The 222865-nt window shown below is 39.0% G+C and overlaps 12 protein-coding genes and 2 long non-coding RNA genes across 39 annotated transcripts; 8 read left to right on the plus strand and 6 right to left on the minus strand.

The window, feature by feature from the left end:
• Positions 1–23182: 23182 nt before the first annotated feature.
• On the minus strand, positions 23183–29860 carry aldh8a1 (aldehyde dehydrogenase 8 family, member A1). Its single transcript, XM_067481471.1, has 7 exons — positions 27284–29860; positions 26297–26444; positions 25559–25714; positions 25322–25471; positions 24845–25101; positions 24316–24477; positions 23183–24203 (listed from the first exon to the last, which is right to left on the minus strand). The coding sequence occupies exons 1-7, from the start codon at positions 27428–27430 to the stop codon at positions 23751–23753; spliced, it is 1473 nt and encodes a 490-aa protein (XP_067337572.1). The 5' UTR covers positions 27431–29860; the 3' UTR covers positions 23183–23750.
• Positions 29861–29999: 139 nt separating this feature from the next.
• Positions 30000–52158, minus strand: hbs1l (HBS1-like translational GTPase). Of its 2 annotated transcripts, XM_067481469.1 has the most exons (18): positions 51813–52121; positions 51124–51189; positions 50243–50374; positions 49881–50132; positions 39543–39651; positions 39039–39289; positions 37606–37771; positions 36762–36879; positions 34571–34717; positions 33687–33761; positions 33421–33538; positions 32710–32778; positions 32493–32597; positions 32174–32264; positions 31895–32003; positions 31689–31789; positions 31278–31422; positions 30000–31055 (listed from the first exon to the last, which is right to left on the minus strand). In XM_067481469.1, the coding sequence occupies exons 1-18, from the start codon at positions 51853–51855 to the stop codon at positions 31044–31046; spliced, it is 2109 nt and encodes a 702-aa protein (XP_067337570.1). In that variant the 5' UTR covers positions 51856–52121; the 3' UTR covers positions 30000–31043. The 2 variants fall into 2 exon arrangements, with proteins under 2 accessions (XP_067337570.1, XP_067337571.1); XM_067481470.1 differs by lacking the exons at positions 30000–31055; positions 31278–31422; positions 31689–31789; ... (9 more) ...; positions 39039–39289; positions 39543–39651 and adding an exon at positions 44642–49253 and having other exon boundaries at positions 51813–52158.
• Positions 52159–57052: 4894 nt separating this feature from the next.
• Positions 57053–66460, plus strand: myb (v-myb avian myeloblastosis viral oncogene homolog). Of its 2 annotated transcripts, none has more exons than XM_067482620.1 (15): positions 57053–57211; positions 59239–59356; positions 59582–59653; positions 59873–59965; positions 60892–61112; positions 61702–61930; positions 62024–62092; positions 62187–62291; positions 62748–63020; positions 63978–64093; positions 64173–64287; positions 64395–64490; positions 64748–64846; positions 64961–65044; positions 65138–66460. In XM_067482620.1, exons 1-15 carry the CDS (start codon positions 57189–57191, stop codon positions 65249–65251), a joined length of 1827 nt encoding a protein of 608 aa, XP_067338721.1. In that variant the 5' UTR covers positions 57053–57188; the 3' UTR covers positions 65252–66460. The 2 variants fall into 2 exon arrangements, with proteins under 2 accessions (XP_067338721.1, XP_067338722.1); XM_067482621.1 differs by having other exon boundaries at positions 65141–66460.
• Positions 66461–67279: 819 nt separating this feature from the next.
• Positions 67280–114198, minus strand: LOC137102772 (3',5'-cyclic-AMP phosphodiesterase 7B-like). 6 transcript variants are annotated; one of them, XM_067482624.1, is made up of 13 exons: positions 107510–108511; positions 102689–102778; positions 101918–102081; positions 101721–101784; positions 101376–101471; positions 100311–100411; positions 99344–99475; positions 99150–99241; positions 98549–98693; positions 98326–98422; positions 96788–96868; positions 86667–96533; positions 67280–69219 (listed from the first exon to the last, which is right to left on the minus strand). In XM_067482624.1, exons 1-12 carry the CDS (start codon positions 107826–107828, stop codon positions 96319–96321), a joined length of 1596 nt encoding a protein of 531 aa, XP_067338725.1. In that variant the 5' UTR covers positions 107829–108511; the 3' UTR covers positions 67280–69219; positions 86667–96318. The 6 variants fall into 6 exon arrangements, with proteins under 6 accessions (XP_067338725.1, XP_067338723.1, XP_067338726.1 ...); XM_067482622.1 differs by lacking the exon at positions 67280–69219 and adding an exon at positions 77843–77950; XM_067482627.1 differs by lacking the exons at positions 67280–69219; positions 107510–108511 and adding exons at positions 111303–111363; positions 113934–114197 and having other exon boundaries at positions 88142–96533.
• Positions 114199–119499: 5301 nt separating this feature from the next.
• Positions 119500–123348, plus strand: LOC137102777 (uncharacterized). 3 transcript variants are annotated; one of them, XR_010911268.1, is made up of 6 exons: positions 119500–119859; positions 121546–121632; positions 121738–121784; positions 121910–122005; positions 122875–122936; positions 123221–123348. It is a non-coding gene; the product is annotated as an uncharacterized lncRNA (long non-coding RNA). The 3 variants fall into 3 exon arrangements; XR_010911267.1 differs by lacking the exon at positions 122875–122936 and having other exon boundaries at positions 119508–119859; XR_010911269.1 differs by lacking the exons at positions 121910–122005; positions 122875–122936 and having other exon boundaries at positions 119511–119859.
• A 1626-nt stretch (positions 123349–124974) lies between these two features.
• On the minus strand, positions 124975–128949 carry mtfr2 (mitochondrial fission regulator 2). Its single transcript, XM_067482629.1, has 8 exons — positions 128790–128949; positions 128089–128271; positions 127867–127971; positions 127563–127687; positions 126278–126480; positions 125865–126174; positions 125546–125729; positions 124975–125169 (listed from the first exon to the last, which is right to left on the minus strand). Exons 2-8 carry the CDS (start codon positions 128158–128160, stop codon positions 125113–125115), a joined length of 1056 nt encoding a protein of 351 aa, XP_067338730.1. The 5' UTR covers positions 128161–128271; positions 128790–128949; the 3' UTR covers positions 124975–125112.
• Positions 128950–129022: 73 nt separating this feature from the next.
• On the plus strand, positions 129023–131592 carry armc1l (armadillo repeat containing 1, like). The gene is made up of 7 exons (XM_067482632.1): positions 129023–129118; positions 129553–129725; positions 129993–130084; positions 130288–130471; positions 130572–130688; positions 130871–130945; positions 131038–131592. Exons 2-7 carry the CDS (start codon positions 129573–129575, stop codon positions 131227–131229), a joined length of 813 nt encoding a protein of 270 aa, XP_067338733.1. The 5' UTR covers positions 129023–129118; positions 129553–129572; the 3' UTR covers positions 131230–131592.
• A 126-nt stretch (positions 131593–131718) lies between these two features.
• Positions 131719–155933, minus strand: map7b (microtubule-associated protein 7b). Of its 14 annotated transcripts, none has more exons than XM_067482613.1 (20): positions 155794–155933; positions 143953–144129; positions 143784–143861; positions 142981–143144; positions 142124–142241; positions 141574–141675; positions 140736–140846; positions 140149–140244; positions 139007–139126; positions 137809–137984; positions 136999–137135; positions 136591–136835; positions 136328–136478; positions 136037–136205; positions 135827–135931; positions 135691–135741; positions 135571–135604; positions 135320–135437; positions 134378–134556; positions 131719–133499 (listed from the first exon to the last, which is right to left on the minus strand). In XM_067482613.1, exons 1-20 carry the CDS (start codon positions 155837–155839, stop codon positions 133489–133491), a joined length of 2388 nt encoding a protein of 795 aa, XP_067338714.1. In that variant the 5' UTR covers positions 155840–155933; the 3' UTR covers positions 131719–133488. The 14 variants fall into 14 exon arrangements, with proteins under 14 accessions (XP_067338714.1, XP_067338707.1, XP_067338706.1 ...); XM_067482606.1 differs by lacking the exon at positions 155794–155933 and adding an exon at positions 151284–152161 and having other exon boundaries at positions 137809–137981; XM_067482605.1 differs by lacking the exon at positions 155794–155933 and adding an exon at positions 151284–152160.
• Positions 154302–162639, plus strand: LOC137102778 (uncharacterized). Its single transcript, XR_010911270.1, has 3 exons — positions 154302–155946; positions 160947–161056; positions 161139–162639. It is a non-coding gene; the product is annotated as an uncharacterized lncRNA (long non-coding RNA).
• A 1704-nt stretch (positions 162640–164343) lies between these two features.
• Positions 164344–182291, minus strand: ppp1r14c (protein phosphatase 1, regulatory (inhibitor) subunit 14C). 2 transcript variants are annotated; one of them, XM_067482630.1, is made up of 5 exons: positions 181696–182291; positions 181078–181179; positions 167094–167177; positions 166542–166574; positions 164344–164990 (listed from the first exon to the last, which is right to left on the minus strand). In XM_067482630.1, the coding sequence occupies exons 1-5, from the start codon at positions 181927–181929 to the stop codon at positions 164916–164918; spliced, it is 528 nt and encodes a 175-aa protein (XP_067338731.1). In that variant the 5' UTR covers positions 181930–182291; the 3' UTR covers positions 164344–164915. The 2 variants fall into 2 exon arrangements, with proteins under 2 accessions (XP_067338731.1, XP_067338732.1); XM_067482631.1 differs by lacking the exon at positions 181078–181179 and having other exon boundaries at positions 181696–182271.
• Positions 182292–182998: 707 nt separating this feature from the next.
• Positions 182999–185358, plus strand: iyd (iodotyrosine deiodinase). Its single transcript, XM_067482032.1, has 5 exons — positions 182999–183288; positions 184009–184209; positions 184309–184462; positions 184652–184808; positions 184896–185358. The coding sequence occupies exons 1-5, from the start codon at positions 183099–183101 to the stop codon at positions 185076–185078; spliced, it is 885 nt and encodes a 294-aa protein (XP_067338133.1). The 5' UTR covers positions 182999–183098; the 3' UTR covers positions 185079–185358.
• Positions 185359–185937: 579 nt separating this feature from the next.
• sec63 (SEC63 homolog, protein translocation regulator) lies at positions 185938–197569 on the plus strand. The gene is made up of 20 exons (XM_067482031.1): positions 185938–186201; positions 186990–187089; positions 188412–188526; positions 188652–188764; positions 188868–188929; positions 189414–189472; positions 189658–189708; positions 189830–189938; positions 190198–190292; positions 190441–190573; positions 191174–191266; positions 191816–191961; positions 192072–192219; positions 192632–192714; positions 192955–193023; positions 193162–193317; positions 193438–193608; positions 193741–193941; positions 194364–194468; positions 195228–197569. Exons 1-20 carry the CDS (start codon positions 186078–186080, stop codon positions 195360–195362), a joined length of 2268 nt encoding a protein of 755 aa, XP_067338132.1. The 5' UTR covers positions 185938–186077; the 3' UTR covers positions 195363–197569.
• A 653-nt stretch (positions 197570–198222) lies between these two features.
• On the plus strand, positions 198223–211821 carry scml4 (Scm polycomb group protein like 4). Of its 2 annotated transcripts, none has more exons than XM_067482555.1 (7): positions 198223–198678; positions 201698–201971; positions 205877–206079; positions 206704–206833; positions 208593–208802; positions 209648–209793; positions 210083–211821. In XM_067482555.1, the coding sequence occupies exons 1-7, from the start codon at positions 198646–198648 to the stop codon at positions 210206–210208; spliced, it is 1122 nt and encodes a 373-aa protein (XP_067338656.1). In that variant the 5' UTR covers positions 198223–198645; the 3' UTR covers positions 210209–211821. The 2 variants fall into 2 exon arrangements, with proteins under 2 accessions (XP_067338656.1, XP_067338655.1); XM_067482554.1 differs by having other exon boundaries at positions 198226–198678; positions 208590–208802.
• Positions 211822–212104: 283 nt separating this feature from the next.
• On the plus strand, positions 212105–212878 carry LOC137102741 (mitoregulin-like). Of its 2 annotated transcripts, none has more exons than XR_010911265.1 (2): positions 212105–212420; positions 212602–212878. XR_010911265.1 is itself a non-coding variant. In XM_067482556.1 (2 exons), exon 1 carries the CDS (start codon positions 212197–212199, stop codon positions 212365–212367), a length of 171 nt encoding a protein of 56 aa, XP_067338657.1. In that variant the 5' UTR covers positions 212116–212196; the 3' UTR covers positions 212368–212370; positions 212602–212878. The 2 variants fall into 2 exon arrangements, 1 of the variants encoding a protein (XP_067338657.1); XM_067482556.1 differs by having other exon boundaries at positions 212116–212370.
• The last annotated feature ends 9987 nt before the right edge of the window (positions 212879–222865 follow it).

The raw sequence follows: 222865 nt of genomic DNA on the forward strand, positions 1-222865 counted from the left end.
GTTAATGTTCTAAAAAATCATGGGGAAGCTTATAGACTCACTTTTTAACAAGACAAAACTGTTTTGGCTTGTTGGTTAAAAAACAACACTACAGCAAGTAGCTACTGTGTTTTTCTTTCTCGTGCAATCATTGACTTTTGACACACACACCTGGCTCAAACCTGACTAAATACGGCCTAAACTATGAGGCTACAAACAACCTTACTGAATGCTAAACACTTGTCCCATTGTCTGACTTCCCATCATATATGGCCCATATCAAGCCTTAACTTTGCCTTGTGTCCCTGCCCTGTTAGTCTCATTGTACCAGCAGCTGTGAAATTCCAATCTTTCCAGGAACAATGGGAAGCATTGACTTCAGAGGACCAATCCAACTGATGCCTCTCAGATAAGGAAACGTGCAGGAGCCACAGCCACAACCCGACGTACGGCAGCTCTATTTACAGACATGCTTTGTTTCTGCCTTTTGTCTCTCAGGTGACTCCTGGCATGCCAATCATTTCCCTTTGCCTGATCTACGTCTCAAATATAATCAATTATGTTTACATTGTATCCCAACGACATTTGCTGTGATACTCTGCAGTAAATAGATATGAAATAGATTTGAGGTCAACAGTCATCTTCATTTTAGAACAACGATCAGTTCTTAGTGAAAAATACTCAATGTTAACACTTTACCTTTAAATTGGTTTAATACCATACAAAGTTTACAACACACTGTCTTGGGATTTAGATACATTCATGCATCCTTGAAAAGACTTAGTCAGTCAGAGACGTTTGTTTGTTCTCTTCTTCTTGGAAGTGAAACCAACATTTGCCTTTGTACATCAGTTTTACTTTGAGAAAGTAAAACCACATAGGCCACTCTCATTAAAATCCCTGCTGGACAGGAAACTCAATTTGCTCAGGGACCTCACAGAGTGCAGGTCGAATGTACGGGAAAGTTACAATGTATGAACAAAATTGCAAGGTTTTTAGTAAAATTTGCTTTAATTGTCCCAATCTTGGACTCTTAATGCATTATTAGTATGCACAACAACATGTTTTAAAGTTTTCAACATTTGTTAAAAACTCATTAAAACTATTTAATGATTTGTTAGCAAGTATTTGTTAGTTACATTAATAAATTAGATGGATTTATAAATGACATTTTAGTGTTACGGCATGTTATAAACCATGCATTTTATTGCATGATAATAGATATTACATTTACATAAACTATTATACAAATAAAGTGTGTATAGGTGTTTTACCACACTTACACATACACACACACACACACACACAGACACACACGCTCAGGTTGAACATGTCCTTTATTGTCCACTTCCTGCACAGCAGTCAGCTGCTTCCTATCTGGTGCCATACCAGTGAGCAGCTATCGACCCCCTACTACCACAATAACCCAATGAGGTCAAGAGCAGAGGCGGAAAAGATGATAAGTGCTGATAGAAAGAAAAGGGACATTCCTGTGTTCAAAAGTTGAGTATGTTGCGGAAATAGCAGAGTGATGTTGCAATGCTTCTGCCCTACAAGTTGAAAGATCATGTCACATTGATATCAGATAGTGTCAGAAAAACCCGGCATTGTTGCTGATCGATAGTCACGCTTGATGTTGTAATTTATAAAAAAACACATTTTTTTTCTCATCTTAATAAGCTATAATATTTCAAAAAACAGGACTTAATTAAAGACTCTGAACCATTTTTATTCAGTGTGAAAAATAAAATGTGAGTCAAGGCATCTGTTTTACCCAGAAGGCAAGAATTTCAATTTCATCATGATTTCTATGGACATGCATAGAGAAAGAGAGTGAGGTGGGGAGGGAAGACCAGTTCAAAGTGAAATCCTGATAGATTCAGGATTCAGATACAGCAAGCCAGATGAATGAAATACAGGGGAGTGTGCTGGAGGGGTGAGTAGTTCTGAGAGAAAGGAAAAAGATGAATATAAAGAGGAGAGAGAAAGAGAGAGAGAGAGAGAGAGATGAAGGCACAGGGAGACGAACGATAGAGAGATCTGACAGGGGGGACAGATCTCTTTCATAAAGAGCATTGGATATGAGCCTTAGTCTGTCTCCCCAGGGGATGCGGCCTGGTTTCTCCTTTCCACACATGCACACACACATACACACACGCACTTATATGCAGAGAGCTGTCAGCTGAATCTAACTAACCAAAAGCACACAAACAAGATATTTGCTCCTGAGGATTCTGTTATAAAATGTCATATGCAAAAAGTTGCACTTTTTATTCATATATTATTTCCCATTGCCAAATTAATTTCACTTACAAAAAAACTCCCTGCTTAACATGTAGATAAGGACTTTGATGTAAAATTTAAGGGAGAAAAACACTCCCAGCATTGACAATAAATGTCGGCTTTTCAGCCACAAGGCCTCCTCCTCACAGAAACTCACATGGTTTAAAGCAGCGCTGAAACAGTGACCTGTTGCATTTACAGAAGCAAGTTATTATTTGGCTATTAATGATTAAATTGTGTTATATTAGTGTTGTAGTTTGTGTTGTAAAGACCTTTCTACCCAAAAGTTAGTTGCCAGTTGGTTAGTGGCTCAGTTAGGAAATCTCTGTTTAGAAAACACATTGTAACTAAATAATTAAATTATCACATATGTACACATATGGAATACATTCATATTGGAATATGTGAATCAAGATAAGTGTCCAAAGCAAACTAGGTTATGGCATAAATGTAGTACAGTGGTATACAGCACTTACCACTTATAAAGTGTTTAAGTGCTAGAATTTCAAGGGTTTAGCATCAATGTGCCAGTATTGTGTTAAATGTTGTGCCCTAATTACCCGGATATTGCCTGTGATATGTTATCAGTTGTGCTTTCTCTCATCTGGACAGATGACCCTGAAAGTCTGAGTTAAGTTTTCGGTATTTCCTGTTCTTTAAATTCCTTACAGACTAAAAGTTCTCGCTGAGAAGGACAATTCATTGCCACTGCCCTAGAGGTTGACGGGAGTGATTTATTATTGCCAATGAGATAAACCTACATCCTGTTAGGAGTCAGGTTTTTAGTCTGTTACTTCTCATTTTCCACAGAATTATTTGAAACAAAAAAAAAAACCAAAACATTTTTCTTGGATTAAACTCACACTGCAGCTCGGCAATCCAGATCTGCACAAACTATAGCTAGTGTTATGGCAAATATTTAAAATAAGCTGAAAAGATGAACTTATTGTACAGTGAAAATGCAGAAAAAGGCAGAGCAGAGCAAACACTCCATCTTTAACTGCTCCCATATTCTCTTTCATCTTCCAGGCTCACTGTTTCACTCCCTCTGTTTTACAAGCATGTATCTATTCAATGTGTTTTCTTTTTTGGGGGGGGGGGCTCTTATATCACACCCGCTTCAACCTCCACTAAACACAAATACTTAGCTGATTCTGCTTCAGATCACACGCACATGCACGTCCATGTGTCATTAATGAGTTCAGCTCAGGGCAAGAGGTAATGCGAAGAAGATCCAAAGCTGAAAGAAATGCAGACCTCAGCTTCAATATATTCATCACTTTTTGAAGTGAACATATTGTATTTAACACTTATGATGCATTTTCTATAGGTAAAACATAACAAGTCTCTTTCTTGTTACATTAACCTCATTCTGCATTTATAGAAAGAAGGCAAACAAATAAACGCATACATTTGAGGAGAACACTTATTGAAAATTCTCTTTATTTTTAGTGGATTCAACCAGTCAGACAACTTTTCTTCTTACAGTAAAGACTTCAAGTGAATTTGAATGTTCGATTTCAAATAAATCTTTTTCTTGTGGTGACCACAAAAGTAACATTGTTACAAGCTGTTTTTGGAGGGAAGAATTGTGAGATCATAAAAATAGAAATTTTAACAATTTCCATTGCTTGTTACTGGGAAAAGGAATTTAATTAAGGCCCAACTCTGAGTACAGTAGAACAGTCAATGGTAGAACACCCAAATTAAACAACAAAGCCAGTCAGAGGGTGTGTTCCCCTGTGTGTTGGCACTGGCTATTTCTTACTCTGTCCATTTACTCGCTCTCTGTCCAGTTCCTCCTCCTGCTTAGTTTGCGAGCCTTTGAAGAGCGTACAGTATAAAGTCGGTTTTGCTAACAGTTTTGCTTTTGGGTAGGAAGCAAACAGAGATGTCACTAAACATTTGACTGGGAAATTTTAGAAAGCTGTCCTCATCATAAAATTCAGCAACGTGACACATACATATTCAAGCACTGCAGATTCACACACACACACACGTTTGCATATACACACTTGTACTTTGATATAGAGACTCCAGAGCTGCTTTGAAATGGAAATGTTTCGGCCATGTTCCAGGAAGTACGGAGCTCAGGTAGAATATAAGACTCTCCTGACAAAAACACAGAATAAACAAAAATGCAAAAAAGAAAGAAAATGAAACAGAAAAGTCTGACACTTGCCAGCAAATTTCTCTGTGGAATTCTGTACAGAGACAATGTGACTCTGTGAGATTGGTTTGTGATCAATTATTTCGTGGTTTCGTGGCATAGCTTTATCCTCAATTTTAGGACAAAAAGTAAATCAATCAAAGCATTCCAATGTAGGCCATGTTTGCTTCGACAACTCAGTAGAGATGACACTTCTCTACCTGCAACTTTAGCAGTAATAGACGAGTGGGCAGTGCACTCTGTCTTTTCCCTTTAAATTTTACAACACAGCAAAGTGGAGGCCAACAGCAAGTTGTGTAATACAGCACTTATTACTTAATACTTCTAATATTCCAAAAGAACTTTGAGCAGAACAGTTGAGACATTTTTTCATTTTGCCCCTAAATTCTGCTCATGTGGCATTGTTTTAAAGTTACACACATTGTTACACATTTTAAACAGAGTCCTGCAGCATTAACACATTAACGCCTTAACGCATTTTTATAACTTAATATCCACAATTACTAGGCATTAGTGGCAGTTTAAGAGGTCACATAGGGGATTCAACGGTAGACAATAAATTACAGTGTTTTTTAACACCACCTATATATTTTGCAACTTGGTAAATAATTTTAATTATTATTTTTACTGGCAACATTTATAATTGCTTATCCCTTAAACAAGGTCAGGTCAGGTAGCCACATAATAAAAATGTACACAGACCTGTTTAGTAATGTTCTATAAGCCTGGCTCTGTCATTTGCTCTCTCACTCTGTCTCCCTCTCCGTTTCTCCTCATACACACCTAAATTGATTGCACACACACATCCCCAGGGCCATAAAATCACTCTGCAGTTTCATTGGTTGAGGCAGAACATCTCTCGAACCAATAAGCGCACGGGACAGGTCTGTGGACGGGTGGCCTGGTGAAACTACTCAGTGATTGAATCATCTTGGTATGCCAGTGCATGTGCATGTTCACAATAAACACACACACACACACACACACACACACGTAGGGCAGATGAGAGAAAGTGGGACCCGTCTTGCATACAGAGCAGGCAGATCTGTCTCAAAGAGAAAGAAGGACACAGATAATAAAAAAAGGGTGAAGGAAATGTGACATTACTATTATTACTATTGATAGCTTGACTCTGTGTGTGTGTGTGTCTGTGTGTGTGTGTCTGTGCTCTGTCTTCTGTCTGCTCTGTTTCCTCCTATTGTCCTTCTCCTCTCATCAACCTTCACTAATTGACTTCTCAATGTCACCAACCATTTTTTTTCTTTCCATCGGTTCTATCTCTTTATTTCTCTCTCATGTCCTCATTTTTTTCTCCACATTGTTTATTATCTGGGCACGAATCTTCCCCATTTGCTCCTCTATCGTTTTCCACCCATTGTTCTCTCTAGTCATTAGCTCATTTTTGGATGATATAGTAATTATTTCCACGTTACCCTTCCCTTATCTCCTTTTATTATACGGGTTTCCTCTCCTCCTCACCCAACTCTCCCTGGTCTTGAATGCTGCTCACAACCAACAGAGTAATTAGTTTCTCTGGGCTGGCAATCAGCCTGCATTCTCAGCAAAGACACATATGTTCATGAGTCACTAAAAACAAAGTACAACTGTCTATTTGAAAGCTTTGATTTGCAGGTATAAGATATGGGCTTAAATGGTTCCCAAAGAATGATAGAGGACAAAGAGGTTAAAATGTACAGTGGCGTAGTGCATTCACCAAAGGAAACAAATTATCACATAATTACGAGATAAAGATCTTTGAAAAGCTAAAACCGACAGTTCTATTTTACTATAGAGTATTGGAAGAATTGAACCTATTACAGAACCACTGTGATACTGAAGATATCCTAAAATCCTGATTAATATAAGGCAGGTTCTAAGGCCGGTTGTCATTATGAAATTCCCAAGTTCCGTATCTCCTAATTACGAGAAACATAACTCATAAATATGAGATCTGGATATCGTAATTACAAGAGAAGGTGTCTAATTTTTTTTCCTTTGGTGAATGCAATGTGCCGCAGTAAAAATTAATATAAGCTTGTGTGTGTTGTTTCTCCAAAGGAAAATTATAGATTGCGTAAGCATTTTTTATCTCCCTGTGACTCATCAAGTGCCTTTTTGTTTGTAGAAAAAAATTCTGATGATACATTCAAGAGATGTCATGTACTGTAGAAGATGTGAATGACAGATTAAGAAGACAGAGCGAAGGCCTACCACACACACACACACACACACACCACACAGCACAAGGTTACATAACATTTCAATTCAATCATTTTGTCAATTTGCACTGTCTCTCTCCGTCAGCGAACATTAATATCACAGCTTGATTTCTTTTCTTTCTTTTTCTTGTCTTGGCACAGAAACACCTGTGCCAAATGCAAGTGCTGCACTTCTGCCGACATTTCATCACAACCGTCAGTTGTTGCATCATGGTAGCAGGCTGATTGGTCATTGGAGTGAAGGGCCGAGGTCATCCCGGTCAAAGAGTGTGAGTGGGGTGTGCTGTCTCCATTTGTTGCCACTTTCTAATATAACGAGAGACAATTCATAAATGAAAGTATATGAGACGAACTCGTTTATAGCTTACTTCATCCTGGCATTCCGTGAAGATGAACAAGTGTAACAAGTATTTAATTATATCGCACAGGCCAGGTTTGAGTGCTTTGTTTCTGATTGAGCTGGACATCTGTGCTCAGAGTCTATTTTCTTTATCTAATTTCTGAGTAGGGAGCAACTTACTAGAATCCAATACATTCTTTCTCAGATATCTCGTGCTTTGTATGGATTAGAGCCAGCAGTCCACACACACACAGATACACACACACACACTTTCTTTAGATAGCATGGGCATTCTTTCCAATCCTGTTACTTTATTTCTTCTTCCTGCTTGATACATATCAGCTATTATGTAAAGGGGCTTGCAGCCTCTACATGTGCTGACTGAAGTGTCATGTGCTGTGAGAAGAACAGGTTCATCAGATACTGCAGAGCTTATGTCACAGTCTCGTATGGCCTTGTGATGTCCCATATATATCAGACCTTGGTCAAATAAGTGACAGTGTAATTTACCCGGTGTGGGACAGCACAGATGTGGCATTCGGACAAACAGTGGAGGAGATGTTGTCAGTCACAGAAAACTCAGGTGACATTTGAGTTCATTTTTATGTCACTGAAAAACATAACACCTTCTGCTGCTTGTGTCAAGAATCCTGTGGCACAAACACATTTATAGCCATGGGTTATGAGAGAGACAGAGTCCAAGAAAACAGGTTAACAAGTTCTAAACTGAGAGAGAATGACGTCAGATGGCCATCAGTGCCTCTTCACTCCCACTCTGTCAGTCACAAATGTCAAGCAGACAGCTAAAATTTAAGTTTAAAACTATACAAAAACTGTCCTGCACTGTAGCTGCTAACTAAGAGCCATAGAGCCTAGTATTCAGTTAACTCTGAGCAGCAATGACTTCATGACTTTCTTTATGAATAAAACTGCAGCTATTAGAGAAAGAATTCACCAGATCCTTTTCCACAGAGCTTGCGGAGCTAACTTCAACTATTACCTCATCTAAAATAACAACCTGTCTGCTAGACCCTATTCCAACTAGACTGCTCAAGGAAGCTTTACCCTTATGCACTTTCGTATTAGATATCTTCAATTTATCTTTAGAAACAGGCCACGTACCACAGGCCGATAAGGCAGCTGTAATCACGGCTACTTAAAAAACCCAGGTGTTGACCAAGGTGTTTTAGCCAATTACAGACCAATATCCAACTTTATTTCTAAAATCCTTGAAAAAGTAGTAATGTTTAATGTTATTTATCAGATAGAGTCCTATTTGTTCATGTTAATGACGAATCTTCCAGGCACACAAAGTTTAGTTATGGAGTTGTTTGTTAGGACCAATACTTTTTACTTTAGGCAATATTATTAAAAAATACATAAATTTCCATTGCTATGTTGATAATAGCCACTTATATCTATCTGCACAACTAGATGAAAAAAATCTGTTAATCAAGCTTTAAGACATAAAGGCCTGGATGTCCCACAATTCTTTACTTCTAAACTCAGACAAAACAGAGGTCATAGTATTTGTGCCTAAATATCTCAGAAATCTGATGTCCAACCATATTGTTACTCTAGAAGGCATAACTCTGGCCCCCTACTACTGCAAGGAACCTCTGAGTTATTTTTGTCCAGGATTTGTCCTTTATCTCGCATATAAAACAAATCTCTAGAACAGCCTCTTTCCACCTATGGAACATTGCCAAAATTAAGAGCATCCTGTCTCAAAGTGATGCCAAAAAGCTAGTCTATGCATTTGTTGCTTCTAGGTTTGTCTACTGTAATTTCCTACTTTTGGGATGCCCCAGTAACTCCCTGAAAAACATGCAATTAATCCAAAATGCTGCAGCAAGAGTGCTGACTAGAATTAGAAAGAGAGATCATATTTCACCTTCACTAGCTTCTCTCCATTGGGTTCCATAAAATCCAGAACAGATTTAAAACCCTGCTTCTTAAATATAATCCATTATAGGGAGTTTTTCCTCTCCATTGTTGCCTAGGGCTTGCTCAAGGGGGAATTGTTGGGTTTTCTCTATATATCTTTATAGACTTTATTATGTAAAGTGCCTTAAGATGACTTTTTTGCAAATTGGGGCTATATAAATGAAGTTGAATTGAATTGAAAATTTAAATTTCTCAGACACTTATGGGCAGTCTGTATATTAAAGCTGGGATTACAGGCAAGTGGGTAGGGTTGTATCTGCTGGTGTGCTTTTATATGTAAACTACTTCTTGTCACCAAAAACAAGAAAATAAAACAGATTTTATATCTATAGATATAAATTTATTTGTGGAGGTTTTAAACCAATTTAAATGCTTAGCCAACTTCAAGCAGATCCAAGCAGGTTATTGAAAGAATCACATACAGTCCCACTCGAAACTTTGCTAATCTGTGATGAATTATGTCCATTTTTGCATACATGTTTGATCTAAAACATGATTTTCATTCCTAGAAACTAAATAAATGGAACACAAATAAATGTATTGTTTTGTTTGCTGTGGGAAATTATCCTATCTTAAATATTTGTGTGTGGCAAAAATAAATGAAAATACTCCTCCTCCTCTTTTGCAGCAGTAACTTAAATGAAATGATTTTAGTAAAATCTTTATTACAGAAACATTTCTGCATAAGGCTGTTGGTCGGATGCCTGTTTCAGGTCCTTTCACAGACCGATCAGGACTTTTTTAAATCTGTTTTCACCACTATGCTTAAGTAGACAGACTTGTGTGTTTAGGGGTTGTTGTCTTTCTGCATGATCCACTTTGTTGAGCTTTAGTTAACACATGAATATTCAGTCCTAGAGGTTTAAATACTTTTGCAACACTGAAACTTGGTAATTTTAATTGGAAATGGGTATTAAAAATTTTAAAAATATGTTTTTGTTTAATTGGTTCACTGTAATGGTTCCCTATATAGAAATTTAGTGTCAGCTGGAATCAACCTTTGGACTGATTTTATTGAAAAACAATCCTTCATGTTGTTTATCATTTACAGTTTGAAATACTGCAGACACATGCAACACTTTTAAACAGACTGCAATTTTATAAAGAACTAATTTTAACTCAAGGTTCAAAATGCTGCTATTTAAAATGCATTGAACATGATATAAATACAAAAAAAATGTTATGGTTGGCGTTTAACTGCAGAATTTATTTTACTGAATGTACCCTCCTATTGTCCCTTGCCTGTGGTTTACAATAGCTTTCCTCAAAGAATATTGTGCAGCAAAATTGTTTCCCCCCTGGTGCCTGAGTGTCTACTGTCCAGTCAGTGTACTGCAGGGGTGTGGTGATCAGGGATAGTGCAGGCTACAGAATAGCTGGAACAGCTCAGACAATAGCTTTGGCCTGCGTTCGCTATTTTGAGAGGCTTCCTCCACCTTTAGCCTCACCCCAAAGACACCCGGCTTGGGTCTATCTTTTTGGTCTTGTGCTGGCAGGATTCTAATTCATTGCAGAAGAGAGGGTGAGTCATAGATTGTGTCCAGGACTTCTTGTGAACTGAAATGGCTTCCTGGATGCTGTTTCTGTCTACTCTATCTACTGCCATGCTTACAATGGGATGAAGTAGTGTCAGTACATTATTTATAAGGCGTATTTACAAAAGGCACCAACCCTAAAATATTCATATAATATTTTCTTTTTTTTTTACTGGACTTACACTTTTGTATCATCCTGAAACGTACCATACAAGAAATCTACTTTACTCACTCAAACTGTAACAGCACCCTCAGCACAGGAAACCCAGCCTTCTGATGACAGGAAGCAGACCTCGCCATGGAGACAGGAGTCTGAGCTGGTGTCCTGCAGGTCAAATCCAAGCACACACAAACACACGCAATCTGATGCCATCTATGGAAGAGGCACTGAGGCAGAAATCTACAGGGTGAAAATTAATCAGAAAAGAACTGATACGCAAATGTTTCTCTGTTTTTACAGAGCGTAACCTTTAACCACTGGAGCAGACACACACTTTAACTCATTGACACTCTCAACCCCGTGGTCATCGTAACTCTTTAAATAGACAGGGTATAGACAAAGGCTCTGTCAGTCCATAAGGATGTGAAGACCTGAACTCTGTCCTCTGCTGCCTCATTGTCTTTTGATGTTATTTTAATTACATTTTAAAATGAATCAGACAGTTTCAGAGTATGTGGATTTCTCAATACCCCCACCTTAGTACACACTGCAGCAGTATACAGAATAGTTTAAAGATGTGCGTCTGTACCAGTAGAGACAAAGCAGGTCCACAGAAAGTGCATGTTTCAGTCATAGTGTGCTTTTCCAAAATAATGTTAAGATAAATAAAATCATACACTGTCTCACTGACAGAGGATGACCAATGTGTTATCAGGAAATACAACACTACAATACCACATACCACATGGTGCCAGGCCATTCTGTAACACATCATACCTGTATAGCACATGAGAACGTTATTAATAATAACAATGAGATATACGTGGGGATGATCAGTATCTCTATGCAATATTCTAGCACACCGTACCATACTTTAGCAAAAAATATTGCAATGTAGTTTAGTGTACGTTATAATAACACATTATCCCATAAAATACACTAGTGAACTATCAACTCACATTGTACCATATCACACCATGACATGTAATATGACTTAGGTATACTGCACTACCATACTGTGCTGTCTTAAATAAATTATAAATTCAAATTCTATACCATTCTATTCCCACCTGCTGCTGCTGTTTTTGCTGACTGTGTTTCATTTTGTCAACTAATGTTATCACTAATGAGTATTTCTATGAGCATTGTACTCTTTGGCCATGTACAATAAAATGTGCATTCAAAGCATATCCCAGCTTTGCACAAATGACTCCTTGTGGAGTGTGTCCATTTGTATTATAGTAACCTTAGCACGGTGTTCATTCATCTGCAATGAAGGGCGTCCACACACGTTTCCTTCGGTATGTTTATAATCTGGCTCCATGCTGACCCAAACCTTACACACACTTTCCTGATACTCCCTCCAAACCAAAAGTAAAATATTTACCCCCTTCTTCTTCTCTCCTCCCTCTTTAAGTCCCTCCCACTTTGCCAGTAACACCCCCACCCTCACAAACACACATGCACTTTTTAACCGTATGTGCACATAACACGCTGTCCATCTACAGACCTCAAAAAACACCATGGACTGTCAGTGATGACGTCTGTCATGTTTTTGAGGGGCGTCTTGAATCGTTTGCAACGTGAGTACAATGTACTAAGAAGCCTCCTACCTCCCACCTAATCACTGTTAGAAATAAGAATAAACTAATATGTAAACAATATCAAATCAATCCAATCATTACAAGACCTTCACCTCACATTGGAAAACACAAAATCACAAAACACACCAGCATTTAATTGCATAAGCAGGTGCAGTGCAAGTGAAAGCTTTTTGTTATTGTGAAACCCAGCCAATCAGAAGGAATCAGCGAGGGGGCGTTTCAGGTTAGTCTGATGAAATTAGGTCAATTGATTCAAATTCCTGTGTGAAAAACATGTTCAATGCTGTGCGACTGTTGGCGGACCTTGGGAAAAATAGTGCACAAAGTTGGAGGATACGACGTGACAGTGTTACATTGTTGCATCAGGTCCCTGTTTGAATGAAAATATTCTGTGATACCCACCGTTTTTCTACTATAAATAAACATAATGAGGTTAGAGTCAATTCACAATCTTGTAAATAAAAACAAGTGTTTGACTTTCACTTTCTTTATTCCTTCTGTTACTCTTACTTTGATCCACCATGAATGCACACTAGTGCCAACAGTAAAACAAGAATCTAAAGAAATCAGAAAAGCTTTGCTCATCTTGGCCACACCGAACAGATGTGTACAGAATAACCACACATAAAAGACTATATTGACAGACTGTGTTTGTACTGCAAAATTCTAATATCCATCATACTGTATATCAAAACTATAAACAGCAAAATTAATAAACAGAACCCGAAAGGAGATTAATAAAGACTAGTTTACCTATGTCTTCATTACTGTGTGTGTTACTAGCATTAAAAATGACAGACAGGTTTCATTTTCCCTGGCTTTAAAACCATCATGTGAACCTTCAGCATGAAGGATGGAATTAATACTAAAGCTAAAACTTGCCAAATACCAAATTATAGACTTACAGCTCCTCCAAACTGCAGAATGTCAGCTATAAAAAGCAAATTCAATACAAACTGATCTAATTCACATTAGTAATATTATTTCATATTGTTAGCTTTCTGTTGGTGTGTGAATCCAGTAGCAGACTGAACTGGTTTGAATGAAAAACTACTGAAAAACTAGTGACTCACAACCATTTTTTATCTTTTTAAAAATGTCATAACTCTTTTTCTCATAAGGGCCAAAGTCTTCGGCTCTTTCTTGAGCTTTGTCTCTGACACTTTCTTTCTACCTGCCTGCTTTTCTCTCCTTATCTCCCCAGTTGGTCCTGTTACATGTTAAACATCCCAGTAGGCCAATAGATAGCTGGCCTATGGGTGTTGTGAGGCCCTGAGGCTCATCTACAAAGCACTTCACACACTTTTTGTGTCTCCCCCTCTATTTCTCCTCATTTAATCCCACAGTTGGTTTCAGTGGGACAACTGACAGCACCCTAGGACAAGTGCTCTGCTTCCTATTCGAGTACTCCTCAAACAGTGGGTTATGCAATACATACACACATGCACACAGAGGAGCATGCACACACATTGGCAAACTTGCAATGTCATATTATCCAATTAGCTGAGAAGTGGGAGAGAAGAGCAGAGGAGTAATTGGCTTTATAAAACAATATAAACTGTACTCAATGTTATATGCCCTGCCACACAATTATGAAAATGTGAAGCCAACTCAAAGACATCATTCATTGCACTATGGAAATGTATTATTTTTCAGTACTTATCCACACCTACTCAATCTCAACCACATAAATGAATTTTCCATCAGTCCTAACCCCTAGGTTAGAAAACACTGGCACAGTTCACCAATGCTGCCAAACAAATGTTAGAACACAAAAGTGAGTCACCTCATTGCACTGAGTGACATGTTCCTTTATGTTGATGAATTATGATAAGCATTACAGTTTATTCTGGAGACTGTCCTGTGAAAAACAACTCAACCCCACAGGTCTTCTGTACAAAAAGCTTATTATGACAAATAAATGTATCATATTGTTAGACAACTTCAAGCAGGCCCATGGTCCACACAAGACAAAGAGTAGACATGGTCATCAAAACAAAGGACTTTCACCTAGCAGCAAACACACAGCTGTGTGTGTGCTATTGTCAAGGCAAGACAGTTTGAACAGCCTTGCTCAAGGTTCATTTCTGATTTTGTTTTCTGACCATTGCAAGTCAATTTGTAAGCTACACAAACATATTTATATCAAAATGTTTGCCTATTTGTGAACACATGACACATATGAGTCCTGATTCATATCTAAGCTGTAGCTTTTATACATATTTATATAGTTGCCTGTAGCCCCTAGAGTTTTGGATTGCAGCGCCATTCATTTAATTGATGAGCACTGTTGTTGAACAAATGATCATAGCTCAATAAACATTATACACCTTCAATATTTTTATCTTATGAATCTGTAAAAGTGTGTGAACATTTTGATTATTTTTTTTTGTCCTTTCGGCTTATCTTATGAGTATAGAGTCACCACAGTGGATCATTGTCTGCATGTTGCTTTGGCACAGTTTTTACGCCGGATGCCCTTCCTGACACAACACTCCCCTATTTCTACCGGGCTTGGACCGGGACTGCACAGCTGGGGATGGGAATAGGCTGTTAGGGGTTCAGTGTCTTCTCCAGAGACACTTCGACATATAGCCAGGGATCAAACCACTGACCCTGTGGTCAGTGGACAACTGCCTTTACCAACTGAGCTGCTCTTTTTGATAATAATATGCTAAAATACACATTTTGCAATACTCAATTTGAATCTCACACACACACAAACACACACACACACACACACACACAACTACTCAAAGTATGTATTTTAATCTCTCTGTATTCTAATTTGTTTATGAGAAAAAATTAAATAAAATAACAATTTTGATGCAGAAATAAATGAAATCCATTCATGGCTAGGATAACCCTGACAGGAAAAGTCAAACAGCTGGTTGACTAGCATATTTGCTTCCTGATTGGGTAATCTGACAAATAAAACATGAAATATTTCTGAATGAAGAGGCAGCACTAATAAATATTTTTTTGCAAATGTTGTAATTTCTTAGTGTGGAATTTAAAGGGTTAAAGGTAAAATTAAAGCAAATAGTGCAAATAGTTTAGCAAGAAGCAAATGTTTTGGGGACTACATATCATAGAGAGGGTATTTATCCTTAAAAATCATTATGGTCTGGAAATTTTGCTTTAGATATTTTGTCCAACCACCATCAGAAATGTAATATGATTATTGTCGTTGTTAACAGCCACAGTTGACAGTGGAGTGAAAAGCTGATCACAATAAAAAGGGAGGAGACATAATATAATAGAGATTGCAGAAAATTTGGATATAATGTATATCTTCAGATGGGCTTTCTAAAGAGACATAGTGTTGCAATCTCTCCCATAAAAAGTGCCCCAAATAGTTTTATAACAAATGAAAAAACAAAGCTTTCTCCTGTCCGCACAAATTACAAGTACCTTCTTTAGTTTCAGCAATAAATTGTTTTGTACCGGTGGACTTAACAGCTACAGGATTTCAAAGAATTTTATACTTTTTGCTAAGATACTATAAACTTAGCTAATATCAACACTTGGAAGTGAACAAAAAACCAGTGCGTCTGACTCCAGAAACCAGGACAAATGAAAACAGAATTAACCCGCTATACATTTTTAAAGTATAAGTAACTACAATTATCCCGTTGACTAAGTTTCCTCTGCGTAGAGAAGTAGTCAGACATTTTACGTAAAAGGGAAACCAGCTTTGATCATATCAGAAGTTCAATTCCAGCCAGCACGCACAGGACACGAGAAGACTCATTGTCCTCCCACAAAGCAGTCACATTTGTGACAACTTATTGGATTTAATTGTTGTATTGTCCCATGGGTGTGTTTTGCTGCAGATTGAGTATGAATGTGTTGCACAGTTGCATGGTTGTGTTTCAAGGCCAGCGCCGCTGAAGAATCCCCGGAAAGTGTCCCTTTCTGAATGCTCTGAGTCAGGAAATGCACCGAGATAAGGAGCTATTGTCAAGAAAAGCTTGAAGGAGCCGACAAGCAGTGCAAGTGTGTGTAGGTGTATTTGTGTTTGTGTGTAAGGTCAATGCACCATTCAACTGAATTTAGCAGCAGTCCAGCTAAACTGGACTTGCACTCACCTGATAGGTCCATATTTAGGTGTGTCAAGAAATTACATTACCTATATTTTTAGTTATACAGTGAACACACCGTTGTAAACATAGAAACAATGATTTACAGTAAAACTGATATATGGATAATCATATACTGGTTGGATAAAAATTCGGAGTTATGTTAGGAATCTCCCCATGTCACCTTTGTGACAAGCGATCAATGCTGTCAAACAGATGTCTGATTGCACTGTCGGTCATGGACAGGAAGCTAATGTAAACAGATGGCGAGGTCACAGGATGCCTTTTTTTTTTTGGGTGCCAGTAAGGGTCGGCCACTCTTTGTGTAGTTAGGCGCGTGTTTGATCTTTTGTGGCCATGTTCCCAGAGGTGGTGTGTCACCAACCAACCAATAAAATGGCAGGAAGGGATACAAGCCTCAAAAACAAAAGATGAGTGGGGTGAACAGGCGGAATTTCATGCGGAATTTATGTCGTTCGGTCACCAATCAGTCCTTAACTCTTAACACACCTATTATTGGTGCATCATAGGCAAAGGTATAACTGTTGACAAATACATTAGCATTTGAAAGCCACTATCTGTTCGCACAACTACGATGTAGCATTGTAATAAAGATTTTAGTGTTTGGTGTCACAACTATCTTGTTCTGTCAGTTACAATCCTCATACAGTGTAAGAAAATCTAAGATTGAGCTTCCTGTGCCTTTTTTATGGTGTCGACCTTTGTTTAAACATTGCATAGAGCCAATCAGCGCCTTTTTTTGGTATCTTTTATCATCATTAAAACATACTTTTCATAGACTAACCTGAACAGTGAGAAGGTTGGGAATAGGCTCAGGCTACAAACTGAAACGTGAGAGAGAGAAAGAACTCAAAGTTGTAGCACGGGCTGGGAGATAAGGATTTGTAGACTCATTTATGTAGTATACACTGTAAGCATTTATGTATGTGTGTGTGCAGACAAATGCTCACCTGGGCAGTGGCCTGAGGAATCAGAGGCCAAGCTGGGCCATCTGGTCCCGCAGTCTGGAACTGACCAGTCAGCATTAAGTCGGCAACTCTTCCTCTCACCCACTCTCTGTAGCTTTTCCTTCACTCTCTTCCCTTTGCGCACACACTCATACACCCACGCGCTGACAGACAGGCCTCGGTTCTTTGCGGTCTCAGCAGAGCTCTGATGGCCTTTGTGAGCCAGCCAGCTGGAGGCGACAGGCCCGACACACTGTTCCACCGTGACATGTTGGCTTCGTTATTTCTCCATTCAGAGGAGGATTTGGTGTCATCCTTCCCCTTCTGTATGGAAAATGAGATCAAGCTTTGTGAGGCTTTTTCCAGTGGGACACTAATGCCATGGGGTATATTTTTAAAGAATCCATTGTGGAGAATTTGAATTCCTATATTCAACGGTATGCAGCAGAGCAACCCAGCTAGAGACCGATAACATTAAATGTCCTTCCTGCTCTAAAATGTTGGCTTGTGCTGCCTGCTCTCTGTTTGATATTAAAAATGTTTGCTTGGCTTTCACCAATACTGTGTGATCAGTGAACAGGCTGGTCTGGGACATGCTGGTAGTATTCTTATTTATCATAACAAAACTATTGTACAAAGTTGTGATACAGTCTAAGTAAGTAAAGCAAGCTAACTTGCTTGTTAGTTGGCCAAGTTTGATCATTCAAAGAGTTGGTGCAACTATATCTAGCTCAGTAGGTGTAAGTGGAAGAATGACCTAAACAATTCTAAACCATCTGCAAGCCAGTGTAAAAGACATCTCTTCACTCACCTTTGAAGATTGAGTGATTCCCAGTGAAAAGCTTTCTGAAGCAAACTCTGAAATCGAAAGGTCGATTGTCCCCCTCCATTCAAAGTTTTAAATTAAAGTTCAATAAATGTAGGCCAAGCAGTCGCCCCCAAGGCCACGATCTTAGAACTGAAAAGATTCAACTATTTTAAAGTGCCAAGATAAAAGACACTGACAATTGAACTAAAAAAGACACTATTATGTAGACTGTATTTCGCCCATTTCGACACATTTGCAGGATTCAAAAGGTTTTTAAAAGTCACACAGTGTGGTCCACCTCCAACCATCCTCTATGTCCTTGTTATCTAGGGCAGATCGTCCCACACCAAGCGCACACACTTACATATTTCCACTCCAGATGAGTGATTACCTGCAGAATGGCCTATATATAAGTCACAATATGTTGAGTATTTCGTTCTCCGGTGTTGGATGAGTGCTGTTAGGTAACCAGGAGAGAGGCAGCATCAGGCACGTCTGCCTACCACACTGGTGACCTCTCATCACTCTGTTGCCTACACTGTGCCACTGTTCTGCATTAGGAGAGATTTGTTTATGAGCAAACACAGAGCAAAGGTTAATAGGTTTATTGGACATCAACAGACGAGAGGATTGGGAATCAATGTTCTACTGAAAAGAGTAAGATACGCAGAGTCTTCAGATTTGAGTCCAACCTATTTACATACTGCAGATATTCTCATTCATCACAGTGAACAGAAAAATAATTACAGAAACAGTTTTGTGTCCCTTGTTTTGTGAAATCTTCTACTCTCAGACAACATCAACAATCCCAAGACATGACCTTGCCCAGCATGATATATCAATGCTGACCCGGTTTTTCTGTATTGTTTGTTCTGAGCTGTTAACCTGAGCTTTTGTGTCTACTTGTATCTACAGTAGTTACACGACACGATGCAAACATCTTCTACGGAAACAGTTCTGCAAATGGAGCCTGTGCCAAGTAGGTCACAATTCCTTAGTGGTTCATTAGTTCATTAGGCACCAAAAGGGTTACAATGGTAGATATGGCATGAGCAAAAAACATTTTGGGGCTGGGAGAAACAAACCACCGGGACATCAGAAGCCCAGCTGCATCACAGCTGATTTTAATCACCTCAGAGCCTTTTCTACCTCTTCCTGTATTATAACATTGGTAGAATGACTCTACCCAAATGGGTGTGGAGGTCTCCCAACGGCAAAATAATATGGCAAAAATAACGAGCAGGGAACCACTTGAAGATAAAGGATCTATTTATTCAAGCAGGAATCATTGCTGCCTTAGGACTTTAAATGCAACGCCTAAAACTGCTCTTCTACTGTCATATTGAGACAATAGGCAGCAATTTTATATCTTCACAACAGCAAAAATATTACTTTAATCTCCTTCTGGTTTTTCTATTTTCTGAAGCCCCAAATCTGTCTTCACTATTCAGCTTTTTTTATCCCAATATCTCATCCAAAGTGCAACCACACCATGCTCAACAGTGTACTATGGTTTTGGAAATACTGGCCCTGGGGCTTCCTAATACATGTTTGCACTGTGCTCCACTTTACACCAAATAAAATAATCATCCCTTTGCTCTTTACTCTATTTGTCCACAGATTTGGCACAGAATATGCAGAACTGAGGAGCATCAACCTCAGACGGAAGAGGACTGGCTCTCACTAATTGTTTGTGGAGTGGAAGTAAAAACAGCCCAAGTCCTGCCCTACTTCCGAGCTGTTCAGTTGGCTTCCCATGAGTCTTTGGCACACAAGCCCTTTCCACCCTGCCTGAGTAGTTATTGAATACAGAAAAATAATCCTGATAGTATCAGTGCTAAAAAAAACAAAACGCTGTAATCCATTAGATCAGTACATTTCCACAGTGTGAACTATAGATATAAGTATACTGGAGGTCTGTCCATAGATCAAATGGGCTTTCATTCTTTATTACATTACTAGTGAATAAATATACAGTTGTGAATATATACATGATGTGAAGCATGATGCTGCAGACTTATAGATTTTTATTGCATATTGCCTAATTGTCAAGATGTAAATTGCTTTGTGGGCAACACTGTAGCATCTTTCAGATCACTATATCCCTTTGGTACTGCTTTAGATCACCGCCCACGACTTACAGGGTAAATACAGTGAACTTACTGTGTACTTATTAGTAACCACTCTGTACCTCCACAATAACTATGGAAACATATTTGCTTTATTTGATAACAATAAACAAACTTTAGGGAATAACAGAGTATTTTGCATTTATGGGTAATTATTAAATTTTACATGATAGGTACATACTTTCACTGTTACCCTGTTACTGCCGAAAGTTTGCTTATTGGTATAAAGTAACAACAAATATGTATCCATAGGTACTGTGAAGTACACAGTAAGTTCGCTGTAGTTCACGGGCTATAATCTGAAGCGTTGCCATCCCTTATTTATCAGTGTCATTTCCAGCCGCCATAGCAATTTCAAGCTAACATGCTGTGAAGTAGAGTTTGTCTCTGTGTGTAAGCAGAGTCAAATAACCGAGAGGATGTACGAGTGAAAACATGTGACTCGTCTGTGATTGGTGGCCAGCAACAAAACACAAAATTAACACTGTTTTAGCTTAGTATTAGGAAACTGTTTGACAACAGGTTTATGATTAGTTTTCTCTACCCCCTTGTGGCCAGAAAAATGAGCAGATGCAGTAATTATCCAGATGAATGCATATACAGTATCACTCTAAAGCAAAGTAAAAAGTGGGAAACATTAAAAGGTAATCGAACGAAATTCCACGTAACATATATCAAACCTTATTTTATAAGGTTCTTTCTCTTTGATGCAGGCACCCTTTCCGTTGAAAACCAGGAAAAAGATTTTAACTTTTCCTTTCTATCCACCACAGGGTTGTATTTTCAAAAGCATTTCCTTGATAACGCCATTCCAGACGGATGAGATATCACAGGGCAACACAAAGACTACTAAGGTCACAGAGTGGGTAGACTTCAGTTGGTGATGGTTTAAAGCCAACATATGTTGCTCACTTGAGTGAGGTGTTAAAAAATGTAAACGACTTGAGCCAGTTGAGCTGCGAATGTCATGATATTGTAATTTGTCGAGGCAAAACACAGTATCATTGAAATTGTATCTTGATAAGTACTGTGTGCTCTGCTTTCTCAGATCAGTAAATATACTGCACCTAACAGAGGTTGACACACAGCTGCAAACTTCAGGCCGTAGCTAAGCAACTCTCCCTCCACACATACCCATGGGGTTCCTTGGCTGGGTTTGCTTAACCTGCATGAACTGCAGCATTTTCTCAAGACTCAGCTTCATCTGTGGGCTTATCTCCTATAATACCCAGGTTGGCCACAGTGGAAAATTCCCTGGACCCAAATGTGACAGAAGGCCTTGACAGACAAGCGTGCAGGGAGAGATGGAGGGGCTGGCTGGTGGTGAGAAAGAACCAACACGACACGTGACATTCAAAGACACAGAAACGGAGAAGAGGAGAAGCAAACCAAAGGGGTAAGAAGACTTTGAATGACTCATTGAACAAGCCCAGGGCCTGTAAGTTGAACTTGGAGGCTTTATCAGGTCAAACAACATATTTTAGCAAAGCTGTCACCCCACACATCCTCTGCGTGTCTATCTAATCTGCATGGCTTTCTTACACAAAGATTTCAAAACCATTTTCTAAGAAGGAAAATGTATGTTACTGCCTGTGCATTTAGAATGTAAACACACATGGCTTAAGAAATTTGCTATGACTGTATTATCATTAAGAAAGACCTCTAATATCTTCATATATTCTAGATATTCCAGTGTCTTTATGAATGTAAAATAGAAGGACACTTTATTTTTTTATTTCTCCCTGTGCCTGATAGTAAGTGAGGTGAAAGTTAAACGCTGTGTTTGGCTGAAGCCACCAGCAATGTCTTCCCAGGCACGTACAGCTGGTCAGTCCCTTATTCAGTGTGCCATTTCCTTCACAATATACAACATCCACAAGAGAAGAGATTCCTGATAAATCGAGAAAAAAAGCAGAAACAGAGGAAAATCTAATTCTGTTTCCCATTTTGTTTCTAAGGTTATGACCTGGTATGTGTATGTGATTGTGTGTGCTCAAAAAACACGTCGCTGCAGACCTCCTACATAAACTTTTGGGTGGTATCCATTTCATCACATGCCATGCATGGGGAAAGCATAGGAGTGCACGTGTGTGCACGCAGCTATGCAGTGTGACCAAGCACAATACCCATTCACTAGTCAAAACACAGAGGGTGGGACACACACTGGCTCTGTGGTAAATGTCACACAGACCTCACCAGGGGATGTGATTTTACACATTCACAAAATGAATAGGGCACTTCCCCTGTGTACATGCACTAGTTTTCTTTCCCTAAACTAGTGCAACAACCAGTTGCAAAAAAAAAAAAAAAAAGCCCATTTGAAATGAATGACTTAGAATTTTCTATCATACATCAAAAAAAAAACCCATTGAGAATAACAAAAGTTAGCATGCTAACATGATAAATTATACGTCATGTGTTTTCTGATTATATATAGTTTGTGTTTTATGTTAACCTTTCGTGGCTTCTGGGGACATACATGGTTCACAAGTGTAGTCCGTTTCGTCAGGTTTATCAATATTCTCTTCTTTCTGTCATGGACGGTCCACTGAGAAGCAGAGGAATTTTCACGTCATGTTTGGAACATATGTTTGTTCCCAGTCCTGCAGCTCACTGAGCTCACTCAACATGTTGACCAAACAGCACTCGAGACAGTTTGGCATCTATTCGCCTTTCATACGTCATGAGGACACGCGTAGAAGCAGCTCTGCGTATTAGAGTTACAAGCATGACGTAAAATTGACCGGGTGACCGGCCCTTTGACCAAGTGAGCAGTTACAGAGGAAAACTCAGTGACACCTGTAAGGCACCAAGTGTACTGATAATAAAATGTGATATTTGACTTGTGACTCTGGCAGAAGATCATTTACTGATTTGTAAAACATTTGCTATCAAGAGTTACAACAGTAACATACTCCAGAACTCAGGAGGCAATATAAAAACACAATGAACTACATGTGGAATTTATACTAGGTACTTTAATTAGGGAAAACCCACATACAGTAGGTGATAAACATGTTCCATATATCAGCCACAATGTTTGGTTCTGATGAAACGCAGCTACAATGAAAGGATTCTTGGCTTTGGTTGGTCTAAGGCACATATTACTGTATATTTACGTGTTATTCATTTGACCTTTGTTAGTGATTGTGAGCCTTGTTTTTAGAATTATTATTTTATCTCTTGAGTTGCCATAAAGGACACAATCTAAACTTTTAGCTTAAATTGCTGTTCTGAAAACTTTTTTCCAATTTTATATTCTAATAATTACTAATACATGCATTTCAGCTGCTCAGAAACAGATCTTTAGTGAACAAATGTTAAAGGCAGTATACCTTAGTCTTTAAATGATGACATATTTCCTCTCTACTAGTAGGTCTAAGGTAGTTTGCCTATCTGTAGTGTTCCAACGTGACTTTGTATTGCTTTTGTTTTCTACAAATGTGACTTAATTACAGGCTCCAGTAATCTGAATGAGTAGGAGGAGAAATCTGTGCCACCTTCTTAAAGAAAACAACTTCCTCCGTTAGTGTTTAATTGTGACACTCTTCACCTCTGTGAAGAAGAGGTAGGAATCCTTCCCTCCTTCCCTCCCCACACCAGAGTTCTTCATCCCTCCAAAAGGAAGGTTCAGGTCTCTTATCAGCCAGCAGTTGGTCCAAACTAAACCTGCTTGTAACCGCTTGGCCATCCGGTGAACCTTCCCGACATCCTGGGACCACACAGTGGCTGCCAGACCGTAGCGCACACCATTGCCTCTGGCCACGGCTTCATCCTCTGTGTCAAAGGGACTGACGCAGACGACAGGGCCAAAGATCTCCTCCTGCATAACGCGGGAGCTGTCAGATAGGCCTGAGATGACAGTGACTGGCATGAAGTAGCCGGATCTGTTTTGCTCGGGGAGATCCAGCTGGTCAACACCTTCACCACAGTGGATGATACCACCTTCAGATCTGGCAAGTGCTACAAAGCTGCGAACCTCAGGATTAAAATTAAAGAGGGATTTCAACGTTAAGCTCATACATATTGAAAACATGTCTCTTAAAATGAATAAGTTATCTTGTGCAGTATTTAATACTTCATGTAACTACCTTTTCCAGATGCTCTTTGCTGATGAGAGCTCCATTGTTGTTGCTGGGGTCAGAGGGGGCACCAGTCTTCCACTTCTTAGCTGCTGTCACAAACCTTTCAAGGAACTCAGAGTAGATGCTCCTCTCTACATAAATCCTGCTGGTGCACAAACAGATCTCTCCCTGAAAGTAGAAAGACTTTGATAAAAGCTGAGGGACCAAGACATCTCATGATTAAGTAGAGGTTGTAAGTATGGGCTGCGATCGCCACCATGTGGACACATCGAGACACTGCCGCCTCTCCGCACAAACCTCATCAACTATACTGATCATTTCATTCATATCAAACACAAAAATTTGTGTAGTAGCTTAAAAATCTTTTAAAGTTTCCAGGGAGATGAAACAGTAATTAAGGAATTTTAAACAAGCACAGTTTTTGACACATGAAGTTCTACAACAGAGCCTGAATGCGAGGAAATCAACCTTGTAACCTTACAAGGAAAAGTTAATTCACTGAGACTTCGATTAGGAGTCAAATACTAAGACTCACCTGATTGAAGAAACTGGAGCGAACTGTTGTCTGGATGCACTGGTCCAGGTCTGCATCAGCAAAAACAATGGCAGGGTTTTTACCTCCTAACTCCAGGGACAGCTTCTTGCAATAGGGGGCGCTCCGCTCGGTGATGCGCTGGGCAGTTGCCGTGGAGCCAGTGAAGGAGATCAATGGCACTTCAGGGTGGCCGACAAGGGCGTCGCCCGCTCTCGGGCCAGTGCCAAACACAATGTTGACTACTCCTGGAGGGACACCTACAAAAACAAGAAATGTGTATAATCATGATTGGTTTTACAACTAAAGGAAGTCAAATAATGTAATGGGACATGTTAAAGGGAGCTTTGTAAAAGTATGTCTTCAAATTAGAAAACATAAAATATTATGTATTTGCCTTAGCATATCTTTAAATAAAAGTACTTAAATTTTGGTTTTACTTTTTTCTTGTGCTTTGTGGGTGCTATGGTCATACTGTACCAGCCTGCTGCAACAACTTGCACATCATCCAGGCAGTCACAGAGGTCATCTCGCTGGGTTTGGCAACCACTGTGTTGCCTGTAGCGATTGCAGGTGCAATCTTCCAGGTCAGCAGGTAAAGGGGGAGATTCCAGGGGCTAATCAGACCGGCTACACACACACAACAACACAGTGTTAAAATTGCACAGCACAAATGTATTATTGACAGGTTTTAATGCAAACTCGCTGGACTCTGACCTACTCCCACAGGAGAGCGGGTGGTGTAGTTGAAGCAGCCTACATGGTCCATCTGGGTGCAGTCGGTGGTGTGGTGGAGCACCGATGATGCAAAGAAGCGCAGGTTGTACACTGCGCGAGGAATGTCCACAGTCCTTGCAAAAGTTACTGTTTTACCTATTATGTCACAAAAAACATGTGAAAGTGATGAATTGCAGGTATCACTACAATACTTGCTTACACATTATTGAAGAGTTTACTCTGTGTCACATACTGTTCTGTGTGTCTGTGAATAATAAAACAGCTGCTTTACTGTAAATATTACTGAGAATATTTAATGCCTATGTGCTTCATGACCTCTTGACTATGAATTTTGTGTTACCTGCGGGGCAAAACTACCCATTCTTTTATGAATAAAAAATATCTAAAATACCATGATACTTTTCTTTCAAGAAACTGAATACTAGGGTTTTACATTTTCAGTTTAAAACAGTATGCAACTTTTGAAAAACACACTGGCTGTAGCATGAGACTTGAAATTCATCCACCCAGGTCATTAAGTACTAAAGGGCTGTGTCAAACCCTGTGGTGTTTCATAGTTCTAAGCAAGATACCCTTTTGCCTCATCATGTGGTGCACAGGGCTTCCCGGGTTGGCTAGAAAAGCGAGTGTTAACTTATAACCCACAGCTCCTGACGATCTGACTGATTATGCGACTGACACTTGGGCTAATTTAAGCCTGTTAAAAGTGTATAACACCTTGATCTCTGGACTCAGCTTGGGCAAACTCCTCCATGTGGGTTTCAATCAGATCGGCCAGCTTGTTGAGGACCCGTGCCCTCTGCTGGGGGTCCCAAGCAGACCAGTCTGGGAAGGCTTCTTTAGCTGCTGCCACTGCTGCCTCCACCTGTAGGTGAATGAGTAAATTAATTAAATTCAATTTTAAGGGTAAATAAAGGACAAAAGAACAAAGACATGATCCTGTTTCATTAAATCATTCACTGTCACTCGAATGATCTATCTAATTGATCAATTGATTAGATAGATGCGATAGTCTACTAGATACCTTTTCTTATTAGGACCCCTAAGAGAAGGAAATTAAGAAAAACTCACTATTCCTTCACTTACATTGCATGAGATACTTGCACTTAGGAGGTACAATTATATATTTAATACATTAGATTATGAGTGTATATTTGTAAGATTTGCATACTACACAATAAACAATTTAATGGCAACTAGTTCCTTCAAACACAACATGTCAGGGCTTATTGGTTTTGTGTTTAATGATTACTGGATTGTTGGCTCTGTAAAGAGCAAAGTTCTTCCCTTGGAAACATGTTTTTCCAGATGCAGCACCTGAACCAACCTACACCTAAATTCTGCAGTAGTCCAGCTTAAATACAGTAGCATTTTATTAGAGTTTATTGCAACAGTCATTTAATATAGAAAAAAACATTAAAACTCAAAAACACTTATACAAAGAAATGTATTTACAGGAAAACACAAGCGAAAGAGGAACCACTAGCAGTCTTTTAATCAACCTTTTGTATTGCATAAGATTTGTGAATGTATCATAAAGCTTTTGTGAAATCCTCTGCAGCAGGAACTGTGCGGCAAAGGGAAGGCAACCTGGCCTGTAAGATCATTGTGCATTCAATCATGAGAGACGTTTGGAGGGTACTGTATTGCAGGTGCAAAGTAGTTTTTAAATTATTAATAATTGTGTGTCTCAAGATGTCCCACCTCTTCCTTGCCGCTGTCAGGTACTTTGCAGTACACCTCTCCTGTGGATGGGTCATAGGAGTCAATGTAATTCCGACATGGGACAAACTTTCCTCCAATGTAGTTCTCCAGAATCATGAACGAAAGCTGCTCCGAGGTTTTCTGCATGACTGTCAATTAATGCTACCTTACAAATGCAAATAAAGAATTAAATGACAGCAATCTGGTGCAGGAAATGTCTCAAACTGCATGAATCCAACAGCAAAGAAAACCTTGCCTCCCTCTTTCCCTCCCCTGTTGTGGCCTGTTACGTCACAATAAAAGACTCAGGGATACTCAGCAATGGTAGCTAATTATTCTCCAGCAGCACAGCTATGGTAGTCAAGGCTTGTTACTGATAGAGGCTGGGTAAAATGCAATGTGAGAACAACTACTAAATTTACAGCTTTATATGGCTAACACCTGCAGGTATGATGGTGTAGATACTGTGTAGAATTACCTGGAGTACTTCGATCCCAGTGAGCTCAAACTTAGACTTTCAAAGTTTATTTCCGACTTAGATGGGTGTGCTGCATTTCTTTAGTAACTTTGCTTCTCTTTTCAGATGTTTTTTCTTTATAGGGGATTTTCCTCTTTATATAAATGACTCTCTGGCCCAGTGGAAACGTTGAGTCACTGGGATGGTAAAATGGTAAATGGTCTGCACTTATATAGCGGTTTTCTACCTATTGGCACTCAAAGTGCTTTACACTGCTTCTTATTCACCCATTCACACACACACTCATACACCGATGGGGGAGCTGCTATGCAGCTGGCCAACACTCACCGGGAGCAACTAAGTTGGGGTTCAGTGTCTTGCTCAAGGACACTTCGACACATGACCGGAGGAGCCGGGGATTGAACTAACAACTCAGATTGGTGGACAACCGCTCTACCTTCCTGCGCCCACGCAGGGATCTTCCCTGTAGGCCTATTTTTGTCTGTAGGTCTATTATTGTGGCAATACTGCATCATCCACGATGTATACTGATGATTGCTGGCCATGATATTTTTATCATGTTTAATATTAAATTTTGAACATGGGCCATCATGTAAGAATCTTGCATGAGCCTACAACTTTTGATCGATGGCAGCCTAAAGTGTTAACAAGGAGAGATGCAGCCACGTGATAAAGTTAGAACTGTGCATTCTAATGTGACACAAATATTCCTGTTCAATTATTTTGCCAATTCAATTGGTTTACAAAATAGACTTCAAGGAAATACAAATTAGGAATTAATGCAAGTCATCTACGCACCATTCCTACTAATTCTAGAGCTCTTAAAGGCACTTTTCTTTTGGTAGATAAAACCTTTTTTTATGGCCACAGGTCCGCCGAATCTCACATTACACCAATGAAATGTATGCAACCGGGCTCCCACTCAGATGCCACTTAGCGTGCACAAGCACACATGCAAAACCAAAGTGGAGGACCCAGTCAAGACCTCACCTTTCTGTACCCTGAAAGTGCTTTGGTAAGTAGATTTCCGTGACACATAGCGAAAGGTAATGTAGTGCTTGTTACATATTTCTGTGCATAAGAAAGCAAACCGTGTGACTGTGAGCTTTAGAAAGTACTGATTCAGAGTGGCTTCTGCCTATGAAGCAACAGCATTACTCATCCATTTACAAAGAAAAGTGATTCATCATGATATGGGCCACTAGAATCAGCGTTAACAGCTCTTGCAATCTCCCTCTAGTAGCATAAGTAAGTTTGCCTTAGGCCTGTAAACAAAAAAAGAAAATCAAGCTTCGAATGTTAAACATGCGACAGTTTCACATGCTTTATGCAACTCAGCAATGTTCTATTTATTGGAGGGTTTTATAGGAAAACTGCACGTTCAAACTAACCCTTTGAGTATATTTTTGCATATTATATCTGAAGTGCAGGCTACAGCATTAGAATTCATGTGAAGATCTGTGTGTTGAGGAAAGGAGTGGGGACCCTGTGTGTCAGCTGAACACCACCATCCTGTGGCAGCTGAGGGACACATACATTGATGGGAATTACTATTCATGGAGCAAATTATAACCTTACTTACTAACAATACTTTCCTGTGTGCGCAAACAGGAACTTGACTCACTGCAGCTTTTTTCTTTAAAAGATATTACATAAACTTAAGATAATGAAGGAGCTTTATGACCAAACGGTGATGTTTTGAGCTGTATCGGTCTTGTCCTTTCACTGACGATCAAATCCTCATCTTCCACAATCTCTCTCACATCTTCAACTGAAGTTTTTCTAACGTGTCACTTACAGAAAAAGATTACAAGCACTGAGAAACTTAAGAACACATGCATGTCCGAACCCCAAGTCCACAGCGAGACTCATATGAAAATGTTTCTGTATGTGCTGTAACTAGTGTGTTAAGTTATAGAACAATTTAGCTTGCAAAATGTAGGGTTTTGAAAAATCGCGTCATTGTGCATTCAGTGACAGAAATAGTAAGATGCATCTTTTATGGTGCTTTCCACTCCAGCAGGAACCACCACAGTGGTGTCACTGCCAAACCTGCCGGGAAACGATCACCTCTATTATTTCACTTTCTGGTTATAAACAAAGTCTTCCGGAATTTATTGTTTTTCAAGTGAGGCGTGCGCAATAAAACGCCAATAAACCTTTCACAAATGAATTTTAAAAAGGTAGACCCATTTTAACATAAAAACACTGCTTAAAAATCAAGACTCAAACCACTGATTACTGATGAGCATCATTTTTTCTTCACACCATCTTTACCAACATGTCTGATTTAGCACATGGAGAAACAGAAATGCAACTTCATCTACCTCTGAGTCCGCTGAGAAAAATAACAAATCAGCCCTTAAAAAGCATTTCACTGCATTCTTGAAAATCCCTGGAAGCATTTCAAGCAAATCCATCTTTTGATAACATAAAAAGAGTCTTTTCTCTTCAAAATTAAGTTTTTGTTCCCCCTCTTTCATGTTCAAAAACTGCTCTACCTTGGTTAGAGCAAACATTTAAATGTCTCTTTAGACCTTTGTCTCCTTAGCTATGTAGTTCGAAACATATTTGTGGTAAAAAAAATTATAATTATATTTTGCCTTTAACTCCCACATAAAATAACATTTCATTCTTACAATTGTTTAAAATAAAAATAATTACTTCAGGGCAGCAGTTCTCAATGGGGGGAACTTAGAAAAAATAGTTTTGAAGCTGGATGGTGAACATTAGCATTCAATAAGGGAGAAATTCTAACTTGTTCTTTCACTCAATTTATAGCAAATATATTTCTAATACCAGAAGCAGGTATTTAACTGAGTGTAGGTTGCTACAGCAGGGTACAGTCAGGACTTATGGTCAGCCATAGCTCCTTTAAAGACAGAACAATGAAATTAATCAATGATGAAGTGAGTGTCATCTCCAGAGTTCAATTATAGTAGTGATTTGGCTTGAGAGAGAGAAAACAGAGAAACAAGGTTTAAAACACAGATGGTTCAAACAGGGAGAGATGTCAAATGGGGGTAGCTTGGTGCTCAGCATCACAGTTTCAGGACGTCAGCGCTAGTAAGCGTGATGTGAGCTGGTTTTGTGGCATTTCGCCATATGGTTGGTATCTGTGCAGTTAGTGCAGTTGAAGCAGCCATAGCGCTGGATGGAGAGATGGATGGATGAATGTGACACCGTGTCCACGAGTGACATCTCTTTGAGGAATTGCACTTTGTCTCTGGCAGCATGCAGTCTTCCAGAGCAATTTCCGACCATCGCTGTATGAAATGGTCCTCATTCTTTGATCTGCAGTGAGAAGAAACAAAGGAGACTGAACGAAAACAGAACCGCAATTAATGTCATCAACAAAATTCCTTTATAGGACTGAACGGATCCAAGAATCTCACTACCAACTAATTACTTTTTACCAAGCCGCAAAATGAAGCTCAAGAATATGCTGGTAGTTTACACATCAGCCCATTTCCATGCAGTACAGCAACACAGTCAATATTTAAAGATACAATTTACCTCTGTGACAACTCCTGCAGCAATGGTGGAGCCTACATATCGCAGCATGAAGCGGCCCAGTTCCTTGTAGTCCTTGTACAGCTCTAATGACACCGGCCTCTGGGTCTGGATCTCCACAATGGCATTCATACCCTTACTTAAACACCTTAACAGGAACAAGACCTTGAATTATTTTCTTTTCTTTTATATTTTATGAACTCAAATAAGTAATATGAAGCACGGAAGTGCTGTGAGCTGTTCTATGTGGATTGATTATTAAATCTATTCTACAAATTGTTAAAAAAGAAACAAACAAAAAAATAAAAAAAAATACAGCTCCACTAGTGCAGAGCCACATAAATTATGGGAAAATAACCCCAGACAGAAGTAACCAGGGACAAATTTAATGCAATGCCCCTCTTCTATACTCACTTTGGTTTCTTCTTGAGGACTTCACCACTGCTCTTATGTAGAACGCTAATGAGTTTCCTAATGGTGGCTGGCTCACTGACTGTCTGGTAATGCAACAATACCTATAGCAGACACAGAACAAGATATAAACATATGCATACAAACTTTGTTATAAAAAATATATGTATGTGCATGAAAGTGTGGGTGAATGCGTTGCTTGCACTTACTGGGAACCCTTGTGTGACAGGGACTTCAATGTTAAAGAGGAGGATTCTGGCTCTAAATCGAGTACAGGCTCGAATAGGCTCCTTTGGATCACAAAACACACAGCCAACACTGGAAAGAAGCAGTTACCAGAAGAAATACATTAAATCTAGAGTCTTACTGCTAAACTGAAGCCATGTGAAGTGGCATATCCAATAATACCTTAAGGGATGGGCCATGAGGATGTTTATGTCACATAACTAACAGCTACTGTATGGATAAAAGCAACAACATTTCTTTACTTGATCTTGATGATGTCCATGCCAGTGACAGTCAGGCTAACATGGTCTCCTGCTGCAGCCCAGTCCAGAGCCTCATTGTGTAGAGTAATTCCTGCAGTACAGACATTTGATGAGCTGCCTTACTGCCACAGGATGGCAGTGTTCATCACCAGTCATTGATCAGTCATCCATACTCAGATGCCAAAAAAAAAAAAAACAGCTGCTACTGCAGATTAAAACTAAGGCTTGATGGGACCTTGTTTTAAACAGCCTTCATGAATAGTCATTACTAAACATGGCTTTAGACAAATATTTGCAGTTTTATATTGCCATTGTGTACCTTTGACAGTGCAGGTTTCATTGGGAGGTATAGCAAGAATTCTGTCTCCAGTCTGAATATACCCAGCCTCTATTTTCCCTGTAACACAGAAGCCTGAACCCTGGTCTGGAAGGACAGAAATTCAACATCAGCAATATCTTAAAATTAAAGAAATCAGGCAAATAAAGAGAGACTTAACAAAAAAAACTATGTAAAATGTACACAATAGTAACTTTACCTTTGAACACATCTGAGACGCACAGTCTGAAAGGTTTGTTTACAGACCTTTGAGGGGCTTTGAAGGCGTCTGTAACAAAGAAGGAAATTACAGACAACCAAAAACAATGAGAAGCAGAAATGCAACTAAGTTTAATGAGAAGTCTTGTGACTCCAAAGTATAGTGAATCAGTTTTATTGGGACAAGATGACCAATGCCAGTCATCTGACTGACCATAAATCTGTATGAGGAGATTCATGACAGTTACAGTGTGCAAAATACTGTATATAAGCAAAACTGTAAAAGAACCTATAGTTCATTTCCTGTTACTTTTCCATTAGTCATTCTGTGCTGGAGTGAGTCATTTCAAAGCAGTAATCTAATCAAAATTTGTGTTTTGAGTCAATTTTTAAAAATAATATTAAACAATATTTGAAACGTGGAGTACTTGATTTCATTCTATTGGTTGATTTTTTATTTTAAGTTAAAGAAGCACATTATATGCTTCTTTGACAAACAGTTGTTTGTCATACAACTTAATTTAAAGTTTAGATTACACAGAAACGTGTGACTTGCGTTGGTATACACATCATAAAGAAAGCCATGGTTTCAAAATAAGGCCAACATTCTTACCGTGGCTTTACATTTTTCACTTTTGTACAATAAGCCTACATCTAAATGCAAAAAAGCTGTAAATGCTTATGGCAGTTTAAACTTGCAGATGTGCATTACCAATCTGCTCCAGCAAGCTGGTACCAGAGTACCAAGAAGTAAGCTGTGACACTGAGCTCCTGGTGGTAAGGTTTTCTCCTGACAGGCCGCTGGTGGGGATGTAGAAAACATCTGACTCCTGAAAAAGAATAACACCAGACCAAAAAAAAGAAAAAGGACAGCCAGGAAATACATTTGAGGAACATTCTTTAAAATGTACAAAATGTTGAATCACAAATAATATATTCCAAGATGTCAAGATGTTGAGTCTGTTGGTGCCATCTCACCCTGAATCCTGCCTGCTTGAGAAAATGGCCAAGTTTGGAAACTATTTCTTGGAAACGTTCTTGTTGCCAGTTTACCTGAATTTGTATACACACATAAGGAAAAAAGGAAAAATACACAGACAGAAAGTTCCCCTTCAGTATGGCTTTGAAATCGAAATGTGTCAGCAACATGCCAGTGATTATAGGAAACAAATATACAGTCACATCCACACACAACTCCTTAAAGCCTTGATCTCTCCTGACAGGAACATTTAGAGGTGCCAAATCATAAAGTTAGATAACATTATAAAACTAATAAAAATGTCCTTCCTTTTTCAGTTGTATTGTGTGTAGTTTCATTAACACAATAAAGGAAGTTTACCTCAGTGATTTTTATCTTTGTGCAACAGTGTTTTTTATATCACTTGAATCCTTTCTGTCACTTGAGTCCCTGTAGGACTGGGAAAAATTACCAACTAATTTGCAGTAACAACATTTTGTCACTTTCTTCACTTCCACAAAAAGCCAGATGTAATGATAAAGTGATGAGTTGTATTACAATATGTTAATCACTTTCTAGAATTGCTGTAAGAATTAGATCATACAACTATTGCTAAATCTTATAATTAGAAAACTTATTATTAGAAAACATTTTAAAAGGAAAACTGTAAAAAACACTGAATTCTTCCAGGATTTAAATATGATAATTAGCTTTATTTTCTTGTAATATAGTGAAACAAAAGATTGAAGTTGGGTTGATGGCATTTGATAGCATCCACTTGTGCTCGGAAATGTTATAGTAAAATGCATATAATGCTTTTTTTGTGTTTCTGACTGACAACTGAGGAAGAAAAGAAGCTGCAGAATACCTAAAACAAATAACCCATGTTGTTAATCTGTCTGACCTGGTCCATTTTATTGACGGCCACTGCCAGCTGTGTGACGCCCAGCGAGCGCACTAACAGGGCATGCTCTCTAGTCTGACCACCCGCCTCAAAGCCAGCTTCAAACTCTCCTCTGCTGGCATCCACCACAAGCACTGCCACATCGGCCTGGACAGGGATTTAAAGAAAAAGAGGAAAAAATAAATAAATAAATAACATTATATCAGCATGCATTAGTGGCTGCTCATGCAAATATGAGCCTTAAGATCATATACTTTCATTTTAGTTATATAAAAGGCTTACCATCACATTACAAAAACAAACATAATTTAAAAAGCCAAACTGTAGTTGTGCTATTAAAATTCTGAGGTTTGTTGGAATAGTTATGCATTTATATATTTTTTTTAAATGCAAATTTTGTGCACTCAACAATTTGTGAAGAGAAAATAAAGTCATATACTGCTCTTCTGATGATATTTTAACTAGTCTTAGGTATTAGAAAGCAAAATACAGTGAAATGCATCCTTCAGACGGTAACACAGACATTATATTTTTAAATCAACACCTGCTTTGGTGCAGATGTGTACAGGTTGACTAACGATAACGCCCAGAGTACATGTCTGACTGACACATTTATTTGGTTACAACAGAAACCCCTTAGTCAATACACGATGATGCTGAATGTGAGCACAGTCATAAGGTAAAAAGAGAAATTACATTAGTAGCCCAAAACAGACAGATAAGCACACCCATGCCTGCAAAAGCATCTACAGACACCAACACCCAAAACCATGAAAGTTATTTCAAATCTTGCTGACGGGTGTGGCAAGTCAAGGGTGTGCTCAAGGAGGGATATGAACCCGTTTTATCAGGAGGTTTGCAAAGTTAGAGAAACGCTTGATTTCACCATAATGATCAATTAGGATCAAACGTAAAAAATGTTGCCTTTTTGTTAGCTAAATTTTACATTCAGGGAATTTGGAAGAAAATAATAACTGCAGGTGTATATTGCAACTTGTGTGGAGCTTTCTAACAACTTATCTGTTTTCTGTTTCTACTCTGTTAGGCCGATTTTGACACTAAGATTTAAAATACTAAATCCTGAAATCTTAAGAACCCTCTAAAGGGGTTATACAGCGAAGCTTTGTTTCACATATCAACTCCGGACAATTCAGCCCGAGTTTGATCCATTATCACATGTGAAACTGTGCTCGAATTCACTGTGGAATCAGCACATACAAAACATTGTAGAAAACTTGAGCTGCAGGAAACAGTGTTTTGTTTAAAGAACAGCGGAGCATCGAATAAAAAAAGAGGTTCTAAAATTCAACTGCGTTAGCTGAGTGATAGAAATGCCAACAACACGCCCATTCTCTCGCTTTTAATCGCAAGAATCTGGAGAGGAGCACCATGCAGCACGCACGAGTTCATGCAGATAATACGAACATTGTACCAGTGGGCTCGAAGGATAAAGTCGGGATTAGATCGGCGGCATCTCACTCATACTTTTATGTTCCCACATGCACTGTGTGACAATGTCAGAACTACGGTGCATGTCTGAAAGAGGCTGGAGTGTACTGGTGGCTCCCCTTACGTAACCCCATTCTTACACTCAATTTCCAAGACAGCCTACATTGGGCACATTTATATCTGTACCATGTTCCTCCATTACAGAGTGATGGATTTAACTGTACTCCAAGGGGTGTACAATTGTCTTGTATAGATCCTGACTTCTACTTTTCAATAACCTTTTCACAGAGCTTGAAGTATTCTTTTGTCTTCATGGTATAGTTAATGGCTCAGATGTGGATTTGTGTAATGGATCCTTCTACATATCAGTATATTTATAATACAATCCTTAAAAGACATGCACTACAAGAGTGAATAACATTTAACTGTGTTCCTTTAAATAGGGCAATATATTTTATTCTGTTCTCATTTAGATTACTGGTTGGATCGCTTTTTACATTAAAATGTGTCTTCCTGTTTCTTTTTTAATCTTTGAACTGTTTATACATCTATCAGCCACAACTTTAAAATAGCCCAGGGGTTTTAATGATGTGCAGTCTGGGGTCAGCATGGGGAAAAAACAAAACACAAAAACAATATCAATGCTACAGAAATACATATCATACATTTTCCAAAACTATACCTCATAGATTAACTGTATAGATTATGTATATAGTGCAGGCTGCATGAAGACTTGGTATACCTGTGCTGCTCCTGTAATCATGTTTGGGATGAAGTCTTTGTGTCCTGGTGCATCCATTAGGGTCACTACTTTTGAGTTTGTCTCAAACTTGGTCATGCCCACATCCATCGTCACACCCCTGGAGTAAAACAAATAATTGCAGTCTTTTTTTACATAATTATTTGACCAACTTGGGGGAAAAAAAACGTATCTAACAATTACCATAATTGGGTGGAACTAAAACTATGTGTTAAAAAGTTGTTAATATCCTGTAAATACAACAATGCGAAAGGCCCCTGGTATAAGCAGCTGAGCTACACTATAAGGAGGACGTGTATTTAAACCCTCGTTCAATAACAATTCAAGAGCGTCTTTTAGTGGGCGAGGCCCTCAGTCAGATGTTGTATTACACATCTGCTTCAGAATTTACTGATAGGCGAATATGGATTCCCACCAGAGTCACTTTCTGTTTCTGGCTTCCGTTTCACTCTGGTGACAACAAAAGAGGGCGAACAGGGACACACTTTTAACAACAACCCATTTACTGTGTCATGACGTGTACAGGTATCTATTATTACACTACTGTAGAAAAAATTTTCTGCCTCAAATGTGCCAGCCACTCCTAGAAAATCACATTCAGAACAAAATTATGATTCCCCATCATTAGTTCCAGTACAATGGATGGGACACAATGCTTGACTACACAGAGTTGTTTATAAGCAGAAGTTTGGGGAGGACCTGCACTACACTAGTGTCCCTGTACATTTGGAACCAAACCTGTGGTCTATCTTCAATGAGGAAGGAGGGCAACTGAGGTTTTTCTTGTCTATGCTCAGACTGTCTGTGGTTTCACACCAAAATGTACCTGTCCCTCTCCTCCCCAGTTTCATCCAGCACCCAAGCGTAGGCGAAGGAGGCCTTTCCTACTTTCTTCGACTCTTGCTCATATTTATGCATGGTGCGTTTGTTGACATTGCCCAGCAGATAAAGCAGGTGGCCCATCAGTGTGCTTTTGCCTGCATCCACATGACCTGCAGAAAAACAGGGAGTAATGGAATAATGCTAAGAAATTCAGGATTTCTTAGAACTGCTAGAGAAAAGGGGCTTGGAGGGTAGGGAAGACACCAGAGAGGGATAAAGACAGTACTAAAGATAAGATAGGGGGAGCAATATTGATCATAGGATATGACAAAGGGAACCCACAGATGGGGGAAAGCAAGAAGCAGAATTGCACAAGTGGGGGAAGGTAGACAGAAATGGGAACAAGGATCGAGGCTGAGGGGGGCGGAAGGGAAAGGACCGTGGTAAAACGAAAGGTTTCACAGGCTGTGGGAAACTAGAATCATCTGCACTTCTGAAACTACCAAGTCACCTTTTCTTGTTTAACTGAGAATGAAAAAATATGACTGAGCAACTCTGCTGGTCTGCAGTTACCTATATTTACTAATGTTAAACTTTGACATAAGAACACTCAACAAGGACAAAGAGGGAAACCCAAAATTGTTCATGGAACATTACATGGAAATATCAGCCTGTAAATGACCTGGTTGTCCTAGGAACAAATAGGATATGGGAAAGAACTTGATTTGGTGGGGGTTTGTGTTTTGTTTTTTTTACCTCAGCCAAATTGTAATGTGTGAAGATTTTGATGCAACATACCTGCTGTTTCTTATATAGGAAAGACACAACTACAATTTGAACGTAACTTCTTTTTGAAAAATATAAAACTTGCAAAATATTTTTGTGTTTCTTTAAATATGCAAATATTTATATATATCATAGATTGATTGAATATTGCTGCTCTTCCTCCACTTTAGTTCAACATGTATGATTTTAATCCACCAAGTCATGGTCAGTCTTGGAGAATGGAAAAAAGTGCTTAACAAAATCATCAGTACTTCCTTCTCTTAATGGGGGATGCAGGATAGAAAGAAAGTAGGAAGCTGTGGTGTAAAAACAGACATGAGCACAAGTTTTTCAATATTATTTGTCTGGACCTGTGGCCCACTCGGGCACAACATTAATGCCACCTGGTGGTTTTAATGTTGTGAGGGACAGAGGTCAGCATGGGCACTTTGACAGGCATGCAGCAACACAGCCCCACACACAGCAAGCTGTGATGATTGTGTTCTCTGACACATGCCAATTATGGTCAGGATTAGGTTATCTCCCCCCCCCCCCCCCCAAAGTTGCAACATTAAATCCAACAGATGCTGTGAATGTCAAGGTTGACTTGTGCTGATCACATAAGTTACTCTAAACTAAAGTTAAATTTAGGTGTATGTCATTTCATCCTACCTATAACAACTAGATTTAACAGAGTTTTGCCCCCCTGCCTCCTCTCCAGCTCGGCCTTAATATCAATTGCCTGTCGAGCCTTTCCAGAGGAGCGGCCTGGGGTGGGAACTGCGGAAGATTCCTCTCCATTCGACCCTTTAGATGGAGTATCCGGGCGTTTAGATGTGGCCTCTGTTGCAGATGTCACGGCGGCGTTTTCAGGGCTGCCGCCTCGGCGTAGTGGAGCACTGACAGCACCGTTCTCCCCTTTACTGAGGAGAGAATGGGGAGGAGTTTAATCATGAAAGGAAAAAACTAAAGAGTACAATTATACCACTATTAAGATATTTAAATTCACTGCCAGCAATGATGCATTCTTAAACGAGACACCTGCTTTTTGAGACTACATGCACAGAGGATATTATCCTACAAAAAGATCATAAACAGAGGGAGGCATTTCATCATGTCAAATTTTACCATTTTATAACAACAATTTGCATTTTTATCCTGATGTGTGTTAAGTACCTGGGAACATCAAAGCCCATGGTCTGCTTCTTGCCAGAGACAGTCATGCGGGCCACTTTGGGTAGCACTTCAGAATCCAGTTTATTGTTTGACAAATCTCTGCTTTTAGCTAAGGAGAGAAAAACAAAATATAGATGTGCTCACAAACAAAGGCTGCCATGACTTACTTTCAAATAAGAAATATACTGCATCTTTTTCCATTTAAGAAACAACCCCAATACAAAAACAGTCATGACGATGTGTAAAACATAAATAAAAACAGAATGCAATGATTTGCAGATCTCATCAACCCATATTTCATTCACAGTAGAACATAAAACCTCTATGTCCTTTTCAGCACTGATGGTTCTTCTTTGCATCATAGTTTTAACTTACATTTGTGGATTGCAGAATGAACAGTGTTCACATACACCGATTTCTTGAGTGCTCTGCCTCTCTGAAATGCTCCTTTTATACCCACACATGTATTTGATCTGTTGCCTATTAACCTAATTAGTTGTCAAATTTTCCCCCACTAGTTTTTTTATTCCCAGCAATTACTTTTCAGGCCTTTTGTTGCCTATATGTCTTAGTTTCAACATCTGATATGTTGTTTATGTTCTATTGTGAATAAAACATGGGTTGATGAGATTTGCAAATTATTGCATTCTGTTTTTACACATTGCCCCAACTTTTGTTGAATTCCGGTTGTAGAAATGACCTTCAACACATGATCAGTGGTTTATCGAGTAGCTTCAGAAAGTCTTCAGACCCCTTTACTTTTTGCACCTATGCGAGGTGAACAAGAACCAAGCACAGTCATTCTAACAGAGCCTCTGCAGTCCTCTGCAGACATAGAAAACCAGTTGCTTAGTCTAAGCCTCTGACTGTCCTTGAGTAGTTAAGCCAAAAGAACATATTAAATCCCAGGAAACAAAATTGGAAAAACCTGTACATGGCAATTTACAGATGCTGCTCATCGAATCTAACAGTTTGAGAAGATCTGTCTGGGAAACTGGGATAAACTGCCCCAAATAGTATAAAGCATGTGAAGACTAAATAAACCAAAAAGACTTAAAGCTGTAGTTGTCACCATTGGGGTTTCACCAAAGTACAGATTTATGGGTTGGAATACATTGGTACATAAAAAGTCATCAAGTTTCCCTTTATTATGGGTTACTTAGTGAAGAATTGTGAGCAGAAATGGCAATGTTATCCATTTACAGTTGAATCTACAAGAGAGTTACGCAAAAAGTGAAAGGAACCATTGCACAGTATGTACAAAAAACTCTCTCCGACTCAGTTCACTTGCAATTATATTTTTCACATTTGTCTGGGAAAACCTGAACATACTTAGAAATTACTTCAATAATCAGCCTACAGTATGGTTGAAATTCAATGAAATGTTTAGACAGAATTTGTTTAAATGTGAGAGTTGACTTTTTTTAATTGACTTACACTGAAACTAGTTGAAGCAATACCACATGTCTGTGGTAGACATGTATAGAATATTTCCACAATTTATGACTTATTTTCCCACCTCACTGGTTAAGTAAAAATCTTAGGAGTCCTAGAAGTCAGCATATGATGCAATTAGTTGCATTCTGAGCCTTTATCTAACTGAATGGTAGTTTATAGTCTGCAAGAAGACTTGTTGAGGTCATTGCTTTGTCATCCCAGTCCCAAATGGTCACCAGTCCCAGTCATATCTACCTGCTACTGATTCATTTAGACCGAGCTGCACAGCCAAACCTACTGCACACTGTGTGCGTCTGTGTGCATGTGTGTGGCAGTGACATCCTAGCTCAGAAAGGGTTAATTTCAGAAGTGGCCGTTGCCTCCCGTCTCCATGTAAATAGAGCAACGTGACAAAGCATTTCACAGAATGAATATTTTGAAAAGGTGCCACTTCAGAAAAGTGTAGACCTGGAGGTGAATGTGTGTACTGTCACACATAAAACTGATTAAAATAAGTTTATACAGAGGGCAAATACTTGCAAGAAAAATGTCCCCAAATGGTTGTTTATTATGTGTGTATATACACACACACACATTTCTAGGACTCCTAAGATATACATACACATATATATAAAATAAACTAATTTGTTACCTTTTGATTATTGTATCTATGTTTCAGCTTTCAAGTGTATTTTTTTCTTGATCTCATAGCTTTGGTTACACATGCATTATGTCAATAGTTTATATTAATAAAATCTTTGTGCCCCTGCATTTTTCATGCAGTGTATTCATCGTAAAAACACCCTGAGAGAAAATGAGAGAAAAGGGGGTGAGATTCAACAGAAATATTAATGGACTTTCTCCAAACAAGCATTCTCTGAATGACTCGCCCTGCATTAGTAAAAAAAAGTCCCTCTCATTGTGAAACAGTGATACGAGCCAGGCAGCTTACTGCGCTCTTAATACGTCTTTTTATCTTATGGTATTTATGTACCGTTTATTCCCACACACTAATCCACATCTGCAAAAGGTGGAATAGGGGATAACCAGGTCAGAGCTCTATCAAAAGATAAAAATAAAAAAACATTTACCAACTCCAAATATAACTAATTGCAATTAAAGATGTTGATGGATGAATCTTTTTATTCACAAAAAGCTTAACAAAAATCTAACTGTAAACTAAGAAATGGAGTCATGCAGAGAAGACACCATCATCAATCAAATCTGCACTATAACGGTGTTATCTATCCTTCTATTAGCAGCAACATAAGATGGAAACAGCACTCTCTGGGGAATTTATGTTCTTCCTGCAGCTGGGGATTTTCTTGTCCCTATTACAGTGATGTGAAGGTTTCTACCACCTGTGTCAAACAGCACACAAATTGCCAGCTTGCAACTTCCTCAGATGAAACAGCACTTGTCTGTAAAACAAATGAGCTAATTTGATAAATGTATAATAAGGCAAGGAGGAAAACTGAACTATTTTTACCAATATCACATTTTGAAAAATGCAAAAACAAACATCCAAAGTACATAATTATGTGTTAGATTTTAAAATTATTGGCCCAAATAAAACAGACAGGCTCACCATGCTACAGTCTGCTTAGGACTTAAACAATAATCAATCATTTTTACTAGCAGCCATGTTACTCAAAACCTTTGCAAACAACTGCCTTTTAGGATAATTGTCTTGCAGCTAACCTGGGGGCAGCATTAACAAGAGTACAGCCTGTGAACAACTATACAGAGAATCAGGTTATGAGGCTCAGAGCAGGATCTCTTTACACTGTTTGGACTGCCAGGTAAATAACTGACGTCCTGCCATCCAGGATTTCTCTAGCAAAAGAGACCCTTGCAGTGAGTAAAAGCGAGTGAGTCATCTGCACACCTTGGCCTGAGGGCCCAACTGAGAGCAGGATAAGACAAATCCACCCAGGATATGCAAATAGCAACCCACTCTCCCCTCCCAAAGGCTCTGGTTGAAAGAGCAGGTAATTGGGGTGACTGACTGTGTCTTAGGGCAAGGTGATTATGCAAGTGAGCATGGAGGAACCAATGGAGAGGTGTACCAGATGGAGATTTATCTCCTATCTGCTCTAGAAAAATGTAGGACACAAAACACTTTCCAAAACCAATATTTATTAAACAAATTCAACAATTCATCAAAATTAAAAAAAAAAAAAAAGAAAAAAAAAAGATTGTGAATTCTGGAGATGGGTTGCAAATTTCTTTCTACCACTTGAGGCCGCTAAAGGCTGTCAAAGACAAGAACAGTGAAGTAATCAGAAATTTCACAGCCCTGACGTGAGCAAAAGTCTGGGGGAATAATGGGGAAAGTGTTGTATCTGGATCAATATGACTGTTAAACTCTCAGTCACATTAGGTTTTCTTGCTCTGTTCCAAGTAAGCTTGACCTACAGCATAGAACTACCATGTGTCACAGAATATACTGTAAATACCATAAGGTCTCATGTTCCAGATACTGTACAAGTTCTTTCCACTAGGGGATAAAGTGAATAACATTAAGTGTTCCACTGCTTTTGGACTTCAAGACATGAAAAAAAAATGTGTATAAAAGAAATTAGCATGGAGCTGAGGGAAAAGCCAAGTAAGGCCCATCTAACAATCAAGCCAAGTAGGGCCCATCTAACTCATCTTTCAAGATGAGTAACATTGTTAGTACCACCACTCAACATCTCAACACAAATACATCTCCTCTTTCTCTACAGCCTCCTACTCAGTGCACAGTCAACTCAAGGCAACTCAACTACCTCTGAACTCTCACTTATTTTGTTTAAAGATAACTTCCAAAACAAAAGTTAATGAGATTTACGGAATCCACTCAATCATGGCAAAGCTAATTCAGCAGTTATGGTTCAAAGATCAATCAAAGTTCAATCACATTGAATGAACTTCCATAAATGTAACAAGATAACTAAGTTCTCCCATGACGACATATATTCTGTAAAAAATCCCACTTTCCGTTAGAGGTAATTCTCTCCTGCTCAACAAAGTTTAATTCAAAAACATATATTGATAGAAGTCTAACTCTGTTTAACATACATGTTTATCATGACATACCAACAGTTTTGGAGGGTTCTAGTGTTTTATAGGCATATTTTGTTAAAGCTGTTTGCACATTTCTGCAGCTACATAAGTAAATTTGGAAACTTCTGTCCCTCCGACAGCTTCCTCAAGGGTTTTTCCATCATTTCTCCATCCAGCAACTGACAGTTACTGGGATAGACAATATAAAAACCGTAGAAAATATAACACTCTGTATTTTAATGTTGCGATGATTGTTGTATCCTTAACCACTGAGCATATACCAATCAAAAATATTTGAATTAGGTTTCAACTTTATGCAGCCTAAACCACTCTCTTCATTTCTATCACGACCCACTGCTCAAAAATCACTGTCAGATTTACCATCAACATTTTCTTTGTGGGTGGGTTTTGGCTGTTCTGATACACAGACTCACATGGCTAATTTGATATATTTTTTTTGCCGTTTCATGGCTGGAAATCGCACAAGCAAAAGGGAGACATGAAGACTTTAATGCCAATTTTAGCACCATAGATCTTGCTAAAGATTAAATTTCCTGAACACACAGCTTCTCATGAACAGTTGGTATTTTTCAGTTGCGTTTTTGCAAAGTCAAGGGTTTGGTGAATCTGAGTTCCAGAGAAAAGTCCAAGAAAATTAGGTGACGTCAGACGATGGCCAGATGTCAATGCTGCTGCATGACACAGCTGAATATAAACATCAGAAAATCCTTGCTGCATAGGGATTTTACCAATCTGTGTTCAAGGACTAACAGTATCAGTATCCTTTAGTGACTAGGGATGGCTTCAGTATTTTGTGGCCACATGTGACAAATTAGGCTAAAATCTAAATTTTTACCGATTTCTGCAGTAGCCAATTATCCACTCAATACAGGAGTCCTGTGAAAAATGTAATTTTTAGTAAACTTAAAGAGGGCTTTATAGGACAAAATATTAATGCAAACATTTTTCTTTCTTTTGTCTTTCGTTTTAATTTAAACTCTTTATCAACACTGAAATGGTTTTAGAATAACATCTTTATACTGTCCGACACAGTGTCATTAACAGTCCATAGTTGACCACCTGGTGCTCAGTCCCATTTAATTACATTTATGTACCATATATTACATAAACATTTCAGCAAAGAAAGACATTTTCTGCAAAGGAAAATGACTACTTAGGACAATCTATTGCAGCCTACAGAGTTTTTAAATTACGTGGGAATGAGAATGTGTGAACACAGCCATAAAGAGGCCAAGCTAAGCACAAATCGTTAAGAAAACATCAATGGAAATCTTAATATAAAAATGCACTAAAATAGAGTTATGGTTATAGATTATGGTGTAATAACCATCTCATTTTACTGAGTCTTCATATATTTTTTGCACAAAACATTACAAATGTCATACAAAAGTTTGTATGAGTCTCCCAGCTGCACCACAAAAAAGTAATATGAATACTGCTATAAAAATCCAAATGAATGTTTTCATTTGACCACTTAATGTGAGAATGGTATTTTCCTATAGTACCACATGACATCACATCACAAAACAATGTTTGTGCAACAACTATGCTTTGCAGAAATGCAGACGCTATAAAGACACAACATGATTTGCTCTATCAAAACCTCTGACAAAGCTGTGAAAGATGAGAGACCTGATCAGATTTTTCCTACGTAGGTGGTGTAAAAAAAAAAAAGACAGAGAGAATAAGGTAATTGGCTGCTGTGTTGAGTTGATGTGTGCTTGGGTGACATTTTGTCCCAGTGTGTAGCTTCCTGCTTAAACCCACACGCTGGCTTACCTCACGACATAAGGACCCAACAGTTGCTGGACAAACCCACTTGTTAATAAGACATTTATTCATTTTTGAGACTGTCACGCAGCAAAAACTAAACTTATTGCAGAACTAACTTTGCTTACTAACTGTACTGCCTAACTGTACTTACAACACAGACAACAATATTCCTAATGCACCCTAACATATTCCAAATAACACAATGCTATGGGAGCTACATTGGGATACACTGGGAAACCCGTCTAACATTATTAAAACTTTGTTATCATCTATCATTTCCCTAAGGCTCAGCAGTCTACAGGTCTGACACCCGGAGACTCCAGTCTCCTCAGCTGTCTGCACCTGTTTAAAGTTTACACAATCTAGCCCAAACCCTACCCCTTCACTCAAAGACCGTTCTCACAATCAGGACAACAATGAATGAGGCATTGCAAGAAAATGGACCATAACCTCAATCACAGTATAGACTGATGTTTTGATGAGACTATAACTACATCAATAGGTTCAACAAGACTACATATGCATTGAACCTATAATCTTAATCGTTTAGTACATTATGATTTCATTGAATGCTTCAACCAGTCCTTGGTTAGGCTTTCAATCATACTTTAAGGGCAAGATTCTCCATTGAAACCAATACCAGTGACTCACACCATGTATGTGAGATGACTCTGGCCTAATCTAAAAAAAAAAAAAAAAAGCAACTGCATACACTGCACCAGATACATAATGCATAGAAATATTAAATATCAATGACAACCACTCTAATCCTAATCTTAAATATATGCTTAATGTGAATAAACAACTGTCATTTCTATTCAATAAATTGCATAATAGATTAGAACATATTGCTGTTTTACCTGGTCATGTAGAACCCATTAAAAACGTGTTTTCCCACTGATGGACACACATACAACCAGAAAAACACACCCAGACAGAGGCGCATTTTGAGTACAAACATTAAGTATCTTTATTTCAAAATTGACAAATGTTTCTCTGGCAGCATCTAAGGACACACCTATCTATAACCAAACCCATCTGTACATTAAAATATCAAAAGCTTGTAAGAGTTAGGGGAAAAAAACCTAACATTAATGGTATTGTTTTAACTCATTCAGTACACACTTTATTGTGCTTGCCATCACATTAAACTCGTTTTTGTCTTTATACAATAAAAACTGTTCAGTTCTCTCTTTTTCTCTATCTCGGTCTGTGTCTCTCTCTGTTTTTGCTCTCTCATGGGAAAATCTCCAGGTGTCCTCTAAACCAAAAAGTCAACCCCATGATCTCAAACAGTGGCAGAAGTAAACCAGTACAATGGTTAACTGATCCATATTCCAATAGCTGCAGCACACCTGCACACAAAATCAACCTCTTTTTTCCTTTGAAGGTTCATGCAGCTCAAAGATGGAAAAAAAATGCCTAAATAAATTTACTTTACATTTTCCTGTCTAAGATTTAACTAATTTACTGTCATACAAAAATTAAAAAGCCAGTGATCATCTAAACATACAAAAATAAAACCAATTTAAAATGTAGAAAAGATGTGACAGTAAACAATAAAAATTCTTTCTAAAAATTAATTCTTAAAAGATTTTAAGCTGCCCAGGTGGTTCTGGATTAGAACATGAGATGTGTTTGGCATTATAAAATTATGCATACATGCTGTATTAATACTGTTCCAAGCAAAGTTTTAGTAATGATCTATATTGATAATGACATTTTGTGTAATTGTTGGTCGCAAAAGTTCTCATTACTTAACATAAATGTTCACAGGACCCAGTTAAAAAAACTCCGAAGCAATAATGACCCTGAGTGTGGCATCGCTTTGAGTTTAATTCAGCAAGTGAAGCCGGCACCCAGAAAGTACAGAGGTGCCAAGTGAGTCAATTATGGTTCTGTGCTGCTTGTTTTCTCCTGTCTACCGAGTGAAAGCTTTTTTCTGATTAGCACGGACAATGTCATCAGGTGAAGGTGTGTCAAAGCGGAACGGTACAAGTGGCAAAAGAGGGGAAAGTTGCTCTTTGCAGTTTCCCAGTAATTTCCAGTGGAAGGCCTGGTAACTACTTTCCAGCTTATTTTCTCTTATTTTTCCTTTCAATTTAATTCTCATCCTCTTTGTTTGTCTGAGGCTCGGTCGAACTGACAACGTAGTCGCAAATACTGAAGGTCTTGCAAAAACAGAAGAATTTATCCCCAATGCAACTGGAGTTAAAGAGGTTGGTGAAGGAAGGTCATTGTCAAAGTGATGAGGGCTTGACCCATGTGATTGGGACACAAGTGTGCTCAAATCAATAGGCTGACCCGGCTTAAGAGGCCTGGAGTTTTGGTCATATGGTTTGTGGTTGAGCTTATTTTTGGTGCCACCCTCTATAGTGCTTTCTGCCAACTCGCCCGCCCTCTCTGGTTTTGCTGGTGAAAGCAGCGAGGTGAGGGAGTACTGTGACCCATTTGAGGTGGTTGAGGTTTTGCCTTTGTGTTCAGAAGGCAAATGTGACAATGAGAGCAGCTCAGAGAGCCCAGGTGTTTGTGTTAGTGCATTTGCAGAAGATTCAGTGCTGACAAGTTGAGGGGAAACTAAGGAACATTTGGTCTGGTGCTGCAAGGTTAGCTGTGAAAGTGGCAAAGTAATGGTAGTTGGTTTCAAAATGTTGAATGTATTTGCTGGTTGTTCAGTACCGTGCGGTTGGGACTGAATCTGTGTAACCCTGTTGTGATGCTGTGAAGCTAGCTCAGACAGCGAGGGCGTTTGTGCTAGTGCAGACACACCCTGACACTTCATAGAGGACACATTGTTATGTGGAGTATAGCAAGAGTTACTGAGAGTTGGGCTGCAGTTTAAATGTTCCTGGATTAGATCAGCCAGTGATGGGCTTCCCTTATGATCAGAGAGTGTTGATCTACCTCCAGTGCTAATGCCCAAGTTCTGATTACTCTGAAATGCAGCACTGTGAATCCCCAAACCAGCATGAGAAGAGTTCACAGTTGTTGATTTGGGGGGGTTTAGGGACAGACTACTGAGTGGCACAGAAAGGAGTGAGGGAGCTAAAGGCATATTTAAAGATGACATATTTCCCACCAAAAGACTACTTTGACTGGACATATTGGATGGAGATGAATCAGGTCCTATGGTGAGAGCACTTAATGATGGAACACCCAAACCTTGTTTAGGGTCAACTAATCCTGTCATCTTGCTTTTCTGCTTGTGCTCCGACATGAGCTGTGCCAGACTCCCAGCACCTGACCCAACATTATGACAAATAATATTTTGATTTTCAGAGCTGTCAACCACTGGGTCATCCTTATGTTGAGATAAGAGATCTTTTAGGTTTGGTGCACGTGCCAGCACACATAGATGTGTGTTTTTGCACCCATCACTCTGCATGTTATGTACTGATGTAATGTCTGTGTGAGAAGCAGACAGGCAGGCTCCTTACCTTACAAAAGCCAACAGCAGTTGTCAAAGAGGAGAGACAGGACCAGATGAATTGTAACATAAACAAGAGGGGTGAAAAAAAAAGGCACTTTGTTACACATTTGCATAACTTCAAGGTGTCACCCACTGATAAAAAAAAAAAGTTACGCGTAGGTAAGAACTTACAGGTTTTCAGTTAAGTATTACCATCATCTTATCAGATAGTATCTATATTGCTATATCTCTATATATACTAAAAGCCAAAGTTATTAATTTTATTGCCAAGTTTTTTCTTTAGTGTATTATTGGATCATTGTTTTATATCATTAATTATAATAAAGTGTCTGTCTATACTGAATAGCAATTGACATGTACTTCAAATCAGATTCAAATCAGCTACTTGGAAATAATAATTCCTTCATAGGAAACTAGATCTATCAGTGATACATGTCAGAAACATGTATGAGCTAACTAACTGCAAATATTTTAAATTTTTGCTAAAGTTTTCAGATCTTGTGTTGTGTTTGAAAGACAACTAGAGAAAACAACAATTCTCTACTGTACATTTGTGACAGATCAAATCAATCAAAGACAGCAGCTTTTGACCAATAAGCTAATCATATTATGATCTGCTCCAGGCGTACCTTTCTCAGCCACAGCTTCTTGTTTAACTCTCTGTTGAAGCAGTGCTTTCTCCTGGCTTACTCTTACAACCGAAGCTGTGTCTGCGCTGGTATTTCTGGTAACTGGGGCTGTTTTAGGGTCTTCAGACAGGACTGCATCCAGTGCCTTCTGTGGGTCGAATTCATATCTTATGGCTGCCTGATGCAGGACTGAGTCTGGCACTGCGTCTCCCAGCACAGCTCGCATTTGATCCAGACAGGAATACAACTTGGCTACAGAATACAACATACAGGTTAAATTGTATTTGTTATCTAAAAAAAGCTTACAGATTAGAAGTAAATTAGAGGAGGAAAAAAGTTGCAGTGACTTTATTATGATATACCTTGATCAAGGGGGGGAAGGTTGTGACTGACAACAGGGGACACAGGAACATCCTCCTCTTCAAATTCTTCCTCTTCCAAAGGATCTTCCTTCGGCGCTTGCCTTTCTTGACGGGAGTAGATGAACTGATTCGCTGAATACACCAAAATATCCTTACTTATTTCAAAATTAGAAACTATGAAATGTCTGGTTCATACTAACCAAATAGTGAGTGCTAATTTAATACCATCAATCCTATACTGAACTTTTCAATATGCTACTTGGAACCAACAGGAGTTTTGTATATGTTTGTTCAGCTTTGACTTTTCTGTGGTCGCTGTATCTTGATCAGTTAGGCAAATTAGGAAGTCTACCTATAAGTGTACAATGATGTCATCAATGACATCACATAGCTGCCTTTGAAGTGTTTGCCTTTGAAGTTTGCCTAGTTAGTTGTCAGGGTAACGATGTTTTGTGTATAGCTACTTGAGCTACAAGGTACAGTTATTGGAGCTACAAGGTAGTGGAGGAGCGCAACAAGGTAAATGTGAAAAGTTGAGTGTGTAACTGTGGAGGTGCATGTTTCTTGCTTTGTTCTGTCAAATTATTGTGTGGTACGTGTTTGTGGACTTTATTGGTTATCGTCTCAACATTTTCTGTGGAAATACTTTGTTATTAGCTGAACTGTGGAAGTGGGTGTTCAGGGTTAGTCATACAATGATATTCTCTGGGGTGGATAATTTTTGGGACCACTGGACACGTGTGAGCTTGTCTCTACATTACCACTAGCCATTGTGAGAGAAACACCTGATGACATATTATTAATGCCTGTTAATCAGCAAACATACAAACCTGTTGCTATACATTGTCACATTAACAAACCTTACAGTCACTGATACTGACCTGTTGCTGGGGATATACAGCAGTCATCCTCCACCGACTGTCCATACATGTCATCATCTTCAAAGTCTATTTTTAAAAAATCGTTAATGTTTAAATGTGTTCTTTTCCACTACATTTGACAAATGTACACCGATTTGTAAAGGTAGAGTGCTTTGTGGCACCTGTCACTTTGCCTTGTCAGCAACGTAACTGAATGTACAGTAAAATGGTAGGACGACATAATTGTAGTAATCTAACTATAGTTGACAAATCGGTAGGCACAATAAGTAAATAAGGTCAGAGGACGTCAATATAGCGTATCCGGTATTTAAATGGAAGCACAAAATATTTCAAAGCAAACCCTTGAAAAGTTAACAAGCTAGCATAATAGCTGTTGTTAACTTTAGTCACGTTAGATAAACAGTAACGTTAACTTGCTACAATATTAGTTATTGACACATTACAGTTTAAATATTATAATGTCAAAGTTAAAGCTTGACTGTACCTAATCATTTTCTAGTATTAGCGTATTTAGTGGTAAGTGCCAAGTGACACGACAGCAACATAGTGTTGCTAGCTTAACGAGCTAGCGTTAGCTGCAGGATCTATAGTCAATAACAGTGACATTTAGCTTAGCGGCTACCTACTTAAGCCTTGAGGCCTTGTCGTGATGTTTAAAACAGTACCAATACAAAGTTAAGGTTATATACCTTCATCATAGTTGTAGCCTCGAACATTTCTGTGCCGAGACATTTTACTTATGTGTCTCCTTCCGGCCTCAAATAAAATGTTTTCGGCTTCCAGAGTGTTGTAACATGTATCTCACTCACTGCCCGCATGCCATTGCTGTATCTGTTCCTAAGTGAAATTAGCAGCAGTAAGCAAGTCAGATTTCATTGTGTAGAGTCGGAATTAGAAAATTAAATGAGATTGTTTTAGGAACATTTTCTAGTTTTTGCCGCATATATCTAGTTTGCTTGTTGGTCAGAAATCTATTAATTTAAAAAATATATATATATTTTTTAATCTTGCTTTTAGCCTAGTTTTTGTTTATTGAGCTGACGTTACTTCCTGCAAGCTCCACCAATGTGCTTTGAGGCAGGGTGTCTGACCGAGAGAAACTGACTCCAAGTCAGTTAAAAGGTTTGACAAACTTGATGGCAGCTGAACAGAAAAATACATCGAAATGAGTAATGGGGGGGAAGTTAGACAGAAATACCCCATAAATGTTTTCAATAACCATTGGGGCCATAGCACAAAAAGAAGTTTTAACATTGAACATGAATCCTTAATCTTAAAAACCCCTCGAATAATAAAAAAATAAGAATAATGAAGATTAATAGGTTGTAAATGGTTTTCATTTAGAAGGGCTATATGCTTATAGTGTTATATGAGGAAATAATATAAGGATAAGGCCTGTCAACTCTGATGTTTCAGATTATTACAGAGTGGCTAAATCAGTGGCTAAAGTTTTTTTTTCCTCTTTGCGCAAAGTTGAAAAATTAATATCAGTTTAGAATGTCATGAGCAGTGACTTTGAAGAACATAATTCTGCCTACAATACATACACAGACAACTTCAATCCCCCCTATGATCTAGGGTGTGAATGTCTGAACCATTTTTTTCAAAGGTTATGCCCTATGGTTAGAGACCAGCCCATCTGAGCCCACACTCTAAACCTCACACAAACACACGCACTCAACGAGTGACATCAATTTTTCCTACTTCTTGTAGTACCACAAGAAATGTTCAGCTTGTCTGTATGTGCTTGTGTATCTGCGAGTGGGTCTACGCATACCCATACACTTTATAGTCTCAAATTAATGTGCGCAGGTGTATGTCAGTGGGGCTTTTGATACATTGTGTTGTCCTGATCTCATGTACAGTAGCCTACGTGCCAGGGAAAGAGAAGAAGATGAAAATGTCAAACAATAATATGATACCTATGATGCAGTTGAAGTATACACTTGCACATCTGCACTGTGAAATGAAACATGAGGTTTGGCGTGTCTCCCCAATCTAAAAATAGAGCAGAATAAAGAAAGATGTCTGCTTAGGTAATTGTAAAGATCTTTTCACAATGAGTGGGTCATATTGCAACTGGCAGTTTGACAAAGAGCGGTGTTAATTGACAGAGTTTAGTAAGAACAGGACGAGGGTCATTCAAAGAGTTCATTATTTGTTATGCACAAAGTTTTATCTTTGGTTAAAGTGTGCACATGTGTGTGTTCGTGCATGTGTCAAAGTGGGTGGAGGTTTCCCCTCTAAAATTCCACTTCCTGCATTTTGAAGTTTTGTTGCACATCTACATGTCAAAATAAACAACTGCTCATACACACATGGAACACAGGCACATACACACAAACAGACAGAAGCATGCTCATTTTACAGGGTCACAGGTGACAGAGAACTCTTCCTTTTCATCACTAAAATGTTTCTAGGACATTTTAAAACCAAAGGCAACAAACAGCACCTGATATGTAATGGAACTGGAACATATTGCCTAAGTTTCGACATTACAATTGTAGTTTGCAGGGCTTCTCCTGCATTGTCGCTGCTCATCATAACCCTTTTACATTGCAGCACATAATATACTTGTGATAAGTAAAAACTTTACCCAAACTTTCTTTAGCACAATGTGATACCAGATCTTTGTTGTCTGTTTTGCCAATTTGATAAAAATGTTAAAAGTAGTTCTGGTTTTTTGAATCCAAATTTAGAAACAAATTAAAAATACGCTTGTGCTGCAACAATGCTGAGGTGTGATTTTTCACACCTCTACACAGGAGCTAAACTTTAATTTCCTTTGACTATCTTTTACGTACTCTCTGGTCAAATCTGTGCTGCCACTGGTTTCATGAAAAGCATTATCAATAAATCAGTGACAGAAGGATTTTTAGATGTTACACTCATTAATTAAACAGATGGGTGGACAGGTTGCTTGAAGAATGAGCAGACTAGTAGAAGGGTGTTTTGTTTAAAATGCATTGAATTGAAATGACTAATAAACTTAGAATGCAAAAATCCTATTTTATATGAAAATGAACATAGTTTTAATTCCAGGAGATTTTAGAAGAGCACAAAATGGTTGTTAGCAATTGGATGATAGTAGTATCTATGGAATTAGGCAAGCGCAAGAGATTTTAAATCTGTCAACAATAGCATGTAAATCTGAAAACAGATTAATCATGTTGTAATTTTAGAAGACCCTTTGTACAAATGGATGAGGAGTGACGTATATCCCAAAAATTGGCAGTGGGTATGAGGTAATGCTTTCCATAATTTGCCAAGGGCACAAGGCATCATAGAAGAGTCTTTCACAGGAATATGCAAAACTTAAGCTCTTGGAAGCCTGTGACAGGTGGTCTAAACAACTATATTCTTTAAGAAACCCTTTTGAAGTGTGAAATTTAAATGCGAAAACCCAAACTCTTTAACTAAATCTGTAGCAACAGGGGTTTGTTTTAAAATTGTGTACATTTAATTTTATGCATCCATTAAACGTGTAATCAAATATTCTTTAAAAATTACCCTAAAAACTAAAAGCTGTTTTTTGTATGAATAGAGCAATAGTAACATAGAGATACCGTACAATGGATGTTTGTATGCATATTTTACAAGTCATTAGCAATTTATCAACATGTGGGTTTTTTTTTTTTTTACCACATTGCCATGCAGGATCAGATTTACTATCTGTTTGACATGAGATTTACCTTTTCCTAATGCAGGCCTTAACATACAGGTTGAGCCACACACAACCACACACGTACAGACAATTAACAATATGTCTGGCCTTCCAAACACTGGATTTGAAAACCTGGTGGGATGATAACTCAAGCCCAGAGGCCAGCATTAAAAATCATTCAAATTAACCAACCTATGCACATAATGTTTTGCAAAGGGGGCAGCCATCACAATGCCTCCCCTTAACCTGTCCAATCGTGCCCATGCAAATATCCCCAGCAAGAGTCAATGGGTCTCAGGCTTCCTGCCCAACCTACTATGGAGTCATTTGCATATACCCTGGCTCCCTTCCTTTAATTTGGTTTCAGATAACATGTAGTTTTTAATATTACCCTCGAGGGACAAAATACATGTGGGGCTAAACAGCTAAAGGCTTGTAAAGAAATGGTTTGTATATACATTATGATTTATTTTACATCTTTTTCCAACTACTGCTGTTAATTCTGTTGTCTACACTGATGTTTTTATGACTTTTAAGTTGTCTTACTTATTTTTTTTTTCTATGTGGGGCATCTTGTATTGGAGTTTTGCATGATTCCTGCTTTATGATTAAATTTTCGTTTGAATAGATTAGAGCTACCACCTCCCTCCAGGCAAAATGATTAAAAAAAACATGTTTGTGTACACAGGTGTGTATGGGATTTATAGTCTTAAGGTGATTGCAATCAGGCAACCATATGCTAAATTGTGTCACTGAACTACTGCAGTAGGGGGACATAAATTGACACTTACTTTTATTGTTACAAACCAACTGAACAAACATCAATACATTGTATTTATTTACACATACCCTTATAATATTTTCATGTTGTAGCATGCTTCATTTAACATCTGCCTAATCTTGTAAATATTTTTTTTATTCTCTTTGTCTAGTGCTTCATTTCACTGAGCATTCTCGTACCCTTTTGCATCGAATAGTGAAATTTCCAGTCCATGGCCATGTGTGTTTGTGTGTGTACCCCTTTATCAGGCCACTATTATGATGACTGCCCTGGGACAATACGCTGCTGTGGGGTGATGGTAATTATAAGTGACCAGGACAATATGGTTGGATTATTGAGGAAATAACACAATGAGAAGACACAATTATACAAATAAAGCATTAACCCCCTCCTCCCTGTAATGAATGGTTGAGCGACGACAGTCCTGGCCCAGGGAGGATGGAGAACTCAACCAAAACACAATAACAAAAATGCTTTGTGGCCCCTAAATAAAGAATAGGGCATTGCATCAAAGAAAGTATTAGCCTATGTTATTCCTCATCTTTTAAAAATGGTTGATGGAAAAACAGGTTCACCTTGTTCTTAACTAAGATGTGGGCCATATTTGAAACAAATCCAAATACATCATCCGCAAGATGTCATTTCGAAAGACAACTGACGAGAACAACTAAAGGCAGTTCTGTGCAATAAATGATTCAAGGTTAGGGTGCCACTTCATTTAGTTAACTTTCTTTGTTTAGATTAGCATATAAGCTCATTTTATCGTATCGCCAGTAGATAAGACAATCTTCTTCCATGTTTTATCACTAAGTAACATCTGTCTCCAACAGCAGCAGGCAGCCTGCAAACAGGTACCCGAACTTCACGTAACAAAAAACATTCCGCAATTGTTTACTTCGTCCAGATGCGCAGGTTTCCTTCTCCTTTTCACAAGAACAGAAGTAACTCACGACAATTGTTGACAAAAGGTTATTTAGCGCGGATGGCCGGGTAAAACGCGCCTTTGGCAAGTCTACTGTGTAATACCCTGATGCCTTCAGTAACGCCTCGTAAATGTTACATGCATCTGCCCGGCAGACGATCCCCTTGTAGTTAAACTGCATTTCTTGAGCATACAATAGTATCTAACCAAGACCACAATAACCCATTTTGAATATGTCACATATAATGCAGCCACCTATCATCGAGGCATTTGTGAGTATAATTTTGTATGAAACATGTTGCTGATCTGTGGCCTATAATTCAATATTATACATATTACCTATCAAAAACGCACAGGTTCAACATTTTATTAACAATACTATAGGCTCTATCATTGTTATCACTTTTTTATTAACGAACCAATTCCATTTCTGAGGTTTGGAGAGTTCGTTCAAATCGTAATGCTAAAAGGTCCGATGGTTCTGAAGTACACTGTACTGTACATGCGCAGTGAGCCGCACGGGGCCCAGGAGCGCCAAATTTACCGGGATGCGAGGGGGGACGAGGAGGAGGAGCAGTAGCTGAGGCTGCTGTAGTTTAAATTAATGTCAACCTGCCTCCTCTCCGGGAGAACAGCTCTGCGCAGATAGCGAAAGTGAGTGCTCAGCGCAACGTGCGAGCCGCTCTACAGACTTTAACATGACTCGGCGGCCGAGAAACAGGTAAGCTTAAACTGAGCAGACTTTACTTTTAACGGTCCCATGCCTTTCAAAGTGCGGTTTAAATGCACTAAAACTAACCGCTTTTCTTTTTGCGTTAGCCACAATTTCTGTTAGATACGTCGCGGCTTTGAGTAGCATCATACAGAGAAATCCTGAGAGTTCAATTTAAACACGTATTATGAAGTGGTTTTATTTTTGATGACTTTCATGTGAGCCGCTATGTTTTTCTTGGCCGTTAAAAGCCGAGCAGTGGTGAGTCTCGCTCGCGCGCCCATGACAGGTGGTGGTCATCTGGCATGTGCGCTCCTCGCGCTGCTGTCAGCGGTGAGAGAGAGAGGGAGAGAGAGAGAAAAGGGGTCTCTCTCTCTCTCTCGCTGTGTGTGTGTATCTCTCACACGCTTATGCATAAATAACATTAGGCGCGTGCCTTGCAGTGTGCTGGACGGTGCATGGACATTGGTTTTAATAGAGCCCATAGTAAATACAAAATCAAACACGTCTATCTCCCGCTGTCTCAAACACGCGCAGACTTGAATTCAATGGAAAGAGCAAATTTCACATCTGCAATGTAGTTTTTAAAATCCTTTGAAACAAGTGTATTTCACTGCGGGTTTTTTTCCCCTTTGTGTCACCACCAGGCATTCAGCCACAAAAAATTTCACGTTTGTTGTACAATCGGATGGGATCTCAGATGCTAATCTGGCTGGCATAAAGGTCATTTTAAGCCCGCTTGGCTGAAAGCTGCATACACCCTGAATGTCGCCGCAGCATCTCTGAAAGCGCTCACTGTTATTTTGGAAACTGCGCTTTCACAGCGTCCTCGTTATGCACCTTGTCTTTAGACGAGGCTGCATTTTTTTGTCAGAACCTTGTTTTGATACCAAAACCAAAATTGCCAAATTTGAACAGTTCACTAATACCATCTTCCCGTTCCGTACACTTTCCCAATGAACATCGATGGGCTCGGCATTTCCCTTAAAGCATCTGGCTGCAGATATTAACTTTGCGTGTGAAGTTTTTACTCGAATATATAACCAGTGAACGTTTCATTGCGGGTTATTGGTTTATTCTCGTGGTTTGACACAGATATCCTGAAGAAAGTGCGACGCAAGTTCACTTTACATAAAACCACCCCGCTGATTGAGATTAGAGCAATGATTCTCATTACTGCTACATTATGCAGTTTTCAGTTGATTCATCATTTTGAAGTATTCGGTATTCACCTTCTTTTGTTTCCTTGTTTGTGAACAGAATGCTGTTTTATTTTGTTTGGAAATGGATCAGGGTTGTTTTATGACTAAAACTGAAAACCTTAAGCTACCATACTGGAAACTTGAAATGTGTGCAAAAATTCATTTTTATGTGTATTTCTTCACCATATATACTCATTGCTGGGTATGTCATGTTTTGAGTAAATGGGCAGAAACAAGACACATATTTCACAGTACACATCCTTCTTTGTAAACACACACACACACACACAAACATATCTCAGTGGGGTACCTATTCACCTGTTGCACTATTGTCCCCTACCTAGCCTCTATGTGGTCCATGATCTGCATTTTGATTGGTTTAAAAACGTGTGTGTGTGTGTGTTTGTGCGTGCGTGCGCGCGCGCTCGCCTGCGTACATGGCTGTGCTGTACAATGTCGTTGCAGGTCTGAGCATGTCAGGGTCACAAAATTATGATTGCATGTGCCAATCCCAGTATCTGTGGAAACCAAAAACATTGGAACCTGTTCATCCATCCTCTTTCCCTCCCACTTGCTGTGCTCTTTTTCCCCTTGTGGGTGTCTTGGCTAACAGCCTGCACCCAAACCTTCAAGAATGACTGGTTCTGTGTTGACACCTGATGAGTTAAAGAGTGGGCTAAGTTCATTATGTACTCTGTAAAGAGATGATTAGGGAGAAGTTTAGCAATAGACAGGTTCTTATTGTGCTGTTATTTACCTTTCTATTATCTTACACTGTATTTTGTCACACAGCCACCACCTCTTTTGTAAAAATCTTTTTCTCTCTGTCCGTAGTGTTTACAGTAGTGAGGAGGATGAGGAGGAGACAGAGATGTATGAGCATGATTATGATGGATCGCTTGCCAAAACAGGGAAACGCCACCTTGGCAAAACACGCTGGACACGAGAAGAGGTACACATACATAAACAATTCAAAACCTAATGTTTAACACAAAATAACTGTTCACATGTTAAATAGAAATTGCCTCAGGACAGATCTCTTCCTGGGAACCTGGGAGGGAACCCGGTCTAACCACATTCATGTACCATTACACTTTATTTTATAGTACTGAGGAGGATTTTAGGTATAATGAACTATGTTACATGTCTGAAAACTGCAACATGTGATTTTTTTTAGGATGAGAAGTTGAAGAAACTTGTTGAGGTTCATGGATCAGAGGACTGGAAACTCATTGCAAGCTTATTAACAGTAAGTAGGAGATCTGTGTGTACACATGTGCACCTACATACACAAACAAAGACACAGGCACAGACCAGTGACAGTGTGACTGACCAAGAATTTTTGTTTAATTTTTAAAATTATGTATCAGTGCAAATGTGTAATTTTTTTTATTGCAGATCTAAAGATTTATGAGCATAAAGCCTCTCATACTTTGAAGATCAATGCCCTTGCTCTTTGTCCTTGCAGAATCGCACAGATGTGCAGTGTCAGCACAGGTGGCAAAAGGTGCTAAACCCAGAACTTATCAAGGGGCCCTGGACCAAAGAGGAGGACCAAAGGGTAAGGAAAAAACTAATTAATTACTTTGTGGTTAATGCATGAAACTGTACACCTCCATGCAAATGTAACTGTAGGTTTACATGCAGAAATTGCAGTGATTTTTTAAAATTATTTCTCTCTGTGATTGTTTTGTTAAAGTTGTTTAAATGTTAAACCAATTAAAAATTTAAACCAATGTAATAATGTACATGTACAAAAATGCCTGAACCACCACTGGCATTTAACACTAGTGGGGTTTTGTTGCATTATAAAAATTTTTGAAGTAACATAGTTGAACACCACTTACAGGAAGCAAGCAATCAAGTGTCATTCAAGGTGATAACAAAAAAAAAAAAAAAAAATTACTTTTTGTGCCTGTGCAATTAAAGCAACTATTCTGTGGCAATTCCTTGGCTGCCTCTTGCACAGTTTTAGTTTCCCAAAAAGTTGCCGTTACTCAATGAGTAACATGTTAAGTGTCTAACAACCTATGAGGTATTTATTGAACTACTGCAAAGGAATTATATTTCCACCCAGATGCCAATGTAATGATTAGCAGAGTGGCTAACGTTCCACTGGAAACTCCCTCACTGTTCACCAGCAGGTGTTCTCAATCACTTCTACAAGTTGAAAGATAAAGAAGGAAGGGAGGAGGAGAGAAGTGTTCAGTTGTACAATGAAAGACTAAAAAGCCTTTTCATTTTCTCTTTCTTATTTGTCATATTTTATCTATTCTACCTCCTATTTATCTTTTATCTCTTCACCTTGTTATGTTTTCTTTACACTCTGTACCCCTGTACCTCTCCTCCCTGTTATTGCTCCTTCCTTCCTCTTTCCTCATGCTCCTCAACTATCATTCACTTCCCTTCCTTTTTAACGCTCTTCCTCCTCCTGTCTCTACTTTCCTCTTTCTCTCCCCTACACACAATCACTCATTCCCACCCCAGGTGATTGAACTGGTCCAGAAGTATGGAGCTAAGCGCTGGTCTGTGATTGCCAAGCACCTGAAGGGGCGAATTGGCAAGCAGTGCCGGGAGCGCTGGCACAACCACCTGAACCCAGAGGTGAAAAAGACATCTTGGACTGAGGAGGAAGACCGGATCATCTACCAGGCCCATGAGAAGCTGGGCAATCGCTGGGCTGAAATCGCTAAGTTGCTTCCTGGCAGGTGAGTCCGAGTATGAAGAAGAAAGAAATGTGGAAAAAAAGAGAAGCTAGATGAATCACTGAACCCTTGTTGGTTGGCTGTGCAATGCTGTGGTTGAGAAGGGTGAAATGGAGGGGAGGACACTGAAGTAGCAATGAAATGAGAAAAGAAACAAATGGAAAAGTACACAGAACAAAGAAAGAAGATGGAGGTGTTACTATAGTAAGTATTTCCCTTGTTTTGAAAGACAGGAAAAGAGAGAAGTTTAAACTGAGAGGGAGAAATCAACTTCAAAAGCCAATGACAGGACAGGGTGCTTTTTATACAGAAAAGTCTAGAATCAAATGACAAAGACAGAATGACAGAAAAAAGATAGTAGCTCTGACATGATTGTTATTGCTCTCTACAGATAAGCTTATCAATTTTATGTGTGTGTACGCAAATTTGCGCGTGGCTGAGACTTTCTCTATCTGTGTCGGCCTGACTGTGTGCCTGTATTGATAATGCTATCAAGTACTACTAGAAGTTCAGCATATCTTCACATTTTGCATGCATGTGGGTGTTTTGTAATGACTACTGTATAAATTATTATGCTATTCATGTAACGCAGGACTGACAACGCTATAAAGAACCACTGGAACTCCACCATGAGGCGAAAGGTGGAACAGGAGGGCTATCTTCAGAACACATCCAAGAACTGCAGCTCTTCACTCTCCATCAGCCAAAGCTGCATCAAGTCCACCAGTCACATCATGGGTTTCCCCTACCATTCACCCAATCACGCACAGCTGCCTCCGTTGTCACCACTCAATTACACATACATCTCAGATGCTCAGAGAGTGAGTAGGCTTTGAACTACAAAAAAAAAAAATTTTTGGCGCTACAAGAGCTGTGTTTATTTAACGTGAATTTGTTTCTGAATGTGTCAACAGGTGCCCTTCCCCATGGCGTTGCATTTGAACATCCTGAACATTCCCCAGCACGGAACTGCTGCTATACAGGTAAAGGAAAAAAATGTAAACACAATTGAATGATCTATACAGTGAGACAATTAGATGAACGGAACTGAACTGCTTCTTTCTCTTTTTCTCACAGAGACACTATAGTGAGGAGGACCCTGAGAAGGAGCAGAGGGTGAAAGAGATTGAACAGCTGCTCATGTCAACAGAAAATGAGCTGAGAGGCCAGCCATCACTACCAGTGAGTTGTGAGATGTTTATATCTCTGTGTGAGCTTGGGCGTCGAAATTGTCAAGTTGTGACTTGTGTCAGCTCAATTTATGTGCATGCGTGCTTGACCCTAGCTGTAAGGACAGTGGCTGGAAGTGTGTGTGAATAAGGAGGAGGAAACATCTGGGGGGTCTGTTTCTGCAAAAGTGATGAAATAGGACATTATCACCATTTTTGTGCACATGCATGGCCCCTTGTGCAACCTTCTACACAACACTTCTGTCACCCTTTACATTAAAGTTCCTTTTCTTCTTCTCTTTTTTTAAATTTGTTCAATTTTTACACTTCTTCTGTTATTGTCAGACTTGCATTTTCTCTCATGTGCAAGCTTGACACCTTTTTACAGCCACACTGTTGTGGTCATATTTTCACGTGGTTATTCTTTAAGTTATTTCTAGGTCTAAATCTATATTCTTTTCCTATCCAGTTGACTTTGCCCTATGTGAGTTGGGCCAGCCAGAGCTCTTTGACCGACAGCTCAGATGGCGTAGCTATGTCGTTACCTCATCACCAGACAGCTGCACCTGCCCTGCCTCTCGACCAGAGCTGCCTACCTGAGGAGAGCGCCTCTGCAACACGTGCTCACAGCAACAACAGCAGCAACAACAGCAACAACAACAACAATCATCACAACAACAACAACAACAGCTCAACGTTTTCAAATTCTATTCCAGAGTTCATGGAATCTGTCATTGATTCAGTAAGTATATATCTGCAATGCATATTTAAAATATGTTGAGGGTTGCCCTTGGCCTATATTCAATTAGGCTAATTTCAGCATGCCGCAATCGACTGTGTCCCAGTGATAAAAGCCAGCTTAGCGATTAGCAATAGAGGTGCTTGCCAATAGCGGGCTTTGATAAATATTTTCCCGCCCTTTTCCTAGGCCCTAGGCCACTACCAGTGGGTTCTTGGATAGGAGCATTCTCAAAACAGACAGGGTGTTGCCCATTCAGAGCACAAGAACTGCACATGGAGCAATTCAACTTTATTTATATATCGCCAATTCACAACAAAGTAATCTCACAGCACTTTAGAGAATAAAGTCAAGACCAAAAGATGTATAGAGAAACTGCCTTTAATGGAAGAAACCTCTAGCAGAACCAGGCTCAGGGTGGGCGGCCATATGCCTTGACCGGTTGGGGTGAGTGGAAAGTGGAGAGAGAAAACAAAAGAGCAACAAAAAGCAACAACAAAACATTGGTCATGTTTGTTGGACCAGTAGCTGCACACTGGAAAACACTCAGCTCCAAAGCCGGGGACCCCTGCAGAAAGGGACAGAGAGAGGGAGACAGAGAAAGTGAAAGACAACTACAGAAGAAAGAACCCAATGTTTAAACATGGGCTGGTTGTTTTTGCTTAACCCCAAGCTTTCACCTATCAGAAACCTACCCTGAAACCACCGTCACAGAATCAGTCTATTCATCAAAATGCCATTTGATGGCATCAGCACCCAATCATTCAGGATTAGTGTTTCTTCTTTTATATTCTTTATATATCTTTTTGTCTTACTTTAATTGTTGTCATCTTTCCTCATTTAGGCTCAATTTCTGTAGTTCGTATCAACTGAGCTTCTATAATCTATGAGATTTTTGTTGCCTATTAAGTTCAATTATCAAACATCTTTGACTGATTGGTTTTCTTCTTTTTGTTATAGTTTCTTAACCAGTCAATGAGCCCAGAACACTCAGACGACAGTTTACCAATGAGCTCACCTGTGGACTCTAAGCCCCTTATTGATCACTCTATCAGGCCTCAGAAAGAGAATGAAATGTAAGTAACTTTGTTCTGTTTTATTATCCATGAGTTTTGGTAAGTGAGACTTTACAAACAGCTGTCTCTCTACTCTCAGGTTCAGGACTCCAAACATTCGTCGTTCGATTATGGAGTCATCTCCTCGCACACCTACACCATTCAGGTCAGCCCTGGCTCTGCAGGAAGCCAAGTATGGACCCCTCAAATTAATGGTGCGTTACAGACTTGCAAACATCTTAAATCTTGAATTTCTTGTTTTAACCACTGTTGTTCTTGTTCTGTGTTAGCATGACTCAATTAGGGATTCTCGTTTTTCCAGAATACCTCTTTGGAGCAACAGATGGTAGAGTCCATCAAGCAGGAGCCGATGGAGTGTGCGATTGAGCAGCCTCCTATGAAAAAGATTAAACAAGAGGTAGTTTGCACTCAACATAGGCATCTACACAGTCTCAAAAACACGCAGACAAATGTGAGGCTGTTTTTTAATTTTTATGTTGAGACAGTGGATACTTTCAGTTAGCAGATGTGTTAGCATGTGTTGGCAATTGGTTTGAATTTTTGTAACATACTCTCAATGTCCTTGTGAAATAGCAAATAGAAACTGGAATAGAAATTAGCATGACTATTGAAAATGGTGTTCATTATGTAACCATAATGTGTTTTGGGTCCTAGGTGGAGTCTCCATGTGAGAGGAGCCCATGTATGCAGTGGGATGGAAAAGACCTTCATGCACAGCTCTTCTCCCCTAATGCGCCTGCACAGGAAGTACCTGTAAGTTGGCCTTTGACGTCACATTTTATATGTTCACTAATCAAAATCTATGAAATAATAGTGGTACAGCTTGAGCTATATAGTTAATATACTGTTTTATACATTGTCATTAAGGACCTACTTACTAGCTCATTACTGAGTGATGATGGACACAAAACCTACCACATCCCTCGCAGAGGCATGGCCAGCCCACTACAGGTGTGTATAGATTGTTTATTTGTATTTATTGATATAAATTAATACAATTATCACAATAGCACTTTAAAAAAAATGTCTTTCTCTCCCCAATAGCAGCTCAGTTCCTGGGAGCCGGTGACCTGTGGGAAAACAGAGGAGCACGTTTTGGCCTCTGAGCAGAGCCACAAGTACATCAACACATACCCTACAAGGACACTGGTCATGTAGATAGACACATGTTGATCTGGAAACATAAGCATTCCCTGTGCTGGACGCAGTGCGGTGGGGTTCATTTTTGTTGTGGTACAACAGTTGGGAGAGGCAATATGCCAATGGTGTTTTACACTCACACTTGTTGGATTTCAACCAACCAAAGACTATAATTGTTTTGTTGTCGTTTTTTTTTTATATATCTTTTATATAGAATTGGCTTTGGGTTTTTATAAATGTTTGTCCTATCACTTTTGGTCTTGTATTATTATTATTGTTGTATTATAAATGGGATATGGTGGCTATCTAATTTACATTGGGCTGTATTAATAATCCCAAATTTTGATATTAATATAAAGAACAAGTTGATTAATTTATTCCTTTTGTTTTGATGATGACTTTGTTGTTGTTTATTTTACAATTGGCCAATGGAGCAGTGTTGTAAGTTAAGTATTTAAGCCCTATTAGCATTATCATATATCCAAAGGCATATTAATTAATTCCAAACTGACCTCTGAAACTGTTTCATTGTTTTATATGATGGGTCTACTGAGAATTTCAAGTGTTTGGTTTGTGCCACCTCATGTAAACACTTAATTACTGAACAAGAACAGCTATGTCTGTTCTAACATTATCATTAAACTATGAATTATAATATCTACACAACATAAGTGGCCAGCCTTATTAGTATTACCTGCCATCTAAACTGGCACTATGATTTCATCAAAATCAAGAGTTCAGCTATGATATTTTTCTAGGCCTTTATAGTATCCTCATTGCAGATACTATTAATGAACAATTCTAGTTGTTAAAATAGTATACGCAGTATAGTATATATATTTTACATTAAGAATCTTGAATGAGCCTTCACCCAGTAAGAGTGAGACCAAGCTGCACTTGGATTTTAAGTCATCCATAAAAAAGTGAGAGTAATAAACACTGATATTTTATATTATGCTACAAACAGAAACCCGCTGAAACGTTTGTATTGTTTTTTTACACATTTCTTGAATGCTTTTGTATGGTTTTATATTGCATGCTGAATCAAAACTTTGTTTTTATACTAAGCCCACGACAAACAGCAGACAGCCTTTTATACGTTTAAATGCCTTGTTTTGATACTAGCTTTTGAGCAAAAATGATTTTATAAAAGCATTTATTCATCCCAAGTTTTCACTCTTTTATACATTTGTATACTGCCTAGTGAATAAAGTGTGTTTTATAACAGTTGAGTGTTCAGTGTCATTTTAGAAATATTATTTGAAATGATGTAACATAATGTCTTAAATTGAAGTTCAAGCTGTTCCTCTTAGACCATAACAACATTTCCATACAGTATGTTTAAGCTGTAAATGTGCTTTTATTAGCCATGACAGTACAAATAACTTGGAGTGGTTAAAGTTACAAGAGTAAACAGCACATAAACCACACTATTGAAACGCTATTTGAAATGGATTAACTATTTGTTCTCCACTGTCTCCAAAGTGTAACCTATCTCTAGTATTCAAATTTCTGTGTGTGCTGTAGTATTCAAATACTCCACCCTCCCCTACTTACCAGCCACCCACACTCACAAAAAAATGGAGATACAAAGGCTTTCATAAAGTTGTGCGGAGCATACTGTATCATAAAACATTTTCTCCATATGCCAGTTACTAAGTTTATCAGCCACTGAAGGTAATAAGCAAATCTTCCCAACCGTTCCCTCTGTGGATAAAGGGGACCACTTGTGTGCATGTTCCAGATATACAAAGCAAAAGTTTGCCCTCTACTCCTTTTCATTCAACTTGAGACTTTCTTCAGAGACAACTGTAAGCAGCATGTCAGTGTGCTGTGCACACTTATACATCACCATTGTTTGTATGGGAAGCTTGGAGGGCAAACATACATGTAGACATGTATGAGCTCTACCTTCAGTCTCTTGAGGAGACTTGTTTTCCTGTGAGGGCATGAAAGGCAAGGGGCCCAGACTCACACCAGGATCTATATTTATACCCCTCTAATTTCTCGCATCACCCCTCTTTCACTACCTCCACCCACCTGCACCTCCACCTCTCTCTGGCCCACCACATTGCCCTCCAATATAGATTCCCATCTCGAGAAGTAGTCTCAGAGGGACACATAAACAGAAATGGCATTCACATTACAGTCGAATCTGACAGGAACTGTGGTATTTAAAGCAGGCCAAACAGAAATAGTTTCCTCGGGGGGTCAGTGTATGCTTAAGCGTACTGAACCTTCAAATGACATATGCAGCACATACTTGTGTTCATACATTAAACAGAACATGATGTGGTGTTAACTAATAGATTGTAACAATAATAAAGGAAAACGTTAGTACACAGATGATAAGGTGGGTTTGGTGAGGGTTTATTAAATTAAGTATAGAGTATTTGTTTAGATGTATGTGTATGTGTGTGTGTGTGTGTGTGGAGGGGGGGTGGGGGCCAGACTTGTGGGAAGAGGCCAGAGCAAGAAGCTGACTTTCACAATGGGAATTTCACCATCTTTTACTACACCCAGAAAAAAGACCCAAAGCCCCAAACCCCATGAGATTCACAGACACCTGCTTCCACTGAGTGAAAAGGCAGCTGCATGTGTGTGTGCGTGTGTGTGTCTGTGAGTCTGAGTGTGGAGGGATGGTGGTTTATTGACAAAAACAATATAGACCCAGATGCATATTGTACGACATAACATCCTGTAGTGTGAAAATGTTTGGCTTGATGTCAGGGCATTCAAACTGAGATGTGTAGGAAGAAACATAAATGTGGATCTGTCATTGTAAAGTATGACTGCAGAAAAAAGATCTTTGATTGATTGACACTAAAAAATGTTTTTTATTCTTTATTCTATCAAGTAATTAGAGTGATTATTGTTGTATGACAGTGCACAATATCATTAAAACATTAACTTGCAACGTAATGATGCTGATATTGGATTTCATCAGTGGTTTTCAGGCTGAGGTTATTTGAGTTCACCACAGAGCTATTGTCCTCAAGAGGCAAACATACAGTAAAATGACACAAATCAAACTGTGCTCAAGCTACATTTCATAATTCATAGCCTTTTTATAATGGGCAGAAGACAAAGTGCACAATACAAAAGATGAAAAAGACTGCTGTTTTTTACATTTAGACATAAAAACATGCAGCTACTGTAGTCAAAGTATAAATAGCTCCTATTTATATCCACTAAATAGTAAAACAATACTCTGACCTTTAAGCAAAGGAGGAAATGCTAGTCAGATATCTTTAAAACAGGTCTGGTATTGTTTCTATAGTGTTTCCCTTAAAAATGTGGGGATGTCTCCGGTTGTACTTGGAAACCGTTCAAGTTTTTGGTCCAGGGTGCCATGGCAACTACGATGTAAAGCTTTTGCAGTGAAGTATAGATCAAGATAGACGTGAGTTCTGGATGAAGTGTGCAACTTATAATGCAAACATGGGCTTTAATTTTAAATTTCCCATTTAGACTTTACTGGGATATGTTAACAATTTGAAACAACCTGGAAACATTACAGGATAAACCTTTTAATAAGAGATGTCTGTTTTCATGCAATACTATGTGAATTTTAACTGAAATGTTGAGCTTGAAATGTCAAAGCAGAAGTTATTCTTACTGCTAAATTTTTTTATTTCATCCCCTTTCCCTTTTCAAATCAAACATGTCTGTCGCAAGCAGATTGGCTCATAAATTCAGTTTGACGTGTCACAATTGATTTATAGCAGGATGTTGCAGAAGTGGCAGGCTTCTGAACACGCGCATGCATACTCACAAAACACACACACTCCACATACTCAAATGCTGGCCAGAGTGCTCTGGGCCCGAATAGATTACTCTAGTCGATTTCCTCATTCCTTGGCTGCTGTTGTGGTCGGAGATACTCAGGCAAGGGCAGCCGCTCCCTGCTGGCAGCGGTCAGGTAGGAGGGCTGGGCTGGGCTGGCTGGGCCTGATAACTACCTTATCCATCCATAAGGAGAGACGCTGGGGGCAGAAGAGAAGACGAGTGATGAAGAGACAGGGAGAGAAAGAGAAAAAACAAGGGCTTCTGTGAGGTCAAAGTAGGGCTATACTTCTGTGAATTTGTCTGTTTTGTGTCTTTTTTTAATTTTTTTTTTATTCTGCTTTAACAAAAAGAGCCCTAAAACCAAAGTTATGTTATGTCTTTAAAATGAGAGCTGAACTATCAGCTGCAGCTGAAAAATGTGTGTTCAGTATTAGGACTAATGCTGCACATAATTCAGCTTGTTTTGAAGGTTAAAGAGCTGATAATGGTTTGACATGAGAAGATGTGTTCGTGGGTTAAGTGTGGAGTTAGAGCCTCTAGTTTGCTTAGCTTAGCAGAAAAAGTGCAAACAAGGGGGACGTCTTTACTGTCAGACATTCAACAATCCTTCTACCAGCATCTCTAAAGCTCACTTACTAACACAGTGTATTTCACCTAATTCTTACAAAAATCGGAAACAATCGGAAACTGCTTCTCAGCAAACAACATCCAGTCTCAAAATCTTCTGGACTAGTTCTCCCTAAAACCACAGATTGTCTTTTTTTGCAACACCAGGCCAAACAGGGCACAGAAATAAAAAACAGCTACAACTATAAAATTTACCACTATTAATTTCTTTATTTCCAAGTTTCCCTCTTGGGGGACACACACAGTAAGTATGCACATTTGTCACATTAGTGTTTGGATGTTTGGCATCATGGAGTCACAGTTAGGTCTGGACGGACAGAATCAGACAGATGTACACATGCCTGAGGTGAGAGAGCTTTTGCTCTTGTAGCTGATGCATGATTTTTAAACAGAGAAAAACAACTTTCTGAAGCTGACTAAAAGGTTTGAACACTGAAGTAAGTATAGAGTTTTTTTTTGTTTACCCATCATGGTGAAAAAACAGTATGAGCTTGACCATAAAAGCTCTATTCCATCTATCCATCCATCATCTGTTACCACTTATCCTGTGTAGGATCACGGGGAGGCTGGAACCTATCCAAGCTTTCATAGGGCGAGAGACAGGATACACTCTGAACATGTGTTCAGTCTATCTCAGGGCCAACACAGAGACACACAGACAGACAAACCAAAGTGCACATGTGGACAATATGGGACAAGCCTGCATCAGTGGACTCAATCAGACACTAACCATATAGTGTAAGCTAACTCCAAACTCAAGCTAATTTAGAGTTACAGGTGACACATTTTTAATAATTAAAAAACATATTAAGCTATTTTTTTTCATGTAATAGAACAAGCAGTACCTTATTATTCCTGGTATGTAAAGCTCATTACATTCAATGTTACTGAGATTTAACTGTACTATATGTAAATGGGGGGGTGTTTTCATCTGGGCTCCTTCTGAATTAATAATAGATTGGTTTGGAATAGTGTTTTCATTTTTAGTTCTTAGCTTGGAGACAAAAGTAAAGGTTCAGGACCCCGTGTTTGTATAGAGTCATGTGAGGCCCATAACACATGGAGAGAGAACACTATGACCCATGTGCACACATTAGCACACAATCACAAAATGCACACACATGCATATAGTCACACATAACCAAAAAACACAGATTGATCAGATAGACGTACAGTATGTGGAAGAAGAGAGTGACAGTGGAGAGATAGAATTGTAAGAGAAGTGAACACATCGGCAGAGCAAGAACAACAAGGAGAGAGAGATGGGGACTGTTGAAGCTGCTGCTGAGGTGATTAGACTGCACTTTAACAGTTACTATGTTCCCAGATTTGGCTGACATTCATTTGACCGTTTGTTTGTTGTTTTTCAGGACCAAAAATGTATAGAGCAATGTGCCTGCTGCAGATAGCCTGAAAACAATAACTGTAAACATTTTCAAAAGTGGGTCAGGACTGCCAAAGTGGTGCCAGCAGTGTCAAGGAGCAAAAAACAGATGGTCAGTTGACAAAAGACTGACAGAAAAGTGGAATAAACAACCCAATAAGTGGAGAAATGCGCAGAAAAAAAAAAGGCTGGTTAGCTCATATCAGAAAATAACAGATTAAAGGGGGTGTTCTAAAACAACCCAGACATACTTCCATCATGGGTTTTAGATGGGTGATGAAAATACAACATGTTACAAACAGTGTTTGATGCACGTTTTCCAAATAAAACATCTCCAATGAGCTCCAATGCATTTAAACAGATACAAGGTCAAAGACACAGCTCCACGTACCAGGGCTGCGATCATTTGGTCGGGAAAAATGCCAGAAAATGTTAAAAAAACAAAAACCTCACACATATTTTGCACTTTATTTAAATGTAAACTACTTATAACTCCAATTATGTTGGTTTTGAAAAAAGGTGTATATATGTAAAAGCTTCAGCTTTGACACTATCAAACTGTAAAATGTAATAAAACTATAGAGTACTATTGATATGTGACATCGATATGTCGTGTCTTTATATGTTGTAGGTGTCTCTAACATGTAACACTTACAGACTTACAGTACAAAAACAATCCCAGTCAGTCAGGAAAAGGTGCTCACAGGAGTCTATAGTGGTGTTCAGTTTTCACACATCAGACTCATGGATCAGTATATAATCAGCAGGAAAGAGACAACTTTTGCCAACTTTTTGAAGCGTGTCTAGGAAACATGAAGGAAACTAAAAAGAGTCCTCCACACAGCAAATAAATCCACCTCATTGAAGCAGGTGTCAGGAATCAAACAAGTTCTTCTTAAGTAACCACAAACACACACAGAAAAAAATGGACACACATTTGCACACAGGCACACAGCCTTCTGCTGCTGAGTGTGTGGTCAGGGTTATCACTCAGCTTCCTGACTGACTAAGGCTAAGGCCTTTTTTTCCCAGCAACCATTTTAGTGTCACCCACCACCAACACATTTTCACACATTGCAGGCACTTCCACTTAAACCTCATGCTGTCTGCTTTCACATTGGCTTAGTCCAGGTTTTTGTTTAGGTTTTCTTCATTATGCACAGAAAAACAGAAATGCAGGGAGAGAGCGAAAGAAGACGGGGAAGACTCTGTCTGAAAAGCTGTAATATAAGCTGTAATATATAATATATATGTAATAATATGATGCAAAGGATCCAAAACAGGGATTTGTTTTTTTTTTAATGTTTGTGTTTGTCTTTGTGTGCCCATGTAATTTTGTGTCTGATTATCTGGACTTTATTATATCTATTTATATGTTATACTTTACAATAACTTTTTGTCTTGAGAACCTGTGCTTACATACAGGCACAAGTACACCCCCTCTTTACACACACACACACACACACACACACACACAGAGGTTTGTTTTCCTGCTTAGCCTATGTCCAGCTTCCCTATTCACCTGGGTAAATAGAGCAGAAGGAAGGGCCTTTCAATAGTGTCCACCAAACACACACGCCCACACACCCACACACCCACCTACACACACACACACACATTCTCTGAAACCCCACCCTCATTTACCAGCATTATTACCGACAATCACATTTCAATTGTTCCTCAATGTAACATCCAATAAAGCACATGCGCTCTGGTGTCCTAAAACACCCCTCTCTTCTCCTTTCCTTGGTCCATCTCCTCTCCTTGTTTCCTCTCTTCTCATTCATCCACCCCATTGTTTTCTCTAAGTGGTCCTGACAAGTCAATTCAAATGGCACGATAACGCCTGACTGCACCGATTTAGGACACTTGTCAGAATATCTGCCCTCCACTCACCCTCCACCCCTGCAAAATACACTCACGCACCCACTTTAAATACCCCCCCACTTCCCAACTGCTCTTGAACTCATTTGGAGAGTGGGTGTGGTTGAAGGCAATGGGGCGAAAGTTGTGTGCATGTGGGTATGAGTGGGCATATTTGCACCAATGAGATGAAAATATTTCGAACTCGGGCTTTTTTTCGGTGTGTAGTCCAGACACACACACACACACACACACACACAGCTCTTTGTATGTATGACACCTGTCATAGAATGAAGTGAAAAGACCAATGACACATTTTGACATCATCATCAATTCCTAGTTGGACAGCTGAAGTAAACAAATGTTCCTCTGTACTACCCCATTTCTCTTTTCTCCTAGAAAGGTTTGTGTGTGTGTTTGTGTGTGTGTGTGTGTGTGTACAACAAGAACATGCATGATGAGGGAAACAAAGACAAAACAAAAACAACAGTACAGCTGTCAGTGGATGAATCATGCTGTTAGTTATCATCATCACAAATGTTGTCATGAACACTATAAACAAAAATATGTATTTATTTATATGTATTTATATTATATATATATATATATATATATATATATATATATATATATATATATATATATATATATATATATATATATATATATATATATATAATATAATTTAATTCATAATAGTGTACATTCTCTGGTCACTGTGTATGTATGTGAAGAGGGTCCCCTCCTGTGTTGCTCCTTCTGAGGTATCTTTTATTGTTTTCTCCGTTTTATTGGGGAATTTATCATCATCTAATTCAAGGGTCTTAAGACAGACAATGTCTTTGTTTTACAGATTATAAAAGCTCACTGAGGCAAACTGGTGATTTGGATATTGGGCTATAAAATAAAATCTGATTTGACTGGAAATGTCATGTAACCATCACATGAGTAAATATGGTAGAAATTACGGTGGAGCCCTAGAATACAAACACAAGCAGTCTGCATTCATAATCAGGCTGAAAAAGAAGAACTTATGGGACTGATTGTTCAAATCTTGATCAGAAAATAAAAACCAAGAAGACAAAACACTCTCATTGTAATTTACAATAACTATAAATAATTGTTTCATCAAGAAAGAACTGCAAAATTTAGGTTTAATTGTTTTAAGTTTTGTTTAAATCAAACTATAAATGCTTCTATGACCTATTAATATGTCAGTCCACCTTTCAACACTTTGCAACGTACAGCCTGAATCTTTAAAGTTTGACTTGTAATGCTGTCATTTAAAACTAAATGTGGTTGGTTTTGTTTTAGCTCCTGTGTAACTGTAACTTCGACATGAGCACATGGTGCATTTGTTGGAGATTATTTTCATGTTTTTAATCAATTGTGGGTTTTAATGGAGGTCTTAGGAAAACTGGTCAGGAACACACCAGTCATTACTGTCAGCCCAAGTTGAAAAAGTAGTGCAGCTGATGTGTGTTTACCTGTACACTGTCATTACTATATCCAGGATGTTTGGGAGGTAAAAGTAGTGAAATGAACCTTTGCAGAGGATTATAGTACGAAAAAAAGAATTTATCACCTGATTAGTAAGTTCCACAGTTTCCAGTTCATAGGAGAAACCTGCTTAGAGACAATTTAAACCTGCCTAGTCGTGATTTATTCATCTAAAATTCTTAGAGAACATGTCGGCCCATAGGAGCACGGTCTGAAATACTGAATACCGTGAGCGTTTTTATACAATATTGAGTTTGGATGTTCTCACTGTGCCTGAATGGGATTTCTCCAGGTATATATTGGAATATTCCCACAATTCTTCCTATAGTCCAAGGACGGGATTTCTTGTAGATATGAATATGAGCATGAATGGTAGTCTGTCACTGTTTGTGCCCCGCTTGATGCCAGTTCTCGATACTGCTGATGTAAGATCTGTTTTGTTTTCTCTCGTCTTCTGTGGAAACTGACAGGAAGGAGCCAAATGCTGAGAATGTAAAAACTAACCCAAATGAGTGCATGTTCAGTGTAAATAATGCTGCCCTTTAACCTCTAATGTTAGCAAAAGTCATAAAAGCCCTGTGGGCTCAACAGTCACCGTGACAGAAGGGGCATATATGCAAATAAAAGAAGAAAAAGAGGAAGAGCTTTAAGAGAAACAGAACAAATAATAAAATAGACCTGATAGTAAGTTTGAGGATGTTTTGAACTTTCTATTAGTTACCATGGATTTGAGTTCTGGTCTATTATGTTTAGAGTGTAGTGCACAAAAACAAACCAACAACCGATGAATATGGAAATCGCTACACCTCAAGCACCGTCCCCTGTGCGGGTTATCCACACCTTTCCATCGGCTTCCAAAAAAAAAAAATGCTTCTATCTATGGTGGGGAATTCTGAGCAAACTTGCTTAGGTGGGTTTGTGATAAAATGTAGTGAGCAGCGCAGACGGCAGGTTTTGAGACACCTGTCCCCCTAAAGATAAGAGCAGCAGATATCAGAAAATGAAAAGGTGTGTCACAGTAGTCTTATCTTGAACGTCAGACGGCATGGCAACATAACACTGACACAACCAAACCTATTATGCAATAAGGGACAGGCCCATCTATGCATCTATCCATCTCTGATGAGCCATCTATCTATGATTAATCAAAAATACTATTTAACATACTATTCCTCAATGTACATGCATATGTATTGCATAAATAATTTCTGCCAGATATTTGATCAGTAAGATAAGATACTAAAGACATCACATCACAGCTCTGGTCTCCTTTTTTAAAATTTATTTATGTATGCAATGCCATATTTATTGGTTTATATACACACACACACACACACACACACACACATATATATATTGACCTAGAAACAGCTAAGATACTGCGCAGGACCCCCGAAGACCCTTAAGCATGAAGGAATGAATACGACTGCCACAAAAAAGTAGGGGCGAGTGGGGAAGACAAGACATGCACTTTTCTTCTATTACAAATCCATAAATATTGTTATATGTAAATAAATGAGGCCTGGGCAACAGGTATGATTGCTCAATTACAAGTTCTTAAAAGCTACACTACTGCAGTACAGAATTAGAGAAGTCCTGCGAAATACTGTAATGAAATGTGGTGTCACAGCGCTTTTAAACTAATATGCACTGTCAGCATTGTGAGTGTACAATGTGAAGAAAGACAAGAGGATTGCTAGTCACACAAATGGTTTGGCATTTCTTTTTAATTATTAATGCACAAATAATGAAAGCAGTTCTTTCTTGAACATGTTGATCAGCTGCGTTTATCTTGACAATGTTACTATAAACCGCAGGCTTTACTAGCTTACAACTGAACTATACACATACATACACCCTGTGTGCTACTATAGTGGGTTTAAAATAATCACAACTAAGCTTAATATTTATATCTCTTTATTATTGTCTTAAAACTGACAACAACAATGAGTGGAATTAGTAATATTGCACACACCTTGAAAAGTGGTTCATGCACACAAAAGCACTGAAACACACACACACACAAAACCACAGGCTACACAGTGTAGTTATCTGAATAAAACACTGGGGTAATGTGACCAAGGAGAGGCGCCTTAGCTCATCAGCATAGCATGGAGGGGGGTTGAGGTGTGTGTATATGTGTATGTGAGGATGTGGAGAGTGTGAAGGGGTAGCAGGATTCAGGGTGCTAGGAACACAGCCGTGCAGAGAGATAAGAAGTTGTGGGATTGTCGAGTCGAGGGGGAGAAAAAAAAGAACAGATGAAGACAGATGGATATAGAGACTAGTGAGTATGTAAGTGTATGAGAGAAAGTGTGTGTTTACACCACAACTTCACAACTTCATCACAGCCATGCTAATATAAGGGGTCAGGTTTGTAAAAGAACTTTAGATTAACAACCAACTCTTGAACAATAACTTCTCTGTAAAAATATTTATTGTTGAAAGTAGTTACACACAAGAACCTTTACACGATTGTGGTGTTTCTTTCATAAACAATGAAACATTGTTTATAGTCAACATAAGGCTCGGATATGATTTCTGTTGCATAAACAGAGCGGCATCATTTTGCACTGGTCTCGAACGCTAGTGGATACACAGAAAAGGAAAAAAGTAGCCCAGCATAATTTGGACAGTAATTTGTTTTACAAAGTGTATGTAGTGTGTTATTTAGCACAAATACTCATTTACACGCACATATAACGTTTAAATAGTTTGACTAAGAAATCATGCCCCTGTAACGAATGTTTAAAACCGCTTTTATTCTGGAGTTCGTGAGTTAATTAATGTACATCTGGCACGTTCAGTCCTTATCCACTCACCACGTACCATCTGCTGGGTGCAGCTCAATACCTTTCTTTTATGAAAGAAGCCGTTAGCAGGGGGGGTTCCCGATTGCTGCCTGAGTCTTATTCTGGCGATTTGGGAGATGAGAAGTCCAGTGAAAGCAGCTGAAAGTTAGAAGCTGAGAGATTGCTTTGAGATGATACTCCTCCTAGATGCAGTGTTACAGAGTGGGCCCAAGTCTGAGTGCTGCTTCACATGGCACTGATATCCAAATAAGCGGTGAGGATTATTGTCCAGGTAGCGCATGCGTATTCATGCTGTCGCTACAAATACAGGGACACACATTCACTCACAAGCTCTGTAGCTACTGTACATCCGGTATACAAGAACACACAAAAACACAAACAGACAGATTAGTCTCACACCTGCTTCTCGTGTAGATGTAAAGTGATGCTGAATAAACAAAAAGGTGAGAAACAACACAGCAAAACAAAAAAACTTTTGCAGTCGTTTCACGTGCATTTTCTTCATACAGACATTCGCATATTCTCACCAAACACACCCACAACATAGCGAGCTGAGGGAAGCAAAACATCTCTTGAACCCTTAAAACCAGCTTTCTGTCCATCCTTACATTCCTCAAGACATAGACACAATACCTGCAATTTCCTGTCTTCCAGAACACAAGCTTGGTTTGTCTCTGATGGACATTCACGTGGTTGCACAGTGGCCATTGGGACAGCGGAGGCGAGGGAAGAGAGAAGAGACTGTGCGAGGAAAAGAGAAGCAGGAGTTATGCAAAAACAATCTCACGACACGACTTCGTCACACAATCAAAGCGTGTCACTTTCTGGATGAATAAAAAACGAAGAAACAAAGCTTATTCGCCGAAAGAAACTCTCCTTGATGATCAATTTGGATTGCAATTACAACTATCTGTCAGTGGAGAAGAGTGACGTGGAAGTGCATTTGAGCAAAGGAAGACAGAATGCAAATTCGTCTGTGCACATGTTTTTGTGTGTGCACACATCATCAGTAGTAGTGGTACATTCACTTTAAATCATATTCTGAGAATCGGTAGGCCCACATCTGATACATGTGCTAGAAGTTTTAGACACACTCATTCACACACTGTACACACACACACACGCACACTGTCATAAACAAAGGGTCCTGTGGGAGGAAGTGTGGGGGAGGGAAAGTACCTCATCAAGACAACAACAACAGCAGAGGTGCAGGGAGTGACAGCTGCTCACTGAGAAAGACGTGAGGGATCACCTCTGTACCATAACAAACACAACGCCGCACAGCACGTCTCTGACTGACAGCCAGACAAGATTGATGGACACACCTTATGGACAACAATGTTCCAAACTGTTATTGAGTTGCACCATCTTTAACCTGATGCAAAGTACTAAATATTGTTCTCTAATGTGCTTTGCATTCACACAGAGGGTTTTTTTCTCCATCTTTTCATCCTACTTTCATATCAACTTATCTTATTGGCCCTCTCGTCATATTGAACCTTTATGGGTGGCAAACCTGGAGAAGTCATTTTTTACGTGCTACGACCCTATTTAGTGTAATCATATTGTACCTAGAATAGAAACTGCACCACTGGCCTCACAGTCTGCTTAGAGTTTGCAGTTGCTGTGCTCAATTGGTTTTCTGTTACTCACATCACAGCTGTGACATCATGATTTTGGGAGCTGAATAAAGAGCAACTAGTGTGTTTCTAAGCCTGTAATTCATTTATTTAGAACACGGGGGAAACTGATACATTTTACTCCCATTTTAGTTTTGGTGTATTTCATGTTCACACTGACTTTTTATAAGTTAACCAAGACGAGTAAACATAAAGAAATGCTGACTGGCACAGGTGGATATTAGAGGAACAGGACTCAAAGATGGCACTCAAAACAAGTAAGGTATTATTTTTTTTTTTTATTTCTGGTCAGTGTCACTTATAGAAAAGAGTTTTTTTATCCTGGAATGCTGTCTACTTTACATTACATTAATTCAGACAATTCATGAAACTTGCAACATCACATAGCCTTCTCTGACCTTTATCACTGTTTTTCACAGCAAAGAGGCCCCAGTCTTCTGTGGGTGTGATAGGAGCAAAGAACCCTGCCCAACTCCACCCATCCTGAGCCGAGCACAAAGCACAAAAACACACACACACACACACACACACACACACACACAAACACAGTGTTTGACCAGAGTAAGTGCCTCTCTTGACTGCAACTAAGTCTAATGAAACCTGGATACCCTGCACAAACCATGCCTACATATTTGGGGCCCCATTCTGGTCCAGCTCTGCTCTTATGCAAACTTGACGTTTCAATTGACATTCACTCCCAGACACACTGAGGGTACTCTTTGTTGTTGTACTCAATTCATGACAGTGTTTGGGTCTATGAACAATATGAGTTACACAGTCATTGAGTCATTCATCAATTGTGTGGTATTGATAAGTGAAAGTTGTGAATTACTTACTTCAGGGGAACTCCCAGCTGCAAAGTAACTCTCACACACTCAAACATATGCAAACAACTGCACACCTGCCACCAGGGAAAACACGTCAATGGGCATGGTCTTAGATAAATTCATTATTTATTATTATAATACACAAAGTGGCAGCAATAAATATGGAAACCCCCACAGACATGTAACAGTGGCACCAAGTAGAGGTATTTGACCTGACTAAGTTGTTTAAAATGTAGCATGTTAGTCAGGTGAGTTGTAAAGTGCAGGTGCACAGCCCTCTGGACAGATAATAGCAGGGTAAGGAGGAGCTTTCCATATGCAAACATACACACTCACATACACAGGTGCATCCAGGGAGATAACCCCGTCTCATGCAATTTTGTCATCTAGGATGATGTTAGAATAACTCACTTGCACCATAAACCTCTCTCAACACCCAAGTCGGCTCAAACTCTTTCAAACAGATGAAACTTTCGGCATTTCAGCCAATTTGGTTGGAGAATAAAAAGTCACGTTTTGTCTTAAAAAAAGGAAAAGTATTGAATACTCAACGGAAGTTGTGTTTAGAACAGACTCAACTTAGCTGCGCACATTTAACCGGTGGACTGTTTGTTCAGCCAACACACAAATACTGTAAAAGGTGTGCAAAAGGTGTGATTGGCTACAGCTTGCTATAATAGGCCATATAAGATGCTGACATTTGTTTGGAACATCAAGCTTTAGCCTCAGGCTTTTATCATATTTGAAGGCTGTCTGCAGGATAATGACGTATTTCAGACCTGCTTTGAGTGGTTCATGTTTTAAAGCATGTCAACCATCAACTATAAAATGTATTTCATTTGCTAGCTACAGCTAAAGTTTGTCAATTCAGCTGTGAGAATCCCACAGTATATGTTAAAAAATAGGAATGCTGCTTTTGTCTACCTCTGCCTGAAATTACTAGGGCATTTTTATTACCAACGATTATAAGAAACTTGGAGTGTTAATGGCCTGCAAGCCAGAAATGTGTTTTTTATTATGTTGCAACACTTTTGTGTGTGTGTGTGTCTGTGTCTGTGTTTGTATTTATTGCCTAAAACGAATCTGAAAATTTGAAAGGAGTTGGATAACAATTCCTAGTAGAAAGGCTCAGTCACCAAAAACTTGCCTAACTTTTTTTTTAATTCTATGAAAAGTTGAAATAAAGATACATTAATGCTGATCTACTCAGTCTGTCTGCAAAAATATGTCTCAATGTTGAAAGTCCTTCCTTGAGGGGGGGGGGGGGGAGCAGAAAACAAGCTGTTCCTGAATCAGCCAGAGGCAGACGTTTTCTGGGAGGGCATGGTGAGGATTGCAAAACAGGAAACACAGGGCCTTGATAACTCAAACACACACACACACACACACACACACATACACACATACAGGGCACTTGCACATAAAATAAGTGTGTGGGCCTGCTGCATAGCCCATTTGGAAATGGTATACAGTGAAAAAGAGGGTGTGTGTATGTGTCACAGAGGCTCTTCTGATGCTCTTCCTTACACTCCTACATAAGAACAGGATGTGTGTTTGTGTGCGTGTGTTTGTGTGCGTGTGTGTGTGTGTGTGTGTGTGTGTGTGTGTCTGTGCAAGCTGCAAAGATGAAGATGTTTTTGGGCTTTATGATACATGCCAAGATGACTACAAGGTCACCAGACTAATTGGCTGTCAGTTGCTCTGCAGGACTAACAAGTACCAAAAGAGGGAGGCCTGGGTATTAAAAAGAAAGAATATAAAGGCAAAACATTATAAAGGAGAAAAAAGAGCAGTAACATGAGTAAGCACTCATTAAGATGAATAGGTACCTCCTTCTCTTTATGTCTGTGTCTTTATCTCTGTCATACACACAAATAGACACTTGACATGTTGTCTTTTCTAAGAGTCCAAGACAAGCTTGAACATGTAGAGTGGGTTGCATGACACAAGCGCACACAGTACACACAGATGCTCAACCGGTCAGGCAGCACTTAATGTAGAATAATACAGAAACATGATAGAGCTGTGTCATGATGAAGTTATTGTTGCAGTTGTTATAATTATGACAAAAGAAATCCTACATCCATGGATGGTACGGTTATGTGCATATATTCTGTTCATATGGCCCCTAGTTTATTTACAGTTTTCCTATTTTAATCAAAAATCATAAAGGTTAAAGGTTTCATTAAAAGGGTTTATTTGAACACCTGCACATGTTTCTTTACCTACCAGTTATGCATTTTCTTATATATTTTTGTTTCCTTGACACTGTGGTTACCATCACGTTTCTGAGTATAAGTATAACAATTTAAAAAAGCCCAAACCTGTTCCGTATAACTTTAACTGGACAAAGAGGTGACTGTGGATAGATCAGGAGGTTCCTCCACACTTGCTGCATCTGCTTCACAAACAGAGCTTTTTTCCCCTTCTTTATCTAGCTTCTTCTTTATCTCTCTCTCTTTTTTTTTTTTTGAGGCTCTAAAAATGTTTGTCGTAGTTTCATTCGATATGACAGGACCACGACAGGATCTTGGAATGAGTCATTTTGCTCACATGATATTTGCTGATACAGCGGATTTGATGGGTTGAGAAATAAAAAAAAAGAATGATTACTTTTTCCCACTAGAATCAGGGATGGAATTTTATTATTTATTTAGGCTATTGTTTAATAATTTATTATTCATTTATTTGTCTTAGTTAACAATCATTGTGCCTGCACGGGATGCTTGCACCTTCTTCTGTTGGGTCAAAATCCTAAATCGTTTTCTAAATGTTTTTTAGACATAGTTTGCTACTTATTTTCAAATGTTTGTCAGTACATGGGAATAGATTGAAAAGATTCATTTAACAATCTTGCTGTCGCCAAAGGATGAGGGCAGGCCAGATGTTTTGCTAGATATTTATAGTTGAATGTAGTGAAATTGAAATATAGAGTGGGAGTGCTATTACTGTAAAGCAGCTGCAAAGAATTGTGTCTATGCAGGCCAATCATTTCGGTTTTGTCATTTCAATTTCAAACCTAAGGAAGTCATACGTTCGTATTCAGAAGGAGAGACTTAAAAATGGCCTGTGTCTGGCCAGAAATAAAATATTTTTTAAATTTTGATTTTTCTTGGATGTAGAAAAGAGTGAAGCCTTTTTACTGGTAATTGTTAATAGCATTTTTGTTCCCCCCATTCATAATGAGCACAGACTGCTTATTTCGAAGCTACAGAGCATTTTGAAAATCCAGTTATTCAAATGGAATATGCTGCTTCAATACTAGAAATAACATCCAAACACAACCTGCAGATCCATGCCTTTGCCTTTGGCATTATGTGGAACTCCGAGTACATGCTGTTGTTCAGGTGTGTGTGTGTGTGAGGGGGATTCTCTGGAACAGGATGTAGCTGTGCAAACAACTAAAAGCTTCTTTTGCTTGTGTTTGCACAAGAGATGAAGCAGCAACAAAAACAGATCCTTCACTGTAAGCCTCAGGTCCGCAATGCACTCATTGTCAGGACTGTATTGCAACCCCTCAGTCATCTGGTCATTTCAAGAGAGGAGAGAGCCTAGTAACAGATAGACATCTTCCACTAAGGTACACTTTATCATAAAGTAGAGCTCCAGGCGCAGGCAAATAAAGCTAAATATTTTACAAATACACAGCTGAATTACTAACTTGCCAAGCAACACAGTGAAATGCAAAAACTATGCAAATAATATGCAAAGAGTGAGACAGCACGATGATGGAAAATTTCTCCTTGGCTCAGAAACAACTTTCCACTACAGTGAGCAAGTAAATAAAATGTGACTCTTATGGTATCAGCCACCCATATACACCAATCCAGTTATGAAACTTAGTACAGACATTTACACAAAGTACTGTCCTTATGTAGGTACTTGTACTCACAACACACGTTTTGCTTATTTCCATAATTTTCATAATCAACTAAAACTGTCCAATGAGGGAAGTACTTAGTTATTTTTCAAATTTGCAAACTTACTTTTTGTTCACTTTGTGGCACTGTAAACAGTGTTTGGTGAGAGGGCTCCACGTTTTCATGTATAAACTCACAGACCATAATTGAGCTTCATAAACAAATGAGCTGATGAATGAAGTGATTCCCATCAGATGGTTACAACAAAATAATGAGCAAATAGACAAATAGGTTTAATTATCCAATATTTCACAATCCCCAATAAATGCATAAAAATCATTAAAAAAACACAACAATTTAATAAATTTTTCATTCCGACCCCTACACACACAGCAAAATCTTTAAAAACATAATAGAAAATAATACTTTCTTCCAATATTTCTTCAGTATGTAATGCTCATATTTGTTTGTGGCCTCCCCAGGGAGGTCATAGGTCATGGCCAGTTGGTGCCAGCAACCTTGCTGCAATCCATCTCAGCTGACCAGCTGCTTGTCAAGATCATCTTGAACTCATCCCTTTGTAGAGTATGTACATACATTTTGTGGTTTTCACAGTATATACAGAGATTACCAGTCTCATAAACTACTTATCGCCTTACTTAGCTAATAATATTTGCCCTGTATGTTGTTTAAAGAACAGGAAAAGGTGGTGAAGCAAATAAATCCCTCTAGATTGAGCTGATAAATGAAGACAAAGAACAGGTTCGACTGCTGTCACTTTACCCTCCCAGCAAAGGATGGATGGAGGGGATGGGAGGAAGAAAGGAAAAACACAGCAAGAAGAGGAAGAAAAAGGCACGTCACCAGTGTGTCACAGGTGATGCACCTATGTGTGTGTCCACATGGTAAACAGCAGGAGCATATTGGGCATCTGTCATTAAATCTGGAGGTTTCTCACTCTGACGTAATGATAAACCCACTAGGCATTAAGTGTTTGTCTGAAACCCCGGCACAGCCCAGTAGACGGGCATAACAAACCATGCGGTCCAAATGTGGCCAGCTGATGCCTATCTAACAGTTTTTCTCATGAATCTCCCACCTAATCCCCCTGAGCCTCTGTTTGTTTGTCTGGCAATCTTTAAATGTTAGACTGTTAGGCCCCCACCCCACCCCATCTGTAGTTGGGTGCCCACCATTTATATATATCTCCCTGACTCCCCTGATTCTAATTGTCTTCTTTTTTTTTTTTCCTTCTACCCTGACCGAAAAATGCCGGAGGTTTTTCTCGTGGGAAACTCTTGGAGAGGTATGTTGCTCCGTGAGCAGGGAGTGAGAGTGGAATCCCGTTTTTCTGGGTCTAGTCTCACTCCCTCTTCTGTGATCCCATCCCGGACTCGGTGTCACAACTATCATCGTGTCAGGACTCGCAGTGGTGTTAGGAAACTCTATTCTGTTCTTTCTTGCTCAGCCAGAGCCTCAGGCTTTAGTTGCACACAGCAACTATTATGGTCTGACAATTTTTTGTTTTTAATTATCTTTTATCGAACATCATTATGTGTTTTTATTTTGTTGTAAATAAAATAAATTTTTAATTTATTTTAAACTACCTTGTTCCCTTTTAAGTTTCATATTGTCTAAGAAGCATCTTACAATAACTAACAATATCTATCTGTTCAGTGTTTTCCAAAGTGAAATGAAAAAATCCAAATCTAAAGAACATTTCTGTAGTGAATTAACAGATAATAAAACCTGTTATTACTGCGTTTATAATGGCTAAAGAGCCATAATGTCTGTGTCCCTACATCTTAATAAACTCCCCAGTCAAATCAAACAAAAGACTTTTCCAGAAGTCACATGACTTTCAGAAAGCAGTTTCATCTTCAAGGAGGGTGAAAAGAAACTTAAGCTCAGGGATTCAAGCTCAGATTGTTTATAATGTAAACGCGATGGAAATAGTCGCTGAATGTCCATCGTATATATGCTGCTTTAGTTATGTGTTGTAGTTAGTAATGTTTTTAAAAATACACAAAATCCCTTTAAAGACAATAGTCAACATTACAAAGCATATTTACACAGGACCTTTTGAAAGTGTTACATTTTGAATTCATGTAAATTTAAGGTGGTGTTAGACTGGTGTCAGGAGGGGGCCACTGACTGGTCTGTGACTATGCACAATCTGTGATGCACTGTGTGACCTGACACCTGTTGATCGTTACATTTTTCCTGTGCTGACCCCTGTAGTTCACAACAATAAAACCACGTAGTTGGTGACCGAGTGACTTTCACTTTGGTCGACATAAACATTTCCACTTCCTCCTCCCAGAAATGTTCTGCATTGTGATATATACAGTGCATTTTGAACCCAAATTAATGATGGTTTTGCAAACCAGTGTTTGTGTGAAATAACGGAAATAAATCAACATTTTTAGCTTTGAATGGACGGGTTGTTTTTAGTTTGCAAATTGAATTTGATTTCAGTTGAGAAAGACATAAAAAAAACTCTTAATTAATACAGACATGACATCAACAGTAAAAGGAAATACAGGCCCTTCTACTAACTTCCTCATTCCTTTTTTCCTCTCCCTGTTTCCCGGTAAGATTGGCTTGAAAACAAGGACGGTGTGAAAGCTTTGTATATGAATGTCTGTTTTAATTAAAGATCTTTTTGAGTGCATTTCACGTGAATTGAGTTGGGCTGGCAAATCCTGAGCTTTTCTCCTGAAGGTTTTAGTTTATTTTTCTGAACACAAGAGTCTGTCAGGGCTAAATTTAATGTGTTATTTTTCAAAGCTTTCAATCTGAATTTCATTGTACAGTATGGCTCCAAAGAAGCATATCAGTCTCACAACCCCATATGACTTTCAGGATCATGTTGTTAAACATGAAACAGCTTCAGCATTTGTACTTACAGTACTTTAGATTTTTGTTTTGCATCAACATGTATTAGCCGAGATAGTATAGAGCCAGACAACCAATCGGAGAGCAAATCACACAGACACAGACAGGTAGAAAGGCAAGCAAGCTGAGAGGCCATGTGTCCAAACCCGTCTGCAAAGTGGGACGGTAAAACACAACGACAGAGAAAAACAGAGGGCAAAAGCGATGATGGAGACGACACCCACAGACTCACATCGAGATGTCACAAGAGCCGATATCCTTTCGCTTCACTATGCGGAGAGATGAACACAAGAGCAAAAAAAGCAAAATGATTTCCTGGGCTTGATTCTGAATGAACTGACGCAGACAGACTGGACAAGAGAACACAGCAGGAAGTGAGCGATATCAGCTGGGGGAAGACTACGAGAGAGAGACACACACAGCTTAGCTTCCTGGGTCACTCGGACAAACACACGCATGCATACATAAGCGGTTGAGGGCAAACATGCGTAGTGATGCAAGGGATGCCATGGTGAAATAACCACAATTACACATCTAACTCCCATATTTAGGTAATGTTTTCTGCTTTTGCTGTAATTCCACACATTTGGAAAACGTTCACATGCTGCTTTTTCCCACACATTTGATGCAGAGTGGAGCACATTGTACTTTTCATCAGTGGGGAAGGTCATAGTAAAGGTCAGATCAGAGAGTTTGTTATTCTGCATTGTTGGGAAGTATTAAAGAAAACTAAAATAAAGTTTTGTTGGGAAGCTCTCTGGTTAAAAAGCGGAAATTGTTTTATGGTATAATAATCTCACCTCATCTCATTGCAATACAGGAAGTTTGATACAAAAAGAACAATAACAAAAGCAATATCTAGTCATTTCATATGTGTCACATTAGCAGTGGAGGATTATGGGTACTCGTCTTACACATTCAATAACAATACACACACACGAGGGTACACACCCTACTGCAACATACACATAAGAAAAAGAGGAAATTCGCTTTCAATGAGGTGAACAATACTTGACATATCTTGACATATTTTTACTACACACTTCCTCTGTTTGTGACAACTTCCCCACTTTTCACTGCTTACTACTAGAGGATGCATATGAATGAAGAAAGATGCACACACACACAACACAACACACAACATAACACACACACACACACAAACAAGGAGAGAGAACAAGAAGAGAGCTGTTTTGCAACTAGAAAGAGGAAGGTACATGTGTTACTCTTTTGTGATGCAACATGGATAACTCAATGAACACACACACACACACACACACACACACACACACACACACACACACAAACACATGCAGGCAGGCATGCATGCACACACACACACACACCATCACTATCCCAATCTCTTATCCAGTCTTGTATGCAAACTATTATATGTCACCTGGCTACAGTTTCATCACTCTCACACACACACACAAATGCATTAGCAGGGGAGTCTAGCTACAAAGGGGGATTTGAGGGGGCAAGATGGAGCATGCATGCAAGATTCCCTGTTTCTCTCCTTGCTCACACACATTTAAACTGACCCACCCCACTGTGCACTCAGTCACCCACCTCTCCCCGCGTCCACCTCACTGGTAAAGGAGATTTGCATAGAGATTTGCAATTCAAATAAGATGCATGGGAAAGTAGGGGTAACTTTGGACAGCAAACTCCCCCAGAATTTCCCTCATTGTGGAAAACTCTCAAATCCCTTCCAAGAAAGGCATTAGACAGGATATCATGTACTGTTTTTGTTGTTGCGTGTGCTCATTAACTTTATTATAACTGGCTGCTGATTGGATTAGTTAAACTGACTTAACCTGTAAAAGGTGCACCTGCAATCACAACATCAAAACAGTTAAAGAGACACATTACTACATGTGACCATGTCTGTGCTGTTAAAAATCAGAGGTAAAACCTTGGATTGATGATCTCAATGTACCTCACCCATATCAGCTCCAGGGCAGATTCCAGAAATAAAAGTGCCGTCATGTTTTTCGCTTGTAGAAATACTTGGGATACAGGTGGAAAGGTCTTTGTTCTCTACTAAATGATGCTCGAGGGCTCAAGAACTTGGTGCCATTCAAAGGCTTTGATTTCACAAACCACTCAACAAATATGGCCATGACCCCCCAGGTCAGGGTTTAACATGTACTGTTTCATGTTTGGTTTTATTGGATATTTGGGGATAATATAAGGGATATTTGCAGGATAAGGGATAAAATAATTATATGGTGTATCCCCCCCCCGTTTAGCATTTAACTCTTCACCAGGTTTTTGAGGCCTTAATGATTCCTCCATTATTTATAGCTAACATTTTAAGAAACAGATTGAAGTGTTTATCCACAACTTTTATTTTACATTTCTACTACAACTAACAAGTTTAACTGTGTACTTTTAGATAAGGGGGCTTCAAAGACAGTAAAGATGTTGCCTGTTTGATAACTAGAATATTTGTAAGTATTTTCTCTCGTTTTTCCCGTAGTTTAGTGTATACATGCAGCAAACAAGCAAGAAACCTGACGTGACTACATTGTGTATTTTGAAATTACTCATACAGTAGGTGAATAATCTGAATTAAAGGTAAATTTTCCCAGGTGAAGACACACCCTCACTGAACTTGGCCATTCAAACTAAAAACAAACATTACACGGATCCCTCAAATCTAGACAAAATAAACAATGGTGTGCATGGATTAATCCAAAACTAAAACGCCTTGTTTACAGCTACAACAATATTACTGCGCCCATCTAAATGGGACTTTGATAGCAATGTGATTTAATGATGCCGAGCCTGAGGAACAGGCTGAGCAGGTTGGACTGTACTTCTAATAACAAGAGGAGACATGACTTACAGGAAGCTGCTTGTACCTGGATGTGAATAAAAACACAATGATGGGCCAAATGAAAGTGATTATAGGGCCACATTTTTACTTTTTATAAACAGATTCAAAAGATTTGTTCAAAGTACCTTGAATGTGGAGCCGACTAGAAACAACGAAAGCAAACATTATGTGTGTTAAAAAAACAGTTTAACTCAAATGTAGATAGTCATTAATGCAGGCAAACCAGTGTTGTAATAGTCTTTTGAATGATTTTCCACATGAAGTTCACTGTAGGCATCACAAAGAGTCCTATAGTTCACTGTTCACTGGCTTCATGGGAAACTGGTGTATCTAGCATTTGTGGCGCTTTAGTTACCCTACAAAATCAGAATATCAATCAAAAAACTTTGATGCTTACTGCTGTTTTTTTCTCTTTTGACTACAATGACTTGTGTCATGTGCTAGGTTCACAAGTCATGGAAAGATTTGTTTTGCGTGCAGTGACCCACAAAAAGCACTACTACATATTTCTGGGTTGTACTGTGAAGATTAAAGGTCAGCTTATGGGTATAGGTTAGAACAACATTAACAGTAAAAGACAGGAAATCATACACGGCTCACTTTTATATTTTGGTGACAAATTGCAAAAACACTTTCACTGTGCTACAAGGTTAAATCCCTTTTTCTTCATATAGAGACATAACAATATCACTACTGCAACGAGGCTGTAGCCACCTGCACACTAATCGTTTGCTGAGATTTGTGTCAAATGGTCAGAAAGGACTGAAAACCCCAATATATGTACATCATGTACTTTTCTGATTGTAAAAACTCTTTCATCTGCCTACACATTCTTACACAAACTTGCAATATGCAAATTGACAAAAGCCGCCATCTAATCTTTACGCATGCACATACTATTAAACACAATAAAACAATAACGAGGATGATTAGATGTAAAAAACTCATTGTCCATCATTCACACTCTCACACAAGACAGGTGAAATCTGGCAGGTGTGTTTCTACAAAATCTGTAGGTTGTGTGTCATTTGGTCAGAGTTTCAGCAGAAGGTTAAGGGTTTGACAAGCAAGATAAGAGATCTTAGTGTATCTCGCGCACGCACACACACACACACACACACACACACACTCAAAGGTAAAAACAAGTTTTGCTCTTGGATATTGATCAGGTACATATTTGTTTGCAGAGAATTTATGAGTGTGTGGGTGCTACTGCATGACAAATTAACCCTTTATTTCCCCTAAGTGTCCGCTTTAGTCATTCCACAACACAGAGTGCAGTGTGGAAACCACCTGATGCACACAGTTTGCAGCACATTTTAGCCAGTTTGTATAGTTTGCATTTTAGCAAATAGAAATTATACAATTTATAAAAACATTAAAGACATTTTTTGCAACGTTACTAGTGAAGCCTCATGTTTACCAATGTATTGTATCAAATGTTGTGTGTTTAACTGTCATTTTCTTTCATTATTTTACTGAAACTATTGCTGTCCATTATGTCACACATGGCTTTACCAAATTTAATTTTTTTAACAGAACCAAAAATATTAATAGTTTCATATTGTCATTGAAAACATTATACATTGACCGCTACAATACCTAAAAGATGAAGTCATTTAGCTTGATGTTAGTTTGCAGGTCAACATGCATGGTGGTGGTGTGCAGATACTCTGAAGGGACAGGTTTGAAGAATACAAAGGGGTACATAGTGAACAGTATGCCACACACATTTGGCTCACATGTGCACATTGGCATTTCTGCCTGTGCAATGTGGCTTTAGAAAAAGCAGATCCTAGTTAAACACACTAGTTCCTCTTTTCCTGAAATTGAAAATACAATAGTTGATCTGGTCTATAAGGGAACTGTACAGTACATACTGTATTCACATGACAGTGCATTAATGACAGAGAGAATGTGTGTGTGTGTGTGTGAAAGTCTTCTCATAAATGGATCTCACATACACCCTTTCTTACTTCTGCTTATATCCAGATGGTGGACAACAGAGCAACGGAGACACACACCTCAAAAAAGTAGTGGCTTTTGTGGTGCCCTTGACAATGAAATGCATCAAACTGGCAAAGAAAGAGAGTAATTACAGTACATTTAACAGGGGACATTAACCCTTTCGGGGCAGAGCACAGTTGCCCGACAGGCAGAGTGAGACAGACACAGCATACGCCAGAGGTTTCATTTTTCACTTTCAAAACACATTGTCATTACTCTTCTTCTTACAGCGATCAGGCCAAGGAGGTGTTAAGAGTTCGGTTGGCTTTTTCAGCACAGATGTTTTTGCTTCCATTTTTTTTAACTTAAATAAAAAATGTATTCCATTTGATTGATTCTTTCAAAATGTGATAAGTCTAATCTCTATGTCTGCATTTGGAGGTGGATGGTTTTTGGTTGGTTGGGCTGATGGAGTTACTGTTTTTAAAGAGGGAGTGGCTGGATGACTGTCATTTAAGGGGCAAAAGAGGGGGCTCTGTTTGCAGTGTCAATATTTACAGTGACACATGCTGAATGAATAATGACTGACTGGTTTGAAGTGTGTGTGTGTGTGTGTGTGTGTTTGACTAAAAGACAGAATTATGTATCAGCATGAATAGATGTCAGATGTCACGCTCTGATAAACAGATTCAGGTCTTACCTAAAAACAGTACCCTAAGAGTGTTACTTGAAGTTGAGTTGTAGTTGTAGTTTAAATAAGTCAGTGTAATTTGGTTTCATAGGTGACCAATAACAAGGGGACTCTTCATCTGTCACAATCAACAAGCCTCATTTGCAATGCAAATCAAAGAAATGCAAATGAAAGGACGACAGGCTGTCTGCACACTCTTTCCTCACTAAACTTATCTAATAAGTTGTTCTATGTACTTTCCCTCTCTTTTTTTAACAATGTATTAGCAGTTGTTTCACATTCCTTTATTTTCTGTGCTCCAATACAAACTCACCATTAATTCTCTTAGCATTTATTTTCCTTTGTCTAACCCTTATCCGCTTCACTTCCCTCCCTTTTGGCCCCATTTAATTCAGCTTTATACAGCTTGTGTTCCATGATAGTTGGCTAGAAGCATCCTCCCTGCAGTAAGTCAGTATAGTTTCATGAATCAACAGTGTTACTCACACAGCCTGTCAAATTTCAATGTTTGTCCTGTAAACTACCACTAAACTAAACGCAACTTTACATTGTTGGATGAGTTTTTTTGTTAACATATGAGCTCATAGCCCCCAGCCATGCTTACATCACAGAACCCACCATGTCAATTCACAGGCTGTTTTATTTATCCTGTAAACAAAGCAGCAGGGAGAGGCACCCACAGCTTACTCCCCTCCTCCAAGGGACTGTGTCCTCTCCTGCAGGTTTTGTCTCACACACAGACCCACTGAAATGATTTTGTTGCCATCTAATGGTTGGTCGCACTTATAACCTTTCCTTGAAAGGCAAATACATATGAACCAGTTTTGTGTCTGATGTCAACCGAAAAACGTTTATTTCCTCCTTCACAGTGCTCAGAAATTGGTTATCAGAACAGAACAATACAAGATGTCCGGTGAGCCATCCGTACACTAAAATAGAAACATTCAGGTCAGACCAGGTGTAAGTCCTGTTTACTTAATGGACCATAATGTGAACATGTATAAATAGATTCACTGTTAAGACCAATAATTTTGCATGTCATTTGATTCAGTGTTTCAGGTTTTCACCGGGGACATTAGGTCTCAAATGTAGCTATTGTAGCTAACATATAAAATTCAGTGACAACTAGACAAACTGTGTGGATGAATAACATGTGATTTGACTAAAAGCTAGAGAGCATTTGCTAATGGATACTTCTCTCAACTGCTTATGACGTGAACCTCAATGTTTAAGAACACGAGGTTCTGAAAATACAGAAAATAAGGAAATTTGAACATCCAGAATTCTCATGAAGATCATGGGATGTGATCCAAAACCTTGGAGTCACAGCTAAATAGACCTTGTTGTAAGATTGTTTTGTCAATAAAAGGCATATTCAGCTTTTCACACGGTGCATCAATCTCAGTTTGTCAGTTTCGCAGTATAACGACTGAAGCTTGTTCACAGTAAAAATTAATGAAAAAAAAAAGAGGCAAAGAAAAAAAGCACTAAAAACAACGTTTAGGTCAAACAAGAAGTCACTGCTACTTACTACTAAATACTGTACACTGGCATGGCAACCTTGACTATTAGTGAACGTTTACATTTTATTACTACACGATACTGTTATATTTAGAGTGGAAGTGCATCAGGGGACTGGTTAAACACAGTGGTTACATTTTAACATGGATGGGCCTTTTACGAGGTACAAAAAGTAAAAACATATTCTTATCCCAACATGTAAAAACTTTTAGATTTTAGACACAAGTAAATTATTTTCATTCTGTATTGTGCAAGAAACTGGGCCTACACTGATGTTGTTTTAACAGCTTTTGAGAGACTAATATCTTTTGATGACAATAGTGAAGCTATAGTAAACACTACGGCATACAAAACCTTTATTAAAGCTATACAAGAAATATTTGTAGTCGTTAGTAAAACCAGTATGGCTCAGTGACCCTGTATCAGTGCTGATTCTGAGAGGTATTCAAATAGAGAGCCGCACGAGGCCTCCTATCTGGTCTACGTCTAAACTATGGCAGTTAATGGGTGAGTTACAAAGCTTAACATACTGCAATTTTAGGTACTATTACATTATGTTTTACAATATTCTGACTTCACCGTTTGTTCTCAGTGCCAAAAGCTGTATTCAGAGGACAGTCAAAAAAAGATTAAAAAATAAAAAAATAAAATCAAGACATTTGTCAGTAAACTTTCTTTGCAATCATTATATACATGTTAGAGTAAATTAAATCTATCAACAGTGTCAGGCTTTTACAGTGTGATTCATGATGACAGAGGAGACATACCAGTGATAACAGTGTGCACTTTAGATAGACTGAAAGTTTCAGCAAAGCCAACAGAGTGCTACAGTTAGAGCATATTAATTATTTAGGGGCTTACCAAAGCTACTGAAAGGAAAGAATATGGCCACTATGTTGCTGCTTCACCAGCAGCTTAACTTTGTTGCACTGCGCCTCAGGAAAGGCTAATATCACATGTATTGTTTTAAAAACTGTTTAAAAAAATCACTATCACTATATAATTTTTGTACATAATGTACACATACATGTGTATAATGTACACAACATGTGTTGTTCAAGTTGCTGAACACAATGCAAATTCTATAGGAAAATTGTAAATAGAGTACTGTGTTTGATAGTGCAGGGAAGACGTGGGGCCTGGGCCTCTGTTAGCACCGTGTACACATCCTCAACCATGGGTGGAATTTAAAATGTGACAACCATATCTATACATGTTTACAGCAGAGTGATAAAAAAAAAATTAGATACATCTTTGACCAATTAAGTCATTACAAATATTGTATTTGTTCATATACGGAAATTGTTGTTTTTTTTGTTCATCTTTTATACAATGAATGCTGATATATTAATTTGTGGGTTTCAACACCGACTGCAGGTTATATTAAATAATACAAACCCCAGTTAATCACAGTTACTAATTGGCCTAAGTCTGTTCATGACATATTAAACAGAGCACACAGTGCCTGTAGCATATATGTAAAAAGAAAGCAGTAGAAAAGCCTGATAGAGGTAAAAGAGCAACAAGTCGATGTATCAGATCAGTACATTGACACTTTGGCAATGATTAGTGGGTGTGAGTCCCATAATTATGCTAAAACTGGTTGAAAAGTCAAATAGGAAAGAAGGTGCTACAGCACTTCGTGTGTGTGTGTGTGAGTGTGTGTGTGGGCGCGTGCGCTGGTATGGCAGAAGAAAAACAGGCAGATACAGTTTGGTTGTGTAAGAAAAGCTTGTCTATAAAATGGTAAAACACAATTACAAAATGTTTTCCACAGACAGACCTAGTTGCTGTTAAGGCTTTTTCATAGATGCGACTGTAAAGTGAGGTGAAGAAATAAACCAATGTACCCAAACAGGTGTCACAAAGGTAACGCCTGTGTACGCAGCATTACATGTCCAAATATCAATACACAGTAAAAAGATGAACACACTGGTGAGATTTTGGCATGTGAAGTGCTGAGGTTGTACATCACAGTATGTACAGGTTATACAACATATGTTTTAATGGCTCTCATTTGATTTGTCCACACTGGTGAGTCAGCTTGAATAAAAAAAAAAAACACCTTGATATCAGTGTTCAAGCACCTCAGTAACATCAGCTGAAGCCACTTGGTGTCCAAGATCAGTCAGTCATACAGATTTCTAAACAAGGTACATCTGACAGTAGCTCGACGTACCAACTTAGTGCTGGAGTTAAAGAAGCACTTCAGTGAAAAGTAGACAATTGAGATACTTGTATGAAAGAGCATCGAATAGAAGTGCACACTGTACAAAAAACGAAAGTGAAAAGAGCTTTATGGATTGACAAATAAGTTTAAAAACCGTTGTATAGTTGATATTTTCATATACTCTTATTTTTATATATGCTATAACATCTTTTCCGGCACAGTTCCGGCACAGTCCAGCTGACTCTTATAGAATTGTGTGTATAATATTGGCTTTTCTTTAACATTGTAGCAGCATTGTATATTCATATACACATGTCATGTACACATATTCACTGATTCCTCTTCAGCCATCAGCCATAAACTTTCAATCCTACTCCTGCTACTCACCAACTTTGAAGCAGGTATCACAGGGTTAAAAAGCAAGGCATGGCTTTGGCAAAGTAGTCTTATTTACTAAGTTAATTCATTTGTCTGCTCTACCATCAATCTTGTTCCATTTTTATTTCCTGCAGTGCTACAGTCTTCGACTCCAGCAGACGGAGCCATTTTCACCAATGCAGGCCACACTCCCAACCTGTGCTCCCACTTTCAGAGCCAAAGAACAGCCAGTAATGGGAGAAAATAAGTGGGAGGACAAACAAGGAAGTGGATTTACACTTCCCTCCCCCATTTACAAAGGAAGTTAAAACACCCTATGAAACACATCACAATTACGGGATTTCTTCACCCTCTCTGCCTCGTCCTTCAGGCCCAGGCTCCTCAGCTTGGGAGTGTGTCTGCTGGTCTGAAGCATGTGTGTATTGTAGAAGGCTCCATCGAGCCTTGTTCTTGTGCAAGTGAGTCATCATGGTCTGGCTGAGCAGGCTGGGCTCAGTGAAGCGGAGCCACTCCTCAAATAGAGGCTCCACTATGTAGGAGATAAAACCTAAAACAGAGGAATGTTATCTGTTGGCAAATGCTGCATCGTCTGTACCTAAGTCTGTGGTGTTTTTTTTTTTCCCGTCTGGAAGTTAAGGGGTCAAAGTAGTAAATTGTAACTGTGTGTGTGTGTGTGTGAGTGTGTGTGTGTGTGAGAGAGAGAGAGAGAGAGAGAGAGAGAGAGAGAGAGAGAGAGAGAAGAAAGAAAGAGAGAGAGAGTGAGAGAGAGAGAGTTAGCGAGCGAGCATTGGTAATACTCACCTATCTGGATAGCTGGGACAGAGTCAGCCTGCTGGTTACACAGAGGACTGATCTCCAGCTCAAACTTTCTCTCGAGGTCACCTATCAGGAAGTTGTCAAGAAAACATAGAAATACAGAGACATACAAGAATAAAGACACATATATAGACCAGAGTAAAATGTTTAAATTTACATTTAAATCAGTTATAATTGCTACTTTATTATAACATGGATCTAATTACGCTACAAATACCCATTTTGTGTGAGTGAGAGTGTTTAAGCATTGGGTTGCTTTTTCAGCGGCAACTTTTACTGCTCTCTGTGTTTCCAACCACCACAGTCAGCTGATTTCAACAGAAATGCTCTAAAAGTTCAATTTTCATGCTTTTGATCTGCACAAAATGGAACAGAAGATTTTTGCCTTGGTAATGAGCAAAACAAAGCTAAACTAAGAATCCACCATTTTATAATGAATGTCTAATGCTGTTCTCAAGCTGTAACCTGTTGTTGCAGGTTTAGCTTAAAAGATAAGATTGATTATTTTCTAAATTATTTGCATTTTCAACAATGGCCATAAAAACACTAAAATCAACAATGAATTGTCTCTACTCAGTGGAGTTAATCCAGCCTGGATTAATGTGTTAGTCTGTGAGGGAGTTAGAGGTGAGCTGTCCAAAAACTATTGTGAGAACAACTTATTTACAGTTTATATGTTGGATTAATTTAGACTACTTTGTAGAGTTTTCACTTTAATATAACGCCTTTTTTTAATTTTAGGGGAACAAAGAGCCAAATGAAATTGGTGATGATTAAGTGTTGTAAAAACATTCAGTTAAACCGCTGCACACACATTTCTCTGCCATTCACATAAAGATCTTGTGTGTGCCCAGCTGACACTCGCTTACTTTAGACTGCTGTAAAACAAGATGACAATTCTTTGCATGTAAGCCCTTCTTTTCAAAACATTTTGCCCAGTGGTTTTTGACTGATACAATATGTTACTTAGTTGAGCATTGTGTCTGGCTGATGTGTTTATAAGTTTTTGGACATCATTGGAGGACCGCCACACAGATGAACAAGCTAATTTGGAATCCAGGCTGACAGAGACCTGTGAATACAGGCAATTCATTGTTGGTTTTACCATCTGTATTAGTACAAAAAAAAAAAAAAGTAGTTACATTGAAAAATAATAAAATGTATCCTTTATGATTCTAACAAATAGTATAACCAACCAGTAGTCATATTACACACTTAGTAAATTTAAAAAAGTAAACAAAGACAATAATAGAGAAAATTGTCAGGGTCTATATTTACTCATTTTACTTCACCTTACTGCACAGTTGACACAAATAAGGTTCCTATTCTTTTGAAACTGTTCAATAGAGCAGTTTCTCCATGTTAAAGGTATTTTGGTGTAAAGGTAATAATTAAATTCCCAAAACAACCTTTTTGTACAAGATTACTTCAATTACTTCTACATTATTGCGCACAAAAAATAATTCACATGCCATGCCAATTACTTCCTCTGATGTATTGGGATCTGAACAGACTTTACTCACCCTGTCTGTAGAATTCCTCGCACACTCTCTCACTCCACTGTCTGCTTAGCTCCCAAACCCGACATGGATTACAGATGTCTGCACACTTCAGCGCAATCTTAAGTCAAGCACAATGATGCACACATTCTGAAGATGTACTACTTTATCAGATGACATGACATTTTTTTGAAAAGTGCATGGATGAATGCATGGTACTGGAGCTTGGATGTGGGGGATTCGGTACCTGCAGCATAAAGTGCCTGTGTGAAGCCAGTTGAAGGTCCAGGTCCTGGTTTTCCAAATGGTCTCTGAAGGTTATCAAGAACTCATTCTGTCTGCTGATGTCTGTAGCCAGGATGAGAGAACCCAGCTGCTGTTCCATGTCCTGCCTGCAGAGTCGAGGTGGGTATCACTAAGCCAAAACAACAAAACTAATGTACTGATGAATGTACCACTAATCCCCTCTCTGTTTTTCTTGCTCCACATGTGAGGTAGGTAGGTGCTGGGTTATTTTAATTTCCGGTTGCACTTTACAAGCTCGCTAATAATGTATAAGAAACTACAGTACATGAATGATTAATGGTACAAATATGTGGTCAAAAAGAGTGGCTTCTTGGAGAGTTGTCTACGACAGAGCACTGACAAGTTCTCTTTACAAGTTGCTGAAATAAGATAAGATCAAACTTTATTGATCCCACAGCGGATTGTTAATGTGAATATAAAGGTTGCACCTCATAAGAATGTTAGTCACATTTGTGCAGTGACCCAAAGTCTGAGGTAGTGTTGTAAAAGAGCTGAATGATCAAAGAGTGTTTTAGCTGTAGTGCACATTTTTGTGTTCTTACGACATGTCAGCAGGCAGGTGGGACAGTAGTCCTGACTCCCGCAACATTCCCACAGTGGATCTCCAGTGGTGACTCTCCAGCACAGATGTGTTCTTTGCAGAACAGACATCAAATGTTATCTTTTCACAGAGGCTCAATTGGAGGTTTGACACTGAATACACACACTGACACAGATCTGCACTTCTGCTGTGTACCTGGTAGAGGGATGCCAGGTGGTGTCTGGTCTTGATCAGAAAGGGTTGGCTTACTCCAGGATGGTCCACGTCATGCGCAGCTGCTGCCATCAGACCCAGGAACACGTCCAGAGGACTCAGCTGCTCGGCCAGCTGCAATACAGTGATTGTCCACAGACAATTATCTTTAACTGAAAGTTGCTTCCTAATCTGAGCTTCAAAGTTTCTAGAGACGGATGCATGTAGCGAACAGCCAGAATTGATAGAATTTATCCGACTCTCTATATAAGAAGATTGCCATCATCGTAATTTTTTAATAAGAAACTCAGAGAGAATTTAAGGCAAAAGTTAGAACTTCAGCTAAAAGTTCTTGTTTTTTTTTTTTTTAATTAAGTGCTTTGGAGCACTCTGACTAAATCAAACTTCTTTAGTATTCATGGACTGTTCATTCATCTCCTTTAGAAATAAATTAAGTCTAGTTTGCATTGTGCTTTCAGTTGAAATAAAGCATAATACATGTTTCAGATAAATTTAGAAATACATTTATTTGATAATATTAATGAAATTGTAAATTAATGAGGTCACTCACAATTGTGTTTCTTAGGCAGCAGGTGTGTGTCATTGAGTGAATAGAAATGGTTCATGGTCAGTAAAGGACATAATGGTATACTGATCAAAGATGCAGCAGACTTTTCATCTTATACAAGTGTGTACTAGTTATCTAAAGTACTCCAGCATGTTTGCAGTATGGATTTAAATTATTCATGCAAGTGTTTTAAACAAAATAGGGGCATCACAAAGTGCTTTGCAGATCAATGGAAGCCACAAAAGCAATTACTGTATAAATGGAAAGATGAAGAAAGACTTAATCATCCGGCCAAAGCACCTCAGGGATTTCTCCAGGCTGAGTATGGATCTATTGTGAAGTGTAGTGTAAGAGTGAGTGAGTGAGTGAGTGAGTGAGATAGAGGACAGGATTATTTATTACCTTGGGCTCCCTCAGGTAGCAGTACATGGCTTGAGTGACATCCGCTGCATGGACAGCATTGTGATAGGGATTCTGGGAATGGTAGTCTTCCTGCACCATGCCTGGAAAGACAGGAGTTTAAGGTCAAGCCAGACAATCTTTTCTTTACTTTACTAAAATTGTTACATAGTACAATGAAGGTATGACACCTCTGACAGTACCACTTTACACATATTGACTGCATTTGCATGCACTTAAGTAACCAGGTTACTCAGAAACTTCAGCTTAATAATAATTGAGGAATGGAGTTTATGTTCACTTAATTAACCTGGTTACTGGAAACCTACGTTTACATCCGGAAACAGAGTAATCTGATGTCTCCTCCACACTGGACCTATTTTGGAAGCCTGGCGCACAGATTTTAACTGTCTAGTGACAGAAAACACTGCTTTCTAACTTTCTTTCTATCTTGCTTTTGCTGTGTTCATGTCACTGCAGAGTGACAGTGCAGGGGGAGACACAGCTAATAATACACAGTGCAAACATAGTGAAAAATAAAATCACAGGAGAAAGCAACCCATTTCAAGGCCCTTTATGTAAGTTTTATGTTTATTCAGACTTTAGGTATTCTGCAGGAGTTGCTTAAGTACACGTAAATACACTGACTTATGCTGGATTAATATTGATTTAGTACAAAAATGTCCCCATCGTTACTTTATCCATTTTTTTATTACTGTGAACATAAAGCCTGTGTCGTCTTTGTCATGACTGGCTGGATAAAAGAAGCTGACATCAGTGTGGCTTTTCCTGAAAATTGAAACCCTTCTTAGGTGTTGGAAGTTTATATCCCCATGTGCAGGAATGAGTGCTTTGTTGTGCGTGTAAAGGTTAGTAAGCAGTTCGAAATGTTTTCAAATGAAGTCGGTGAGAAACAGTAATTACAGGATTAATTTTGTCTAATATTTATAATTAATTTAAAATTACATAGCAGAATTAATGTTTGTACAGTTTGTTGTTGGAGAACAAACTGGAGGAGAACAAGGAGTAGGAGTTAATGACCATTATAACTATTTTCTAGCAGCTTACCTAGAAACCTGTGCAGTTTGACCATGTCCAGCTGGAAGTGATGAATGAGGCCGTAGACATTAAAGAGATGGCACATGAGAGTCACCAGGCTGTTACCTAAAGTATACACAGAAGTGAATATAAACGCATGAAGAAACACATTTATAATCAGTAAGCCAACTATACAAAATGGCATGTATTAAACAGTGTACTTAATACTCATAATAGGGTGAAAAATAATTCTAGTATTAAGTTGCATAGAAAAAACAAACTGTAACAATAAGTCAAACAATATGACAATGACATCTAATGACAACATGATCTTTCTAAATTAGAAATGTAAATAATGTTAATAAACCCTTTTACCATTTGTCAGGCGATCGAAGAGGAAAATGTCAAAGTTCCATGTGCCTACTTTGGATAGCATATGCTGAAAAAAAAGAAAGCCTTGTCACAAATGATCTGTGATTTCTCTGGATTCAAGAATGGTACACGATCCAGGGAGCCCAGGTTACTCACATGTACATCTAAAACACCATGTTTATGGGAGTGTGTGTTCTTACTGCAGCTTGTCCCAAGTAGTCGTCATCCAGGAAGTGTAGGGACCCGGGGGTGTGGGGTACCAACCCCCTTAGCAGCCTGGAGTTGTTACAGTATCTCTGGAAGCTCAGCAGACGTTTCACCTTCCTCCTGGTACCAGACTCTACCTCCCCCTGCTGGGTGCCACCTTAAATTACAAAGGCAAGGACTTGCAGATTGGCCGACAAACATTATATACATTTGCAAGTGACAGATATGAATTTCATAAATGCAGTTGTAGGATTTCTTGAACTGTACATAGTTCTTTGCCAGTACCCAGATTTTTTTGTACTGTAATTCATGCTCCTTAAAGTAAGTAGACTGCATGTCCCGCTTTTAGAAAACACACCGTGCACCTAACCCCCATCTAATGCACAGTTAACCTGATTCTGTTGTAGAGATGTATTCAGAGATGGGTATATTATAGAATAAAATGCTGATTATCATAAGTATAACAAATAAAGTTCCTTTAAATATAATAGGTCATGACTCATTGAGCCTTCTTCTTTGATGGTATGCAAATATTTAATAAAAACCTTAAAGGTGGTTGTAATTCACATGCATCTGTTTATGTGAGTGGTGGGATGAGCTCGTTAACCACATATTTCCCCTCTGTTTTCTGAAAATTCTCAGAACTGTCATAAAGTCATCACAGGAGTAGTATCTGACCAAGTGCAAATTCTACAGTGACGCAATGTAGGTGTCATTTTGAAAGAATCGAGAGTTAACCTGAGAATTTGTTTGAAGAGACTTACTTTTAAGTATCCGCAGGTCAATGAGTGGGTAAGAGCCTCGCCTCTCAGCCAGCAACACACCAGCATGACCAGTGCTCAGTCTATAATCAGCTAAGAAGAAAGAGAGCAGCAAATAAGGAGATGCGAAAAATGAAAACAAATATGAATCAATTAAAATGTATGTTGTTGTGGGCAGACAATTCGTCAAGTCCATGAATCAAGTCTTAATAAATGCGAAAGAGGAGATACGTTTAGAGAGAATGAGGTGAGCAATGAATGAAGTCGTACAGCGTGAAGAGCAATGAGAGGATAAGAGAGCAAAGTGTTCCTCAGTACTGTACTAAAAGGTACGACATCAAAAGCCTTACAAAAGCAAATGCTGAATACATTCTAAATCAGACTTTATCAAACAAAAGGATCTTTGACATCGCTTAATAACTAGGGAATCTTGCATCTGCTCCAAGTTTGTCTGAGGAGAATGGATTTCATGCCGTGATGCAGCTGCTATGGAGCATGCCTGAACGCTTATTTATCCGCTGGTGCTGCATTGACTCTGCTGAACGTTCTATTCGTACAAAAATTAATAACTAAACTTGTTTAACTGTGGTATCACACTGATGTTGATCTTTTGGCAGCAGTTCATTTTGAAACACAGGTAGTTCGAAGTCCGTATGCCTTATGACGTATGTATCACAAAAGGTTTTTAAATAAAATCAATTAAAATAAATAAAATTAATTAAAAATTTGGATCACAAACACAACAGCTTTTCTGTATGAATTCTTTCCACAGGAAATATCTACAGAAATTATAATTCTAGCAGTGCGAGCACCTAACACAACAGAACAATAACTCTTTGAATACTGTCTCTGTTTTAAATGTGAAATTCAAACACCCTGAGGCCAGTGACAACAAGACAACAGTAGGTCACAACACACTACAATTAATACTTGAATACACAAAAAACTATAGGAATATTGAATGATTTACAAACCACATATGAGGAACTGGAGTATGGTATGTCCCAAAGGTTGCAATTTCCCATCATACCTCTGCGACTCGCTCTTAGAAGAGCAGCTAAACGAGCTGTTAATGTGGATGGAGTCACCGTGGTAACTCCCTTGGGTTTGCAGGGAAATGTTGTGCCTGTGGTAAAATAAGTATGCTGTGTAGTCTAGGAAGATATACATAAAACATATGGCTGAACAGTGGCATCATTCCCTATTCCCCTACTTATGCATGTTATAGTCAAATAAATATAAACCACTTGAGGGAAGTCACTCAGCTGGTTAAAGTGAAAGAGTCCTGCTGGCCTAGTTTGAGCAAGAAAAGAGGGAAAGCCTCTTTGCTTTTGTATCCTACGCTTTGGCAGTGGAGGAGAGGAGGAAATACATCATCTGGGGAAAAACCACCACAGTAATACTCAGATAACCCTCTACTGTCACACACATGCGCGCACACACACGTCACCCTCTGGCTCTCTTCCTTCACTCTAGCTGACTCTCTATGCTTCTTTTTATGCCACTTCATTCCCTTTTCCTCCTCTACTTCTGGCTCCAATCTCAACCTCTCTCCTCTCTCTCGTTCCCATAATCCTTCATTTCTTCCTGTTCAACATCAACACCCCCTCTCCCTATCTGATCCATCCTTTCGTCGCACCCCCACCTCTCTTTCCCTTTCTCTTCCTTTAACTCTCTGTGTGGTAAATAGGTCATTGTCTCTGCACTAAGCAGAAGTGGGTCATTTAGGCTGAAAGCGTGAATCAGTTGGAAAAGGTGTTTAAAGACATGGCAATGCATGAGCCTTGTCATGCACCCATGCATGAGCATGCACGCGTGCGCAAACACACACACACACCACGCAAATGAGGTTAAATCCCTGATTCCAAATGTGAAAACAAGATTGCACACTTATCACACATCACCCACATAGACTTATACAAACACACACACTCAAACACAGGACATGGAAAGCAATATGTTCACTTGGCTTTACTGAATCAGTGGGTGTTTACGGCACAAATTGTGCTTCGGGGTGTTTTCTTCCTTCTCAGAAAGACACTGTCAGACACATCTGTGCTATATGCAGCGCCAACACTCGAATACAAACAGTTTTCAACACACAGTGGCAGATGATGGCTCCTGCTACCTGCTTAAAACGTGGGGTTACAAATGTGGATACAAAGATACATGGAAATGCAATTAACTCACATTTCTAGCTAGTTTTGTTTTTATGTGCGTTTGTACTAAAATAATATGTGATCTTTATGATTTGACTGTGACAGGAGCAAAAATGAAAAGCCGAGGGTTACTAAAAATCCATGTTTTGATGGATTTTCATATCCTTTCTCTTTCAACTGAGGAAATCACCACATTGTCCACATTTGAGGAGTTGGAACCAGATAATTTATGACACAAACTGTCATGTGGAACTAACCAGTGTGCTCCTCTAATGCATTGCTTAGCTATAACAAATGTCTAAATCAGTCAATAACAACATCCTGTAGTTTTTCTCTTGAACTCTAACTTGTACCTTTTCTACTTCTATACTATATTCCTAGTATTTTTAGGACTTTTGACCTTGCGGGGGAAAATGTCAGAATGAGTCAATATTGCCATGACAAGGTATTTCATGTTGTCTACACTCATGCTGTTAAGTGGTGATACCAAATATGCAGATAGACTTTCACCCTCTACAAGTAGTCATCGAATGAGTAAGGGCATAACACATTCAAAGAGAAGTCACAGGCAGTAAATAGCATACATTTGTCCACTTTCCACCTTATGAGTCAGAGCTTGCGCAGAGGAAATTTCCCAAAGTGTGAATCATCTCTTTATTTTAACTGCTCTTAACATTTAATTTTATTCCACTTTCAGTGAAAGGCAATTATTGTTTGTATACTGATACCAAATTCAATTCTTTCACTGCATCATGCTGATAACACTACATGGGAATGAGTGCACATTTATCAAAACACACAGCTTTCTTGTGGTAATTATCAGTGTGTTTACATGCACTACAGCTGGCTTTCTCAAATACTGCTGTGCTGATGCTCATAACGCAAACAAATCTACTCCAATTTTAAATAATCCAGTTGTCTACACTTTTATCGATCCATGTTTAGGCAAATAACTACAGTGACTGTGTAGTGGGTTGTGAGCACTTTTAAAACACCAGAGACCTACACTTCATATTGGATGCAAAACTTCCTGTTTAGACACACATGCAGCACCAAAGTTGCTACTGTTGCTCTGCTAATGTGCTGCTTACAATGTTTTCTGTGTAAACACGCAGTAGCATGAGCGGAGTTCTCAACAGTCATGTAAATGAGAACCCTTGTTACCTTAACTGGGGCAGGAGATTAGGGAAACCCAATTTCCCCAGGTGGATTTCTCCTGGAGAACGCACGTTTCTCTGCTAGCAAATGTGTAACCAGGTTCTAGACAACTTTTTACAAGATGCTTCAAACAGCGATGTGGAGTAGCTGGATGAAAGAAGAGATCAGTACGTGTCGCGATGCCTCGTTTTCAACTCACCTTTATCAAACGGAAACTAACACGCAGTGCTAAATAAGTCACTCAAAAGGTTTGTGTAGAAAAGGAGGTCAGTTGTGTCTATCTGCCTTTCTTTCTCTTACTGCCTGTTTCTGTCTGTTTCCTACACGTACACACAGCCAATCAAAACAAAAAGTACAAGTGAGGAACAGTCATTTCTCAGTTCAAATCTTTGACCCATGCTCCCAAATAAGGTGTAAGCTAGAGCAGAAATCAGATAACGTATCTGCTGTAAATGCATATTTACTGTAACCATAATACAACTAAATATGCAACTTAAAATAGAGCTAGCATGACAATCTGAATCAATCCACTCTGCTCTGCATAGCCCTCGCTGCCTCCCTGCTCTGCTGTGGTCTTCTGCCACCTGCTATGCTCTGCCTGGTGCTTCATACTGCATCTTTACGGTAAGTGTATGCAAAGTCATTCCCACTTACCCATATAACCTGGCATCTCACAGTATATAGATGCAAACATGCAATAAAATCACTAATACTATAATCGGTGTATGAGATTAAAATCTAAGACCTGACCAAAGTCACCTCTATGTGCAAGTCTTCCCATAGTCAGTATTATCATTTTACAGTTAAATATGCCATTGAGCAGTGGTTTAATGTGTCATCTTCCCTCAGCCACCAAAGTGATTCATACCACACTATCAACAATGTTACTTTGTTTCATTGGTGTTACACTCCAGATAGACAGACAGAAGCTGGATTGATGGCATCATATGTCATCAGTTTCATTAGTACAGCTGCAGCTCAGCAGATGGTAACACAGCTTTAAATAATGGACACTCATCACACACCAAATCCCTGTATCTCTGCCTGGGTGTCTGAACTGCTATAAACCTTGTCTCAACCCACATCAATGATAAACACATGCACACATAAACATGTGGCCAATAGAAAAGCGTGTCAAAAATAATGTATAACATACACACATATGCACCTACACATGCACTTGTCAAAAATGAGAACATGTAGTTGGGCACACAATTAAAAGTCAAACATTCAAATGCTACAATGTATACACACACACACACAAAAAAAACTTATTTATGAAAGTGATCTCTCAAAATAAAAATAAAAACATTATAATTAAAAGAATCTAAAAATACACACAAATCACATTGTGAAGAAATGCACCCAAAGCATCGCCTACTGTTTTCTGTGATGATCACATGCTCATGAAGGGAACAGGCAGCACACGCTAGAAATTAAACATTTATCAGAAACCTGACTCCCAGAAGCTTTACGGTACTTGTAACATGCATTAAATGCAAATTACCTTTCAGATGTTTGCTCCTGTCCTCTGTGTCCTGCTTTACCTCATCCTTCTCTTTGCCCATCCAAGTGCTTGCCTGATTTATCTCGGCTCCCCGTGGGCCTCCCCTGCGCACCCTCCAAGCTGCCCTGAGCTGCCTTATGAGAGCTGGAAGTTCCAGAGCCAGCGACAAGCCCCCGCAAGTAACCGGTGGAGTCCTGAGTGGACCCCACACTGGTGAGCGGGGAGCCTTATCTGGACAAACCCTGACGTCAACCCCAACATTGAGACCAGAGTCCCGCATCTTGAGGTCTGGGCTCCAGAGCCCCTCTAACACTGGCATCCTCACACCAGTTAAAGATAGATGGATGATGGACAAGGGTGAGTTCAAGGTGGGGAAGGGGAGAGAAATAAGGATGGCAGGAAATAAAATTTGAAAGAAAATAGGAGAAGAAGAGAGATGGCGGAGAGAGAAGCTCAGTCAGGTAGACATAGTGGTAAAAGAGGAGGGCAGACTGAGATAGTAGCAAGTCTGGATGTAGGACAGAGACAGAATCAAGAGCAGGAATGACAGAGGGACAGATTGATAGAGAGCAAAGAAATGCAAGGTAATAAAAAGATGAGAAAAGATGTAAAGCAGGAAAAGCCAAAACAAAAAAAAAAAAAAAGGATTATGTTCGTATCCTTCTTTGCTATAGAGTCGGCCACTGACAGCTTATTCCCTGCTTCTGACGCATTCTCTCTCCTCACTAGTCTCTCTCACCCTGGCGTTGTTGTGGAATCTAAAAGCCCCTCCTCTCCCCCTGTGAGCTCGTTTACACACACTCTCACTCTGTCTATATGCTGCTACCCCAGCGACAGACCAATAGGATTTGTGTGAACACCGGTTAGACTTAGGTTGATGGACCCATGCTCTCACAGTTAGGTCAGTAGACAGCTGTGTGAGGTGAACGCACATAGAAATTCATGCATGCGTTCGTCACACGTGATTTTTACGGCAAATACTAGTATCTAACATCAAGTCTATCTGTACAGATTTGGCAACTGTTTTTTTGTGTGTATTTTTCTCTTTTTTTAAATCAGTAACTTATTATTAGATCATGAAATTGTCAGGTAAGAATAAAATAGTGAAAGATGATCAGAATTTCCCAGAGCAAAAGGGAAGGTCTTCATTTCGCTCGGTTCTTCCAGCTGTGCAATTATCATACAGTATAAATGCTTAATGAATCAACTCATAAATTAATTCTCTAAGGATTCCATTACTAAATGGGCACATGGTTTTTAACCTTTAAGCACACACTCTCATCCTCATAAAAACTGAATGACCCAATTCTTCTTAAAGGTAAATCAAGGTACATTGCATGCTTTGAGTCACCATTCATTAAGTCTTCACTGGTATAGGACCACACCTAGTTGGACTTGTTTCTTCTGAATTTGTGCGCACAGGTGACTAACCAGCCTTGGCCTAAGGAGGAGGACAGGATTTGTTTAAAACATTATATTCTCAGACAATGTTGGAAGAAATTGCGAGAGATAATAGTAAAAAATTTAAATTCACAGACTAATGCAAACCCCAGTGTACAACACAAACTGTACCCAGGGCTTATGTTAGCAAGAGAGATTCTCAAAAATTACTTAAAATATTACCCAAGGTTTGCAACTTAAACTGACTTAAACCGGTTTTCAACTCGTGAGTTTGTACATACCTGAACATTGGACCAGGAGTGAAACCACCACCTGTCCTCCACAAATATAGAAAACACCCAAAAGTTTTCCTGTTGCTGCTGAAAACCTGATACAAACTAACAGGACAACAGCTGAATGACTGTATGTAGACCTATATAAAAATCATGGAGGATGCAGTGCTGTAACATTACAAGAACAGAAACAGTTACAACCAGACAAAAGTACAAACACACTCAGAAACAGACAGGCACATGGCCTTGAACATTACAAATCAGGCACAAGGAGTCGATTGCAATAAATCAGGACACAGAGAGCTTTAAGATAAAAGATACAGGCTGTGACAAAGTCTGTGAAGCTGGCATGAAGATCTAGAGCACACTATTTAGTGAAAGTGTACTCAGTGAATACTTGTTCTGTTGTATTGGTGATCAACCGTTGAAATTTGGTGTAAAATGTTATAATTAGTGATGCCATGAGAAAAAGCATACCGCTTACATCTTACCTGGATCTACTCAGGATCACTCAACAGCAAGAATGAACCAGAAACTAGGCTAAGACTGTATACAACTAAATTCTTGCATGGTCTTCTGACAAAACAAATAAAAGACCTAAAAACAGTTTGCATTGCTAATTTAGGAAAAATAGCAAACTAAATTTCTAGACATAGACAACATAGTAGAAAACAACTGCAAATTCTGCAGAGAGATTGAGTTGAGGTATCTCAGCTGAACTGCACCTCTGCAAAGAAACCTGATGAACTGGATTATGCAATTGTTGTCCCTCACAACTTTACCTTTTTCTCATGGTTTGTATTTCCCTGCTATGTGATGTCATCTGTACCAGCTCTCATTGTAAAATGTTTATAGAGAATGACATGATGAGACTCAAACAACAGATTCAGACCAAAATGGGCCATTGTCAACTTTGTCCTTGTTTAATGTTCAGCCATGATTCCAAATCATAAGTCTAATCAAGCCTACAGATGGAACTGTAAAACTGTTTTGGTTAAGGACAGAAGTGTACTTTGAGGAGAGACAACAGAAGTGGATTATTTTTTTAGACCAACAAAGATCATGTGACTTTAATGAATGAAAACATGTGAATAAAGCTGCATAAGACAAATAGCACCAAACAAACACACCAAATATTCAGGGCTCTGCGGATGTGTGTGAAAACACGGCATGTGACAGAAAGTAAGATACAGGGAAACACAATGTGGCACAGAAAGAGACAGAGAAAGATATCTGCGGATAGACAAGATTAGTAGGAGTTTTTATGAGTAAACTTGGGAGTCAGCCAGTATACTGCTGGCTCCAAGTGATTCCTCTCTCCTTTTCAGTGTCAGGCAGTGTCTCAATCATCACATACGTACACAAATACATACACAAAATGCACAGAATAGAGTCCAACTGACATTCCACTCAGCATCTGTGTTGTATGTGTGAGTGACAGACTTATTTTTGATACTGGTCACATTTGCTGGCAGAGACATGGCTGTAGAGAAGTGGGTCAGCCAGTGAATAAAACGATCTGTGTTTGTGTTTGCATCTACATATCTGCTTGGTTGTGTCTTTTTATGTAACAGTGTGTGTGTGAACATGTGCGCACAGTTCTCCTTGTATATTTTAAATTTTATTGTATTGTCTTTTATGTTGCCTTTTTACACCTTTGTCAGATTAGGGTGGCTTCATGCTGTCACTCACTTTTCCCCCAGAACATCTTAAAACAACTTTGACATTAATATGATAAAGAAAAATTTGCTATGGCTCCATTTCAAGGTCTGACTCATCAAAGTATGATACTGTAGTTATGATAAACAGCTCTATTTTACTGTCTCCAGTCTAGACACTACTTCAAAAAAACCCACAACTGAATCAAAATTCAACACAAACTAGAACACAAGCGTACAGGTTTCTCATGACATTTATAAAGTTGTAAAAGTTGCTCTACTGAGCACCCTAAAATCTATCCAACTGAGCAGTGTAGAGTGTATAGAGACACAGAAGTATGCAATCAGTGTTATACTGGGCCAAAGGGTAGTGACAGCTTGAAGAAGAGTTAAAATATGTAGTCCCAAACATTTGCTAACAGCTTTTATCAATGAGGTATTCAGGTCAGTTGGCATCCTTACCCAGCATGCAAACTTGTATGGCATTCTGCTCCGACCTTTTAAATGTGACAGCTCCACACCTCTGTGGCAGAGAGAGAGAGAGAAACAGACTGGTATTACAAGACCCCAGAATACACACTGCTATCAATGAAGCTCGCTAATAAGCAGAAGCCATGCCAAAAGTGATGGTGACCATCTAGGTTTGTTCAGAGACTCGCACACCTCTTAACAACTTTCTGCCACCCTACTCTGTGTGAGCTTAACTATCTACATAATTTATAAAATAAGATGCTAAATCCAATTAAATGATTTTGGCTATAAACTTGAAAACAAGTGAATCTTGAGCTTGAACATCCCCAAATGTATGATGTTATGTTGAGCATTCGCTCAATAGTTACCATGGTGATGTTTAACAATTTATGTTAGGGCATCTGACTTTGATCCATTTCATTCTATATCCCAAACTGAATTATACAATTGGAACTGGATAAAAGGAGCCAAACACTTTTCATCATATTTGTGCGCTAGAGAGTAGGTGCATTTAGGGACTGTGATATCTGCTGTTTCGGTAGTGCCATGTCTCTGCGTTGGCCAACAAGGCTGAAAAAGTGGGTCAGGCAACAAACTGGTATAAACAATTTGCACATTAATCACACGCCTCCACATGATTTTCCTCATGGTCAGGGGTACATCACATTAACTCGCTATCATTTCTTCTATCATAACCCAATTTTACTAAATAGATATTAACATTTACCAAGTTGGTGAAAATGGCTGAGGGGCACAGAAACCACAACATATACATACATACATATACATTACCTAACATATACAGTATTTTTGCTTTGAACAAAATAAAAACAGTAAAGTAAATTGCTCAGAACAACTTTGTAGAGCTTAAGGCATAATCTTACAATTGTTTTTGAACGACCAACGGATCTAAATATTCAGTTACCATAAATCCAAAATACCAGGAGCAGAGCTTTACATTTTACAAATTACAACCCACAGTCCTGTACAGTGCTGAAGTTCAGGGAGTAAGCTCAGTACATTTCCAAACTGAGGTCATCTATTTATAATAGTTAGTAATATCTATAGTAGTTATAATGGCTCAACATCTGTGTAAATAGTGGACAAGAGCGAGAGTCCATTGAGTTCACGGAGCAGTGTTGGTCTAGAGAAAAATAGATCTATTTAATAGAGAAAAAAATGTACCCCAGCTGACATGATGGGGACATAACAAGTCATGTGTTATCTACTAATACACACTGTTCAGTGTTACCTCTCTGGAGGAAGACAGTCATAAACGTGTTATTGTGTAGGAGGATTTACGTCTAAATTAGCACCCTGTTGTTTACTGGAGGGCAGGATGCGGGTGGATGGAGACAAACCAGAGGCAATGAATGTTCACTAATCTAGCCCACGTGGTTATTGCATGCTTACAGGATGCCCTCTTTCCTTTAACTGTGGCTCTTTGCTTATTTCATTATTCACCTCATCTGGATAGTCTTTGATTCAAATTCTCTCCCACTCTCTGTGTGTCTCTACTTCTTGCTTCAACTGCTTAAACTGGGCAGCTCTGTCCTTTGTCTCTTGTATGTTCTTTAGAGCTGGTAAAGGTGCATCTAGCAAAGGTTCATGACATATACTGGGTTTATTTATAAAATGCTGCAAACCAAGCATCTGTTCTAATACGTCTACTTAATCAGAAGCAGTGGAAACAATGCAAATTATCAGCATGGTTGAGTGGTTACACCTTTTCAAATGCGGTGTCAATTTTTTGAAAAGAAATAAGTAAGATATAAGGAGGTGTTATTTAAAATACAAACAAAATACTATTCAAGCAATGAGAACAGAGCCACCTCCATGACAGCAAACTCCACTCACAAAGGAATAATCATAAGACGTCTTAGAAAGCTCTGAAAAAGTCCTTTAGTGCTTTTGTCATAGTTTCCACTCTGTAGAATAAACTTTGTGTTAGAAGATTCTGTAAAAAAACTGCAGACCCTGAGTTACTTACTAATGTTTTTGAAACTCACCAATGAACACTGATGCAGAAATGAGCAAATCTATATTAGCTGACATGGTCACACTACGGTAAAATAAAATTACCAATATAAATGTTCAGTTTTCACAATCAACATATTGGCAATAAGAAATGAATGTACATATTGCTTTAACAAATGCACTGTGCCATAAACTGTATCCACACACAAACCTTGCCTCTCCTACACACCTGCCTCCTGTCTGCATGTGGTCTGCAGTGTGCAGGCTGCAGGTTGACTGCTGTAAAGCTGTCAATACAGTGACGTAACACACCGCCTTTAGGCTACTGGAGCCTAATACTGCAGCTTGGAGAGAATACATGAAGACGCCTACACCAAACACTGTTAACGCTACCGTTAAACATCAAGGTCACTGTAAACTCACTACACGGGATCAAAACATGATATAACATCACACACAAAGAAATCCTATGATGGCCCCACATGCACGTACATACACAGTCTGGGTTTAATTCCGTAGGTATAAAGTTTTCTAATACCAAGTTATGAGCATCAACATCACAGGAATGTTTATTCGTTTGCCTTTGCCAGGCCCATAACAAACCAACTCGGAGTGTGTACGTCTCGGGAGACACAGTCTACATACCTCGACCATTAAACAGGACATTTAACCATCGTGGCTGCGCGTGGACAGCGAGGGAAGGCGAGGGAGTCGGGCGCGTGCGGACTGTTTTCATGTCACGGGGAGGACCGCGAGGAGTGAACCGCGTGCAGCAGGACGAAAGGTGACTCTGCCCTGGCTGACACCTGTTTAAACGGCTAAATATTTCATCCTCCTCCCGTGGCTGTGTCTAACCTTCCTCGCCCTGTAAGGACAGTTCCTGCTGTTTATAAAAGGTAAGGTAAAGTTTCCGTTCCCCTGCGCCCCCCTCCCAGCACCACGTGCTATGTGTTTGACTGAGCCGCAGAGAGAGGGGAGGGGAGGGGCTGGTTGTAGCGAACCGCAGGCGGGACGTGAGGGGAGCGGGCCAATCAGCGCTGGAAACTGCTTGGACTAGAATTGGTGGTCCTCAATTAAACTCGTTTTAAATTCGGAATATTTGACCTATAACACCAAAAGTGAGGGACATGGTTTGCAAAGGGTATTTCCCAACTGTACCACGAAAACCAGGATTGGATCAACCAAATAGAAACCACAAGAAAATTTCAGGATTTTTCTGTATGTATTTCAGCACTTTAATATCAACTTGATGAAGCACGCATCTATTTAGGAAAATGGCCAACAAGTCTAAAATTGCTTTGTTAGGATTTGGGAAACGCTTTTGTACAGATTAAAATTACTATCTCAGCACGATAAAGTGAGATGTCATCCCCAGTCACCAAGGTTAAAAGAAAAAATTAAAAAATCATGGTCATCTTTTTATTTAAAAAAAAAAAAAGGTTTGAAATGAAAAACAAACACGGTCTACATTGTTTTGACCTATTCATCCACTCTGATTTTCACTGCTCTGACATTTCTTTTCTGCGGTTGCTGGTATAACTGATACAGCCATTCGTCTTGGATAGACACTCTCCAAATGCAGCATGAATGTAAAATATATACTGAAATATTAAAGGCCTCTGGGCCTATACAAGAATAATGCAGGCAATGCCTTTAAACCCCTGTCATGTCAGTTTATATTTTGCGTTTGTGCAGCATAGTACTAACAAACACAAATGCAATCCATTAAAAAACCACAAAATAATTGCCACCTATTGAACCTGAAAGCCTTCAGGGCAAAATGCCTTAATGCAGAGTCAATAATGAATGAAACAAAAATCAAAATCCCAAATTTCACGAATTCTGTAGATTTGTTTTTTCCAAATGCACAAACCAGATTAGAGTGTGTTAACTATCTCAAATATTCAGTCCTTTGGAAAAACACCAAGAACATGTGGGGATGATCATTCTTATTATGTGATTTTCATCTAAAAAAAAAGAAGAAGATTGAATCCAAGTGTCTGTATGTTCGTCTGTCTATCTGTCTGCATTTTTCTGTTTAGAAGCACCTCATAACTGTTGCATAGCATTTCTGCTGTTGCAACACAAACATCCCAAAAAAGATTTCAGTAGACACAAAATGTGAAAGAATTTCTGTTTGCGGTACAAAATCAATTAATGCCTAACTATTTGAAATTTGTGCAAGTTTTCTGAAACATTTTAACCTTAGTTTACAGGGTGGTCTGATTAAACTGTAACATGCTGCTCATAACAGGATAAACCTAATGTAATTTTTTGTCTGTCCAATTTAATGTAACTTGTGGTTGACTTAAAAACATCAATGTAGTTTACATGTTTTTAACCTTGTGAAATTGGATGAAAATACTACACTGCATCAAGCTTTATTAAACTGAACCAAGGGTTTAATATGAAACCTCACTACTAGAACACCAGTGCAGTTTTAAAGGCTTATTTCTCTGTAGTCTTAAACAGCAATGTATATAAAACATTTGCAGTTTTCACATCTTAAACACTATATGGTTTACATGTGGTGACCATGAAGAAGAAAAACTTCCTCAGACTATTATTGACACTTTGAATCCAATCGCTTGGCAGCACATTGGTGGAATGGTTAGTGCTGCTGCTTTGCAGCTAGAAAGATTGTGGGCTTGCATCCCCGGTTAGCTACGGCAATTCTGTGTCGAGTTAGCATGTTCTCCCCTTGCCTGCATGGCTTTTCTTCGGGTACTCCGGTTTCCTCCCTCCCACCAAACCTCCCACGTTTCTACTGGCTTTTCAGTGTCTTGCCCAGGGACACTTCGACATGATTGGTAGGTGGCTACTCTACCAACTGAGCCACTGCCACCCTATTAGGTTAATTGGTGACTCTAAATATACAGATTGTCTGTCTGTGTATGTCTCTCTGTGTTGGCCCTGTCCAGGATGGCCCAGGATGGCCCTGTGATACCTGGGATAAGCTCCAGCACCCCCCACGACCCTGAACAGGATATACTGTAGATAATGGATGGATGAATGGAATCCAAAAGCCTTCCTAACTTATATAAATTAGTTAATTTTACTTAAATATCAAAAATATGAACTTCTTACTAGTTTTCATAAAGTTAGAGTCAATTGCAGGGTGAACACACCAATGTACTTATCATTTTTGTGTGAAGCTAACTTATAACAACAAAAACCAATAGCAAGAATTGAAGCAATGACATTATTACACCAGTTGGAGGCAGTAGTATAAACACATAAAGCGGTGAAAGCCCCCTGGTAGAAATCACCAAGCCAGTGCTGTTGACCACTGACCTCGTTCTGGCCTTGAAGCATCCTCTGCTGACATTTGCTAGGGACAGAGTGAGGATAAATACCCAAATACATTTTTTTTGTAAACAGATGGCATACTGAATTGTTTTGGTTTTAACAAGGAAATCCGATTGCTTTTCAAATAACTACATCTCAGACAGTCAAAGTTGTGGGAAAAGACTCATTAGCTGGCTCAACTTAAATACAGTAAGTGTGTTGTTTGGTAGACAGTGCTCTTTTCAAACAAGTATTAATTTGTAGTAATCAACTCATAAAAGTGTTTAAACCAAAATAAGTTAAAACAACTAAAAACATTGAAAAGCAATGCTGACATCTGGTGGAATAAAAGTTCAGGTTACTGTGCTCTATTCGTGTGTAATCATGCGTTCATCATATTTACAGCAGTGATCCCTAGTCACCTAAAGAACTGAAAAACAGCTGATTGAACAGAAGCAGCACTACTGAGCAAATTTAGAAGAACATTTGTACTTTAAATAGTGTAGTGATAGACAAACATACAGCAGGATCTATACATGCCATACATTTCATGTTATGTTTTGGTTACCAAATTGACATTCTGCATATATTTATTTTGTAAGATGACCTTTAATTTCCCTTTTCATTATGCCGGAACAAAGCTGAATCTGGTACAGTACATCAAATGGTAATACACCGTTGGCCATAAAGTTGGAATAAATGTTGTTTTTAGACACATTACTCTTTTTTGCAAAGGTTAATTGTGGTTAAATTTTCACTGCTATATGTTTGGAAGAGATTGATCAATAAAATTTAGAGAACATACAGACTTTATCTATCAAGAATAATCACATTGTCACAATGATTTTATGAGAAGAGGTAAAAATATTTTATTCCAACTTTGTGGGCAACAGTGTATGTACAGTATGTTAATTATTGTATATAGTTAACTAGAAATAGTGCAGCGAAACAATAGTGCAGCATTTACGTAGATGGGCACCATGAGTAAGAATGACAGTTCTGGAATGTTGTCTCCTGGGGGGGGGGGGGGGGGTTCTTTTATGTCATATATTTTGTCACTATGTGGGGTTTTCAAATGGAAGGTCAGTTGTCTTCCTTATCATGATGCAACTAAGAAAGTGCCCTGAAAATATTTACCATTTACCAAAAAAATCACATTCAAATGAGAAATATAACAAATATAATGTTGCACTTTGTGCAAGCTCAGACCAAATTCTGTTTATTTTATGTTATTACTCTTAAGAGTTTCCAGGTCTTACATGTACCTTATTGCAAACTTTGAGTCATCTATCTCCAGACAGCAGGCTAAAAATGGAGAGAAAAAATAAGTGTGTGTATTACTTGCATTATTGAGCAATGTTTTCCTACTTTTAAGTATTAGGAGAAGAATTAAAAGTAATATTCTGAATGTAATTAAAGGTTTTTGGCTGAATGTTACTGCCCTAATATTATATGGGGAAGTGTTGTTATTTTAACTTACATTTCATTCTCAGCATAAAATGACCTAACAGGATGTGGGTAACAGCAGGTTGCAAACTTAATTTTGCTGCAGATTCTGTGTTTCGTTTTATATGGTTGTGGTAATTCAAAGAATAGCTGAGGGAAAGGGGGGGGGGGTACTCTTGAAAAAATTAAGGGGGCTTCAAATCCCAGAGAATGAAGTTTTACTTTTTCAATCAAATATGAATTAATAAACGTTGTTAATGTAGGGGGCCAAAGATGTCTATATGTGGCAAGGACTCATTTATGAGGTTATAGAACATCTATAAGTAAATTACGATTTATTTCCTTACAGTTTTGTAAGGTAATCAAATTCAGTAGTGTGATTAAATGAAATATATCATACTGGGTTTCTTAAATGGAAAACAGGGTCACTGCTTGCTTTAAAAAAACATCCATTTCAACAGCGTTAGAAGTGTACAGTTTAAGTTTAAGAGTTAAATATATTTAATATTCTATCGTATAAATATGTGAACCTGTGGTTAACATTAGGTTATGCACAGTTAAAATTAAAACCCCAAACCAACCCAAAGCTTTGGGTTGTAAATACAAAGCTTAGGAAGTTGGAGAGGCTTAAGCTGTTAATTCAAATTTAAGACATTTACGATTTTCAATGTAATTTAGACATTTTAGATTTCAGTGTTGGGCATAGCTGGTTAAGGTACAGATTAATGGTATGTGTAATGAAGCATTACCTTTATCACTTTGCACATCACTTCGCATTTCCTGATGTGTGCACTAAGTGGTTCTGAACATATAGACTCCAAGAACTGTTACTAACAGAACTTTAGTCTGTCATTCCCAGAGGGTTTTTCAATATGCCAACACAATACGGTTTTAAAATAACTGGTTTTAATTTAATTGTCAGAAGATCAAAACATGACCTGAATTTGTAAATTTTGATAAATGAATATTTGAATTAATAATGGCAAGAATACCACAAATAATAGACATATATATATATGTTTGGCTGATTTGAAAAACTAAATGTTTTCACATAGAGGCAAGTTATGTTTGTTGTTATGCTTAGATACAAAATGATCAGGTTTGAACACAAATGGCCTACAAACATGCAATTAAATATACAAATTAATCACATTTTAATTTTATATAATTACATATATTATATCTACATGATGAATTACTCTGTTTCATTTTGAACGGTGAATGTCCAGAGGGATTATCTTTTAAAATCATTTAAAATAACATGATATTTTTCTTCCAATATTTGCCCCAATCTAAAGAAATATTTGATCAATCTAGTCTATCTTTAAGTACAAACTGTGTCACTTTAACAAACTTGTTAAAAATTGTACAAAGCAAACCTATTCAACTTTGATAAATTCCCACAAATTACCAGGAGAAACAATGCATACACTCAGAAAAAAGACCTTCTATAAAGTGTGCTAATGTTCATGAGCATCTACTTCTCGGTTTACCACTCAAGACATGCAACACTGGTTTATAGGTCACTGCTCCACATAGATTTGAGTGCAGTGGCAAAGGGTTGGTTCAGAAATGAAAACAGATTGACATCCTCAACTGTCAAATAAGGGGAAATACAGCTCAGACTTCATTCTTTTTCATCATCGCAGGAAGCAGGTTCGCCTCTGTAATTTCATTTTATTGTTTTATTCAGAAAAATCTTAAAATTATATCTAATAGACACAGATATCTTAATATAACCAGTGAAAATGGATTTCCTTGGTGATGAAACGACCAACATGACCAAAGGTAAAATACCTAGGAATCCACAATCTGTGAGAGGGTCTCAACTAATGAGGTATGTTTTGGGGGATCTGAGGGTAATGTGAAACAAATTTCTGAACTTAAAGAATCAAGTCGTCAGCATGTAGGGAATGCCTAGTTAAAGACATGCTTTTGAGTGAGTATTTTAGGGACTTTAGTTTGAATTGTTTTATACCTCACTACTCGAACAAGTGTCATATTAAAAGTACTTTATGTTATGATTTAAAAGATAAACTAACAATAGATTTGCTCCAATTAAATTGGAGCAAATCTATTATTAGCAATAGTTTTTTTATTTTTATTTATTATTAGTAATAGTAATACATTATAAAACAAAATACAATTACAGTTTATCACAATTATCAGGACAAACCCAGGCCAAGCTAAGGTTTTTACATACTAATTTTGATAGCATTTGGACATGTTCAACTGATATGAGCATGTGTAGCGTTTAGGGCACTCTAAAGAAAGATAGGGGGCGTTGATAGTTTTATGTTTAAAACTAATGCGTAATATGATTGTGACGTAATTACGTTTTAGCAGGACGAGGAAAAAGCTAAATGGAGTTCACGAACAAAGCGTTACATGTAAGTTTAAACATTGTAGGGCGAAATGAACATATCAGTATTAGTATTTTAGAAGTATGGTGGTTTGGGAAGTTACTGTTTGCATCTGGGTGAACACTAGTTTGGAAAATTGATTGAATCAGTCGAGTTTGCTCAAATTCTTATCGTCTAATCATCCCGGCCTGCCACCGGGGGCATTTTTTTGTGGGGTTTACATGCTGCCCCGTGCTTTTGTGGGTTATCACCTGTGATGATTAATATATAAGGGTGGACCCAAGTTAATAAAGAGGCAGTATGTGACGGTAACGGGGGTTTAGTGAGGCAGGAAAAATATAATCACTCGGGACAAGGATAACTAAAAATCGCTCCAAAGGGAGGTCAAAATCCACATAGACAAAGAAACTAAACACGAGCAGGGCAAGGGGAAATTAGGAAGCTAAACAGGAGCAAGGTTAAGTTAGTAGAAAACTAAACTGAATAAAGCCAGGTGACTAAACGTGAACTAGGAACTGAAATCAGCTGAGAAATAACACGCAGGGGTCAATGAAACAAAACATTAGCAAGAACACTGGAGGGTAAACCTAACTAGACGTGAATACAAGACCTGTGTCAAGGGGATAATTATACAGGAGAGAAACTATTAAATGAAGTCCAAAGTAAAACAAAAATGTGGGAAGGGTCTCTTGAAGTGAAGGTGATAGTTTAGACACATGGGGGATTAACCACGGGCGGAGATCAGAATACATAAAACAAATAACAGACGTGAAAAACCATAAACCAAACCTGAGACCAAAACAGATACTTAGTTACACAGTTTAATCCAGTTGTTTTAATCCAAAGTTACACAAAGTCAACGTAAGTTTTAGAAGTGACACCATGTACGGCCGAATAATAATATATAAAATAAAAAATTAAATGTTCTGTTTTTCACTTCTAGTTTCTAAACATCTAATGCTACTTAGTACGGGGATTTTTATTTAAGGCAAAGACTTACATTGATATTTGGTTTGAGCTGCAGAAAGACAAAGACAGACAGCAGACAGAGGGACAGAACATAGAAAAAAAAAACAATAGTAGCCAATTATAGACAAACTCAATGTTTTACATTGCTAAAATAGTTTTTATGAAACACCACATTGTTGATGATATTGCAGCTTCCCATCCAGTGTGTGGAAAATGTTAATGGAAATCCTGGTGTAATCATCTATGGTGATAAAACATTCCCCCTCTTTTCTCTTCAAGTAAGTTTTATACCTGTTTCAGCCATACAATGTAAATCTGGATATATAAACAAATAAGACTTTTCTCTTATGCATGTTATATGTTTTGCTTTCTTTTATGTTAAGGATGTTATAAAGCCAGTGGCTTCAGGCAATGGACCAGAACCTTTCAGGTAAACGTAACCTAACTTACATGTATACTTTGCACATGCAATATGTGGACACTACTGATAGTATTTTCAGCAATATTATTATATATCTAACTAACTATTCTTCCTGTGCAACTGCTACACTGTAGTTCTGTGGAAGTTTTCCAGCCTCCCCATTATAAAAAAGAGAAAAAAAAACTCCACGGTTTTGGATCCTGAAGAGACTGAGAGCAATAACTAGTCAGGTAAATAAATAAGATGTGTTTCAAGTTAAATACATTTAAAGAAATAAAATAAATAGCAACTTAAGCTAGTACCAAGACTCAGAATTGCTCCTCTCTCCCAGCTATCTAAAAGCCAGTGTTTTAGCACAACCAATAAATTTTGCCCTACAAATACAAATCCCTCTCCCTAGCTTTCACAAGGGTCCCTCTAATAGGACAACAGATTCTATCTGTCTACTAAGTTTGTTAGCTGGTGTTGTCCTTTATCCATCAGTCTACTGATATAGGCCATTGTTGCAATTACAAACAGTATAATTTCAACACAATACAAGTGTTAAAAAATTAAAAAGTATATCTAAACCACTAAATTAAGATTTTTATCTGGGGAAAGACGCATTTGGTAACAGGGCCACTGAAATACATATTAGAGTGTAGCCCTTCCTCACACTGCTCTGAAACAGCTTTACTTCACTGTTTACACTCTGCTAGGCTCCTTTTAAAAATAGTGCTATAAAACGTACTACTCAAGCCAAAATCATTGCGCTGCACCGCTAACAGTGCTTTTTGTGAGTCTGTGTCGAAGTGCAATTTCAGCCAGTATCTGCTTTAAATGAATTGTCAAGTAAACTTAATAGCTTACTCTCAGCACTTAACACAATGCACGTAGCAAATAAATTGATATTAAGTTAATTCACAGTTACTTGATTTAATGAACTTCAACTTTAGAAAAAAAAAAAAGTGTGGCATGTGCAAAAGCTTGGCATTGTACGTTCACATAAACACGCGAGTAACAAATCACAGCAAAGTTTGCCCGAATTGGTTGATTTGAATAAATGATTAAAAATTAATGGAAATGAAAAATGGAAATGTGGTGTCTTTGTGAACATTAGGCATGAAGTCTCCTGATCATGCACAACATATGTAGCTGATGGTGCAGAGGTCATATCGCCAGGTGAAACCTAACTTTCAACTATAAATCAAAATCTTTCGCAGGGATTCACATAAAATTCAGTGCATTCATATTTGAAGAGAGCCATTATAAAGTTTGTTTGCTGCAGGACTTGTTCTTACTTCCTTTTACAAAAATATATAAAACAAATCTACATAATATGTAAATGGCTCCGTGTAGCCAGAACTCTGTCATACTATGTATAATATTAATGTCGTCATTGTCATACCTTGGATTACAAACCAGAAGAATTAATTGATCAAACACCTTTCTTTAAATCCCCACAGTCTTGAAGAGGAAGAGCTGGAGGAAGGGGAGTTATGAAGCCTCTACAGCCATCATTCTTACTGACCAACAGGAACAGTTTGGTCGTCTGTTCTTGGTCTCTTTTAAATTAAATCTAAAAATTTCAGAATTACGCTTCTCTTGTATTCTTTGTAAGACATTCAGCTACTATATATCGTAAAAGTGTTACAGAAGAAACTCAGCGCTAACATGTGAAGTACACTGTATTAATACACTGTAAGAGCTTGGGTCAAATGAAGAATACCATGTGACTGATGACATCTGAAGAGTTTTCAAAGTTTTGCAGTTAAACTATATAGTAGCATTCGACATAACTGCTTGTATCAACTTCACCCTTAAAGCTTGATGAACTTTGTGTCTGGCCTGGTCCTCAGTCAAATCCATTTAATTCTGAACACTTTGGATCACCCAACAAAAGTCACTGAAAACAGCATCCATTGAGTGGAATATGTAGACCCCTAGGATATTTGATCTTCCAATCCCCTCCTATGTCTGAAAAAAAGGCATAGACATATTTTATGTATTTGCTTTGAAATTTTGATACGAAATCAGTAAGAAATTATCTGCTGAAAACGTTTGCAATTTTATTCACGAGTAAAGAGAATGGTGATAATAATATTTAATGTTGACAAATGATGGGGTTATACTTCCCAAATGCAATGGGCAAAACAAAAAAGCTTTTAGCTCAACACACAGAAAATTATCTTCTGGTTGAATAAAGACTTTGATCATCTATCTTGACATAAAGCAGAACATAAAGGTATTATGCATTATTACTATGTCTCAAATATTATTTACATATTATATACACATATTTCCCAGCTTGTCACACATTGGAGAAGAAATACAATCCAGCAAACAGAGTTTTACATATTGGTAGAGAATTTCTAAAACAAAAAAGTTTATTCATCCAACTTTCCAAATCACAAAGTTCCATTTGAATAGGATTTAGTTCAACTTGTATCTTTGTAATTGAGTGAAATCCGCAGAGATTTTTATCGGTTTATAATAATCAGGCTGTAAACGGGAATTTCATACACACAATCAGTAAAAATTGATAATGGTGTTCAAACCTAAATTAAGAAAATTAAAGGCAGGTGATATGAGGCCAGCTGGTGCAGCAATACTGTATATAAGGAACAGAGTAGGGTGAGACTACTGAAAAATTAGAAAAGGTGTGTGAACATTTATTTCTCCTCTTTTGTTCCCAATCCATCGTCACCAGTGTGAAATCACAGTATATGCATCACTAATCAAGATAACGTGCACAAAACGTTGTAAAATGACAAAACAATTTAATTAAAAATCGAGCCACAATTCGAACTGTTAGCAAACATATAAAGAACAACAAAAATGATCAGTGCAATTGAACAGTTTAATAACAAAACAACCTGAGACAGCATTTGCATAGAATAGACCTATGTGAATCTGAAAACCCCTTATTTATTTATTTCACTTGTCCACAAAATGGGATTTCAGAAAAATTAAGGTAGGTAGCATAAGCGACAGGGCCCACCTTCTTAAATATATTTTTTTTCCTGTAAAAAGGAGCTCTGCACATAAATGTAGCATGACTTTAAACATTAATACTGTAATAGACAAAAACAAAATACCTTGTATTAAACCCTTGTTTACAGCAATTAGTTTAACCAAAGTATACATTCAAACCTCCCCACAAAGACTCTTAATAGTAAAAACCAATGTTTCATTTGTGTGATAATCGCTCTTAGTAGAAAAAAAAAAAAAAAAAGAACAGACAAACAAAAGTATGATGCAAGTTGGTTGCTGCAGTAGTAATCTACATGTGAGGTACATGTGTGGGAGCTGTTTGGCTGAGGGGATGTGGGCTTTTGGTCTTTGGGGTCAGATGTTATCACTTGATGGGATAACCGGTGAAGCGTCCCTGACTGCGACGGGAATGCTGTGGAACCTAGAATAGAAGCATCAAGTTAACAGAACAGCAGGCATCTCAAATTGTGAGACTCTGTTTTGCAAAAAATAAAACAACATTTTTATAAAGGCACTTTGAAGCCTTAAGTTTATGTAATTTATGTGGGTCAGATGTACATCTTTTATCAGACAGACTTCTATTAAATGATATTCAACTAAATGTAAAAATGTGTAGGCAGGACTATCCTAACACTTCACATCAAACCAGACATTAGTTTTAAAAATGACAAATCTTGTAAAAGTAGTGCGTGTACATGTTCACAGTCCCATTACACTTCTGTCACAACACTAGGATAACATCCTGTCTAAAACAAACAAAGGTGTGTGAGGACAGGGTGTGTCAATGGAAAACAAACCTTGGGTGTCTCCGGACTGCCGAATGGTGAGAGCTCTAGAGAATTCTCTTTGTCGGAGGAAATGTTATGGCAATGATGGGCAAACTTCTGCTTTAGAGCTTCAGCAATAAGAGCAGCCGGGTCATTAAGCAATGCGGTAGTTCCCTTATTGCGTCTCCTCCTGGCTGGTGTTCCCCCTGGTGACCTGGAAGGAAAGGAAATAGAAAAGGACCAGGGGGCAGAAAAAACACAATAAAAAAAAAATCTGCAGAAATTAAGTGCCTAATGCTTAAAAGGAAAAACCCAGATATATCCATATTTTATCAGTCCTAAGGCCTACCTCTTCACTGAGCGCAATTTCACTTTGTTTAATTCTTTGAGAACATCCGGCATGAAGGGGATGCCCTTATCTCTTAAGCCCCTGCTGAGGCCTGAGTCCTGGTGCTTGAGCTGAACCCTGTCCAGGTCTTTCGCATTCTTCTTGCGCCGGTGTATGAGCTCCACTACAGATAAAGTCTCAGTGGAGGAGCTTTTGGTAGAAGGAGGTGGAGGGGGAGGTGGTGGCGGTGGAGGAGCACAGTGAGGTGTGGAGGTGAGGGCTGGTGGGTGGGGAGAAAACTTCACGGGCGTTCCTGGTGCATTCTGTGACTCTGCATCACAACCAAAACAAGTTGGGGTTTGCAGTTTTCTTTTGTTATTTAGAACGTGTGTTCATTTTGTGATAAGTTGAGACAAGGTACAAAGATCACATACCTGAGGCTGGAGCAGCAGTGACAATCATAGCTATTTGAGCTCGAAGTTTGAGCAGCTCGTTCTCCAGCGCTGTGATCTTTTTTAGGGCGTCTGGATCAGCCGTCTGTCGTACAGATCTGACTCCTCCCTGGATTTGATTGGGGTCTGGTCTTGAGTATCTCACAACATCCCGATTTACAGTACTATTAGGAGGTAAATGGTTCCTATGGAAACCACACATCAGTTTTAAATTTAGAATTTGGTAAAATAACCGAACTATAAATGTTTAAATCCTTATTGCCATTTATTATGAACAATTTTGAAGTTCCTCTTTTATTATTACATCTCCTCTATACAACTGCAGCATTGCAGTCTGACGTGAGTAAATAAAACTCCAATCCCAACAAAGTTGGAGGATGTGTATGAGGTAATATTTCCATGAAATTGTAAAATGTCTGAGTTTCCACATCTGATATACACATCCTCCCAACTTTTTTGGAACTGTGGTTGTACATAAGGAAATGTGACATAATTCACTGGGTTGAGGGGCATCGTGTCCGTTCCTGTAAACTCTGCTACTGTACTTATTTTCCTGGTGTTGCTTTGATCTACTTTTGTATGTAGTGACAGTCGCATAAGCACTCTGCTACTTGGCAGCTCCTTTCTTGAACTTTCTTCTTTCACTCCTACTTCCTCTAAAAGGATTCATGTTCATCCCATGGAGACAAGTGTTTATGGCATTAAAAAATTGCAGCTGAAAATACAGTTTTGTACATTTTAATTTGCCTAATGCTACATTGATCAGTTTGTAAATGATCAATGTATTTCCCATACATACCAGTTTATACAAGTGCAAAAAGCTGTAAAATAAAATAGGCTTTTGAGACATCTGACAGAATCATGGAAACTATTACAGCATTTTCGCATTTGACACAGCAGCTTTTTTGATTGCATGATCAAATTGCTTTTATGCTGATGTGAAGCACCTTGAATTACTTTTGGCTATGAAAAGTGCTATGGTATATGAATAAACTCCATTCAACATTTTGACCAAATTTTTTTGTGTACTGTAAGAAACTCCATTGTTTCACTGCAGCCCACTCTTTTTTCTCATTTAAACAAAGATCTGTGTTTTGCAACTAACGCTTGAGGCCGACGCTCTGGAGGAAGTATCTTAATGTGCAATACCATAAACATTTGCTAGATGCTGGTTCAAACAATTCTGGCTCCAGCTGACTTCTGTTCAAACAGTCTCAGCCTCTAGAAATACCAAGTCAGCCATCTTCCCTCCTATTTCTGTTCTTACCTGGTCTTGGCAAAACTGTCGCCTTCATCCTCCAACACCCAGAGGACATCAGCGAACGATGGGATGGCACGTGTGTCCACAGTTATATCGACGTAAGCATGAGGCCTGTAGGTGAGCAGCGGTACCTGGGAATAAGACATGAACAAGTAGGGATTGCACACTCTGATACTGATTTTAAAACAACAGTTAAAGATGTTGTTAATAATAATTATGACATTAATCACACTCCTTTGAGGATAGTAAGAAATGGCTTCAATTCTGTGAAATGTTGTCTAATTTGCTGAGTTAAATTAGATTGTGCAACCTGAAAGTGGACACGTGGTGTAGGTGTTAGTGGAAGCTTGGATCCAATCATGCGCACAATGCTGCGATACCGACCACACAACTGAGTGTCCCACACTGGAACCAGCTACAGAAAAGAAAGACACTACTGCTGTAAACTTCTTGGCACACAAACAATTATTAAGTCCAAGCACATCTCTGAATCATTAAAACAGTTCTAACAGAAATACATCAGTGCCCTCACCATATCTGGAGGCACTCCAAAATACTCCAGGACGATGCGCACCACATCCACAATATCTTCTACTAAAGACATTGCAAGGGCTTTTTCCTGCACCTGCTGACGACTGCAAAGCTCCTCTTTCTGCTGACTGACTTGGTGAGAGGCCAACGCTGAAATAATTCCGCTTATTCACATAGTTTGTACCTAGAACAAAATACAATTTACAGTATAATGTTTTGCATTGAATTAGAACACACTGAATATCAGCACTCACTTTAAATTTCTAATGGTAAAAATCACGAATCATTAGACATCAATGTAAAGTCTAGTGTAATTTTTATATTAGAATAATTACACATGTTTTTGAAGAATTTTCTGCAACCCTAAAGTTGCACCGCCCGTCTAGGATTGAAATGTTTTGTTTGCCACTGCCATGCACCAGCATAACTCATTGCATCTTTAAAACCATTCTGTTCAGTAATACAGGACGGCATCCTTAACTGTGCTCAAGGATGAGACTGTCTCTAAGTATCACGGGATGCTGTGAAATCGCATTGTATCAAGTTCAAAATTGATTTTAGGCCCTACATTAAACGAGTAACCTTCTGTTCCGGACAGTGCAGGTAACGTAAGTCCAGTACAGGAACCGCAGTGTAGAGAGAAGCTGCATGTCTCATCAAAAGCAAAATAAGCGGCAGAAAAAGAAATATGTGTGTACTTACCGTGGACTCGTTTTCTTTTCAAATCGTGAGTTTAAAGCTACGCTTATCGAAATCCTCTTCGCAACCAATAACATAAACTATAACTGCAAATAAATATTTTTAAACTAAACGCTTCCCTCCTGACTCACGCGTTCATCCCTAGTCTGTGAAGTCAAATAAAGCCGTGGCAGTAAAATCTACTCTGATTGGCTGGAGACACAGCGCTAGTACGAGCACCCAATCGGAGTGGGCGACATTGAAGCATGTACAACAACTAGTGAACCAATTGCGTGTCGCGAGAGCTTTGCACCAAATTTGTATTTCAGTACACGAGCTTCTTGTTTTCCTGGGTAAGTAAACGTCGCCAAACTTAGCATCTTGGTATTTATTGCACTTTCAGAGAATAATTTAATATTATTTTGTTAGTAGTGTGATCACAGTTTCAGTTTTAAGCAGTGCAATAGTGTAAATGTACATTGGTGAGGCTAGTAAGCCTTTTATCATGTCGAAAACACTTGACCGTTAGCATTTTAGCTAGCTACAACGCTAACACTAGCAGGTTAGCATTTGCGCTTGAAATTAGCGCTTATGAACTAACTTCAGCTATTAATAGTCACCGCAGCTTAACTTTAAATGATCCTGCTACAAAACACGGGATTCAGCGCGCTCGAAAACACGTTGTTTACGACGATTTAAAGGATAGAAAACTGCTAACATAACTGTGAGCTAGTTCAGTTGTAAATAAATAATAAATTAATAAAATTTAAAAAATAATACATTTTAGGTGGTGTAACACTCGCAAAGATGATGGACGCGTTGTCGGTGGTGAGTCAGCTGCGGGATCTAGCTTCAGAACCGCAGAACCGAGAGGCCATAGTCCAGGACCAGGGCTGTCTACCAGGGCTAGTACTTTTCCTGGACCACAAGGACCCAGAAGTTCTTCTTGCAACATTACAGGTGGGAGATTTGGTCTGCTAGTGTAGGTTACGTTAATGACGTTTATTAACGCTTCTTGCGTGTTAATAATAATTCTGTTTGGACATTTCAGACTGTTAACTCAGAGTTTATTGTCTGTGAGTTTGAAATGGAAGTTGTGGAATTCTTATAATCTTTACCACAACATCATGTTATTGGTTTTTTTTTTCCTGAACAACACTGAGGTTATAAACACGAGCATTCTGTAATGTCTGATTTGTCCATTCTCTCCTTCCTCTCTATCCTCAGACCCTGCGTTACTTGGCTGAGCTGTCTCCCAATATCCCCACCATGAAGAATGAGCTAGGTATGATGGTGAGCTTGGAGAATCTAATGACAAGGTAAAGATTTTATATAATGTATTTGTTAACTCCTGCATGTACAAACATACATGCAGGAGTACTGGCTTTGAATTGTTATGTAGTTGTCACATACATGCTATTAATATGTGCACTGATTATTTCATGTCATTATCCAAAGTAATACTTTTGTCATGTAAAAGGTGACCAGAAGACATAGAACTAAATCTAATATTTCTCCCCAGACACGACCTTTCTGTTGACATCACAGCGTTGGCCCAGGAGGTGTATGACATTCTGAGTGCGCTGGCTAATCCTTTACCTCGCACAGTTGAGAGGGAGAGAAAAAAGAAATCACAGTTCTTTATCAATTCCTCCAACAAGAGGGCAAAGTCGGTCACACTGCACATCCAGGGGCTGGACAGCACTGTGAGTGAGATGGTCAAAGTGCTCGCTCTTACAGCTAGCAGCATTACTGTGGCTAATGTTATAAGCAGCAAGAAGATAACAGTTTGTCTCTGTTGTCAAGGTCCAGCGAGGCTTGTGTGAGGAGGCTCTTCTGAAGGTCAAGGGAGTAATCAGCTTCACGTTTCAGATGGCTTCTAAGAGATGTACTGTCCGCATCTGTTCGGACCTGCCCACTGAGGTAATAGAGAAAAATCGCAAACTCATACTATCCATGTGAAGTGACCTTTTGAAAATATACGTTTAAATGGTTTCAGTTCTATTCATGTTTTGTCGTATTATGACTTGCCATTTAAAACTGTGCATGTGGTCTGATTGATCCATTAATGCCAGGCACCTTTTCCCTAATGATGTTATTTGCAGAGTCTGGCATCAGCCATCGCTGCCACTAAGGTGTTGTCAGCCCAACAGGTGGTGAAGAATGAGGCTGGAGAAGAGGTGAGTGAATTTAAAGAATACATTCAAGTGGAATTGTGGGAATTCACAATTCAATTTTAAATGTTAAGTTTCTCTGTTCATGTGTTGCTTAGGTTTTGATCCCTCTGAACCCATCTGGGGTGCAGGTGCAGCAAAACTCTGCTCTACCTGACTACCTCCCAGAGGAGGAGACTCCAGAGATGGAGGTCGACCGAGCAATTTCCCGCACAACAGCTAAGGAAGATTCGAGTGGAAGTTGGCTCAACGCTGCTGCCAGTTTCCTCACAAAAACCTTCTACTGGTGAAATTGGAGCAGTTTTAAATCCTGGGAACTGGTGTTGCAGAGTTATGCTTGAAGACTCCATGCGTAGGTTACTGGAATGGACACTACTGGTTCTAAGTAAGCCACAGGACTGCATCTGCTTTATGACCATTGTCTGAACTTCACAGAAACACATTGTTTGTGAAAAACTAGAATTTTTCACTATGGTCAAAAGCACTTCAAATTTTACGGTGTAGTTGACTTTTGTGAGTTAAATGGAGACCAACACAATTGAAAAAATTCTCTGGACTTGCATAATGCTGTTTGCTGTCCACTGTTTTCATTACGTGTAAATATTTTCAGTCTTTCCAAACTGTCAATTTGCTCATGTAAAAAAAAAAAAGAATTTTCTATCGTTGATTTTTTTTGTTTGTCCTGCTGTTGATTTATGTAAAAAAAAAAAAAATTACAAAACATGTTGTCAATGCAGTTATTTGATATTTCTGCATTAAAAAAAGACTTGTGAAAGCAATGATGAGGTAATCAATTGAAAAAGTTTTATTTACTTGCCAAACAGTACAGCCTGTACAGTTGTACAAATATTTCAGTTTACAGTGCCTTTTAATAACTCATCCCAAAGCCCTTTCCCCTGAAGTGAAGGAATTAGTGTTGAGAGCACTGTGGTCAGTCTTATTAAAATATATTGACTTTCTTCTATACATAATTTGAGATATGTATAATGTATTTTAAAATGAGCTTCTGTAAAGCATTTTATTTGCATGCTAAATCAAACTACGTACTACTGGCAAATACCAGCACTTCATAACCAAGACAGTTAATATTTCTGTTTCCCATTTTTGTACTGCTAGATTTAAACAATGAGAAAACAAAGTGCAAAGATTTCAGAACCAAATGGCAAGAGAGCATTGAAAATTATAGTAGTGTACTGGAATTGTTGGGTTCTACTGGTTACATCACCTTTAGCCTTTCTAAGAGGAAAGCTGTATTAAGGACAAACTCTGAGGTCACACTGACAAACAGTCCTAACATTTAATTATGATCTTTTATATAGTTATCAGTTATAACATAAATCAAGAAAATAACCACTGGAGGGTTTGAGCAAGTGGCCAGAATTTGAAAGCTCATACACAAAATGCATATTTTCATTTCAGTGAGTACAAACAAATCACCTTATTCTTTCGACAACAAAGTAAGGCAAACTTCAACATTAGCAGCATTTCTTCTTAAACCCTTGAAGAAAAAAAGTTTGTAAATTAATATCAGAAAATCATTTTAATCTATTTTGTATTTACTTGGCCAAAACAAGGGTTCACATGCAACAAGAGGCCACAAAGCTACAGGAAGGTCCTTCAAACTCAGAGCTACAAAGTGTGACAGGATGTATGATGCAGCTATGAAAGGGTAACTAGGTTAAAAAAAAAAAAAGGGCAGGACTTGGTGCCAAAGCATTTTTTTGAGAACAAAAAGAATCACATTTCATCTGTACAGCAATTCAAATAAACAAAACACAATAGTTTATACCATAATTTTTAAGTATCTGAGAGGACAGTATTTCCATGGTTATTTAACTTAGACTTCATGATACATCACCCAGTAATAATCTCTAGTCTTAAACACAGTAGACACTTCAAAATATATTACACAAAACTTTCCTGTAGTTTAAACATCTTCATGCACTGATATTGTTCCTGTATCCCATTTCCTCTTCAAAAGAAATTTTACAACATGAGAATTATAAAGTTCCAGTTTAACACATGCACACATGTTAATGAAACCTTGAAATTCTGAGCCTGTTATAACCTCACACTGCTGATTCTGTCAATTCTACAATATCGTCTACATAAACAACTTCAAGCATCACCACTGATCTCAAATTACATTATAATTAGTCTCTCATTCACACTCACACAAATGTCAAGAGATGGAATTGCTGTTTGATATCTACCGATAAATTAGGGACATCAGAATCAGGTAGTTGGGGCTGTACACCGAACATTACAAGCAAGTGTAAAATGTTCAGAGCCAGAGAGACGATCTGTTCCCAGAGAGTCTGTTGAGAGAAAAGCATCTTCACTCTGGAGTTACTTTATGGAGATCTTTGGAGATGCCGTTTTTGGAAAATGGCTGCACTGCTTGTCTGTCATGTAAGTGCGAGAAAGTAAGCTTCTGAAGCTGCGGGTCCCTCCTTTGATCGAGGGCAACAGCTTTGTGTTTCTCCACCTCTCTGAGCACCTCTCTTCTCATCTCTTTGTAAGTGGAATCATCTCAGTCTAACAGGACATCAAGCAACATCTATAAACCAAGGGCAACAAACAAACAAGTTAAAAATCAAGCTCTTCAGATAGTATTATTATCTAGTATTATAAATAAAACATATGCCTTAACTTGTCCTTGTACTAGTATTACCATTGTATCTATGTAGTACATGTACTCCTGTATGTTGGGTCACTAAAATACCTCTTCTAATAATAGAAATTAAACAATAAAAGTAAATTAAGTTGACATTTTTATCTGATAACGAGGGTACAACATTCAAAGTAATAAAAGGCGACAAAAATGGTAAACAGACAGTGATGATGATGTAAAAAAAGAAAGTATAATTTCAATGTAGACCCAGATAAAGCATTATACAGAAGTGACACATCTTCACTTCATTACAAGCCAGATCTCTTCTTCATCACATTAAGTCATATTTCTGTATATTCCAAATCTGTCACAGAGTACTTAAAAATAAAAAAAATCTGTTGGTTTAATGTTGCCCTTGCATACATTTCGAGGACTTGAGAGACTTTTTAGAGGTCTAAATCAAAGCAGCATCTGTCACAATGTTATTTCTCCAATGTTTAAAACTTTGGATCCTACATTTCCCATGATGGAACTCAGACTCTCATCGGACCATCCCCACTGGAGAAATGTGTGTCTTTTTGAGTTTTGATACATTATAACCCTGATGCTGTTATCACTATGACCCTATATGAATTATAAAAGCTCCCTGCGGAGTCACACTGTTTCTTGACAGCTTGGGTAGTGATTTTCTCTGAAGCACAGTATTATCAAATCAGATTTATAACAAATGATTAAAGATAAAAGCAGTGACTACAGTAAAATATATACTTCTTCTTGAGAAGATTATGTAGTAGAAGAAGAAAAAAAAAAAAGTGTTTACTGACCTGGTCCCTGTTGGGCTGATATATCCTCTATTCCACTCAGAGGCTTTAGGAGACCATTCTCCCTGAAGGCTATGATAGGAACTCTCTCCTCCTGCTGCTGCTGCTGCTCCTCTCCCTCAGGAGGAGACAATCTGGAATGTGAAGGCAGTACAATCACCTCTTCAAACTCCCCGTTTTCCCTGGAAAAACACAAAGATGAGTGGAAAACAGTTTCAAAAAGAAGTTACCCTTTTTTACATTTCATTTATGAACTCAGGAGAATATCTACAGACTATGGTCCAGATATTTTCTGGAGTTGCTATTTTACACCTGGAGCACTTGTCAGGAGATGAACCATGTGATGCATGATGAGTACTGAGGCGAGTATAGTACAATGAGATGTAAGTATTACCTCACAAATGAGAATGTGTGTTCAATGTGATGTGTGCAAAGGGCAGTGCCTAGGTAGGTTGTGTAGGGGAGCTGCAGAAATCACAGTTATGTTTACAGTACATCAAAGATTATATTCAATCAAGTCTTGTGCTCTTCCCTGAATAGCTTTCACAATGTCAATGTGTGCCCTTATCGACAGATGTTCATGTATCTCACTGTCATTGTATTCATACAAATAAATGCTGTGCTTCACCATCGGGTGTTTGTATTTGTTTGCTTGCACAGTAATTGCAGGATATAGACGTCATAAACACGACTGCTCGCTCGTCGTGAATTGTCCAGATAATTACCTGCTCTATTTACACATGTGCTCAATTGGATATTATCTGGACTTTGCACTAGGGAGCTGGCTGGGTGAAATCTACATAATATCTGGGTCAACTAACTAGGGCATTTGCATTCTTACATGCAGGAATAATATCTGGATAAACTCAGGATTACTGTCCACATCCAAAAGGGTCAATAACAACAATGAGATACGTTTGCTGTGATGCTACTCTACAACTCTACCTCTGGTCAGGATGGATCAGTGGTTCAGTGCTGCAGTTTGGGCTAGAGTCAGGTTGGTGACTGTTGCTGCTGCTGTTTTGTGTTGGCGATACAGTCACTGCAGAAGGAGCAGGAGTCACTGATGGTGAGGAAAAAAAATCAACACAGCAGTAAGACACAACTACTGCAGGTGTTTTTTAAGGTCTAAAGTAAAAAAGGTATTTCTGCCATATATAATAAAGAGACAAAATACGATTATAGAAAAAAGTTACCAGAATTTTCTCCATTCCTGTTAGGAATAACTTTCTAGAGATGGAAAAATAAAAAAAGTTATGAACACAGGAAAAACATGCCGTTAATTTGATTTCGTTTGCTTTACTTTTGGCTTTTACCTTCTCTGCTGTGTCTGAACGTCTTGTTCTTTTCATGATCTCCTCCAGACGCTGGTGATTAGAAAAACAAAAAAAGAGCTTGTAGTTACACTGTACATTTGAAACAATTATAGAATATAACATGAGCGTGCGTCACCTTTTTTCTCTCAAGGCGCTCAGCCTCTTCTTTCTGGAAGTGTTTCTCTCTCTCCTTCCTAAGTCGCTCTGCCTCCTCTCTCTGCCGAGACTCCTCTTCCTCTTTCTAAAGCACAAACACACAGGTCTACTGGGTTTGCTTGGAAGGGTTTGGTAAGTTTATTCTTTAGTTTAAATTTAAAAAAATGTTTAAGTGAAGACTTTCTCTGACCTGTTTTTGAAGACTTTCTGCCTCCTCTCTCTCCTTTTGAAGTTTCTCTTCCTCTGCCTTTCTCTCCTCCTCCTCTTTCCTTCTCCTCTCCTCCAACTGCTGCTGAATCTCCTCCTCCCTCTTCGCTCGCTCCTCTGCCTTTCTGCGAGCCATCTCTTCCTTTGCTAACCTGTCCAGACAGGCAAAAGATTCAAAGTCAAGTATGAAAACATACACAAATCTTCTGCATCATCCATCCACCTACACTCTTTCCAGATCTCACACATATTCACACAGACAAAGGCAGTGTACCTCGACTGCTCCTCCTGCAGCCTCCGCTCCTCCTCCTCTCTCTCCCTTTGCTCGCGGGCCAGCCGCCTTTTCTCAGTCAGGATGCGACTTGCTTCCTCTGGATCAGTTGTACCAGCTGAGGGCCTCTGGCCTGGAGGACTACTTACACTCTCTAAAAGACATCATAAAAGGGGATTCTAACCCACGGTTTTTATTAGCAAATAAAAACTTAACCTAAACTTTAACCAACCAGGCTAGATGTGAGCTGTTGTTTGGAAACTCACCGCTGGCTGCTGGTGGTGTTGTTAGCGTCTGCTCGGCTGAGGTCTTGTTCTGACCCAGCGGCTGAGGTCGAGGTTTAAGAGGACTAAGAACCTGCGCCTTCTCTTCCTGTTGGATTCTGGTGGGCGTTGGTGGTCGGGGGCTCTGAGGTGTAATCCTTACAGGACGAATGTTTCCGGGGTCTTCTGCCCCCGGAGACTTAAGCAGCTTCGGCGTGGGGGGACGTCCTGCTGGCTTCTGGGGAGACCTGTTTGCCGGAGGAAGAGAAGCATTTAGTAACAAATTACAAATTTAAAGCAAATATGCCATATCATTATTTATACATCTCTCTACTCCCAGTTATCCACAACATCGCTCTACAACTCTGTACACACTTCATTTTGGGGCTAACATGGGCACTATTCTCCTACCTGCCAGGGGAGGGTGCTGTAAACTTGATGTTCCTCTTGCCTGGAGAAGAGGAGCGTTTGTTGGGGGGCAAACTCAGAATGGGAGCCAGTGGGAGTGATAGGTTGCTCCATGACTTCCTGACATTATCAGGATCCTTCTGCAATTGGTGCCGGGGATTACAGAGAAAACAATACATCATTCAAAACGAGCAGAAATTTTCCACTTAATCAGGACTCAGGTAGGACAGCACTGTCACTGCAATCGCTGCTAACAAAAAAGTCCTTGGCAACAGACAAGTAATCAGCTGCTCTACTGACATCAGCAGAAGATGATCAGTAACAGGATTAGACTCTGACAGGATTCCTCTGGCCTTGCATAGCCTATGGATAAAAGCCCTATCCGTTGACAAAATTAAAAATTTACATTTTGTATGCCCTCACATCACTGAGCTCACTGGTACTATGTTGGATGGTACTGGTACACTATGCATCAATCTGTTTGGATACAGTAATTCTTATGGGATGTGTCTGTGGGTCAGTGTTTAGGATACAGTACATAAGATAATGTTCTAAAACCTTAATGGCTTAAGCTTTGACACACACGTGTGTGATCTTATATATTGTGATTATTCTGGGACATCAAAATAAAAGACAAGAAAAAGTTTTCTAAAAGTAACATGAAAACAAACCAATAAAAAAAAAAAAACAGGATGAAATAAAGTAGTACCGAAAGCTGAAACTGCACATTCAGCTAGATATTTAATACCAGCACTGAAAAAAAGGAAACATCAGTCTTGAGATATTCATTAAAACAAAAGGTGCATGTTTAACCTTGGTGGTTCCTGTGGTCCTCCTGCGTGGGACATTGGAGGAGGACGAGCCTGTCTCCCGGCTGAGGCTCCTCTCCTGGCTGCGGCAGTAAGGAATCGGCTGGCCCTGCAGGGTCTTGAAGGACATGGAACCCATGGGGTGGCAAGACACTGAGCGAGGACAAACAGGCATGGCTACTGTGATGTACGAGGTGGGAGGTTGGCGTGTTTTGAGGAGGGTATAGATCAGGACAGTTTGAGGATTTGTGGGACACCAGTAAGGATTTGATAAGTTGGAGCATGGAGCAAAAGATAATGCAGGAGAGGAAGAAATATAAAGGATGTGAGATGAATTAAAAAGAAAGGCCATGGGTTTGGGAAGACCAATAGAAAAGTGTGAGGAATGAATGTTTGGTAAAAACAGAAGAAGAAAAAGAAAGCATTAGTGCTACTGACTGGAGAACTGCCGTTATCATAATGCAACCATCACTTGGGCACTATGTGTTAAGGGAGTTAATTAATGGCACACTTTTAATTGGGCCGGTTATTTGTGTTAAAGGTTAAAGAAAATAAACACTTAAACCATTAACGTCTGTGGAATGCTGTTATGTAAAGTACAAATTATACAACCATGTTCGTTTCACTTTTTTGCATTAATAGTTTGAGGTGTGTGGACAGAATTGGTGCATTTCCTCCTGTGCAAAAGGTCCCAAGTGTTGGAAGAATTTCTACTCTAAAAAAAGTTACTATTAGCAAAAATGTTGGACCCGGCACCACACACAAGAATTGAGCATCAGTAAAAGACAAAGAAAACACATGCAAGAGGTGCATCTTCATAAAGCATTGCACTCTAGACAATACTATAGTGTACAAAAAAAAAAAAAAATTAGTTTCTATAGCAACAATAGAGGAAAAGAGGGAATACTTCCTGAACAGCTTACCGGTGAGTGTGAGTGTGTGTGTGTTTGAGAGAAAGAGAGAGAGAGCTTTGACCGCCTGATACAGGCTGGTGAAGGGCTCTTCAGATGTGTAATGCTTTAAGTCTGGGCAAATCTGATTAGCATCTGAAACACTTTTGGTCAAGAGAGAAAAGAAATAGCCAAAATACTTTAAGCGCTCTGTGCTGCTAGTGTGATGTCTTTTCATGAACATTCAATGTGTCCCTCAATATGGACCATTAATGGCAGTAGATAGCTGTAAGAGCAACACATGCTTTTTACCCATTTGTTCTCCAGACAGACTCATGGCACTGCAACTTCGGGCCAGGTAGGAGTGCGTCGGCTGCTGCAGGCGGTTCACAATATTGCTCTCCCATGGTGTCAGTGGAAGACGGCGTAGCCCTGAACACATGCATGTGACATTTGAGATTTGATGACTAAAACTATTAACTGCCCACAGATTAGACTAAGCAATCATTCAAAGCAGATTATAAACAATTTATAATTACAGTGTGTTACCCATGCCTTCTCTCCACTGCACATGGTGTAGGTGAGAGCTAGAGTGAAGTTGTAACCATGCACCTACACCTGTATGCAGCAGACTGTTAATTATGAGGAGTAACAAACAGCCTGAAGTGAAGGGCAAACACAGGGAGGAGAGCATTACGGCAAACAGTGCAAAATAAAAGACCTAAACAGTATTAAAATGTGTCTTTATGAAGCTTGCTTCAAGAGCCTGATTTGCAAAAAACAAAACAAAACAAAGAAACGAAGAAAGAGACACAGGAGTTCATTCAGCAAAACATCCAGCATTACTCGCTCTGATAATGAAGCAAAGTGGAAGGTTGCAGGTTTTAGTGTGGATGGCAAAGATACGACTGGGCTGGAAACTGTACAGACACTCTGATTCTCAGTCAGGATAAAAGTAGCATACAGTGTTCCCACAAAAACAAAAAGATTATCCTAGAAAGGATTAGAAAAAGGGGTCAGGCTAGAGGGGGAAAAATAAAAAACAATCTTGATCCGTCTAATGAAACACACATAAGTGCAAAAACATGCATGCATGCAGATAGACTGTATGTTAGACTGCAGACATATGATTTGATATTTCTACTGTAATATTGTGGATCACATCAGTCTCTAATAGTGCCAGTATTTAAACTATTCTAATAATCCATTTAAAATGTATCAGACTCTTAAATCCCTTTAGACATTTACAGATATACAGTATGAATGCATGAAAATGTGATTGGACTGCATAGCTATAGCTACACATTCATCATCATTCATCTGTTATGTTTTTCAATGAGACAATACACTGTATAGTCATGATTTCTGAACGGTTTCCAGCCCATTATCTTTTTGCTTTGCAGCACAGTGTGTAGCAATAATTATGCAATCTTCAAAAGATTCCCAGAAGACACCTGTGTTTTTGTGGTGGGTGGTCTTTCCCTGGTGTAGGAGGGGTTTGGACTGAGCTTTGCTAATGACAGGAGAGGAGGCTGTTCTCATCTGTAAACCTGTCAGCAGTAATGGACAAAATATACTAAACATTAGTTTGACATTTTGGGATTTTTGCTTTCCTACAGAGACTTCGATGAGAGGTTTTGTCTCCCTTAAGTATGAAGCTATGGCCAACACCTTATTTTATAATTAAGGAAACGTGGGTAAACAGCTTTGTCCAACAGTAACAAACAACTGTAAAGCTCACATATTAGCACACTGTATCTTGTTAGTTGATACTATGCAAAAACCCAAATATAAAAATTATTAATGTGCATTTACACTCTATGCTCGTTGCATATGAACTTGAGGGATTCCTTGTATACAGCTATGAAATATCCTTAAACATACCTTTTCACACATCAACAATTTTACTTTTTTTGACAGGTAAAAAAAAGTTTAAAAGTGCTTATATGTGACCTGTAACCTTTGATCTTACGTTAATACAAAATTAAGTTAAACAATTTTAACAATTATAAGTGTTGGTGTATAACTTTCATTTCATTACCTCGGTCCGGTGAGTGTAGGAGTGTGGCAGAGGAGGACGAGAGGCGCTTGGTAATGACAGGGTCTGCATGTTTGGATAAATTCATCGTGGACACTGACCTCCTGTCAGTATCTACAAAGAAGAATCATGATAAAAGCAAATTAATTACTGAGGTGATTAACTTCATGACAGAAAGAGGAGAAAGAGACCTGTAGACAACAGGAAATGTGAAGTAGATGTCACGCCATATTAACTGTTGGGGGAGGTGGGTGCAATCTTGTGAAATTTCTGCATATGAGATGGAGGCTGTGTTTTGACTCAGCATTGTCACAGTAAATCAGTGCCCCTGCCATAGTAGGTCAGCAGGGTACGGTAGGGTCTCTTTTCTTCATCTTCATCTCTTATCCATGAAATTTGAACAATATAAACAAATTTTAAGTCTAACATTGATCATAAAATGGTGCCTGCATCCCTCAGCAGTTAACGGGACATGGCATAACTTCACACCGAAGAGTTATTCTAGTCTATAAGCTCTGGTTACATCAGATTAGATATTAAAAAAACTGTGGCAAAAAATGTTTCTACAGGGAAAAATATTAGACCATGGATTAGTACCAAATGGGTCTTATGTCATCTAAAAATGAAGCTAAAATGATGGGAATGAACAATCCTAGAATGTAACTTCAGGTCACAAACTGAATTGCTACATCCAAATAAGACAACAACTACTAATCATGCCATTCACATTGGCCTACATTTACACTAACTCCAGTGTGTTTAAACAACGCTGTCCAGTTACAGAGCTAAAGCCATCAGTCTAACAGCAGCCTGCTAAGTGACACAGTGCAATAATATTCACAATGAGAGGTCATTCCATATCTGCTGCAGAGACTGAAAGCACTCTGCATGTGCTCCAGTCCAGCAAGGTCGAGTGGACAGAGGAAAGCCGACTCGACAAAACCTGGACCAAAAAGGGAAAGGACAATGGTAGAGAAACAAAAAGCAGAGAGGAGGTAGCGGGAGATCCCAGAGAGAAGGTGGAGGAGAGAGAGAGAGAAAACAAGTGAGGGAGCGGTTGAGTGTTGGAAAAAGAGAGAGAGAGAGACACAGAGAGAGGAAGGACAGGGTGTGAGTCAGCAGTAACATCAGAAGGCAGCAGATCTGAAAAGTTCAAATATAAACCTTCCAAAACAATACTGACACGCAGAGGCAGGTAGATGCATTTACACAAGAGATAGACTGTAGGACAATCAGGAGGATGAGACCTGACAGCACTGATACAGGAGGAAAAGTGTCTTCACAATACTAAGAATCGGCAAGTTTCTGTGTCACACGACACCGTAAAGACTGTTTCAGTGTCAGACTTCATGTAGGTTCTGTGTGCACTTCTGCGATGTGTCAGAGTATACCAGCGGGTGTGCTAGGAGTGTTCGTGTGCAGTGCCCCTCCCCACGACCAGCGGTTGGGCTTCTGTCTGGTTTTCTGGCTCTTCTCAAACGTCCGATGCATCACTGCCTCATGACGAGCCTTTAGTCACAAAAAACAACAACGGCAGCATCGTCATAGATTCAGCATTGGGGGAGAAAAAAAAAAAAAACACTGGAACAACATTTGCACTAAATGCACACTTTATTATGTTATGCTTATTCTGTAGCCATGAATAAGTATGTTTTGCGTGCAAAATCTAAATACTGATTACCAGTCGGCGTGGTTTCTTTATTTCCGTCTATATTTTTAAAGCTTCAATAAATCCCTAAATCAGAGATTCAAAACAGCCTGTAAGAATTCTTTTTGTGACATGCAAACAAAAGAGACTAAATCCACATTTCCCTATTGTCTGTCAAAGGGAGTCAGCTTTCGGGGGTTGTCCCTTCAGGGGTCACCACAGCACAGTATGTTCTGCACAGTAATTTGGCATGAGTATTTACACCGGATGCCCTTCCTGCCGCAATCCTCCCATTTTATCCGGGACCAGCACCAAGGTGATCCTTGGTGGCTGGGATGGGCCATCTTGTGGGGTGGGATTCGAACCCACAGCCTTCTGTATCCCAACCAAATGCTCTACCAATGAGCCACCAGGCATAAAAACTCATCATAATGAGAGAGGAGTTAGCAGGAGAATTCCAACTCCACTGCACTCAAGAGGGAAAAAGCATATCAAAGGTTTACCAGCCTGTCGGCTCTTGGTTTTTATTACCAATAATAAAACTAATGTTCATGCTCGGATCTTGTGGTGACAGATGTGTATGTGTACACTTGTCAGTACCTTGTCCTCTTCCTGTTTCTGCCTACGTTTCTCCTCCACAGCAGCCCGTCTCTTCTCCTCCTTTATTCTCTGCTCTTCCAACTTTCTCTTCCTCTCCTCCAGGTGCTTCTCATAGTGCTGCCTGGCTCTCTCCTCACGTGCCTGCCACTGGGCCTCTTTGATAGCTGAGGCATAGTACACACACACACACACACACACGCTTAATGATGTGATGCATTAGTGTGCTCACATGTGCTTACATGTTAAGAAATACGAACCATAATCAAAAAGGGCGTAAAATCTTATTCAAAAACACACAAACTTATAGCAGCAGTGTGATGGGTCAGCTATGGATTATGTGACTCTAGGCTTGAGCCCTCAACACAAAGCCCCTTAGCTGGTGCAAGAGGTATGACAACTGCACAATATTATAAACACAAACACAGTTCAGAAAAATAAATAAACAAATAAAAAAAATAGGAACACAAACAGGTCATGACTCCCTAAAACCCATCTGTTACAGCCTGTCACTGAGAGAGTCCTAGAAAACACGCACAGACACACACTTCTAAAACCTGCCACACGGCCTGACCCATTATGTAACATGGGTGCTATAGCAACAGGGGGTGCCTGGCTTCAACCTAGACTTTATGTAACAACCAAAAAAAAAACAAAAACAAAAAAAATATAGCATTTTACCACAGCTGCCAACCATAGTCAGTCATGACATGTTTGGGGAAAGATAAAACAAGTCGCAGGATGCAGGACGCCCCCTCACACAGTAACATACTCTCTACTCTCTGTCACACATACAAAATACCCACCGTTCTGTTTTTCTTGTTCCTCCCGGCGCTCACGGGCCAACCTCTGCCTCTCGTCAATCTTGTTGAAGAGCAATGACTCTGCGGCACAAAGTGATTAAAGAAAGTAAAACCAAGGCTTTGTTATATTGATTTTTTTTTTTAAATTTCCCTTTGTGCAAATGTGACTTACCTGTTTTGGTGGCAGCATTGTTAGTGGGGCTGATGCTGGTGGTGGTGCGACTAGGAGTGGGCGTGGGGATGGGGGTAGGGGTCAGGGTGGGTGTGTAAGTTTGTCCAGAGCCAGAGGAGCTGGGGCGATTGGCTGAAGACGCCCTTCCATCCTCGGATTTGTACTGTGAGAGGGACGCTGGGAAGAAAGACAAACAAGAAGTGTCAATACCTAATTACTTTGTGAAACAGACGAGACGAGAAAGTACAAGAGAAACAGACAGAGAGAAAAACACAGACAATTGAAACTGGAAAACAACATGAGTTATATCAATGAAAGATGATTAAAACAACCTACAACCTGACAGTCTGCAAACTAAATTTTAGAAATGTTACAAGTCTACAAAACATTTCTGCTGCACTGCAGGTTCCCAAGAGCACAGTGGACTCCATTATTCTCAAGTGGCAGATGTTTGTCACAACAAGGACTCTTCCAGTGCTGCTCACCCGGACAAACAGAGCAATCGCAGGAGAAGGGGCTTACTAAGAGAGGTAACCAAGAACCCTATGGTCATTTTGACGGAGCTCCAGAGATGGGACAAAGTGTGGAGATGAGACAAAGTTTCTGAAGGACCACCATCAATGCAGCCCGATCTGGGTTTTATGGCAGAGTGCCTATAACTTTGAAACTTACTGAACAACTTTGGAGAGAATTGAAAATGGTGGTCAGTTCCCATCCAACCTGACTGAACTTCAGAGGATTTGCAAAGGAGAATGACAGAAAATTCCCCAGTCCAGGTGTGCAAGGCATGTTGCATCACACCCAAAAGACACAAGGCTGTAATTGCTGCCAAAGGTGCATACACTGAGCAAAGGGTTTGAATACTAGTACATGTGATTTCAGTTTTTCTATTTAATAAGGAAAAAACAAATTACATCTATATAAATTTATAGACATCTGTTAAATTCTGTGTTACCTTTGTCATTATGGGATACTGAGTGTAGATAAGTGAAGAAAAATGTTTTTAAACAACTGTAGCATCAGGATGCAACATAATAAAATGGAAAAAAGTGAAAAGGGGTCTGGATACTTTCTGAATGCACTGTATACTGTGTTCCCTGTATTCTCAAGCCTTCCCAGTGCGCTGTAGCTTTTGCTCTCAGCGATGTGTTACGTTATTGATTAATAGCACTATAAGGTTAAGTGGAGGCACTTTCAGGTCAACCTCCTGGATACAGTGCTTAACACTGGGCCCTAAGCAGAAACAGATGAGCCAGTTTCAAATGTGATAATAACAATATACATGTCTCTGAGGTCAGGAATCCAAGAACAAACATAATTATGGTAGCAAATATGATACAAACTAATAAGATAATTTGTGTCTTACAACTTAAACTTAGGAAGTTTCATTTAAAGTATGCTGATATGCTCAGCAACTCTTCTGTGTGACTGTGGAGGAGTGAGACACTAGAGTCTCCATAGAGACAGTTCGTCCCAGAAAACTGCTGACCAATTTTATTCAGTTCCCCTAACGAAAACTAAATGAACTAACTAAAAAAGATGGACTTTACGTGAAACAGCACAAGTCACACACCCTGTTGTACATGCCTCTTTCACTCACACACACACACACACACACAACCTTGCTTTTCTGTTTATCTGTTCACTTGAAAGACATGTTGGCTTGGTAGAATAATTAATGATGCCAGCAGAAGAGGAGCAAAGTACACATCTCCTACTCAGGACTATGATCGGACTTTACACTTTAATAAATCAAACTCAAGTGCCTTTTCAATTTTAATCTGACAGGTTTAAATTTGCACAACATCTTTAAAAGATATTCAGCTACATCTTAAAGAATTTTGCATTTGACTCATTGCAATATTAAGATAATAGGCTTATAAGATAATGGTATTTACAGTATGATCCTGAGGACCACTGCATTCAGCCATATGTGTGACACACGTATATATTATATTAAACTAAATTCCAGCTAATTAATTCCAGACAAATAAATTATAAATATTCAATTTTTACCAAAAGATAATGATCTTGAACCACACATTGCTCATCTTACTAAGAAATACAAACAGCATGTTTACTATGTGTGAATGAAAAAGAAAACCCTTGGGTATTTGCCTCAGCACAGAGATGACTTTATGGACTTTTGAGCGTCCGTACAAAGAAAACAAAATGTGAAGGCATAATGATTTTCACTTATTTCTGCATTTTGTGGCATGTGCTTTTAGTGCAACCACACTGAGGTTTTTTTACAGGCTAGACGAAGACATGAAGTCATAGCTGCAGCGGTACTGCATGGCACACAATCTGTGGGACTTCTACAAAAGGTGTGTAAAGTCTACACTACCTCAGATGAACTGGTCTTGATACTGGTTTTATTATGGCTTTTGTTAGAATAGGAAGGCTTGGCTGGGCCAGGTTACAATAATGTCTAGTCTGTGTATTCCCTTCCCTAAAATGATTTTCTTCAAACAAAAGACTGGCTCATTGAGAGAGGATCAAATATTTAACCAGGCTATTATGAATGGCTCTAGAATACAATACCAACATAAACGAGGTGGGATGAACTCTGAATGATAGTTCATGTGCCCATAAATTTGAATAACATTCTCAAAATAAGGAGAACTTTTTGTGTTTGTCAGGTAACTTCTGGAAAGTGATGAAGTGGACAGAGGCAGAATCTCATTACTTAATTTGACAACAACACTTCACTGAAAAGATCTGCAGAGACTCAGCCACACAATTGAAAAAACGTTGCCTTCCATCATAAAGTCTAGCACAGAAACAATGATGCCGAAGAGAACAAGAAAGAGAGACACATAACAGGTCAAGAGAAAGACAACATGTCTCTACTAGAATTGTCTATACTGTATAAAACACATTAACATGTATATAGTACATTTAGTGTTGAAATGTAATGGGGCAGCTGTAGCTCAGTTGGTAAGGCAATCGTCCAGGCAACACGGGGTTAGTGGTTTGATCCCCGGTGCCGGCTATATGTCGAATTGTTTCTGGGCAAGACACTTAACCCCTAACAGCCCATTCCCATCCCCAGCTGTGCAGTGCTGTTCCAAGCCCGGTAGAAATTGGGGAGGGTTACATCAGGAAGGGCATCCGGCTTAAAACTGTGCCAAATCAACATGCGGACAATGATCCGCTGTGGTAACCCTGAACTCACGGGATAAGCTGTAAGGACAAAAAACAAACAACAAAAAAAAAAAAAAAGTGTTGAAATGACGTAGGGTCACCGTTATTCATTTTTAATTTGCTTCCTATGGTTCCAGTTTGATGTCTACATGAACCGTCCTAAACTTCAGTTTTTCTTTTCTGTAATAAAATATTTCTCATGCTGTAGCTGAAAAGCTCCTTCAGATGGCATCACATGGAGGGGTTTTCTGGAGGAGCTGTGTATAAAGTAAACACCCACTCCTACAGAAACGGTGTGTAAATGATTCTTGTGGGAAACTTGGTTCACTGCTGCAGGAAGCAGTAATATAATACAATAATCTATAAACTATGTAATTTGAGCCACACTTTTCTTTATCAAAGTATTTGCACCTATGTATGACACTATACAGTTTTTAGTGATAAAGCAAAAAACTGCAGTGGATGTTAAATGATGCCACCACAGAGTTGTGTGTATAAGATGATTCTTGCCCTGTGAGTAGTGTGTGGCTGTTTCATACAATTTACACACAGTCATTATTTCTGGATTCAAAAGGAGCAGAGTGATGACACAAAATAGACAGTACAAACCAGCACTGATATGCATTACATCAAATACTACAACACCCTAAAAAAATTAAAATTCCCTGAAATCTAATCTCATTACTAATCCCTTTGTTCATGTGTGTCCCAGTCAGACTGAATAAAACAAGGCCTTATGCAGCAGCTGTGAATATAGACCCAACTTTGCTTTGTATTGCCCCATTTCCCAGACAGAGCCTACCAAATACATAGAAAATAGTGAAGGTCAAAGGGCATCCTCTTGATTTTAGTTTGGCTATACCATTACCATGCAAAGTTAATGACTTCAAGAAATAAAGGTTTATAAAACAGACTTAACTAAAGACAGGATATATGCTATATTACTTTAGATACAGGGTTAGACAAGTACTGATTTAGAACTGGTGGATAATAAAACCACTCTGTAAGCTCTCAATGTTGCCATGCCCAAAAGTCCCACAAGACCCCTGATTTAGGGGATGCATTTTTATAGTTATGCTGTGGGGAAAGGAACTATGGATTAATAAAAATGTCATATCAGGCTAAATGCCTGATATGACATTTTTACTTTTGCACCAACAAATTTATGCATTTAAGCGTGATGATTTCTGGTGCAGTTTTGTCCTCCCAGCTACATTCATCTGCTTTAGAGGTCATTAAACAAACAAACCTCAAATAGCAGTGAGAGTATTTGCTTGTGTGCACTAGCGTGACAGTTTAAAAGCCTCTGCAAACACCCCAAAGTCAATTTAATTTGGTGTATGTGCTAGCTCCTGGCAATAAACATTAATAGTGCCTCCAAAGATGACTGATCATCATTTGCTACTTTTACACAATTAAGCTAAATTTAAGTAGTTAAAATTCTCTTCTTATTAAAAACAAGTGACCAACCAAGACATTCTCACAGTTTAAAGCAGTAGTAGTCCTAAAGACTTAGGACAAGTATATGTTTTTTATGTTTGGTTCTACTGAAGTATTAGAATTAATTTAGAGGTGTTTAAATCCATGTTGGTTGAACAATGTAGGGCGAAACGTGCTCTACACGTGTATCTACACACTGCACTGTGTTTATTCCCTATCCTGCATTCTGTCCAATCTGTGTTGATTTATAAATGAAAGTGCCCATGACTGAGCACAAGTCTTTACCTGGTTTTTGGTTCATGATTTCAAGGTTGTTGATCCCAGGATAGGACCTGTTGAACCCCTGCCTACTGTCCCACTCTGACTAGTCAGATCGGAGGACTAGATTCGACAGTCCTACTTCCTGAAAACATCCTACACAGCGCACGATAACCTAAAATCCAAAGTCCATGGTGCAGTGAGGGTGGGCAGCGAAAGAAAAAGCAACATAATGAAATTGCAAAAGACCAAAAAGGGATCTCACACACACAGAGAGAGAGAGAGAGGGGTCAGTGTCACTGTTGTTCAGCACTGACTGAGTGTGAAACAGGTTGTGGCGACTCTCCAACCCCCATCCTTTGTCCATGTGTCCGCATGTATATGTCTGAGTGTGTGTAAAGCAGTGAGACATAGAGAGAGAGAGTATTTAATCTGGCCCTCCCTCCCCTAGAGTTGGAGTCTGTGTATTTGCTCCCCACCCCCAATCTATCTGCATTGAATGACAGTCAGATTAAATGTTCAGAGTTAGCGATTGTAATGCTATGCTGTCCGGGGCAGTGGGTAGCAGGCGAGCACAGCTCCTGCCTCCTGTGCACCCTGAGAAGATTACCCACTGCTAATGCTAAGCTAAACGTTAAGCTCCAGCCAACAGAGGGGCAAAGTAAGCAGGAGGGGGAGTACTTCTGTCTAGCTCCAAGACACATCCAGGTATGGCTAACAGGTGTGTGTATGTGTGAGTGAGTGAGTGAGTGAGAATAGAAACTACTGGTGTCTTAATATTGTAGGGGTAATAAAAAAAATTTGTTTAGAGTTTGCACTCAAGTTGTTTTGGAAGAATACATACACAATTATGAGATTAGGAGGACTTTTTCCCTCAACCAGTGCTTATTACATTTCATCTCAGTTCATCCAACTTTTAGTAAGATCATTTATCCATCACACTACAGGACCAAGCCAAGAAGACCAGTTTTCCTGATAGGACAAAGGCTAAAGTTGAATTGCACAGCATGGACAAAGAAATAAAAAGATAGATAGAGAGATAGTGTGTGTGTGTGTGTGTGTGTGTGTGTGTGTGTGTTATGCATATCTATACTTTATAGTTCTGAAACAAATGCAGAATCACATTATTTTCATTTTGAGGTAAACGGTAAGGATTAATGTGGTTCTTTGCTGATATGTTAAAGTTATGCTTGCTGCAAGATCACAAAGTCTTGTTCCTGCCATCTCTCGGTCTGTTCTTTCTATGGGGCGAGTTTGCCCCATAAAGAAACTTTAAACCTTTAGCTAGACAATGGGTTAAGTATAAATATTTAATGCAATATTGTAGGCTAAATAATAAAAGCATAATTGTAACATATTTTTAGTCAAAGCTGTATAAATACTGTGCAATCAGTATAAGTTGGTTTAATAAAACCAAGAAAGAAAAAAAGGATGAAAAGGGAAAATAGATATCTTTTTATTTATCTCAGCTGGCCAGTGAGGGTTTATTTTCCTTCTACAATCAAAGCTTAGATAGATAAAAATCTGAGTGTCAATGGTTGTTGTTGAGCCCTGAGATAGACTGGTGGCCTGTCTTGAGTGTAGCCCATCATTGGCCTAGTGACAGCTGGGATCAGCTGGATCATGGATGGATCTACATCACAAAACATCCTGAACATCCTGAGTGACCCTTCCAAGCATTGTTGAGTAAACAGTATTTTTGTCTTTAAGTGTATTACATCTGCTTTCAGAGCAACAGATTTGAAGAGATCTGAGCTCAATTCACTACTACTTTTGTAGTTTTGTCAGTTGACCCATATTTTCCCAAATTGTTTTTGATAATGCACAACGTCGGCAGTTTATTAGGTACAGCAACCAAACACTACTGCAGAGTTACAGAGTCCTATTAAAATAATAATAAACATGTTTTTGATTGCATATTATTTTAAAAAGGTTTAGAGATGCTTGCCTGTGCTGCTAACCGTAAACATTATTATAAACAAAAATGAGATAAAACTTATGAGGTCCTGGAGGAACAAAATTATGTCAGTCACAAGTTAAAGTGTTACATGTGCAGGCGTATGTAGTGTTCCTGACTGACTGCTCTGCTTACTGATGCGTTACCACCACATACTCTTGTGAAATGGACTGCAGCTTCATTCTCATCTGTTGCCCTTGTCTTGCCTTGCCAGCTGGTTTACACCCAACATACCCATACTACCCACCCGAGGAAATACACATCAAACAATCAGCAGTCCTTTCAGCTACTCGTCTGCAAATGGCTGAGCTTAATGGTTTAGCTAACTTTTCAACTGCAACAGAACACAACATACAAGTAAACAGCAAGAAGTCTGTCTCTGTGCTTCTCCATCCCATATGTTAATGGTCTCACCCACTCACTAAAACAAGCAATTTGTTTAAATAAGCTCAAACAGCACTAAGTACTACAGCATGCAAATTAAATTTGCTCTCCAGTTTCAGTTTTCCTCTATCCTTTCTATCCATACCTTTTTTTGTCCTCCTGCAAACATCTCTTCGTCTCTGTCCTTCCTCTTCCTCAGTGATGGTGAAGAGTGCTGGGATGGCTGAACGACTACCTCCCTTCTTTAGCTTCCACTTACCCCACGAGCATCCACTTCCACCTCCTCCTTGTCCTCGCCCTTTTTTCTCTGGCATTCCCTGCCCTGTTGCTTACCCTCAAGCCCCCTGCTAACTCATCCAGCCCCTGCCCATCCCACCCTGCAGCTGAGGGTGGGCTGGTCAGGGCTGGTCAGTCGTGAGCCTTAGAGGATGCAATGGGGTCAACAATAAAAGCCTTAAAAGCACACTTAGTAAAAACGTAGATAGCTAACAGCTAATGCAGATACTTTCTTTTGACTGCACATTGCTCTCTGAGTCTGACACAGCAGTAAAAAACAGCGGGAAAAAAACATATAGCAGAGGAAGAGGAGAAAGCTGAAGGTGATAAGTAAAGAATAAAGTACAGTATGATGCAGAGGGAGAGTATTAAAAAACAGAAACAAAGCAGATCACTGTGTCATGTCTATACTGCCTGCAGTGGCAGTGTAAGGAATAGAGGAAGAGTTAAAAAGGAAATGCGACAGAGTCTGAGGATGAGCTCTTGTGGTCTGGCTTAGAAAAGAAGGCTTAATCCACAAGACTGGCTCAGTCGAGAGCTAGAAGGATTGCACTTCTCGACTCCCCCACTGCTCAAGAGATGCTGCTTTCACTGCTGTTACTGCAGGACCCTTTCCTCACTCCTCGACCCCCCTTCGCTACGCCTATTCTATAAATGCAAACTTGTCAGAATAATCACATCACGCAGGCACACAAACAAACATGGGGAACAGAGGGCAGTGGGGTTGTTAAAATATTCAGTGCAAATCCAGCAGTGGAAGGTGAGCTGGTACCAGCAAAAGGTTTCCCTGACAACAGCAGCACGTGGACCAATGACGCAGTGAAAGAGTAAGAGTGACAGAGCAAAGGCACACTTTAATGTAGTGTGTGTGCATGCGCGTGCACACACACACACACACACACACACACGGGGCTAAGGATGGGATGCCCGCCTATGCACACACCAAACCAAACAATGCAGAACTGGAGCAGCCTCTGTGGAAGGGGTGTGTTCACAGAGCACATGGTATATGTCCCTGCCCTAATTTCCACTTAAAGAGCCATCCACCCCTTGAATCGTTGTACATTATATATGGGATTACAGCCATTCATTTGTGACTTAACAGGGGTTGGGTAATGCAAATGCTTTAAGCATAATTTGGAAGCAACATTTATATGTAGAGAGCACTGTGGCAGGTTTACACAGGGATGTTGCAAAGTTTTAGTTGATTAATCACACAAACATGTCGTATCCATTTCCAGCTTCTCAAAAATAAGGCTGTCAGTCTGTTTTATACTACTGTAAATAAATATTTGGATTTGGGACTAAGAAATTACAAATATATTAATTAGCTAAACAAACTAATAACTGAGCTCATAATAAATCATTAATAAGGCATTTAGTTGAAAGCTATACAACCCAATTTGTGAAGGATATGGACTTGGCAAAGACACACAACAGGTCAGATGCCATGGAGGGGAGGGAGAACAATGACTGGCCACATTATTGGAGCAATGTTCAATACAAACGGAAACACCAGCCTGACGAGCCATAACCACCTGTGTGCCTTGTGCACACTTATCGCAGATCTACCAGTGCAAATACACCAGGAGATTAAATACCCAGTATGTGTGATTGTAAAGCCAACAACACACTGTTGCTCGAAACAGCAAGAGAACAAAACGATTAAAGACATGTCCTCTGACAGACCTTTTAGCTGAAATCCACTGTAGGTGCAGCTATTCTTGTTATTTGTTGTTGGCCTTATATTTACTTTAAAGTATAATGGATAGTTCATTATATTAAGTATCTGTAATACAAATCAAATGTACACCTTTCTCATATTTAAAATACAGAGGAATTCAGGACAATACCTGCTGCTTCATCTCCCTAGGGAGAACATTCATGAAAGAGCCACCTGATCTTTCCTGCAGGATAAAGTAATGCTGTAATCCTACACTCACACTCTAACCGGATAGTCTACACACACACCCTTCTCACACCTACTGAATGTGTGCATAGGACAGATACAGGAACTGATTACACTTTCAGACTTTCTGAGGCTGTAAAGTTAAATCTGGAATTAATTCTCAGTAATAAACACAGAAAGTGGCTCAGAACATTACAACATGATTGTCTCCAAAGTCAACAAAACATTTTCTGAGTTGCATTAAAAAGGGTTTAGCAGTTTTTATATTTCCATCTGACCTACTCCATTTCCTGGTTGTCGCTCTCATGCACTTGAAGTTTGACACAGTTTAAATTAAGGCAATAGAGGCAGTAGATTATTGCAAGCTAGCAAGTAATGTTGAGTAAGTCAAGCAAATCCTAAAAACACTATCTTTCAAATGAACACCTCATCATATTTTGATAGTCTATGGTTGAGTACAGCAACTCAATCTATTGCCTCCACAACCTACATGTACAAGATGACTTAGAGGGGAAATTCTCTGCTACCAAATCACCGAAGCTCCTCAACAGAATCAAGGAAGCTGCACCAATGTACTGCAGCGTAGCTTCCTGATTAGGAAACATCTTGGTGGTGCTGAAGGTAAAGAAATACCGTGCACCTGTCCGTGAATTAACAGTAGTAGATTAAAGAAAGTTTGTCACCTGATAGGAAAGATATTAAAACATATCATGTCACAGTGGGGGAGAAGCATTTTTGTGCAGGTATACTGTGGGAAAACAAATGGATGTCACAGACTGGCAAATGGCTGATTTGGGAGAATAGAGGATAATCCAGGAAAATACAGTTGTCACATTCAGAGACAGATTTGCCATTATAGCTTTGTTGAAAATATGAGTATGGAAGGAGCTGTTCATGAATATCAAGCTAGCAGTAGCATGAAAGCACCACGTTACTGAAAACTGATGGATTCACTTAATAGACCTGGATACTTGATTTCAAAGTATAGTGGGCAGAAAGAGAAGAATACACTAGCCGTTTTTTTAGCTGGTTGTTTTACTACACTTAAACACTCACTGATTAAACTGCTGATTAGTCTAAAATGTCCTGAAGGCAACAACAATAGCTGCACTTTGATCCAATTGTTTTGACTGATGCCATTTTTAGGCATTTCTAAGTAAAAAAAAAAAAACATAAGCATAGTTGTCATAATAAAGCATAATCTCACATTTTGTTTGCATAAATATAGTCTTCTCACTTTTTTAACCACAAGTCTATTTAAAAAAACAAACAAACTACATTCTCATAGTTGAACTGTACCTCAAACTTTAGTGTACTTCAACTCTGAAAGTAAATTAACCCAATTAGAGTAGAGTGACCATACATGGGAAACAGCAGAGCTGATTTCCACAAGCACAGGCATAGGGGAAAACGAAAAATGTATGTTAAGGTATTCAAACGATAGAAACTAGATGTATTTTTTATGCTGTACCAAACTTGAAGAATGTAGTATGTAAAACTCTGTAGTGCAAACCTTAGCACAGATAACAAAAGCAGCTAATGTCATTTAACTAAATCAAAAACTCAGGGGATACTGCACCGCTCTGACCACGTACCAGACGGTGACGTCACAGTGGTTATTTTGCCATTAACAGCTGATGGAAAACACCTGTTGTTTCATTTCTACTCCAACAGAGTTGTGCACCATCAGTTGACATCAAGTCCATTTTCTGGTTCTATATTGAACTTAGAAAATGGGATTAGTCGCTGTGTTCATGTTTCATTACTTTTGGTGACGCCACAGGCAACGTTTGCTTTGATGCTGTTTACCATACACAGTATTAGACTAAGTAGTAATTTACGTTTATCTTTCTAATGTGCCATTTATTTCACTAAACAAGGACGTCAGCTGTGACGTTAACAGAGTACCTAACTACGTCATTAATGGTCATTTTGAGTCATGGTTTCCGATGTTTTACGACTGTTTATACTGACAAGCCAATTCAAACTTTGGGTAAATCCAGATATTGATCAACATCTGCAGAAGTGACAACAACCGCACAGCCTAAAGACACAGTTTAAAGGAACTTGCTTATTTCTATTGATTTGCCCGTCACGTCAACTCCAGGGACATGACGACGAGTTGACAAAATGTCAGCAACAGGTGCCTGTCAGCGTAGGAGAAGCTCAAAATGTCCAAACAACCACCACAAAAGTAAAACTGAAAACATCTGAGCAATTTAAAGAGCACGTCGTGTTAATAAAAGTAAAGCAAACCGGTCGGGTGAGTCGGTTGATTGTTAATCCCGCTCCCGTGACCCGAACGGATAACACCGGCTTCGAGTAGCTCAGAGGTTTCTCTTTAATTCAGCCTCAGTGGTCAAACACCATCACGCCAAGTGCTTTAGTTCCCCGAGTGCCTCATCATTCAGTCCAGAGCTCGCCCACAAAAAGTTTGCCCAGATAAACTTTCCAATGGGGAAGAACTCACCTTGGGACTCGGGAGGAGAAGCGTCGCTGCCACCCTGCTCCGCCATTTCTCCTGACGTCAGCTGAGAGGATCAGCGGCAGGAACCCGCGGGACCTGCTTAGCTGATCCTGTCACACCCTCCCTGGGACAGGTGGGCGAGAGCACAGGCCACAGGTCAGTGTCAGAGCCATGACACACTTTGGTGATGAGTATTATCTCTGATAGTATTCAGGTGCAGGACTAAACACACTTGATTTGTTTAAGTTTTAGATCAACTCGGGTCTATAGACCTTGCCTACCTGCAGGAGTCTGAATCTACTTAAATTATGTACATTTACTTCAGTTAATAATGGGGTCACTTTGTTTGAGCAAGGATGCCTTTACTGCTTTAAACATACTTAACGAGTGGCAGATGGGTCAAGGTGCGCAAATTACATGACCTCAGCTCTACAAAACGTCCTGTGCTGACACCTACTGGCACAGGGTCTGTGTCAACATGGTGAAATAAAATCATTGCCAGCAATTCACCACTGATACTGTATCTGGGCAAGTTGAGTAATTGTCAGAGTCCTGTCAGTGAATGTTAGCCTTGTTTGTTTGTTTGTTTAGTCGAGTTAGTTTATTTAAATGGGTAAAAGAAAAGATAGATAAGGTTAGCAATGGGATCACTGTTACACTAAATGAAGCATACAAAGGGCTGTATAAAATCTAAGCAGTACTACACACTTACATCACCACAGTACAGCAACATAACGAGAGGTAGCAGGATACAGAGAAATCTAAAAATCCTCAGAATTAACAAAACTAAACAATGAGACCATTAAGCATATGGACCTGTCACATCATGCATGCTTGGCTTCTCTTGCTCACATGTCATTGTCTCCTTGGGGTGTGTTCCTAACTTGTAAACCACTGTGGATAAAAGCATCTGGCAAATGACTAAATCTAAACGTTTAAATATCAAATGTATGGTAATAGACGTGTTATATGGGAAACCCACCAATCAGGAGCCATGCACTTTGATTGCATTACTATTATTCCATACAACCAGCAGAGGGAGTCCTTTTCTTGCATTAATTTTTTTTTGACTATTCAGTTTCGTTGACGGGTTCAGCACCTTTTCAATTAAGCTTCACTCATTCATCAGTAAGATGTTGAAACGATAAAATCTGGTTGATTGTAAAGCTATTGAATATTCAAGTAAAAAGGTTCTTCTTTCACTGTTTTTAACATGTCACCAAACAATAAAATCAGTTTTTATGTCCAAAAATATGAATAAACAGTTACCCTTTAACAACAAAGATTTTCAATTGGTGTTATTTCAGCTAAACCAGAGAAATTTGAGCAAGGATTCACTGTTCCTAGATAAATGTATGCTAATCTCTGCTCATATCATTGCTATTTGCCCACCCGAGCAGACCCCCCCCCCCCCCCCCCCCAACCTGCAGTAAAATTGCTACTGATTGGTGCAGAAAAAACTGCAACCATGGCAACCAGCTGTTTGGCAATGTTGCTGATGGAGCGAAGGGATATTGGCCTGGAGGTAGATATTTACATTCTGACACACAGACAGACAAACACACACTTCTGCTCACCTCTGTAATGCCTGATGCAAAGAGGAGACAGAGAGTGGGAAAATAATGGCTGCTAACATGTTCAGCTCTTTCCTAGTTATATTTACTCAAATGATTTAACCCAAACCAGCCCCACTCCCCTGCTTGTTTTTTCTGACAAAACCCCCTCCAGACAAAGCCAGCCGCAGCTCCTTTCTTTGTAGTGTTTATTTTCTTTCTTTGTGTTTGTGCTTAATGTCAGGAGCCTTGAAGGTTAGTGAAGAGGTGCAGGTCAGCATGTTAAGCCTGGGGAGAGGTCCAGGGTTGTGTGTGTTTGAACACATTCTCACACATGCATGATGAAAGCCTCCCCAAACTGTCTGTAATTGGATCCCAAGGGAATTTGAGAGTTTGCCTACACAGAAACAGCATTTTGATTGTTCACCAATAAATACACACCATGAAAATAGGAATTCCCACTGCGTGATGCAGGTAAAATGTACCTACTAACCGTGTAAGTGGGGAAAATGCAGAAAGACTTTGCGTTTGAAGGGAATGGATTTTAGACATTTCCACTTTGGGATGCCGATCTTCTGTTGATTAACGGCGTGGACGCTTTATGAAATTCTATAATCAAGTGAGAATGGGGGTAGGCTGCTGGGGAATGAGCAGATCAAGGAAGTGATTGATTGTGAGGGCACAGAGCTTCACTCCTCACAGATACATTTGGATTAATTTATGTGCCTATGCACAGGACCTAAAGCCCACCCCAGCTTAATTTAACAAGCAGGATCAACCATCTAGGGGCAAACTATCTCATTTTATACAGTATGAAGAGGAGGCTGAGGATTGATTTCCTTACAGTGGGTATTTCTGTATAACTGAAACTGTAGGACAAGATCATTCCCATTAAGAAGCTGAATGAGAAAATAAGACTCTTCAGAGTTGTTAATAACAGCAATGTTCTTCCACTTTAGTTGTTTTTAATTGGAAGGGAATGTGGAAAAACAACAAAATCACTATTGTCGGTGCCGCCATCTAAAAGCAAATCTGCTTTGTAAAAGTGAGATCACCACATCTTGAAACACAGTGTTGTGTTAAATGATTCCTCTCTACATGTAATTGCAATACTTCCAAATGCTGCTGAAGACAGCCCAAACAGCTTGTGTGGCTCTGAAGAAATGTTGAAAATCTAGGAGATAACTGGATAAACACTGCATAGATTGAAAATATTAATTTCAAAGCAGCTTGCAGAGACACACTGCTGTGTTGCTGATGGCAGCACATCAACACCTACTACAAACTGCAAGTAAACAGATGTCAGTTTCGTGGTGATATCATTTTAGCTGTGGATAATGACAGTTTAACTGTGAAATTTCACGGGACTCCCATGGTCGGTGTCTTGCTTCCACCAACTCAAAAATGGACAATATGTTTGATGTTCTTTTTTTCCCCTTTATTTCATTTTGCAGATGTTGTAATGATAGGAAAATCTGGTAATTAACAGCAAATTAGCTGACATGCAGGTTTAGCTTATGTTGTTTAACAGCCCACATTCTGTAATAGTGTTACATTTTCATAGCAGAGGTGAAGCAGGTGATAAACCATTAATGATAATTGCCATGACTTCAACTTACATTGTCATTTAGCAAATCTTTTGTGTTCTATTATTTCCTTGTGTCACTTTATGCCAGTTTGCCTACCACTGTTTTATAGTTTGTTAATTATTATTTATTATTTCTATATTTAAGTTATAGTTGTGTGAAAAAGTTCGCATCAACCTTTTTTTTTGTACATGTCAGAAAATGTAAAACAGGGTTAGTTTTGCATCCCTCTAACATGCAGTTTTGTAAATAGGTGCACATTTAACCCCAAACCAAACATATTAACATTGCACATTCAGGTAGTAATGTTTAATCATTTATCATCAGAAGTAACAAAAAAGGCCAGGAGTGTTAAAAATAGTTATAGTAAAATATTAAAAATGTTATCAGTGCAAACGTTTGCATCAGTGTTGATAAATGAATTTTTAATTAACTTAAAATAATTTCTGTCAAAAGAATAATTGTGCTAGCTGAATGAGCTTTAAACATTACAAATATATTTGTTTCACTCATTTTGCCATTTCAAAATAAAGGGATGCAAACATTTGCACCCAACTTAATGAACAAAATTATGAGGTGTAAAAAAATTATTCTTTTTTTGTAAATGAAATAGGATCAAACGCTTTCAATTTGTAATTTCAATTACAAAACCTTTTCTGTCCAGCCACTCTGCTGTTGGATGGAAAGCACTAAGCCTGTAGTGACCGTGGTTTTGTAGAATACTATGACAATAAGGGCCTGTTTAATTATCTCTGTCCCTTCATAATTCACTAGAAACAGATGGCATAGTAGAGAATGATCTAAATGAACCCCCTGCAGATAGACAGATCCCCCACCAAGTTGCCCCGTGCTTTGTCTAAATAGGCATGCCCTGCCTTGAGTTCACCCTTGCACACCACAAACCCTCAAATGTATATTGAATCTCATCCCTCTGCACATAAATGACCAATCACAAAAAGAAAATAAACCTTGAAAACAAGTAGTTCCTACACAAACAGGCCAACAGACATATGGCTGTGTGACCAAGTAAATAGTGCTATTAATTCTAAATCCCTGCTATAATCCCTTGGGTGGTAGCAGCAGCATTGTCTACAGTGTTTACTGTCTGTGTTGGGTCAACTTAGTGGCTAGCAGAACCATAAGGCATTAAATCCACACTCTGTACACAGTCCCTCCCCTCTGTCTGTGTATTGTTGTGTATTGTTATCAGGAAACATTTCTTGTAAAACCAGCTCCACATTGACACGCCACAATATTATTTTTGGATGCATCATTATTAACGGAATTAACGAAAACTCATGCACTTCAGTAAGATTGTGAAAAGACCGAAAGACTTATTCTGTATTGTTAAATAATTAGATTGGTACTTTTAAGCACTTCCTCTATAACAATGGCTACCATCTCCCTCCATCCAGCCCAGGTTTCAACTGCTAGTCAAAAAGCTGCACTAAAGTGATCTTGTACATGTGCATACTTTTTATGCTTGGAGAGCAAGAATTGTAACATTTTTGTCAGGGTGCCAGAAAACTGAATGCGCTAAAAGTTAAAGTGATTTCCAATGAAATGTACTGCAGGTTTTGCCACTTACACACACACATGCAAACCGTGTAAAGTAGATCTCATGCACATGTGTTATATAGTATTCATAAAGTGAAGGAAAGAGGTAGTTCCCAGGGATTTTGCTGTACTTAAGGGTAGAAGAGCCTAAAATATTTAGTGTAAGTATTCAGTACATCATTTCACTGGAATTCACTCATTGTGCGTATGTGTGTGCGTTTGTGTGTAGTAATGCTATATTGTCAAACTAGATTCTGTTAAAAGTTTTGATCAGGATGCCAGAGAGAGAAATTTAATGTTCCCTTTACCCACAGTGCAGCATCATAAACATAGCCCAACATCATGGAGATGTTCCTTCCCTCTGCCTGGGGACTCAGTGATGTTGTATGGCTGAATTGCCTGTCATGTGAATGAAAGAGTAGAGGACAACACTTTGCTCAGTATTTGTCTACTGTTGCAGTATGGTTCCATGCCAGTGGAGACGGGATGGGTTCTTTCCAGCTGGAGGGAACCAGACAGGGGCAGATGCTGCCAGTGTCATCAAATCTCTCATCGCTCTTTTCTGCCCTGGTAATATACAGTATTTGACTGTCTGTCTCAGATATCCCCAGTCTGTTCCCTTTGTCTCCCTTGGTGTCTCTCTGATTTACAGGCATGATGGATCACTACATCCAAAAGGGAGAAGGAGGGAGAAGACAGGGGAGCGGAGATATAGGATCAAGACAGAGAGTGGCAAAAGACAGAGGGGGAGGGGAAGAAATAATGTTTCACATAACAAGATGTAATGTATTGTTACATTTCATGTAAATTCACAGTGACCTAACAATTTCTGATATTAACTCATGAAAATGCAACTTCTTGCTTTTGTCACTGAGATTTCATTTCATGCATCCATACATTTTATTTTCCTCCATCAATCAACTCCCTCTTTTCACATCGGTTTAATAATCCAAAACACCAACTCGAGGACTATGCTGGTGTGAGATTTGCTGGTGTGCAGCCAGCTGACTGAACCAGGCATGCTGACTGGCGGGGGGGAAGCTCCCATCCTCAACTATTCTCCTCACATTCACCTTGCAGTCCCAATTATTCAAGGCAGCAAGCACGAGCACTCCCTGTCAGGCAGCCAGCCCCAGCTGTGAAAAGTGGGTCATGAAATTTAAAGGCGCACACGACCATGTTGCACTGCACACTTGCTCTGGCACCGCTTTGGCTTTCTCTTCCTCTCCGCACACGACAGCAGCAGTGTGTGTGTGTAATTATATTTCCTGCAGTGAAATCCACAAGGCTGTTTGGGAATGTGTGTCAGTGAATCAGAAGACATTCATTAACCATTCTCTGTGGGAATCAAATCTGTGGCACATTCACGAAGAATCTCTCTCCGTCTGTCTTCTCTGTATGCTGGATGATTCTTTCACATGACTTCCGTTTAGAAATAAAATTATATGAGATTAATTTGCAATGAGTTAGACTTGTTTCCTCACAGATCAATGATTCATGGAACAATAACATGACTGTTATTGTTTCTTCTTGGGCCCATGTAACAGGCTTAAATCATTCTCTGAGGCCAGTGAACACTTTCTACCTAGCAACACTGTACAGTAGGCCAGTAGGCTAGTCCATATGGGCCAAACATGCTGCAGAGAAAGGGTACTCATGCGCAGAGTGAGCAATAATGTCATGCCCTGATGAGAGCTTTATTGAATCAGACAGAAGTGTCCTACTAAACTACTACCCCAATGTGTGGCATTGAGAAGGAACACATTGGCAACAGTAATTCTGTATCCATGTAAAGTATCCCTTGTGCTCAGTTGCAAGAAAGCGCACAGACACACACAGAGGACCACAACGGTACACAGTCGGTTACACAAATTCACATTTTGAAATTTCATTTCAACATATATTTGACATTTGTTAAAATATTTTTCTCTGCTTTAAGGAAAAGCTTGACATTTTGGGAAACACATATCTGATGATGTCGATGCAGCTCTCTGAGAGAGGCATAACACATTGAAGTCAGAAAATAACTATTTGATATTTTATGAAATAAAAGACAGGAGGACATTGTTTCAAACAGTACACAGTCTTTCTGCATTTTTATTACCAGCAAAAACAAACCACACACCACATTACATTTTAAAAACAAGAACACTTCTTGTGGATGTACAGAAAAACAAAACTGCTGCTGAAAAACTGAATATTTTAATTTTAATAAATGGAAAAGGTATAAAAAGTTTTATTTTGTGAAATAAAAACCTTTGGGCCAAAATTTTCTCCTCATGCTACTTTAAAAATACATGCAAACCTAAAGCTTTCTAATATGGACGCTTTCAAAATACTTTCCACATTAAATCCCATAAATATTAAAATATCAGCCTATTGCCCCTGAACTTTTTTCTTGACAGAGAAAGTCCTATGGAGTACCTTGACATAAATAGGTGTATCTTGATTATCTATAATGTTCTCCTCTTTAACTTTTCATTCCAGTTTGGTGACACCAACCTGTCCTTGTTTAAATGAAGGAAAGAAAATACAAAGAGGATGACATTATAAATAAATACAAATAAATACACATTTCTTTCAGACACATTATTCCGGCCTCAGTTGACAGTGAAAATGTCTTTTATACAACCGAAACCTGGGAAGAACATCAAAGACAGCACCATTTTTTTTAAATGTCCTGGATTCCCTCCAACGTGAGAGTCACGTTGTTTCAACACAAAAAGTTCTACAAAGTCATATATGGTAGCTAAGTCAAAAAAGTATTTTTTGCTTGATTATAAGTTAATAATATCTATACTCTTTAATAATGTTTTCTCTGTTGTTAGCATGCAAGACGGGTGCTTTGCAAGTGTTATGTTAAAATTAGACATTGCTCTGCTTTTGTCTTTGGCAGCTGACGGTATACTAGTATATCACATGGCAGGTTTAGGACTGCAATCACAACTGACTGCTCAGAAATGAAAGCAGACCTAACCTCTATACCGGTGTGATGATTGTAACAGAGCTTATAGGGGTTTGTTTTGAGTGTGTCAGAGAAAAAAAGATCATTACCAACAATACATTACTAAACCCATCTCTTAAACCTGCAATTACAACTTATTTTCTGCAACCTGGATAAGTTTTAAGCATTTTCAAATTCTACAACCTTAAAATGATGATTAATTCCTAGCAAACAATCGCCACGGCAAAGCTGTGTTACACTGATGCCTCCATGATGTACAACATTCAGGAAGTAATGCTCCCAATTTTGCACGACTTCTCCTACAGGACTTGACAGGTTAAAAGTGTCAAAGTTTCAAGTTGTCCTTAGGTTCTGACTCAAATGTATTTGCCTTTAGGTTGTCAGTAGTTAAGGTTCAGCGCTAAAAATGCGAACTAATCCTGAATGTCCTTAAAGGCAACATCTACCACTACTAGAGAGGCAAGTTAGCAGAGTTACGTGAACCAAAGTGGGAAAACAGCTACAAAGTTTGGGCTTTGTGCTTAAACATACACAATTAACTGATATGTATTTTGATTAAGGACAGTGGTAAACGACAATGCATATGATAAAATAAAGTTTGCCAATCATACAGGTTTTGTAGTGTCATTCCAGAGGACTGCAAAACCCATCATGCCTTACTGTGGTTAAAAATAAAAGCGTCTAAAAGGCAAAAAAAAAAAAACAGTTTTGTTAAAACATCCCCACACTTTCGAGGTTACGCATCGTAAGTAGAATTGATGTATTGACACCTCGTGCCTAAACTAAAACCACAGAGCTCAGGCAGGGGGGAAGGGGAAAGCTAATGTAGGTGAGGAATAATAAGGAGGTCGACTTTAAAGTGAGACAAAAACAAAAAATGCAGAAAACCACATTTCACTCACAAGAACAATAAAGCACATTTTAAAAAGAGGCAAAGCAGCAAAATACTTCAGTAAAAAAAGACAAACTCATGAAGCACTGTGTTTACATAGTGCCACAGCTAATTTCATACCTACTGCAGTACAAACATCTTTTTTTACCACCTGTTTTAATGTTTTTCGGTGATTTAGTCTGTATGGCTGTTGGCATTAGGGCATCAGCTTGAAACATTTTAGCATGGCTCGGAAATGTGGAATCCCGTGGGTTTCGCATTAAAGCACAGTTGCAGTTCTGGCATGTTGCGGGTTTGATACTTGATTGTGGTCATATGCGATTAAACCATGTTGGCTCTGTTTTACTTATGTTACCTTTCAACAGTCAAATACTATAATACACATTGTTATTCTATGTGGTTTTAAAATGAATGACTAGTGCTATGTGGAAGGAATTTATGGTACATGTTCGCAGGTTGCAGAATAGTTACTAATGTTTATTATGTGTGATGACACATCATGTTGTGTAGGATTCGGAGGTGGAGCTGAGATGATGAAGTTTATGGAGGATTCATGGTTTACATTACAGCCATTATAGGCCTTTCTTTGTTGGTGCACTGAGTTTTCTCATCCCCCTTATCCTGCCCAGCAATTCACGGACAAAGTCCTGTAAGACATAGAAAAGGAAAGTTAGAATATTCAAATATTAAATTATTAAAAACCAGCAAAGAATAAAAAATAAAAAAAATCTTTGGATGTCTACAGTATCAGTTTTCAGACTGGAGAAGGTGGTATTGTGCTGGTATTTCACAGAGAGGTGCACCACCATTCATACCCCTCTATGTCTATACGCTGAAGGTGGAGGTACAAACAGCAATAAGTTCAGCTTAGTTTAGAGGCTGGGGATTGTTCAGTCCTAAAGTAACACAATTTACCTCCTCAAAATCTTAATACATAATAAGACTCCAAAAATTCACTGTGCCTAGACAAGAAATACTTTTGGCACATAAGCCCGTAGAAAACCCCTGCTCATTCTTTACTTTTAGTTTTTTTGTATGAATTAAACAAATTAAATAAATAAAGGAATAAAACAAGTTAATTTCTAAACTTTAGTAGTGTCAGTAGGCAGTTAAGTCAGGATAGTTGCTTTGGCTTTTCCCCCCTTGTCCTCATGCTAAGTTAAGCTACATGGCTGCTGCCTAAAATTTCAAAATTATACAGACCCATTTTGTAATTCAATTCTCGGTAAGAAAGAAACATAAATTTTCTAACCTAACAGATTATTCATGAAAGAAATGAAGAAACAACCAAACGCAAGCCCAAATTTCAAATGGGGTTGAGAATATCCTGGAATTTAATCCCTTTCATTAAAGAGATGATGATGATGCTTGTGACCTAATGCCTCCAACCTTTGCATCCCTCCCTCCTGTTTCTTTGGTTTGCTATCCTCCATCTTCCCAGTGTGCCCTCGTCTAACACTGGTGTTGCTTTCTTTCATCCTGCTTCCACCACTCCCTGCTTTTGTCACGTTCACCTTTTCTCTCTACTGCTTCTGCCTTTTACTGTTAATCCACACCTGATGCTTTCGTTGTCGGTCTCTTTTTTAAAAATGGCATCTGTGCACGTCAAGGGATTGCAGGGTTTGTGTGTGTGTGTGTGTGTGTATGTGAGTGAGAGTTAGTAGGTGTGACACGAATCAGTGGCTGTCATTCTGGCTGTACACCACTGAATGCTTTGGATAGTGACCTTGCAGTGTTTTAACAGGCTGTTTGAATACCACACGTACACAGATGACAGATGGGGAGTCCAGGCTCGATGAGATAGCGGCATATAGTTAATTTGATTGGTCTGTGTCACCTTTAATCACCAAAATAGCTTAACCACACCCAGATACATAATGCCTTTATACACACCAATTCACACACTCAAAAGCACAAAATAAACATTCACAACTCCCTTGTCAAGTTAACAGAATTAGCGTGTGAGCTGTTGTCAGCTAACAGCATTTTATTGTTTATGCAGCCTCTGTTCCTTTTAACCCTTTATGAAATGTAGGTCTAAATGACTGTGGAAAGAGAGAATGCACAGTATGTACAGGGATATGAGGGTTCAACATACAAGCCTCTAATATCAATAAATGGGCATCAATAACACCTTTGGTTATTGATATTGAGAATTCTAAGTATGTATCTGTGAATGACACAATAAACACACTCACCTCTGTTGGTTTGTAGCAGTCTGTTAATGATTCCTGTGTAAATAAAAACAGAGTTGTTGAAGCATTCTGGCGTTCAAATCACAAGTTCCTTTATTATTATTATTGATGTTTTTGTTGTTGTTGTAATTTACAAATGCACAAAACATAATTTATCTATCCAGTATGGTAACTATTTCAAAATATGTTTAATTGCAAAAGACACAATTCCAAGTATCAGGCTAGAGTGTTTTTGAAAGCATCAACATTAGGAAGAAGACAGGAAGAAATCCAACATGCAATGAAAAAAGGGCAGTGATGCTCATGTCTGGAAGACTCACGTGACCAGCATGCAAAGCAGTCACATGAAACATTTAACTACAATGTCAGACCTTTTCTTTACATCTTCTAAGAGACGAAATATATTGCTCCACATTCTGCCTCAACATGCTTTTTCTAGCAATAGGGGAGAATACATTTTATTGTCTGAAGGTTATGAAATATATATATTTTGGAAATTGTTATTAACTGAAAAAATCTAGAGCATAGTATAGTGACTATACTGTGAAGCTATACCTGCAGTTTGCTGGCTCTCTCGTCATCACTGTTAACCTCTAACAGGTCGTCAATGTCTATCTCTACCTCCGGCATCTCCTCCTCCTGGAAGAGAAAGACACTCTTGGTTAGTGATCCTCTCAGAGCCAGGGAGAGAAAGACAAGGATGCAAATTAAAGTGAAAAACTGAATAAGATTCTGTACTGTCTTCATGTGTACAGAACAGCAAATGATGACTGTATTTGTTATGTTCTTACAGTGATTTTCTTCATCAACCCCAGTTGGACACTTTCTCTCACTTTCAGTTATAGCTTGAATCCAAGTCTGTATTCAAAACACTGTTTCCACATCTCTGCTTTTCAAGTTCCAAACAGTGCAAACATAAATTTGCCTATTAGAAACAGACATGACATGGAAATGTCTCTGTGCCAGGGCTGGGCCATTTAGTGGCTCAGTGGTTATGGGTGTATTAAGCTCAATGGCACTTCAAAGGTCCTGTGCTCCTCTAGTTCACTTGATTCCACCACAAGGCATGTGCAAAAAGAGGCAAACAGGGAGGATCAAACCTTCTGTCCTAGCTACCGCATGATGTAGCTTCCATATTCTCTCTTCTGAGACTTAAAGCCAAAGAAATCATGTACAAGTGCAGCTTCTTCATTCAAGTGTTTGCCTTTACCTTGGTAACAACATGATTACAGCAACATGGATCCTGATTTTCTCTCCAGTTTCTTATAGAAATACGACCATTCACAAACCCACACCTCATTTATTTATTTTTTTTAGGTCTAATGAAAATGTTCATTGCCAATGCAAGGAGTGACATGGCTTTTATTTAGATGAGTTGGACAGCAAGAGAGTGGAGGGTGAGATGGTGAATGGTGAGTGGGCATGTGTTAGACTCTCGTGGTAGAGAAACCAGTTTAATCACAGTCCTGAAATTACCATCCTCCTTTATAACAACTGTAAACACAAAATCAAACGTTTCAGTTGCCCAACATTATTCATATGTTATTTGGCACAATTTACTTTATCCAGTTTTTTTATATATAGTGTAGAAAGTAAGAATTTCGAACAAACACATATGCACACACACAAAAAAAAAAAAACATTCTGTTTATCAGAATTTTCCTTTTTTGTCATTTTCTTCAGCACATAATCACTCACACTGAGCATTTATGCTGATTATTGACAGATTAATACCTTCTTGTTCAATACGTACTGACTCCCATTCCTATCCCATAAGAAGTACAGTAAAATTGTAAAATGACCTCTGGTCCCAGGATGCTTCTATGTTAAAGTACTTTTATTATTAAGTTGTGTGTTTGTGTTTAACCCTCTCGGGAAGACTCCTGTATGATGTAGCCTGAAGCAAGCATTGGTATTCATACACAGGAACAGGGAGGATGGAAGGATGATTAGATTTTAGTTCTCGCTCAGTCACTGTGATTTCAGCCTTGTGTGGGTGGGTTGATGTGCACAGAATGGATTAAGCTCACAATTATATCTTTGATATTATAATATCAAATGTAAGACAAATTGCAAGAGGCGAAAATTGTGCATCGTCTGTTCTGTTTGACAGTTCTAATGCAGATGGATTACTGCACCCAGTGCATCTGAAGTGCTTTCATATAAATCCTTGAATGTGCAGATCAGTATAACAACAGGAATGTACATATTTCAAATAAGCAGTAAACACACATTTTCACCTTTTCCTAACCGCATATCTGTATTTATGCAGACTTACACAAAGGCTACCCCTTCTTGATCATTGTTGCTCATATGTAAAGAATTATTTACACAACCAGCAGTTTAAGAATGTTGCTTTATACAAGCCGAGCATCCTCTTCAAACCCTTTCTCTGAAATTTCCCCTTGTTAAGGAAACAGAAAACAAAAATGAGGGAATGTGGTAGAACACATCCAAGCCTGTCATCTCTTAGTTTTGGAGTGTATGGGAACCATCCATCCATCACCTATCCCAACTGTCATTGGGCGAGAGGCTGCGTACACCTTGGACAGATCGCGTCTATCACAGGTATATGGGACCCAAAGGACTGAAATTATAGACAAATACTACACACTAAACATGAGCTATTTTAAATTAAGAAGAAGAGGGAAAGAAAGAGATAAAACGAGGGTAGGGAATCGTTATCCATGTGTCATACACAATTCTAATGTAATTGTATATTTCAATTTCATGTCAATGTACAATTTCTGTACTGCAAAGCCAAAATGCAGTAGCTTCATAGTTCATCAAAACTGAGAACAAAGTTTCTGATTTCCAGCAAAAACTTGTATAATTTGCAAGAATGACATTAACAGTTTAACAGTTTTAAGTAACAGCATTTAATCATCCCTCTCAAAAAGCCTACAATTCAAGGTTTGCAACTTATATCGCCCATTGCTTTTATCCCTGTTTTATTAGACAGCTTGATAAAATCCTCAATTTGTGTTGCTTTTTGGAAACTCAGTGGTCAAGCAACATCCGTTTTATTAGGTCCAAAAAATACTATGATGTAAGAGTATGATGAAACCCAATACAGATCCAAACTAGAATTTCAAGATGGCTGCTCCGTCTTGAAAGGTCAACTTTTTTACATCTGACAGCAGACATGTGTGAGCAGTATGAACAGCTACATCATGACCAAGATTGCCAGTGAGTATAGAGACAAACTTTAACTTTATAATAGAGATTAATAACATCATCTAGTAATCAATCACCCAGTCTAGTGTCTCAGTTTGTGTGTGTGTGTGTATATATGTGTGTGTGAGACTATTCCACTTGTCAGCAAGCAGTCCGTCTCCCTCTGTCACTGTGATTTGTGATGACTAGGGCAAAGCATGCCCTGTGTGTGAAGCGTGACTGCAAGCAATTGGCAAAGGCATGTAAATCTTCACGCACTGTTTTATGCCACCACCAGTCTTTTGCAGAGAAACACACATCCCAGGGCTTTGTCTCTCTGTGGAGCTTGTGAGAAAGTGCCTAAGTGTGTCAAATATACTGCATGAAATGACAAGAACGGAGAAACACTTAACATCAAGACTTACTGTACACTGTAGTTGACTAGCCATTGAGAGCCTAAAATAGTTGAGGTCACACCCACTACCCCCCGGGGAAAATAATTTTCCGTCTTGCCAGCAGTGGGATGGTGACAGAATGACAGCACACAGACAAAGAAATAAATTCAAAATAAAGCAAAACCAAGATCTAATACAAACAATAAGCAAGTTGAAGAGGTTAAACCAGTATCTAAATCCTTCAGGACTAATACATATTCCAACACCATTTCTAGTACCTGTAGATATTTTCAGTCACTCTTTTATATGATCATAAATCTCAGAATGTACACTAAAATAAACTAGAAATATATAAGAAATCAACCTATTTATGCTAGTAGCTGATGTGAATGATAAGGAAACAGAGGCACCACATACATAAGCTACAATTTGTATCTACTAAAATACTAGTATCCAGATGAAACATCACTTGATTTGCAATGCTGGCCCACATGCAATGCTTGATAGATACTGGGAAGCAATGAGCATTTTTATGTATTAGAGGTCCATTGAAATAGTATTTGTTGCAGCAAATCTATGTGTTTATATATGTAGAAAGAAAGACAAGAAAAAAAGAGGAAATGAGAGTTAGTGCATATAGGTAGAGGATGCAGGGGTGATAATGATATAATGAGGGCAACGTTGTGTGGACTATTTGTGTTAACCACCAAGCAAACCAAAAGGGACGTCCAGCCAGCGTGTTTCTCAAACGTGTTGTCACTGACAGCTAAACACCCGGAAGCATTTTTGTGTTATGAATCAAAGCTAATGTATGCGGCTGCACCCTATGATTCACTATTCAGACTATATTTAATCACTTATTTCAAATAGGGGGTCAAACTCTTAGTGACAGGGAATCACTTCACTTGGCCAAGTGATTGATAATTATTTCTATTTAGTTAAAAAATTGAAATGACTTTTACAACGCATTTCATTGGCTACTGTCACTTTGAAACCATGGTCTTCACATCAATGTCAATCTCAATCTGTTTCTATGTGTGTTTGGAAAAAAATAAATTAACCTTTCATAGTCAAGATAAAATAAACTCAAATTTAACATTAACAAAAACAGAGGAGAAGTAGTTAACAGAGAGAAACAATGGGCATTAGTATTTAGCCCATTCATTGCTCATTCATCCATAATTCTGGCTTCTGATTGATAAATTGTATGTGCTGCCATCCCACACACTGAACACAACTCCCTAAAGTCATTACTAAAAGCTGCTGGATTTGTTCCTATAGTCACTTTTTAAAAAAAGAAGTCACAAAAGCAGTCTGAAAAGCTAAATCTTAACTTAAAGCTAAATCTAGCAGCAAAGTCACAAAGTTGGCAACACTGGAAAATAATTGAATTAATACATGTAACATGTAAGGCTCACACATAGCTAACTGTTAATGTAGCTAGTTTGAAATAAGGTTTGAAGATAAAGTGTTATGATGTGAAAAATAATACCATTGATTATTTCAGCACTATTGCAGCTAGGAAGGGGGTGTTAGCTAAAAGGTTTTGTCTGAGGGATCACAGCAGCCGTCTGGTACAGATGCTGAAAATGGGGGATTAGTAGTCATTTTCTCTCCAGCTGTTTTTACAGTGTTAGTGTGTGCTTCATATGTTTCATCTGCGTGTGTGTGTGTGTGTGTGTGTGTGTGTGTGTGTGTGTGTTGTCGGAGAGTGAGTGAGTGAGTGAGTGAGAGTGTGTGAGAGTGAGTGAGAGTGAGAGAGAGAGAGAGAGAGAGAGAGAGAGAGAGAGAGAGAGAGAGAGAGAGAGAGAGAGAGAGAGAGAGGTTGTATTGTTTCTACCTGTAGTGAAAATGTATATAAAATATGACTGACAGTGGCAAATTCCTACATAAGATATTGACATAATACACAATAATGAACAGAATTTAATATGGTTTATAAGTAATCACAGTACTAGATTATACCTTGTAATAATGGCTGTATATGCATTTATCCAAAGGGCCTTACACAGTTTCTCATTTACCCATTCACACATTGATGGGGAAGCTGCTATGCAGCTGGCCTGCTCTTACTGAGAGAAACTAAGTTCGGGTATATTGTTTTGTGCAAGGACACTTTGACATGTGACCAGAGGAGCCAAGAATCAAACCACCACCCTGGGATAAATGGACGACTGCTCTACCTCCTCAGCCACATTTGCAAGTGTTAGGGAATGTATAGATAAAAAAACAGAGTTGGCAGAGAGGCACGTAGGGGAACAAGAAGAACCGACATGCTGAAATGTTTCGCTGATATTGCAAACAAGGAAAGAGTACAGGACACAAATGAGAAAAACAATAGAAAGCAAACCAAGGAAAGATTTAATAAGTCTAACAGTGAAACAGCAAGGCATGGACATTAAATTAGGGACCATGCAGAGATAACAGAGGCAAAAAAACAACCACAACCAAGGGAAGTGAGAGCGCTATGTATGACAGCAGTAAGGAGAGGAGAAAATAAGATACAGGCAGTTGGGGAGTGCACAAATAAGTGGGTCACTGTGATGATGAGGCACGGAGAAAGGAAGAGGAGGCTTGTGCAACAACGTAAAACCTCACAGCTCAGCTTTCTCTGCTGTCTCTAAACTGCCATGTTGTGTCACATCAAAGCGAGCAGGAACTCGAGGTGGGATGAATTAATCTTACGAGACCAAGGTGAGGGAGGAGGAGAGAAACTACTGCACAACAACGAAAGGAAGGTGAGGATGGAACAAGAATAAAGTCTGGAGGTGAACAAAAGGGCAGGAGCATATGGGAAAACAGAAACTACTTAAGGGCAGTGAATGATAATGACAAAAGGTACAATGGTAAAAAGTGCAATTGTTACTACAGCCCTTCTCCTCTCTATTTCTCCTTCTACCCTCAACCCCCTCCCTTCCAGCACCTCCCTATTGCCTCTTGAGCGATGCAGTTTGCTGAAACCACACAGCATGGATGAAGTGACTTCACTGGATAAAGTTAGCTAATGCAGCAAAAGCTCTTTCCCACGCTGATTCAGCTGTACTCGGGAGGACACTGTATATCAGAGAGGGGAGATGGTAGAAAAACAGGGTTGGAGGAAGTAATTAATCTTCAAGGGAGATTTTTAGCTAAAAAAGTAACACTAATTATCTAACCTGAATTTTGGAAGCTGATTAGGATGTAAATTAATTATTCATTCAACATGATTGTGTATAGTTGCTTCCCCACAATAGTGTTGTTGATTTTCCTTCAATCCAGGTCAGTTAAAGGGGATGTTATCCAAGAACATGCTGCTTTTTTCCAGTTCTGCTCCTGGTTTTGTTCTAAGTGACCTCCAATCACGCTTTGGCTTCAAGTCATCGGTCTGTCAGAGTTTTTGCACCTGGATGATACTGTCCATTGTTTGAATCACAAACTGGTTTTCTTTTCTGATGCAAATAGCTAAAATATAGCATTTTGTTGTATTTTATTTTATTAAACTACAGAACTACTGTATGTGCTGTCAGGAGTTGTGGTTCAGCCAGTCATTGAAAATTGCTAATCTGACATCAAACCAACACATAACACCAAATCCTGTAACAGTACTAATCAATCATGTTGCAGACATTATTGACAGCAGATTAAAATCAGGACTACTGGCCCTGGCAGAGCTTTTTCTGTTGATAATTGTAGAATTAGACATTTTGGAATGATAAGTAATGAGAACCGGAGGTTGGGCAGAAATCCACAAACCTAAAGTCGACCTAATGGTAAAACTCCAATCTACTAATGGTGATCTTGCTGTTTTGCTCTGCTATAGGTTTTAATGAGAAGATTCAAGATCAGATCCTTTGCTTTAGTCATATTTTGCTGTAGGCTAGTTTGATAACATCTTTTGTAGTCAATATGCGTCCTCTACATTGTTTGGTGGATGCTCAAATAGCTTCGGGAACTACACCTTTCAGACCCTGGAAGGGGGGGGGGAGGCAGTGTTCAATGCTTCAGGTAACATTCTGAAACCAACAGTTTGACATGGAAAGTCACTGCGTGCTGTCATTTCTGTGCTTGTGCGGAGATGAGAAATAACCACAATAAGTTTGATTTGCAGGCTTGTGGGGCATCAAAGAAGCTGGTTCTGATGGAGGATAGCCAAATCCTTACTCAGAGAATTGAAATTTCCATGCCTTTTCCCCCATCTTCTTTAACAACAATCTCCAGAGGAAAGGAAAGTTTGTAAAGAACACAATCAGCAAAACCTGGTATAGAGCATAAAAGGAATTGCAGCAGTGGGATTGTTCCACTATCATTCCACAGGGTCAAAATCCTTCTCTTTCGGTAACCTCCTGATACAAAGTAAACATTGTTGTGGATATTCAACCACGACAATGCCAGGGTCTGTATTCTGACTCACTTTCACAGTTTTGTGGCTCAGGGGAGCACATGTTACTCTACTGTATTTAACACGCAGACAGTTTCTCCCTGAGGCTGCTGTATTGACAGCCGAGGCCCAGTTGGACCTTTGCCCTCACTGCAAAGCAACGCTTCCAGCCAAACTGGATTTAAAACATCAGTAGCATCAGGGTCACATGCAGTCAGCCAGACAGTCGCTCAGCCCATTCAACTACTAGCAAGTCAAAACAATGCCGGATTTATTGAAATTCAGACTAAGTTCAGAAAGCTTTCTTTTATCAAATTGTACGATTAACGTAATTCTCTTTTTCTACATATAACTGCTTTCTTGCTGCTGAATGTGAAAATTCATGCTATGGTAAACTTAAAGACTCATCCACAAATGAACACACCCCGCTGACTTGGAAAGTCAAAACAATAATCTTCCTTTTCTCCTTTCTTCTCCGTCTCCTTCTCTCAGTCATGTGAATGACGACAGTGTTTTGCATCTTTTTGAAGCGCCAACCATAGAGAGTGAGTCAGTGTTTTATACAGGGCCAGTTTGTAAATTGTCGGCTTGCTGACAATGAAACCAGTGATTAACTGGATCATCTTGGGATGGGTGGAGATGTCATCGGAAGACAAGATATTCAGTGTGTGAGTGTGAAAAGTCAACTTCTCCTTCTTACACAGTCTTGGAGGCTTTTGACTTCTTCTACACGGGTTTGCAGCTGGTTCCCCAGTGAATTAGCCTGAAATCAGAAGACTCTTTCACTGGTAAAGATTTAAAGGGATAAGAAATGCAAAATACTAAAAAGGAAAGCTATAATGGCCGTCTGCACTTACCATTTTATGGTATCTTCTTGTACTGCTATGTTTTGGGACTTCCGGTCTATATTTGCTATATCTATAACCTACAGATATTTTGTTTTTTGCTATTGTATTTTACTTATTCGTGTTTATTTTCTCTGCTATGAAGCAGGAAACACGGGGTTGGCACGTAAAACCACCATGACAACATCATAGCATCATACCTAAGCTGATAAACACAGCCTACAGGGTAATTCAGCGGGAAACCACAACACAAAAGGAATAAGGACAAAAGAGAAGAGGAAAGGAGTGAAAGACAGAGGCTGACACATACAAACCACAAATGAACACTTCGTAAGGTTTCATTTAAACATCCACCCATTATCTTTAAAAGGTAAAGTGCTTTCATTGTCAACATACATATAAGCTGTACAACTAAATTCCATCAGATGTTTTGTTAGTCCTGAGCTACGGCAGCTGAGTGCGCCGCCACTATGGGCCGACCTGACCTGGTCCCTAACACACATGTTTTTAGCGGTGAGGGAAACCTACGCAAACACTGGGAGAACATGCAAATTGGGATTGAACCCCGAACATCTAAGCTGCCCCGTAACAGCCTATGGATGAGGGGGGGGTTGGAGCCTACCTCAACACGCCCTGGACACGTCTCGTCTATCCCATGACCAACACAGAGAGACATACACAGACAGACAACCATTCACATCCACATCTGGACAATTTAGTGTCACCGACTTGTTTTATTATTCATCTGTCAGACGTTATCACATTGTGGATGTAGCAATTAAGAGTTGATCCTACTCATTGAAAGCCATGTGTTATGTGCCACAGCGCCGTACAAACATGACGTCGTGTACCTAATCTACTTGTAAACCACAGAGAAAGATGGAAAATGTAGAGAGGTAACAAAAAGCAGAACAAATACATCGCAAGCTTTGCCCTTGCTTTTGCTTGTTGAATAGTCATTTGACACTTTACTGCTACATGTGCATTTATAAGTGCATCAACAGCTGCTGGCTGTCCACTCACTCAAAGGCCTTCTTGTCGTCACCTCTGATTTGTTTAGCATCAGATGAAGGTGTTATATGAAATGTGTTAACATGTGCAGGGACACACAGACACTAAGCTTTATTTTTGTTTGTGGGATTTAAGTGACACCAACACAAAAAACACTTTCCTCATCCCATCAATAAACTCCCCGGTTTACAAAGCTTGCATGTATTTTTCTTCTTCTCTTTCTTCCCACATCTTGTCTCACACATACTTTGCTCTCCCCTATACTGATTTTCTCAAACATGTTCTTCCAAAGATTTTAAAATACTTTGTATATCTGCTGGACATCTGTCTGCTAACAGTGTGCCCCTGTACATACAGAGTATCTTGTAGCCTTAATGTAATGCTTCTGTTTTTCCCTGTCAATACAATTGTGTTTATTTATGGTGCGCTCTTTCCAAACCTATTGAATGCCGCTAATGACTTGGCTTAAATTGCATTACTCATTCTCTGCTACACTGTGAGGTTCACATGACACATGGTTGTTCAGCTTACCAGCAAGATGAACCTGAAAGTCAAGCAAGGGGAAATGTTATCGACAAGGTCACAGGAGAAGCCGGGGAACAAGGGGATAATGATACAGAAAAAGATGAAGATGTTGTAGCATTTTTTTTCCACCTCAGTATTGCTGTCATGGGAAAGGCAGATTCCTTTGTCTACAACACTCACACAGACAGACCCTCCTACACAAAACAGCCAGCCCTCTTTATTTTGGTGAAGTTTATCAAGAGAGAAAGAGAGCAGCAGACAGAGGAGTTAGTATTATCTACAAGAAGATGCTGCATATCCTATTTCCCCTCGCTCCATTTCGTCCAAATATGTACACTGACCTGTATATGTATGCTCATGCATTCATGAAAAGTACCCCCTCACCCTCTGACCACTGGCTACCCCATATCTGCCAAAGAGCAGGAGGATATCATCAACCCAAAAAAGCACGTACAGTTTCATAAACACACCCACAGACACAGACACGAGAAAACATATGCACACAAAGCCTGAGGGCAGAGCACGGTCTGTCAGCAGTGTCTGTGCTCGTACACACGAATAAGCTTCACTGAGTGGGGCTCTATTGAAGATGAGCCATGCAATTGTAGGACATTACAGTGTCTCTCTCTCTCGTTATTCTGCAGTGAGCACACCAGAAACACACATATACAACTGCAGAGTCTGTGTGTGTGACTGCCACACATTTACCAGTCATTTTCAGAGTCTATATTATTCCCTCGCTCACACACAAAGTAAAGACTTCGGCACCCTCTTCCTCAACAACCTTCATTGATTGCTCTGTAGTGCTCTGAGACAGATAAACCCGTCACTGCTGTCACTTTCTGCCTTTGAATCATCTAGTCTTTATGTCATCATTAAACTGCACTCTAACACAGTCTAACCCAGTCTGCCACAGAGCAAGTGAATGTGTTACTGTTAGTTAGAAGAGGTAATGAAGGTTTGCAGAGAAGGGACAAATAAAGATTATGCCACAGCCAAGTAACAATTAATTATACTATTATTCCCATGATTCTCAAATTAAAAAGGCTAATGGAAAAAAACAATTCGATTAGATTTGTCAATGATGCAAAAAGCTGTAACTTAGTGCCTCTTTATGGTCGTACTTTATATTGTTCTTGTCATGTTCCATCTCTTTGATTCTTTGTAGTTCTTCGGTGCCTTTTTTCAGTTGTTTTGCATCATCTTTTTGGCACCTGATCTCTAAGACTTTCAAACAAGTCATATTTAGCCTATACTTCATACAGAGGCTTTGTATGAAGGTTGGGGAGGTCAGGGAGACCCCTTGGCCTGCGACTGGTAGGCTACTCACCAATCCAATCCCTGGATAAAAGATGTCAACATGTTTTTGATAAAGATTCACCATTTAGGACTCTTTTTAAACAGAAATGTTCAAAAATTATTTTTTTTTCTAGACAATTAATCAGTACCTCACATTTGATAATAACTTACTTTCACCTTAAAACAATAATAACTGTTAGTATGTTTTGTACTAAAATTTATAGTTGTACTATCCTGTTAAATGCAGCTGTTCAGGTCAGTTATCCATTGCAAAAGAAGTTCCAGACTTCAGCAGGAGTTCCTAGATTAAATATAGATTAAAGGGCAAATAGTTTTTGGGAATATTTATAAAGACACTGTTTGCCATTTAATTGCATTTTTAAAATCAAACTGCATTATCACTAAATTTAACTGATAGATATAAAACAATATACAATAATATTTAGCTCTCTCTAATTACAGAGAAGGTGACAAGAGGATACTGTAATGTTTGCCTCCTCTGTATTAAGAGCTGTATTGGTACCGCTTGGGTATTTTGCTCTTCTTCACCCCCACTGCTCCCCACTGTCTCATTTTTCTAATTTCTCCTGTCTATTCTTTAAACAGTGAAATTCACGGGGGCAATGCATCCCGGGAGAGCAGAGGGGAATCTATCTTCGACAGGACTCACCTAGTGTTATACTAGAGTCCAGAGAAATGGAGGAAGAGACTGAGAAAGACGGAGCGTTGAGGAGAATTAAAATCGGCATGGGAAAAAAATATTTCCATGAAAAACAATATTAGGCAAGAAGAGGGAAAAAATACTACGTTGATAAAAATTGGAAAAATTTCATTTGCAACATCAGTTTTACATTTTAGGAAATGTTTTCTTGCTGAAAGTTTGACAAGAATAGCCCATATGTATGCACTAAATATGAAACTACAGCTAGTGGCATTTGTTTATTAAATATGGGAAAGATCATCTGACTAACTCTCTGCAAGACAGCAGATAGTGCATTCTCCAAAATGTCAAACTTTTCTCACTCACAGCTTAACTTTTCTACATTTTACTTTTGCCACAAGAGAAGAATTACAGAAATTCTCATGTACCGGTTACCAAAACCAAAGTCCAATGTTTACTGACTTAACCCTTTTTCCACTCTGTTACTTTTACCATCACATCACCAACACCCCCACACAAACATGGTCGGTGATGTTCTCTAGTATCAGGTTCTCTTTATGAAACAGATATAGCTGCTGACCTTTATAACTACACAGCGCATTCTGCAGACACACTCACACACACACAATACATCCATGTGTCTATGTGTAGGGTGAAGGTGTTAACAGGCATGAGGGGGTGTGATGTCCTGTTGTCATGTGACTGATTAAAGTTGTATTTAATGCACTATTTTAAAACTTGTTGTCCATTGAAATCCTGCCTCTTTCCATGTCCTTCTACCACCGCTCAACGCTGCACTTTTTTCAGATTCTGACATTATATCGACACTGTTCCAACTCTAGAGAGCCAGGGGATTAGCGTGTCATATTATCCCATTTGTGTTTTGAAAGACATTATACGAGGAGGGTCATGCTCCTGGGAATATTTTCACTACAATATGTACTGCAAGGCCACCATCATTAAACTGAATGTAAGACAGAGGGACGTCTGCAGACAAGAGTGTGGAGGTTTTTTTTTTTTTCACAGTAGTGCTACAATAGTGAAATAAAAGAGAAATTTCTTCCGAGCTAGAAATCACAACATATGGTAAACACGTCTTGTGATCTGCTGCAGTGTTTTTGACCATTTGTCTAAATAACAATTTGCATTAAACAAATCAGTGGCTAAAAACCCATATGAAAACATCCATTGGAAGAAAAAACCAAATGCTGCTTGTTAGCAATGTGATGGCCTGAGACCAAGGCCAGGCCAGGGTACTCAAGCCCTCATTGGGAAAAAAAACATCAAATAGATCAGTCGTTTCATGTGAAGGATGTGAGATGTAGATCAAGCGCACCTGCTGATGATGCAGCCAAGAGCTCAGCCAACTTTGAAATGCAAACATGTCCTCCCAGACAACTTATCCAGCTCTTTTCAACTTGAGTGAGAACCACAGCAGGACTCTAAAGAGAGGAAGAAGCTCGGAAACCAGATGATAACTATAAAACCAGCAGCTGATGATGGCTGGCAAAAAGATTGTCTTTTGGTGATGTTTAGCTAGAAAGAAGCAGTTTAAAGCTACAGTGGATATAATGACTTGGTTTGAAATGTCTATTTGCCTTCACCATGGGAAAAAAATATTTGCAATTCAATGCTCTGCAAGCAGAGGGTCAAACTGACATGGACAATAATGGTTTAATGTTGAAATTCAGTATCCTGCTGTGATGTGTGCAGGTTTTTGGCTTAAACACACACACACAGCAATCAATCTTTACAATAGTCATCGGCAAATCCATTACGTTGCATAAATTAATAACCACAGATGACAAAATGAAACTGAAGGCTCACACAGAACCAGGAGAGGTGATCGGCTAGTGAGCACCATCAAAGCATCAGCACATCCTTAACCCAGTGCCCTTTTTTCCTCTTCTTCAGTCAACCTTCCCCCACTTGGTTTTGGCAGCATACTGTGTGTGGCAGCAGACAGACATACACAGACACATACATTCCCACATAACCTCTTTCTTTCAGCACCCCTGTCTATTTCTCCATGTCTCTCACATACACCACGTGGCATGTCAAGTCCTGTTTGACAACAGATCATCCGTGGAGAGGTGAAAAGGCTTCGAAAGGTCAGAGATTTGCCACAGAATTATGAGGAATTCATTCCAGACGGTGTGCCTCTTAACCACTGAGTGATTGAATGAAACACGATTGATTGCTCTCCAGGACTGGAAACTATAGGGAAAAAAACTCTTGGACTAATTAATAAGTGTATAATAAATAAAGTAAAGGGAATCGGCAAACACACTGATTTTTTTTTGCAAAGGATGGAGGCAACGTGTGCGTAACGAGCGCAGCCGTGCGGTTTCTCTCCTTCTCGACCTCGTTGAACCAGCCATCCCTCTCTTCCCTACAAGGAGGGATGAGAGAGAGCAAACAGCGCTTTGTCAGATTCACCAGCGATCCAGCAAAAAGCCACATTACTAAAGCAGACAGCTTCAGTGTCGCTTCGACTCCCTTGCTATCCTCGCTTCAGAGGTAAGCAGGTGTCAACGTTGCAGAAGACAAAGGCATTTAGTGAAAAATGATCCTGTAAATATAAATGATTCTGAGGCTACCGCCAGTGAGAAGAAATATGCAGCAAATTTAGCTGTATCTAAAGGCACACAGCAAGTGTAAAGTTAGTCAAGCAGAGGAGGAATAGATCATATATGTCATATATCTATGACAGATATAGCACTTAATATATAATAGATTAAATGAGAACTGGATTTAGCATTTGAGTCATAATTCTACAAAACTAGCAACTCAGGTATTCGAGGCCGATGTGTCCTTTAATCCGTGTCTTCATATGGTTTGAAATGTGTCGCTGACATGTGCGCACACTGCAAATCGTGTGCGATCTGAGGTTTCCTGCTCCACTTACCTCACAGTCGTACAAGTCGCTGAGTTGCTCAATGATCCACTCCTCCAGGACGAGTCTTTTCCGCAGCTCTTTCCTGTCGTACTTGACCGTGACTTTGCCCTGTTTCTTCTGGACCGGATCGTCTCCGGTGATGGGGCCGGAAGCCACGCAGCCCACTCCGGGAGCAGCCTGAAAGAAGACCCGGCTGCCGGCGGTGGGCAGCGGTGCACTAGTTTCGGTGCCGGCGGTCGACATTGCGGGAAGCCCTGGTTTTATAGAAATGCGTGAATGAGCGGAGTTTTTTGCGCCGTTGAGTGGGACTGCGCGCTGCACGACAGACAGGACAATGGTGAGGAGCTTTTAAACAGCTGCTATTTAAAGCGCAGCGCCGGAGACAGCCGAGGAGGAGGAGCGGACACTGCAAGAAATGAGCTGCTTCTTACATGCTTGCCCCCTGTAAAAATCCAAATGTATGTTTTTTTTTAAAACGAAATTGATTAATATCAGCCTATAATTCAGCACTGCGTTTCATAAAGGTACTTTATATAATAATGGTAGCATATAAAACATGACAGAAAAGGGCACTGCTAAAGTAACAGAAAATGAAAGGGAATTAAGAAATGAACACATTTACACTTTTGTTAATACCTTGAAATTTGCTAAATGTTCTAAAACGTTTCGGCATTTTTTGCAGCGTATCATCCAAATTCCCTCAATGGTGCTTTTGCAGCATTGAATAGCAGGCAGATGCCGTGTGCCTCAGTAGATGGTCTTTCCCAATCCTACCTGTGATCTTGTGCTATTATTTTACTTACTGAAATAACCTACAGATTAATGTCTCCTTATATGATGCACAGATGACTCCAAAAGGCTGATGTGACAATTGCTGAATACGCACACCTGAAATTGGAAGAGTCCGTTGCGACACCTGGTGGTGATATTTAGAAATAATGCTGTAAAATATAAATTGGCAGTCTACAGCAATAGGATGCTCCTGCAACAAATATTTTGATTGTGTATATGTGTGTATATATATATATATATATATATATATATATATATATATATATATATATATATATATATATATATATATATATATATATACACACACACATATATACTAGTTTCAACATCAACATCGCGCTGGTCAGTAGTTTCTCACTTGGTAAACGATAGAGAAAGTTACAAGTCGCCATATTGTTAGAAAATGTCAATAACAACAATGGACTGTTTGTCAAATAGGAACTGCAATATTAACAAATTATATGAAACCTCCTCTATGCTGATTTTCTTATGACCTGGTGACCTGCCTATGACAGCTCTGACTGCTTGCATAGGCCCAACCCACATCACTGTAGCGGTGTTACTCAACATCAGCTTAGCTCTCAGCTGTCCTCTTCTCTGCACTTTCTGCAACGGTCATGGTTTTTCTGTCCGTCCTGACGCCTGTTTTGGCCGTGATCCTGTGTCTGGTGATTGGCTTCATGCTGCTGAAACCGCGGGAGGCCGCCTCGATGTCCACGGGCAAACCTGCGTCGAAGTCTGAGAACTTCAGACCGTGGGTGGACCAGGACTTGCAGGACGATACCGAAATCACAGCAAGAGAAGACGGTCAGAGATCAACAGAAACGCTCTTATTTTTTCACACCAATGCGGATTGAAAGTGAAAGCAAAAACTTTATTAAAAAGTCAATGTGTATTTCTTGATTTGAGTTCTCGAAGAATAGGCTATGTCCGTATGTAGTGTGCAGAGTGAAAGCGGTTGTTTTCTAATTTGGACTTTATCATTCACAGCTGGGTTAATCAATAATGGAAAAATTCTGTAGCCTGAATGTGTTAGACAAAGGAATAGATGGAGCCTATTTTCCTTTTTCTCCTCTCTACATTGCATTGCATTTCTACAATAGAGCGTATACTCTATAAAAGTTGTACTAAATAAAGTGAAATGCTATAAATGGCCTCCCTCTTATGCCACAAAATTGTATATTTGCCTTTTATGAGATTGCAAAGAACAATGTTTATTATTAGGGTGTTCTGTCCATAGAGACCGGGGTACTATTACAGTAGAGAGGGCTTCCGGTGAAAGCTAGCATTTTAGTGAACATCATGTTTGCACAGTGTGTAAATTAATCAAAAGCTGTTGCCAGGCAAAGTATGTGAATTTTAATGGGTAAAGGTAACTGCACTTAAACATTGTGCACAAACACACAGAAAGGGGCACATCACTCATTATTTGCAATAAATGTGCTTGAATACTCTGCATTTATTAGTTTTACTGTCTTTGCAGATGCCCTCATACAGTACTAATACAGTATAAATTTGTCCTTTTAGAGGTGGGTGATTGGATGGACAGCAGTGAGGAGGACCTTCCACATGTGCCTTACTCACAAAAGCGTTACTCAGAGGAGATGATGCTGCAGAGATCGCAGGATTTCTACACTCTGATGAACGACAGGAGGTCTGTTCGTTTCATCAGCCCAGATCCCGTCCCACGAGAGGTCATCAATAACGTCATTCGCACTGCAGGCACGTGTAAATAGACCACTGTTGATCTGCTATTGTAGTGGTCTCATTTGGTTTGTCTGCTTTTATTCTTGACCCTCCACTTCTGTTCCTGCTCTGCAGGCACAGCCCCCAGTGGAGCACACACAGAACCCTGGACTTTCATTGTGGTGTCAGACCCAGAGATGAAGCACCAGATCAGACTGATAGTGGAGGAAGAGGAGGAAGTGAACTACCGTCATAGGATGGGAGAAAAGTGGGTCCACGATTTGGCAAAATTAAGGTGAACACCCAAACTTACTGTATTCCACACATCAGTGTCAATAGGAACATGGTTTCTATGACTGACAACTTCAAACCCCTTGTCCAAGGTTTTAGTCTTGCATACACAATGATTAATCCTCATGGGCCAATGTAAAGCTTCTTTTTAAGCTCTATTTCTGCCTTGCTTACAATTATCTTCCTCTTGCAGGACAAACTGGATTAAGGAGTACTTGGATGTTGCTCCATTCCTGGTCCTCATCTTCAAACAGACCCATGGGATCCTACCAAATGGCAAGAAAAAGACACACTACTACAATGAAATTAGTGTCTCCATATCCTGTGGAATCCTACTGGCTGCGTTACAGGTAAAGAATTATCTTTCGAAATATAGACCGAAAACGTGTCTGGCAAAGTGACTTAATGTCTGTTTCTTTGGTTCATTTGCTTATCAGAATGCAGGTCTTGTTACCGTCACAACGACACCCCTTAACTGTGGCCCCCAGCTCAGGCTGCTCCTCAGACGACCGGCAAACGAGAAGCTGCTGATGTTACTTCCTGTGGGTTACCCTGCTTCTGATGCCACTGTGCCTGACTTGAAACGCAAACCTCTTGATGATATAATGGTGTACATATGACAGAATCAGGCTACAGAAAAAATCCCAAAAGCAAAGCACATTTTTATCTTCTTTGCTTGCAAGTAAAAAAAAATAATAAAACACAGCATATTATGTCGCTTGCAAATACTTTGATTCTTTTTGTAATTAATATTGCAAACAAGCTAATTTGTTCAACAAATAAACTGATGAATACTGCAAAAGAAACAGTAATTTGTAAAATGTATGATGATCAACCACAGAGTTCAACAAAAACAGAAAAAAATACATACAAAATAAAATATTAAACACTACAAACTAAGACAGCTTTGATCTGTTTGCTTTGATATTGTTTGTTTAATTTCTTACTGAAATATTAGATGTTAAACCTCATTATAATGTCCATCATTTCCTTTTTAATGTAAATAATAGAAATGCACTAAAAAAGAATTTTATATTTTTTAAAAGCCATTTAAGTAATTATGACTAACACCATAGATCTGCACAGCTGTGAGGCATTTTCTATTTGTAGTATGCATTTCACTAAACACAGATAAATGCAAAATCCCAACTCAGCCCTGAAAACACAAAACCATCCTCTGGTGCCTTCTTTTTAGTTATTTAAACTGGGATTTTTGTGGCACTTGTGCAGAGTCAGAGAGACCTCCTTACACACTCAAAATGGTGGCACTGTTTCTTTTTTCAAGAGGGGACAGGATTCGACCATGCATTTCTTCACTGAAGTCTTCAGACCTTGTGGCAAACATCGCGCCCACTTGACTGCTCAAAAAGCCCTTCACTCCCCGCGGGTCCGTCTGTCCTGTGGGGGCCAGTGCCGCTCAGGATAAACGTCGAATCTAACATCCACCGACGAAGAAGAAAGGCAACATTTGCGCAGGCGTACACCACGTACACCGATGATCCGAGCTGTCTTGGCTGGATGCTAGCTGGCTAGCTAACGGTCTGTCAAGCAGCACACATTGGATTTAAAGGGGGAAGCGCAGCGGTGGAGAAGAAGGGCGACCCAAGCGCCGCTACGAAATGGCCGGACAACAGTTCCAGTACGATGACAGCGGCAATACCTTTTTCTACTTCCTAACGTCCTTCGTCGGACTTATTGTGATCCCAGCCACATATTACCTCTGGCCCCGGGATCAGAATGCTGGTAAGGCCCGATGTCTGGCTCAGAGCTAACTGAGCTAAGTTACCTCAGCTAGTTCAGCGTGAAGTGTCAAATAGCTAATTGCTCATAAACTCTCACTAACTAGCAGTTTGTTGAGGCTAACGTTAGCTGATAAAGCGAGGACTGTGGCATAACATACGCCAGTAAGCGTCATAATGGTAATGTCCACATCTCGTTCATTGCTCAAGGCTTAGAACAAGTCAACCAGTGTTAACAGACTTTCCAGTTTTATTAATGACCACCCCATTAGCTGTGGGTCGGAATATATCTAACCAGTGTTTCATTTATCTGTGGGCAAACCTGAACCTAGTCAGCTAAATCTAAATCTATACACTTTGTTGATCTCATCTTGATACGCCCTTATCTTTGTACAGCTTACATGTTTGTCAACAACAGAGCGTATCTAACATGGCTTATGAAACATTTGCTAACAAACATGAACTCAGCTGGTCTAGCGGGGATAGATCCTGTCAAGTCATGTTTAGAATTTTTATCTTAAGGCGGTGCCAGCAACTATATTGATTTCACTAAAAACGACAAAATAAATCACATTTCTCAATATGTTTCAAGTTGAATGAACTAAGATTATCCCCCTCCTTGCTTGACTAACATATCCATAATAATGATATAATTGTGCATATGTTTAGTTTTCTAATATCGTTAACCCTATGCCCCAGTAATCATACCTAAATTAATTTGCATCATCATTTTTGTTCGAGACTTCGAGAGTGGTATTACTAATGATTGCCCAATCTCAATTCTTTTTTCAGAACAACTGCGTCTGAAGAGCCTGAGGAGGGTACATGGCAGGTGTCTGTGGTACCGGCTCAGGCTGATGAAGTCGCAACAGAGCATTGTCCCAACACTAAAGTGAGTCCAGTTATTCGGGTGATGATGTACTGAAAATCAGGGGCATCACGTACGTGTAGACACACGCCTTGTACGTGATAAGATAATCAAACAGGCTTCCTTTTCCAAGAAATTCTTCCTTAGCACCTGGTACCGTGTTTGAAAGTTGATCATACTTGAAGTTGACCCAAGTTACATTGACTTACTTAGACAGCTATGTTACGAGTAACACTTAAGCCAGGTTCAACATCAGATCAATTACTTACATTCTTGGTAGTAAAATAACAGGTTTGCTACCTTCTCCTTTGTTGCTAAATGTAACAGTCCCTCAGTTGTTTGTGTGTGACTTGTTGGAATTGTTTGCACATAGGTAGCTCGGTCAAACTCCCATCACTGGAGCTGTTTTTTGGTCACTTACTGCTTCACTCAGTGTGTTTCCAGCTGGACAGAGAGGCACTGAGGTGTGAAGATGAGACATTGGCCACACTGTCATTGGTTTAGGCTGTTTTAATTTGTAAGCTTCTTAGTGATGTAAACAGTGTGGTGCAATGTTTAAAAATTCTCTTAACATGACCCTGTTTTTAACTGTATTGTTTGTTCACACTGCATGTGTGGTTAATGGAATTATGGGTGTTCAAGTGTTCACTTTGTCACTGCTATTTCTTCCCTCACTCATTTGCCTTCTTGTCACAGTGTTTCTGTAGAGGTATCTGCTCGTTGTTCTGCTCATTCTCAGCTGTTTGTCCTCATCCACTTTCTATGCCGGTTTTGTCTCTAGACCCACATTCAGTTTTCTCAGAAATGTTATAAATTCTTTATTTGCATTTGTGACTAAAGCTGGTGAAAGCATCCAACATTTAGTCTATGGTTTGAACCAAAATATTTGTCTTTAGTCTTAATCTCATAATCAAAATATTTCTCCAATTTTTGCCAATGTATCATAATGAAGGTTTTTATTATGGGAATTCATCATGTATTTTTTTTTTTTGGCTGAGCTACTCAGACAAATCTCAGACTAGTGAGCGGTTGTCATGGCAACAGATGCTGCAGAGCATGCCATAGGGTTTTGCCATTGTCATGGAAACAAGTTTAGCTTCCATACATAAATACCAAACAACAACAATGTCTCAGAACCTACCCTGTCCTTTTTTTTGGGTATTGTGTTTCGTGGCTATAAAATGCTGAAAGCTAATTTGCACTGTAGGATTGTAACCTCAAATAACCATAATGATTGCAAGCCACAGAGTGAATATGTCCCGTAAATTAAGCAGGTCTGATGTCTCCAGGAAAAAAAAAGGTTTATGTGTAACTTCTTTTCTTGTATTTTGTGTTGCTCTTCATAGGAAAGGAGCCTTGTTATTTGGATGGGTTGTGTTCCTGCTGCTAGCCTACAAGGTGTCCAAGCTGGACAGAGAGTATCAGGAGTATAATCCATATGAAGTCCTCAACTTGGACCCGGTATATACATGCAAAGCATAAACTCAGCTGTATTCAACAGAATAACTTAAATCGCAAAGGTTGAGCCTTTACACCCAATGTGGGGCAGTTAAGAGTTGCTATAATTACTGTTTTTATATCTCCAGGGTTCCTCTCTGTCAGAAATAAAGAAGCAATACCGTGTACTCTCACTGAAGTTCCATCCTGATAAAGGAGGTGATGAGGCCACATTCATGAGAATTGCCAAAGCTTATGCTGCGTAAGTGTCATTCAGCTGCAGACAGCAAGACAGCATCAGCAACTCATCTACTGCAGCCCTGTTTTGATGGATTATTTACCATTTTGTAATTTTTTTTCAACAGTCTGACCAATGAACAGTCACGACAGAACTGGGAAATGTACGGTAACCCAGATGGTCCAGGAGGTGAGCTAAGCTGCTGTCCCATTGGGGGCTTTCTAGTATTTTTCTGTGTTGAGTGACTAAGCCTCTTGTAGTCCTAAATATGTTCTACTTTTAAAGAAGAATGCAAACACTCTAGTCTATTCATTCCACTGAGAGCTTGCACGCATAGCTGATAATGAAATGGTTTTCACACATGCTTCCACTGTGGGTGTCCATGATGCTTAATCACTGGGCATCAAAAATGTGTTTGTTTAGATTATGGTCAAACATACGGTTTAAAATCTGATGACAAAAAGAGTCATTCTTGAACAAACAAGATGCTTTCTTGTAAAGTTAATGGGAAAAGACAATTCTTACTTGTTCAAATGGCCACATACAATTCTCACTTTGTTTATTAAGCCCAATGCCATACTGCCGAGTGCTTTTACAAAGGGACTGCACTGCAGAGTGTAAACATGGGATTTTTCTATTTTGGTCCATTTGCCTCTTATGTCTTCCTTTCTAGCCACCAGCTTTGGCATTGCTCTGCCTGCCTGGATCGTTGACCAGAAGAACTCAATGCTCGTATGTATTCATTAATTACGGCCATTTAGATAATCATTTTAGATAAAATTTCATTTGAGTCCAGAGACCCGCTGAGATCAATAACCTAAAGATTCAGTTATTATCCAGTTTAACCAAGGAGTACATTTACCCATATGTATAGCTTTACAATTTTATACTGAATGGAAATTGTTTCTCCTCTGCAGGTGCTGTTGGTATATGGATTAGCATTTATGGTTATCCTTCCTGTTGTTGTGGTAAGTCATGATGTATGGTTTAAAGCCAAGTTTTATGCCTTCAGTTGACCTCAGTTTTTCTTAAACCCAGAGTTTTTCACTTTTTTCACTGCTAATTTATTTTGGCCTTACTGTATTGTAGGGCACATGGTGGTATCGCTCAATCCGCTACAGTGGGGACCAGATCCTCATCAACACTACACAGCTCTTCATGCATTTTATGTATAAGACCCCAAATATGAACATGAAGCGTGAGTTTTGCCTTCACACTGCATTTGACCAGATGCACCCATAAATGTATTTTACCAAACAATTTGAACTGCAGTGTATATTTATTTAATTTATAATAAGCAGCAGACTCAGTTGTCACCATTATGGCTGTTTTCATTGATTTCTTCCTTCATATAGTATGATAGTATTTCCTTAATAGGTCACAAATAACATGTATTTTTAACATAGTTATAAATGTTTCTTTGACCAATTCTGATATGAACTGAATGGGGCCTCCAGGTTTAGCCATGGTGTTGACAGCAGCTTTTGAATTTGATCCTCGGAGCAATAAAGAAGCCACCATACGGCCAACAGACAACATTGAGGTGCCACAGGTAATGACAAACAACACAGCGTGCTGCAGAGATGAGTCTGAGTTGGAAGGGAATTTGCAGACATGAGTTTGTGTGTGAGAAAGAGATAAACTGCCCAGAACAAACCTCCAGTTTGTGGCATAATTAGCTTCTTTTGTCTCTTTTGCAGTTGATCCGCGAGTTGGGGAACATCAACGTAAAGAAGAAGGAGCCTCCGTTCTGCTATCCTTACAGTTTAAAGGCTAGGGTCTTAGTGCTTGCACATCTGGCACGCATGGACATATCAGAAGAGTTGGAGGAAGGTAAGATGGTCAGATATTGCATGTCCTCAGATTAAATAACGGTTCTCAGAAGGAAAAGTTCATTCCACATCAAAATGTTGCAAAATAAGTGGTCAGGAGCTTGTTCTCTACATTTCCAAACATGGCAAATAAAACAGCTGCAGCAGCTGTGTGGAGCTGAGTTGTGATGTCACATGATTTTATAGTGAAAACACAACCCTACTATGTTTGTATATTTACACTCCTATGTAGAGGTCAAGTATCCATCTGTGTTATTCTGGAGAAGGTTCCATTTGTAAATGCATGATACATACTCTGAACTACATAAGGGTGGGTAAATAATGGAAAAACATGCCAATTTATTCAATTTGCACCTTTTTATAAAACTGTCTTTATTTCTATTTGTACAACACCATCATCACATGTTATACTTTCTTATGAAAATATTGGTCTTTTGACTTTCCCGTTTGTTAGGAGGACAGGAACCCAAAAATGTCTGTAATATGAAAACTTCATTAAGATTTTCAAATTAATTCACTTTCTTAAAAACAAGAGGACCTTTTTAAGAAACAAGAATCACGTTAATCAGAACATTTTATGTGTCTGTGCTTCTTTTCCCAGATCAAAGGTTTGTGGTGAGGAAGAGTCCAGCTCTCCTTCAGGAAATGATTAATGTGGGCTGTCAGCTTACTATGATGGCCAACAGCAGAGGAGGTATGCAAACAAAACCTTGTGTATTATCACAAAAATGTTAATAATCTAAAGTTTTATCAGCTTACAACTGTGTGATATTTAACAGTCTTACACAACATAGATGTGATAAGAAACAAGTAGGAATCCAGATGGTGAAACGAGAGGAAGCTACTTAAGCGTCATTGGGCTGTTGAATATAAGCTGAAACACAGTTGTTATAGTGATTATAGATAGAGTGGTAACATCCATGCCACACTGCCAAACACAGAAAGTTATCATCCATGTTTGCAGTTTACTCTTTATGCCACCTTGCACTGGAAAACAAACATGTAAGTGCTGCTGATTTGGAACAAGTTGAATTCGGTTCATTAGTGATTGCTCAGACTGTCAGAAAAACATCATAAATAAAATAAATGGCACAATAAAAAATGCATCTATACAGGGCTTTTAAATAGTAAACACTATTTGATGTTCATAATCCAGCACATATTGTATATTACTAGGTCTTTCAAGAGAACATTTATATTTATTATAGGTATTGTCTTTCTGTCCAAATCTCTGTGTGTATAGGTTTCCATGCTCCTCGGCTGGTCACCATAGAAAACTGTATGAAGCTGACCCAGATGATAGTGCAGGGTCTGCAAGAGTCAAAGTCACCACTGCTGCAGCTGCCCCACTTTGAGGAGGAGCACCTCCGTTACTGCATCTCAAAGAAAGTCAGTGCCAAGTTTATATGTGCACACTTTTATATTACCTACAGTATGATTTTTTGTTGTTGTTGTTGTTTTTTTTTCAGAAAATAAATACACTTTCTTCTCCTTTCTAGTACAAGGTTCGAAGCTTACAGGACCTGGTGAGTCTTAAGGACTCTGATAGACGCAGCATGTTGCGTTTCTTGGGGGAGGAGAAATATGACGAAGTCATGGGTGTGCTGGGCAGCTTCCCTCACATCACCATGGATACTAAACTACAGGGTTAGTCCTAAAATACACGCACACACGCTTAGTTTGGCTATCAGATTATTTTATCTGCTGCTTGGCCTCACTTATTGCTAAAAGACAGATTGTAGATGAGAAAATAGGCTGACAAACTGATCGGTGCTTGTATTTTTGTTTTTTGTTTTTTTTTTTAACACTGAACTACAATATGCAGATTTGGAAACCAAGCTAGTGCTACCGCGCCACTCAAAACCTCAGTATGAGAGGAGTAGCAGACCAAAGGCTTACAAGTATTAGAAAAACGATGCTGTCGCTAAGCCTAGTTTGTGTAAACTTATTAATTATATTTACTGTCATTAGTGCAAATTACCTTGGAACCATTCATATTCTGTATTGTTTTTTAAAATGCAGACCTCTAAGTTCCTCTTCCTTTTCTGTTTCTCTGCAGTCCTTGATGATGAAGACAGTCATAACATCACTGCAGGCTCTATTGTCACAGTAACTGTCACCCTAACCAGAAAACGAATGGCGGTAAGGAATGATTGAAAGAAACACTGATATAATATGTATTTACATAATAAGGAGTTTTGGAGAGCAGTGGCATAGCTTGAAATTTTTACATGGGATGACAAAGGGAGGGCCTTTGTATGCAACTCCTGTGATAGAAAGTGTTCTTGCCTTTTAAGCGCACTTCTGTGGATGGCCACTGGAGTGCGCTGTTGACTGTGTGCATAATTCAAATGCCCGAATTGTACTGAACTTTGTGTGTAGGACATGTTTGAAAAAGAGCAAGACTCAACACCATGTCCAGGAGAGGAGACCACCACCACAGAGGAAGCAGTAAGGATAACACAAACCCACACACAGTCACTATGTTTGGGTCAGATTTAGCCATGATTTAAAAGATAAAACTGGTTCAAGAAATTTGAGATTGTTCACCTTAACTTTCTTTTTTTTTTTTTGTATTTCTTTGTTAAGCAAGCAGACTCGAGTAAAGCCAAAACCAAAGTGTGGCAGAATAAGAGCAAAGGGGCTAAGAAGACCGCCAAGTCCAAGAAGAAAAAGTTAACTAAGAAGAAGGCCACTCCTGTGCCAGCCAAAACAAAACAGGCCAATGGCAACGTGGCAGGAAATGTATGTGTCCAGTCAGTTAAGTTCAAACTGCTAGAAGGGTTTTATATACACATTTAACTGTATTTATTGTCATATAAACACCCAAATTCTAAATTCTTCTCATGGATGTTGGTGTCACAGGAAGTTGTAGCAGCAACATCGGCAGTAAAGGAAGAGGAGGACGAGGCCTCAGACAAAGGCAGTGAGTCAGATGAAGGTGAGGCCAACAAGGACTCTCCCAGTGAGAGAGACGAAGACAGCGACAAACAGAGCGACACAGAGGTGGATGAGATGGCTGGCGATGATGAGGAGGTCAGAGAACTTTAAAAGCAGTTAGTGGCCATATGCTGTTAAAAAAGATTACATAAGTGTATTGTAAGACTAATGGATGTAAAGGAAACACTAGCTGCATCTTCCCATCTCCATATCTCAATTCTGCCTTAGGAGTGGGAGGCTTTGCAGCAAAGCATCCAGCGGCGAGAGCGGGCACTGCTAGAGACTAAGTCGAAGGTGACACACCCCGCCTACAGCCTCTACTTTCCTGAGGAGAAGCAGGAGTGGTGGTGGCTCTACATTGCTGACCGCCGAGATCAGACCCTTGTCTCCATGCCCTACCACGTCTGCACACTAAAAGACACAGAAGAGGTGAGAATGTGTGGGTGTGTGTGTATTCTCATAAACAAATATATATTAGGATAAGAAAATGTGCCAAGAGCAGAGCATCTTCAGGTTTAAGTTAAAATCTTAATATAAAATTACATTTACCCTAATATTACATTAATTCAAAAGCTGAAATTTGTCAGATTTCAGAAGTGAGATTAAAATATTTCTTAATAATCGCAAAAGCATAGAATTAATATGTAAATTAACTTTTGTTTTATACAGTGTCATAAAGTCAGATCTTGTGTTTATGTGTTACATTAAAATATTCTGTGTTATGATATAGTCCTCCTGGATCAGAAAAGTCCTAATAAGTTGTGATTACCTGCCTCACTGTGCGGTTGGGTAATGTTGCATTACCGTGTGTGTGTGTGTGTGTGTGTGTGTGTGTGTGTGGTGTTTACCAGGTGGAGCTAAAATTTCCTGCCCCCTCCAAAACGGGCAACTACCAATTCTCTGTCATCCTCCGTTCTGATTCCTACCTGGGATTGGACCAGATCAAACCACTAAAGGTGAGAAAGAACATGATTTCACAGCTTATGCCTTCCACTAGATTCAGCAGTTTGCTGTGACTTGTTTTTTAACCATTTCAGCTTAAATTGTCCTCGATATAATTGCTGTTTTCCTACCAAAACGCCATCGACAATGAAGCTCATTGAACAATAGTAACAATTCCTGTGTTGGGAGTGTTGGGATCGGTTACGAGCCAAATGAGAACATGACTTTTTTTTTTTTTGCAGCACCTGGTAGATATTTAACTAGAGTACACTTGGTGTGACGATGCTGCCGTGAGTCAAGAATGAGTTTGGGGAGTTAACAGTTAACATTCAAAACTAGCAAGACTAGCTAATATAACATTGATGATACATAGTGTTGTTTGAGCATAGTGAAAATTATCTTTCCACTTACCTCTTTTGTGGTTATAGGTTCAGGTCTAGTGCACTGCCTATGACGCCAAACACTAGTGCACTATAATGTGTTGATAGTGGTCAATTTTGTAGATGCAAATGTTACATGGTGGCAAACAGGCTTTTCAGCATTCATCCAATGAAAAATAGTTTTTAGTGTAATGTGGTAAAGCTAAGAGGTCCTGTCATTTTCATGCCGAAAGAAACGGCACAGAATCTAGTTTTAGGATTGCTTGATTGAGTTTTGAGAATCCCTTGATATTATCATGAAGTGAGTCTGAAGGGCAACTAAAGTACTTTTCAAGGCTGTACAATTGCAAGTTCCAGTATGTGCTTAAAGTCATGTGCTTTGCTTTTTCCAAGTTGGAAGTCCATGAGGCCAAGGCCATGCTGGACAACCACCCACAGTGGGACATCCCTGACACAGAGGAGGAGGAAGAGGAGCAGGAGGACAGTGACGGCATTGAGGAGAGTGAAGACGACGAGGACAACGATTAAACAAACACACACACACACACACACACACACACACACACACACACACACACACACACACACACACACACACACACACAGTTACTCACTCACTCACTCACATGCTCAAACTCCCCACTTCCCCCCCAAATGGATTGGCCACCCACCCACTCCTGACCCCACAGCAGCCCTTGAAGAGCAGCAGATGAGGAGCAGCAAAGTCGCGCCCGCCACCAACAAACACACACGCAGAATCACCGGGGACTGTTTGTACACACAGAGCCCTCTTCCACCCCCATTTTTCCTTCACGGTAACACTGACTGTAACCCCAGCCCCTCTGTTATGCCTTTTCTACAGAGACTTGTAAATTTACTTTCGTTGCCAGCGGAAGGGAAATTTGTGAATATTTAACCCAGGCCTGTGTGTGAATGGGTATATATGTGAGCTTGTGTATGTGTGTATGCTGTGTGTTTGTAACCTTGTATGTGTTTGTACAGGTATGACAGATAAACACACTGTGCACTGGAGGACCTATTATCTGGGCTCTTTTTTTTTTTTTTTTTTTCTTTTGAAGGGGAGACGGGATGTGTAACAAGTAATTCTCTTTGCAAATATAACAAATAACCTCCGTATGGGAATCGTAACATTACCCTTGCTCCTAATTTTTAAAATCACTCGGTACAGACGTTTTCCACACCAATGAAACCGTATCCTGTACATTCAAACTGCAGAAGCCTGATTTTACCCGTATTTATCGGTCATCATACCTGATTGGGACATTGGCTCCTTTCAGTGTGCAGGGGCACTGCTGAATCTCATCTAATTTTTTCTTTTTTCCTTTTTATAATTTTTCTCAGTGACACCCGCCAGCCACATGTATGTATTTGAACTCACTGTATGTTGAAGGGGACATCTACAGCTATATTCTCCATTCATCTCTGGTCATTTTGCCTGTTGTGCACTCAGCGTCAAATTGTCTTTTCTAAAAGAGAGAGCTGAGAGGAAATTACAGAAGTTGCAGTGTTAAGGCTTTTCAAAAAAGTGACTTTTTGTGTTTGTTTTTTTTCCTCAACAATTGTCGCACATTCCATTGTATACTCATTGTCTAAAAAGGCCTTATGAATATAACAAAGTACCACAACATACACAGAAGTCTTTCGGTGCCATGCACCATTGATTATTGGAAAGCAGAGAAGTTTTTTTGTCTTTGTGTGTCTTTGTATAAATCTACTTTTTTTTTTTTCTTTGTTTCAATTTAGATTTTTTTTTTTTCTCCTCATGGTTACCTATAGCTTCCCAGTGTTAGGATACATATCGCTGAAGTTGCCACTATAAGTACAGGTTTGTTTGTATGAAGAGGTCTCAAACCTAACCCTAACCCTCAAAGGACCTCGAAAGTGTCTTAAACAAAAAAAAAAAACACTTTAATCAAATGAAATGCAGTGACTAAACATTCTGTCCTGCATCTTTCTCATAAGAGCAGAACAAGCCCCACCAAATCTCTTGGAGGATTGTTTGAATCTTCTGTCTGAGGACTGTATAGCAGTTCTTGCTAACCACAAAAAAACCCTTTCATTTAAATGTAGTCTTTGTTACTGTTAAACTATAGCTGAAACGAATAACACTCTTAACAGTCTTTGTCTTGTTCTGATCCATTTAAACCTTTTGTTTTTGCATCTGTTAGACTCATAAGTGGGGAAAAAAACAGTTTTTTCGACAGTTAACGTTTTAAAATATATGACTAATCTTTCACCATGAATATTCACACAACAGTTTATTGTTTAGGTTTACAGCATATAGCAGTGTGTCATGTCAGTGTGGGGGAGATAAAGGTTTGACTACCTGTGGACAGACTCTCCCAACACCATACACACACACACACATATAAAAACTCACATGCGTTCACTATACCCTCCTGTAATTGTGTTGAAAGCAGGTGTATGCTAACAGGTTATATTGTACTCTGAGTATTAATCGCTCTGCAATAGAATGTAGCATCAGTGATTTTACGCTGTGTGGAAAATAAAGAACTGCAGTGAGGTTAAATACACCAACATCTCTCCCACGACAGACCTTGCCCGAGCGACTGGCCGGTAGGCCGCCTCAGTTTGGACAAGCTATCCAATGACTATCTGCCACTTTTGTTTACAAAGAAACTGTCATTGTAAATGGAAAAAAAAATATATTATTTGTATTTAAAATCATTTCAAATAAAAACTTTTAAATGAGATTTTAATGTCAATCATTTCTTGTAACTGTCAAGGTATGACTGCATTTCCCCTTGCTGCTTTCCTTATTCACTGCAGCCTTATCAGAATGACCTCTACTGAGCCATTGGACACTTCCTGTTTACAACTGATGCTTATTCCTGTCTCAACTGAACAGTTGTGAAGCTAATGTGCAGATAGTCACACAGCAACGACGTGAGGCTGCCAACAGCCACAGATTCAATGCATGTCACTTGTGTTTTGGTGATTGTTATTCAACACGTTTGGGCATAAGAAGGAACAACAAGAGCTGCACACTCTAATTTCCTCTTTATCTGAACCATTGACTTTATCTGAACAGGTGTGGGGATTCCCTGACAGGGAGTTTTGCAAATTTGGGGTCAAATTCATGATTAAGCTAAAATATTTTCCTGACAATACATAGTCTATTTGTGCGCACTTTTGGGTTAATAAGGACAAATGAAAAGAGATTTAGTATAGTATAGTATAGTATACAACGATACAAATGGAGAGGAAATGCAGACAAACGTAAATTATTATGGGGCACCAGTGATAATTCAAAAATCGTGATTCCGAATTTCGTTACTTTATCTGGCATCAGGCCAAACACCCACTCCATGTCTGTCAAGCAGTGTTTTAGTGGGAGAAAAAGGGGCTGAACCTCTTCAGTTTGAGTGCTCGCATTTTATTTACAACCCCCTATCTCTCCCTGTCTACTGAACCAGTACAGGTAAATGAGATGCCGCTTTAAAGCCTGATAGGAAAATTATCCACAACAGCAACGCTTCTGTTAACGATTCAGCAAGTCGCTTCCCCCCCCTCCCCTCTAACTGGAGCCCTTGAGGACGTTTCCAACTCCTGCCAAAATTTCCGGATAACGTCGGAAAAGGTGAAACTGCGGCTCTTCATCAGCAGCTTCGCGGCCAGCAGACTCCAGACCAGCCCGCGGAATTCGCTCCTTTGCTTGTGGCGCATCTGCAGGGGGAGGAACCCGGACCGATCCAGGCCGAGACTCCCTCCTGGTGCTCCATGCGCCGGATCCCGGTGTGTACGCGGTCAGCCTGCTGTGGAGACATGGATGTCGGCTACTGAATCAACCCCCCCGAGACAGGTAAAGCTACGTACCAAAGAACTTAAAGGCAGTCTACCCTAACATTTATGACTGTTTTTTGTAGTCTATTAAATATATAATATATAATATTTTTCTTGCACCACACCAATCACTTTTATGTGATACATTTCAATATGTAATCCGTTAACTAGGGACCCTCCTCCAAGCAGCCAAATTTTGCTCGAGCACCGGAACACACAGAGATGGTGTGTGTGCGTGTATGCGTGTGCGCGCGTGATTTCTGCAGAATCTGCTTAGGTCAGGTCAGCGGAGGTCAGTGAAATTCCCTACAGAATCTCTACGGAAAGTTGAATGCTGTAAATGTTTGCACTTGGAGTAAGTGTTACATTGGTGTATTTCATTTCATTGCATTTTATCTACAAATTTTACCTTGGGATCAGAAAGGCTGAGTAGCAGTGGAGACATCTAAGCTAAAACCAACGTCTGAGACCAATAATAATATCATAGGCAGAATATGTAGTACACACTGAGGTGACTCTGAGACGTGGCTGCCCATTTGTTTTTGGTGAAAGAAACTAATTTCAATTTCATGCATGCCAGCAAACCTCAACCGTGCCTCTAAATCTGTTGATTTCATCACTTCTTTTTTAATGAAGAGGCCTATTGTGCATTTTTAGACAAACAATTATTAGAGAATAGCCCACAGTTGTTGCTATTATGGCACCACCACAAGGACATTAACATGTTAGTTCTGAACCCCTTTTCCAGCAATGTTTGAGAAAGCTTTCTAATAAAGCAAAGATGGTTACCATTGAATGGCAGAGCAAAAATGGTTACAGGTTGGCACATTATCGGTCCTTTCATAGTGATCATGCAAAAAGTGAAGGTGAAGGTGAAGAGGCTTTCACACCAAAACACAAAAGTGCAGCATTGTGCTGATGAAGGCCAGTGCTCACAATGAGAAGGCTGCTGTAGTAGCTCTTAAACACCTATGAAATTCAGTACACAATGCTACAGCATTTCCTGCTGGTCGCTACCCAAATATAATACAAATATACTGTAATTAAAGACAGGGACTAAATTTGGAGTCTATAAATCCTGTATATATTTTGTTATGCAAATAAATAAATAACTGTCATAATTTTTTCCCACAGATCAAACTAACTGAATTAAAGATAATTGATAATAAAAAACTACTTATTGTACCCGTACACTGACAATACCACAATTACTGGCTAAACGTCATGTGCAAATACGTGGCCTTACCTTTTGTACCACATTCTGATTTAAATGAAGCGTTTAATATTAAAACCAGAAAACAATAACATGCCACTTAATTTAATTTATATCTATTAATTATTTTCCAGTATGAGTCAAGGTTCAATGACATGCACTTTTCCTTGCAAAACGTAAATGTTGTCTTTCGCCTTTAGTTGAGAAATAGCTATATAAGTGGTAGTTTGTAGGTCAACGGTCTGGTCCGTTATTTGCAGAACAAATTTTGTGTGGGAATAGAAATGGAAAAGCCCGTAGAACTGTTTTAACCTGTAAAGAAGGTGTCGAATGTGGGATGAGTTACTGTTGGTCACACCCTTCAGTGATAAAACGGAGTGATAACAAGCCTGTCTAGCACTTTCCTCATCTCTTCTTGTATCTTCTACACGTTATGGAAATGAATAGCAGCTGTGTGTGTGTGTGTGTGTGTGTGTGTGCTCGTGTGATGCTTTTAAAGAAACCTCTCAAGCAGTGATACTCCTGGCGGGACTCCAAGCCACAAGTGTTTTAGTAAAGTGGAAAGATAAAGTAGTTCTCTGCTCCCATGGGACTCACAGCCTTTTGATACAAACACACGCAGAAGTGTGTGTGTATGTGTGCGTATGTGTGTGTGTGTATGTGTCTGTGTGTAAAGAATCACTTTCATTCATGATTTGGTTTTTAAGATTACTTGTTTGATTTTTATGAAGTGCTATTGAATATAGACGGGAGAATTTTGTAGCTAAATCTGTTCTTTACTCTTTTCTCTTGTTTTATTTTCTTGTTTTTTTGTCATTTCTTATATTTCTCATTACATTGTTTTTACACACCTTTGTGTTACAAACACAATTCACTTATTTTTTTTGTTGTTTGAAAATGTCATCATCCTCAGAGATTGAATCCCAGTACTCCAATAATTAGCCTCTAGTGCTATATGTTGTCATATGCATTATGCTCTTCTATGATAAATTTGTACTCCAATAGTATTTTTTTGTCACTTGTGAAGCTCTGGATTTAACTCCTTGTATAAACCCATAGACTATATAATTACTATATATGTTTAGCAATACAGTAATATTTAGTAGTAGAAACTTACCCTTTAAGTAGGTGAACAAAACACTTTAACAAGCTAAATAAAGCTCTTGTTACTCTGAGTTGTAACTAGATAGAACTGGGTAAAAGGGTGATAATGAGAATATTTTCATTACCGCTAACAAGTCAACGAGCTTCCCTCTTTCACCCCTTCGCCCTCTTTGTTTCTTCCATCACAGAGGAAACTGAAAGCTTCGTTAGTTAAAGTTAATCAGTAAATCCAGCACCCTGGAGGCCAAACTGCATTCACTTTAATGCACAATAGACACATTGTCCCCAATATCTTATCATTAGTGAAGCCTCGTTCTTCCATTAGCCTTTCGGTTCATTTCTTTGACCTCTGAATATACACTATAACAATTACACACCCGCATCTCCCAGTTTCTGTTTGTCTTTCAATGCTCCTTCTACTCTCTGTGTCTTTTTTCATTCCCCCTGTTTCCTTCTGTTTGGCTGCTTCCTACAATTTTAAAATTCATTTTAGGGTTGAAAGAACCCAAATTAATTTCTAGAAGACATGATTAATGTTGAGACATGGAATATAGGGGAACCTTATTTTTAGGGGATGGGTGATTTCTAGAATACTGATTCAAATTAAAAAGTGCTTGTGTATACATTTGGATTGAGCCTGTTGGCCTGTGCGTCACACGTTTTTCATCACAGTGATAAATGTATATGATAGTTTTTGGCTGATTTGTTTCTGTCCCTTCAGTGTGATGTATCTCACCCATCCTTGGTGGATTGCAAGGGCATGAGACTGCGAGGAGGGCAGCATTCTAACCCCAACTCCCACCTGGAACTGGCCCATCCACCACTTCCTGTTAGCTGGTTCCCTGGCGTCCTGAGTAAAGGCGTTCGACTGCGTCTGCGTCTGGATCGCCGTGACGACCAGGGGCGGAGCTGCTGGCAGCTGGTGGATTTGGAGGCTGAGTCAGAGCCAGTCGGACGTAGATTGAGAAGCCAGGCCTCTCACTCCTGCACGCAGAGTAAGAGTTGGTCTTAAATAAGTGAATCTCACCACTTTTTATTTGGCCACATTACAAATATTTGCTAGATTTTAAGTGCATCAAACCTTTATTAGTGCAATCTAATATTTAGTTTTAATTGCAATTCAATATCAGTGGTGGAAAAAAATAAAGTGAATATACTTTGTAACAATCAGAAGCCCTGCGTTCCAAATAGGAAACAATTATTCATGAAATATTATTTTATTATTGTATTGTTAAGTAAGTAGAGTTCTCCTAAAAATGTAGTGGAGTAAAAACTACAGAAATGCAAATGTCAAGTTCAAAGGGTTTTAGCTTGTCCCTTCAGGGGTCGCCACAGTGGAATGTGTTCCGCATGTTGATTTGGCCTGAGTTTTTAAGCCGGATGCTCTTCCTGCTGCAACCCTCTTACTTTTATCCGGGCTCGGGACCACCACCGAGGTTGCCCTTGGTAGCTGAGCAGGGCCATACCTGGTGGGGTGGGATTCGCACCCGTCTTCATATCCCCGATGTTTTTGCCATTGAGCCACCAGGCCCCCTTGCAGAAATGTAAATGCGATATACCTGAATTGTAAAGGGGAAGAAATAGAAATCATTGAAAACTAAATCTAAGTAGACGACTAAATGTAATTAGTTACTATACTCCATTGTTTAACATTATTAGAGGGACTAAGAAATCAACATCAAATGCCCGCATTATAGGTTTATACTGTTTACATATATGAATGAATGAGTTTAATGAATGAATAATATAAATATGTGTGAGTGGGTGTGTGTCTATAGAACAACACATAGTGTAATTCTGGATGGAATTTATTAAACTGCCCCCCCCTCACCTCCGTCCCCTGCTCCTGGAGTGTGCTGCTTTATGAGGGGGCTCTGTGGAGATAAGGAGAGGCAGTGTGTGTGTGTTTGTGTGTGTGTGTTTGTGTCTATTTAATACACACATCATTGTTTATATGTTTATTTATTCCCACCTTATCACATGACTCTGGTGCAGGATCCGATTTCACTGTCTGTTACCATGGTGACGCCCTGCCTGAGCTGTAAATAAATTCAGGGGGTTTGTTACATTGTTACATTGATTACAGAGCAGACATACACAAACACACACACACACACACACACACACACACACACACACACACAGAGACACGCACTAATCTACGTACAAGCAGAGAAGTGGATATAGTTTCTAGTTAAAACGCTAATATTTTATGCATAAATTGTGGTGTGAGACTGTTTGTATATATGTGTAGGTGTTCAGTTTAGTTAGGCATTAGCATAACTCTCTTCAGTGCAGTTTCTTCTCTGCATAAGTGAAAACTGATACAAATCTCCATTCCCTGAAGCTGGTGATTAAGTTATGCTAATCATTGCTGATCATTGCTGCATTGCTGTGGCCATAACGCTGAGCTCCAACAGCTTTCACACGCCTTCCTCTGCCATGCAGCTTCCAAAGGAGACATTATCCTGTAGTCGGAAAATAAAATTGGGCATAGGGTTCACTGGTTGCCTAATTGCTTAATTAGGCATAAACAAATTAGGCTGTGGTCCCAAATGTATTGTGTTAGGGTGCAGTGCAGTGGTGCAAAGCTTGCACGCTCGCTTGCAAAAAAGTGCGTTGTCTCATATTGTCACTCAGTGTTAATGGGCTGCCCCCCAACACATCCAATTCTTTTAAGTAAAAGATGATTATCTGTTCTCTCTCAGTCTGTCTTTGCCTGTAATGTGATGTGCTGTAATGGGACAAGACTGATTGAGGAGGGACATCAGCATTAATCTAACTGTGTAATTACTTTTATGATTTATGAGTTCCTTCCTTCACGCAGCCTCTCTGCCATCATAGTCAGTGGAGATTAAGTGTGTGAACGTGTGCCAGCACTCAGTATCATAGCGTTATTGTCCTGACCTTGCTGTTTATTGTTTCTTTTTTATTATCATGTATGAGCTTGAAGTAATGAAACACTACAATTTGTCGGGCTTGTCACATTCAGTGTTCAAACAGCGTGTGAGCCACTGCTTTACAGCTGGCTCCTGACAAATCTTTTTACACAGTGTGTGTGAGCGAGGGCACGCCGGCGTTTGATCCTCCCTTTGAAAGGCTAACCTGATTTTGATTAGTGGTAAAACCCACAAATGTGGCTTTGAAAGAGAATCGGCATAGCAACCTGAGTGAAACTAATCGATATGTGGCGGGAAAAGGGTAAAGCCAGAGCTGTACTCTACATTTTGTAGCCTTTAAAAGCAAATAAGCATGGTGTACTGCAGCCTGCTTTTTCTTTTAATATCTGCACCTCAGCAGGGAAACACACACAACCTTGCCTATGGCTGGTCTTTTCTTTCCTTGAGTGTTTTTTTTTTTTTCATTATAGATAAAACAAAAGCTGCAAACTTGAGCTGACTCAAAGTCAGAGGTAGTCTATAAATAAAAAGAAGGCAGAGAGCTTTGACAGGAGTATAATCTTTCAGAACAAACAAAAGCAGGAGAGTAATCCTGAAGGAATTCTACTTTATCTTTTCATGTTTACAAAAAACTGATAACTCTAACTACAGTCAGTCTGTGTAATAAAAGTTCAAGCATTTACAAGTAATTAAAATATGTATTATATTGTTATATTTGTTACATTTTCTTCACTTGTCTTGTCACGAGACTATGCTGCTTGTGCAGACATTTATTTCTTTAGAAATAATTTCGAGTACAGATTACAGATTGTAACCCAAACGCTTGTAGCACAAAAGCACGGCACAGCTTGAATCCCTTGTCACCCGCTCTAAGCTTTTTTTGAAGACAGATGAGAAAAACCCTGAGCTGCTGCAACTGTAATTACATTAAAGTCCTGCACAGCCACACACAGACACACACAGACATTGCTTTGAGCTCAGCACGTCTGCCGGCTGCCGCGGGATGTTAGAGGCGTGTTGCTATGACGACTGAAAGGGGACACAGAGGAAGGGGGTTAGGGTAGAAGGGAGAGGGAGGAGGGGTTCTTTTGGAGGAAGGTGGTCGGAGATTGAGGAAGAGAGAGAAAGAGAGAGAGAAGCATGCAGAGTTGCCGGTGTCTTGACAGTGAGAGCAGAGAGCAGTAGAGGCAGACTCCATCAGGGGAATATCTAGAAACCTGCTGCTGGAGTGAAGCATCACACATACGGGGATTACTAGACAGCTGTGTACATGGTAGGCGATGCTCAGAATGATACATTTGGGTTCATTTTGAAGCCTTTTCTTTGTGGTTTGAGAAAGAGGGTGGAAGGCATCATGCATATTCAGATGCCCTGTCTGTCTGTGTTCCTGTTACTCTTCTTTCTGCAGTGACAAATTATTTGTCATCATAGGAAGTGGATTTAATTCACTAAGAAAATTCTGTGTGTACTGACTGTTGAAGTCTGAGCCATGTGGATGAATAGTACCAGGACAAACACTGGAAACCACTGTTTGTATGTGTGTGTGTGTGTGTGTGTGTGTGTGTGCGTGTTTGTGATCGTGTGCACTTGTGTGTGTGTGTGTTAATGTGCACTTGATTTATTGTTCAATTGTGGGGTGTTGTGGCTATATGTGCTTTGCTTTCACTTCCTCAGTGTTTGTGTGTGTGTGTGCGTGTGTGTGTGTGTGTCTGTGTGCATGGCTTTGTCTCTCTGTGCAGTAATGATATTTATTGCAATCTTTGCAGTTGGAGAAGGGGGAGGGGTTGGGTGGAGGACAAGGCTTTCTGTGGCTTTGTTTCTACTATTTTGTATAGTTTTTAAATGCATTGGTGTGTGTGTGAGAGTGAGTGTGTGTGGAGGGGGTAGTCTTACATGTACGTATAAATTTCCGCTCTAGCTTGAAGCCGGTGCAGTGGTGCGTGCAGTTTAAAGCTGCCACTTCCTGTTACTTTCAATTTAATAATTTTTCTATCTGTCAGGTCTGATGAGTACCCCTTCTGCTGGCTCAGAAATGCAGACTCCTGCTCTTGGCCCCCAGTTCTTAACAGGGCCCCAAGGTAAGGTACCTGGCAGAAAGAGAGGGCGACCTCCTATCCGTAAGCTGGAGTTTCAGAGTCACTATGTAGAAGCTCTGTCTCCCCTCAAGGTCCCGAAGAAGAGAGGGAGGAAACCTGGCTTTAAGGTCAGTGAGTAATTTTTTTCTATCCGTGTTAACCTTGATATGGGTTTTCTTTTGCCGTAAGAGTTAGCACATTAACACAGGATAGATTCAGGTACAGTTTTTAGTGTTGGCAACCTGCACAGCACCTAATCACTGTAGAATTAAATGGACTTCAAATACAAATGTGTTCTGTCAAATGAGTATGAGATGCGTAACTGAAACACTCGCATGCAGAGTGAAACAAGCGGTAACCTGCACATTTTATTATATAGATGTGCTATAACATGGCATTGCTGTGTTTAATGTCTTTACAATGTTCTTCTAAACATAAACAGTCCTTTTGTGTTTCCTCATGGCATAAAGATTTTGAAAAGCTGATTTGATCCGTGCATAGAATCAAACTTTGCACATTGTCGGATGTTACAAATCAGTCCTGCATTATCTCTGTTAGCAGTATTATTGATATTATTATACCTCTTGGTGCTGGGATTGGCCCATGTGTCTATTGTTGGTTTGGTACTGATATTATGTGTGAATGTATAATGAGAATTGCGGCTAATGACTACTTGCTTTCCTATCTATTAAACGGTTCATATATTATTATAGAAACAGCATTGATACATGTGTTTGTGTGTATGCCTATAGCTGAAGCCCAGGATGGTGATGTCCCCACTGGCTAACTCTCCTCCCAGCAGCACACCAGAACCTAACATGGGCTCCATCCCCCAAGATGCTGCTATCGTCCCCCACTCTGCCACGCCACAGGTCCTGACAGGTAACACCACACAAACACACAACTATTTTAGACCTACTTTATACGTACAGTTAACCTAACCTTGTGTTACTTTGTGGTATGAAATGGGTCCTCTCTTCCTCTTTTTTGTTGTTGAACTAAACTACATGCTTTGTGTGGTGTGCTCTGTCTTTGTTCTCTAAATACACAGTAAGATGTCCTCTGTGAGGAGATATGCTACATCTATTCCTTGTACTGTGCATCTCTGTGTATCAGATCAAAATCAGCACAGTTGTCTGTTGGTTGATGTTTACATGCCTTTAAACATAACCCAAACATGTCTTTGTTCTAATTCCCTTCCAGTCTTCTTGATTTCTTTTTCTTTTCTCTTCAGGCCCTGGAGAAAAGCAGGAATCTTTCATTCTTTTGCAGAAAACATCCTTTCTGTCCTGATTTCACTTTTTTCCTTTCCCCCTTTTTACTCTGTCCTGCCCTGAATAAGCAAATATTTAAAGACAGTCTTCAGTGTATTTGAGGTTGGAATGGAAATCTAGCATCATGTCAGGAACTAGCAGCTTGCTCATTGTTCTAGCAAATCATGAAAAGGGTTTGATGTCAGACAGTAGACATACAGAAGCAAAGCACACGGAGACACAAACCAGCTTGCTCCCTGTGGTGCCACACTGACAGATATGTAAATCATTTCTCTAGTGAAATGGAGAAGCTTTTCAAAAATAGTCCTTGTATTTATATATATTTTTGGAGATGCTGTCAAAGCAACATACATTCCTATTAAAACGCTGATTATTTAGTTCAATTCTTTTTTAAACTTTATCGAAAAAAGTATTGCTGGTGTAGCAGACTCAGATGTGCAGTAGTTTAGATTTATATTGTAAAATGGATAACAACTATGTCTGTATCTTATGAACTAAATATTGAGCATTTACTGTAGCATATAATGCCAGTTCTGAGCTGTGTCAATGTACATGCGTCCGAAATCACATGCACAGATCTTATCACATAATTGAATTTTCACAACACAAAAAAATACATTTGGCCTTTGTAAGCACAATTTAGAGGTGATTCAGAATCATATTATTTCCATTTTCCATCCATTTTACAAATCTGTCATCAAGTAAATTTAAAACTGCCCAGCTCTTGCATAACCAGCAGGCATCTGCATTATTGACAAGCAAAAACACAGTTGGCACAAACTGACCAGATTGAGAGAAATTAGCTTTTTACAGCCTCACTTCCATACAATTACAAGCTGAAGGGAAGTTAACTCAGCTTTCTTTAATTTTAGCTGTATATTTACTAAAGTCATTATTTTACCGAAATAATAAATGTGACTGCTGTCTAATATAGTATGTTTTCTGTAAAGTTAAATATCTGATGGACAGTTGCACTTTTTAAAAATGTCTGATGGAAATCCTTTGTACAAAACTGTGTTTAATGTGATAATATACGTCCTACTGTCTGTTTGCAGAGTCTTTACAGCTGCAGTCTACATAGGCACAGTGCTGTTTGAAGCTAAATACTAAGACATGATGACTTTAGTGTGTAAGCATGCTGACATATGTTCACACATGGTAACACCACAACATCCATACAGGCAAGGCTGCCCTATGAATTTACTGGCATTACTTTGCAGATTTTTTGGTAATTATATTGTACATGCTGAGCTATTTGAGCCAGAAACAGAAAGACCGACATGTGTGGAGTCAGGCAACTAGCAAGGCTATAAATACAACATTTTCTAGAGGCCCTAAGTCACTTCCTGTAATTTCTCTTCCAGCAGAGACGCCAATGCCTGATGACTTCTTATGTGACCCACCGGTTGACTCCAAACGCTACGCTGTAGATCCCAGCGACTCCGCCTTTAACATCATGGCATCACAGTACCCAACAAAGCACTCATACAGTTACCGTGGCAGTTGCTGCTCAACCTCAGTAGCCGTGTGTAGACAAGCATCAAGCCCAGGAAGCTTCCAGGATGGAAACAGACATGGTGAGGCTACATTTGGTGTCTGATTTTGTTGATTCGTTTGTGTTCATTGATGAATGAACACAAGTGAATACGTGGTTTTACGTATTCCATGTAAATAAAGTAATTGCAAATATATATTAGTATATATAAGTATATATTATAACCAGAGCAAACCACAACTTTAGAAGCTATATTAAAATTGACAGTTTCAGCTATTGTGTTGGATTTTATTCAAAATTACAGGTGTACCTAATAAAGTGGACACTGAGTGTATATTGGTAAATAGGCATAGTTAAATGTAAAACGGACACAGTTATGAAATTAGATTGCAATCTGATTGCAAAACTAATTAAAAATAATTAAAAAGCTATGACTTAACTGATTCCTTTTGTTTGCAGTAGTAACATTCAAACTGTGATTAGAGTCTCCACAGGTTGCCTGGCAACCTCATGTAAATGAGAAGATTAAGTTACTGCATCCTGCCTAACTAATTTTACAATAAACATAATGTAAAACCACATACTGTCATTTTTACACATTTTGTACAAATTAAGCAAACAAGATATAATGTGCTAATTGGTGAGTTGCAGTGGTGCTGGCAGGCACACGTGGTGTCAAACTATATCAGGTCTACCTCACCATTTCCTGTCTTTGTGCACAGCTGTAGCTCCATATTTAATGGACAGGCATGCATGGGTAAAGCTTATCAAAGAATACCAAATGTGTTTTTTTTTTCCTAAATTGATATTACTTTTTTAATTCCCACTGTTTAACTGTGGGTTTGCCATCAGTAAGTGTATTGTTAATTTGGATTTCGACCATTTTAATGATTTGAGCATAACATCGCGGTTACCTGTGCTACATAGGCTATAGTTCAATACCAGACTCTGGAGAGAGCAAGCGTCCTGCTGATAAGGACCCATCCAGCTGGGGTGTGGAGGAGGTGGTGTGGTTCATTAAGGATGCTGACCCCCAAGCCCTGGGACCCCATGCTGAAGCCTTCAGAAAACACGTGAGTCCAAACCTTTTAAACTTGTGAGTAAACGTGGTGCAAGTCAGTGCATGCTTCAGCCCCTTGGAAGATGTGGGGCACTTCAACCTAAAACAAAATTAGTTACGAAATGACTTTAGCTCTATTTATTCATCGCTCGATTCCATGTCGTCCTGAATATAAATCAGCAGATATGGAAAAGTAAATAAGCATTGTTGCAACATTTATTGAGGTCTGGCCTTAAGCCATATTGCAAACCTTTTAACTTCCCCTAAGCGCGTTAGTAACACAGCTCTGTGGTATGTTTCAGGAGATAGATGGAGACGCTCTGCTCCTGCTTAAAAGTGAGATGATGATGAAGTATCTGGGACTGAAGCTGGGACCTGCGCTCAAACTCTGTTACCACATTGAGAGGCTCAAACAGAACCGGTTGTGATTTGCTGCTGAGGAGCCGCTACATGAAACTCAACCTGGGCTGATTCTTCTGGACTTTCACTCACCTGCATCACATGATTCCACATCATGATTTTGTGCAAATCTTAATCATGGATGCCCTACCAAACACCTCTGAAGACCTACAAAGATCTTTACATGCTTGTATGGTGCTTACCTCAGTATATTTAAACTTAAAGAAGTCTTACTGCTGCTGTCTTTTAAGATAATCGTCTTATGGACTAATGAAGTTTATTCAGGTAACTCTCAAACTCTTCACTAAGCAGATGTGACCATCAGCTAGTGCAAACTACTATTTTGCTGAGCTGGTCAAACAACAACAACAACAACAAAAAACTGTTTCTGACATTTTGGGACCCGCCAGTCATGTATCTGGGATCCTAAATTAGTTTTTCCATACCAACAATCCTTAGATCTCTATTTAAGTAAATTAGCATTAAACATGTTTCATCTTAAGATTAATTATTTTCAGCAATATGTGAAACATCTGTTTATCTTAGTATTAATAAATGTAAAACTACAGAAAAACTTAGAGACACATGAGAAGTATTACTATTATTACCACAAAGAAAAGAGAAGTAAAGCGATTCAAACATATTTACCACAAACCACAACTCAGTGCTGAGAGAATACACGGTGAAGTGATTAGGTGCTACTAGGACGAGGTAAGAAACTGACTTGGCCTTTATAAACATGACAGGAAGGAAAAGAGAGTCAGACAGACACTTGTTTTTTTCATCATGTTCACTTGAACTGCATATGATGTTACGCTTGCTGGTTTTAAAATGACAGTATTGAGGTGTAGGCCACTGTACAACCTTCGTGGAAAAGTCTTTTAGAAGGTTGCAGATTGGTGTGAGAAAAAGCTACTTGTTGCAAACTCATACAACTTGGTGCTATCTGAAACCTTTACTGGCACTACATCCTAACAATACAGTACAATACATTACAATACAATATACAGTAATACCTCTTTTCAAACAATTCATTACTATCTCTGTGCCACATTTGAATAAGGCTACATTTTAAATTCCTCTCATGCAATGCCTCTTCATTCATTTCTTGTGAGGTCTGCCAGATGATAAAGCAGTATTTCATCTCCAAACTGTAAGAAGAAACAGTTAAGTAAGATGTATTGAGCATTAATAACAATTTTGGCAGCCACCAAATGCAACTTTGTCATAATAACTTGTACAGATGACTACCTATAAATGCATTATTGGTCAATCTCATGACACATGTGAACACAATGCTTTTTTGAACTTATTGTACAGCACTTGTTACTCTTTTTGTGTTTGTTTGCTTAAATTTAAATCTGTGCCACCAACAAGTGGCATGTGTGAAGTACAGCATGTAAGTCTATGTATGAATTCTTTATTTTATAATTCTTTCTAGCTCATGTGGAATATGGTCTGTTTGTTTGTTGTTTTTGTTGTTGTTTTTTTAACCTTAAATCTGATCATTTGATTTTGCAGATTTGAAACAAACACTTGGAGCATTACACAGAACCGGTTCTACAAACTTAACATTTCCTGATGTTTTTTTACGAATTACTGAATCAATTTTGACACGTTATTGTTTTTAAATAAAGTTTTCTCTGACAAAATAGTTTTTGTTTTTTAATGAGCTATGACTACATTAGTATTTCCTGTTAGTGTAAAGTGTTTCTAAGGGGATATTTAATTAATAATCATCAATTAACAGTTATAAATACAACTACTACAACCACTACTACCACTACTGATAATAATAAAACAGCAGCAGCATCGCTGGTAGTGGCAAATAAATAACTACACATCCATTGTTCACTATAATCGTCGAAAGGTTTCCGTCGGAATTTTATTTTCAAGACCGCGAGATTAACGTGTGTGGGTTATCGCGTGATTACACTCGGCTCACTTCCTGTTTCAGCGCACTACAAATTTTCATACTGCCTTCTCAAACGTGATCGTCTGTCAGCCAGAGGTGAATATGGCAGACGTCTCGGAGAGGACGCTACAGGTCGCTGTCGTGGTTTCTTTCGCTGCCGGCTTCTTTGCGGGGTGGCAGGCCAACAGAATGAGGAGGCAGTTCCTGGACTGGAGGAAGAAACGCCTGCAAAATAAACTGTCAGAAACACAGAAGAAGCTGGATTTAGCTTGAACGGTAACGTCAGCGTGAAATTTGAATGACTAATGGCTGGAAGACACAGGCCTGTAAGCATTAGACGAGTTTCCTCCTGTGTGTGTCCCCAACATGGACACTGGTGAACATTTAAGTATAAGAGAACTCGTGAACTTGACACTGAGCAGTTAATTCGTTAGTTTTAATACTTGTTTTCACTAGTGTCATAATTGCTATTGTAAATGCCAATATATAATATCCTTTACTTTCCAGGTGAGGGGCTCTCCATTGTGGATTAATGCTGAACTGCTGGGTAGAGCTTCTGGATCCTGGGTGTGATGCTGTGTGTTATTACAAGCACAAGATGACATGTTCCCACCACACCTTAAAGAACTCAAGACTCAACATGACAGCTCTGTGAAGCTCAGCTTATTTTCTGCCCATATACACTAATATGGAAGAAGTGGGGAATCCTGCTTTAATGTTGTTCCAGCATGTCTTCGTTTTTGTTTCATTTCTCATCAAATAAATTATATTTTTTATGTTCTTCCCACTGTGTGGTTCACTTCAGGATTACAGCTTTCAGGCACTAACCTTACAGGTTTTCTCATCTGTTTGCTGTGAATATTTAATCTTCCTTAAAATTGCATGAAACTCTCAAAAATATATTTTTAATGTTCAGAACTTGTAGGGGTGGGAGTTCAACCAGGTCAGTGTTCTGCATTTCATTCCCCCACTATTCCAACCAATATCCTAATTAAGGTCAGGGAATTTGTTTTTGTGTCACTATCTTAGACTGGGGGGTAACTTTGCATTGCTCCTTTAGATATTTCCAAAACAAGTTTTCAAGAAAAGGTTCTTGAATTATTCAGAATAAAAGAGGTGGACCTGAAGCCAACTGGCCATTAAATTTCAGTAGAAATAAAACTATAATCACTTAAGAGTTTTTCAGGTTTTGCTTTATGTGATTGCACCATCTGCTGGATGAACATGGGAAACACAACTCAAACATGGACTGTCAGACACCAAGGTCATAGATTGTATTAATGTTAGTGTATGATACTAAGTATAATTTTATTTAATGATGTGTTTAAATCTGACACATCACCCAAGTAAGACAAGTTAAAAGGTCAAAGGAAGAAACAACGATATACTTTTTGACAGTTCATGTAATGCTTGATGCAGAATTTCTCTGTGCCATAATAAATGCATTTTTTGGACCAAATAACTTTAACTCAGGATTGAATTACCAGTTTTTATTTAGAGCTTTCAGTTTGAAGTTTTGGTTTGGTGTTTGTGATTCTTTTATAAAACTACAGTTTCAATTGTCAAGAATGACCTTTTACATTAATATATTCTGATTAGAAAATAACTTTCTATATTAGTATTTTAACGGTGGCTCTTTGTTGGCTTAACAATATACACATGCAAAGCTTGTCTGTAGATGGTGCTAGTGCGCTTTAATATGTTACATTATGCACACAAAACAGGTTTTTGCCTACAGCATTCTAGTCACCGGCTCTGAAATTAGATCTTGTGAGCAGATCTCTTTTTCATCATCAGCAGTCTAGCAGGCCTATTAGCTCTCAACAAGCTTTTGACGAGACCTTAAGAAGTTGTTTTTCCTGCTGCACTCCGTCAGTGGCTGAATGCGAAAGCATGTGGAGAGGGTACTACTGGAGAGGGATCAAGAAAGGTCAAGATGACTGGCAAACATCACCTTTTTGTAGAAGTCTCGATATGTTTTTAAGTGCACACAAAACAGTAGAAAAGAGCCACACGGCATATCAGTAATAAAGTGTTAACTTTACCAGAGTTTTAGAAAAGGTAACTTTGTTCAGACTTTAATTACTTGTGCATTAGACTGAAATCTAATTTCAAGCCACTCTAGACTTGTAGTTGCACTTTTGCTCACATTTTAAATTAATGGGAATGCATTAACATGTTTTGAAATGTAAGAATGCTTGATGATGTCTGATATGAACACTCTCCTTGTAGGCTCCCTTTTGAATATCTTGAATTTATATATTTTACCAAACCTGAGTATAGAAAAGCTTTCATTTATCCTCTCATATATCAGACTTGGTAGGGTTATGTTTTGTAACATAGTCGCATACTGTAATACATGGATTATCGCTACAAAAGAATGTTCTTAGGCATTTTAACTCTTTAAATTGAATCGAATGGTATAGCCTAGTTTTTTTAAGGAGAAGAAAGAGGGCTGACAGACAGCTTAGCCGACATTGTGTTGATAAATGTGCAGGCGAATGAGTGCCATGGGAAAAGTGCATTGCTGTTTGTGTTTTGGATGGTATTCTAGAGAGGGTGTTATTGTCCCTCAGTGTCTAATGCTGTGGCTAAATTGTGATGAATAGCTTGCTGGAGTGTGCTGTGTGTGCAAGCATCTGTGTAGATGGAGACTGTCCATTCCTTGTTTATTTTGTAACAAGCTGTGCGTGATTGTGTGCAACAGCAGTAGTGGTGGATATAGCGTTCAAAGGAGATGCGAGGGACAGTGATAGAAGAGATAATGTGCCAGGAAGGCAAAAGGAGAAAAGAAGGAGAGAAACAGTCAGATAGAGACAGTTCAGACTGACTGCTAGGATTGATCGGATTTTCTTAATTGGCACGTAGATCTCAGATAGTCAGTATCCTTCGCCTATATTCAGTGTGCTCAGTGAGTGTCATGTTTAATAAGCTTCCTGATTGGCTTTCTTGTTGTGTGATTGTGCCCTCTGGCTATTAGGAGACTGCAAAACAGCGAGAAGGCAAGAGTGGCAGAGAGGAGAGGAGGTAAGAAGAAAAAAGAGAAAAGAAGAGTAGGTTTATAAAGTATATCATAGAAAGCCTTTATAAGTTATAGTGCTTTAAAAAACATAGAGTTTACAACTGTGTTAGCAGCTCTGTGAGGCACAGAATTGATATGAGTAAATTGCTAACAGTGATGATGCTGCTGACCTGATGTCCAACAGGTATAATTTTTATACTGTCCACTAAGAGTATGCAAAAATATGCTGATTAGAACTAAAGTAAAGGTGACATTGATAAGATGGTAGCAGTTTTTTTGGTCAAAGAAGTTTTGACTTATCCATCCAAACTTTTACAAAATCCATTCAACACATGTGCAAACAAATGGAGGAGCCATGCATATAAACCGCATTGAAAAAACTACTGCTGACAACAAAACACAAAGATCAATGAAAGGTTTACAATGCTGTTTTCACACAATTTGACTTATTCTAGTCAAAAAAACCAAAAGTCTCACTATCAACTGAATAAAGGACCCTGAAAACCATTAACCATCATTCATTTTATCAGTTACACCTGTGCTTCTCCTCTGGCAATAATATTTGTTAATGTATATAAATATATATATATATATATGTCAGATCTCTGCTTTGGCTCTGCTGAAATTTCTGAAGTGTGAACACATTCCTTTCTATCAGTCACTAAAGGGTTGAGTATGCATAATAGCACAATAAACACACACCTCTCTCTAATCTATGAGCACACACAAATGTGCATAGCAATTTTTTACTGAGCTTCAGTTCAACACACCTCACTCACACACACACACATGTTGCTATGCTGCAAAGATTTCCATTTAAATGCTGATGTGATTATGTCTTGCATTATTTGATCAAGGCTTATTTTGTAACATCATTTCCAGGAGGCTTTTATGTTAAGGGAGAGAACAGCAACACCTCCATCCTGTTTGAGAGAGCAAGAGAGAAATTACTGTATGCAAAGGATTTCATCAACAACAGTTGAAATGAAGGGTCTTCATCACACTGGCTTATCAATCTCTAATATAATTATTCAAAATAGATCACAAGTACTACTGTGCTTTCATTTATTTTCAAAAAACAGGCTTTAAAAGCTGAAACGAATGTCTTAATTAATAGCTCAAAATAAATTAGTAATATATTGCATCTCATTTATTTGGCAGATCTCTTTTTCCAAAGACCCTTACACACATATACACAGGTGCCTTGGGGATCAGCTTCTCCAATGCTTTATAGAGCAATAATATCAAGCTTTATAGATCAATCAAAAGCCATTTACAAAATTATCTGGGTTGCCAGTTTGTGGAGAAATTCCTGCTTTATTTACACCTCCAGCAAGGAACTTGCTTTCTTAAATCTCAAAGCTGCCCAAAAGGCTTATTACTAATGCATAAAGCCTTCATATATGGCTACTTTACTATTAATAAAGCCATCACTACATTTAAGTGAGGCACTGACAAAACTTTCTCTTTGTTCTCTTCAGATGGCAAATGAAAACTTCCAGGAAGTATTCCAGGAAGGACAGCAAGCTGTTGATACAGTATGATGAACCTATTAGCATTTGTTTATTATTTATAACTGTTCCACTGACACAAAGTAGAATCGTCATCGCTAAAGCCAGTGCAGTATTCATTCATCTGTTTAGCCTATTTTCTCTTATCAGACCCACATGTACAGTAAGACCCACATGAACTGCAGATGCAATAGTTTTTTAAGGCAAAGTAATGAGCAATTTTGTTCTGATGCAACGTTATTTTTGAAAGAATTAAGGACCACATTTGGAAAGGGAAACTAAACTGCAAGGAGGTGGTTAGGGTGGGTGGTGGTCTTATAAAGTCCAAGATTGTCACAGACTCTAGAGTCACGTGTGTGGTTAGGTTAAAGTAAGAAAGTGCTTGAGAAAGATTGCTAACCCTCACCAGCTGCTGAGTGCATAAACACAACCCTAGAAAAGTTTTGCTTCCATATAAACCTGTTTTTTAAATAGTTTGTTTGGTGGTGTAATGGGTTAGAGTGTGGTGGTGTTTAGGGTTAGACAGTCACTTCCCTCTGGGAGTGCCGATACTAAGTGGCTGCACTCAGGATGCTCTGGATAAAAGCATCAAAAAAAAATGACAATTGTGCAAAGCTATATAAAGTCATGGTACAGGCCGTCTGCCCAAGCAGCTCACTTCCTGTCTGTTTTTAGTCCTCTTTAGCCCAGTGTTGCCACACTCAGAGGAGTGTTGCCTCTCCAGATGTGAGGTTAACAACACATGAAGAGTTACATGCTTTTACTGTTTTTTAGAGACGTTAATACACATCAAGATTAAAACACAGTTAATCAATTGTTTCAATATTTTTCCAAAAAATCGTTGGTTGTGTTCTTGACAGTTGCTCCAGGCTAAATGGCAAAGCGCAGCGTGGGAAAGCATTGTCTATACCTTTTTTACTCTGCTTGTTTTATTGGGGAGCACACACATTTTCATCTATGAAAGCCATTAAGCACTGCATTGTTAAAATGCAGACAGTGAAAAGCAGTATATATATTCCGGGGGGGGGAAGCATGATAGTTAGTTCGAGACAAAGACCGAGTTCTGCAGAAAGGCTAAAGATCCACTTGAAGGACACAGAGTTTTTGAAGTTTACTTCAGAAAGACGATGTAAATATGAACTGACAATGAGACCAACTTCTGTTCATTTGAAGGCTACTGATGAAAGCATTAGATGAATAGGAAAAACAAGACTAAAGGTCTATAGCCCAGCTAGTGGCCTCATGAGGCTGGAATTTGTGTTTCACACCACACAATAAAAATGAATAAAACATGGAGACACATTCTGTATCCTTAAATACACCCTTTAGCATTAGGCTTGATGTCACAAAGTACATCAAAGTAGATACTAGAGGAAAGATTGTTGGTAAAGCACTCAATGGAATTATAATAAACAGTACTACAGAGTGGAATTTGCCATATAATGTATCGACAATCAGTTGTGATACAAAACCCAAACTGTATAGCTGGTTAGTATAAAACAAATCATAATAAAAGTATCAGTAATGTTTTTTTATGGCCCTTAACTAAAAAACATGGCTTCCGAGCAAGAGAGGGACAAAACTACCCAGTGTAAAAATGTGAGATGAGTATTTAATCTCTCATCTAAATCGCTGTACCTCAGACTACATCCAGTGAGTGTATGAATGTGAGGTTTTGACCTGTTCCAAGCAGTACAGTCAGAACATTTCTATATATGTCATTGCAGAGTGCGGATCAGTAAGCTGACTGGAGTCAGTGGCCAATCTGACAGCCTGACCCCCACGCAGATACTTTATAACAGTCTTTTGCCATAGAGGCAGTCGCAGCATTGTGTTTGAAACAGTGCTTTTGTAATACACAGATCTGGTATGAACGCACTTGCCTTCACTTGAGCACAGCTGGCCAGAAACAATTTAAATGCTACATCCTACTCTGCTTTGGTTTTATTCAAAGTAATGAAGGACCATGACACACAATCCAAAAGAAAACTTGGTGTATTCAGTATTCATTGTTTGTCACATTATACATTTTAACACATTTGCCAATTACTGTCCACCCATTTGAGAAAAATAAATTTTGTCATGGGCCAAAACGTGGTTATAATTACTGCAGACCAAAAACAATGTACCTGTAAATGTGAGAAAATGTGTATGAAGGCGTGTGTGTGTGTGTTTCCCTTCATAAACATGCCACACACACTCTCTCTCTCTCTCTCACACACACACACAGCTTCAACAAGGGCAATATGCAAACGCAAAGTCTGCTTGTCGGTGGAAACTGCTTATTCCAGCTGATGGAGTGTATAATTCCAAGATTGGAATAATAATGATGGCATTGTAATTCAGATGGATAGAGCAGAAATTAGATTCTGGGGATTTTTGCATATTGTCATTATTGAGTTCTGCAACATTCTCTTCGTGAAAGTGAAATGAATAGAGAGATAGGATGGGTTTATATGTTGAACTTGCTGAAGCGTCCCAGAAGTCTCACCTTGCAGCAATTTGTGAGTATAAAGTGAATCTAAAGTGCATCTTAATTATGTCTCAAAGTAAAACTGTAACACACATGCACATGAATTTAAATATGCGCGCGCACACACACACACACACACAGAAACACACACACATGCCATCCTGTTGGTATGTAACCTGAAAGTAAATGGCTGCAGTCACATTAAACACCCTAGCAATTACAGTGAGAACAAACAGCATTTCTATACAGCATCTCTCATAATGCCACTTCATGGAGTGCCCTAATTGTGCTCCATTTGCTGTGGAAAATAATCTATGTCGCTCCCACTTTGCTTCACACAAGCCCCCAAACAGCTAATCAAAGAGCTGGATTTCTCTTTCACTTTTGCACTCAGAACCGTCAAGTGTCTTTGAATGAATACTTAGCATTTAGTGTCATCTAAGGTCTTACAAAAGAAAAATAGGATTCCTTCTTCTCTTTTACTCCTCCGCTTTCCTTCACTTGAGGCTGTGGCATCGCCTGTGGTGGGGGGTTAACTAAAAGAGAACTTCCCAGTGTGGATCAATAAAGTATTGTGTTATGATGATTATTACTTGAGGGAGTCTGCCGCCTTTTTTATTTTTATTTCTATTGGCGAAGAAGAAAGGAGACCTAGAAGGAGATATGTCATCCCAGCCTTCCAGGCAAAGAAAGGATTCTAGTATTTATCAACCATGACAACATTCTCAAAGCACATAAAGAGTTGTGGGCTACTGCATAACACTGTAGTCCTAAACTTTATAACCTCTGACGCTGTAATTTTCATACATTCATTGTATCTGAAAAATTACATTTTTATGCATGTTTATGCTCAAGCCCAAACTCTCTACAAAGTCAGTGGATAGGCCAAAAGGAAAGGTGATATAGGAAGCTATAGGAATCTATGATCATTCTTGTCACAGGAACAGTAAAAGCTACGTCAGTACTACTTTTAGTCCTGGATGTACTGTACTGTCAGGTATTGGGGAAATTATCTGACATGTTTCTTGCATAACTATTAGACATTTTTTGGCCCAATTGCAAAGTTAGTAATGCAAATGATAAACAAATCTAAAGAGTTGACTTTTTTACACCACTCAGTTGCCAAGCAATGTAGTTTTGCATCTAAGGTGATGGCGTAAAAAGCATGGCCTTCAAAATGGCGCCACCTTTCAGATACATGTGAGTATTAGTGAACAGTGCTGAATATGGTATGAAAGCATTCAAAGGTTAACCACTGCATTTTCACATCATAAAACAGATAAAATTTTCAAGTGTGTTGAAATGGCGATAAGTCATATATTAATGTATTGTACAACATTAGATTTATCGAGCTGTAAATATTAAACTGGGAATTAATAGACTTGTACTTTGTTCCATTAAAAGTTCAGTTTGCTCAGTTTCTTTCTTAAAGGAGAAAACAGGAGCAATCTTCAATCTTCTGTCTCCCTTACCTGTACATCTCAAGGGTGACACGGGTCTCACATATTCGCCTTTGTTTGAACTCTCTCTTTGATCAGGCTGCGCTGTTTGACAGTCCATATAAAACAACGGAGCAAATGTGAGAATTGGTTCTAGTTTTTCTTACGTGTCGGGGCCTGTTCTTCTGTGTTTGCAATATAAAACGATATATTTCATTTCTGTTCGCAGTGGTTACGACTAACAAAGATGAACACTGGTCACAACACTTGGAGATGTTACTGAGGAATAAACTAGTTCAGTTTTATATTATATTTTTATTTTGCTTTCAGTAGGAAGAAAAGTCATCAAACTGTATTGTTATGACAAACTCAAGATAAAAAAGTTTTCCAGATTCTCGCAAATGTGGTTATGTTACGTACTGATATGAAAAAAAGCAGCTATCTGCTAACAATAAATAAATAGTCAGCCTGTGATGAAGTTGGGATGGATCCCTGCTCTCTGCTCCTTTAATTTCAGTTCTTATATTTCCCCTCCACATCCCATTGTCTTGTTTTTGTCTTGCCACTTGTTTTTGCCACTGTTTAGCTGGGTCAGTGGTGCATATAGAAGGGGAAAATAGAATTAATGAACCTCTGGGTAAATAAATAGATTTTGGCATTCAGCTCCCTCTTTTTCTTGCTCTCTGTTTCACCACTAAACTGACAGTTTAATCAGTTCTTCATTTAATGATTTAATCAACCTTTAAACGGGTGTTTTTCCTTCCCAGCCGCCTCACATGATAAGCCCTCTGATGCTCCCGATTGTAATAAAATAAAGCACTCTCAGTTCTGCTAAACAGGAAATTAGGCAAAAATGTCGGAGCAATGATACACGTGAGAAAGTGATGAATAATGCCAACGTAATGGAATCTTTGCAAAACCATTTCGAGTTCCTTGTGAACCTTGCCTGAAATTCAGTCATGAACCAGGGATGCAACTCCAAAACATCCTCCAATCCTTAATTCAGGCATTTTATGAGGCTAAAACAATCTTAACTTGAATCCTACAGGGCAACACCTTTTGAAAAGACAAAAGGTTGAACACAACCAGTCCATCACACTTATCCCCATATCTGACAGAGTCGCAGTTTAATCAAATGTGTCATGACACTCAGACATTGTCGTGCTTGCCAGGAGGATGAGCACACTTTGCACCCACTCTGGCTTTTGTAACACATGCACACATCAAAACTCCTAATGGTGTTTTGCAAAATGTCTGATAGTTGCCATCACAGCTGTGTTACTGGATGAGGAACACTGAAGCTCAAAGTAGATAATGCTTTCCTGCAGTGGGAGAAAGCAAGCAATGCTGAAACCCACTCATTTCAACTGTAGCAAGCCCTATTGTCCCTTTCATCTTCTGTCCCTCTTTGCTTTACCTTTGATCTTACATTTCTGACTTTGCGATCGTGTTCTGCTGCAACACTTACACCTGTAGACAAAGAAGGAAAAGAGGAAGTATTAGGCTTTTAGTGAAAAATTGTAGACACTCACACAAATATTGCACACACACACTGTCTATCTGCAGCAGAACATCTGCTTGCCATCAAATGTGGCATCAAAGGCGCTTGTTACTTGGATTGCATTAGCTTCCTGATGTTTCAGCTGTGATATGGCACAGCATTACTTCAGCGAACGACACATCCTCCTGCTCCAGTGCCTGAAAGTATGTCCCCAACAATGAAAGTGTCTTCCTGGCTGCTGGATAATCAAATGAAGACAGATGATATGCCAGAACTCCTGTAAACATCATCTCTCATCAAAACTCCCTAAAGTTAAAGCTGTATTACTGTGCTTAATTCTGTAGGCTATTACAGTTTGTCCTGGTTTTCGTAGGAGAGTAGGTAAGCTTAAGCGTGCTTATCAATACTTTCACTTTAGCAACAGACATTTTGTTTGTCTCCCAACTCAAGGAGCTTAAAGGTGTTTGAGTGAGATAAGTGCAGCGGTTTTAGTTTTGTTCTGGGAATATCGCATCATGCTTCTTTATGTTGAGCCTATCAGTAATCTGTCTTCTAGCCAGCATCATCTAAATTAATTTGGTGGTTGTGCGTGTGTGTTTTTTAAAAATTAAATTATCAACTGATTCCACTTTCAACGTGCTAAGCTGCAGTCTTTCATAATGTGTGCACATGGAAACTGATGCTGGTTGTGTGAGCTACTGTATGTGGGGTAGGGGTTTTTCAGTTAACTTTATATTTGTAGTATCTGGGGAAAAGGAAATGCTCTAATGTGACTCTCTAAAGAAGAAAAATGTTTCTCCAAATAGTCAAGTTTTTAAATTATGA

This window comes from Channa argus, chromosome 17 (assembly GCF_033026475.1).
Source record: "Channa argus isolate prfri chromosome 17, Channa argus male v1.0, whole genome shotgun sequence".
NCBI classification, from domain to species: Eukaryota; Metazoa; Chordata; class Actinopteri; order Anabantiformes; family Channidae; genus Channa; species Channa argus.

What these genes read in the sequence shown, in the direction of transcription:
- aldh8a1 (XM_067481471.1), bottom strand. Translation starts at nt 27,430, where the DNA reads ATGCAGAAAACCTCGGAGCAGCTTTCGTTCATGATTCTGGAGAACTAC. An exon ending in AGCTGAGTCCAGAGATCAAG is followed by an intron (nt 25,715 to 26,296) that starts GTGTTATACACT and finishes GTGACATAATAG; the next exon opens with GTAAAACAGTAACTTTTGCA. An exon ending in CCGCTCTCCTGTGGGAGTAG is followed by an intron (nt 25,472 to 25,558) that starts GTCAGAGTCCAG and finishes GTGTGTGTGTAG; the next exon opens with CCGGTCTGATTAGCCCCTGG.
- hbs1l (XM_067481469.1), bottom strand. Translation starts at nt 51,855, where the DNA reads ATGTCTCGGCACAGAAATGTTCGAGGCTACAACTATGATGAAG. An exon ending in ATGGGCTTTGATGTTCCCAG is followed by an intron (nt 39,290 to 39,542) that starts GTACTTAACACA and finishes TTCTCTCCTCAG; the next exon opens with TAAAGGGGAGAACGGTGCTG. An exon ending in CGTCTCAGATGTGTTCAAAG is followed by an intron (nt 32,598 to 32,709) that starts GTAAAGTTACTA and finishes CTGTCCTTCCAG; the next exon opens with ACCAGGGTTCAGGCTTCTGT.
- myb (XM_067482620.1), top strand. Translation starts at nt 57,189, where the DNA reads ATGACTCGGCGGCCGAGAAACAG. An exon ending in GAGGCCAGCCATCACTACCA is followed by an intron (nt 62,292 to 62,747) that starts GTGAGTTGTGAG and finishes TTTCCTATCCAG; the next exon opens with TTGACTTTGCCCTATGTGAG. An exon ending in ATGGACCCCTCAAATTAATG is followed by an intron (nt 64,288 to 64,394) that starts GTGCGTTACAGA and finishes TCGTTTTTCCAG; the next exon opens with AATACCTCTTTGGAGCAACA.
- LOC137102772 (XM_067482624.1), bottom strand. Translation starts at nt 107,828, where the DNA reads ATGCCAGTGTTAGAGGGGCTCTGGAGCCCAGACCTCAAGATGCGGGAC. An exon ending in CGAGGAATTCTACAGACAGG is followed by an intron (nt 96,869 to 98,325) that starts GTGAGTAAAGTC and finishes ACTTCCTGATAG; the next exon opens with GTGACCTCGAGAGAAAGTTT. An exon ending in TGTCCCAGCTATCCAGATAG is followed by an intron (nt 96,534 to 96,787) that starts GTGAGTATTACC and finishes CCTCTGTTTTAG; the next exon opens with GTTTTATCTCCTACATAGTG.
- mtfr2 (XM_067482629.1), bottom strand. Translation starts at nt 128,160, where the DNA reads ATGTCTTTAGTAGAAGATATTGTGGATGTGGTGCGCATCGTCCTGGAG. An exon ending in CACCACGTGTCCACTTTCAG is followed by an intron (nt 127,688 to 127,866) that starts GTTGCACAATCT and finishes TCTTATTCCCAG; the next exon opens with GTACCGCTGCTCACCTACAG. An exon ending in CACTGCTGCTCCAGCCTCAG is followed by an intron (nt 126,175 to 126,277) that starts GTATGTGATCTT and finishes GTTGTGATGCAG; the next exon opens with AGTCACAGAATGCACCAGGA.
- armc1l (XM_067482632.1), top strand. Translation starts at nt 129,573, where the DNA reads ATGATGGACGCGTTGTCGGTGGTGAGTCAGCTGCGGGATCTAGCTTCA. An exon ending in TTCTTCTTGCAACATTACAG is followed by an intron (nt 129,726 to 129,992) that starts GTGGGAGATTTG and finishes CTCTATCCTCAG; the next exon opens with ACCCTGCGTTACTTGGCTGA. An exon ending in GTTCGGACCTGCCCACTGAG is followed by an intron (nt 130,689 to 130,870) that starts GTAATAGAGAAA and finishes TGTTATTTGCAG; the next exon opens with AGTCTGGCATCAGCCATCGC.
- map7b (XM_067482605.1), bottom strand. Translation starts at nt 151,452, where the DNA reads ATGCCAGAGAAAAAAGGGCGAGGACAAGGAGGAGGTGGAAGTGGATGC. An exon ending in TCTGTCTGGAGAACAAATGG is followed by an intron (nt 137,985 to 139,006) that starts GTAAAAAGCATG and finishes CGTACATCACAG; the next exon opens with TAGCCATGCCTGTTTGTCCT. An exon ending in CAGGAATGGAGAAAATTCTG is followed by an intron (nt 135,438 to 135,570) that starts GTAACTTTTTTC and finishes CCTCACCATCAG; the next exon opens with TGACTCCTGCTCCTTCTGCA.
- ppp1r14c (XM_067482630.1), bottom strand. Translation starts at nt 181,929, where the DNA reads ATGTCGACCGCCGGCACCGAAACTAGTGCACCGCTGCCCACCGCCGGC. An exon ending in AGAGAGCCAGCAAACTGCAG is followed by an intron (nt 166,575 to 167,093) that starts GTATAGCTTCAC and finishes TTATTTACACAG; the next exon opens with GAATCATTAACAGACTGCTA. An exon ending in ACTGCTACAAACCAACAGAG is followed by an intron (nt 164,991 to 166,541) that starts GTGAGTGTGTTT and finishes TATGTCTTACAG; the next exon opens with GACTTTGTCCGTGAATTGCT.
- iyd (XM_067482032.1), top strand. Translation starts at nt 183,099, where the DNA reads ATGGTTTTTCTGTCCGTCCTGACGCCTGTTTTGGCCGTGATCCTGTGT. An exon ending in AATCACAGCAAGAGAAGACG is followed by an intron (nt 183,289 to 184,008) that starts GTCAGAGATCAA and finishes TTGTCCTTTTAG; the next exon opens with AGGTGGGTGATTGGATGGAC. An exon ending in CATTCGCACTGCAGGCACGT is followed by an intron (nt 184,210 to 184,308) that starts GTAAATAGACCA and finishes CTGCAGGCACAG; the next exon opens with CCCCCAGTGGAGCACACACA.
- sec63 (XM_067482031.1), top strand. Translation starts at nt 186,078, where the DNA reads ATGGCCGGACAACAGTTCCAGTACGATGACAGCGGCAATACCTTTTTC. An exon ending in TAACCCAGATGGTCCAGGAG is followed by an intron (nt 188,930 to 189,413) that starts GTGAGCTAAGCT and finishes CTTCCTTTCTAG; the next exon opens with CCACCAGCTTTGGCATTGCT. An exon ending in GTTACTGCATCTCAAAGAAA is followed by an intron (nt 191,962 to 192,071) that starts GTCAGTGCCAAG and finishes TCTCCTTTCTAG; the next exon opens with TACAAGGTTCGAAGCTTACA.
- scml4 (XM_067482554.1), top strand. Translation starts at nt 198,646, where the DNA reads ATGTCGGCTACTGAATCAACCCCCCCGAGACAG. An exon ending in CTCTCACTCCTGCACGCAGA is followed by an intron (nt 201,972 to 205,876) that starts GTAAGAGTTGGT and finishes TCTATCTGTCAG; the next exon opens with GTCTGATGAGTACCCCTTCT. An exon ending in GGAGGAAACCTGGCTTTAAG is followed by an intron (nt 206,080 to 206,703) that starts GTCAGTGAGTAA and finishes GTATGCCTATAG; the next exon opens with CTGAAGCCCAGGATGGTGAT.
- LOC137102741 (XM_067482556.1), top strand. Translation starts at nt 212,197, where the DNA reads ATGGCAGACGTCTCGGAGAGGACGCTACAGGTCGCTGTCGTGGTTTCT.